The sequence below is a fragment of the Arvicola amphibius genome, chromosome 7 (assembly GCF_903992535.2).
Source record: "Arvicola amphibius chromosome 7, mArvAmp1.2, whole genome shotgun sequence".
NCBI classification, from domain to species: Eukaryota; Metazoa; Chordata; class Mammalia; order Rodentia; family Cricetidae; genus Arvicola; species Arvicola amphibius.
The window spans coordinates 107143092-107378091 of record NC_052053.1 but is presented as its reverse complement, the minus strand read 5'-3'; the positions used below and the strand labels follow the sequence as shown (position 1 = coordinate 107378091).

General features: G+C 41.3%; 6 protein-coding genes, 1 long non-coding RNA gene and 1 other non-coding gene across 15 annotated transcripts in view; 5 read left to right on the top strand and 3 right to left on the bottom strand.

Annotated features, from left to right (window-relative positions):
- The first annotated feature begins 9662 nt into the window (after window positions 1–9662).
- Window positions 9663–37390, top strand: Actr10 (actin related protein 10). The gene is made up of 13 exons (XM_038336314.1): window positions 9663–9887; window positions 11694–11766; window positions 12930–13012; window positions 13628–13736; window positions 18028–18135; window positions 19961–20028; window positions 22049–22128; window positions 26788–26823; window positions 28323–28402; window positions 28480–28553; window positions 32675–32756; window positions 34935–35136; window positions 36979–37390. Exons 1-13 carry the CDS (start codon window positions 9811–9813, stop codon window positions 37158–37160), a joined length of 1254 nt encoding a protein of 417 aa, XP_038192242.1. The 5' UTR covers window positions 9663–9810; the 3' UTR covers window positions 37161–37390.
- A 4720-nt stretch (window positions 37391–42110) lies between these two features.
- On the bottom strand, window positions 42111–42183 carry Trnak-cuu. The gene has a single exon. It is a non-coding gene; the product is annotated as a tRNA-Lys (tRNA).
- Window positions 42184–46077: 3894 nt separating this feature from the next.
- Window positions 46078–68662, top strand: Psma3 (proteasome 20S subunit alpha 3). 2 transcript variants are annotated; one of them, XM_038336449.2, is made up of 11 exons: window positions 46078–46230; window positions 49547–49629; window positions 54592–54710; window positions 57239–57340; window positions 57423–57496; window positions 59657–59729; window positions 60725–60790; window positions 63648–63694; window positions 67482–67549; window positions 67806–67870; window positions 68506–68662. In XM_038336449.2, exons 3-11 carry the CDS (start codon window positions 54708–54710, stop codon window positions 68548–68550), a joined length of 543 nt encoding a protein of 180 aa, XP_038192377.1. In that variant the 5' UTR covers window positions 46078–46230; window positions 49547–49629; window positions 54592–54707; the 3' UTR covers window positions 68551–68662. The 2 variants fall into 2 exon arrangements, with proteins under 2 accessions (XP_038192377.1, XP_038192376.1); XM_038336448.2 differs by having other exon boundaries at window positions 54587–54710.
- Window positions 68663–78669: 10007 nt separating this feature from the next.
- On the bottom strand, window positions 78670–84481 carry LOC121677261. Of its 2 annotated transcripts, XR_006020849.1 has the most exons (3): window positions 84303–84481; window positions 83355–83405; window positions 78670–80414 (listed from the first exon to the last, which is right to left on the bottom strand). It is a non-coding gene; the product is annotated as an uncharacterized LOC121677261 (long non-coding RNA). The 2 variants fall into 2 exon arrangements; XR_006020848.1 differs by having other exon boundaries at window positions 78670–83405.
- A 315-nt stretch (window positions 84482–84796) lies between these two features.
- On the top strand, window positions 84797–154093 carry Arid4a (AT-rich interaction domain 4A). Its single transcript, XM_038336063.1, has 24 exons — window positions 84797–85045; window positions 85990–86047; window positions 88002–88112; window positions 90706–90771; window positions 92033–92123; window positions 103364–103443; window positions 103527–103621; window positions 106768–106900; window positions 110501–110580; window positions 111561–111637; window positions 113088–113257; window positions 124312–124384; window positions 125241–125335; window positions 125434–125531; window positions 126372–126603; window positions 130288–130538; window positions 132645–132842; window positions 136549–136633; window positions 137288–137414; window positions 140862–141992; window positions 142173–142277; window positions 146881–147087; window positions 147908–148054; window positions 152389–154093. The coding sequence occupies exons 2-24, from the start codon at window positions 86042–86044 to the stop codon at window positions 152490–152492; spliced, it is 3762 nt and encodes a 1253-aa protein (XP_038191991.1). The 5' UTR covers window positions 84797–85045; window positions 85990–86041; the 3' UTR covers window positions 152493–154093.
- Window positions 154094–162051: 7958 nt separating this feature from the next.
- Window positions 162052–171144, top strand: Tomm20l (translocase of outer mitochondrial membrane 20 like). Its single transcript, XM_038337282.1, has 5 exons — window positions 162052–163034; window positions 163150–163193; window positions 168004–168085; window positions 169955–170097; window positions 170978–171144. The coding sequence occupies exons 1-5, from the start codon at window positions 162899–162901 to the stop codon at window positions 171029–171031; spliced, it is 459 nt and encodes a 152-aa protein (XP_038193210.1). The 5' UTR covers window positions 162052–162898; the 3' UTR covers window positions 171032–171144.
- Timm9 (translocase of inner mitochondrial membrane 9) lies at window positions 170492–184102 on the bottom strand. Of its 3 annotated transcripts, XR_005286242.1 has the most exons (6): window positions 183804–184102; window positions 180129–180218; window positions 174400–174464; window positions 173649–173744; window positions 171268–171613; window positions 170492–171071 (listed from the first exon to the last, which is right to left on the bottom strand). XR_005286242.1 is itself a non-coding variant. In XM_038337283.1 (5 exons), the coding sequence occupies exons 3-5, from the start codon at window positions 174436–174438 to the stop codon at window positions 171479–171481; spliced, it is 270 nt and encodes an 89-aa protein (XP_038193211.1). In that variant the 5' UTR covers window positions 174439–174464; window positions 180129–180218; window positions 183804–184102; the 3' UTR covers window positions 171100–171478. The 3 variants fall into 3 exon arrangements, 2 of the variants coding, with proteins under 2 accessions (XP_038193211.1, XP_038193212.1); XM_038337283.1 differs by lacking the exon at window positions 170492–171071 and having other exon boundaries at window positions 171100–171613; XM_038337284.1 differs by lacking the exons at window positions 170492–171071; window positions 180129–180218 and having other exon boundaries at window positions 171100–171613; window positions 183804–184100.
- Window positions 184103–184466: 364 nt separating this feature from the next.
- Window positions 184467–235000, top strand: part of Kiaa0586 (KIAA0586 ortholog) — a 93240-nt gene continuing 42706 nt past the window's right edge. The window contains exons 1-26 of one of the 4 annotated variants that reach the window (XM_038337702.1): window positions 184467–184817; window positions 184994–185278; window positions 186694–186767; window positions 188066–188135; window positions 190829–190898; window positions 196449–196623; window positions 197857–198078; window positions 200505–200652; window positions 202674–202841; window positions 204079–204202; window positions 206613–206745; window positions 207910–208127; window positions 208727–208799; window positions 211015–211242; window positions 212624–212798; window positions 215097–215291; window positions 217580–217767; window positions 220134–220244; window positions 221080–221160; window positions 223207–223400; window positions 224370–224488; window positions 227389–227588; window positions 231046–231202; window positions 232075–232294; window positions 232912–233165; window positions 234452–234528. In XM_038337702.1, the coding sequence (XP_038193630.1) occupies window positions 185080–185278; window positions 186694–186767; window positions 188066–188135; window positions 190829–190898; window positions 196449–196623; window positions 197857–198078; window positions 200505–200652; window positions 202674–202841; window positions 204079–204202; window positions 206613–206745; window positions 207910–208127; window positions 208727–208799; window positions 211015–211242; window positions 212624–212798; window positions 215097–215291; window positions 217580–217767; window positions 220134–220244; window positions 221080–221160; window positions 223207–223400; window positions 224370–224488; window positions 227389–227588; window positions 231046–231202; window positions 232075–232294; window positions 232912–233165; window positions 234452–234528 (3873 nt within the window). In that variant the 5' untranslated portion in view covers window positions 184467–184817; window positions 184994–185079. Of the gene's footprint in view, window positions 185279–186693; window positions 186768–188065; window positions 188136–190828; window positions 190899–196448; window positions 196624–197856; window positions 198079–200504; window positions 200653–202673; window positions 202842–204078; window positions 204203–206612; window positions 206746–207909; window positions 208128–208726; window positions 208800–211014; window positions 211243–212623; window positions 212799–215096; window positions 215292–217579; window positions 217768–220133; window positions 220245–221079; window positions 221161–223206; window positions 223401–224369; window positions 224489–227388; window positions 227589–231045; window positions 231203–232074; window positions 232295–232911; window positions 233166–234451; window positions 234529–235000 lie in introns of all 4 variants that reach the window. The other 3 variants (XM_038337703.1, XM_038337705.1, XM_038337704.1) reach the window with 3 other exon arrangements.

Sequence of the window (235000 nt, the reverse complement as noted above, 5' to 3'; positions counted from 1 at the left end):
CATCCACTTTCCTGGTTTGAACCCCATCTACCTGGTGCTGTTTCCCCAAACAAAATGGAACCTAGTCACCCTACCCCAGTCCCCAGCCTTGAGTACCCGCTAGTCCCCACCAGATCACTCAAGATCAACCTCACAACACTCGCCTCTAAGCCAACTCCTCCTGGGAGTTTCCCTATCCGCTGATGAGGCCATTGTTTCTTTTTTCCTTTAAGCCAGAAACTTGGAAATAACACTTTTTTTTTTCCTTTTCGTGTTGGGGACTGAAGACAGAGGCACACGCCCGCTGGGCCACCACTGCCTCCCTCTGAGCTTTGTCTCCTGTCAGAAGTCATAGTGGGCACTTGACAGTTACCATTTGTTGGACCCTCTTCTGGGAAGCTCCCAGATGTTCCCAGGTACTTATTTCACCAACTTCTGGAACACGAACCATTGTCTTGTTCCTAAATTACTGCAATGTCATTCTGAGTACGGAAACAGCCTTCTGAATCTGTCCTCCCATTCTAGAGGGATCTATGTACACTGTGAATGGCCTTCTCTGCCATCTCCAGCGGCTCCAGCCTTTTGGTGGGGTATAGGAGGTGCTCTGTGGTCTTGCAACTGTTTCTGGCATGAGCCTCTCCATCACTTTGTGGTCCTCTCTCCAAGAGCATGGATGCTGCTGTGGTCCCTGCAGGTGCCTGGATGTTCCTCATTCCAGTCAGTGTGTCTCTCTATGGACATTGTTTTTCTCTCACCCTAGCCCCACTCCTCCTCAACCCACTCATTTGTTAGGAATCATTTCTAACTACCCCATTTCGGGGCGCCTATCTCCAACCCTTTATGCCTGCATCTGTACCACATTTTGCAGTTTCTCAGGAAAGATGATGCCACCTAACTTAAGCACCAGGCTTCTGGCTACCTCATGCCATCCAAATCTTCTCTTGTTTGCAAAATGAGATTTATCAGGCACCCATGGCTGGTGCTCTGGGTTTCCTGATCCACCTTACGCAAATGAGGAGGACGGACTTGGAAAGAAAATGAACACCCCACCAGCAGAAGGCAGCAGGGAGCCTTGGCTCTGAGCACTGACAGAGTCACTTCTGCCTAGACCTGAGTGTGCCTGAGAAAGGAAGTAGATCCAAGCCCACTCCTGTCCCCCAGTACTGCACAGCTACAGGTGATAGGTGGTATGTGTGTACGGACACGCTAAAGCAAAGAACACGGAGAGAAATGTAAGCATATGCCTTTGGTGCAGGGCGAGGAAGAAGGAGTACATTCCAATCTTTATGATAGACAAGGAAGGGGTTTGTTTTGTTGTTGTTATTTTGTTTTGCTGAGACAGAGTCTTATTCTGTAGCCCACGGTGATCCTCCGTGTGCTGGGGTTACATTACATCTGACAAGGAATTGAGGAATTTCAAAGCCTCGGCTTTGACAGTCCCCGATCAAGGGAAGAGAGCCTCCCTAGGGCTCATGTTGGAGTTAGGAGATCTGACTGCGTGGGAACGAAGACCAAAAGGTAGCCACTAAGCAGGCAGGCTGTGCCTCTTCCAAGACACTCTGCAGGGCCTGCACACTCCGTCTTCCTCCACCCTTCAGGTTCATTCCAAGAAGAGTCTTTTTGGTGCTTTCTGGCATATCCTTAGTATTTTAGGAGTGACGGAGGCAAGTTTTGAAAAATTAGTACTTTGTCATCTAACGCGAAACACGCTGTTTTAACTTCCAGTTTGACCAACTTTGCACTTCTGAAAGAATAGGGTTGAGCGCCATCTTGTGGTTCATAGCCTCTATTTCAATAGCTCTTAACAACCCAGTCCAGCCCCAGGGTTACCCAGAAAGTGCAAAAAGTGGAGAGACCCGTGTCTCACTGAGGGCTAAGACGGTCATTAACAGCACTGAGGTGAACCCAAAATGGGTTTTTCTTGGTCTCTTAACTAGTATGGTTTCATTTGTAGGTATGAATTCTGATTTGAAGTAACCTAATAAAAATCACACCCTTGCCCAGTGGCAGGAACTCCAGACTGAAAGCCAGGATCCCTGGTGCCTAACTGCACCTCTGCTACAGCGTACACAGGTGGGCTAACATCGGAGGGCGACAGACAGGGGTCTCCATCTGAGTCCAGGGGCAAGCGCAAGCATGACCGCAGGCTGAGAAACCCTTTGCTCAGTGTTTCCCCTGCATCTTCCCTGTATATTATGTAACGTATATATTACAATGGGATTTACTAGCGTGGCTTACAGGATGTGGTCCAGGTAGTCCAGCAATGGCTGTCTTGAGTCAGAAAGGCTGAGAATCCAGCAGTTGTTCAGACCATGAGGCTGGATGTCTCAGCAGTCCTCATCTGGCGCTGGAGTCTGGAAGATTCCTGGAGAGCTGCCGCTCTTCAGTCTACATTGGAATCCGGGCAAAGCTGGGTTTAGTACCAGCCACAGCAGCACGACAGGCACTCGCCAGCAAGAAGGAAAGCAAGCAGGCCGAAAGCAAAACCTCCTTCTTCCACTCCTTTCTATCTAGGAAGCTGCCAGAAGGTGTGGCCAAGATTTGAGGTAGCTCTTTTTGTTTCAAACAATTTGATTAAGAGCATCCCTCACAGGAGTGCCTTGCTTCTTGGGTTTTAGTTGATCACAGATGTAGTCAAGTTGATGACCAAGATTAGCCATTGCACATGGCAAAATTAGAAAAAAAAAAAACTGCCCCAGGTAGCAAGTGATGAAGTAGGATCTGACCCTTGGCCTGACTCTAAGGTCAAGACTCTTAAGTCTTTATTTTTCAAAACTTGTTTTCTTTTTATAATTTTTATCATGGTGGATAGGGGGTGGGGAGCCACACGTAAGTCACATGGCTTAAGTGTTTGCATCCCTTGGTGGGTTTCAGTGGGTCCCATAGGTTCTGCCCAGGTCCCGGGAGTACTCAACAATGAACCGGCTCTCACTCACATGGCTGCCTGCTCATTCTGTGAGTTCTCCCTTGTTTCTGTATGAGTTTTTGACTTAAAAAAAATGTACCTTTTGATTTCTGAAGGTAGAGGTAGAACACACAGAAAGAGAGAACACAAGCATTTTGCTGAGGAAATAAGAGGAAAATTAAATCCAGCACAGGAGAGACAAGAGGCTGTGTTCACCAAGGATGTGGACAGCACTGTGCTCAGAGCTGCACCCCAAAATCTCAAAGGCCTTTGTAAGGTACATGTTTTCTTGCCCTCTTTTGACACCCCCCCCTCCCAAGGGAGCTCACATGTAGAGAACCCAAGAATTTTGCTTCTGGTCACACAGATGCACCTTTAACACAAGCCTTTCCCATAAGCAAAGCCGTGGAAGCATCTTTGACACACAGCAGACTGCACATACCTCAAGTATAAAACCAGATGAGTTTTGAATGTATAAACCCCCGAATCCATCACCACACTCAGGATGATGAATGCATCTATCATCCCGTCCATTTCCTATGCTCCCTTGAGATCTCCATACGGCTTTTCCCAGTTACCCATTGATCTGCTTTCAGTACCGTTTTCATTTTATACAGTTATGTGAATTAAAGCATACAGTGTAGCCTCAGTTCTGACTAGCTTGGTTCATTCTAATTTCTTTGATATTGAAATCGCAGTGTGTATGAGTAACCCATTCATCTTCAGCATCAAGGAGCATTTCTATCTAGGGATCCACCACCATTTCTTGATGATGGACATTTGCATTTTAGTGAGTGCCCACAGGTTCTGCGATCTCGAACTCTATAGCTAGGAAATGAAGTCACCCCTTTGGTGGCTGTGTATACATGGAATGTGTGCAGGTATTTTCCTTGCATTACTTCATTGGCAACACAGCCTAGCAACTATTTACCCAAAATCCCATTGTGTTAGGCTGAGTGGGTTATCTGGAGGTGTTTTAAATCACCACGCAGGATGCACAATGATTGTATGATTGTATGACAGTTCGGGGTTGCTTTGAATAGGGAGTTTGAGCATCCAAAGATTTTGGTATCTGTATGGGATCTTGGAGCCAATCCCATGAGGGCAGTTGAGCCAAAAGATAGTTGTATTTTCATTTGGGGGGGGGGGGGCTTCTGAGAACATTGATGTGAAAGTCTCTCGAATGGATCTAAGCCTTGTTTCTTTGTAGTAAAAGCTCACCCTCTCTCTCTTCTTTTGGTTTTGTGAGACAGGGTTTCGCTGTGCAGCCCTGGCTCTGACTGTCCTGGAACTCTGTAGACAAGGCTGGCTTTGAACTCAGAGATCTGCCTGATTCTCCCTCCCAAGTGCTGAAATTAAAGGTGTGTACCACCACTAACCGGTTACATTTTTTTTAATTATTTTGTGCTGATGGATGTTTTTCTGCATGTGTATCTGTGCGCCTTGTGTGCACAGTACCCCTGGAGGTCAGAGAGGCCATGTGTCCACAGTACCCCTGGAGGTCAGAGAGGCCATGTATGCACAGTACCCCTGGAGGTCAGAGAGGCCATGTGTGCACAGTACCCCTAAAGGCCAGAGAGGCCATGTGTCCATAGTACCCCTAAAGGTCAGAGAGGCCATGTGTGCACAATACTCCTGGAGGTCAGAAGAGGCCATGTGAGTATATTAACCCTGGAGGTTAGAAGAAGGTGTCAGGTCCCCTGGGACTTGAGTTACAGAGGCTGTGATCCACTGTGTTGGAGCTGAGGAAGAGCAGCCAGGACTCTTGACCACTGAGCCATCTCTCCAGCCCCAAGGCGGGAAATTTTAAATCTAGTTCCTGTTGCTCTGTCTTGACTAAATGACAGGCTAGCAAGTCTTCTGAGCCCCGACCTCAGCTTTTTTCCATTAGAAGACTGATGTGAGAGCAGCTTGACTCAAACTCACCTTTAAAACCATCACCATCCGGGGTCAAAGGGATGGCTCAGCAGTTAAAAACACTGACTGCTCTTCCAGAGGACCTAGGCTCAATTCCCAGTACCCACATGGCAGCTCACAGCTGTCTGTAGCTCCAGTTCCAGGGGACCCAACACCCTCAACAGACACACCAATGCAGACAAAACACTGATGTACATAAAAAAAAATAAATCATTAAAATTTTTTTAAAAATTATCATCACTATCATTGCCTTCAACAGAGGCAGAATTCCCATTCCCAAGCCTGATAAGATTGGGTTCTGCAGACCAAAAGGAAAATTCTCGACCTGATGCTCAGAGATCAAGAACCCTGTTCTTCCAGCAAATGTGTTCATCTGGGGAAGACGAATGGCATGCAATAACTCTGAGCTGAGTTGTTTTCTAGGAAAAGGTCATAACCTTTGGGGATCAAAAGAATGTCTGCTCCTGATAAATCCCAATAGAAACAGGAATCCAGATGGGGCTATAGAGACACCAGGAATTCTAAGTAACAATGCTTACGGCTACAGACGCTTAGCTGGACTTTATTGGTTTTGGGAGAAATAAGTCTGTTGGGGAAGTGAACTGAAGATAGAATGAGGTCACTCATGACAGAGTCCGCAGCTGGTGTGACAAGAACTTCCTGATCGCTCTCCTGTATTTCCATGCGCCCTGTAATTAAAATTCCTCTTGCCAGCAGAATTAACTTGGTAAGTTCCTATAAACCACAGATTCCAGTTTACACGCTCCAGAAAGTGGCACTTTGGTATCACAGAGAATCCGCATGCAAGGAAAGGAGGTCTGGTGGCAGAGAGACCCTCTCAAAGGGTTCTTCCTGACCAGTTCGGGCAGGTAGGGTGAACAGCCACATGTTCAGTGTTTGGGCTCAGCTTCATGGTGGGATGGCCCTCACTGAGGTGACTGTGAGGACCAGGCTGCCTCTGGCTCTGGCCCTCCTCCGCTTAATCGCTGAGTGTCTGGACTTCGAGTACCTTGTGGCCCCATTTGCTGGCTGCAGGGAAGATGGGCAGCCTCATGCTGGGAACCACTCCAAAAATTAATTTCCGTGTCATCCCGGTAGGCAGCGATCACTAGAACATGTAGTGCTGACCCAGCTGTCTCAGCTCTCTTAGAAATGACTCAATTACATAGTTGGAACGGTTGCTAGAGTCAGCCAGCGACGCGGGAGGAAAGAAGGCCGTAGCAGCCGAGGAGAAACCAGGAAAACTTACCGTGTGATCTGACTCATTAGCGCCTCCTGCTGTCATACTTCTGCCAGAACACTGAGTCTCCATAGTTAAGAAAATGATCACACAGTTCTAGGGACTCTTTTAGCAGTTCTCTCGATTTTGAAGAAATCATAACAAGCCCTGGGACATCGCTAAAAGCACCTAGAGCACGCAGTTTGCTTAAAGTAGGAAGAGGCTTCCCAAAGAAACAAGGGACCTGCGCCCCGGGCTTCTGCCTTCTCTCCTGCAAGCGTCTCCTAGCCCTTCCTTCCACCCCTTCCTCCTACGCTTTCATCTTGTTTCCTTAGCGTGGTTCCATCTTCCTTTCCTTATCACCTCCTGGCTGCCGAGAAACAAACACAGACATATAGGTCAAAGGCACAGGAAATATCTTCATATGACCATCTCATTAGATGCAGAAAAGGTCTTTGACAAAATCCCTTCATGATAAAAGTCCTGGAGTGACTAGGGATATGTGGGACATACCTCAACACAATAAAAGCAATATACAGTGAGCCCACGTAACATCAACCTAAATGGAGAGACACTCAAGGCATTTTTACTAAAATCAGGAACAAGACAAGGGAACACTCTTTAAATCTATCCAGTATAACATAACTGAAGGAGATTAAGTGGATACACTAGGGAAGAAAGAAGTCAAAGATATTTTATTGCAGATAATATGATTTTATACATAAAAGATTCTTTTAAAAAAAACTTTACCAGGAAACTTCTAAAGCCAATAAAGACTTTCAAGGAAGCAGCAGGATACAAAATTAGCACAGGAATATCAGTAGCCCTCCTATATGTGAGACAAACACTGAAAAAGAAACCAGGGAAACAATAATGTTTACAGTAGCCTCTAAAAAGTATCTTGGGCCAGACGGTGGTGGTGCACAGCATTAATCCCAGCACTTGAGAGGCAGACGTAGGTGGATCTCTGTGAGTTTGGGGCCAGTCTGGTCTACAGAGTGAGTTCCAGGACAACCAGGACTGTTTTACAGAGAAACCCTGTCTCGAACAAACAAAACAAAACAAAAGAAATCTTGGGATCTCTCTCTCTAACCAAGCAAGTGAAAGAGTTACATAATAAAAACTTTAGGAGACCGAGGGAAGAAATTGAAGAAGATAGAAGAAGATGGGAAGACCTCCCATGCTCATGGATCAGTAGGATTAATTTACTGAAAATGGCCATCCTACCAAAAGGAATCTATAGCTTCAATGCAATCTCTATTAAAATTCCAATACAGTTCCTCTCAGATGTTGAAAGAAAAATTATCAGCTTCACATTGAAACAAACACAAAAATCAGGCTATCTAAAATAATCCTGAATAATAATAAAAAAAAAACTGGCCAGAGCATCCCAGATTTCAAGCTCTACTACAGAGCTATAGCAATAAAAACACCCTTGTATTGGCATAAAAACAGACATGTTGATTGGTGGAACAGAATTGGACATAAGTCCACACACACTTGATGTAGGAGGCTTGGAGGTCTTTGTGCTCACAGATAAGCACCAGGAGGGAAGCTGGAATGTTAAACACACAAGGTTGTTTCTTCAAAGGAAGGGATGCCTATATTCACCCAGAAGGCTAGGAATAGACATGGACAATAGTCTGGTGACCTTTTGCGCTACCTGTGTGGCCAAGACCACACTGGATCCTCCCCAAGACTCTTATTGTGAGCTTGTTTTTCTTAGTCAATCTATAGAACCCATCTTTTTTGGAAGGAGTCACATGTACTTTACAAAGAATTTCAATATAGCTACATAAATAAATGTACCTTATTACTTTGTGCTTTATTGTGTACATGGGATTGAGTTAACTATCACCAGGAAAGTTTTTGCCAAATTGTACTGTTCTTAAAAGCACCTAAAATAAACTATTCCGGGTCAGACTCCCAAAGTTTGGACCAACATTGGCTACTCAGTCCTGTTGAACCTTCTTGCCACCTGTGGATCGTTACCTTGCTGGCTGTGGTAGTTGCATATGAACACAAAGAAGACAAAAACACACACTGACAAAAAAAAAAAAAAGACAGTATCTTTAACAAATGGTGCTGGTTAAATTATATGACTTCAGGCAGGAGAATAAAAACTGATTCATGTTTATTACCCTGAACAAAGCTCAATTCCAAATGGACCAAGGATCTCAACTTAAGGACAAACACCCTGAATCTTATAGAAGAGAATGCAGGACAATAGAACTCATTGGCATGGGAAAAGGCTTTCTGACAGGACACCAATAGCACAGGCACTGAGAAAAATAGCTAGTAAATGGGACTTTATAAAAATGTATAGCAAAGGACACCATCAATTCAAACTAAGTGGCAAGCTACAAAAGGGGGAAATAGCTTTAGAAATTATACATCTAGTAGAAGTTGAATATCTAATAAAGAACTACAGAAAACTGGACATCAAGAAAACAACGCAATTTTAAAACGCAGTTGTAGGCAGACTTTTCTTTCCCGCCTGTCAGTTCCCAAATAACTGACACGGAGATTCAATATTAATCATAAATGCTTGGCCAACAGCTCAGGTTTGTTACTATATATATAAGTTAAAACTCTTACATTTTAAATTAACCCATATTTTATCTATATTCTACCACATGGCTCAGTAGCTTATCTCAGCATGGCATATTCATTTACTGCTTTCTCTATGTCTCCTGACAACTCCAAGACTCTACCTTTCTTCCTCCCAGCATTCTCTCTGCCCCTAAAATCCTGCCAATCAGCTTTTTATTAACAATGAGAGCAACACATTTTCACAGTGTGCAGGATTATTCCACAGCATGCAGTACAGAACTTAACAGAGTTTTCAAGAAATGAAACACAAATGGCCGAGAAACAAAGAAATACTTACTATCCTTAATTATCAAGGGAACAGCAATCAAAATTACTTCTATATACTACTATATATCTTATACCAGTCAGAATAGCCACGAGCAACATAACAATTGATAACTCATGTTGACTGATGAGGATATGGGATAAGAGGATCATCCATTGCTGGTGGGAGAACAAAGAGGTTAGTATTGGGGTTGAGTTGGGGGTCAAGGTTGTTTTAGGATTGGGTTGAGGATCAGGTTATGGTTGGGTATGGGGTTGGGTTTAGGACTGTGGTTGGTGTTGGACTTGGGTTTAAGTTCTGGGTTGGAGTCAAGGTTATGGTTGGATCAGTGTTGGAGCTGGTATTGGGCCTGGGGATGGTGTTGGGGTTGTAGTGACAGGATCTGTCATTCAGTCTGGAGCTCCCCAAGCACCAAGGCTATCTAGCCAGTGAATTCTGGGGAGCCGATTGTCTCCATCTCCCAGCAGCAGGTTTTGAATTCGGATCTTATAATTCATATCTAGGACCGCTGAGGGGGCAGTGAAAGTCAATCTCTCCATCTCTCCTGAGCAGACTCTATCTTGTATGTTTCTTGTGGCGATTAAACGTCAGGATTTTATCCAACACAGAACTAAGAGGAATACGGCAGGATTCTGAGTTCCCGTCTCCAGTCCCAGGCTGGGAAATCGTCTAGCCGGCCGCGCAGGCGCTCCAGGAGGCTGGGCGGGAGGACCAGAGAGGCTCCGCCCCCTAAGGTCCCCGGCGCGCCTGACCGCCTCGGCGTCAGTGCCCTCCACGGACCTCCAATCGGAAGCGTCAGGCTTCTCCTTGGCCAGCTCGGGTCCTCAGCCGCGCGAGGACCCCGTCCCGCCCCCGCGCCGAGGCTACCCCTCGGCCAGCTGACTGCCTCTCGTCTCCTTCGGTGTCTCCGCGATGCCGCTCTACGAGGGCCTCGGGAGCGGCGGCGAGAAGACGGCGGTCGTCATCGACCTGGGAGAAGCCTTCACCAAGTGAGTGGCCGTGGGCGGCTGCGGGCCCCGGGAAGGGCGGTGGTCACGGCCTGGCAGCTGTCGCTAGGCCCGTGGGCCGCCGGGACCGTCCGCTCTCATTGCCCCGAGGCAAAGCCCAGTCCTCCGCGGGGAGTGTGTTGTCTAGGAGGGCTCATTCGGTGGATCCGGTGGGCTGAGTAGGGGCTCGACTACCTGAGAGGCCCAGGAAGCTTCGGGAACTGCCTTGTCCCCGCCTACGGTGGCCAGGGGCCAGCCCTGCAGGTTGGATAGCGGTGACCCAGAGGCTGCCCATCTTTGGCTGGGTCAGATAGGCAAGCAGCGATCGAATCCTAAGGCTTGCTGACCCTTTCCGTCATTAAACATTTAATGGAGACCTGTTGGTTCTGGAAATAGATTGTTCCCTTAGACCGTAGGAAACGCAGCTAGGAAGACGAGGCTAGGAAGAAGATGTGAAGCCGTGTAGATAAAACTGGAAGTTCCAAGTAGGTTACCCTGAACGCTTAGAACACATCTTGCACTTTAAAAAAAAAAAGCATTTTGTAAACACTAGAATAGTGGTCCTCAAAGATGCAGAAGTTTCTTTCAAAGGCAGAGATGAGAGGCACAAATACACAACCCTTAGAACGTTTGGACAGTGTCAGCGGGCTGATAGAAAGTTTGAGGTCTTTGGACTATCCGTCTAAGAGTCGTATTGGACTCAAGAGAAAATGCATATATCGCATATATGTATATATGAGGTGATGTTATATAAGAAATACATATTAGGCAGAAAACAAAACTTGACAGAATTACATCATATATACACACAAATATATATGAAGTGATTTATGAAAGAAATGTTTGAATTTTTTTACACATCTGTAAGCAGTAGATATTAAGTAACTATTAAGTAAATGGCCACAGGAACATACTTAAAAATTGGTCCTTAGGAGCTATAGAGTTGGATTAAACATAGTTGTTGATTTTTCTCTCATTCTCTGCAAGACCCTTTCATATTATTTTATTTTTTAAAAAACATTAATGTGTTAAATAATTAGAGATTACTACACAGAAATAATGATTTTGGCTATACATTGAAGAAATAAATTACTATATAGGACTATAATTGAAAACACATAACTTAAAAACAATATCAGGGAGAACTTAAGCTACCCCATTGCATGTGTCTGGAGGACTTTGAGGAGCACTGAATGTAAATAACATGGGGATGAGAATGGAGCGAGAAGCCAGGCGGTGCTTGCTCATGCCTTTAGAGGCAGGCAGATCTCTGAGTTCCAGGACAGCCAGGAGTAAAAAAAAAAAAAATGAAAAGAGATCTGGGCACGAGAGAACAGAATCAAAAAATACCCAGGAGAACAAAAGGTGTGACTTAAGGGTAAATTTGCATTATAATCATTTTTGCAATTTTTTAAACAAAATTTGTTTTACTAGTACAAGAGAAATCTGGCACTTACCAATGCGCTTCTCATATCCTCTCATCGAGTGATGCCTGACTGTTGAAGGAAGTCCCATACTGTGTATCCAGGGTCGTAAAAATAAATGTCTTGTCTAAAATTTAATAGAACTAAGAAGTGGGGAGAATGAAATGAGATACTGGCTTATTTCAGTATAACAAATTTGATATACTTTGTTTCTTCCTTTAACATGGTATAAAATTATCAATAGATGTTATTATCTTTTTAGATTTTTTTCTTTGACCCTTTAAGTGCAGCAGAGGTATTTCCAGATGTCTTGTGGCCATTGTTTCTCTGGCAGATTCTGAAAGAATGTAATAAGCTGAGCATTTAATTTTCCATTTCCTTGCAGGTGTGGGTTTGCGGGAGAAACTGGTCCACGATGTATAATTCCTAGTGTGATAAAAAGAGCTGGCATGTCTAAGGTATTTCTTTTTTAAACACATCAGAAAACTATGGGCTGGCAAGATGGTCCAGTGGATAAAAGTGATTGTAGAGTAAACCAGGCACTTGACGTCAACCCCAGAACCATGCAAAGATAGAAAGAGAGACCCAGTTCCATCTATTTGTCACCTGACCTCCATACAAGTTCTGTGACACCATGCATGCACACCCTGCACGTGTGTATTCACCCCCATGCACATATAAGTACTAATAATATGTGCAATTTAGAAAAATTAAGTAAGATAAAATAATTTTAAAAGAGTTTTTCTGTGTGTGTGTGTGTGTGTGTATTTTTTGGTTAATTGGTTTGTGGTTTTCGAGACAGGATTTCTCTTGTATAGCCCTGGCTGGCCTGGAACTCGCTCCGTAGCCCACGCTGGCCTCAGACTCACAGAGATTCACTTGCCTCTGCCTCCCGAGTGCTGGGATTAAAGGCGTGTACTACCACTGCTGGTTGAGTTGTTTTGTTTTAAATCAACCTTATTGGGATCTATCTAATTTTATATGGCATGAATTTAACCATGCTGTGTAGCAGTCAGATGATCCAGAGAATGAACCAGGTCTAGAATATTTAAAGAAGCCTTTGCTGCTTTTTGTTTTAAAGATATTTTTGTTTGTATTTAAGGTTTATTTCATTTATTTATTTTTGGTTTTTCGAGACAAGGTTTCTCTGTAGCTTTGGAGCGGAACTAGCTCTTGTAGACCAGAAATAAATTCTGATGACCTTAAATTCAGATCCTTCTGCCAGTTTATAGGCATGTGCCACCACATTGATTTTATGCATGGACACAATGTTTGAGCTCGTACATGCTGTACAGGTCCGCCATCTGAGCTACAGCCATAGCCCAAGGTTAACTGTTTTTGTTTTTTTGGTTTTTCGAGACAGGGTTTCCCTGTAGTTTCTAGAGCCTGTCCTGGAACTAGCTCTTGTAGACCAGGCTGGCCTCGAACTCAGAGATCCGCCTGCCTCTGCCTCCCAAGTGCTGGGATTAAAGGCGTGCGCCACCACCGCCCGGCTAGGTTAACTGTTCTTAATTTTTGTATTATTACTATAAATTCATTTATTATGAGGAAATATATTAGTTAAAAAAAAGCACAAAAAGACTGTTTTGTTAGTAAAAGAAATCATTTTAATTTTTTACAGCCAATCAAAGTTGTTCAGTATAATATCAATACAGAAGAATTATATTCCTACTTAAAGGAATTCATCCACATACTGTATTTCAGGTAAGTTGAAACTTTATTTTAGGGTTGATTTTTTTTTTTTCCTAACTTCAGCGCTTAGATAGATAGATTTTTCCCCCTAATAATGCAATCATTATTAGGGCTAAGGCTTTTTGCGCAGTGGTAGAGCGCTTGCTTGTTAGCATGCTCCAAGTTCTGCCTTCTGTCCTAAGCATCGGTGGGGGTGGTCTGTATCTGCCTACTGTGATTCAGAGAACTGAAAACAACACATCAAAGAATAGCCGTAGGTGTGTGTTTCTAGACAATAATACAAATCATTTCTAGTACTTCTGGAAAATAAATTTATTAGGCTTTTGTAGTTTTCAAGTTAATGTCTGTAGCAACTGGAGTTTTGTGAGCCCACTTTTGCAAATCTACAAAAGAAAATACCTGTTTAATGGCTAATGGTGGTGATGATAATGGCTGTAGTCCCTGTACAGTGCTTGATATACCCTAAGAACACAGAAACATCATCTTTCTGAAGTAATAAAATGAAGATGTCTTTTTGTCGTAAAACATCTTAAGATATGGTAGTACAGTTTATTCTTAAATTATGTTACTTACCAAAAAAGTACAGAACTTTATTTCCTTTTAAAAACAAAACTATCATTTTTTTAGGCATCTGTTGGTGAATCCCAGAGACCGCCGGGTTGTGGTTATTGAGTCGGTATTATGTCCTTCCCACTTCAGAGAGACACTTACTCGTGTTCTTTTCAAATATTTTGAGGTACCTACTTTTATTTTTAATGTGTATGTATGTGTACGTGTTTGTGTGCACATGTGTATGTGAGTATTCATAGAGGCCAAAGGTCCAGTGTTTTCCTTAATCATTTATCTGTCTTATTTTTTCATTTATTTTTGACATTTTTGAAGTCTTAGGAAGTCCAGGTTGACCTCAGACTTGCTGTATAGCTGAGGATGACCTTGAACTTCTGATCCTCCTGCCTTGACCATTGTCTACACTGCTTTCAACAGTCTTCTAAGAACCTATAGAACAATCCATTTGAGCTCTCAACACACAGTGGCTTTTCTAGCTCCAAGTTCCAATATCCTTCCAGTTCATCACAGCAATATGCCACAAACCTGCTACCAAGCAATAGGATTTCTATTGCTGTGATGAAACACCATAACCACGAGCAGCTTTGGGGAGGACAGGGTTTATTTCTCTTACACTTCTAGGTTACAGTCTCTCACTGAGGGAAGTCAGAGCAGGAACCTGGAGGAGGAGCTGATTCAGAAGCCGTGGAAGCACACTACTCAGTGGCTGCTCAGCCCACTTTCTTATAGAACCCAGGACCGCCAGTTCACAGTGGACTGAATCCGTGCCCCTGCATCTCCCCGTAACAATCATGAATTTAAAAAATTGCTCCACAGACTTGCCTACAGCCTGATCTTATAGAGGCATTTTCCCAATTGGGCTTCCCCTTTCCCAGATGACAATAGCCTGTGTCAGGTTGACATGAAATTAGCCAGCACATGCCTTTACCTTCAGGTGCTAGGATTACATATGGGTCTCATGTCTGTTTTTGTGCAGTGCTGGAGATTGAACTCATGACTTCATGTATGCAAAGTAGGTACTCCTACTGAGCCACATCTTAGCCTCTCTGCCTTATATTTCAAGACAGGATTTCTGATGGAGTCAGTTAGCCTGGCTGCCATGAAGTCCCTGCTCTGTCTCCTCAGCGCTGGCAACACAGGTTGTCCTACTGCACCGGGCTTAATTTGCATGGCTGCTGGGGTGATCTGAGCTCAAGTCCTCGTGCTTGCACAACAAGCACTTTCCTGAGGAGACACCTCCCCAAATCCTTGAGATACCTATTTTTAAATGAAATTAATAAATTGCTTTTAAGTAGAAAGAAGGCAGGAGAATAGCTCAGTGCTAGGGCATTTGTCTGGCATGTACACTGTAATATAATCCTAAATACTACATTTTAGCAAAAATGTTTAAACCAAGTCCACATTGTATCTCATGAAGTGGGAGGTCCCAGGAATGGGGGTTACCTCTTAATTTTAGTAACATTACTTGTAATCTTCATTTTATAAGAAAAGGAATATGCTGTAAGTTTATTACATTTCATAGTGAACCAGAATCTTCTTAAAAATTTTTAAAAATCTCTATCTTGAGGGCTGGAGAGATGGCTCGGTGGTTAAGAGCGTTGCCTGCTCTTCCAAAGGTCCTGAGTTCAATTCCCAGCAACCACATGGTGGCTCACAACCATCTGAAATGAGGTTTGGTGCCCTCTTCTGGTCTACAGACATACACACAGATAGAATACTGTATACATAATTAATAAATAAAATAAATATTTAAAAAAAAATCTCTATCTTGAAATTAAAGTTCTTTTTAAAGAGGGAATGGAAGATTATTTAAAATGAATAGAGTATGTTAGAATTAGATGTAAGCTGAGCAGTGATGCTTGCCTGAAACTCCAATATTTGGGAAGTAGAGGCAAAAGAGTAATGGTCACCTTCTGTACATAGTGAATTTGAGGCCCTGTCTCGGAGAAAAGTTAATTACATGTAAATATTTGTATATGTTTTCCCAAAGTCAAAATGTACTTAATACTTAAAAACACCTTGGCAAAGATGATTGATTGTTAGTCATTTTGGTAAGGTAAGTCTGAAGAAACAAGTCCTCTGCCACTGCCCTTCCTGAGCAAACTCAGGAGTTTGCTGCAGTGAGAACACAGCAGGATAGTATGGCAGATCAGCTCTAGCTGAGGGGAAAAGTCTGCATTTATACTGAAGAATTTTAGTTGGGTTTACATTGGTATCCTTATTTTGTATTTTATATAACAGAATACCTTCTCTATTTAAGTAAAAAGAAATTAAAAGTAGTAATCTGGGGAGCAGAGAGATGGGTCAGTGGTTAAAGGTATTGACTGTTCTTCCTAGGACCCGGGTTCAATTCCCAGCACCCACATGTGCTGGTTCAAACTCCAGTTCCGGGGGTTCTGGCATCCTCAGACATAACATGCAGGCAAAACACCAATGCATGTAAAATTGTTTTGAAAAACTGAAACAAGCCGGGCAGTGGTGGCGTACGCCTTTAATCCCAACACTAGGAGACAGAGACAGGCGGATCTCTGTGAGTTTGAGGTCAGACTGGTCTACAGAGCTAGTTCCAGGACAGGCTCCAAAACTACAGAGAAACCCTGTCTAGAAAAACCAATAGATATGGATGGATGGATGGATGGATGGATGGATGGATGGATGGATAATAAAATAAAGAGCCAGGCGATGGTAGCACATGCCTTTAATCCCATTAGAAGCAGGTGGATCTCTGTGAGTTTGAGACCAGCCTGGTCTACAAAGTGAGTTTCAGGACAGCTAGAACTGTTACACAGAAAAACCCTTTCTCAAAAAAAAAAAAAAAAAAAAAAAAAAAACTGGGGGCTGGAGAGATGGCTCAGAGGTTAAGAGCATTGCCTGAGTTCAATTCCCAGCAACCACATGGTGGCTCACAACCATCTGTAATGGGGTCTGGTGCCCTCTTCTGGTGTGCAGGCATACACACAGACAGAATACTGTATACATAATAAATAAATAAATATTTTAAAAAAAACTATTATTTTATCTGTCATTTGATTATAAAAGACTGTCATATTTTGATCAAGTATCTGTATCTGTGCTATCACCAAATCTAGCAAATTCTCACTGGGAAAAGAAATTACTAGTAGTTAAGTATTTTAGTTTATAGTTTTGCTTCTCAATTTATACTGCTAAGTTATGGTGAAATTTCAAATTTTTTAAAATTTATTTAGAGACAGGGTTTTTCTGTGTGGCCTTGGCTGTCCTGGAACTTGCTCTGTAGACCAGGCTGGCCTCGAACTCACAGAGATCTGCCTGCCTCTGCCTCCTGAGTGCTGGGATTAGAGGCGTGTGCCATCACCACTGGGCTGATTTTAAATTTTTAAAGAGTTATTACTACTGTGTATATGCACGTGATGACAGATGACTGTGCCGCAGTTTCAATGTGGAGTTCAGAGATCAATTTTGGAGTCAATTCTTCTTTTACATGGGTTCCAGGGATCAAACTCTAATTTCCAGGCGTGTGCCCCAAGTGATTATACCTGCTGAACCATCTTGCCAGCCCCGGGTGTTTTTAATAGTTCATAGTGCAAACTTTGCAAATAATGATAACATTATTTTCCTAGCAGGGTGTGGTAATACATTCCTATAATCTCAGCATTTGGGAGGTTGGTGTAGGAGGATCAGCAGTTAAGATTATCCTCAACTACATACCAAGCTCAAGACCCTGGGAGGGCTGTTGATGCATTAAGGGGTAAGATGCTTGCCAGTAAGCCTAACAACATGAGTTTATTCAATCCCCAGGACCTATATGGGAGGGAGAGAATTCCCACAAGTTACCCTCTGACTTCCACATGTGTGCTGTACACACGTGCACACGCACACATGCCCACACACTCACAGGGGGAGAAAAAGACAGCCCAAGCTACATGAGACTCTTGTCTTAAATAAGTAAGTGGAAAGAATTGTTTCCTAAAGCTGGACATAAGAGTGCACGCCTATGATCCCAACCCTTGAGTGAGCAGGAGGTCACTGGAGTTCATGGACAGCCTGGCTGTCTCATCCTGCTCCCCAAATGGAAGGTAGAAGGGAGGGAGGCAGGCAGAGAGGTGGGGAAACTCTTTCCAGTATTTTTATCTGGATGGCAAAGGCATCTATTCTTTAGTATCATCTTCCTCTGAATGTACATTTTCTGGGCTTTTATCTCTTTCAATATTTTACTTCAAAAAAAGCAGTGTTGATTAAAAATGCTTCAGAATTGTCATTCAGGAATGAAACAGCACAGTTAAATTCTTTTTACTTAACCTAGTTACTTCTGTTTATTGCAATATACTTTGATTATTGAGTAAATTCATCTGAATCAGAAAACTAGTTCTTCATTTAACATTGATAATTGCTTGAACAAGTGTAAGTCAATGGGGTGTGCCTGTGACATCTTTAAACACTGCTTACACCCCTGGTCTCACTGCTGTACTGCTGTTTTCCAGGTTCCCTCTGTTTTACTTGCTCCAAGTCATCTGATGGCTCTCCTGACACTTGGGATTAATTCTGCGATGGTCCTGGATTGTGGATACAGGGAAAGCCTGGTGTTGCCTGTATCCTTTTTATCAATTATCCCATGTTATGGGTTTTTATTTTTTTTTTTTACTAATTTTAACTAAAGTAATTGTGCTTATAAAAATAATTTTGTTATTAAACTAGTTTGGATTACTGTGTACAATATGAGTTATGTGGTAAAGTTTGTAGACTTATAAAAATTCGGCTTTATATAGAAGTTATCATTATAATTCAGTCCTACCTAGTTTATGCTTTAGAAGCAGGTCTGGTCAATATTATGTTCAATTTTCAAGATGAATTATCAGCTAATGAGAATAATTCTAAGAAAAGAAGTCATATAAAAAATAATGGGGGGCTGGAGAGATGGCTCAGCGGTTAAGAGCATTGCCTGCTCTTCTAAAGGTCCTGAGTTCAATTCCCAAAAACCACATGGTGGCTCACAACCATCTGTAATGAGGTCTGGTGCCCTCTTCTGGCCTTCAGGCATACACACAGACAGAATATTGTATACATAATAAAAAATAAATAAATGTTTAAAAAAAAATAATGGGACAAATTAAAATGAGAAAGTAAAACAAAGAAAAGAATTTTAAATGGTAGAATGCAATTGGCCTTCATTATAGAGAAAAAGATCATTTTTTCCTGTCTGTGGAAGCTGTCAGAATAGTATGCCATTGGGTTTATGAGCTGGACAGGTAAGGATAAATCTAGGCTGTGCTTCTTCCTTACAGGGTACCACTCAAGTAGTTTACACTCTTGGCCTCAGTTTCCTTATCTGTAAAATCCTGATGCTGTTTCATCTCATGGAAAGGTAGTCTTTTAATGTAGGACCTGACATGTAGTTTATCTCATCCCATAAGGGACAGCTAATAATTCAGGCAGAGTATTACTACTAGTTTATTCCTTTCTATAGAAACACTTAAAATATAGGTAGCGTTATGACTTGTCACAGTGAATGTTGCTGCGTTGAAAGTGTAGTTAAAGTACGTGAACATTAGTCTAGCAGTTTTAAGAGCTAGGTTTATCTGAGAAGAAATGTTTACAGGAGGGAAATAATTTATTCTTGAAGAACTAAGCTAGGCAGTAGCTTCTCAACTATGAAGTACTTTGTGTTTAATTCTCAATCCTGCCACACAAGTACTGTTCTTTTCATCTAAGTGAGAAAATGAAAAGTTAGGGCCAGTTTACGTAAGCATGTGACTAGGCTATAAACCTGTGTTTGTGTCCCAAACTGACATTCTCATCAATATTCTTTTTCCTTTTTATAAGTATTGCACTTATGGAATGTTAACTTAAACAGTATTATGAAGTAAGGTAATAATGCATAGTACAGTCCTGAGCACTGTTCTTTCAGCACAGCTAGTAGAAATATAGGTGGGCCACATGCAGAATTTAAATATGTCTAAGAAATTCATATAAATTAAAGCAGTAAGGTTCATAGCATACTTTATTAGCCCAGTATATAGAAAATATTATTTCTCTGTGTAATCATATAAAAATAATCCAAGTGTTTTTTTTCCTTTATTAAACTTTTGTAAGTTTGCCTTGTAACTTAGGCTCTTAAAGATGTAAAGTGCTGAACAGCTGAACAGCACTCAACAGGCCTATATTGCTGGTGGCTACCATGTTGGATGCCGCTGCCCTAATGAATGAGTTGTGATGTGTGTGTACATGTGCACATTTACGTCTGTTTTTCTGGTGGACACTGTGTAAAAGACTTGCTCTTAACTTTTCTGTAACCTTTTAAAACAAGAAGTAAGAATTTACCAGCAAGGTTGATTAGAGCAGTATGGTAGAGGGTGATGTATGTGTCAGGGAAGCGTTGTCTCCGCTCAGATGGTGACGGCCTTAACTCCACTCTAGATCTATGAAGGCATCCCAGTGCTGAACTGCTGGGGGGCACTCCCCTTAGGAGGAAAAGCCCTTCACAAGTAAGTTTCTTGGATGTTTTCTTACCAATGCCACAAAAGCCAGTGCTTGGAATCTGATTTGTTTGTTTGTTAGGTTTTTTGTTTTGTTTTGTTTTTTTTAAAGATTTCTTTATTATGTGTACAGCATTCCTTCCATGTGTGCCCAGATGCCAGAAGAGGGCACCAGATCTCATTACAGATGGTTGTGAGCCACCATGTGGTTTCTGGGAATTGAACTCAGGACCTCTGGAAGAGCAGTCAGTGCTCTTAACCACTGAGCCATCTCTCCAGCCCTGTTTGTTAGTTTTTTGCTTTTCGAGACAGGGTTTCTCTGTAGCTTTCTTTTTGGAGCCTGTCCTGGAACAAACTCTGTAGATCAGGCTAGACTGGATATAACTCACAGAGCTCCACCTGTCACTGCCTTCCGAGTGCTGGGATTAAAGGTGTGCACCACCATCACCCGGCTGGAATTTGATTTTTAATTTATTCTGTTCTCTTTTAGATTTGAATTCATTCATCAGATTTTTTTTGAGATTATTAATATAATTACAAATTTGCACCCTTCCCTCCAAGCCCTTCCATCTACTCTCCCCTACTTCAAAGTCATGGCCTCTTTTTTCACTAATTGTTATTACGTGTGTGTGTGTGTGTGTGTGTGTGTGTGTGTGTGTACACATTTATATATCCCTAAATACAACTTTTTGAGTCCATATATGTGTTTTCAGGGCTGACCACTTGGCATTAGACAACCAGTTTGTGTGCTCTTCCCTGGGGATGACCACCTCCCCCACTCCAGCTTTCCTCAGTTCCTATGGTTCTTTGTATAAGTTTGCGACCTTAAGGGCTTTTCCTGTCCACTTAGGCATGCCCAGCGATAGTGTCTTTATTCAGCTCAGACGTATGGATGTAGCTTATGATATTACTAGGAGATAGACTCTCCCAACAAACTCCCTGGTCCTCTGTCCCTTTTTAATCTCTCTACCCCTCTTCTGCAGTGTTCCCTAAGCCTAGAGTGCAGGACTGTCTTGTAGTTGTATCTGTTGGGTCTGGACTCCACAGCTCTACGTTTTGATCGGTTGTAGTTTTCTGTAGTGGTCTTCATCTCTTGCAAAGAGAAGTTTCCTTATGAGGGGTGAGGACAGCAAATATATCTAAAAGATTTAGTCAAGAGCCTCCGATGAGAGACAACATGTTACATTGTTTTTCCAGTTCTGGGTTATCTCACTCAATATGATCTTTTCTAGTTCCATCCATTTACCTGCAATGTTCATGATTGATTTCATTTTTCTTTAGAGCTGAATAGTACTCAGTATATTTTCTTTACATAAACACTTACATGCTATGTAAAGTGTGTAGGTACCACATTTTCATTATCCATTTGTTGGTTAAAGTTGTTTCCATCTCCCACCACCCCATCCCCCAAGACAGGGTTGCTCTGTGTGACAGTCCTGGCTGCCTGGAATTTGCTTTGTAGACCAGGCTGATCTTGAACTCACAAAGATCCACCTGCCTCTGCTACCCAAGTGCTGGGATTAAAGGCTCGCGCCTACACACCTGGTTTATTTCCATTTCCTGGCTTGTTGTGAATAGAGCTGCAGTGAACGTGGCTGAGCATGTGTCTGTGGAGTAGGATGTCAAGTCCTTTTGGTGTATGCCAAGAAGTGGTAGATTTACTTTTAGAGAACTCTCCACATTGGTTTCTAAGTAGCTGCACAATTTGCAATCCCAGCAGCAGTGAAAGAGGACTCCCTTTCCTCTGCACCCTCCCCATTTCATATCAGTTCTTTCATTGACCTTTGCCGTTGACTGCAGTAAGACAAAATCTCAAAATTGTTTTCCTTTTGCATTTTCTGATTGCTAGGGACGATGAACATTTTTTGAGATATTTCTCAGTCATTATTTCCCTTCTTTTGAGAACTCTGTTCATGTCCCAAGACCATTGTTTGAATGGGTCATTCAAATATCTATTAGGTGAAGTTATTAAATAAGAAAAGATTACTAGTTGCGGTATTTTAATTTCAATAACTTTTTCAAATTTCAGGGAGTTGGAAACTCAGCTGTTGGAACAATGTACTGTTGACACTGGTGCTGCTAAAGGACAGAGCCTCCCCTCAGTGATGGGTAATGCGCCGTTTAAGAGTGGACTACGCTCTTCATGCTTTTACCTTCTAGTTAGCCTTGTGTTCCCACACCTCTTGACCTTGCTCCAATGTCATTGTTGCTCTGAGTCAGTCGGTCCAGCGGTGTGCCAGTCATCTTTTCTAGATCTCACGGTGTCTCTCAAGCCATCTTTCCTCCTGAGCTCCCCCTCTTTGTTTCTGGTATTCTTCCTTCTGTATTCTGCATTTATTTTCTTTATTAGTGATTCTAAGGGGGGCTTGGGTTTTTTTGTTGTTTTGTTTTCTAATGACTTGAAAGTCTCTATCCTCTCTTCCTCTGACTAGTCACCTCAGCATTCTGTCTGTTCTCAGATGGAGCCTGGGTCTAATCTTTCTGAACTTGACACTCATATTTCCACAAGATTGTTAGATATAAACTATGCCCATCTTAAAACCTCAAAACTGGTACTTCCAGAAGTAAACACAGCATCTCTTCTTTTGTAATTTTTCAATTATTATTATTAGTAAAGGTGATATCTTAGTGAAGAGGGGAAATGATAAAATTATATTTTAATTTTTTAAAAAATATAATAACATCTTCCAGGACAGCCAGGGGTGCACAGAGAAACCACAAAACCACTCAAAAACCACAAGCACGAGTAGCAATAACATCACCATCTCTATTTCTCCTTGTAGAAAGCTGGGGTTAGCATTCCAGTTCTTCCTCAGAGAGTCTTCCTAATGTCACTGTTGTTCCCACCGGCACAGGTCTGCTCTGGTGCCGCAGAGCCACTGCGACTTGGCTTTCACTGTCTCTTGTTTGTTCGCCTGTGCGCCACAGGTTTGACTTATTTCATGCGCCGTCAGAGGTAACTTTCCCTAGACTGGTAAGGCGGTTTTTGGTGCCTGTGGATTAACCCACATTTCATATCTGCTACACATTTTCTGGTAACGTCACTCCATCCTCCCTGCTAGCCTTAACTCTAGCTCTTTCCCTCCTAGCCGTCCCGTCAACCAAGAGCAACCATGTCTTCATCTTAGTGTTACCTGAGAACTGCCGCGTGCGCGCAAAACTCTGAGGGTCCTGGGCTTACTTTTTAGATTGACGGCATCTAGTACAAAAGTATGCTGGAAAGAAAAATTGCAGTTTTAGGGATAGTTAGCTTTGCTTTTCATGTTTTCTTATGATTCTTTCTTGATAGTTAAAATAATAGCAATTTTCACTTGATTATAGAAACCTCATTAGTTTTTCTATAGCAAATAAGTTTTGTTACTATCTTAGTATATCACTGGTGACAGTTAAATTAGGAAAAGTCTCCAAAGATAGTAAGTTTAGCATTCTGGAATGTTTTTTAAGTCTTACTTTAAACTAAACATATGCTGTGTTTGGTAGCATCCACCTGTGGCCGAGGCAGGGACATTGCATTGAAGTAGCCCAGGCAGCATATGTAGGCCCTTACCCAGGGGTGGGGGGTTCTAACTAACTATAACGTTAGGAAGTCTACATTCTTAAGTTACTCTCCACAGTAAACATTCTTTGACTTATTCTGATCTTTCCTGACCATACCCCTCAGAATCCTGATCATTAGTACATTTCTGACCATGAGAAGTCAGAACTGCCATTGTTTCCTGAATGACTCACAGAGGACAACCAGAGATGTAAACCAATTGAAAGCGTTCTCCCTGAATTCCTTAGCAGAGCTTAGATGAAAATCTCTGGTATACTGGAGATCCTCAAATGAATTTTGGGTTATCCTCTTTCATTTAGTATTTAGAACCTACTTTTAAAAGAATGATAATTTCAGCACTCTGGAAATCAGGTAGATTGGGAGTTCAGGGCTAACCTGGGTCACATAGCAAGACCCTGTCCCCAGAAATGAGAATTTAAGTGCCCTGATTTGGAAAGTATGTAATATAAATTATATACCGAACATGTTGGCTTTTGTTCTACTAAAATGACTGAAATTAAGTGGAATTTTACAGAGCCAGTGAATGGCTGTCATTTCCATTCTTTACTTGGAAAGTGTAAACAGTTATTTGCCAAGATTATCTCCTCTTTTTAAAGTAGCATATAAATCTAATCAAATTAAACCCCTTTTCACTCCTTCTTTATGTTGACCAACAGAAAACTGCTTCTTCCGAGCCGTTGGCTGGAAGTTACTTGAATAGTCCTAGAAAGAGGGGGAGCTGTAAAATGCCGTGGCGCCAGCCCTTATTCTCAGGTTGTTGATTCTTACAATACAGTTCCTTCTCTCTTGTTTGTCTATAGCCAGCATTAAGTCTTGCAAAATCTCTTTACCATCTTGAGAAGTAAATTTTTAAATATTTATTTATTTATTATGTATACAATATTCTGTCTGTGTGTATGTCTGTAGTCCAGAAGAGGGCACCAGATCTCATTACAGATGGTTGTGAGCCACCATGTGGTTGCTGGGAATTGAACTCAGGACGTTTGGAAGAGCAGGCAATGCTCTTAACCGCTGAGCCATCTCTCCAGCCTTTGAGAAGTAAATTTTAACAGTGTTTTGGTTTGTCCTTTTCTTTGAGGGGAGGCCTCATGTAGTCTTAAGTTGTAAATTCACGATCGGGCTAAAGTTGTTCTTCACTCCCCTGCTCCAGCCACTGATGCCTGCGTGCTGGGGTACAGAGAGAGTATGGCACACCTGGATAAGTTTTAATGTCTAAGGGTAGGAATTGTCAACACTAAAAGCATTTTGAATACCTTAAATAGATAAACAAACAAACAAACAAATAAATAAGTAAATAAATAAATAAATATGTTTATAAACTATAATACCATGATGTGAAACACAAAAGTAAGAAATTGAAAAGAACAAGATAATTAGAAGTAAGATGGTGGTGGTGCACACCTTTAATCCCAGTACTCGGGAAGCAGAGGCAGGGGATCTCTGTGAGTTCAAGGCCAGCCTGGTCTATAGGAGCTATATTTCAGGACAGGCTTCATAGCTACAGAGTCTTCCTGTCTCAAAAAAAACAAACTAAAAAAGATAATGAGAAGAAATTCTAAATCTAAAGTTACACTTTGGTGGGTTGGTGTAGGATGCCGGGAGTTAAAGCCAATGCAGTGTCTCAGGGCTCTTATCACTGAGTTATATCCTGGCCTCTACAGCCATACTTGAAATTTTGATTGTGCAGCTGAGCTCTCTCTCACCAGCCCACTGAAGTCATACTTAATACATGTTGTACTCTTTTCCAAGCACACTGTGATTAAATAACCCACAAAGTATTATGGGTTAATACTTTGAGATTGTGAGTTTAGATTAATTATATTTTACCCAAGACAAGATGTAGGAATTAGTGTTATACTTGCTCATTTATCATGATTCATTTCTTTATCAAAAGCTCCTTTGTTTCTAGATACCAATCAAAGTATTTTTGAGAATTGGTTTAGAAAACATTTTTTTAATATATATTATTTTAAGATCTTACTATGTAGCCTTGACTAGCCTGGAGCTCAATATGTAGAGCAGGCTGCCCTCCTACTTAAAATCAATCTGACTACCTATGTCTCCTAAGTGCTAGGATTAAAGGTGTGAGACACTACATATGGCTGGGTTAGAAGATTTTAAATTTAGGTTAGAAAATGGTATTTCTGTTTTTACCTCAGAAATCCAGCGTGCTGACAAATAATCTGTAGCATATCCCAAAGGTTACTTTTGAACTCTTTGTGTATGTGTTTGACTTGCTTGTGTCTGAGACTAAGTCTTGTTATATAGTCTTAGTACGTAGCCCAGGCTGGCCTTGAACTTGGAACAGTCCTCCTGCCTTATCTTCCCAAGCCACCTTGACTAGCCTTTTCCTCTTCTTTTTAAATGTCCTCTTTAGAAGGGATTGGGAAAGAGCAGAGGGTGCTAGGGGAGTACTGTGATTCAACTGTTATATTCATGTGTGGAGATAGAGTTCTTTATGAATCCCATTGTTGTGTACAGTTAACGTATGCCAAGGAAAAAATTATCAAACGTACCGTTTACTTGGAAGTAAAGATTAAAAGATGGTATGTACGTCTTTTTAAAAATATGTGCTGGGGTCGGTTAACAGCAAGATAGCTCGGGATAGAAGCACTTGCTGACCTGAATTTACTTTTGGGAACCTTCATGGTAAAAGGGAAAAAATGACTCCTACAAGTTGTCTTCTCACTGCCACAGGTGTGCCATGGCCCATGCTTGTCTCCCCGCATGCGTGCTGGTTTGTGATGTTGCTGGCAGCTCTTGCCATCTGAAAGATGTAAACTCAGAACTTAACTTTTTTGTAAGATTGTAATAACTATTCATCTGTTAGCCCTATACTTTTCTGGGAGCCCTGTTAGAAAATAGACAGCAGACCTCCTTATGATGGGAAAGATTTCCTTAGTTTTTTCTGCTGTATTATTATATAGCCCCACAGTCTCCTGGATCTCGTGCGTGCCCTGTGCTGCTGAGCCCCGCTGGCCCTGTTGTGAGATGCACAAGCTCATGGCTCCATAGCCCTGTTACATTCATGGTCTGCCTCTCTGCTGTCTTTACGTGCAGCGATGAGACTTCCTCCTTGAGAGTCTTTTAAAATGATTATAGTGCTTATTTTTTCATTTTACTTAAATGAAAAATAGGGAAATGGATAGAATTTAATGCAGTTTTTTAAAAAAATATTTAAGTTCTTTAATTCTTAATAAAATTCTTTTCAGGTTCAGTTCCAGAAAGTGTCTTAGAGGATATTAAAGGTAAGCAGAGTTTTTCTATCAGTGAGTGGATCTTTCGCATGAGCTCAGGTTGTCAGGCTTGACAGGAAGTGCCCTAACTTGAGCCATCTATCTTTCTAACCCGAAGTTTCCATTTTTGACCTTTTCATTCTTTAGTGTTAGTTTGAAGGGCACAGGTTTCTAAAAATACAGATTAGAAAATATATTCAAAATGAAATAGATGTGGCCTAAAATCTCAGCACGTGGGACAAATACATACATACATAGCAAGTTCCACGCCAGCTAGGGCTATATCCAATGAGACCCTGTCTAGACAAACAAAACAAAACAAACAAAAAACAGCCATGAACATAATATGTTCAGCAATAGGAATTTATCTTTTTTTTTAAATACTTATTTATTTTAGTTATCTGAATGTTTTACCTGCATGTATGTATGTACCACGTGAGTACTTGTTGCCTGTGGGGGGTCAGAAGACATCAGATTCCCTGGAAGTGGAGCTAGGATAGTAATGAACCACCCTGCAAGTGCTGGGAACTGACCCTGGTCCTCTGGAAGAGCAAGTGTTGTTGACTGCTGAGTCATTGTCTCCAGCCCCTAGCAGAATTTATCTTCAAATGACTAGTAAACACATTACATAGTTGTGTGTTTGCAATGTTTTATAAATAATTTGGCTAAAGTCTTTAGATTTCTTGCATTCAGCCCCGCTTTTCCTCAGATTTTAAGTTTTACTCCAATGTCTAAGGGTCTCATTAAAGTTATTTGCAGAAAAAATTCTTTAGTGTTCAAAATGCAGGAATGAACAGAGTAGCGGGTGGGAAGTGCTGCTGGTGCCCTTGAAGGAAGCAGTCACTACAGAAACCAAGTGCAGTTTTGTGTCTTCACTAAGATTTTTTTTAAAGGAACAAAAGAGAAAACTGAAACTAGCAAACCTGAGCACAGCTGTTCAATTGTATTTGTATTGTTACCTTCTCCAAAGGTGGTCAAGTGGCAGGACAGGTTCTGCAAAGGTATTTTTAGAACGTCATTTTGTAGGCAACACTCTTAGAGTAAGAACCCTGTGCCCTGCTCTTGAGTGTGTCTGTCTTTCTTCCTGGGCTTCTCTAATTCTCTGCCTCCCGCATCCTCTCTATCTTTCTGACCCCTCTTGTTTTTCTCTTAAACTTCATGCTTAAGCCTGAATTGAAATATTTCTTGTAAAACCTCAGCTGTGGTTAAGAGCACTGGCTGCTCTTCCAGAGGTCCTGAGTTCAATTTCCAGCAACCACATGGTGGCTCACAACCATCTGTAATGAGATCTGGCGCCCTTCTTCTGGCGTGTGGCATACATGGAGGCAGAATGTTGTATACATAAGAAATAAATAAATCTTTAAAATAAATAAAGCAATGAAATAATATGTGATTTTACAGAAGACGAATACTTAATTGTATGTTCATGTGAATAGAATTGTTGTAAGGTGTAAGCCCCCCATTCGTTTAACAACAAGCGGTACAAAGGCTCCATTTCCTCCTTTCTTCAGTGCGTACGTGCTTTGTAAGTGATCTGAAGCGCGGACTACAAATCCAAGCAGCAAAGTTTAATATTGATGGGAACACTGAGGTAAGCTTAGAAATTACATCTTTTTGAAAGCTGCTTACGTGTTTGCTTATAATTACACTTTTTTTCTGACTTTTCAGCGTCCCTCTCCACCCCCAAATGTTGACTACCCATTGGATGGAGAGAAGATTCTACATGTGCTGGGATCAATCAGGTTAGACAGTGATTAGTGTGAACCAAGCAATGTGTTAAATTTTGACTCTGAACAGTATTTGTATAAGCCTTCAGGTGAGTGTTGCTAGGTTAGCAGTAAGATGTTCCTCATGATGCTTCATTTTTTTTTTTTTTTTGGCAACTATTTATAAAGCTTTTTAAGGTTTTAAAAATGATCTTTCCTGTTTCTCAGAATAATTCAGAATTATTTTAATGAAACTAACAGTGTTTTGAAAAGCAAAAGAAAATATGTTTTAAAAGGGTTGGAATCTTTTTTAAGAAGCAAGTAGTACCTGTCTTAGACTTTGATGTCCACATAGTCTTTTTACCTACTCAGCTCAGGCTGGAGAGATGGCTCAGAGGTTAAGAACATTGCCTGCTCTTCCAAAGATCCTGAGTTCAATTCCCAGCAACCACATAGTGGCTCACAACCATCTGTAATGGGATCTGATGCCCTCTTCTGGCCTGCAGGCATATACACAGACAGAATATTGTATACATGCATATATACATACATACATACATACATACATAAATTGTATACATAAGTAAATAAATAAGAATTTAAAAAAAAATTTACCTACTCAGCTCTACAGACGAAGTGGAAAACTGACCATATGATATTCCTGTCTTCCAAAACAACTTCATGTGGCTAGATTTTATTTGTAGTCAGTCTTTTGCTCATTTGTGATATAAACCTTTATTTTGGGACCTGGAGACATACATGAAACAGAAGTTAAGAACATCAGTAGTTATAAGCACTGACTGCTCTTCCAGAGGTCTGAGTTCAATTCCTAGCAACAACATGATGGCTTACAACCATCTATAGTGGGATCTGTTGCCCTCTTCTGGGATAAAGGTATACATGCAGATAGAACACTCATATACATTAAAAAAAAAAAAAAAAAAAAAAAAAAAACACAGAGGAGCCAGGTTCAGTTTCCAGGACCCACATGGCAACTCAGAACTATCTGTAACTAGTTCCAGGATGTGCAGTGCCCTCCTCTGGCCTTGGCGGGTACTACATGCACATGGTGCACAACCAGGCATGCAGGCAGAATACCCGTACACATAAAATAAGTAAAGTAAAAATATTAAAACTTTGTTTTGTTACAATGAACATATCATTCCAAATAAAGTCAATCTTTAGGATCCATTGGTAGTTCAGAATTTATTACTTGTTTCATTATTTTTCAGATACTGTAATAAAAATTACTGTTAAGGATTTACATAATTATATTGATAACAGCCTACTATATTGCTAGCAGTGTAATTTTATTTATATCCTAATTTTATAAAATTATATTATAAATTTCTTTTTTGTTTTTGCAGACAGGGTATCAAAGTATAGTCCAGGCAGACCTCAATGTTTATCTTCCTACCTTAGCCACTTGAGAGCTGCTGTTATGACTGGTTTAAACATTCCGTCTTTAAGACATAATATCAAAAGATGCACTGAAAACAGTTGCACACCATACTGGATATCCTTTTAAGTTTTAAGGTAACAGGGTGAGATGTCAAAAGCATGAACATAAATACATAGAAGTTAAAGATTATAAATTGAGGGGCCCATCGATGTGAAAATATACCTTTTGATAGTCGTATTTATTTATTTGTTTGTTTGTTTGCTTTCTTGCTTGTTGGTTTACTTATTTATTTTAGCTTTTAAAGACACAGTTTCTCTGTGTAGCCCTGACTGTCCTGGAACTTGCTCTGTAGATCAGGCTGCTTCTGCCTCTCGAATGCTGGGATTAAAGGCTTGTACCACCACCACCCAGTGGTAGACATTTTTAGACCATTATAATCTATTATAATCTATTTTTATTAAATCATTTTAAATTTTCTTTGGATTATTTAGTGGGACACATAATAAACGATTGCTACATAGTGAGACCCTATCTTAAAGAGAAATAGAGTTTAGATGTGTTGTGTATATTCTCTTAGGTTTGTGTCATACTGTCTACTGTTTTTCTTGGCCACATAGTTTATACAAACCTGAAGGTAGTGACTTAAGCAATGTGGGAGTGTCTCTCATGATATCCAAGTGTAGAAAATATGACAGCTCCCATTAGAAATCAGAACATCTTTCCTCTTGACCATTTCTTGGGGTTCTGTTTGGCTTCTGGACTCACAGCTTCCTTGTTCTTTTTTGTTTTTTCGAGACAGGGCTTCTCTGTGGGATGTTCCTGGCTTTCCTGGAGCTCACTCTTGTAGACCAGGCTGGCCTCGAACTCACAGGGATCCACCTGCCTCTACCTCCTCAGTGCAGGGATTAAAGACATGTGCCACCACTGCCCAGCAGCTTCCCTGTCTTAGGTAGCAAGCAGCAGTCCTAAGAAGGGAAGGGAAAGAAAGAGTGCGTCCTCTCCTCTCTAAGGAGCATTCTAGAGCTGCAGGTCACTGTCTCGTCCGCTGCTTACCTCTGTCAGCTGTCTGGGAGGCTGGTACATGTGTCATAGTTTAGCAGATGGCAGGAGGCACCCAGCTGACAGATGGATCTGTGCGCAATTCCAGCATTTGGGAGGCTGAAACAGATGGGTCATAGGTTCAAGGTCACCTTAGGCTATATACTGAGTCCCTGTCTTTAAAAAGTTTTAAAAGAGGTTCATTGTTTTTGGTTTCTTTCAAATTTCCACATAATCCCAAACTTAGAGATTGTTGGAAAGGAAATACAGAAACTGACTATGGTGATGCGCACCTTTAAGCACTTGGGCGGCAGAGGCAGTGGATCTCTGTGAGTTCTAGGCTCACCTGGTCCACATAGTGAATTCCAGGACCGCCAAGGCTATAGAGAGAGACCTTATCTCAAAATTTAAATAATAAAGTTTTAAACTGTTATGGCCATGAAACTGACTTGATAAAACTGGTTTCCACTCGATTATTATGTGTAATCCATGATTGTGTGTGATGTGGTCATTAGAGTTTGCATTACACATAAGGCAATATTTCCTATTGTTAACATCCTATTATTAATGTCGTATATTTTAAAAAATACAAATAAACAAATTTGATTTAAAAAGAACTATGCCAAATAGAAAAAGAAAAATACTGCTTAATCTTATATCTAGAAACAGATTATAACAGTAGCTACTAGGACTTAGAGGGGGTGAAGGAAAGTAGATCAAAGGGCATAAACTTGCACTGTACAAAATGATGACTATAACTGATAATATATGTTATATACTGAAAAGTTTCTGGAAGAATAAATTGTAGCTACTCTTACCACAAAAAAAGGTAACTATGGAAGATGATAGGTAATCATTTCATTATGTATGTCTATATTAAAACACTATGTTGTGTGTCTTAAATATGTACAGTGAGAAATACTTTTCACCCCAAAGACCTTTCTCATGGTGCCCCATATTTGTTGCTTTCCTGATTTTTACACAGGGTATTACTGTGTAGCCCAGGCTGCCCTCGGATCTGTAGCAGTCCCTCTGCTTTACCTTTCTTGTGTGCTGGGATCTCGGGGTGGAGGCACACCTGAATTCCAGCACAGGTTGTTAGAGACAAGAGGATAAGGAGTTTGAAGTCAGCTTCAGCTGCATGGAACCTTGTTTCAGAAAAACTTTTTTTTTTTTTTTTTTTTTTTTTTTTTGGTTTTTCGAGACAGGGTTTCTCTGCGGCTTTAGAGCCTGTCCTGGATCTAGCTAGCTCTTGTAGACCAGACTGGTCTCGAACTCACAGAGATCCGCCTGCCTCTGCCTCCCGAGTGCTGGGATTAAAGGCGTGCGCCACCACCGCCCGGCCAGAAAAACTTTTTAAAAAGCAAAGAATTTTGTTAACTTTTACAGAGTGCAACTTTTCTATTGTTGTTTGGGGAGGGGTAATGAAATCCAGAACATTTAAATCTTACTTCCCCAGTAGCTCACACTTGAGGAATGCTTCCTGTGTGTCAAACCTTGTTTTATAGTCACACTGCATCCTCCTCTCAACCCCTGCAGGTAGACACTATTTTCCCCATTTACAATGAGAAAAAGCTTTGTATTTTATTAAGTAATTCATGAAGGTGGTACTGCCACTTTTTAAAGTTTTAATGTTGTAAATCTAACCAATGCTTTATTCCATGTTATATTATATAATACTAATAAAGTGCTCTCTTTTCTTTTTTAATCTCACTAGAGATTCAGTTGTGGAAATTCTTTTTGAACAAGATAATGAGGAGAAATCAGTTGCCACCTTAATACTGGATTCCCTTTTGCAGGTATTTATAGTTTGTCTTTGTTGTCATGGTTCTTCAAAGAAAAAAATGTTAGGTATTATCATCTGCATTTTTCCTTCTTATTTATTATTTGTAAGAATAAGGTGGCCGGGCAGTGGTGACACAGCTTTAGTCCCAGCACTCAGGAGGCAGAGGCAGTGGATCTCTGAGGCCAGCCTGATCTACAGTGAGTTCCAAAAAAAATAAAGTACTTTTCTAGTCTCTTTATTGTAATTTTTATAGAAGATGGTTACCTTTTTTAAAAAATATTTTACTTTTTTTAATTTGCTTTTGTTTTGGCATGTCACTCAATATATAACGAATGACCAGGCTGTCCTTGACTTGTGGCAATTCCTCCTCTTCCTCTCGAGTGCTGGGGTCACAGGTGTACACCACCACACCTGGCTTACATTTTTTTTCTGTGTTTAAAAATTTATTTATTTATTATGTATACACTATTCTCAGTATTCTGTCTACATGTATGCCTGCAGGCCAGAAGAGGACACTAGATCTCATTATAGATGGTTGTGAGCCACCATGCGGTTGCTGGGAATTGAACTCAGGACCTTTGGAAGAGCAAGCAGTGCTCCTGACCACTGAGCCATCTCTCCAGCCCCTACATTTTCTTACTTTAACTTTTCTGTGGAATTTTATAGTTAATGCTGCTAAGAACAATGGCAGTTGAGTGGCCAGTGCAGGTGAATGAATAATTCCAGGCCAGCCTGGCTTATATCGAGAAGTCATGCTAGTGTCATGCTAGTGTGGCTCACATAGTAAGGCCCTGTCTCAAATAAACTTTTTTCTTAGTATTTTAAAAATATCCATAGGGCCACCACGATGAATCAGCAAGTAAGGATACTTGCAAGAAATCTGATGGCCTAGGACACACATGGTAGAATCCACTCCTGCAGGTTGTCCTCTAGTTTCCAAATATGTGCTGTGACATGCCCACACCAATACACGTAGACACATATAAAATACATGAATGTAAAAACCATGCAAAAAACCCATATTTCTAGTTTATGAGTTTGGCTTTGTCACTGAGTGAGATACGGTATCTCAACCCAGGTAATGAGTTTGAACAAAGCACCTTTTTTCAGAGCAGATACCAGACTTCTTTTGGACCTTGGGTAACTTTTAGTTCCCCAAAATTCAGTTCTGTATGGTATTGGGTTTTCAGGTGTTTGAGGCTTCTATATCTTTGTTTAGTGACTGTGCCACTGTAGAACTCCATCTGAAATACCATCACTGTGGAAGGCACTGTCCGCCTCACAGACAGCATTTCTTGAAGAACTAGATCATTCCCAAGTCTTAGGCCTGATGAGGAAGTGCATTTCTTAGAGGGTCTGAGTGAGGAGGGTCTGGCTGTGACATGGGGCACTCCATGGGTTGCCCGGCTGACCCGATTGGCTCGGCAGAGCTCACTTCTTTTCTCCTCTGGAAGCTTTGGTAAGAGTATGACTTTTCAGGAGAGGAGCATGTTCTCCAGTCAGGGTACATGAACAGCTGTGCTGTCCTGTGGGATCCTCCAGACAAGCCCTGAGAGTGCTGTCTAACTCAGCAGCTGGCCTTAGGTATAGAAGTATAAACAATAATACCCTGAAAATTAGGTTTTAAGCCAGCATGTGCCTATTATCCTGGCACTCTAAAGGTAGAGAAAGGAGAATTACAAGTTCAAAGCTAACTCCAGGTGTGTGGTGAGTTTGTGACTATATTTAGTTATCTGTCTCAAGTAAAAAAAGTTAACAGGATGGTGGTGATGGTTAATGTTACCTACTTTCTAAAACTGTGGGCCAGCTAGAAGGCTTAGTGGGTAAAGGCACTTGCCACCAAGCATGGTAACCTAAGTTCAATCTCTCGGACCTACATAGTAGAGCAGAGCCCACTCCTGCAAATTGTCCTCTAATCTCTGCACATGCACTGACTCGTGTATGCGTGTGTGCACATGTGCGTGCTTGAATGTGTGTGCACACACACACACGATCTTTAGATTGTTGTAGAGGTAATACCGAGGCTGAGTGTGGTAGGGCTTGAATTCTTGAATCCCAGCACTTGAATAAAGAAACAGCACAGTCCTTTGCAGTGCTGCTGCTGCTGTAGACAGTGTCCATTTCTGTGTAGGAAATCTAGCTAAACAGTGTTTATCGAACTAAAAATTATTCTTTTCTTCTTCAATAACAGTGCCCAATAGACACCAGGAAGCAACTGGCAGAGAATTTGGTAATCATAGGTGGCACATCTATGTTGCCAGGATTTCTCCACAGATTGCTTGCAGAAATACGATATTTGGTAGAAAGACCAAAATATAAAAAGACACTTGGCACCAAGACCTTCCGAATTCATACTCCACCTGCAAAGGCTAATTGTGTGGCCTGGCTGGGAGGTAAGAACTTAGTCCTGAGTGTATTTCTAATGAATGCATCAAAGTAAATGGTTCACTGTTCAAAACTAACCCACCTCCTAAGTAGAACCGGTAGCTGGGTCACATGACTGACTGTTATCCTCTCACAGTCCTCCACTGGAAATGGTCTTTGGTGTTGGAAAAACTTAGCCACAGATGATGATGAAAATATATTTTCCACTGAGAAATAAACCCCACAATCCAATTAGTTAGGAAGCTGAAACAGGAGGATCAAGAGTTTGAGGCAAGCCTGGGCTACATAGTGAATTCCAGGCTAGTTTAAGCTACAGAGACCTGCCTCAAATGAACAAGTCATTTTCATAAAGTGTGACTTCTCTTAAAGAATTATATGCCTATTTCTGCTGGCCTTTGTACTGTGATTTTTTTTTAAAGTAAACTTCATCCTTAGGAATGGATGTGGTGGCACATGCTTTTTTATCTCAATACTCTGGAGGCATAGGCAGGCAGATCTCGTGAGTTTGAAGACAACATGGTCTACATAGTGAGCTCCAGGCTGTAGACTCCAGAGTAAAACCCTGTCTCAAAAAATAAGTAACCTTCATGCATGTGAAGTCAAATAGCGAAAGCAGCGGCTTTGTTCCAGAGTAATGGCTGTTACTGGAAGCGTTGGTTCTCGTGTGGAATTGGTTCTTTGCTCTACCCTTGCTTTGTGGTGGAGCTCATTGAATGCTCTAAGGATGGAATCACCACTGGATAAGCATGTAGTCTAATAAGTAGCTACTTAGGGGAAACAGCCACAGATGTGTACATCAAAATGATAGAGCCAGTGTCAGGATCATGCATTTAGAAAAAATAAATGTTAGGATTTTTAAATGAATGCAGTACTACTTTTTTTTTTTTGTTTGTTTGTTTTTTCAAGACAGGTTTTCCCTGTAGTTTCTAGAGCCTGTCCTGGAACTAGCTCTTGTAGACCAGGCTGGCCTCGAACTCGGAGATCCGCCTGCCTCTGCCTCCCGAGTGCTGGGATTAAAGGCATGTGCCACCACTGCCCAGCAGTACTACTTCTTGTATGGTAGGATTTGGTTAATTTTGATTTTTACTCTAGGATTAGATTTAGAAGCTGAATTTTTTTTTTTTTTTATAAAAATTGCTTTGTGTATCTTTTTTAAGATTTTTCATGCCAGCTGGTGGTGGTGCGCGCCCATAATCCCAGCACTTGCGGGAGGTTGTGAGTTTAAGACCAGCCTGGTCTACAAAGAGTTCCAGGACAGCCAGGACTGTTATACATAAAAACCCTGTCTCGAAAAAAAAATTTTTTTTTTTTTCAATCTTAAGACTTTGGGGCTGGAGAAAGGACTCTGTCAGCAGTTGGGGGCACTGGTTGCTCTTCCAGAGGACCCGGGTTCAATTCCCAGCACCCACGTGGCAGCTCACAACTGTCTGTAACTCCAGTTCCAATGGGTCAGACACCTTCTCACCATTGCACATAAAATTAAAAGTTAAATAAATTATATTTTTAAAAGAATGAAAAACATCTTAAGGCTTAAATCATGCCTATTGAACTTTGCAGTTTTATTTAAAGACATGTAACAGTCGTGACCAAGAAAACTTGAGTCTTTCCTGAAGTTGACAGTCCTTCTACCTCATTGTTCCACTGTGTTGTAGATTTTGTAGTTTTATACTCACTGCGAGCTGCAGAGGGTCATTTAAGGGACTTCAGCATAGGGGTCCTGGCTGGTGCTGTTGTTGAGAACTCACTGACCAGAATGGAGAGTGGCGGCACTGCTGGATCAGAACATGCTGTGTGCAGCTTACAGTTCTCAGGGACATCATCTTAGCTGTAAAAGTATTCTCACTACACAGGGGCTGTTTTTGGAGCATTGCAAGATATTCTTGGGAGCCGATCCGTTTCAAAGGAATATTATAATCAGACGGGCCGCATCCCTGACTGGTGCTCTCTCAACAACCCACCTTTGGAAATGATGTTTGATGTTGGGAAGACGCAGCCACCGCTGATGAAGAGAGCATTTTCCACCGAGAAATAAAAGTCTGAATAAATTCAGCCTTGCTTTATTTCTAATAATTAGTAATAAACTGTACAAAGTATGTAGGATGCTTTAATATATATATATATATGTGACTTTTATGTAACAAAGCATTTCTGTGTTTTCTCTTTGCACTAATATTGATCTCATTTTGTCCCTTGTGTAATATGGTAAAATAGTGGATGCCTGTGGTATGTTGTATTTATATCAATAAACACAGTTAAGCTGTTTGATTTTGGAAGTTTATTATGTAGTTCAGTTTCCTCCACAGCTCACATAATCTGTCTTGCATTTGCAATTAATTCAGTCCGTGAATATTATTAGCCTTTCCCAGTTATTTCAGATTCTTTTTAACTGTTCATACTCACGTGGGTTCACTGTTTCACTGACAGCTCTTTCTGCAGGGAATTTTTTTTTTTTCTAAATCCTCAGTTGGACATGCTGGCACACACCTATTTGACCCTCCAGAGGCAGGATCACCTGAGCTCAGGAGTTCAAGACCAACTTGAGTTGTAGAGAGATTCTGACACACAAAAAAACCCTTCACTCTGCTTTCGTACTGTCTTTGACTTGTTGAGGTTGATTATTTTTAAAAAATCAAAAATTTCATCATTTTAGAAAACAAAATCTGATTGCTCTAAAGCTTTATATAACTAGTATAAAGTAACAAATCCCAAGTGACAGGTGAAGGACTGACTGGCTAATCTTAGGCCAAATTGTGCCCTCCGAAGAGAAAGCTGAAGTCTTAGCACTTAGTACCTCCTGCCTGCTGGGATTAAAGGTGTGTTCCGCCACCGCCTGCCAAACATCATGGCTTATTTGCTTGTGGTTCTGTGAGTTAGAAATTCAGACAAACTTAGAAGTTCTCTTTACTTGTATCCAGCTGAAAGTAGTCACTCGTGTTTGGTTGATGTTCCGAAGTGGAAGATACTGGGCTGCTCGGTGTGGAGGCCTAGTGACCTTCCATGCTTTCTTCCCGGCGTGCTCTGGCTCACATAGCTGCCCACAGGGTGTGTGGTGGTCTCAGGGAACTCAGACTACTTACTTATTTGGTGTCCTCCCGGGCTGCATGTGTAAGTACTCACTGATAACATTGTATCATGCTTTCCAGTGTCTTCTTAGCCAAGGTTAGTCACATGGCTGTGGTGTGTGCGCTCACACGTCAGTGGCAGAGACAGGGTCACTCTAGAATGCTTTTTAGTCTTTGCAGCCACAGGGGACTCAGCTTCTAGTGACTGACTGACTAGCTTTGTAAAGGCTTTTGTTGTTGTTATACAATTTATACCTTAGCCAGTGAGTTTCCACATACCAAAAGCTCTTATCTGAAGCTCCCCAAAAGAGACATGCCAAAGCAATTCCCAGTCACCGAACTCAGTTTCCTGAGTCCTTCCACAACCAAGTTTTGCATACGCTTTGAACATTTTAGGAGGCACTCAGATAAGATTTCTATGCTTCAAAGGGAAGGCAGCGGACAAACGGTAACACTTGACAATGGGCATCTCAAAGGTCCAGGTGCTAACACTGAGAACCAAGCCAGCGGCAATGCTCTGTAGGATCTCTCCTTACAAATGGCCATGGCCTAAATGAAGGCCGGGGTTGTGGGGAGGTAGTGTAGAATCATGGCCTGCCTGGTTCACTGAAGGGCACTTTCGTTATGGAGTTGGAGAGAATTATCACTGATGGTGCCAAGGTTGTGGCCCAGAGAACTAGAAAAACAGTATTACCACAAAGAACAGGAAAAGTGCCAGAGAAACAAGTTTTTAGGCATCACAAGTTTCAGCTGGGCAAAGTAGTACATGTCTAATTTCAGCAATAGGGAAGCTGAGGCAGGAGGATTTGAGTTTGAGGTCAGCCTGGGTTACATAGTGAGTCTGGGGCTAACTAGATAGCTGGCTGGTTTGACATTTAGAGTTGGGAGACAGGCATGAGGATTGGCACAAGTTAAGCCTGAGCTATACAGAGAAACCCTAACTCAAAAAGTAATTTCTTGCCAGCCACGGTGCAGTGCGTCTCATCCCAGCAGCTCAGGAGGCAGAGGCAAGAGGGTGGACATAGTGAATTCCAGGCCAGCCAGGGGGACAAAGAGACCTTGTCTCCGTTTTTTTTAAATCATCTTTAAGAAAGAGAACTGGACTATCATATAAAGTGAAGACTGCTGAGCAAAAAGCTATAAGCTTGAGCCCACCATGGGAGTGTGGGCAGGAGTCTCTGAGAAGGCCAATGGGCTGGGCTTATGCTGCTTCTTTTAAAACTGGTCAGAAATAGTGTCTAGTTTACATTGGGAATGAAAGACCCCCAGTGTGGGGAGACTCTCACTCTCAAGTCTCGGGATAACACGCCCCCCCCCCCCCCCCCAGTAACTCACGAGAGACCGTCCTTGCTGCAGTCACAGGATGATGAGAAGAGTCGGGAACCAGTGCACTGGGGCAGAGACTCATAACCCACGCAGGGGAAGAGTTCGACCTTGAGTGGCTGGGAGAAGGAGTTTTTTAAGGGAAGAAACCACAGCCCAGTGGTCCAAAAGGGGCAGGGAGAGTGTAGAAAATTCCAAAAATACCAGTGATGATCACAAGGGGGGCAACTCCCTGCCTCTCAAGATCACTCTCAGGGTCATAATCAGCTAGTTCCTGAAACACAGTATTCCAAAATATCAATGATAATCACAAGGGGGAAAGTCCCTGTTTCTCAAGATTATTCTCAAGATTACAATCTAACTTTATCTCCAGCTAGTTCCTGAAACACAGTCACTGAACTGGCTAATGCTAGATTTCTGATTCTTCTCTTCCTGCTTAGATTTTTGGCTATTTTCTTCCTGCTGGGGGGTGTTGGGGGGAAACCTGGATTTATCCAGGGCTTTTCAGGAACTGTACACAGCAACCCCAACAAGACAATCTAAGAAGAGTCGCTTCCACCGACCCTACCTGCAGGGCCTCATCCTGGGAAGTACTATTAGATGTTAGAGAGGTGGGGATGTGCACATTTAGCAAGGGGGAACATGAACTTATCCGTGGGGCACTCCCAAGTTTGGAGACAGGAGAGAAAAGGACCGAGAAGATGTCAGGAGAACATCAACGTGCTGGAAGTTGGGGTGGGGTGGGGGGCGAAAGGGGAGGAAGCCAGGCTGAAGTGATCAGGTTTATAATGTTTCTGATAGGCCAGTGGATTAGGCATGGCAATTAGCTAATAGGTTTGGTAACGTGGAGATGATAGCAGCTTAATGAGCAGTTTGACTGCCTGGTAGGGAGCATGAGAAAAATGTAAAAAGCGTGACTAGAATTGGCTGGGAAGGGCGGAAAGTAGACCCCGAACAGGGAAAGTGGTGAGAGATCCAAGCCCCAGAGCATTAGCCGACTGATGAGCACTCTCAGCTAAATTGTTTTCGCCCCTTTCTCACACAGCAGGCTGGTCTGTTTAACCGAAAGTACCAATCAATACCCTTTTCTTGCCAGCTGTCTGTTTATCAGTTGTAACTTTGTCCTTCCAGCTGTCCACCATAGAAATAAGAGCAACATCACAACTCCCCACCCACGTTTTTTTTCTTTCTTTCGATTCTAAGCCCAGTTTGACTTCCAATTTGCAGCCAGCGATCCTCCAGTCTCACTTGTGCTAAGATTACTACAGGGTGTGTCGCCACACCCGGCACCAAGGTGGACTGCTTAAAGGTGGGAGAGCCAGGCGTAGTGAGTGACACACGCATAGCCATTCGGGCGCATCTCTGTCTACACAGAGTTCCAGAGCTACAGAGCCCTTGTCTCAGAGAGGACGTTGGGAGGGGGATGAGATGTTTAAGATAAAGTGGCTATGCACAAAGCGAAGGCCCGTAAAGAAATCCATTGCTGGGTGGAGCTAGAAAACTTTTTTTTTTTTTTTTTTTTTTTTTGGTTTTTCGAGACAGGGTTTCTCTGCAGCTTTAGAGCCTGTCCTGGAACTAGAAAACATTTTGAGTGAGGTAACCCAGATACAGAAAGACAATTATCACATGTACTCACTCATACATAGGTGGTTTTTAAACATAAAGCAAAGAAAACCAGCCCACAAATCACAATCCTAGAGAACTTAGACAACAATGAGGACCCTAAGAGAGACATACATAGATCTAATCTACATGGGAAATAGAAAAAGACAAGATCTCCTGAGTAAATTGGGAGCATGGGGACCATGGGAGAGGGTTGAAGGGGGTAGGGACGAAGCAGGGAGGGGAGCAGAGAAAAAATGTAGAGCTCAATAAATATCAGTTTAAAAAAGAGGAAAGGAAATCCGTTGCTATGGGAGAGGGAGGCCGTTGGGCGGAGGCAGGAGTCTCTCCAGGGTCGGTGGCCCCTTTCCCGGGAGCCCACGCTGTCTGCTCCCCTCCCGCAGCGGGCTGCCGTGCTCACATCGGTTCCCTCGGGAGTCTGAGGCAGCGCTGAAGGCTCCACACAGCCCCGGAAAGGATGCGCGCGGCGGTGCACATCGGACAGCGGGGAAGACAGCGTTCGGGGCCTCTCTCTCCCGCACCCCCGAAGAAGCCCTGCACTGGCTGGAGGAAAGCGGGGGTGACTGCGAACGTCCGCAAACGGGGAAGTTAGTTCTTCCGCTGCCCTGCCGCACCCACGTCTGTTTTGACACCAGATCTCCTGTGTTATCAAAAACAGACAAAATTAGGGCTCACAGTTTTATTAGGAAAGAAGAAATTATCCGTTACTAGCAACTATGAAAGCTAACACAGGAAAAGCAGTCCTAAAATTATGTCCTAAGTTTCTGTTCCTGATTTAAACCCGAGCTATGGGCGTGGAGCTGGGATTTGGAGTGCGCAAGCGCAGTGTGAGAACGGTGTTGGAAGAGACGATTACTATTGAAAGCATTTTAATTACTCCAGTTTAGGAATCCTTCCTCGTAAAAAACGCTTTTTTAAACTCACAAATATTTGAGATTAAATTTGGTTGCTTGCTCAGACAAAACACTTGGCGCCGCCCAACGTGGGGCTCGAACCCACGACCCTGGGATTAAGAGTCCCATGCTCTACCGACTGAGCTAGCCGGGCAGGCGGAAGCTTGCCTTGTTTTTCTACCTTTTGAGTGTACAGCGACATTTGCTTTTGATTTTTTTTTTATTACTTTCTGTTTCTGAAAAGAAAATATAACCAAAAAATTGATAATAAACTAATAGAAAAGCACTATATTTTAGGTTCTCGAAACCTAAAAGTAAGAGTGCAAATTCTCGAAGAGGGAAAAAAATGGCAAAATAAAGGGGGTGAGGAAGTCCCAAACAACAACAAAAAAAGGAGGAATAGAGAAGGAAAGTTGTTAAATTCTAACAGTAAATGAGAACACTTTCCTAATCTCATATGACCATCCAAGAAAGATGGAATAGTCGCTTATGAACGCATACATATTCTGAGCTCCTGGTGAATTTCTCTAGGTAAGGGCTTTTACACTTTTCTGTAATGTGTGTTTGTGTTGGGGTGGTGGCTATTGCTCGGAATCGCAAATTAAAGCCTAATTGAAAAAAACAAAAACAAACGCGGGTAAACTTAAACTAAGGAGTGCCTAAATAATCTTTTTTTAAAAAGATATAATAAACCTGGGACTAATAAGGAATCCTATAAAAACACATAAGTAACATATCGAGACAAGTCTCTTAAAAGGTTTAGAGTCTTCCAAAAGATGTTATTTTACGTATATGGGTATTTTGTCTGCATTTACGGCTGCGCACCAGGAGAGGGCACCAGAACTCATGACTCTTCAGTTACTGATCGTTAAAAACCAGCCTGGTTTAAACGTAAATTTTAGGCCACTTAGGGTTACACACTGAGACCCTGTCTCAAAAGAAAAGCTATCACTTTTATGATAATTAAATTTATATGAAATACAACTATTTTTATAAATGTTAGTTATTATTATAAAAGCCATCATTATTGTGATTTGTTAAAATCATGTAAGTATCTTCTATTTGCAAAGTACTGTTAGGTACTCAGACTCGAAAGTTCATCACTTTATAACAAAAAAGTATAAAAGCTTAGCAATTCCATAGGTACTACTTGTTGAAGTAATTTGAAATAACTTTTAAAAACAAACACATTTACCAGGCAAGGGTGGTGTATGCTTTTAATACCAGCATTTGGGAGGCTGAGGCAGGGGGATTTCTGTGAGTTTGAGGCCAGCTTGGCCTACAAGAGCTATTCCAAAACTACTGAGAAACCCTGTCGGGGGGGGGGGGGGGGAAAACAAACATTTAAATCTTGTAAAGAATCACGCAAACACTCAAGGACCTAAAATTTCAGTTCATTGCCTTCCTCAAGATAGAAGTTAAATCAACAACCAGGCTTCTGAGCAGGCTAGCCAGAAGGAAGAGGCCCCCATTCTCAGTTACTGATGCAGCTAGTGCATTAAGCTCTCAAATACCACGAATTGCGCACAGGTAGTAAATGATGTGAACGTTTAAACGGATCCTTGAAATTTGTACTATTTACCAGCAGTTTATCTTCAAGGTGAATCCTCCTGTGAAAATAGCCTTTTCCAGACAGCCTGGCTGTCCTGGAACTTGCTCTGTAGACCAGGCTGGCCTCGAGTTCACAGAAATATGCCTGCCTCTGCCTCCCGAGTGCTAGGATTAAAGACATGTGTTAACATCACCTGGCTATTTTTTTACAAAATTTTGTTATATAGTCCAGGCTGACCTGAAACTGAAGAGATCTTCATGCCTCAGTCTCCCAAATTCTGAAATTACAAGCCCATGCCACCACACTAAACGACAATTCGAATGCTTTAATCAGAATTAGGTGAAGTGACTGTCTCCAAGTGAATCCAAATCTTTTATTTAACTGTTTGTTAAAGAATGAAGCCTAGCCATTATTCACAAAGTTTTATTAGTAGGAAGAACAACTGAATTTCCTCTGTCCCCTTATTTTCTGCATCCAGCTATCCAACAAAGCCTACATATCTGAAATCTTTTCACACATTTTATGGCCATTGCTACCACGATATTCAAATCACTCTTCATAACTGAGTGTCCACAAAGCTACGATAGCTTTCCCACCATGCTGCCTTCATCCTTCCGTGTATCCACTACACAGGCTATGATAGCTTTCCCATCGTGTTGCTGTTATCCTTCCATGTATCTATTACACAGAAATAAGATAATTTTAAAAATTGAACCAAAGAAACTGAGTTTTGTTCCCAGCACCCAAGTCAAGAGGCTCACAACCTCTTCTGGTCTCTGCAGGCATCTGCACTCCCCTACTCCCACCCCATGCATGTAATTTAAAATAATAAAAACAAATACCTTTTAAACAACAACAGCAAAAATAGGAAAAAAAAAAAAAGCAAACAAACAAAACAAAAAAAATGCCGAGCAGTGGTGGAGGCCTTTAATCCCAGCACTTCGGAGACAGAGAGAGGCACATCTTAGTGAGTTCGAGGCCCAGCTTGGTCTACAAAGCGAGTTCCAGGACAGTCAGCACAGTAAACAGAGAAATCCTGTCTTGAAAAACCAGAAACCACCACCACAACAAAAGACGTCAATGCCATGGAAAGGTAAAAGCTACACAACCTCTTCCCAGACTTCCCATAAGTCTGAAACACAACTTAAAGCAATGTGTACTGTTGGATTGTCTTTGCTTATGAAAAACATTACTGAGACTTGGTGTGATGGACCAGGGCTGTGATTCCAGCTTTTGTTAGGAGGTAGCAGAAAGCGTCAGGAATTCAAGGTCATCTTTGGCCAGTCTCAGTTACTTGAACTCTACTGTGCCAAAACAACAAACTAAAATAAAGCCGACTGATAGTGCATTCTCTCTCTCTCTCTCAATGTGTTTCTGTTGTTGATGATGATGGTTTTTCGTTTTTGTTTTGTTTTTAGACAGGGCCTCTTGTACTCCAAACTGGCTATGGATTCTCTTGTCGCACCCTTCTGAATATCGGGATTATAGACCTGCATCACCATGCTGGAAAATGTTTTCTGGCTACATAAAATAAGTCTCCAGGATTTTAAAACATGCTTCTGCCATTTTATTTACAAACGGATTAAAAAATCTAACCACTACAAGGTCAGGTCCCGTGCCCACTGCTCTGATTTATGTGTTGCCCCTCTGCCCCTTAGTTCTTAAGATAGGCTGTATTGAGCTGATAGTTCCTAGAAGGAGCCTGGCACGTGGACTTCCCAAGGCTCTTCAAGCCTTTCTTTCCTTTTTCCAGACAGGGTCTCTCTGTGTAACCCTGGCTTTCCTGGAACTCACTCTGGCCTTCATCTCACAGCTTCCTCTGCCTCCTGAGCGCTGGGTCTGAAGGCGAGCACTATCACCGCCCCGCTCTTTAGCCTGTTCTAATGTAGTTCTGTAATCTTCCTGGTAGGAATGAAGATCTTTTAAAGAAACACTTGTGCACCTCTCTCTAATAAGACTCCACGAAACTGGAACTTCTCCATGCTGGGGAAGGAAAAGGCTGTCGCATGGTTCCAGCCAGAGGGACAACTTTTCTCTCACAGATTTCACCGTTCATCCATCCTGGCAGACCACCACATCGCAGGAGAGGTTAAAGATGAAACCACGGTGACAAGCGATCTCATCTCGGCCAGGGCTACTTAGTTATGCATCCGTACCACTTGCTTCTATTTAAACCCAAATGTCATGTCAGGACTCTGAAGGTGAACTGGGGTGGGTCGCTGTGCCTTTTTATTCCTCTTTCTAAAGTGGCCACATTTGAATATATCTCCTACTCCGGCTTTGAAGTACTCTTGTCTGTGTAACTGGGCTCCTGAGGACAGGTGCGCAAGCCTTGGGGACTGTTAGGGACCAGGTTCTGACCTTTGCGCTTCCATTAACAATTACAGTTACACTATTACCAGCTTCTCCAAGGAACCACCTCTCTGGCTTCTGCGCACGCGCGTGCCCCTTGCTCGCCTCCTCCTTTACCTACAACCCTCTACACAGCTCGCGGAACTAGCCTCGAAGCGGAAGGCCATTGGTGGAGAGCGCAGCCAATGGGCGAGCCTGTTACTGGCCTGCGCAGGGAGCCGCGTCGGAGCCGCACTTCAGGCCTGGGATCGCTGCGCGGCCTCCGGGGTCGGCACCATGAGCTCCATTGGGACCGGGGTGAGTCTCTCGGCGCCGCCTTCCCGGGTCGGCGTTGAAGGGAGTGCGGGGCCGCAGCTCGCTGCACGCCGGGCGCCTCCCGAGACCTGGGGACCCGCGGCTTTGTCGTCTCGGTGACCCCGGCTCCTGCGCGGCGTTTCGGGCCCGGTGTGGCCGCCCCCGCGCAGCCACCACGGGGGTTGCTGAGTCACTTTCTTCCGCTGCTGGAGGAAACCGAAAGTGCACACTCGAGCGACCGGCTCTAGGGCCCTCGTGCGAGCGTTCGGGCCCGGGATCGACCCTCGAGAGCCCCCCCTGCGAGCCCGTGGTGCAGGCAGTGCCCCGGGTGGAGCCTCGAGCGCATCGTAGGGCTAGGCTAGTCCGTGCCGGTGCCGCGGTGCTGCTGACTCACGGGCCTCCGCTGGCTTCCCGTCCCTGCACAAACAGTCCCTGGAAACGTGTCGTGACAACCTCGAAGAAGGCTCGAGCTCATGAGTTCTTCGCCTTTCTCCTCTGTTCCGCTTTTCCCGAACAAAGTATTTTAGGCAGGGGTTATCTAGGGACATCAGTGCCTCAGATTTTTTGTAAAAGGCATTGAGGATTTACAGGTTGGGCTTCTTAATTTGTTGGGGCTATATATACCCCGTGTGCAAGATTTACGCCCATCTTAACTTTGTCTCCATGTATAAATTACTTAACGAATATCTACTGATTATATGTGTAGTAGAGGTCATGAATAATAGATTTCTTGGTTATCCTTGTTTCTTCCAAGATTTTGAAGCTTGCCTGATGTGGTGCACCGCTCTAATCCCAGCGCTTGGGAGGCAGAGTCAGGAGGATCTCTGAGTTTTAGGTCAACCTGGTCTACGTAATGAGTTCCCGGACAGCAGGACAATGTCAAGAGACCCAGTCTCAAAACAAACAAACAAAAACAAAGAAAAAAAAACCTCACAAATTTTGATGCTCAGAATTAAATCACTTACTGGTGTTTGGAATGATTTCATTGTTACGAGGTAACTAGTCATGTACTACTCTTTTTGGAATTAGTGCTCAGTAATATAATCCCACAGCAGATTCACTTTGCAGCCGTTATTTTCCATCAGCCGATATAACCATGGGAGTATTTTAGTATGAAACTTATAACCCTGAACCTTAGGAAGTTTCACCGGCTTGTTTCCTGGCATCACATCTTCCAAGGGTTGAAAATACCATATTTGTTGATCATTTCTGTCCCATCGAGTTTTTTTCAAACCCCTATTGCTGGAAGGCCAACCCAGGGCTTCAAGAAGCAAGCCACTAAGTTCCAAATCCTAACTATATTCGATTTTTAAAAAACTTATGGTGGGAGGTATTTGAGACAGAACCGCACTATGAAGCCTGGGCCAGCCTAGAGCTCTGCATCCTCCTGTGCCAGCTTCAAGTGCTGATTTTTATCCTCATTTAGACATGAAGCAGGAAGTGGTTATTAAGGTAGAATTGTGAATTCTCTAGTTGGACAGTCTCCTGTAGTCTTCAGCTCAGTGAGTGGTCCAATTCTCATGATCAAATGAAAAGCAAAATTTGGCATTTGTCTTTAATTGCTTTTTCATTTTACACTGAACGTATTGTTCCCCACCGGTGTGTGTGTGTTCCCTTGTGTGTACTTACATGCCTAGGGATTGAACCCAGACTTAGTGCGTGCTAGATGAGTTCCATCCCGAGCTCCACAAGTATTTTTGTTTTTATGATTGTGTCCTCAAAAGGTTTCCTCCTTTCTGGTGTAGTCAAAGCCACTATTTGGAATATCTGAGCTCCACACTACACTTTGTTGCCTTGCCTCTAAATTTGTTTCAACTCAAAACCAGAGTGATTTTTTTTAAATTTAATTTTATGTATATGTATGTTGCACCACATTTGTGCCTGTTGTCTGTCTGACACCAGAAGAGGGGTCAGGTCCTGTGGAACTGAAGCTACAGATGGTTGTGAGCCAGTGTGTGGGTGCTGAGAATTGAACCCAAGTCCTTTGGGAGAGCAGCAGGTGCTGAGTGTCTCTCCAGCCAGGGAGATAAATGCATAGAATTTGGGCCTGTGAAATGCCTCATTCATTGGGTAAAGGCATTTAACACCTGAGTTCAATCCCTAAAGTGCTGAGTTCGATTCTCAGGTTCCACATGGTAGGAAGAGAAAACTGACTCTGGGATGTTGTCCCCTGACTCTCGATGTGCACCATGGCACATGTACTATAGATGAATGTAAAACAAACAACATTTGTTATTGAATAGGTCATTCCACCTCCTCAGGTCAGCACCTCCCCTTGCATCAAGAGTAAAATGTACACTGCCTCGCCTAACTGGTTTGGCTCTTCAGGGTGTTTTGTATCTTTTCACCATTGCTTGTTCCTCCCCCACTTACAAGACACCTAGTCCTTGGCTTGGATTAGGCTCATCCCTCCCTTAAGGCTTGAAGTCCCAAGCCATTGTAGAGGTCTGACTCCTAGCGAGGCTTTCCTTGAAGAGGCAGTTTGTGGTAATTCCTAATGTCCCTTCCATTTTATTTTCATCTTTCTTTTTTCCGACTTTGATCAAACTTGTAATGCATTGATCCATCTAGGTTTGTGATTCCTCTGATTTGAATGTAGAAAGGACTTTGTGGGTGATGGTCTTATATTCCCATGTAGTGACTCAATGCAGTAGATGCTCATTAAATGTTGATGAATGGTAAATGATTTTTTTTTTTTTTTAACCAGGGTCTTTCCTTGGCTCCTGGCTCAAGTACAGTTCTAAATGATCTGACTTCAACGTTGTTTATACCATACAATACTGGTTTTTTTTTTTTTTTTTTTTTTTTGAGACAGGGTCTCTAACAGCCCTGACTGTATTACTTCTGTCTCCTGAGTGTTGTGATTAAAGGCATGAGCCACCACATCCAGCAGTAGTACTTAATAAAGAATCTTGTGTGAGAAAGTTCTGACCTTCTTAAAATTTGCATCCATTATTTAAACTTTTTTTTAAAGGATTTTATGTGTATGAGTGTTTTGTTTGCATGTATATATGTGTACATGCCCAATGGAAGTTAGAAGAGGGCTTTGGATCCCAACCCATGTCCTCTGCAACAGCAACAGGTGCACCTAATAGCTGAGCCATCTCTCTTGCTCCTTGGACCCATCACTTTTCAGTAGGAGAAATCTAAGGTGTGTAGTTTCCCTGAGCAACAGCTGAACATACTTCTTTCTTTTCAAAACAATTTCCATTAGGATACGACATAGTCCTGGTGTTTGAGCTATTTAGAAAGAAAAGTTGTATGACTTTGTTGGCAAGGATATGTCTTGTAAACTTACTGTTGCTCTCTTTGTTGTTAGTATGACCTGTCGGCTTCTACGTTCTCTCCCGATGGAAGAGTCTTTCAAGTTGAGTATGCTATGAAGGCCGTGGAAAACAGTAGGTAAGAAGCATGGCCTTACTGAAGTCAGTGTTTTAACCAGGAATTATTTTTTATCTTGTATGTTTTGGTAATTAGACTTTGTATATTGCTTTAGCATGGACAGATATCATACTCTGAAGTAATCTCTACTTTGTTTATTATATTTTAATTTATTTATTTTTGTTTTTAGGAACAGGGTTTCTCTGTGTAGCAGCCCTAGCTGTCCTGGAATTCACTTTGTAGACCAGGTTGGCCTCAAACTCGCAAGAGACCCAACTGCCTTTGCCTACCGAGTGCTAGAGATAAAAGGCGTGCGCCACCACGTCTGTCATAATCTCAGTCCTCTCCAGAGTTCTTTCTTGTAATAGATCTTCTATCTTTACTTGGGTTCAAGGGTTCAAACAGGTGGCTTATGTGGTACATTTTTATCCACTGAGCCATCTTGTTAGCTTTTTCATTTTAAACTTATTTTTATTCCATGTACATTGGTGTTTTGATTGCATGTATGTCTGTGTTGAGGGTCTTGGATCCCCTGGAACTGGAGTTATAGGCAGTTGTGAGCCGCCATGTGAGTACTGGGAATTGAAACTTGATTTTCTGGAAGAGAAGCCAATGTTCTTAACTGCAGAACCAGCTCTCCAGCCCTTATATTTTTAAAAAACAGTCTCACTGTGTAGTGCTGACTTGTCTGGAACTCTGTGTAGGTCAGGGTAACATAAGGAGTTTCATCTGCCTCTGCCTTCCAACTACTGGGTTTTAAGGTGTATGCCGTCATGCCTGGCAAGGTTTTTATTTTTTCCCCCCTGAGATAGGGTTTCTCTGTAGCTTTGGAGTCCTGGAACTAGCTCTTGTAGAACAGGCTGGCCTCAAACTCACAGAGATCCACCTGACTCTGCCTCCTGAGTGCTGGGGTTAAAGGCATCCACCACCAATGCCCAGCTGAGATCTTTTGTTTGTTTTGTTTTTTAGTGCACAAATACTAACAAATGTGCACATACATTATAAATGAAAATCTTTTAAAGAAATGTTTAGGAAAAGGAAAAAGAAGCTCGAGTGTGTAGTTCAGTTGGTAAGTGCTGTGTAGTACGCATGAAGCCCCAGATTTGACCTCCAGCACCCCATAAACGAGTGTGGTGTTTAAACAGGTAGGAAACCTTAAAGCTAATAATTTTAAGATTGTATTTTGTATAGAAGGATGATGTAGTTTTTCTTGTGTTGGAATGTATAATAGGAAAGTACTTTGCCTCTATGAGTACCTGTTAAGTTTAGGAAATACCAAAATAATTAGAAGCATACAAGTAGGCGCCTAAAACCACTACACTAGAAATACATATGCTGTGATTATAACTGGTTTATGAAGTATTGTTTTAGGGGGCTGGAGGAGATGGCTCAGCAGTTAAGACTGTACTGTTCTCGCAGAGGACCTGAGTTGATTCCCAGCACCTATAACTCCAGCTCATTGGGATCTGACACCTTTGGTCTGCACAGGCTTCTGCATGTGTGCACGCACATGTGTGTCTTTCTCCCCCCCCCCCAAGCATAAGCATAATTTAAAAAAAATAATAAAGATAGTATGCTCTTAGATGGTTATATGAAAAGACAAGATGATAATCTCTAGTCTTCTTAAAGAGCCTAGCTATGAAAGTCTTACAAAGACTAGATTGTTAGACCACAGACTTACAAAGAAAGATTCACTTGCCTCTCCCTCCCGAGTATTTGTAGAGAAGTGCATCCCCATACCCAACCGGAAATTGGTTTTTTTTTTTTTTTTTTTTTTTTTTTTTTTGAGAGAGAGAAGTTTTGAAGTTTTTTTTTTTTGACCGGCCTCAAACTCACAGAGATCTGCCTGTCTCTGCCTCCCGAGTGCTGGGATTAAAGGCGTGCGCCACCACTGCCTGACCCAAAAAGCTTTCCTTGGGTCATCATGTTTATCCACTCAGTCATCTTAACAGCCCCATGGATTTTTATACCTTTATTTTACTTTATATATGCAGTATATAGCCAAAACTCACATAGGATTTGCTATGTTGCCTAGGCCTTAAAATTGTCTTCTTACCAGCGATGGTGGGATCTGTAATCCCAGCACTTGGGAGGCAGAGTCAGGCGAATCTATGAGTTCGAGGCCAGCCTGGTCTACAGAGTGAGTTCCAGGACAGGCTCCAAGGCTACACAGAGAAACCCTGTCTCGACAAACCAAAAAAAATCCACTTTGAGTGAGTGTGTTCCTAACCAGACACTTAGGCAGACTGGAGCTGGCAGAAGCCCAAACAAGAGAAGTCTTAACACCTGAGTTTGACCATTGATACATTATTTGCTGATTATGGGTATATATATATATATTGCCTAAGCCTTTTCATTTGTAAAATAGGGCTAATAATACTGTTTTTCGAAGTTCTTGAATAAATTAGCCAGTATCTGGGGCCTGCTGGTTGATAATATAGACCATGTGTGGGTCTTAGGTTCCACCCTCAGCACCACACAAGGAAAAGAAGTACAAATTGACAGGAGAATTTATTGATTTTTAACAACAAATACCTAATGATAAACTACTGACCTTTTTCCTATTTAATATTGTTAAAATGGATTATAGTTGTAAATACAGTTAGCAAATTTTACACATGAGTTCCGCACATTCAGGTTCAACCAACTGAAGTTTAAAAATATTCAGGAGATCAGGGTGGTAGCGGCACACACCTTTAATCCAAGCACTCAGGAAGCAGAGGCAGGTGGGTCTTTGAGTTCCAGGCTAGTCTGTTCTACACAGGGAGTTCCAGGACAACCAGGGCTGTACATAGAGAAAACTTGAAAACAAAACACCCCCTCCCCCAAAACAAAACAAAACTTAGAAAGGGCCCAGAGTGTAGCTTGCTGTTAATGTGGTTGTCTAGCATGCAGAAGACCTTGGATTTGATCCTCAGCATCACACACAGAACAAAAGCAGGACAGATCCTCCAGGGCTGGATTAGCCTTAGTGGTACATGCTTAGTGTGTGTGAGGCAGAGTGTAGATCCTAGCACTCAAATACAAAATTGTAAGTTTGGAAAATTAATAATATGGTTACATATTTGAATTAATAACAGTGTGAATGAAGTGAAAAACTGGACCAGCGATGTAGCGGAGTGGTAAAGCGCCTGCCTAGCATATGAAAAGCCTGGTTGGATTTTCTTGTACTCTTCCCCACCAGTAAATAGAGGGAAATAAAATAGTAACAATTTAGTTTTTGAGATGGCACAAACTTTTAATCCCAGCACTTGTGAGGCAGGCGTTGCTGTAAATTCAAGGTCAGCCTGGTCTACACATAGAGTGCAAACACAAGAGCCGAGTATGGCGAGATTAGTAACGATTTTTATAAAAGATTTATTATGTATAGTGACCTGCCTGCAGGACAGAAGAGGACACCAAATCTCATTACAGATGGTTGTGAGCCACCATGTGGTTGCTGGGAATTGAACTCAGGAACTCTGGAAGAGCAGCCAGTGCTCTTAACCTCTGAGCCATCTCTTGGGCCCCAAGTAACATTTTAATCTTGAAATATCATACAGTTCATCCATATTTTACTTGAGATTACAATTTGAGTTTTGCCAGGCAGGGTTAGGATGCAGCGGCAGGTGAATCTCCATGAGTTCAAGGCCATCCTGATCTACGTGTAGTGACTTCCCGGACAGCCAGGACTACATAAACCTTTTCTCAAAATACCAAAACGAAGATTCAAGTTGTAACAGGACATACATTTCATTAATTTACATATTTACTAGAAGCAGTATATACTTACTGCAGAGAAATTGGAAAAAGCAGATGAAAAGAAAAACAGATTGTTTTTAGTTTCCATGTAGTGTATCTTTTCTGTGTATGTTATACATCTTTTTCTTTCTTTTTTTTCAAGACAGATCTCAGTGGGCCTTTAATCCCAGCAGTTGAGAGACAGAGGCAGGTTGTTGTGAGTTCTAGGCCAGCCAAAGGCTACATAGTAGGACTGTCTTTTTATTGTTGTTTGAGACAGGGTTCCACCATACCTGCTCTCTAATTTTTGATTGGTTTTGTTTTTTTCCCTTTTTCGAGATAAATTTCTCTGTGTCACAGTCAAGGTTGTCCTGGAACTCACTCTCTAGACCAGACTGGCCTCATAAAGATCCACCTGCCTTTGCCTCCTAAGTGCTGGGATTAAAGGTGAAGGCCACCACCGCCTGGTGCTAGTTATTAAATCTTTTAAAGTGGGCCAATGAGATGACTCCATCTGTGAATAAAGGCACCTGCCACCAGCCCTGAGTTTTATCCCTGAGATCCACATGGTGCAATGAAAGAAGTACTCCCTTGGTTGTCCTCTGACCTCCGTGCACATGAATGTGAGAGCACACACATGCACACACACACAGAAAATAAATGAATTTAATAAACTGTTGTTAAGGTAAACAAAAAATACGTTTAAAAGTATTTCTTGTGTTTTATACATTGCATTTTATTTGTGTATTGTTAGGATAGGGTCCCTTGCCTCTTAGGCTGTCCTTCAACTCACTGTTCAAGAGAATGACCTTGAACTTCTGACGCTCTGTCTACTGTGCTTGGGTGTGCAGGTGCAGGTGTGCACCATTGTGCTTGGCTGGGGATTGAACCAAGGTTTCATTCCTGCTAGGCAAACTCTACCAATTAAGGTGTCATCCCCAGCTTTGAGACAAAGTCTAGGTTGGCCTCTAACTCTCTAGGTACTCATATATGAACTTGCCATAAATAAAAACATTATAACCTTGATCTTTTGATCCTCTTGCCTCCACCTCACAAGTACTGGGATTACCAATATGCATACACCTTTTGTTTGTTTGAAATACGATGCTGGGGATTAAACCTAGGGCTTTCATAAGCTAGGCCATTGCTCTGTCATCTGAACTGTATCCAACCCTTTGATTTTCTTCTTCTTTATTTATTTTATATGTAAGCTCAGTTTCTTCTATTTCAGCTAAGAAAAAGTTTCTTGTTTTTTCAGTACAGCTATTGGGATCAGATGTAAAGATGGTGTTGTGTTTGGTGTAGAAAAATTAGTCCTTTCTAAACTTTATGAAGAAGGCTCCAATAAACGACTTTTTAATGTTGATCGACATGTTGGAATGGTAAGATCACACTTTAAAATGTTCATCCTGGTTTTCTGATTTCTTTTGATAGAACCGAAATACATTACAGTCTGTTTTTTTTTTAAAAAAGATTTATTTATTTATTATTTTTACAACATTCTGCCTCGATGTATGCCCACATGCCAGAGGAGGGCGCCAGATCTCAGTACAAATAGTTGTGAGCCACCATATGGTTGCTGGGAATTGAACTCAGGACCTCTGGAAGAGCAGCCAGTGCTCTTAACCTCTGAGCTATCTCTCCATCCCCTACAGTCTGTTTTTAAGAATTTATTCATTTCTTTAATATTAAGACAGTAACATATGATTGAGCAGCCACAACAGTGAATTTTATTATTGGGCTTTGATCATGCAATGTCTAAAAAAAACAAAAAATAATTTCATAACCTTACTGGTGATAAGAAAACTCAAGTTGCCTTAAGGATGAGCAAGTGATTTAGAGTATACAGAAATGAGATCACCATTTTATGTTAAGCATATATCACCAGATGTATAAATATTGGAGAATGTTAAACTTTTTGTATCCATCATGGGGATCATCACTAAATGTTATGAGAATACTTTATAGGAAGGTCTAGGAATAGGAAATGATGTAAAGTGAAAGGAGAAGTACACTAATAGCTCCTTGGGCATCTCCAACATCTCCAAGTTTATGCAGCTGATAGCTAAACTGTCTGAAAGTAAGCCACGCCATAAATACACTACAGGTATGTACTGAAGTCATATGTAGATAACTGACTTCATTCCATAAGAACTTTCATAAATATAATCATAAAGAGCTAGTCTTTTTTTTTTTTTTTTAAGACCGGGTTTTTCTATAGCTTTGGAGCCTTGAACTCACAGAGATCCACCTGTCTCTACCTCCTTAGTGCTGGGATTAAAGGCATGCGCCACTACTGTCCGGCTTAACGAGCTAGTCTTAATTTTGCTACCTGAAGGGGAAGAAACAACCTGTGCTAGGTGTTGCGATATGGGCTCATCACATAATTCATATTATTTCATCCTGACCATCCCACCCTTACAGATGAGCTAACAGATCCTCAGTTACTGAAGAAAGAATAGGATTCAAACTTGAGTTTTATTGTTATTTCAGAGCCTGTTACATAGTAACATTCAGTGGCAGCTTTGCTTCCAAAAGAGGTGATGCTACACCTGAAAAAGAATTGATAGTGGGGAGTAAGGCCTTTTCTTTACTTCTTAAGGAGTTTTCCAACCGTTTTTTCTCCTGAACAGATTCATTATTGCTAGTGTTTGTGATGTTCTGATGAAACCTGTCGATCAGAAGAAAGCTGGTAGAGGGTGGTTCTGCAGTCCTCCTCTGAATACTCTTTTACTGCTGGAAAACTGTATCCTATTTGTTATGTACAGACATCAAACTGATGACATTCTCCATCCTTAGAAATTTGATTTGGCCTGGTAGTCAGACCTGTAATTCCAGTTACTAAAGAGGTTGAGGCAGGAGGATCCTAAGTTCAAGGCCTGCTTAAGCTACCCAGAAATTAGTAAACTGCTAGGTACTGAAAGAGGTAGAGAAGGTTAAGGCTTAATTTCTTCTTTCTGAAATTGTCATCTCCAAAGTGGCACAACAATTCTTAGACCTCACAAAAAATTTTCACCAATGTAAAAAGAGGCTTTTGTTTTGTTTGAGCAAGCTTATTTGAATAAGATACTCTGGTGAGAAGCTTTTCTTCAAACTTTAAATTTTCCGCACTGATAGGTAGGTATTTACTTCAGTACCTTAGCATGTCTTATTGGATTGGCAGGAACTGTAGTGTGTTTCTTGTTTACTTGTTTGGTTTGGGGTATTTATTTCTTTATTTGGTTTTTAAATCAGAGTTTCTCTGTGTAGTCTTGGCCAACTTGGAACTTGATCTGTAGACTAGGCCGCCCTTGAATTTAGAGATTCATTTGTATCTAGTTTTAAGCAACTACCTTGTAAGATAATGGTGTGTTGTGTTTTAGTTTCTCCTTGCAGTTTGTTAGCCAGTTGGCTGCAAAAATTTGGTTATTAGCCCATGGGGCTTTTAGTAACTTTTTTGAATGTACAGCTTTAAGCTAAAAATCAACCTTGACCAAGATCAATGTGTTTTTCTTTTCTGTTTTTTTAAACATTATTTATTTTTAACTTATGTGCATTGGTGTGAAGGTATCAGATCCTTTGAACTGGAGTTGTAGACAGTTGTGTGCTGCCACATGGGTGCTAGAAATTAAGCATGGGTCCTAGAAGAGCAGCCAGTGAGTGCTCTTGACCACTGAGCCCTCACTCCAGCCCCGAAGTTTTGTTTTCACCCTTTACAGTAAGGTAGTGATTGGGAAGTGAACTCTGATAGAAATGTCACTTCTGAATAGTGGGCAGTTGAGCCGTGAATTAGCTATAGTCTTACACTAAAGCATCAGATGCCTTTTAAAGACCTTCAAGGAAAGGTAGTATCTAATTGGTATTTATAATAAGTGATTTGCCTTTTGGTTTGCTACTGAAATGTCTATTAAATTGGTACTTTATCCCCCAGGCAGTTGCAGGTCTGCTGGCAGATGCTCGTTCCTTAGCAGACATAGCAAGAGAAGAGGCGTCCAACTTTAGATCTAACTTTGGCTATAACATTCCTCTCAAAGTAAGTTGATAATATGTTGAGGAACCTTTTGAATAGTAATAAAAATATATTAATAAGGTCTTTTCCCCCCCCATAATTACAGCATCTTGCAGACAGAGTGGCCATGTACGTACACGCTTATACACTCTACAGTGCTGTTAGACCTTTTGGCTGCAGGTATGAAATTTTGTGAGACCTTTGAGTCGTATTTATACAGTAATTTTTTTTCACAAATTAGCCTTTTATTAATATCTGTTCCACCAGTGTACTTGGGTTACAGACATGCACCACCACATTCTTTTCTGTAGATGCTGGGGATCCAAACTTAGGGCATCATGCTTATGCAACGAAACCTGAGACGCCTCCCCAGTGCTCCAGGTTAGCCTCTTAGACACTCTGAACATAAATTCTCACCAGGAAGTTGTAGGCAACCATTAAAATTTATTTATAAGCTGGATGTGATTGTAGGCTTTAGGCTGAGGCAAGAGGATTGCCTTAAGGTCAGAATCAGCTAAGGTCACATAGTAGTTCAAAGCTTGCTATCTAGAGAACCTGTCTCCAAAAAAATCCTAAAAAGTGTTGGAATAGTGAAAGGAATCATAGTCCTGAAGTGATGAGAAAACTTGTAATTATGATTTTAATCTAATTATAATAAATTCTCTGCAGTTAAGTCCCTGATACTCAGTACATTCTATCTTGACATGTAGTACAACTGTTTAAACACTTAAATAAAATGGTTCTAAATGGAGGTGGTATGTTTTTTAAGCAGTCAGCAATGATTCTGTACAAAATTACATTTCGAAATTTAGGATAGCCATAGTTTTTGCTGTTAAGATGAAGTGTTTGCTATAGAAAAAGGGATTTCAGTTGTAGCAAGAAATAGAATAGGTATTAACATTGTATTAAGGATTCTAGGGAGAACTGTTATGCCTATATTTGAAGTGAAGACATTTAATTTATTGGTTTGACGTGTAACTCAAGAGTGCTTGTGTATCACAAGTAACGTCTTATGTCTATTTTCTAACAACTCCTAAGAAAGTCATGGTAGTAAAGTCTGTAATCTTGGTACAGACTGGAGGCAAGAGGGGAAGGTCAGATGTTATTGTTAGCTACATTGTAAAGACCAACCTGGGATATAAGTAAAGAAAACAAAACCTAGTTGGCTACGCTTTATCACAGTCGTGTGTGTGTGTGTGTGTGTGTGTGTGTGTGTTATATGTAATCCTGCCTTTAAGTTGCTTACCACCCATATTTCAGTGACACATCTATTGAAAACCTCAGTTTTATTCATTAGCAATGTTAGACCCAAGTATAGCATTTGTTATGGGTTTCATTTAAATTACTTATGAAACCTCTTTTGTCTTTATAGAATGCCTTTCACTATAACTAAGTTCCATGTTCATCAGCTCCTTTCTAGCAATAGTGGTTTCTTGAGCATATACCATGAACCAGTCATTAGTGTGGGGTACAGATGTCGCACTGATGAAACAGCCACTAGAGATGGAATGGCAGGATCTGGATATTGGTACTGAATATACTGGGGCAGCAGTTAAGGAGTGATCTGTTTCCAGAGAGCTGACGAGAATGTGTATGAAATATCGGGGGAATGGGTGAAGCCTATCTTACGTGCTGGTGGGAACCGTATTTAGGGAGTGCAGAGGTGGTAAAAGTTGTGCAGAAATAACACTACGGATGTGCAGAGTGTGCAGCAACTCCAAAATAAAAGAGATGACATGTCAAAGGGTTTTTAAATGATGATCAGATTTATATTCTGAAAGAGGAGTTGCATCGGTTTGGGTGAGGAAAAGCTGGGCACAGATTGGGATGGTTGGCTCTTAGGATGTTACATGTGATGTGATAGGCTAACTAACATGAGGCTGATTTCTCCAAAGGAAATACAGTTTCAGAAAATTGGTAATTCATGATCATTTACCAACCTAATTTTCATTTGTTGAACATATAAAACACTGAGCTATTTCTGACCATTGCAGAACAGTGACTAGAGGAACACTGGGGATGAATAACGGTGCCCGTAGCCCTGTAGTGTGCAGCGATTTTGCTCTTCGGGCCCTTTCGTTACTTTCTCATTTCCTGTCCTTACTCCTTTTGCTACATTTCTGACATTGCAGAATAAAAAACTACATAAGAAAGTCCATGGATGTTGAATACTGTACTTTAATACTTGTTTTTAATTAAAGCTGTCTTACCAAAGACAAACTATAAGTTATCTGTTTCTTAGCAGTTTATCAGAAAAATCAATAGTTTTTACAGTTTCATTATAGTGGCCTTGCATTCAGTGATTGAAAACCATGTTGTAAACTGTTTGTTTTTATGCAGTTTCATGTTAGGGTCTTACAGTGTGAATGATGGTCCACAACTCTATATGATTGATCCGTCGGGGGTTTCATATGTGAGTAAACTTTTAATTATTTAAAATTCTATTGCAGTTAACTGACATTTCATTATCATTTATCTCATTTGTGTTATATAAAATTTATTAAACTTAGTTAAAGCTGGACATAGTGATGGAAGCCAGTAGTCCCAGCTACTCGGGGAGGTGATGATTACAAGATGAAGGCCAGCCTGAGCCATCCAAAAAGATCTTGACAGCTTACTAAAGACAAAAGTAAAAGAAACACCTGTGTATAGCATAATGGTTGAATGCTTGCCTGTCATGTAAGATCTTGGCTTCAATTCACAGTATTTTTAGAATACTCAAAACTCATTTAAGGAAAGTAGTTTTTTTATATTAATGACCATATTGCTATGTAGTAGAGAAAACTTATTGCTGGTTTCCAGGCTGTTCTTTACAGAACTACTTAGTAAACAGTATTTTGAGTATGTATGTGATTGTCTCATCATTGTATTATGTCTTAACACAGAATATAGGGCCAGATGTACTTTTCAGTGGTAGAGTAGTTGCCTGGCGTTTGTAAGGCTTTGGATTGAAAATCTAGCACAGGGCGCAGGGGTGGGGACCAACCTAAATTTTTAAATTAGATTTACTCGTTTTGTTTTTGTGTATGTATATCTTGGTGCCTGCAAAGGTCAGAAGAGGGCATTGAATCCCGTGGAACTGGAGTTAAGGATGTTTGTAAACAGTCATGTGGGTGCTGGAAATTGAACTTGGGTCCTCTGCAAGAGCAGCAAGTGCTCTAAAACACCGAGTCACCTCTCCAGCCCCAATCTAGATCCTTCCAGAATTAGGTTTGATATTTCAAGTTCCTTGACATTCATGTAAATGTATTCAGCTATTTCTTTAACTTGTTCCTTTTTGAGACAAGGGCCTCTGTGACTCAAGTGCTGGAATTAAAGGTGTGCACCACCACAACCAGCAAATAAAAGGCAGATAGTAACTATTAATGATAAATGTATACTAACTGTTTTTTCCCTCCTTTTATATAGGGCTATTGGGGCTGTGCCATTGGCAAAGCGAGACAAGCTGCAAAGACAGAAATAGAGAAGCTTCAGGTAAAGTATACTGAACGCTAAGTTTCTCTATATGAGATTTACAAACCTTTTAGTCTAACAGTATCATGGGGTCTTATGTTTAGACATTGTGAAGTGAACAGGTTAAATAAGAAACCTGGCAATGTATTATCTATGACTTACATCATATATCCTTGCATGATTTTGACTGCTTTTGTTAAGACTCAGGGAGCAAAAAAGTTACAAAACTTTTTAAAGATTTACTTTTTGTGTAAGAAGGTTTTGCCTGTGCGCATGTCTGTACTGCGTGTGTCTAGTATCCAAGGAGACCTGAAGGAAGGCTTCAGGTTCCCTGGAACTGGAGTTAGTGGTGGTTGTAAGCCACCATGTAGATGTTTGGAATGAACCTGGGTTCCTCTTCAAGAGCATCAAGTGCTCTTAACCTTTGAACCATCTTTCCAGCTCCCTAAACAAAAATTCTTGAAGTCCATTCTTACATCAACTGCAATAAAAGATGTTTTGTTTTTCCTCTTACACCTTGTCTTTGGACACAGCTCTTAAAAATCTTAGTGTCAAGCCAGGCAGTGATGGTGCAGCACTCAGGAGGCAGAGGCAAGTGAATCTCTTGAGTTTGAGGAGGTCAGCCTGGTCTACAGACTGAGTTCCAGGACAGCCAGGGCAACACAGAGAAACCCTGTCTTGAAAAACAAAAACAAAACCAAAAAAAACCCCCCAAAATAAAAACAAAACATTGGGATTGGAGAGATGGCTCAGCGGTAAAAGCACTGGCTCCTTTCTCAGAGGTTCTGAATTCAATTCCAACACTCACAAGGTGGTTCACCACCATCCTTAACGAGAGCTGGCTTGCAGGCAAACATGCAGACAGAACATTGTATACACAATAAATCAATAAATCTTTAAAACAGATCTTGGTTCTGCTCAAGTGCTTTCCCTACTTTGCACCTAAAGAAAGATGAAAGTTGAAACTAGGCCTCTCCATGTGGCACAGCGCTGCAGCTGTCCCTGAGATCCGGGCTGCCAACGGGCCGGCCTGCGCCACCCTGAGATCTTACCTCAGAGCAAATCGACCTTCCTTTGTGAACCATGAACCAGATGTTATTAGTGTAGAGTATTTTCTTTAAAACTTGCTTTCCCAAAAATATTCTGACTATTGTCTGCTTTTGTTTTGTGAAGTTTCAAAAATTTGACTATATGCAGGGAATACTTGTGAATACAGTTGCTTCCAGGGGCTGGAAAGTCTAACCTCCCCGGAGCTGGAGTTAATACGCAGTGGTGCCAGCTGCCGACATGGATGCTGGTCCTAACCAGAAAACAAACAAAATATTAATGAATCTCTTTAAAAGATAACATAATTAAATCTCCTACATCTTCAACCATTATGAGTATTATAATTTTTCATTAGTATCTGAAAAATGAAAGCCGATTTACTTAAACACTTTTTAAAACCTGTAACTATATTTCAACTCTATACCCTTGCCCCTCAGCCTCCCCAGTGCTGCCATCACAGCTGTATGCTGTCACATTGACCGGTTCTTCTAATGTCTACAGTATTCAGACTCCTCAGCTGGATACCCAACCAGATTTTGAAGGAACAATGAATGATTTCTAATTAAACAACTTTTTTTGATTTTGGTTAACTGTCACTACGCAGCCCTGATTAGTACATTTTAAAGTTTTATTTATCTATTATGTGTGGAGTTCTCTATCTGCATGTACAACTTTATGCCAGCAGAGGGCATCAGATCCCACTATAGATGGCTGTGAGCCAGCCACCCTGTGGTGCTGGGAATGGAACTCAGGATCTCTGAAGAGCGGCCGGTGCTCTTAACTGCTGAGCCATCTCTCTGGCCCCCCTCTTTTAAATTACATTGTTTAACTTTGCGTGTTCGTGTGCATGAGATCATGTGCCATGGTGTGCTACTTGAAGTACCAGGGGTGGTGATATATGCCATTAATTTTGAATCATCACCTGAAATTAGCTTCTTATTTACCTTGTTTTCATTCTTCCTAATTTTGCTCTGTGCTTTTATTTTTTATGAAATCAAAGGAAATAAAATCATTTTAGTATTAATATCATATATAGAATATAATTTCTTTAATAACTTGCTTGATTAAATCTTTGTGTTTTGGTTTTTGGGACCGGGTCTTTGTGTAACAGCCCTGGCTGTCATGGAGTTCACTTTGTAGACCAGGTTGGCCTTAAACTCAGAGAGTTCTGCCTACATCTGCCTCTTGAGTGCTGGTATTAAAGGTGCCCTACCACCGCCTGGCTAATTCTTGGTATCTTTTGGTTTTTTCGAGACAGGGTTTCCCTGTAGTTTCTAGAGCCTGTCCTGGAACTAGCTCTTGTAGACCAGGCTGGCCTCGAACTCAGAGATCCGCCTGCCTCTGCCTCCCGAGTGCTGGGATTAAAGGCGTGCGCCACCACCGCCAGGCTAATTCTTGGTATCTTAGAAGTTGTCCCTGGAGCTGGAGAGAGGGCTCACTGGTCAAGGGCATTTACTGCTCTTGCAGAGGATCAGTTTTCAACACCTGTAGTTCATAACCACCTGTATATATGTTCAGTATGTAATTAATTGAGCTAAGCTATTGTTCAAGCCTAAAGAGTACTGGTAATTAATACCAGTTATGAACATAGTTAATCAAATAGCTTACATGTTTCTTCCTTTCCCTCCCTTTTTTTTTCTTTGTGTGTGTGTATTTTAGGCAGGGTCTATATGTACCCTGGTTGTTCCGGAGCTTGGTACGTTGACCAGGCTGGCCTCAGATTTTCAGAGACCTGTCTGTCTTTGCCTCCCAAGTGCTGCAATTAAAGGTGTGCATTACTATTTCCGGTCTTACATATAACACAAAATTAATTAGTATGCTTTTCTTTTAGATGAAAGAAATGACTTGCCGTGATGTAGTTAAAGAAGTTGCAAAAATGTAAGTTGTTTGAAACTTTTTATCTGCCACCCACAAAAAAAAACCTTACTTGACCTAATCTCTGTATACATTAATTCTTAAGAGGCTGTTATGTTTGAAAATGTTCTTTTTATACATAGTGTGTATACTGGGAATTGATCATGGAGCTTTATATATGTTAAGCATGTGCTATACCACTGAGATAAACCCCTATCCTGAGTACTTCCAAGTTACATCTTTATTTTATTTAGAAACAAGTTTCACAACATAACCATGAGTGCCCTAGAAATCAAGAGACTCCACCTGCTCTACCTTTGCTGGTATTAAAGGCACATGCCTTTGTGCCTGGATAGTTACATGTTTAAGGAGTGAATGGGGTAGAGAAATAAAGCTTGTAACAAGCCAGAGCCCCTGCTGTTCCATCTTGGAGGTACCTACCTGACCAAATGTGCACCCTTGTAATGCTCACCTCCAATCCTCTAGTCTCATGTTGTCTGTCCGGGCATCTCTGTGCACAGCAATGCAACAGCTGGGCCACTCCAAGCACACAGCTTAGGTGTGCCAGTGTCTCCCATGAGGGAACCACCCTGGAGACTTAACACCTCCCTGTCCTGCCCGAGCTATTCATTGTTTTATTTGTTTTGGTTGAGGTTGCATCTTCCAGCCAGCTCCCTCTGTGGGGCTCCTGGGGGATACAGGAGTGTTGAGTGGCTGCAGTCCACAGACCCCATTCTAATTCCCGTACTTTTAAGACCAGCCTATGTGTCTCCGGGAGGGAGAACCTGCCACCCTGGGCACTTTTTACAGATTGGGGGTGGGAGGCATTTAAATTGTTGGCCATGTGCTGTCTGCTTGCTGGCTCTGAAAGCTGTGGTAAGAACAGTCTCAAGGCCTTGATTTATTTTAGCAGGTGTGTTTCTGGAATCATGGTGTGAGTGGGCATCAGGGTGGGGCTTGTTTAAGTTCAAAGTTCAAAAAGTATGAAATGGTCCTCTGGAAGAGCAGCCAGTGCTCTTAACCACCTAACCATCTCTCCAGCCTCTGGAGTTCATATTTTTAATAAAGGTATTTTAATTAATTGTTTAATATATTTTTTAAAGTAATAAATTGGATGGAGAAAAACAGCTTGTGACAAATTAAACTTGTGTATATGTAGTAGGATTCAAAGATAGGAAGAGAGAAAAAAGAAAAAAAAAAAAGAAAAAAAAGAAGAGAAAAAAACAAAGATAGGAAGAGGACATAGACATTTAAAAATTTCTACTTTTGAATACTTAACAGGAACTAGAAAAATGGCTCAGCAGTTAAGAGCACTTGGTGACCATATATAACTCTAGTTAGGAAGGTCTAGGATTGGCCCTCTCTGAACTTCACGAATAACAAAGCACACACACACACACACACACAGGCAAAACATTCATACACATAAAGTAAATAAATCTACCAAATGTTTTTTATAAAACAGTGCTTAAACACTGTGTGGGTATATATGTTGCTGGACTTGAACATGGACCTCACACATACTGAATGTGTTCTGACATTGAGCCACACACTTAGCTTCACTAACTTTCTTTTGTAGATTTATAGTCATCTCTGCGTGTGATTTAAGAAGCTCTTTATTGGGGGTGGGGGTGGGGGTGGGTTTTTCGAGACAGGGTTGTTCTGTGGCTTTGGAGCCTGTCTTGGAACTAGCTCTTATAGACCAGGCTGATCTCAAACTCACAGAGATCCACCTGCCTCTGCCTCCCAAATGCTGGGATTAAAGGTGTGCGCCACCACTGCCTGGTGTTTATAAGTTGTTTTAACAGAACTTATAAACAATTGAAGGAAACAGGACTTCTATTACGGTATGGAGTGAGTCCAGTGTAACAAATTTTGAAATACTAAACAATAAAATCAGAACACTGGGCTGTGATAATTCAAAAAGATAATTAATTTGCAGGGTGTGGTGGTACACACCTACTCACTCAGGAGGCAGAGGCAGGGCCATCTCTTAGTTAGAGGCCAGCCTGGTCTATGGAGTGAGTTCCAGCATAGCCAGGGCTACACAGGGCTACATACCTTGTTTCAAAGACCTCTTCCCCAAAAAAATTAATTTTAGATCAAAGAATGCAGGCACTTCTATTATCTTGTAGATACCTTTTCAAGTTTACCTGAAAAGTTTACTGTGTTGGTTCTTAATGCAATAGTATTTTTTTAGGTTTTGTATTTTATAATAGAAAAAAGGAAAAATATGGGTTCTATGATAATAAAAAAAGATGGTGCTTATACTTTCACAAAGGGATTATGTTTCCTGCTATGTCTGTTCTTGCCAAGACTCATCTCTCTCCATTCACCTTTTATTGTGAAGCAAGTAGTCATTTTCTTTTAACTTTTTATTGATATTTTATTGGTTTTATATCATACAGCCTGATCCCACTCATCTCCCCATTCCTGTGTATCCGCCCTCTGCCCTTGTAACCTCCTCCCCAAAATAAAATTTAAAAGATTAAAAAAAAAAAAAAATCTTGCCAAGGAAGCTGTAGTGTCACAGTGAGTCACAAAATATATATACCCTTTAGTCTGTGCATCTTTCTTGCAAATGTTGATTGCAAGTCATTCTCTTTAAGAGCTAGATTACATTAGAAAGTGAAAGTCATTTCCTTGAAATATTGTGAATATGATAGAATCCAGTTTTTTTTTTTTTTTTTTCCACTGAAGCAGTCTCTGAGTTCCTATTGGAAGTCAGCCCTTCTGCGCCTTTCTTTCTTTTGTGTGGTTGGTAGGCATTCCTTCCCTCTCAGGAAGCCATCCTTTCATATGTAATGAAGGTACTTTCTTGTAGTATTATATAGTATAGAGCAAGGCTTTCCCAGAGCCTCCAAAAGTAAGTGTAAGGACAAGGAAAGCTTTGTTTTGGATACTTTTTGATTTTCTTTGTGTGGGTGGTGGGGAAGCAGCTTAATTCATGATCCTGTCGTAGCTTCCTGGGACTATAAGCATGAGATATTGCTGTCAGCTGATACTCAATTGATTATACTATTACTGTAACTAGTTATGTGCTTTATTTTTCGTGTTTCTATCATAAGAACTAGTTTTAGTTTAATTTAAGCCATTTAGACAGGGGGTTTAAATTATTGGTCAGATTTTGAGGTATGTGTTTAATAGAAAAAAATGGGTATCTCGAAAACGCACCTAGTTCATGATGGCCTTTCCAACTTGAGTCTTTTCTTTCTGAGATGACTTTTTAATTAATTAATTTATTTATTTATTTTGCTTTTTTTTGAGACAGGGTTTCTCTGTAGCTTTGGAGCCTGTCCTGGAACTAGCTCTTGTAGACCAGGCTGGCCTCGAACTCACCTGCCTCTGCCTCCCAAGTGCTGGGATTAAAGGCGTGCGCCACCACTGCCCGGCTGAGATGACTTTTTTAATTTGAAGCTTTAAAACACTATCAAAATAAACTGAACTTGATTAACAGAGGTATATAATTACTTCTAGGTTTTTTGCCATTTTAAGAAAAATCTTATTTTCTGTGTATAAGTATTTGCTTGTATGTACCATGTGTGTATGTGGTATCCAAGGAAGCTTGAGAGGGTGTTGAATACCATTAGGAGAGCTATAGATGGTTGTAAGCCAGCGTCACGAGGGTGCCGAGAACCAAACCCAAGTGCTCTTACCACCAAGCTGTCTTGCCAGCTCCTAATTTCTCTTTTCTAATGTTCAAACTAGACTGGAAAGTGATCATTTTATAAATAGCAGCAAGCATGAAATATCCTCCTAGTACTCACTGCTCATAGGACTCGTGTTGTTGATTTCTCCTTTTCTCTTGTAGAATTTATATAGTACATGATGAGGTGAAGGACAAAGCTTTTGAACTGGAGCTCAGCTGGGTTGGTGAATGTAAGTTACATTTGGACATTCATGCATTCTACAATTCATTTGCACTTTAAGACAAGTTAATGAAACAGTTCTCACTGAAACATCCGCTGTCGAGATTGTGGCGTTACTGTTATTTTCAAGTCAGCTCAACTTGGGAACGTTGAATATTGGGGGGAGGAAACAACAAAGCGTGAATCCTACCTACGTGTACATTAGGGGGAGTGAATGGCATTACAAATCACAGTCCTCATTTTTAATATATGGCTTGACTTTACAGTGACGAAAGGAAGACATGAAATTGTTCCAAAAGATATAAGGGAGGAAGCAGAGAAGTATGCCAAGGTAAGCAACAGCATAAGCTAACTTAGTTGATGTGTGAACAAAGTATAACAGGTGTTTAGGTTACCTCTAGAGGGGATAGAGTTGTCCTAGTTAAAAAAACAAAAACAATTCTCTACTTAAAAATTCCAATATTGCCAGTTATGGTGGTGTTCCTACCACTCAGAGGCAGAGGCGGGTGGATCTCTGATTTCAAGGTCAGCCTGGCCTGCAAATCTAGTTCCTAGTCAGCGCAGAGAAACAAAAAGAAAATTCTAAGTCCACCCCCGCCCCAGGACATTTAGTGCCTTTATAGTCAATCATTTAAGAACAATAGACTTTATTACTGGGTTATCTTTAGGGTAGTTTTATTTTGCTTTGTTTTGTTACTGTTTTTTGTTTTTCCAAGACAGGGCTTTCTGTATTACAGTCCTGATGTTCTAGAACTCATTTGTGGAGCAGGCTGGCTTCAAAATTACTAAGATCCACCTGCCTCTGCCTCTCAAATGCTGGGATTAAAGGTGTGTACCACCACCACCTGGCTAAGGTAGTATTTTTTGGGTATAAATAAGAGTTTGTAGTTACCTGCATTTAAAATGCAGGTTCCATAGGATGTAGCAAGATGAAAAACTTAAAACACACTTTTTTTCATTTAACAGGAGTCTTTGAAGGAAGAAGATGAATCAGATGATGACAATATGTAACATTTTCTTCACCATCTCTTCTCTTTTACATTTCTGTGGAGTTTGATATGACGAGCACCATAAACCGTATATACTCACTGACCAATTTTCATTAAATTTTGTCTTATAAACATTGTCGAGTAATTGAGGATATTTTGTTTAATATTAAAATGTGGATTCTTGTTTGATTAAAAATTCTTAATGGTGGGGCTGGACAGATCACTCAGAGGTTAAAAACACTCAATTCCCAGCACCCACATGACAGCTCACACTTGTCTCCAGGGCTTATAATAACCCTCACACAGACATACATGGGGGCACCACACCAATGAACATAAAAGTACATTTTTGTGTGTGTCCGTGTGCATGTGTGTATTAACTGTTACTGCTATCTGGGCATGCTGGTACAGTTTTAATCCCAGATTTGGGAGGCAGAAAGGCAGGTGGGTCTACAAAGCAAGTTACAGGATGGCTAAGGGAGAAATCCTGTCTTAAAGTTTCAGATTCATTTTGTGTTGTTTTTGCATATGTGTATGTATTGTACCATGTGTGTACCTGGTACCCCGTGAGGTCAGAAGGGCTTCAGATTTCCTGGCGCTGAAGTAATGGATGGCTGTCAACTGAATTAAGTCTTAGTCCTCTTAACCACTGAGCCATCTCATTAGCCCTCTTTAACTAGAATGATATATTTTACTGTCGTTTTTGCATTAAAAAAAAATCCAGTAGATGAAAAGTACGTTTATAAGTTTGTAATTAGGGTAAACATTTTTGCTTTTTCCTTTATGGTGATGAAGAGTGAACCTTTGGATTTGGATTAATACTTTTTTTTTTTTTCCTGTTCCTCGAGACAGGGTTTCTTTGTGTAGTTCTAGTTCTCCTGGAACTAGCTCTTATAGACCAGGCTGGACTCGAACTCACAGAGTGCTGAGATTAAAGGCACACACTACCACCGCTCGGCTTTACTTTACACTTTTGACATGAATTAAATGCATTTATGTGTTTGTAACTAGCCAGGTGGAGCACCTGTTCTTTTCCCATAGCATGAGTTGTTTGTTTAAATCGGGCAAGGGATGGTCCCACACACTTAATTCCAGCACTTTACAGTTTCTTGTTAAGGAACTCAGTTAATGTGATAACACTTATTTGAAAAGAAGTATTCTATACAACTGAGCATACCGAGGCATTGGCAATAACACAAGGTTAACAGGAATGTTAAAGGAATAATTTGGCAGTTTCTTACAGTGTAACACTGAGTGTATAACTCAGTGTTCCTACAAACTGAATGCAGGGAGGGCCAGCATGATAGTAAAAAGTTTGCCCTGCAAACCCGACAGTCCGGTTTTGATCCTGGCGCCCTTGGAAGAGAGCAGATTCCTGGCAGTTGTCCTCTGACCTGCACATGCATGCTGTGCAGACTCTCAAACCGCAAGATTCATACTGCATCATTCTAATGTGATTTCATAGAAAGCGAAACTAGAATCACAAATCAGTGATTCTTGAGTTGGAATGACAAAATTAAGCAAAGTCACCTTTACCTAGTGTTGGAAATATCCTATATCTTAATTACATTTAGGCAAAGGATGAATCTGGGAAGTTCATAAAGGTTTTGCTGTATTTTACCGTATCACAATAAGCTAGACTTGAAATCTTCATTATATGGGAACTAAGGAAATGAAAGCCGTTGTTCTTTCAAATCAACTAGGTAGCTGAGCATCGCTAGGCTGTGGTCCACCTGGGATCCATTTTTATTGGAGTCCTAGGTACAGTGGATAATTTGTTTTTTAAATTAGTAAACCTTGCTTTATATTTTATTCAAAGATACACTAGATATTGTATCTTTGGAGGGAGGTCTCACTGTGCTTCCTTGCTTACCTTTGCTTTGAGTGAAAAGTGTGTACTGCAGCTGGTTGGTGGTGGTGCATGCCTTTAATTCCAGTTCTCAGGAGGCAGAGTCAGGTGGCTCTCGAGTTTGAGGCCAGCCTAATCTACAGAGAGTTCCAGGGCAGGCACCAAAGCTACAGAGAAAACTTGTCTCCAAAAAACCAGAAACAAAAACAAAAAACAAAAACAAAAAAATTCAAGATCTTTTCTCAGTAAAAAACCCAGACAGCATTTTATGACCACTACCAAGGACTATCACAAAGATATGTATTATTGTGTATATATAAGTTGCATGTATATAATCAGCGACTCGTGCTTTGAGAACTGGAGGATATAAATTATAGCAAACATGAAAGGAATCTAGGAGTTTCTGGAACACTTGTTAGATGATCTTTCCAATGAGTGAAATTCAGAATAAGCACAAATTCCAATAATAAATGGTAAACACTTCTGAGATGATACTTAGTAGACTAAATTATCTTTTTTTTGGGGGGGGGGAGGGGGTAATCTTGACAGGATGGCCTCCTCTTCTGCTCCTACATGTTAGATACAGGTATGTGCCCTGCCTGTATGACTAATATATATATATATTTTTACAAGAACACAAAACCAAGACTGAGATGAGAGAAATGCATGCTTTCCAAACTGGTTCTGAGACCACCAACTTTAGAATTCTCTACAGACCTGAGTTCACCATCTATCTTCACCTTGGCAATCTTTATTTTGAATAAATACCTGATATAATTCTTTTTTGAACACACCGGTATTTGAGACTCACTGATACCTGTGTCTCTGAGTTTGAGTTTAACAGAAATTATTTTAGTATAGGCTTAAGGAAGTATTAGAATTGAGATTATTAGGATTTAGAGTCCTTATTAAGTCATTGTTATAGAATATTTGATTTGCCTTTTTATTGCTGCTGCTGTGTTCCAGGAACTAGCGGTACTCCTGCTTCATGCTCTCTAGGAGTAGGATGGCAGGTCTGCATTACAGGGAGCTCAGAATCAATCATGGTAGAAGAGGGTAACAGAAAATGTTAACAGATAATGCTTTTTATTATTAAGCGAAACACAGTAAAACTGTAGAGGATGGTGGATATTTGGGGAAACAACCTTCATGTAATTTTATGAGAAATATATTTCATACGTAAGAATACATAAACTAGAAAAAAGGCAGAAGTATCTAGAAGAAAAGAGTTCAAATATTTAGATTTGGGGGGAGGAGGAGGAAAATGGGAGGAGGTAAAAATTTGTAATAACTAATAAAGAAAAAAATAACTTAGATTCAACTTAGGCATCCAAAGTGGGTACCACAAGGGTGTTAAGGGAACATTTCAACATGAAGGTGGACAGGAGGCCAGGGAACAATAAGGAGGAAATTACATTATTCATTAATGGTTAGGGACTTAAAAAGTACTTTTTAAAATTGATAGGCCAAGGAGAAACATTCTGACTTAAAGCAGACCAGTTTAATTTGGTCTAAGAAAATTTTTTAAGGAGCTTGGGTCCACTACTGTAGAAGAACGTTGTTACAAGTTTCCGGAGAGCAAATTAGAGTTTGGTTTGCAGTAAAAGTTAGGCTCTGCTTGGTAGGCAACCTTAGCTTAAGGAGTGACAGATAACAGGTCTGCAACTCACTGTCAGTTGCAATTGAACTTCACAATGACTTGACAGTGACTCACATTCAAATGATAGCCCAGACTTAAAATGTAGCCATTTGCATTCTAACTAACCTATGAACTTTGACTTGTACCTGCTCTAAGTGGAGAAAATGTGACAGAATGCAGTTCTTACCAGTTTATGGACATTACTAAAATAACACAGATCCCAGGAAACCTAATTCATTCCCAAACTCAAACACCTTCTATAGGGAAGCCTAAAGGGCTGGCAAGTCATACACTGGAAACTGACAGCAAAAAGTTTCTATTCCTTCCTGGCAGTCTCATGACAAAGCCAAACGAAGCTTTCTGAATAAACTTTGTTGGAGAAATAAAGCGTCACCCCCCTTCCATCCCCCAGATATGTGGATGTCTTCCAAGAGAACTTCAGAAGTTTTAAATGTGAAGCTCAAACTAGCTTACCCTAAAATCCATTCTTTTCCCTAAATGGAAACTGACAAAACAGGAAGTACACAGTGGCAAAGGGAAGCAAAATTTGTGGCTGAGATATTTACTGCGAACAGCCTAGTTCTTTCTGACTGTGATAAAATGCAGAACTTCAAACTTGGGAGAAAACCAGCAAATTTGGTTTCAGTATCATGACACAGAAGTAAGAAACAGGAAGACAGCTTCATTACATAAAATCCCCTTCCCTGTACCCTGACCAAAACAATACCAGAGCCATCTGGTTGCAAAGACACTGGATGCACCTTATAATGTCACATAAAAAATAACATTTTTGAAAAAGTTAAAAGGTCAGGTGGTGGTGGCGTCTTTAATCCCAGCACTTGGGAGGCAGGGGCAGGCAAATAGATCTCTGTGAGTTCAAGGTTAGCTGGTCTACAGAGTGAGTTTCAGGACAGCCAGGGCTACACAGAGAAACCCTGTCTTGAAAAACTAAAAATAAATAAAATAGAACTACATTTGGTTTGAGGAAATTTTTTTCTTGGTGATTACTGAAGCATCAGATAACTAAATATAAATCTGTAAGTTGCCTCTTAGCATTGGTGATTCAGGAAAATATCAAACATACCAAAAACCAAGAGACTGACTCTATTACTTCCTACTGCTATATAAACAATTATAGGCCTTTCTAGGTGCAACTGATTTGTATCTCAATTTTTAAGCTATAACACTTGAAACTGGGTAGTGGTTGTGTAAACCTTTAATCCCAACACTTGGGAGGCAGAGGCTAGCCTGTTCTACAGAGGAAGTTCCAGGACAGCCAGAACTACACAGAGAAACCCTGTCTTGAAAAACCAAGGCAGAAAAAAAAAAAAAAAAACGAAAATAGTAACAAACAAAAACCTCAGGGCCTAGAAATACATCAAAATCCCTGGTAAGCATCAAACAAATAAGTAAATAAAAATAAAAAAGAAAGAAAAAAAGCTGATTGAAATGTATGTGATGTGGGAGTCCCCTCTATGTCGCTTGTGTTGGTCAATAAAGAAACTGCCTTGGCCTGACAGGGCAGAACTTAGGTAGGCGGAGAAGACAGAACTGAATTCTGGGAGGAAGAAAGCAGAGTCGGAGATATGCCATGGATCCACCAGAGACAGACACTGGGAATTTTACCCGGTAAGCCACTGCCACATGGTGACACACAGATTAATATAAATGGGTTAATTTAAGACGTAAGAATTAGCAAATAAGAAACTAGAGCTAATGGGTCAAGCAGTGATTTAATTACTACCGTTCCTGTGTGGTTATTTTGGGGCTAAGCTAGGACGAACAGCCTGCCCCTCCTTGCAACATGCATGAAGTAATTTTTTTGGGTTTCTTTTTTTTTCTTTTCTCTCTCTCTTTTTTTTTTTTTTTTTTTTTTTTTTTTTTTTTTTTTTTTTTTTTTTTTTTAGGCAGCATCTCTCCATAGAGCACTGGCCTGCATGAAACTCACTCTGTAGACCAGGCTAGCCTCAAACTCAGAGATCCACCTGCCTCTGCTTTCCAATGTAATCCTGTTTTACTCTCCGGACATCTCTTACACTAGCTAATAAGAACAACTAGAACCTCTGGATCAGAGACACACTTACCTATGCATAAGAGATCCAAGGCTGAGCCCCTAGCACTGCCAACCCCTCCCTCCCAAATTTGTTCCTAGGTAATACCAGCAATTTTTTCAGCGCTAAAGTTATTCTGTCAGAGTCTGATATTTCTGATTCTCAAGGGTTTTTATATTTTTTAGGGACAGATGAACATAAGTGTGCTTATAAATTCCTATCTGAAAAATATTAATAGTTGTAAACACCAAATCCATGAAATGATCTCTAAGTAAAATTTAATTTTGTGATGTATCTGAGGTCACAGGCAGTGAGTACAAGCTTATGATTAGAACATGTAACACGTTTCTCAAATCCAGGGTTTCTGTGTTAGGGTGCATATTCAATACATTGTCTTGTGGAATTGTTGTGAAAATTCCGGGAATTAAATTTCAATACATTTACTTTGTGTGTGTGTGTGCGTGCGCGCGCGCGAACGTATCAGGTGAGAGGACAACCAACAGAAATCTGTTCCCTTTGCACTATGTGGGCCAGACTAGGGATCAAATGCCTTAACCTGCTGAGCCATCTCACTGGTCCCAATTCTGGGCGTTTCTCAGGTAAGATTATAAATTTGCCTCTTTAGATCTGGACTATAAACCCGATATTTTAACTTACTGCTCCATTCCTGGCATTCTCAATTTTATAGCAACCAGGGAACAAGCAAATATCCTCATAAGATAAAATCCCATCCAGTTCCTATTACTAGGCCTAGTTTCATGCACAGAAGCATTATGGCATTGAGATTTTTTAAAAAAAGCACTTAGGTGGTGTCCTAGTGTGCCTTTTTTTTTTTTCTGTGATAAACATCAAACAAGGAACTTGGAAGGAAATGAAGGAGTTAATGCAGTTTCTACTTTCAAGACACAACACAGCCCATCACTAAAAGGCAGGCAGGAATTCAAACAGGAAACCAGGAGGAATGCTGGCTCACTCTGGGTTATACTTATCTACCTTTATAAAAAGCACTGCCCAAGGGATGGAAATGCCTACAGTGGACTGGGCCCATCTATAGAAATTAGCAATTAAGAAAATTCCCCACAGACATGCCCATAGGCCATCCTGATGGAGGTAATTCTTTTTGGTTTGGAGCTGAGGTTTTTCATTTCGAGGTGACTCTAGGTTTGTCAAGCTGACAAAAAAAAAAAAAAAAAAAAAAAAAAAAAAAAAAAAAAAAAAAAAAAAAAAAAAAAAAAAAAAAAAAAAAAAAAAAAAAAAAAAAAAAAAAGCTAACCAGCATAGATTCTCAGTTCAGTAATTTATCAACATACATGGCCTATACAATTACTGGCAAAAAAAACAACAACAAAAAAAAAACCCACAAAAAAAAAACCACCACCAACAAAAAAACCCTAAGTCTTCACTAAATTTTTCTCAGAATTTACTTCTAACAGTAACAAAGATCTGCAAAATATCAGCTACCATCAAAAACCCCTTTGATAGCTAATTAAACATAGTATAGCAACTTTTATTTTTATTTATTTTTTTGAGTCAGTGTATTTCTGTGTATCTATGGTTGTCCTGGAACTCATTCTGTAGACCAGGCTGGTATGGTAACTTTTTCCCCCCAAGACAGGGTTTCTCTAGCTTTGGAGCCTATCCTGGAACTCGCTCTGTAGACCAGGCTGACCTCGAACTTAGAACCAGGTTTGCTTCTGCCTTCTGAGTGCTGGGATTAAAGGTGTGCAGCCAGGCCAGTTAACTTTTAAAATACAAGAAAGTCTAATAAAAATTTCTAACACCCCTAAATGTTCTTGAATATGACATAATCCTTCAAGAGGTTTCATTTTCAAGTGATTTATTGGAGGTGTTTTCTTTTGTTGTTTTAAACGTATAGGTGGGGTGTGCACAGTCACGTGGGGTAAGTCAGAGGTTTGAAACTAAAGCATTGCCCTTAGGAACATCAGCCACTTCAACACAAGGTTTTCCATTGGCCTGGAGCTTACTATTTCAACTAGAATGACTGGCCAGCAAACCTCAGCACTGTTTCCTTTCCCAGTGCGGGATTTCAAACACATGCTCCCTCAAGCCCCTAACAGTGAAAGTGTGACACTTAGGGCCTTGGATCCCCCCAAGTTGAAGGCCACCCTTAAGCTATCTGGGCTCTAGTCGTCCTGGATTTGTGTGGGTATAAGCATCTTCCCTCATTCTATCAGTCATCTTTTCAATGACTTCCTTCATCACTAATTTTAAGCAATAGTAGCCTAGGTTGAATTTTCCATAAACTGCTCCTTCAGAGGCAATAGCCTAAAGCCAAGCAATTTTACTAAATGGCACTGCATTTTTGTTTGCTATCTGGCTAGAATATCAAGAAACTTTGCAGTTTCACTGGTTACAATCTCAAAAACGTCCTGTAACCTGATGTAATTTAACATGTAATGGGAGTACTGTAGTCCCAAGCCCTGTCCATCCATCTTTGTGGCTGGACCATAATACTGAATGATGTGTTCTGGGGCTCATGAATCAGCCTTCCAATTCCTGACCTGGGAAGCTTGTGATTCGTGTTTTCCAGTCCTCATATGCCTGTACTCCTTATTGTTCACCTCTATAGCAAAGGACAGAAGGATGACTAGGTGGACAGACACGAGGCCTCCACAGACGAGTGAAGCACTATATAACTCTTCTCCCACAGGAGCTTGCCATCCTACCGTCCCTCAACTGTTCCCAAGAGGAAACAACACAGGACTCTGAGCTATTGACTTTTATTCCTTGGGCAGCTCCCAGCTTTGCCTCTTGGACCACTTTATGATTTCCTGGGACACTGAAGTACCCTCTGGTATTCCTAATCATGCAGAATGGCTAATCTTTTCAGGGTTGGTATAGTCTCTGAAAGTTCCATGATTTCCCTGGCACACTGTCTCTTTCCTCCAGAACTACCAGGCCCCTTTCATTATATAAGGCCCTGTGTACAGAGCTAGAAGGTGAAGAGTCTGTACGTGGATGCTTATCCCAGCAGCCAGCTCTCTATGCTCAAGTCCCCTTGCACAGGTTTTGTGACAGTGGCAGAATTAAGTGTTACTATAGAATAACCAGCAAAGGGTTCACCTTCCTTGACAGAGTTACTGCCATTAATGAAAATAGTCTACAATGGTCTCTTTATGAGATCGATTGGGCTGGAGAGATGGCTCAGAGCCCTGTTCTTCCAGAGGTTCTGAGTTCAATTCTCAGCAACCACATGGTGGATCACAACCATCTCTAGTGGGTCTCATGCCCTCTTCTGACATAAAGTCATAGAGCACTCAAATACATAAAGCAAGTAAGTAAAACTTACCCCCCCCCCCAAAAAATGTGGTTGGTCTATTAAGACTGGCTAGTTGGAAAAACGTCTCATTCAAGTCGTGCTCTGGTTGATCTGGGCCAACAGCAGTGGACTTGAGGGGTTAAAGGTTTGTAACAAATGAAAACCTTCACTGGCGTCTGATGATCCTGTCAATACTGACCCTTAGATCCATCAAAGTCATTTCTTCCTGAGGCATCCAGATGTTTAAATCCTGGGACATGGGCAAGTTTATCAGTCTCTGCCACTAGCAAGCAGTATAACTGCTATGACTGCTTGAAGGGCCAGCCCTAAAAAACAGTCTAGTTGTTGGAACCCGAACATCTACGTCAAGAAGCCTACTGTGGCACGAGGTGTTCATGCACATACAAAATGAAAGGCTACACCGTGTCTACTCCAAGCCAGGCACTTTATTTAGTAAGGGTTTACTAGATCTCTTTAAAGGGTCCTGGTTGAGATTTTCCACACAGCAGTGGCTAAGAACCTTGAAGATCTTTGCAGAATAGTAGTATTGGTTGGACCCCTGTGCTTTTACACCCGAATGCATGAAGTTAAAGAGGCAGCTCTGGGATGGTTTCCAGTGAAAGACCCTAGTAGCCTCGGGAATATATGGCCTCTGACAACAAGGGACATAATTCTTCAGAACAGGCTTCTCAGGTTCTGGTCTACATTTTATCTTTGCTAGTATGCTTTTTATAATTTTCCTCTAATCAGGCCTGCAACCACTAAATAGTAAAGAATTGCATACATCTAGCCAACAGGGAATGGGTACCAAATCCCTATAACACCTCTGAACACATGAGGACAGAGAAGGAAAGAGGATGAACTTTTGCTCTATCCATTACTAGCCACACCCTCTTGGGGATGTTTTAAGTTCCTTAGTCTTAGAGGATCAGAGCTAGATATCTCAGCATCGGGACACCAGTATAAGGCCATCCTAGACCAGAGACCGCAGGGAACTGGAGCTACTGCTTTGGCCTCTGTGGCCAAGTTCCTTGTCCGACTCATCCAAACATACTCACACATTTCCAGCCCACCATGACACTGTAGAAGTCCAACCTGTATAAACTACTTGGGCAAGTCCTGGGGTTCTAGGAAGTGGTCAGGCCCCTCTTCTGGTTCCTGGGACTTACCAGGTTCTGATGTACATCAGGGGTCTCTGCCCTGGCACAACAGGATGGGCACCATGACTCACACCATCACCAAAAAATAACCATCACCAAATCCCAGGCAGAACCACCAAGAAATGTGGAATTCTGAACAAAGAGACGGGACACGAAGGCATCTTCAGTTAAACAGTTTTTATTTGTGGTTGCACAGATTAGACTGAACTGTTTACAGCCTTTTGCATGATATTTGTTTCTTTACCTCCTATATGTGGCAAAATATAATTTCATTGGCTATTTTAAAACCATAGGAAACTCTGAAAGAGCTACAATGTAGAGGAAGCAAGGGCTAACGTACAAGGTCACAAACAGGTATTTTGGCAGAGACCACATGGTGGTCTCCTTGTGCTTCCTCTAAGCTCTACAGGAAGGCTAGTTAGCATGTGCTGAGAATAAGTGACTGTCGAGTGCTCAGCTCTAACAGCACATCCACATAACCACTTCAAGGCTCAGGGCACATCACAGAAGAGGCAGAAAGAATGTAAGCCCCAGAGGAAGCCAAGAGATAATGGAACACTGACCTGGTGCTGTACCCTTAACTCATGAAAGCTAAGATTATCTGTACTCAATATCTGAACAGGATTGGGTCTGTCAACATCCTGTTAAGGGAGAGGGTCTCGTGGGGTCTAGTTCCTCCCTGAGTATTTATAAAGAGTTAACACCTAATAGAGGGAGAAACATTTTCTTCAGGAGTGTACAGTCACTGGTAGGGTGCCCATATACTTGTCAGCAAAGCCAAGGAAACTTACTGAATGGGAGAGGAAAAACCCTTGACCGTAGAGGGCAAATGCTCCATAGGATTGTGGTGTGCAGCTAAGTCTTGCAACGCTGACAACACAGGCCTCCTAACTTTCCTGACCTCGTCTTTTGCCAGGCATCCTTTCCCAACCGGTCTACCACCACCCGAAACAGCTTTTTTTCAATCACTCTTGCTCACAATCTTCCATTTAAGCCCTAGGTCCTGCTTACTTAAAGGAATGTTTCTTCAACGTCTCTAGAGCTGACTGTACACTGTATACTGAACATGCACTGATCTTTCTTTCACCAGGAGCCATTATTTAAATCCTTAAAAATAACCAGCTGGGCATGATGGTGCACGCCTTTCATCCCAGCACTCAGAAGGCTGCGGCAGTTCCAGGACATCCAGGGCTACACAGACAAATAATGTCTCGGAAAACAAAAAAAGAAAAAACTCTAATTGTTTAAATCTTTTGAAGTATTCAGATTAACTCTCCTTGTTTAATTATGTTATTTATTTTATTCACACTAAGCTTCCTAAGGAGAACTCTTTGGACAAATGTCATTAAGTAACCCAGATCTGCTTTAATCCCTACCCTGTAATATGCTGTTATTCTAGTTCGAATTACTTGTGAGTGAAAACTCTCATACATGTGGTCATAAAACCAACAGCAAAGTCCAACAGGGCAAAAGATCATCTGTGTAGATTCTAGAAAGAATGCTTTAAAATTACCAACATTAGCACCTGTTCTGGCTTTTGAGCCTAGAGCCTTGTGTATGCCAGGTAAAGCACTCTTACAATTAACACTGACATCCCTGGTGCCCAAAATAAAAGTCTGATTAAAATTATGTAATCCCCTACAAAACTCAATCTTTTGGGAAGCAGCTATATTCAACCCAGTTGAATCAAATCTACTTCTCAACATATACGATTTTCTACAAATAAACTGTCTTCCAAAAAGTTACACAAGTAAGCACACGCATACACATATAACATGGCCAACCTCACTCACTTAAGGATGAAGTAAAATTACAAACCAGAACCAGAGCTTTTCAGTACAGGTAACAAATCCTAGGTCTCCTGGAGCCGAAGCACCTGGGTTTTCCCCACAAAAGTCAGGGCAATTCTGAAAGACAAAGCGCATTTTGAGCATGTTTCACCTTCGACCCAGAACATACACTGTTACTTTAAAAATTATTTTGCCTATGAACTCTCTTCACCAATACAAACTTTCTACATCATGCTTTTTTAAATGAAGAGTAAAAAAATCAAGCAAAACACACAATGTTCAGTGTCCTGTGATAAAAATATTAATTGAAAGTGGAAGCAAGGAATCATGGGGTATGTACAGGAATAGCTCCCACTACTTTGGATGCCATGGCAGGAGGTCCTCTGAGCCCTAGAATTTTGAGACTGGCCTCAGGAAAAAGTGAAACCCTATCACAATTAACAAAACCAAAAACAAAACAAAAAAAACCAAAAAACCCCCCAGCAATTGTAACGACGTGAGTGGGCAAACAATAACTAAATATCCAGGGCCAAGGAGATGATTTTGCAGGAAGGGGCTGCTAAGCCTGATGACTGAGATTCAGCCTTGGTGCCTACAAGGATGGAGATGGAGAGAACCGACTCTCCCAAAGCTATCCTCTGACCACCCAAATATGATGGCACATGCACACCATTCCCTGAAATAAATTCTTAAAAAGCGTAAAAGCGTCCTAACCTATTATTTCAGTAAGAATACCACACAGGGCAGCTAATTACATTCTCACTGGAATCTCTAAACGTCTTTCAAATCAGTTTATCCAGAGTTATTTCTTTCATTTACACATGACACAATGATCCAGTAAGGTCTGGGGCAAGCATGTTGATACATTCTTTTTTTGTTTGTTTCTGAGACAAGATCTCATTAGGTAGCCTAGAATGGCCTCATGGCCCTAGTCTCCAAAGTGCTGGAACTAAAGGGTTTCATTACCAGGCCCAGCTGATATATTCTTAACTGGGTTTTCTCTATCTTCATACTGTGTGTGAAGTGTATGACTCCAAGAACACGAGGCACCGAGGTCCAAAGAATGATGTCAGGGGTCTTTTGTATCACTGTTTACTGTGTGTGAGACAGGCTTTCTGACTAGAACTTTAAGCACATTGACTGGCTACACTGGCAGGCCATCAAGGCCTCAGGGATCATCTTGCCTAGTCACTGAGCAATGGAGTTACAGGCATGCTCAACACACAGCTCTGTATATGCACACTGGGGATCTGAACCAAGGTTCTCATGCTTGTCCTGTATGACTCACCCACTAGGCCATCTTCCCAGCCCCCAATCCATATAGTATTAACAATCAAAAAAACAGTTAAATTGTAAGATTGAAAATTTGATGATCAAGAGAAGATGTGAAAACATTTTCAGAATTACTGTTAGATACAGTATCTTATTGTTCCATATATTTTTATACAAATATACATATAGTTCATGTTTATACACATGTACTAGGTGCAAAATAATCAAGAGTGATTAATACAGCTGTTACCCCTAGCAAACAGCTAACGAGTGTCAAGAAAGTGGGTGAGAAGTATGTTAATGGTCCTATAAGGCTACCAGAGCCCTGAGGGGAACCTACTCTTTGTGCGGAAACATTAAGGAAGCCTCTAAGGTAGTAACTAGTTTTTGTATACCCTGTCAGTTTCTGGGTAGCAAAATGTTTGAATGTAGTAACATCTCATGTACTCTAAAATGAAAAATTAGAAACTTTTAGAGATTATTCTTATGGTCCAAGAAATAATTTCCAGTTTACTGTTTGTACAGCATGAAGATTATGACATTTGTAGGGATAACAATTGCAGAGCTAGCTAGTAGGGAAGCTGAGGTGGGAAAGACTTCTGGGTTTAGGAGTACTGGGCCAGCTCAGGGAACAGAGGGAAACCTGGCCTAAGTAGGGAGGAATAAATAGAAGACTGAAGAGATTTTTTTGCATTCTCACTTCTGAAAATCTATTCCAAAGAAGAGCCAGGGTTGTCAAAGAAAACCAAGAAGCCTCAAAATTTTAGCCATTGATATTAGTTTTTAGGCATTAACATTATGTAAAACTCAAGGCTTGACACAGCTACTACAGAAAAAGAAACAGGGAAGCTCTCACAAATTAAGGTGCATCAGCTGACGACATCTCACTGGAAGTCACCTGCCTGTCATACTGCCTGTCCATGGGCCTGCATCCAGTCCCAGCACAACCAAAACTTTAAGGCATGATTCATCTATCCCAGATATCCATGGAATGTGCTTTATAGGCAAACTACTTCTGAGGTTCCTAATTTTTTTCTTAATAAAAAGTAAGTAACAATATGAACACAACTGTATATTTAAAAATAAAATCATTTTAAAAATCATTCCGAATCCTATGAATAGAGAATAAACTTTAATAATTTGGTGGAGAAACTACAAGAGATTTTTACTTTAGCATTAATTTTCAAATGTACAATAGAGTAAATCATGTATCTCTAAAACTGAATAGCGGAATTATCTGTGGGTGATTACCACCAGGGAGGATCAAAAGTACAAAACAGAATAACCACAACAGAAAACCAAAAACCTTCACTCCTAAACACTCACTAATAGGACCTTTCTCGAAAGACTTTTCAAGAGAATATTCAGATTCTGACTTAAAACCCTGAATGTTTATAATGAAGTCTGTTTATAACAGCTGGGCACAGTGACATGGTCAGGCTGAGGCAGGGAGATCAGGTCAAGGTCATTCTTGGCTACTTGGCTACTTCAAGGCCACAGCAAGATCCAGACCAGTTTGGACTACCAAAATCCTGTCTCAAAAAAACCAAAGTTCAGAAAGACACCAGGAAAAGATGAACCTAAATACCTAGGATGGCTTTATCTCTGGATTTCATTCTGGTCTAACATCAGGAAGCTATATTAAACCAACTCGTTTGAAAGCCTGAACTAACAAAACCTTCCGACAACCACTCTTATTCTAGATTTTTGTGGTAGTCTACAGAAAACCTTCTCAGCACACCCACTTTCCCAATTCACAAAAATTCAATATACATCAATACTCACTCCCCTGTGGTACTCTGGGTGTCACGGAGGTCTGTTGTCTTCAGCATAACTCTAGAAGAACAGAAATCCTCAGTGAATGGTTACTCGCTCTAGTTTTGAACATCACCAAAAACAAGCAGTAAGACTTAAAACAGTCACGACTAGAGCTCTTAGGAAAACGACCAAAATACACTTGACAGCCTTAATAAATTTGAGAAAAATGGGTCATCAATAAAAAGTTGGTCTGGCTTTACTTAAGATGTTCTTTATTGGTCAAACTTAGTGTGATTAACATTTTAGTGTACAAGCTATTACTAGTAATCCCAACAGTTAAATTTTTTTCTCATTTATCCAGACAAGGTGCTGACGAATAAGTCCACGTCTGTCGGGTCAGGAGAATCCTTTCATCTAAGAAAATTTCGGTCCTTCCAGAACCACTCTTACTCAAAAACAAACAAACAAACAAACAAAACCCCAAAACCCATAGCGTAGGGCTCATGTAGTGACAAGAGGCGCGTGTCACAGCAGCAGCGTCTGTCCTGGAAGGTACATTCCTCAGCATTCCGAAAGCCAGAACTTCCACGTTTCCTCATAGTTTCAGAGTTAGAGGAAATACCTTTACCCCCTACGCAGGACGTTTCTAGAAACCACACCTCCTCCGTCTCAAACAGGGAGGCTGCCCTTGGGTCCCTGGTGACTAAAGACCGCATGTCAGTTTCCAAACGCATTTCAAAGGGAGGAAAAGCTTGTTCCGGGGGACGATGTCGGTCAACTTCGCCACCCGGAGAAACGGGGCGCAAAGGATCGGCTCAGAAAGCCACACGTGTTCCCCCGGCCTCGCCCCCTTCCTCCACCCCCCCATCCCTGCTGCACCGCCGGACAGACTCTCCCAAGGCTGCCCTCATTTCCGGTGCTCCCGGAGCTGCGCCACCCCCGAGGCCACCGGACACCCTGGAACCTTCTACAGACCTTTCGGAGGGCTTCGCGGCTCCATTACCCTTCGCTAGGCGTTGTTCTGGAGAGAATGGTGAGCCGGTGCCGTAGAGACACAAACCTACCGGACAGAGTCCGCTTCCTCGCCTCCAGACACAGAAAATGGGATAGACCTGCGGCCGCTGCTGCCGGGACAAAATGGCGCCGGGAAACCGGCTAAGCGCAGGCGCCTAGGGAAGACCCGGCTCCGCCCCCGAGCAAAACCCTGGCTGCAGTTCTGGATTCCGTTTCCATGGGACACGCCACCGCCCAATCCTCGTGCGGAACTGCTCTTCCTGACCCCTCTGTTCTCCAATCAGTGCTCAGTCAAGCACATCCGGAGTCGGCTCTTCCAATCACTTTTCCGGGCTCTCTTACTCAATCCCCTCTCCTCCAATAACGTGAGCGTCCGGACCCAGCCAATCAGAAGTGGACGATGTCCTACCTGCTGTTTTCCGCACCAATCATGGAAGTTTCACAGCCATATCCAATGAGAAAGGCAGACAGCGAGCTCCAATCCGAAGCTCTTCGGCGTCATGAGCAGCCAATAGGAGTTCGTGTAGAAGCGAGTCTGCTCAACAGCTTGTTATTTGGTGGATTGTGGCAGTAAATCGGGGCGAGTGGGGAACCCGGCGCAGGAACTGCCGCTGCGGCCGGGAGCGGCGCTTCCCGGACGGGGGCCCACGGCGGTCGGTAGGGCGGCGGACTGGAGAGCTGACAGCGCGCTGCACTCGCAGTAGGTGTGTGGGCAACGGGGCAGCGGGGGCCGCTGAATGGGCGAAGCGGCGGGAGCAGCTGCTGCTGTGATGGGGTCCCGGTGCAGTTGGGAGCTCCGCAGGCGGGGAGGGGGATGCAGGGCGGGCCGTGCCCGGAGTACCGGGCAGCGATCGGGTTCGGGAGCCGAGGCAGCAACTGCGGACACCGCCGCCTCGCTCGCCTCCCCGGGAAAATGGCTGTGGGGCTGGCCGCGCCGCTAAGTTTGCTCCAGGAGGAGCGGGCTGCCGGGGGGAACCGGCTCCCCAACTCCGCTGCGTGTCCTCGGCGGGGAACCGCGGCAGGACCGCGGGGGCTCGGGGCCCGCGCTTCTCCCGGACTGTACAAAAAAGTTGAGGCGGGCGCGGGAGGAGGCGGCCGCTGCGGCGGTGCGGCTCGCTCCCCTCCCACACCCTGTCCGGCCACCTCCCCGCCCCGCGCCTCCCCCGCCGGGTCCCCCCGCGCCGGCTGCCGCACGCAGGCCGCCGCCTCTGCCCCCCGGGTGAAGGAGCGCTTCTCCTTCCTGACATGGTGCAGAGCGGAGGCTGGAGAGCAATGGCGCCGTGACACTCCGTTGCCGCCGCCGCGGGCCGGGCCGGGGCGGGCCAAGGGGGCCGAGCAGCGGAGGCGGGGCGCGCGCTAGAGTCGGGGCCCGGCGGGGCGCGGACTCGCGAGGCCGGGGAGCGGGGTTCCGAGTGGCCCGCGAGGCGGGGGTGCGGTGGGCTGTCCGGCGGCGCAGGGGCGGGACACGCTGCCCTTTGGCGCGCGTGGGGCTCTGCTCCCTGCCCGCTGCGCAGTGGCCGCCCGACGGGGGTCTGCCCCCGGGCAGCGGTGCTCAGCCCCTCCCCGCCGGCATTTGTTTACTTTCTTTCCCCGTCGCACCCCGCCTCGGACTTATCCTCTGCCTCTCTTTTGCCTGCCTGGGCTCTAGGGACTGGGAAGAGAACTCGTGGAAGCTGGAACCCCACAGGTCACCAGTCAAGATGAAGGTAAGTGGAGCCAACTCTTCGCAGCCGTGTGCCCTGGACGATGCCAGTCGCGAGGCGGCTGCTGTGGAATGGCAGCTTTTTGTGAACTCGAAATTGATTTCTCTACTAAGCAGCAGTTTCAGGAAAATGACGTGTGAATGGGTGGTGTGTGTGTATGCAGGCTGTTTAGCCCTCCCTTTAGCAGTTAGCACTTTGGAAAAGGTTGGTGCAGCCTTTTCGATTCTCAAACACTTCCTGTGTTGGCAGCACCTTTCTAGAAGTAAAGCTTTTGTCCTGCTCTGGTTTCTTGGAGTCTTTTTGTTTTGCTCTTGCTTTCTTTAAAAAAAAAAAAAAAAAAAACTTCCCCCTTTCCACAGCCAGTGCCATTTTCTAAAAGAAATGATGTGTATTTTGAGTAAGGGAGATAGTTCTGGATATCTCTTCTTCAGATGAAGTAAACTGAGGTGAAGGCAGTGTTGAACCTGATTAGTTCAGTCCTCATAGTATACATCGTAAAACATGCATTCCATGGATAATTTTTTGAAGCTTCCTAGTCTTACAAACGTCGCTGTCTGCTTGTTTGAAGGGAAAGGAAGCTTTCCTAACATTAGGATTCTGTGGCCCTTGGCTGTTTCTGGTCAGATACTTAACTTGCCAAAAAGTATTCCTCTTCAGCTTGTATTCTTTTTAAGTGGACTGATGTCTCAAAGTACTTGATCTATATTGTTCTTACTGTTCTGTGTGCATATGTATGTTACATATAGGAAATATGTAGTTGTTTTTGTTTCGGTTATTGGAGACTGTCCTGTAGCCCTGACTGGCATGGAACTCGGGAGCCTCCTTCCTCTCTTCAAGGGCTGGAATAATAGGCATACACAACATACCTGATTGTTAAAATATCTTACTTTGTGAAATTCTCAAACTTTCTCTCATGCTCTTGTTTTGGAGCGACAGAACTTCCTTTATTATTGCTTGAGAAAATGAAAAATTGTTTCCGACTTAAAAATATTTGGCTAAAGTCTACGTTAATTTTTTTGCACTTACAACTTGAATTGAATTGTATAAATACATACAGCTTTTGAAATCAGTAAAATGACAGCCCAAGACAGCAATCATCTGTTACTGTCAAGGAATTGTAAATAGAAGTTTCTCACATGTTTCAATGTATAATTCTGATCATGACCAGTTTTTTGTAAGTGGGCGTTTCTTACTAAAATCTCCTTTTTAAGTATATTGAGAAGATTAATATTGTAAACTGGGTATGGTTACGGTCTTTAGCTATCAGTTTATAAATTCATTCATTAGTTGAATTCAGACTTAAAGCCTTTCAGATTGACAACCTCCACCCAGTGCATTTTCTGGAAGAGTTTGCTTGCTCTCTTGTCTTTAGAGATACACTGTATCAAAAGATACTGCCTTAGCCAGGCTTGGTGGCCCTGGCTTGTCCCCAGATTTAGGAGTTAGAGACAGCCTGCACCTTGTCTCAAAAGCCCAAAGCAAGCAAGCAGAAGATGTCACCTTCATGAAGTTGTCTCAATGAATGTTTAATTATGTTTGTTAATATTAATTTTATAGCAATATTTCTTTTAAAACAGAATTACCTTGAGGCCCCAAATTAAAAAAAATGAGACTTTTAATATAAATACATTCCTTCTGTTTTCTTATCTTTCTGTTTCCTATATATGTATATATTAAATTGTAACATTTTGCAAAATATCTGAAAAAAAATCGTTTTTTTTCCTACCGGCAGTTTTCAAGTGCAACTTTAAACATTTTACAGCATGTGGAAATGAATATATAAAATGAAATAGTGTTAATAAGGTGTCTGCTTTCGGAATATTCCCTGAATTACCGCTGTTATTAATAAGCAAGTAATTTTAATGTTCCAGTGACTTTAAATGTAGACCCTTTGATGCTGTTGGCGGCTGGGATGGGGAGAACAGTAGTGACATCAGGATTTCCATTCTTTCCTCAGGCGGCAGATGAGCCTGCCTACCTGACAGTGGGAACTGATGTCAGTGCTAAGTACCGAGGAGCCTTCTGTGAGGCGAAGATCAAGACTGTGAAAAGGCTGGTGAAAGTCAAGGTAAAACCCTGCAGACTCTTGAGACAGCCAAGACTTTCATTGTTGTTGTCCCTAGAAAATAGACAGGTTTATTTGGTGTGCTGTGAGTGACAGAAGGCTGGACTCCTGTCGAGAGTCACTCCTGTCATGCAGGAGTTTCTTTAAGGACATTGAAGAGATTGCAGTTTATCAGTCTTTCTGTTGAATCAGTGCTGCGAGCAAGCGCCATTATATACTGAACTTACAAAGTGTATTAAGAATTGAAAACTGAATTGATTCCGAAATATCAAAACACAAGGTGGGATGCCTTTGTTGTCTGAATTGTTCCTGTTCGTGGTAATGCTCTTATGCATTGGTCTCTCCCTTTTCTTAAATCAGTGATTAGGAAGAACAGTATAGTAAAATTATGTTTTCAAGATAATGATCAAAATAATTCCAGGAGTTGAGGGTGTGTGTGTGTCTGTCTGTCAGTCTGTCTCTCCGTCACTCTGTCTGTGCCTTTTTTAGACAAATTCTGGTGATCATCTTGCCTTTGCATCCTGAATACTAATGAGCCATGATGAGCCACTATGCCTGACCAAAAGGTTGATTTTTAAGACCAGACCACAAAAGTTAATGTATTCCTGTATAGAATTTGGAAATATAGAAGGAAATATACAAAAGACAGGTGAATAAATACCTGCAATTTTTCAGAAATCTGCTAACATATTTTGTTTTTCTGTAGAAAATTTTCCAATCTATATTTTTTACTTTTTTGAGATGGGGTCTTAGGTAGCCCAGAATGACCTCAAACTCCCTAAGTACCTGGGAATGACTTTGAACTTGATCCTCTTGCTTCCACCCTCAAGAATTGGAGGCATAAGGCCCCACACCTGGTTTTTATGGTGCCGAGAATAGAACTCACAGCCTCACTCATGCCAGGCTCCTTTTACCACCTGAGCAATAGCCCCAGTCTGTTGTTCTCAATGCCCTTCTAATGGGAATCCAAGAATATCTGTGTGTAGAAATATTTTGAGCATTCTAGAGCCATAAAATATAGTTTAAGAAAGTCCTTGCTAGCACTCCAACTATTTTCTTTTATTTCTTAAAGATTTATTTATTTATTATGTATAAAGTGTTCTGCTTGCATGCCAGAGGAGGGCACCAAATCTCATTACATGGTTGTGAGCCACCATGTGGTTGCTAGGAATTGAACTCAGGACCTCTGGAAGAGCAGCTGGAGTTCTTAACCTCTGAGCCATCTCTCCAGCCCCCAGATATTTTCTGTAGGCTTCCATATTCTGTTGTAACTGTCATAACATTATTATTACTATTACTGTATCATGTATTACAGTTTGTTCTATGCCTTATTCAGTTACATCTCTGCTTTCTTATCAGAGTTAAATACCATAAGAAGCAGAAGACATCTTAAGAGTTTCTGCTCCTGATTCTTACAGTAGTACTTCGTATCTGTGATCACTTAGTTCGTTGAGTGTGTAAGTGAATGAATGGATGAACAAATGAACGAGCTAGAACATTGATTCTCCAATTGTGGCTCCTAGAGCAGGAGCATTAACCCTCCTAGGAACTCGTTCACGATGCAGGTTCTCAGGGCTGTATCTCAAAGCTTCTAAGTGGAACCATCTGCGGTAGTTTCTGCCCAGTCTTAGGGTTGGGAACGTGTCTGCCTCATGCAGGCAACAGACCCAGCTATAGATCCACTAGTGATACTTGATAGTTGGGTGCCAATTGATCTTTATTTCTTCTTCATTTCCTATAGCCTTTTAACTGTGTAAACCATAAAATTGGACACTGAATATTTGAGAATCTTTGACAGTTTTAACCTTTACAAAATCATTGTGACTCTCAGTTCATCTAAAATAATTCAGTGATTGTTTTAGGGAGGCTCATAGTACACTGCTACCTAGAATTTGAGTTACTTAGGGAATTGCTCTGCTGTGGCCTTTCCTTGTACGCTTGGGAGCTGTGAGGAGCAAGAGTGTTGGAAAGGAATGCTTATTAGTGACTGAATTGTTTCTGAGTATCATAAGAAGTTTGTTTGTTTTGTTTTGTTTGTTTTTTGAGACAGGGTTTTTCTGTGTGTAGTTCTCTGTGCTGTCCTAGAACTCACTCTGCAGACCAGGCTGGACTCAAACTCACAGAGATCTGCCTGCCTCTCTCCGCCTCCCATGTACTGTGATTAAAGGCATGCCACACCAGGCCTAACCTCATAAGGCTTAAGGACCATGAGAGCTGTTTTTAAGTAGGCAATTCAAAGTGAAGGGTTTTAAAAATATTTTGTGACAATCAGAACCTTTTATGACTTGATACAATACACTAGAAAAAGCTTTACATCTTTCTAGTGTCACTGGTTATAAATTTCTAGTTTGTTCATTTGGCAAGCAGTTATTCAATGGCCGTAATATGCACTGCCACTTGCTGACTACAGGGGTAGTAATGAAAGAGGGCTCCAGCCCTCAAGGAGCCCACAGTTAATGAGAAAGAAAACGAACACAAATACAAGACATTGTAATAACTGTTACACCAGAGGAAACCACAGGGTATTAAGGAGGCATCTGCAGTGTTACTACAGAGGCATTGTTCAAAAAGTAACTGATATTGTTTTGTTTTCCAGGTATTGTTGAAACAGGATAACACAACACAGTTGGTGCAAGATGACCAAGTAAAGGGTCCCTTAAGAGTACGTATGTCGAAATAGTTCAGAATTAGAAATAATGAAAAACAGACAAATGCCATAGTTTATTAAACTTTTCATTTGTACATATACTTATGTTTTTATATAAATGTTTAATCAGAAAGCGAAATACAAATGATACAATAGTGTAAATTATGATACTGCAATGATTGTATCTTTTAAGAGCATCAGACATAGCTGGATAACATATTTATTTAATTTGTTTTTGTTTTGTTTTTAATATGGTCTCATAGCCCAGGCTGTCCTAATACTCTGTAGCGCAGACTCTGCCTCCTGAGTGCTGGGATTGCAGGTGTATAACACTGTGCTTGGCTGACAGAGCAGTTTCATACATATGTTAGGATATGCTTTTGCTTACCTTTTGGTTTGAGATCATGGACTGATTATAAACATACATATGCATATATAGTTTGTTTGTTTTGAGACAGGGTCTCACTGTGTAGCCCTGGTTAGCCTGGTACTCAGTCTGTAGAACAGACTGGACTTGAACTCACAGAGAGATCTACCTGTAGGGGTGTGCATGCTCAGCTTGAATATATTCTTTGTGTGGTTTTTTTTTTTGTTTTGTTTTGTTTTTTACAACTGTTGCAATATTTAAGACGATGCCTGTGACATGCCATATATCATAAACTTTTCTTCTGGCTTACCAGATAAAATATGCTTGTTTTATTATTCAATTTAATGAATAACTATATTGTGTTTTCCATCCATTTCTGACTGTATGTAGTGAATCTTTGTTATGTCAAAGTACCACTTTGGTTAATAACCTGAAATACAGAGGTCTGGAAGCTGAAAGAAGTTTAACTGGTCCATTCCTCCCCCGCCCCCCTCTCTAACTTAACCCTTTATCTAAAAGGTTTCTAGATATAAGTGTTGAATTCCATACTCAATATTTTGGTGAAAGAAAATAAAGTATTTTTATCGTCTTATGGTTTGACCTTTGTTATAGTTAAGCTTATTGAAAATTATACAATATGGCAAACAAACTCTGAAGATTTTTAGTCAGGATTTGAATCCTAAGTTCTGCAAATTATCTTTTTAATTTGTAAAATACAAGCATCAAGTCTCTTACTTACGCCAAAGAACTTGGCTCGGATTGCATAATAAAGATATGAGTATTCTAGCTGTTAATTCTCCTTTATTCTAGCTTATGCGCTTATCAAAAGTTTCTTACTCATGTAGTTGGTGGGAATGGTTTGAACTGTGTGTTTACATCTTCTAAGAAAATTTGGGTTTCCTGTTTTAGGTCGGAGCTATTGTTGAAACAAGGACATCTGATGGATCCTTCCAGGAAGCTATTATCAGCAAGTTGACAGATGCTAGTTGGTATACCGTGGGTAAGTAGTGACTTTTCACATGGCATTCATTGGAGGCGTGCATACCTCTTCCTTATACATACACTGATGTGTGTGTTGACAGAGAGCATGCGTGCTTTCCCGTGAACTTACTGCATATAGCTAGCTAAAATTGTAGTGATGTTCAGCTGGGGACACTTAGCTTGGGCATTTATACTTTTTATCTAAGAGTACTTCTGTTGTGGCCTACTTGAACATTATGCCTTCCAGAAAGTCTGATAGTTTTCATTCCATGAGACAGTATTATAGTGTTATTTCTGTAATTGTGGTCAGGACTGAACAGGAGTCGCTGCCACTTGTGGCACTGAAGATGATGTAGGTGTTAGAGCAGAATGTGAAGGTGGAACGAGATCAGCTAGACAGTCATGCCTAGTGCTCGTAGCCTTGTGTTTGATCTGTACAGTGCATTCTCCTACTGTTAATGTGAGTTCACTTATCCGTCTGTGTCTAAACTTTTGCTGGCTTTGCAAAACGTTAGTGAGGGGATCAGGAGGTAACTGGATGGTTAAGAGCACAGGCTGCTCTTCCAGAGGTCCCAAGTTCAATTCCCAGCACCTGCATGGCAGCTCACAGTTGTCTTTGGGATCTGATGCTCTCTTCTGAGGTGCAGGTGTACATGCAAACAAAGCACAGATAAAATACATTAAAAAAAAAAAGTTAGTGAGCCGGGAGTGGTGGCTAATGGCTTTAGTCCCAGTGTTCAGAGGCTGGGCCAGATGGGTTTTTATGATTGGAAGGCCAGCCTGGTCTACATAGTGAGTTTCATTCCAGGCAAGGCTACATAGTGAGACCCTATGAGTATGATAGTCCATTCCTGTAATCCCAGCACTCAAGAGGCAAGAAGATCTGGAGTTGGAGGCAGTCCTTGGATACATACTGAGTTTGAAACCAGCCTGGGGTACATGAGACCCTGTCTCAAAGCAGAACTAAAATCTTTTAGCGAGAAGCAACAGGTGGCACAATACCATGTAAACTAAAACTTAGAAGTTGCCTTGAGGTACTGAGGTTATACTGAGTGGACTAGCTGTAGTGGTGTTTCTAGTCTCTTAGTATTCTGGGAGTAAGCACATAGGTGGACTGTACCCAAGATGTTCATAACCTTGCTGGTTCTTAAATATCTAGCTTGGTGTAGTATTATAGTGTTATAGTTTCCTTACTTAGTTAGATATATTTTTTTGGTTTAATTAATTTACTCTTTCCAAGTACTTTTTTCAAAGGTTTTAATTCTTTTTTGACTTCCTAAACATGGTGGTTCATGTGGTACTGTAATTCTCAAGATGTTTTTCATTGCACTGAGTTGTTAGTATTAATAGATTTTTGTTTTGTTTTGTTTTGGTTAGGTTTGGTTATTGGTTTTTCCAGAGAGGGTTTCTTTGTAGCTATGGAGCCTGTCCTGAAACTCACTCTGTAGCCGAGGCTGGCCTTGACCTCACAGAGATCCATCTGTCTCTGCCTCCTGAGTGGTAGGATTAAATGCATGCACCACCGCCTGGCATTATTGATAGTTTTTAAGGATTTAAGACTGTGAGAGATGGAGTTGGTAGATCTGTGCTATAATAAGCAAGGCACTAACGAAGGCTAAAGGGTTGGTAGATGCAGAGTTAGTGTGAGATTATATGATAAGTACTCAGATCCTGATCAGTCCTCCGTGGCACTCATTGCCAAAGCTGCAGTCATGATCTGTATTAAGCCTTACTTAAAGTCATGCACCACCACCACCTTGTTTTCTAATATTGAACTGTATGTAGTCTCAGCTCATCTGGTGTTTTGTTTTAAAACCAGAGTCTCAGACTGGAGAAATGGCTCAGAGTTTAAGAGCACTGCCTGCTCTTCCAGAGGACCCAAGTTCAAGTCCCAGCAACCACATGGTGGCTCACAATCATCTAGAATGAGATTTAATCCCTCTTGTAGCATGTAGGTAGAACACTGTATACTAAATAAATCTAAAATAAGACAAAACAAAACCAGAGTCTCATTGTGTAGTCCAGGCTGCCCTAAAACTCACAATCCTGACATTTTGTTTGTTTCTGGGGAACGTTAGAAATATTTCTCACCAGCTATGATGGCTCATGTGTAGTACTTGGGAAGCTGAAGCGTGATGCTCCCTCCCCTCAGATAGTTTCCTTCTGCTTTCTTGTTATCCACAGCCCACCACCTTCTCTTTCTGCCTTCCCTTAAGCTCCTCTCTTTTCCTCTCATCGATCTCTTTATAGTTTCATCACACATACACATGCACAGCACATTATATATATTTGGAGTCTAGGTTTCTTCCATATATAAGAGAAAAAAATACAGTATTTGTCTTTCTGAGTCTGGCATATTTCCCTTAACATAATGACTTCTAGTTCCATCCATTTAACCTATAGATGCCATTATTTTAATTTTCTTTCTGATTACGTGAAATCTTGTTGTCTGTGTACCACATTTTAGTACACCTAGGCTGTCTAATTTCCTAGCTTAAGTGACTGTTCTGCAGTGAGGATGGATGTGCCAAGTGTCTGTCTGGTATGTTGGCTTAAATCCCTCCAGGTCCAGGAGTGACACAGTTGGATCACTGGGTAGTTCCCTTTCAGTTTCTCTGACTTCCATAGTGGCTGAACAAGTTTGTTCTCTCCACCCTCATTCTCCTCCCAGTGTCTAAAGGTTCTTCTTTCCCTGTGTGCTTGCCAGAATTTGTTAGTTTGTTTAAGATGACAGCCATTCTGACTGGGCTGAGATAGAGTCTCAAAGCAGATTTAATCCACATTTCCCTGATGGCTGAGGGTACTGAATACTTTCCCAACTATTTCTTGGCTGTTTGTAGTTTTTTTTAATTTTTTTTTTTCAGAACATTCTTAGTTCAGTAGCTCATTTATTGAATGGATGATTTGGTTTTTGCTTTTGTTTAATTTTTGCAGTTTTTTTATATATTGTAGATATTAATCCCCTGCCTGGTATGTAGTTGGAAAGACATTCTTTTATTTCTAGGCTCTGTCTTCTCAGTATGATACTATTCTTGGCTGTGTAGAAGCTAATTTTATGTAAACCATCCTGATAGTTCTTGGGATTATTTCTCGTCTTGTACCTGTAAATTGAAGTGTTTGGTCTATATCTTCCTCTAGTACTTTCCAATTTTCCAGGCTTATATTGATTTATTTGTACAGTGAAAGATGAGCCAATTTTTATTCTTTGATGTAGGGATAGTTCTTTGAATATCATTTTTTGAAGCGGGTGTCTTTTTTCCAAGGTTTATTTTTGACACGCTTGTCAAAAATTCAGTGTCTGCTTGTGGCAATATTTTTGGGTCCTCTGTTCTCTTTCTTTCATTCATGTGTCTTTTTTTCTAATGTACTGTTTTTGTTATTGTGGCTCTGGAGTATTGTCTGGTGTCAGATACTGTGATACCTCCAGTATTGTTCTTTTCGTTTAAGATTGTTTTGGGTATTTGAGATCTTTTGTGCTTCAATATCAATTTTAGGATTCTTTTTATTGTTCTGTGATGAATGCTACAATAGTTTTTACAATTATTTTTATTTTATGTACATTGGTGTTTTGCCTACATAAGTGTGTGAGGGTGTCAGATCTTGAAGTTACAGTTGTGAGCTGCCCTGTGTGTGGGTGCTGAGAATTGAACCCAGGTCCTCTGGAAGAACAGTCAGTGCTCTTAACCACTTAGCCATCTCTCTGGCTCTGAATATTACTGTAATTTTCATGGTGATTGCATTGAGTCTAAAGTTACTTTGAACAATACAATGTTCACAACATGCTGCCAATCCATGAACATGAGAGGTATCCGTACCTTCTAGTTCCCTCCAGTGTCTTCTATCACTGTTCTGACACTTTCATTGTAGAGGTCCCTCACCTCTTTGTTTAGGTTTATTCTTTGTGTTACATGCTGTTTTTATCAGATTTTTTTCCAAATCTTTTTCTCAGTAAGTTCATTATTGATCTGTAGAAAAGCTAATGATTTCTGTGCTTGATTTCATATCTAGCTGCAATGCTGAAGGCATTCATCAGGTCTAAGAGTTCTTTTAAATAACAAGGCTTAAGCGATTTGGAGAACAAGCTTCAAGGCATTACTAACTTCAGTTTGTTTACTCATTTATTTATTTGGAATGTGTACCAGCCATGTGGGCACACATATGTCACAGTGGACATGTGGAAGTCAAAGGACTTCTTTTGGGACTTGGTTCTTTCTTACTGTGTAGATCCCACTCATGTCAGCTTGGTGACAGTTGCTTTAAATTTCTGAGTAGCCTTGCCTACCCTTCCTTTCATACCTGATCTACTAAATTACAGTAGTTGAGATAATCTGTCTGACGTGAACACAGACACGTAGAGCCAATAGAACAGAGCAGAGAGCTCAGAGATAAACCCAGGTATTTGTGGAATAGTCGTATTTGGAAAAAACTATGAACATAACAATGTCTTCAGTAAATGTTTTGAGAATATACCCATGAAGAGTTGAACTAGACCATCACATCATACCACATATGAAAAGGAACAGATTTAAACTTATGATCTGCCTGCTATTACAGCATCACTCCTTAAGTCCTTAGGGGAAGCTGAAGTGGCACTAGCTGAGCTCAGACTTGTTACTGTGATGGAAAGTTGATGAATCCAGAACCTCAGTAGACATTTTTCAAAGTAAAAATACAGCAAATGCAACTGTGCTCTAAACTAGCAGTTGTCATCCTGTGGGGCACAACTCCAGAAGACCATCAGAGGACACAGATATTTCCATTACGATTCATACAGTAGCACAGTTACAGTTATGAAGTAGCAAGGAAAGTAATTTTATGGTTGGGGCCATCACAACATGAGGAGCTGTATAAAGTGTCACATCATTAGGAAGGCTGAGAACCACTGCTCTAGATAATGACAGTTAATGATGGAATGCATTTTTAAAAGTTGTATTTTGATGTATGTGTGTATTTGGGAGTTTCTATGTATTTTGTGCGTGCAGGTGCCCGTAGAGGCAGGAAAGCGTATCAGACCCCGGAGTCTGAGTTACCCGATGGTGAGCTGCTGCGTGGACGTGGGGTGATGCTCTTCCCTGCGGAGCCGCCTCCAGCCTCTGCTGTGTGGGCTTGCTTATTATTTCTCCATGTCAGAGTTTAGCCTGAGACAAGCCTTTCCGAAACTCTTCTCAATTTTCCCCAGAGATGACCTCACTTTGTATGTTATTATCCCTGAACACCACCAGTGCAGCCAGGTACAGCGTTAGAAGACAGTGCTATTGGTGATCCTAGTTCTGTGGTAGCCTAGACTAATGCATGTTTGAATCTGAGCTTTCAGCAAAAAGTTTTAAGAGAAACATGAACTTATAGAATAGAATAAATACAGAAAGGAAGTAATTTTGTATAGTTGTACAAACAGGTTTGTGTTTTAAGCTGAATATTATTATATGACACAAATTAAAAGATGCCAGGCGTGGTGATACATGCCTTTAATCTCAACATTTGGAAGGCAGAGGCAGGCAGATCCCTTTAACTTTCAGGCCAGCCTGATCTGCATAATAATTGCTAGACCCCTCATCAAAACAAGTAAAAAGATAGCTTGATAAATAATCTAACGTTTATTATCGCAGAGCAAATTACCATAAATTGAGTATAGCCCAATTATGAATTATGTATTTATGAAGTCTGTGGTGTGCAGTGATATTCCCGCCCATCATACTCACTCAGCTAAAGTAACTTTCATTCTGTATGCTCATTTTGCAGTAGGTGGTCACCATTTAAAGCTTACGTATGTGGGTATTCTGCCTGTATGTCTGTGTACCACATGTGCCCGATGTCCAAGGAGGTCAGAAGAGGGTGTAAAATCCCCTGGGATTGGAGTTAAGGTTGTAAGCCCATGTGGGTACTGGAACTTAAACCCAAGTCCTTTGGAAAAGCAGCCAGTGCTCTTAGACACTAAGCCGTCTCTCCAATCTTCCATTTTATCTTTTGTACTGTGTGCTTGCTGTTCCTGTTGTGTGTTTAAATTTAAAGATACTTATGATTATGTTATGGAGGCCTGCAATTTTAGCATAGTAGTGTGCTTGGCGTGTAGCCTGAGGGCAGTGACACATACAGTAGCTCCTTGGTGTGGCAAGCGGCATCCTCTCGGACTGTGATGATCTCACAGCGCTGCAGCCATTCTGCCGTGTCTTTCTCAGGATACGCTCCCATGCCTAGTTGGTGTATGACTGCATATTGATCATTAAGGAAATTAGAGCCATCATGAGGTATCATCGCATACTTGTTAGAATAGCTGTTACCACAAAGACAAGACATGTGGGTAAGAATGTGGAGCAAAGGGAGCCTTTCCTCACTTGTGGGAAGAGTGTAGTCAGTAAAAGCACTGTGGAAAAGAGCATGGAGGCTCCTCAAAAAGCTGAAACTTGAACTCTTCTTTTTTAAGACAAGGTCTCTCGGTGTAACCCAGGCTGGCTCTAACTCACAGTTCTTCTGTCTCAGCCTTCTGAGTTCTTGGGACTATATGCATGTGCAAACGACAACACTTGACTACAAAATAACCTTCTATCCATCCAGAAATCCCATTTCTGTATTTGTATCTAAAGAAATATGAAGCCAATGTATCAAAGGCCTTTTGTATTCCTATGTTTACTGTGGCTCCCCACCCTCCCAGTGGAGGGATGGAATTAACCTAGATATCCATCAATGGGTGACTAGATAGAATGTGATCTGTTGCCATGGAATACTGCTCAGTCTTAATAAGATTGGAAAGTCTTCCACTTGGCAACTGTAGATGAATCTGGGAACACTGAGCTAACAGAAATAAACTCAACATAGAAAATCAAATACTACACCATCTCTTTTGTTTGTAGAATCTGGAAAGATCAAACTCAGAAAAAACAGAATGAAGGGACCAGGACAGGGAGGGTTGAGGTAGGTTGAGGGTTGGGGTATTAGTCAAACGATGCAGATTTCAGTTAAGCAGAATGGTGTGGTGTGACGTGTGATCCTGGCATTCAAGGCAAAGGTGAGGGTGGGATTTTTTTTTTTTAAGTCAGGCAAGTGTGGGCTACATGGCAAGAGGCAAGTAAAACAAAAGGCTGAGGAGGGGAATAAATCAAAGAGGTGTTGGCTAGTTAATAACAGTGTGCTGAGATGGATTTTAAATGTTCTCACTACAAAAAATGTGAGCTAATACATGTGCTAACATGTTAGCTTGTATACCTGTATTTCAAAACATGTTGTGTACTATGTTTATAGTTTGATTTGTCAGCTAAGCAAATAAAAGTAAGGATATTTAAAGTCAATTGGTTTCACCTAAAGTAGGTATATTTAAAGTTTTCATTTTGTAAAATACTTTGTTCTATCCTAACTACTTTATACATCTATACCAATAATTTTGCTTTTCTGAATTTTTTACTTCTTCCTTCCTTGTAACAAGTGTAGGAGGAATAGCTTCATGTGGAATGGGCCATCTAGGACTCTTCTTCCTCATGCCTACTGTATCTTTGGGCCTTTTAATTACATTGTAGCTCATTACTTAACCTTCTGATTCTAAATTTACCTATAAAGAAAAAATATTGATTCCTAGCACCCAGATGCTGTTTTGTGGATTAAGATGTGGTTGAAGTTTAGTAAATGATGGTCAATTATAATATCTTTGGGTAGATGACTGATTTTAGATATTTTTTAAAAGATCTATATCTATCTATCTATCTATCTATCTATCTATCTATCTATCTATCTATTTATTTACAGTGTTTTGTCTGCATGTGTACCTGCAGGCCAGAAGAGAGCACCAGATTTCATTACAAATGGTTGTGAGCCACCATGTGGTTGCTGGGAATTGAACTCAGGGCCTCTGGAAGAACAATCAGTGCTCTTAACCTCTGAGCCATCTCTCCAGTCCCCATTATTTTATTTTTTTTTACAATATCAATCACTTATGATAACAGGGAGATGGGTCTTCTATACTTAGTAGTATAATATATTATATTCCCATTGATTATCTATTTCCTTGAAGTACGTAGAAGATTGGTACTAGATCTTATATATTTGTTTGTGTTTGCATCATTTTGTCTACTTAGAATGATTAATACCGGGGCTGGAGAGATGGCTCAGTGGTTAAGAGCATTGCTTGCTCTTCCAAAGGTCCTGAGTTCAATTCCCGGCAACCACATGGTGGCTCACAACCATCTGTAATGAGGTCTGGTGCCCTCTTCTGGCCTGCAGATGTACACACAAAAAGAAGAATATTGTAAACATAATAAATAAATAAATATTAAAAAAAAAAGAATGATTAATACCGTCTTGAGTCTCAGTTTTGCCATTTTTCTGTAAATAAGCTTATGTATTTATTTTATATAATAATCAAATTTAATAATTTGGGGCTGTAAAAATGTTCAATGAATTATTTATACAAATGAAGTTTTAGCAGGTATCAACTGTTTCAAAACATGATTAAATCTTTGTAGTTTTCACTTGCTATGCTATCTTGTAAGTCTGAACTACAAAACAGTTACTTAGAGAGAACATCTTATTTAATTATTGTTGTTTGAGACATTGTTGCTGTTTAGCCCAGGCTGGCCTGGACGTCAGCTTCCCAAGTGCTGGGATTACTCACACATGGCTTTCCTGTGACTGTGGTAGCTGGAGTGTCTTTCATGGTTTTGATGAAGGAGATGCCAGGATTAGTAAATCCATTTTGTTGTTGTGCTCTCCATGGTTTTCAGAAAAAGTGCAAAATTCACTAACAAGTGTAAAAAGGACTTGAGTATAAAATACATTTGTATGGTTTGAATTAAGTCTGGGTCTCCCTATGTAGCCCTGACTGCTATGAAACTTACTGTATAGACTAGACTTACCTCATGTTCACCAAGCTCAGCCTGCTTTTACCTCCTGAGTGTTGAATTAGAATCTTAAACTGTTTCTCTTCGTTTACTAGAAGGTTCTTGTGTAAGATGACATAGTCCCCTTCCAAGAAATCCGTTTTAGGCCTGGAGAGATGCCTCTGTGGTTAAGAGCACTGGCTGTTCTTCCAGAGGACCAAGGTTTGAGTCCCAGCACTCATGGCCGCTCAGCTGTTTGTAAGCCCAGTCCGGTGGTTTCCATAGTTACCAGGCATAAATACAGTGCACAGACATATACATGCAGGCAAAACACCTATACACATAAACTACATAAAAGTTTTTAAAAATTTAAGTAATAAATCTCGCCCAGTGTGGTGTCTGGCAAACGCCTCTAATCCCAGCTCTAGGGAGGCAGAGACAGATGGATCTCTCTGAGTTCGAGGCCAGCCTCATCTATAGTGCTAATCCCAACACAAAGAAACCCAGTGTCAAAAAATCTAAAAGAAAAACAAAATATTAACAGAATTTTCTACCCATAATAATGGATATTTAAACAAAATGCATTTTCTCAAAAGTACAATTTTATTTCAAAGCAATTATTTATAAAACAAGAATTATGGAAAACATCATTGAAGTTTCTTCACTGGAACATTCTAGAATTTCCACTGATAAATGATAAAACACTGTGATGAATATTTTCAGATATAAATTTGATGCTACTTGGTCTTTAAATTTTTTTCTTAGATGAATTTAATATATACTAGTGCCTTGTTTACATGCATGTATGTGCACCATGCTTATGTCTGATGCCTGTGGTAAGCAGAGGGTGGATCTCCTGGACTTGGAGTTCTAGGTGCTTATGACCCACTATGTGGATACTGAGAACTGACTCTGGGTCCACCATAAGAGCAGCCAGTGATCTTAACCTCCATCTCCCATATTGGTACTGTAGCTTTACTGTTTCTCCTCATACTTCATTCAGATGTGTGTCCATTGTCATGAGAGGCGTAAAGGAAAACTGGAGTGTGTGTGTGTGTGTGTGTGTGTGTGTGTGTGTGTGTAGACCGGGTACCTCTAGTTGTCCCGAAACTTCCTAAGGAGATCAAGCTGACTTCAAATTCACAGAAATCAATCAGCCTACCTCTGCCTCCTGAGTGCTAGGATTAAAGGTGTGCGCCACCATCTGGCTTGACTTTATTTTTTAAAATATCTTGTATATTAACACAAATACATGCAGAATCATGTTGTTTAGCTTATGACACCAGGGATTGTGATTTTTTTCAAAGATTAGTGGTTCATTTGTTATACTTGATAATGATGCATGCATCACCCTCACCCATAGCCCCTTACACATTGGGGATCAGACTCAGAGTCTTGTACTACTGCATAAGCAGACTACCCTGAGCTGAGGGAAAGCCTGTATATTGTCATTTTGACGCACATATTTTAGACAATAATGCACAATGAATAAATAACAAAAGGTTTAAAATCTTTTTGATATTTCCTTTTTAATTACTTGTGTTCTTTTCTAGTAAAAGAAAAAAAAACATGTATTATGGAAAGGGCAGCCAGGGCTTCTAGCTTCTAGTATATGAAGTCATTGGGCAAATAAGTAGAAATAACACAATCTATCACCATTATCAGAAGTCAGACACAGAGGAAGAGCAAGGAGGATCTCTGAGAGTTCAAGGCCAGTCTGGTCTACATAATGAGTTTCAGTACAGCTGGGGCTATGTAGAAAGACCCTGTCTTAAGAAACCTGGCAAAGAAAAAAGAAAAAAAAAGAAGAAGAAATCAGACATTTAGGGACAGTAGAGGTATTCCATCAATAATAATAGTTACAGAAATATATTAGAGAGCTGGTTTCATTCAGCCTAGGGTTGAAGGCAATCTTATTTTTGTGCTTTGACTGGGTCGATGTTGAGTTAAGAGGGTGATTCTGCAGCGTAGACAGACTTAAGCAGTTGGCTTACAGGGGCACCTATTTAACCTGTGTTTGTTTGACACCTATAAAACGACATCTATAAGTATTCAACTCTGAAATAGCAGTAATGTCATTGTTTACATCTAATTTTTTATTCTCATTAAATTGATGTGTAGTGATATTTTATTTGTATTTTAATAAATAATGCTTACTTGAAGACCAGAATGCAAAACAGCCACACTACTCAGCCATACAGACCAGTGATACACTCTTTAATCCCAGCAGCCACACTGGTCAGCCAAGGCCTGTCGGTTGGTGGTGCATGCCTTCAGTCCCTGCACTAGAGAGGAATATAAGTGGGATGAGACTCTTTCAGTCTGAAGATTTCATAGAAGAACTCTCTTGTGGCTTGGCTGCTTTGCTTTTCTGATCTTCAGGTTGAACCCTAATTTTTGTTATTTGTGCTACATTGATGTCCACGAATTCTCAGACATCTTCTGCTTGTTGCAGTGTTTGACGACGGGGATGAGAGAACGCTGCGGCGCACCTCCCTTTGCCTGAAAGGGGAGAGACACTTTGCTGAGAGTGAGGTAGGTAGTAGGGGTTGGTGTGGGAACTGCAGTGACTGAGGGGGATGTGAGGTGTGAATTGAACTCCTTTGTCTCTTCTGCAGACGCTTGACCAGCTTCCTTTAACGAACCCAGAGCACTTTGGAACACCAGTCATTGCAAAGAAGGCGAACAGAGGGAGGAGGTCATCACTTCCTATGTGAGTTTTTTCATATTTGCTTAATAATTGATGGTGTTCACGCCTTCCCCAGCTGACTCTCCCAGAATGTCTGCCTTCTGCTGGGTATCATTTTCATAGAATGTTGTAAGGGGGACCTTTTGCCCTCAGCAGACGTTCTTTTATTACTCCCTTTACTTTGCTTAGACGTTATTAAAACTCCATTTCCAAAAGATGATTTCAGTTTGCTTTGATGTCATTATTAATTGGTATGATTTACCTTTACTGATTAATTATTTGTAGTTTATCTTTTTATTTAAAAACAATTTTGAACTTGAAAATAATAATACAAAGGATTTCCATGTGTCCTTTGTCTAGTTATGCAGTTTTTAATAATTCTGGCCTGTTGCCTTATCTTTCCATCTCTTTGTTATACATATTATAATTAGTTTTCAGTTTTATAATTTGTTTTCATGGCCCTGGCTGTCCTGGCACTTACTCTATAGACCAGGCTGGTCTTGAACTCACAAAGATCCTCCTGCCTCTGGCTCCCAAATGCTGGGTTAAGGGTATGTGCCACCACCACCCAGCCAGTCTTAGAATTTTATTTTCTTGAGCAATGTGAAAGGAAGCAGAGAACATGACAATCCTTTGCCTTTAAGTAAAATAGTAATATCATACTCAGAAAATTCAATTTCACGTATGTGAAATGTTTTAACTCACAGCCAAACTCAGTATTATCTTGCCTTTTGTTCTAAAGTACTGAGCCTACAGCCCGGCACTACTGGCTGACAAAGTTTACCTGATGGAAATTCTTACCTCCTGCTGTCAGCATTTCAGGGTCCAAACCAAGTCGTGTTCATGAGCTGCATTTCCTTGATTTGGTTTGTGAACTCCCTTTAATCTGGAAACATTCGTTACATTTTTTGTCTGTTTGGTTTTCATGGTGCTGCCATTTAAGAGCACAGGCAAGTTGTTTTGTAGACTGATCTTCAATGCAGATTTTTCAGGTACTTTTATTTATAGATTATTAAGATTATACATCTTTGACACTAAGTGATATGTGTCCTTCTGCATGTAAATACATCCTAGATACATACTATCAGTTTGTCCTGGTGTCATTACCTTTGATCACCTAGTTAATATGGTTCCTGCCTAATTTCTGACCTTAGAGTTCTTTAGTTACCTTTTCTCCCTGGATAATTAAATAATCTGCGTGGAGTTACTTTGCCAGTAGATATATGCTGTTCTTTCTCAAGATACCCTTCCATCAGTGGTTTTAGTACCCATTGGGCTCCTTTGGCATATCAGTACTGTTATAATAACAAAATGGTGATTTTGTAATTTTTCAATCCTGCTTCATTTTTTTAGTTAAATGTAGTTCTCATTTTCCTAGACCCAGCAGGGTGGCTCAGGGGTGATAGTCAGTTACCAGCCCTGGCTATCTGAGTTTGATCCCAGAATTTCATACGATGGAAGAAGAGAACCAACTCATGCACTGTGTCCTTTGACCTCCATGTAGATGCTATGGTGCACGTACGCGCATGCACACACCCACACACTGAATGATTAAATGTAAAAATAAAATTCTTTAAAGAAAATCTTCCTTATCATCAGTATATATTCATGCATTATAATTTTACTTAATGGGCTATAATTCATTGTTTAAAAATATTTATTTTGATGCGCAAGTTATTCCACATTCAGCCAGTGGGCCCCTCTCCAGGCTGGTGTCTGTGTGCTTTTGATACATTTCTCCATTTCTTGACTACATGGCCACTTCCTAATACTACACAGTGTCAAACGTTCATGATCTTTTTCCCAGCATTAAACCTTGATATTGGACATTTCTCTGGGGACCTTTGTTCCTTTTGATGGGATATAAATATTTAGAAACCATGATCCAGATAGTGATTGTATGCATATATAACAAAGATGGTAAAAAGGCAAAGTCAAACATACAAGTGGCAAACGAAGAAAAAGTAACAAAAGACCTTTGAGGCCCCTAAATGGAAATCTCAAGTTAGCCACTTAGTAACTATGTCTCTTTATTACAGTAACTTCGTTTACATTATTAGTTCTATTCCTCACACACACAAACAAATCCCACAGGATCCTATAGCTGAGGACAATGAGATTCATAATATCTTGTCAGTTTGGGAGATATGATATAGTGTTATGCATTTCTTTAGTTTGTAGCAAGTGCTCAGCACATGATATTGATTTGGCAAATCAGTAATGCTTTGTGGTATTTTTATTCCTCGGATAGTACTGTAGTCTTTAATAATTATAATTTTTAATCAGTTGAATAAGGTGATATTTTAGTGTAGGACACTCAAAAGCAAGTTGACCCTCATCAACTAAAGATGAGGAAAATTCATCACTACAGAAAGTAGAGAGAAGCATGTGGTGATTCCCAGACAACGGATCAGTGGGAGAAGAAATGAAAACACAAAAGATAACAGAGCAGGTGCCTCCAGGGCTTTAATAGTTAGCACTGTATAGCGTAGGGGATGACAAATGTCAGTGTATACTCATCAAGGTTTGAAATGAGAATGTGTACTCATTTTTCTTTAAAAAGTATAGACTTCTGATTGATGCATATTATGGACACTTAAGAGTAAACAGTTATCCCAGATAAATTATCTGACTAAATCACCACATTTGGTTTTTCTGGGCTATTTTCATAACCTACTAGAAAATTAAGCTTACACTATTTAGCCTCTGGCATTACAAAACAGGAAAAAAAAAACCCTGTTTTTACAAAGTACATTCGGTAATCAGGGAGTTGGTGGCTCATACCTTTAATCCCAGCACTTTGGAGGCAGAGGCAGGTGGATCTCTGAGTTCGAGGCCAGCCCATTCTACAGAGCAAGTTCTAGGACAGTCAGGGATGGATACACAGAGACACTCTGTTTTGAAAAAAAAAAAGTGCGTTGCTGCTATAATAGGCTTCTCTGTCCTGGATAGGATCCTGAGTCCAGGTATTCACTGGCCCAGTAAAGTGAACTCGGGAGTTACTGAGGTGGCTCCATGACTTGTGTGAGCCAGAGTGTCCTTCTTCTCAAGCCCGATGGGAACGGAGGGGCGGCCTTGGGAGCCAGGAGGGGCATGTAGCAGTCATAGCACTCTGACTGGACCAATCCCGGCTTACGCCGTCATAACAGTCAGGTTGTTCTGGCTCTTAGCACTGAAGACGAAAAGGAAGAAGAAAGCAGTGAAGAGGAGGATGAGGATGAGCGGCGTCTCAGCGATGGCTTACTGGGAAAGGTGGTGCGCGTGAGCACTGCAGCGGAGAGGCCGGAGTGGTACCCTGCTTTGGTGAGTGCAGTGTCACTGCAAAGTCAGTCAGCTGTATTTCTTGTTGAAAATGAATTTGTCAAGCTTTTTTGAAATATATTGGAAATATTACTAATTTAATGAAGATGTTATGTGTTTAAAAATTAAAAGTCAGGTTTACAGAAACTGGCCATTTAATTATCCATTCTCTGTTATCATTTATTGACATCTTTCAGGGTTTTTTTCCTCCGATGTCCCATTACTTTTTTACAACTTCAGTGCTTTTAGGTTGATCCCTTAATTCTTTTTGTTTTGTTTGTCTCACTCTGGTTTAAGCTGGCCAGGAGCTTACTGTGTAGCCCAGGCTGGCCTCAAATTCACAGCAGTCCTCCTGTTGCAGTCTCTTAAACTGTAGGATTATTGGGTGAGTCACCATGTCTAGCACCTTAATTCTTTACTGCATTCAAGCTAATTATCTAGATCTAAGTTTTGAGGAGAAATCATTGAAAAGTGACCACCTCACGATGGTTCCCTTCTCAGCCATCTTTGCTCAGACGTGGCACTGCCACAGCTGCAATCTCAGCGTCTCAGCAGTCAGAAGCAGGAGGTGGAGGCTAACTTGACATGTCATAGAGCTTGTCAGACTGGCGGCGGTGGCCCACACCTCTAATTCCAGCACTCGGGAGACAGAGGCAGGCGGACCTCTGTGAGTTCGAGGCTGATCTGGTCTACAGAGCTAGTTTTAGGTATGCCAGGGCTACACAAAGAAACTCTGTCTCAAAAAAAAAACAAAGAACAACAGGAGTTCTATAGTAATTTTTTTAGTACTGGCACATAAACTAGAATATGGACATAATAGACAGGAAAGATGCACTTAGATTTTTTAAGTTTTAGACATGCCAGTCCTTGCATACACAGGAAGAATGAGGACAGACGAGCAATCGAGGATATTTTGTGAGGGGGAGACTGCTTGGTGGTATGCCTCTCGCCGAGAGTCCTCTGTGACTGACTGTTCACGAGAGTAGGGGAGAATAGAATGCAAGGATGGTTGATCCTTGAGGCAGAAGGGTCTTTAAATGGTCATCTGAATATAGGAGATAATTCTGCAGATAGCTTTGGAAAGGGATGCCATTTGCACAGCACATTTGGGAATGTTCATAAGACAGTTTGTTTGCTCCATTATTAGAAAGACTGGAAGTGACAGGAATCAATATGGAGGCCATTAGTTCACAGGTGATGTAATGCACCAGATTTCCATTGCAGCTCCTGTATTCATGCCTGCCAGCTGCGCTGCTCACACCTGCAGTCTGTGCCCTGAGTGAAGATGGGGTGGCATAGGGATAGTCAGCCTGGCTAGGTGGTAAATCAGAGGCCAGCCTGCGCTACAGGAACCCTAGCTGAGAAAAATAAAGAAGAGTCCACATATCCATAAATGCTATTGTTTTGGATACAAAGTCAAGTCTTGGGCTGCGAGATCCTTCCACAGGTAAAAGTGCTGCTCATGCCAAGCATGGTCTTGATCTCAGGACCCACACGGGGAAGGGAAATAGGATGACGAGCACTGACCCTCATGAGTGCTGGGTATATGTGTGCCTTCCCACACAAATACCTAAGTGTAATCATTTTTATTTAGGTTAGAATTTTTTTTTTTTTTTTTTTTTTTTTTTTTGGTTTTTCGAGACAGGGTTTCTCTGTAGCTTTGGAGCCTGTCCTGGAACTAGCTCTTGTAGACCAGGCTGATCTCGAACTCACAGAGATCCGCCTGCCTCTGCCTCCCGAGTGCTGGGATTAAAGGCATGCACCACCACCGCCCGGCAAATATTTATTTATTTATTTATTTATTTATTATGTATTCAATATTCTGTCTGTGTGTATGTCTGCAGGCCAGAAGAGGGCACCAGACCTCATTACAGATGGTTGTGAGCCACCATGTGGTTGCCGGGAATTGAACTCAGGACCTTTGGAAGAGCAGGCAATGCTCTTAACCACTGAGCCATCTCTCCAGCCCCCCCCCCTTTTTTTTTTAGGTTAGAATTTTTAAAGCAATAGTTTTTTAATTTATATTTCATTATTTATTTTATATACTTAATGACTTTGTTAAGTTTCCAGGAAGCCAATATGTTAAAAATAAAATACTTTTGTAACTTATTAATAATGAGATCCATTAGCAATAAGCTATTCTTGTAAAATATAATTCACTTTAGACATTAGCAGATCCAGAAGTTTTTAACCTTTAATTTTAAAATTCTGTTTCTTTGTGTATGGGGTGTTTTGCCTCCATGTATGTCTGTGTACCACAGGGTGGTTGGCACCTGTGGAGGCCAGAAGAGGCTGTCAGAGTCCCTAGAATTCAAGTTACAGACAATTGAGAGCCATGTGTGGGCATTTGAAACAGAACCTGAGTCATCTGGGTCCTCTCAGCTGCTGAGCTGTCTCTCCAGTCCCCATGCCCCTTAGGTTATTTTTAAAATTACTTAAATTGTTTTAAAAATTCTTAAAATTCTTATACCTGGTGAGATTGGCTCAATAGGTAAAGATGCTTGGCGCTAACTCTGACAACCTGTGTTGAATCCCTTGAAGACCCACATGGTGAAACAGAGAACCATGTCTTTTTTTTTCATATATACTTTGTTTTTAATTGAGCTATATGTTTTTCCTCACTCTTCTTTCCTTCCCTCTCCCCTTCCACCCTCCTTTCTGCCCCCCACACCCCTGATTTACTAAGGAGATCTTGTCTTTTTCTCCTTCCTGGGAGGATCCATGTATGTCTCTCTTAGGGTCTTTGTTGTCTAGGTTCTCTGGGGTTGTGGACTGTAGGCTGGTTATTCTTTGCTTAATGTCTAAAAGCCACTTATGAGTGAGTACATGTGATATTTGCCTTTCTGGGTCTGGGTTATCTCACTCAGATTCTTTTTTCTAGTTCCGTTGATTTGCCTGCAAATTTCTTTCTTTTTTTTTTTTTTTTTTTTTTTTGGTTTTTTTTTTTGGTTTTTTTTCGAGACAGAGTTTCCCTGTAGTTTCTAGAGCCTGTCCTGGAACTAGCTCTTGTAGACCAGGCTGGCCTCGAACTCAGAGATCCGCCTGCCTCTGCCTCCCGAGTGCTGGGATTAAAGGCGTGCGCCACCACTGCCCGGCTGCCTGCAAATTTCAAGACGTCATTATTTTTTACTGCTGAGTAGTACTTTATTGTGCAAATGTACCATATTTTCCTTACCCATTCTTCAGTTAAGGGACATCTAGGTTGTCTCCAGGTTATGGCTATTGCAAATGTCATTGTGGTATGAGTGTGCATTTGGGTCTTGAGGTAGACTGATTCCTAATTTTCTGAGAAATCGCCATACTGATTTTCAAGAGAACCACGTCTTACGAGTTGTCCTTTAACCTATATGAGTGCATGGCACACCTGAACTCTCCCCACCCTGCACATAAACACATAGGCATAATAAAAAGCTTAAACAGATTCTTGGCTAGGGCTATAACTCAGTGGTTGAGTGCTTCCCCAGCATACAAAAGGCCTTGGGTTTAATTACTTAAAACTGTGAAAAATATTTTTTTAGTTAGCAAGCAAGCAAACAAACAAATGTATATTTTTTTTTCTTCTCTGAGCAAGAGGAGTCAGTAGATTCTGAATTTGTATTCCAGGTCATCTCTCCCAGCTGCAATGATGATGTCACAGTGAAAAAGGACCAGTGTTTAGTTCGATCATTTATTGATTCTAAATTGTGAGTAATGAAACACCTCGTAGTGATTCATCGGGATGGGACAGAGTTCATGGGCACCCACCATAACGGGGAGTCCCTCAAGATGGGGTTGAGAAGTTGTTACTGTGTTAAAAGTTAGGGTGCTTTTAGCTGATAAACATTATATAAAAATTCAATATGTGCGAACAGTATTAAAGATATTTATTTGTAAATAAAGTGTATATAATTTTTTAATTGAAAAATTCTGGATCTTTATCATGTGTTATTTCATATTATGAATTATGAAACTTAAGTCTTTATTAGTAGAATAATTAATACTTCCACTTTTTATTTAAAAAAACAGATTTTTAGGAACTTTCTACTAAAATCACTTTTTCTTCAAAGAGAACAGTAAAATTAAGTATATATATTTGTTATTCTCTTTGAAAAATATACCATAATATAAGAGTCATAAAATATTTTAACAACGCCGGGCGGTGGTGGTGCACGCCTTTAATCCCAGCACTCGGGAGGCAGAGGCAGGCGGATCTCTGTGAGTTCGAGGCCAGCCTGGTCTACAAGAGCTAGTTCCAGGACAGGCTCTAAAAAAGCTACAGAGAAACCCTGTCTCGAAAAACCAAAAAAAAAAAAAAATATTTTAACAAACTAACAAAAATTAAGAAATACTGAGCAAAATATGTGTTGTCTATAAGTATTGAAATGACTATGTTCGTAGAAACTCTTGTCTATAGGAAGGTTGTATATTTGGAAGCAATGAATTTGAGGCTCTCAAATAAGAGTACTTTAAGTACATAAAATTTAAAAATACTAGCTTTGTCTGTATTACCTCCAATACTTTCTTAAGGATCAGGTTATTCATGGCCTGCAACTTCTAAAACACTATAGGACAAAATAATTTTGATTTTTGAGGTCTAATGAATGTGTTAATGTGAACTGTTTAAATGATTTTTGTTTGTTTTTTATTTAATAAGCAGTTCTCCCCATTTTGTTCTTTTTCTTAGTTACTCCATAGCAAGAAAGGACATTAAGGAGCTAGACATCCTCAATCTGCCAGAATCTGAGCTCTGTGCTAAACCAGGTAAAAGAAAGCTGAGTCAGTATGTCAGCATATTATTTCATGGCGTGACTGTGTCCGGAAAATAACAAATGGAACAATACTGACCAGTCTCTATTATGATAGTAACTGTTTGGAATCCTGTATCCAGCCTGTAGTCTATAGGCTACGTGTGGCCGGTAAAACATAATGAATTGTTTTGCTTTTCCTTTCCCTTGTTGCTTGGTAGCATGGTTCCTGAGTATGAACCTTACAGATAATGTGTTGGACACACTCTTAAAGGCATTTTTATTATGTCTCCATAAAATACTTGGTTTGTAAATTTTACAAATTTAACTGTGCATGTTTGGTCATTTGTAGTGAGGAGCAGACGGGCTGCGTTCCTGCCGCCCTGCTCCTGGCCGCCTGGCTAGCTTATGCCCCGAAATAACAACACACAAATTGTATTCATTTAAATACTGCCTGGCCCATTAATTTCAGCCTCTTACTCACATCTTGACTAACCCATATCTAATAATCTGTCAATGAAGTGGTGTCTTATCGGAAAGATTCTAGCGTACGTCCATCTTGGGCTAGAGCTTCATCGCGTCTGTCTCCCTGAGGAGAGGCACGGAGGTCTGTCCCAGAGAGGAGAGGCGGGACAATTGTCTGATCCATCTACCTCACTTCCTTTTTCTTGTTCTGTCTATTCCACCTATCTAAATCTTGCCCTATCAGAAAGCCAAGGCAGTTTGTTTATTAGCCAATGGGAATCCTCCATCAGTCATTAATATTTCTTCTTCCTCCTCCTCCTCTTCCTCCTCCTCCTCCTTTTGTCTTTGAATCAGGATTCCTCTGTGTAGCCTTGGCTGTCCTAGAACTCACTCTGTAGACCAGGCTGGCCTTGAACTCACAGAAAGACACCTGCCTCTGCCTCCTGAGGGCTGAGATTAGAGTCATGCACTTCCACACCTGCTGACCATTAGTATCTAATAGTGGGGCTGGAGGGATGGCGCAGCGGTTAAGAGCACTTAGTGCTCTTGCAGAGGACCCAGGTTTGGTTCCCATCACCCACACAGCAGTTCACAACCATCTGTAAACAGTTCCAGGGGATTTAATGCCTCTGGTGGACTCAAGTGTGCACATAAATCTGGTAGATTGCTTGTGCACATAAAATAAATATAAATCTTTTTTTCTAAAAGGCTACTTCTAATCTGCCAGACGTGGTTTCACTTGGGAGGTGGAGGCCTGCAGATCACAGGTTCAAAGCTAGATTGGGCTACATGGTGACATAGTGAGACCCTGTCTCACAATAAACAAACTTTGTTGTAAAATCTACATGCTCTTCTACTCATGAAGTACTCAGATGTCCTCCGCCACTTTATGAATGATGACTGGATTGGGGATGAGCTCTCTGGCCCGGAAAGCCATGCATCTCTCTTAAGTTCATGCTCTTCGTTCAGTGGCAACAGCTGGAGTCCATGTTTCCTTTCAGGGCTGCAGAGAGCAAGTATCTTCTTAAAAGCTAGAATCGTTCCTGATAATTGGAAAATGGACATAAGTGAGATTCTTGAGTCATCCAGCAGTGATGATGAGGAAGACTGCCCAGCTGAGGAGAATGAAGAGGAGAAGGAAAAAGAAGCCAAGAAGGAGGAAGAAGAACCGGTAGGTCCAATTAGGCAACATGGAAACCTTTTTGTTGTTTGTTTTTGTTTTCTAGTGAAAATAATATCTCCATGTGTTTGTTTCTCTGTCTAGATTATATATATATATATATAGTCTGAAACGTTTCTTTCTTAATTTGATTGAGGAGGTGTGACTGTTTGGTTCATTGTATAGTGTAGTACCAGTTTTCATTGTGAAGTTATTGGAAAGTACTTTGCCAAGGTAATCAGCAAGGTTTTGTGGGGGAGGGGATTCGGTGTTTGTGTGTGTTCTCTTACTGTCAGTGTGTGAAGCAATTGTCATCCTGCTTTCAGGGTGCCATTAGAATCAGAAAGTTATTGTCCTCAGCTGGCACAGCTAAACTGTGGAGCTGAGGGATTTGAACCCAGGTCTTGCTTCTCCTAACTTGGAAACCTTCTAGGGGTAAATATCTTAATTCCTCCCAAAGAAAGATTCATCTGGCATCTTGACAAATCACAGAAAAGATTGAGATTGTATTTTTATTAGGAGTGGTTTTCTTTGTGATCTTGCAGTGTTCCCAGTGTGGTTACAGGAATCGTCTGTGGAGTTGCCATGGCTGCTCACGTGGTGTTTGTCTGTTTATTCATCAGTGTTTTGTTAAGTGGGGTAAATTTTCTAGTGTAATTTTGGTTGTTGAGAGGCAAAACAAAGAACATGAGTTTATTGAAAAAGAAGACCTATTTGAGCATGAAAATGTCAGCCCTGAAACTATGTACTGCTTTTGTGTTTAAATACACAAATGTGAGCTTCTGGAATGCCAGAACTAGATTCGTGTGTGAGGAAGAGTGCATGCTAGTTCTTTCCTTTGACCTCCCCTGCAGCATTTGGCTTTTTACACTCTGAAATCAGAATGGCGGTTCATACTTCCAGGCTGCCTACAGAGTTGCCATAGTAACATGCTGTTGGTTTTAAGTGAGCATGCTCAGAAAGACAGGAAGGTTTAGCAGAGGCTTGGCAGGTTGCCAATGGAGGTTTGCCAGCCGCTTTGAAATGGGCTGTCTTTCTTTTCCTTTCATGTAATGTCTGATTTCTATGTGGAAGAGAATGTAAGTAGTTGCTGTATAACCCGCGGATGCTGTGCCCTAAGAGGGACAGCAGGTATTTGCCAATCAGACTGGCATGTCCAGACCCTGCACTGACTAAGTAGAAGGGGAAGCTAACCATTTTGCATTTGAAAGGAAATGCAGCACATAGGTAAGATTTTTTTTTTAAAAAAAAATATTTAGTTATTCTTTTGATTGCCAAAAATGGAATTAAGTAAAATCTTTAGGTGTTGATTATATGACTGATATGTAGAGCTTATAGCCAAGCGTAATTGTTTCTTGTAAAAAAGACAGTAGGAATCTATTTTTAGAGGATTAAAGGGTAAAGGGTATTTTCCTCAAACACAAGACAGCGTTTTGAATGACAGTGATGAGAGGTGTGGTGAAATTCAGGAGTTAATAATTGAATATTAGATGTGATATCTGTATTTTATCTGTATTTAGTTTTAGGTTGTGTGTTTCAAGGTAAATGGGCCACAGTTTCAGGGTGTGAACTGTTAACAGTCTGTGATTTAGGTTCTGGATTTTTATTTAACATCAATTAGGATCTTATATTGCCAAATGCTGAAAAAGGGTTAGTCTCTTTATTTTTGCTAATACTTTTAATTGGTGTCCCTTCCAGAAGGCATTTTACCTACCCCTCAAAAAATACCCTGAAATTTTAAACAAAGAGGCTAAAAAGAGCTTTGAAAGAAGTTACAGAGGGCGCCTATAAAATAGTAAATAGTGCTCATGTTACAGTGATTAATTTCAGAATAATGTAATGTTTCATTCAAGCTGTGAGTGATAAATATTAGTAAAAAATGAGTAGAGCAGAAGCTATTGCAGGTAGTAGTAAAGAAAAATTAAAAGATAAGGACACTTAGAAAATGGTATCTTTTTACAATATGTTTCTTGTGAACTTGCAAAAATTTAGTGAGCATGGTTGCTTTATTCCTACTAAAAAAATAACAGCAAAAATCACAAAATGTAGGCTTGAGTTATAGTTTATTTTAAATTATTTTTCAGATGCTCATTTTTCATAGCATTTGCTTTATTGATACGTACTTGTTGTGAACTAGTTTTCTGGCTACCTTAGTGGGTTTTCTTGAGGAAGATTTAGGTTGTTTTAGGAAAAAATATCAGCTGCATTTTCCTTGCTCTTGGATTTGAGATTTAGTTGCTGAATCATTCTAACTTGTCTTGAAGAACAATTTTGAAACGTTTAATATGCTGATGAACCAAGAAATGCTTTAAACTGTACATAGCAAAGGGAGAAACATGAGCCATGGTACATGGTGACTAGTCCGGGAGTCCGGTAAGCCAGGGCCTACCTGGCTTAGTCATCATGGGCCTTTCCCACACCAGTGAGGCTAAGTTCTTGTCTTACATTACAGATCATAATTCCTCCTAAGATGTATTGATAGTGTACTTCTTAGGATGACTGAATGCTGCTTTACAAGAGTCTTAAAGATCCCTTGTACCATTCTGTGAGCCGTTAAACAGCACTGTATATTGTCATCAGTGCAGGCTAGCAGGCAGGCGTATGCAGCAGATCACACAAGTGTTAGCTGTATCTGCAGTGGGAATGAGCAGTAGCCTCTGTTTAGCCATCGTGCTCCGGGTATTTCAACACAGTGGGAGCAGGAAGATTTGAGATTCTACAGCTTTATCATGGAGCAATAGCTTTTTTATTTAATATTTGATTTCCTACTCATATGCTACTTCAGGACTGAAGTGTAAGCAATATGTCTCATACCGTGCTTGGGGAGAGGATCTGACGGAGGGTAGTTCTTATCTGTATTCTTAACTGCAACATATAAATAATTATTTTGGGAAAAGCCTAGAGGTTATTTTTGTGGGTGTTATTTAAATATCTTTGTTAAGAAAACTTTTTCAAGAAAATTATATTAGAAAAGACATTACTAAATTTTTTTGAACTAGGAAATTTATTTGGAAGTCCATATGAATATAATAATGATAGCAGTTATTCATTTCTCTTGACTTGGAATTATATTGGATAAATGTAGGGGAGTTTTCTAAGGGTGAAAAGTTAAAAGATTAATTATCAAGAGGAATTTAACTCGTTTTAGCTTAAATCATTATGGCTTTATAAGTCAGCTTTGTGTACCAGATTTCATGTTTAGCAAGAAAAATTAAAATTAGTGAAGTTTTTATAGGAACTGCTCCTTTTTTCAGTCTAATGATTGATACACTCATTTCTCCGATCTTGAATTTCCTAGGTATTGCCGTCACATTTGCTACCCAAGATAATCTTCCACTATGGTAAAAGTCATAAGTGTTTGAGTTTTTTAATTCTGGGAAATATGAATATTACTTTTTTAGTATTTAAATGTCACCTGTGTCAATCTATAACCATGTAGATTAAAGGCATTTGTTGATGATTATTCAAAATCACTTTGTATATAGACCCACAGGAAATACCTGAAAACTCAGGAAAACTGTCAGTAAAAGCTAAAGGTTTTTAAATGTAGTATAAATAATTATAACTATATCAAATAACTCCAATAAACTAAACATTAAGTGTATCTGAAACAATAGCCTTCAATGGATAACTTAGATACTTACAGTCAAACATAACAACTTGCTTAAATTTAGACTACTAAACAAGGAAATAAAAATGTCCCAACTGGACTGGAGATGGCTCAGGGGTCAAGAGCACAGCTGGGCCTGCGAAAGACCTCAGTCTGGTGCTCAGCACCTTCATGGCAGTAATCCAGCTACAGGGGATCCAGTGCCATCTGCTGGCCTTCTCAGGTACTTCCTGAATGTGGTTCACTGGTATACATGCAGGCAAAACGCTCAGACACATAAAAAGAAAAATCTTAAAAGTCCTAACGAATTTTAAAAAAAATCTTCACTGTTTTAGCTTAAATTGTGAACCACACTAAATTCACCCAATAAGACTAATGAGACTTTTGTTCACACAAAAACAGCTACATTTGGGGCTAGAGAGATGGCTCAGCGGTTAAGGACATTGCCTGCTTTCCCAAAGGTCCTGAGTTCAATTCCCAGCAACCACATGGTGACTCACAACCATCTGTAATGAGGTCTGGTGCCCTCTTCTGGCCTTCAGGCATACACACGGACAGAATATTGTATACATAATAAAAATAAACAAATATTTAAAAAAACAGCTACATTTTCAAAATAATTTCTGTGTATGGTGTTCTATCTGCATGTCTGGTCTCTCCACTTTCATGCCTGGAGACCAGAAGAGGGTGTCAGATCCTTTGGAACTGGCGTTCCAGATGGCCGTGAACCACTAGAGGTGCTGAGAATCAGGATCCTGGAAGAGCAGCCAGTGCTCTTAACAGGGGAGCCAGCTCTGCAGCACTCTAATACAGCTATATTTTCTGTGTTTTAAAAACACTTTCTATGTAATTTAATCTGTGATCATATAACAGGTTTGAATGATATAGAAAAACTTGATAATAGCACCTATATTATATCTTGATGGTGACAATGTTTGTACCATTTCAAATGGAAAATAAGTTACTCCGTTTAGTTCACTGTGGTAATTTAAGAGTTACATGATTATTTTAAGGAGGTTGTTGTTAGGTTGTAAAACAGTGTCTTACTGGAAATATATCACATCCTTTGGGCTCCTGGAGGTGCTCTATGTGTGTAACAGTACGCCTGTAAATTTTAGGTTCAGGCGTTCTTGGGTCCCCAGCTGCTATTGGTCAGTTCAGTGTTTATAGTCAGGTCATCTTTGAATGTCACCTTGTCTTCACTCTGGCTTTGGAAAGAAACCCCCAAGTTTCAAATGGGAGCAGACTTTGAGCCCTATAAACTTCACGAGAGTGGTTTTAGACCCTCCAGCATACCTGCTCAGAAACAGTCGGCAGTGTGCGTCCTCTGAGAGCCAAATCCTTGAGGTTCTGCTCTGGATCAGGAAGTCTTGCCCTAGCAGCCCCAGCTTTTCCTCCCTGAGCCCAGTCCGCTCTGTTTGCACACCCTGGTCCTGGCGTTCCCTCCACTGCTGGCTGTGCTTGCCTCTGACCAGGCTGCTCAGTTACATGCACTGTCCCTGACTTCTCATTCTCTCTCTGTAGTATGTCTTGTCTTGTAATCACGACCAGAACAACTTCGCTGACAGTCAAGCAAAAGTGTGTCTTATCTTACTTCTTAGTAGCATTCAGATCTCAGGATGTGATGTTTGTTTTCTGGTTTACTTCCCAACCAAACGATAGAGTATCTTTGAATCTATGTATACTTCTCAGTTGTCTCTTAGCTACACACATTTATACTAAACTGTGCATGGAAATTTTATTTATCAGTATTCAAACTCAGTATGCTCACGGCCTCACTTACCTTCCCTTGTCCTCCCCAGGCCATTCCTAATTTATTTTAGTAGACGCACCATACCCACTTGTCTAAACTGAACACACGGAATACACGAAAGGCATCTTGATTCTTTCCTTGGTCCTCCCCACCAACTCCATTCAGATACACAAACCCTTTGTCTTGTACCAACCTGAATAGCTCCTTAATTTGCCCACTTCTTTCAGTAACTACGCTTGCCTATCAAAGTCCAGGCAGTCACTGCAGTGGCACCTGAGTGTACTGGCACGTCCACACGTACCGTCCTCCATTCCGTTCTCTGCACTAGATCTGATGCCAGTTTTTTAAACTACTTGTGATCCCTTTGGGAATAAAATAATTTTAGGGCACAAAAGAGGCTGTGGTTTGTACCTTTTTGAATTGAAATGTTTCTGAAACATGTTATGTAATACCATCTCTTTCTCAAAGCAGTGTGCTGAATATTATTCCAGGTTTATTTATTCAGGTAATTTACTGCTGTCCGGGCTCTTGGACCTTACACAAGTATTGCCAACTTAATTTTTTAAACTTATTTTTCTCTTGTTTTGTATTTACTTATGTATGCATTTATTTGGGTGGAGGAGGCAGGTATGTGCTATGTAGTGTGTCTCAAGGCAGGACAGCTTGCAGAAGCTGGTTCTCTCCTGTGGCTTGTACTCAACTTGGTAGCAACCATTCTTCCCTGCTGAGCCTTCTCACCAGCTCCAGTGTATTTAAGACTAGAGCTCTGGAAGCCAAGGCCTTCCTGACGATGACCTTGAACTTGCCTTCCTTTACCCCCGCCCCCCAAGTGCTGGGATCACGGCTATCTCCTACCACTCCCTGCTCAAACTGTCAGCTTTTATGCTTGAAACTTCGTAGATAGTTCTTTGCTGTTCATTAGAGATCAAGATTTTAATTTCTCTTTCCCTCCCTTTTCTTCTCCCTCCCTCTCTCCTTTTATGAGATGGGGTGTCGCAGTGCTGCCCAGGCTGACCTTGAATTCCTGTGCTCCCGCAGTTCTGGTTCTGCCTCCTGAGTAGCTGAGACTACAGTGCATATCACTGTACCAAGGTTTATTTATTTTATGTGTGTGAGTGTTTTGCTTGGATGTATGTTTGTGCACTATGTACATAACTTGGTGTCCACAGAAGTCAGAATAAGGTATCAGGTCCCCTGGAATGGGAGTTACAGATGCTTGTGAGACACTGGGTACTGGGAACCAACCCTTTTCCTGCAAAAGCAACAAGTGCTCTTAATGACTGAACTATCTTTCTAATCATTTTTTAAAAATTTAAAAGATTTTCCTTTTAAATTGAAGTCTTTATTAACTAGTTCACTGAGGTGTTGTGATATATCTGTTGTATTATAACATTTGCCACCACTAAGATAAACCTTTTATTATCACTGTTAAGATACGTAGCTCTGTAGTTGAACAAGATGACTGACCCAATATTTTCTGCTTATTTTTACAGACTTGTTGGTTTTCAAATGAAAACTGCATAACTCTCTTACCAATATATTTGTGTGTGTGTGTGTGTGTGTGTGTGAGAGAGAGAGAGAGAGAGAGAGAGAGAGAGAGAGAGAGAGAGAGAGAGAGATTGATTATGGAGGGAGGTTAGACACATTTCTCTATGGTTCCTTTAAAACAGACTCGTACACTCAACAGTACCTTCTCAATTTTTTAGATTTTTCTTGTGAGAATACTTAGGCTGGAGTTTCACAAGCCCTTCAGTTTTTTTCTTCTTTCTTGTGCTGTAAAAGAACCCAAGGTATACCAGGGACGTTGTGTCTCATCTTTTCTCCCCAGGGTACCCAGGCGGCTAGCACTAAGAGCCTGACCCATATTAAACCCTCATCACCTAGTTTCTGAATAAATGAATAGATGTGGATTATGTAAAATCTTGGGAAATTCCTGTTTGAGACAAGGTGTTGGACTGTTGTTTGAAGGTTAAGTAGAACAGTCTTTAACACAACTTTTCTTCAGAATACCTATTCTTAGACAGTGTACTCCAAGTAATAGTGTTCTCTCTCTCTCTCTCTCTCTCTCTCTCTCTCTCTCTCTCTCTTTCTCTCTCATACTTCTGTGGTTTTTTTAAATAATTTCTTTCTTCGACCAGTTTGAGATAGCTTTCTGGACCTTACAAAGAGGTCTTTAGCAATGCTTGTTTGTGATTGGCCCACTGGAAACCCTTTAATAGCTTCCAGCCCGTATCAGATGAACACAAGATTTTGGCATCGGTTTTTGTTGTTTTGTATCTTTTCATTCTTGGCCTTTGAACGTCTGGCTGTCATGAATTAACTCCTGTTCACATTTCTATTCTCACTCTCCCAGCCACCGCTCAGATAGCGCTCGGAGGCTCCTGCATCGTTGGGCATATGAGTCAAATGCTGGCCTTGTCTTCTCGTTTCTCTTCTCACTGTTAACTGTCACAGGCTGAACACAATGAAAGTCGAATTGGTGATGGTGCTCACCTGTAATTGCAGCACTCTAGTCAGAGGCAGGAGGATAGCTACGAGTTCCAGGCCAGCCTCCTGGCCTGTCTATACAGTTTGGATACCTTCCTGACTTGCACCCTGTGGTACTTCATTTGTGGCTCATGCTTGTAATCTCAGCACTTGGGCAAAAGGATTGCCACTAATTCCAGGCTAGCCTAGATTGCAGAAGAGATACTGTCTCCAAAGTTAGGAAGGAAGGACGGACAGACGGACAGACAGACAGAAAGACAGACAGGCAGAAAGAAAAGCAAAAGGTAACAAATGATGTTTGTCTCCCCACTAAAGTGGTATGAAGTCCATTTGTCATTGGAGTCTGTGCCTTTTCTGAAAAAGCATTCATTTCCAGGGCCATGTGAGGAAGGCGCAGGTGAGCAGAGGCGCGTCTCCCGCGTGGTGACCATCCCGAACCACTCTTATTCCTTCCCGTTTTCAAGACTTGATGCGGAGCATTAGTTGTTAGCCAGTGTGAAACACGGAAGAAAATCTTGTCAACGCAGCTGCCAAAATGTCCTTTCATTACACAGTGGTTGTCTAACTATGTGCCGGTCTTCACAGATTAAAGCCATTAATAAAATAACCATGACCCAACGCCAATAGTCCCCCTAAGCACTGCCAGCCTGGAGAAGAATGAAAGAAAACACCTACTGCTGGGCAGTGGTGGCTCCGGTCTTTAATCCCAGCACTCTTGAGTCAAGAGGCGGGTGGAGCTCTGTGAGTTCAAGGCCAGCCAGAACTACACAGAGAAACCCTGTCTCGAAAAAACAAACAAAAAAACAAAACACAAATTTATACTGTTCCTAGGCACCACTGTTTCCTAACTTAGTATTTCAGGTGGTTGTTCATCTGTCTGCTCTGCCTCACAAGTGCTGGGATTCAAGGCTTGTGCCTCCCGGCTTATAAATTTCCTAACATCATAATCATGTACATGTGTCGTTTGTGTTCTTAGAGTCCCCTCCTTGTGTGGCCATTTTGACTGATGCTTGACTACATGGCCAGAAGAAGTCTTGACAATTCAGAGAGTCCTCTACCTTTCCTCTTCTTGCCCTTTCCCACACTTAGGGCCTGAACAGTGCGGCAGCCCCTAGCTTCCCATCCAGAAAGAGGTGCTAGAGGGGTGAGAAGCATGGAGGTGACAGCAAACCACAGTAGCAGATCTGAATCCCAGACAAAAGGCTCACAGGGAGGCATTTCCTAGTCTGTGTAACACAGCTACTTAAAGTTATGGTCAAGAATTCCTTATGAGATTAAAGAACTTCATTTTTTGCAAAAACTTTCAGGTAAATTTAAAATGCTGTTTTTGGTATATTTATTTTTTGGTGGAAATCTCCTTTCAAGAAAATCAACATATATATAAATTGCATTTCTTACTGATTTTATTTTTGTATCTTAGAACTGCACCTAAACTTACAATTTCATGGCATGTTTCCTCACAGAGCCTAAAATACTCTTTATTTATCCACTAAATGCCTTTAAGCTATCAATTTTTAATCTGTAAAAATTATCCTCAATCGTGAAAAATTTAACATAGTTTGACATAACCTTATTTGTTCCCCATTTATAATTAGTGGATTTATTTTTGTTTCCTGTGCTGGGGAACAAGTTTTATTATATTTTATTTATTTATATTTTTTTAAGACAGGGTCTTACGTAGATCTGGCTGTTGTAACACTTACTGTGTAGACCAGGTTGGCCTTGGAATCACAGCAATCTGCCTGCCTCCTAGATTTTATTATATATTTTAATCAACTATATGTTCATTGATCCTGGCAATAGTATTAGCTATTAAGATTCTTAAAGGATAACATGATTTTTAAAGTGCCTGTTGCCTTCTAGATACTGAATAATTGATATTCATTGCCTGAACATCGCTTATCATCTAAACATGGTTTGTAAAAGGCAAAAATCTGAATTATTCTCATAGAACACAGTAATCTTCTAATGTCATGATCCTTTATATGGAAGAAACATAAGCGTTTTATTAATTTCTCCACAGTACTGCTGAATTTTCAATGATTTCTGTAAGTCAGGTGTGGTGTATGCCTACAGTCTCAGCGTGTGGGAGGGGACAGCAAGAGGGTCAGACAGGTCAGCCTGTCCTGCCTGTGACAATGTCAAAACAACCAGAAAAGCTGTGCATATGTGTTGATAGGCAGTCTGTCATTCTGTGTGTGTGTGCATTCGTGCCATATCACATGTGTGAGCAAGAGGACAGCTTGTGCCGTCAGTTCTCTTTTTCTAACGTGGGGTACGAGGGTTGAGCTCAGGTTGTCAGGCATGGTGGTAGTGCCTCTGTCTCGTGAGCCATCTTGACACCCCAAGGATATTTTATTTTAATCTATAATAGTGTTATAGGAAATAGTATTAGATTTACATAATTAATAACTAGGAACACATAAATAGGTTGTTTTTTGAAATTTATTTTTATAGAAGCACACATGATTAAGTAATTATGTGTTAACTTTCTTTGCTAACAATTCTTTTATTTACTTTGAAGCAGAGGTAAGGAGTATCCAGCCTTTTGGCATTGTGACATGATGCTGTCTATAAATGTCTTAAAGGGTTACAGTGGCAAATACAGACACCATCCAAGAAAAGCACTGGAGAAAAAGCAGGCTAGGGGGAGATTAAGGAGGTGATGAGGTCTGCTCCAAAATACAATTTATATGCTTTTCTTCGATGAATTCAGATTAATAATAAGATTCTCATCTAAACAGAAAACCTTTACCACTGACTTTACAGTCTTTGTTTATATTCATTCAGTTATATTGTTTTCTATAAAAACATTTTTTTGTCATGAGTGTGCTTATCTCCCAGTATAGTTCTGTGGGCCATATAACATTTTTTTCCTCCCCAAATAAAGTCAAATGAGGTAAAACCAGTCCTCTTGCTGCATTCTGGAATATTTTCCTTTTGATTCTTATTAGTCTTTCGACGATGCTCAAGGCAGGGTCAGAGTAGAAACTGGAGAGAAGGGGGTAGCCTGGCTTACCGTTGCCACAGATCTTTGTTATCAGAATGTGAGTTAAGAGCGGGGCATGGATGCAGTGGTGGAGCACGTTCCTGGCATTGGGGGGCCTAGAGTTTGAACAGCAAAAAACCTGAAAGCAGTAAAATGTGACTACTAGGGGTTCCTGGATTCTCAAATAACATCGTGTCTTTTTCTCTCCACTGTGCTTGTATTTGCAGCCTGAGGAAGAACTTGATCCTGAAGAGAGGGACAACTTCCTGCAGCAGCTTTATAAGTTTATGGAAGACAGAGGTATGTCATTTTTGTGGCTTTCCGTTTGAGGTATGTATATCGTTTCTGCTGTATTGGGAGTGCCGTGTGGTCCAGTGAAAGCCTGCGGATCAGTAAGACCTGATGGTAGTTAGATGTTTGGAATAAAGGCAAACTATTTTAAGTAGAGTAATAGGAAATCAGTACTTACATAGTTAAAGCTGGTCTCCCTGATATTTATTGGAAGATTAAATTAGTCAGAAGTAAAAAGTGACCAATCATAATATTTCTCTGTGTAGTTATTAACTACGATGGTAATGCTGGACTCAGACAAGTAAGCCCACGTGATCCTTGGTCTCTACAAGCTAAGGATAATGAACATCGGTTTCTTTCTGAGTGGGACAGGATTTCCACAGAGGTAGAAGAAATAGAACTTTTGGAAATCGTCACACTGACATTTTTTTAGTCCTAGAAAATCCTCAGGTAATTTGGCCTAGTCATTCCCGGGTTTTGAGAAGTAATCCCACAGAGAACTGCATGCAGCTTTCCTTGCGGCTAAGCAGCAAGGATGGAGCTGTAGCCTTCCTGCCTCATTTGCTCATGCTATAGTGAGCCAGCAATGCCAGCCGCACACAGCAGTCTCAGTTTTTCACTTAGTTCTAGCCATGTCACGGAATAGAGGCACCTTGATAGAAGGGCGCAACTTCTGAAATCCAGAGAGCCCGCACAACAGTACAAGGAGCATAGAGAAGACTTTGTGTCTTATGTAATTGAAGGACCTTTAAATACACACCTCTGATTAGTGGATTTTGCTGAATTAGAGGTCAGTAGCTTTACTTTCAGATGAGTAGTTTTCGTGTGACTGAACTCTTCATTTTTTCCCTCTGCCATTAAAAAGGCACTCCAATCAACAAGCCTCCTGTTCTGGGCTACAAAGACCTCAATCTCTTCAAGCTCTTTAGACTGGTCTACCATCAGGGGGGATGTGACAATGTAAGTAACCAACTGGTGCTCTGCAAGCACTGTTTGTGCAAAAAACACGGAATGCTAGTGTCCTTTGATAATTATTAACAAAAATCTCAATTTTCCAGATTGATAGTGGTGCTGTATGGAAGCAAATTTATATGGACCTTGGCATTCCAATATTGAACTCAGCTGCTTCCTACAATGTAAAAACTGCTTATAGAAAGTAAGTGGTCAACGTCATTAACGAATAAATGTCAGCCGGGCATGGTGGTGGCTCACACCTTTAATTTTAGCACTCAAGGTAGAAGCAGGTGGATCTCTTGAGTTCAAGGCCCACCTGTTCTGCAGAGGCTTCCAAGACAACCAGGGCTACACAGAGAAACCCTGTCTTGCAAAACCAAAAACATAAACATTTTCAGGGAGCGGGTTTCTTTTAATGCATTAGCACTTCAAGCAAGGAACATAAGTGTTCATGTTTAGGCTGGGAGATTGAGAGTTTAGAGCCCACTCTCTCCACTTCCCATGTGATGCTGATTTCCTCTTTCAAGTCAGGGGTCAGGGGTGCTTATTAGCTGCATTTCCAGCGTATAGGCTGTAGCTCTGGTTACATACGTGTTCTAGATCAGCGGCTCTCAGCCTTCTTAGTGCTGCGACTCTTCAATACCGTTCCTTATGGCGAGGTAACTCCAACCATAAAATTATTTTTGTTGCTACTTTATATCTAATTTTGCTACCGTTCTGAGTTGTAATGTAAATATCTGTGTTTTCCAATGGTCTTAGGTGACCCCTGTGAAAGGGTCATTCAGCCTCCAAAGGGGTTGCGAACCACGGGTTGAGAACCTCTGTTCTAGAACAGTGTTCTGAGATGGCTCTGTTAAATTGTAACAGTCTCAGGTTCTCTGGACAATATTTTAGTTTTTGGTACCTCTGTTTAATTGTATCAAAGACATTCAAAGAGTACTTACATAAAACGGATGCTTTTTAATTTTTACCATTTATTTACCTTTGATTCACAATAAATGCAAAGACTAGGAGTTCTTAAGATGAAACATTGTGTGTTTAGATATCTCTATGGTTTTGAGGAGTACTGCCGTTCTGCAAATATTCAGTTCAGAACTGTTCACCACCATGAACCCAAAGTAAAAGTGGAGAAAAAAGACTTTGAAGAATCCATGGAAGAGCCTCTAAACGCGAACCAGGAAATGCCTTTAATGGAGGTGAAGAGCGAGCCTGAGGAGAACACCGAATCCAGCAGTGAGAGCGACAGAGAAGACACAGAGCAGAAGTCTCCAAGAGTGAGTTCTTAGTGATTTTATCTGCTGCAAGTATTCTTTTAAAAGTTTTATTGTGGACGCTTAACGTATATATTCAAAACTTTGTGACATAGTCCTAGTTTGTGTTACGGTATTTAGTAATGTTGCAACAAGGTTATCATAGCAACCTTTTCCTGGGTACTGTTAACCCGTATACTTTCTCTACTCAAAAAAGCTCCTCCTCCCCAGGCATGGAGGCTCATGCCTATAGTTGCAGCGCTCAGGATCCTGAGGCAAGAGACTTGTCCTGCGTTCAGCCTGGACTGCACAGCGTGGTACAGGCCAGTTTAAACCAAAGCATGAAACCCTGTCCTCAGCAACCAAACCAAGTGGGAAAAACACACACATGTAAAAAATGCACTGCCTGCTTCTGTGACAGTCTGCTCAAGTCTCTGTCATCTGACTCAGTCCTATGTACTCTTTCTTCTTGCTACAATGTTACCCAGTGAATCCTGCACTGGTCGCACTCTTTACAATCGCTACTTCCTCCTTTCTCACTACTCTTAGCTGGAATGTCTGAATTGATTTTTTTTTCTCTTTCTCTCCCTCTGTACCAAGGTTGCATTGCTTGAAGGCTAGGATGAGTGTTGAATTTGCTTATTGATGAGATCCCATACTTCTAGAATAAAGAAACACAGCACATAGGAAGTGTTTATTAAATATTTGAGTGAATTGCCTCTTGACAGTTCCTATGCCCCAACTGCAAATCTATATGCATACTATGCAACTTTATTTGTTTGTACATTGATTTTATCTTCATATTCTCTCTCTCTCTCTCTCTCTCTCTCTCTCTCTCTCTCTCTCTCTCACGCACTCACACCACATGTGTACATGTACACATACATGCTCACACACACTGCCCCCTGTATTTCTCTTCACTGACTAAACATACATGAAGGATTACCATTCAGTATTCTGATCCATGCCCAATAATAGCTACATAGCATGATTTGTCATTTTATGGATTGCCATATGGTAAAAAAAAAAAAAAATTGGAATTGATTTTTTTGTTGTTGTTGTTTGTTTTTTGAGATAGGGTTTCTCTATTATGTATCTCTGGTTGTCCTGGACCATGCTGGCCTCAGACTCACAGAGATTTACTTACTTCTGCCTCCCTAGAGCTGGGTGGGATTCAAGGCGTGCACCATTATGCCTGACTTTCTTTTTTTTTTTTTGGTTTTTCGAGACAGGGTTTCTGTGGCTTTGGAGCCTGTCCTGGAACTCACTCTTGTAGACCAGGCTGGTCTCGAACTCAAAGAGATCCGTCTGCCTCTGCCTCCCGAGTGCTGGGATTAAAGGCGTGCGCCACCACCGCCTGGCTTATGCCTGACTTTCAGTTCTTAATGTATCCTATTTGTTGGTGAAGCCATATTTAATGGAAAGGGACAGTGAAGTTTTTCAGAAGTTGTGCTTCTGTGGAGGGGTTGCTTTTTTCTCTTTTAAAAAGGGTTTGTTTATTTTTATGTGTATTGGTGTTTGCCTGCATGTATGTCTGTGTGTCACCTGCATATCTGGAGCTTATAGAGGCCAGGAAAGAGCACCAGATCCCCTGGAACTGCAGTTACAGATGGTTGTGAGCCACCATGTGAGTGCTGAGAATTGAACCTAGGTTCTTTACAAGAACATCAAGTGCTCTTAACCACGGAGCAGTCTCTCCAGCATCTAGAATTAGAATCCCTGTTTTTAAACTGACCATTCTGTCATCTAATAAGGGAAATACTTTCATGGATTTCATAAAATGTGTAAGTTTTTTATTTTTATTTAAAAGTTTTGTTTATTTATTTTAGTTTTAAAGAGACTCATAGCTCAAGTTAGACTCAACTCACTATATAGCTGTGGATAACTTTTAACTTCTGACCCTCCAGCATCCATTTTTCAAATGTTAGGATTACAGGGGTGAACTATGCCATGCTTTAATCAACTGTTAGGTTTTTGTTTGGGGGGCTGTGAGTGAGTGTGTGTGTGTGTGTGTGCGCGCGCGCGCGCGCGCGCGGGGGGGGGGGGGGCATGTGCACACGTCTGCAAATGCAAGGCCATAGGAGGATGTTAGATGTCTTGCTCTGTTTCTCTCTGCCTTAGTCCCTTGAAACTTGTTCTCTCACTACCTGTAAGTCGGCTATAGCCAGCAATTCCTAGTGACCCTGCTGTCTTCCCCGACCCTTCCTCCAATTCCCAGCACTGTGGCTTTTTTTTTTTTTTTTTTTTTTTTTTTTTGAGGTGGGTGCAAGGGATTTGAAAGGGATTTGAACGCAGGTCCTCATGCTTGCATAGCAAGCCCTCTGAAATGCTGAGCCACCTCCCCACCTCCTTACTTACTTTTTTCCTTTTTCTTTTAAATCCCCCCAATTCTAAGTAGAGGAGGGAAGTGTTCTGCCATCATGTTAGGTAGATCTGCAGAATTGAGGTCTTGAAGAGGCTCACCCGTGTCACAGCCAGTTGGCCTGCCGGCGGTTTAGTAGAGACCTACTGGAGACTGTAGTGCCTGTTCCTGCCCTGTGCATGCTCCCGATACTTACCCAGAGAAATCTCACTTTTTAATTAGTTTGTTTGTTTGCTTGCTTGTTTTGTGTGTGTGTGTGTGTGTGTGTGTGTGTGTGTGTGTATGTTTGACTTGTGTGTGGAGACCCTCAAAGTCCAGAAGAAGATGTTGGATCTTTTGGAGCTGGAGTTAAAAATGGTTGTGAGCCGCTTGGTAAGAGTGCTGGGAACCAAACTTGGGCCCTGTGGAAGAGCAGCCTGTGCTCTTGAAGCCCAAAAATCTCACTTTTTAAACATTGATGCCTTTGGGTCCTTAATGTATAATCACACATAAATATACTGATATTTGATTTTTATTGTAAGAAAACATTGAAATTTGATTTCTATTTTAATAAACAATAAGATTGGAGATCACAGACCTTTCAAAGAGGTCATAATTTAGGGAGTATATTTATGAAGATTATTATTAGTAACAAACATTTTATTTAAAAAACATTTACTCTGTGTGTGTGTGAAGGTCAGAGGATAATTTGTGAGGGTCACTTTTCCTTCCACCATGAGTCCAAATAAGTCATGAACCCATGTCATCAGGCTTTGTGGCAAGTGTGTACCTTTACTCCTTGGTCCATCTGGCCAGCCCAACATAATTCGTAGGAAATTCTATCATTAGCATATAGATAGTTTAATTTTTTTAAACCCTAGTTAGCAGGTATTTTAGAACGGGATAAGGTTGGGGATGATGCCCTTGGGAAGAGCACTTGCTAAGCCTGTGCAAAGCCCCGACATTGCCAAACAAAGTAATGTTGTGAGCAAAGACATGCTAGGATACTAGGTGCTGAAACCATCTCTTTGCACTTGGAAAAAGGTTCCATTCACACTGAGCTGCACTCCCAGCCCTAGGAGATGAGTTTCCTTATGAATACACATAATAACTTGTCCAGGGATCATGTTAGACATAATTAAAATTTACACAGAGAAACCCTGTCTCAGAAAAAAATAAAAAAAGGAGAGCGAGATTTATATTGATGAGTCATTTACTTCCAAAAGAAATAGTTTAAATGAGTTAATTGTTCTTATTCTAATCTCAAGCCAGGAAGCAGCTTGCTCACTACTGTAGAGGCTTCAGAGAAAGATACCTTTCTCCATTTGTAGTGTTAGCTCTCTAAAAGCTTTTATCCCCTCTACTAGGGGCGAAAGAAAATTGTTCGAGATGCAAATTCTATTAAAAAAGAAATAGAAGAAGAGAAAATAGAAGATAAATTCATCAAAGATGATACTGAAAATAAGGATGTCGATGAAGACTATGAAACAGCAGAGAAAAAAGAAAATGAGCTGCTACTCGGGAGAAAAAGTACACCAAAGCACAAAGAGAAGAAACTTAAAAGGCCAGAAGGTTCTGAGAAAGACTCAGATGAAGAGGAAGAGCCAAGCCAAGAGAGGTACATTGTCTTATGTCTTCTCCAGAGGCCCTGTCAGGGGCCCAGCATCACTCTACTCCTGCTTAGAGGTTCAGGTGTGAGGGAATGTCTTCTTATTGGGACTTCCGTTCCTCTTGTCTAATGAAGGTGAGACACATTGTGAAGATGATGTGTATCGCCTTTCGGAATTGGAGAATATACTGGTCGCACCATTTTAATAGCACTTGTGCCCTAAACAGTGGCCTCAAAGAAGGCTGCGCCACCCAGTCAAAAGAAAGGTCCTGCAGTTGACAGCAGGGAAGGGAGCTGGAGAAAAATGGAGGAAGTGGACAAGAGGAAACAGCGACAGCAAAAATTCCATTTTAAAAAAGGTACAATGTGGGAAGCTAACAAACACATGGGTGCAAGTACTAGCAGATGTTTCTGTGTGTTAGCTTGATTTAAGACAGTTTTCTTTTTCAAGTTACTGTATTAGAGTAAGTGGCATGCACCCCTGATTCTAGTTTGGAAAATACATTCTTACCCCACATCTCATCAATAAATTTTAGCTTTTTAATGTTCATTCTATTTGCTGTTGAGTGAAAACTGCATATTTTTCCATGTATTAGACTTGCATGGATCAAAGTAACCTAAAAATATCCAAAAATAAGGCAGTTCAGCTAGATAAAGTATTGTCTCACCATTTTGTATAGTGGGCCATTTTGTACATGTGATCAAATGGATTTACTAATTTTTAGATAGTAATTAAAAGGAAGTTTTAGAACAACACCATAACACACTTGATTGAAAACAGGAACTTTTCTCCAGTTGTTTTTTAGTCATTTTATTACATAATGCTAAGTTTTCTAGAAGTTTGAGATCTTCAGCCAAATTTGGGGACAGTGGGCTGCTGTGCCCGAATGGTAGCTGTCACCATCTACAAATAAACCATCGGGAGCATCAGTGTTTAGGGAAGTAATAACTGGCGAGTAGGAAAGCTGCTTGATGTTCTGTGGGTAGGCATGTGAACCAGTGCAGTTATCTTTGACATAGTTTAGTTTTAAAAAGTTCTGAATGAAGTATAATTAGAATTTAAAAAGTAGCAGGAAATCATTGGGAGCTGAGAATAAGAAGTACAATATTTAAATATTTAAAACACTATCAAGGCGAGCTACTTAAAAGTAGGGTCTGATTTTAATATTGAGTCTATATGAATAACTGTGGCTAAAATACTTGATGCACAAATGGAGCAACTATTTTAGAACAAATAGTTCCATCTTCAATGTGAAGGATAATTTTCTATTTTATTAAATAAAATTTGAGTAAATAAACAATTAACAGTGCATATTATCTGTATCAGGAATCATGGAGATTTTTGTGTTTTGGAATGATTTCTTCAGGATATTTATGAGACGTGTCCCTGGAGAACAGATATTCCTGATGCAGATGAGCTGTCAAGGCTTCAGTCGTGTGCCTACTGTGCTTGAGATTTTCAGATGGCTCCTGAAGCTCTTGAAATCCTTAGAACACCTCCTTCACCCTTGAGGCAGTTGTCTTCTGAGTCCCTGCGAGGTTAATAGGCAGTACACTTTATGGTGACAGTTTCAAAATCCTGCCGGACTTGTCATCTGCATTCCCTTTATGTTTAACAATGGAAGTAAGGAAAAGCTGCTCGGGGAGGAGTTAGAATGGAAGTCAACAAAACCCTAAAGCTTTGTTCTACTGTCACTTTCTTATAATTTCAGCGAGTGCTGAAGTAGATTGAGGACAAGTAGTTGCAAGAAGTTACAAGATAGCTTTAGAAAATTCTCACAAGTAAGGTGGCACTTGATTATGAATCCAGAAGGCCAGCCCTGGGCATATGGTTTGATTTTATTTTGGTCTAAAGTGACTTGTTGACTGCTGTGACTTATTAGCTGTGGTTATTGATTGGCCTTTAGGAAGTATGGCTTTACCTTTGTACAGTGCACCTTAGTAAGGAGTCCTTAAAATCTTCTCCCTCTCCTCCTTCTTCTCCTCCTCCTCCACTGACATGTTACTAAGGTAATTTAGGCTGTAAGGACTCTACATGCTGGACTCTCTTATCACTGATGATGTTGTTCTCCATTAAGCGATTAGTAGCATTATCAATGTTGTAATTCACTGCAGGGAAGACACTGAGAGCAAATGCGACTCGGAAGGGGAGGACGATGGCGATGACACAGAGCCCTGCCTGACAGGAACCAAAGTGAAAGTGAAGTATGGGCGAGGAAAAACGCAGAAAATTTATGAAGCCAGCATTAAGAGCACTGAGACCGATGACGGGGAGGTTTTATACTTGGTGCATTATTATGGATGGAATGTCAGGTAAGCAATAAAGCGTGTTCTTTTAGGTGGTTAAAAAGAGCAGTGTCGCAGGAAGCTCTTGCGTGTGTTTACAAGGCACACCTTGGTTCTAAACTTTTGAAGACTTTGATTTTTGCAGTTATATAAACCGTCACTGCCTCCCAGAGACCAGCAGGGGCTGCCATTGGAACAGCTGAGTTCATGACTTTTTTTATAGGGAGACAGAACATGAGGGGAAGCCGTGGAGCATCAGTGTCCCAGGGCGATGGCTAAGTCACCATGATGTGAAAACTCAGGGCCCCGCCTCAGGAATCAGGAAGAGTGCAACACTCTGGAAAGCTGTGGAGCAGTCTGGGAGTGAGGCCACAGCTCTTGACTGTGAGCTTCTTTGTTTCCTTTATCAAAAGTCAAACCGGTGACAAGCAATGTAATAATTTTGAGTTGTCTAAGTAATTAAAATCTGTACAGGGTAGGACTTAGATTTGAGCATTTGTTACGTTAGGTTTAAGAGAGTCTTTGTTCTGGATGCACTCAGGCAGGAAGCTGATGTAATTCTGTCATTGGTTCTCTTAGTAAATCTTACCTAGAAAGAGAGAAGGCCAGATCAAAGTTAATCCTATAATTAGTAAAGAAGCAGAGTGACTCATTAGTCATGGAGAAGATACTTGGACAACGTTCCCTGTTTTTTCTGTGTTCAGACATGAGGAGGGAGTTGTATTTTTGTTTTGATCCTCTGCTGGCATGGAGGAGCAGTCTTGTCTGGTAATGATGTTCTGTGAAACTGGTCACGTTCAAGGGAAGACAGCTCAGTCTGGCCATGTGAGCTGGACCAGCTAAAGCAACACTGGGGCCCAGCTGTCCTAAGTCCCGCTTTTCTCTTAAGCCTTTTGAAAGTGTGTGTGTGTGTGTGTGTGTGTGTGTGTGTGTGTAGGTGCAGGATGCTCTGGGTTCCCGTGCAGCCACATTGCTACATGCCTTTCTACATACGAGGCATGTACGCTTTTCTGACTTTGTCCCCTCATCTCCAGATTGGAGAATCCAGGGTTTTTACTTTTAAGTAAATTGTCAAATTATAATCCCATTGTTAAGTAGCACGTGAAGTGCATAGAGCGATGCCTAGGACATAGGCCGTGCTCAGTGTCAGCTGTTAGTGTGACTCTGCAGGGTCTGTGCTCGGTGTCAGCTGTTAGTGTGACTCTGCAGGGTCTGTGCTTGGTGTCAGCTGTTAGTGTGACTCTGCAGGGTCTGTGCTCGGTGTCAGCTGTTAGTGTGACTCTGTAGGGTCTGTGCTTGGTGTCAGCTGTTAGTGTGACTCTGCAGGGTCTGTGCTCGGTGTCAGCTGTTAGTGTGACTCTGTAGGGTCTGTGCTTGGTGTCAGCTGTTAGTGTGACTCTGCAGGGTCTGTGCTCGGTGTCAGCTGTTAGTGTGACTCTGTAGGGTCTGTGCTTGGTGTCAGCTGTTAGTGTGACTCTGCAGGGTCTGTGCTCGGTGTCAGCTGTTAGTGTGACTCTGTAGGGTCTGTGCTTGGTGTCAGCTGTTAGTGTGACTCTGCAGGGTCTGTGCTTGGTGTCAGCTGTTAGTGTGACTCTGCAGGGTCTGTGCTCAGTGTCAGCTGTTAGTGTGACTCTGCAGGGTCTGTGCTCAGTGTCAGCTGTTAGTGTGACTCTGCAGGGTCTTTAGAACTAAGCAGAGTCCTTGTATCCTGATAAATTCGGAAGAGACACGATTCCCAACTCTGGCAGCTGCAGCACGTTTTATCCACGTTTCCCTCAGAGTCAAGCTTGTTCACAGCCATCTATTCTGTGTGCAGCCTGTTGTGCTAGAATCTTTCTTTCTTGTCACCCTTCTTATCTTCTTAGGGTTTCCCTTTATGACTCTACCCAGTAGTTCTGTCATTGTCTTAGTCACCCACTGATGGCTCTTTTGACTTAGTTGTCCATAGATCTTCCTAAAAGCTGGTCAGGTCTGACTATCAGAGAATCCTTACGGTTTCTAGATGGTGTAGTCATGTTTCTAAAATGGGAGCATCTGCAAGCGTGAGAGAAGCCCTAACATGGCTGCTAGAAGTACCTGCCTGGCCTACCACTCAGACCAGACTTGGGTGGGCCACACGACTTCCTTCCAGATAGGAACAACACCCATGCTTTGGGCAACGTTATGATGTGTTCTGGGGGGGTTATGGGCAAGGTATTTTCTTCTTTACAACCCTAGATTAGGTATATATCTTTGTTACTGCATTTACTAGACAGTACTCAGTTATACAGTGTATATATTTTTTATATCAGACATGAAAGCAAGAGCTTGTTCTATCTCTACATATTTTATAATGCCTATTACTTTAGTGGGCCCTCTGTAAATGTCTAAATTAGGAAATATTTATAGGCTGGGCAGTGGTGGCACACACCTTTAATCCCAGCAATAGGAAGGTAGAATCAGGAGGGTCTTTGTGAATTCAAGGCCAGCCTGGTCTACAGAGTGCATTCCAGAATAGCCAGGGCTACACAGAGAAACCCTCTCTTGAAAACCCAATTTAAGAGGGGGGGGGGGGGAATATTTATAAATAAGGTTTTAATAGCCATCTCTGTTCCATAAGTTTTAGATATTGGATGAACTGCCAGGAAATGGGTTTTTATCTATAGTGTAGGCATCATGGTATCAGGGCAGCTAAAACCTGTACATACTTGAGCCATGTGCTTTGCATGTTTCCATGGCAACTAGTTTACAGTATTACTAGATACTGTAAATTACCGTGCATTTGTGTAATGCAAGAAGTGTTATTTAGTTCTGGATAGTTTAATGTATTTGTCTCTTTCTAGGAATGGGAAAGATTATGCTGAAATTTAAGTGTTTAGAAGGAGCAAGGGAAATGAGTCTCCAGCTTAGGCTAAAGAAAACAAGTCTAAATAAAGGAAATTAAATTGAATACAAATATCTCTAAATATCTTCAGTCTTGATAGTGACACATTTCATAATAAAGTTTTACTAGGAAGAATAGATGCTTGAGTGCTGGGGAGGACACGAAAGGGGATTTGATATGATTAAGAGCTGATTAATTGCAAATTGACATCTTTATGTTATCCACAGGAAGGATTCTAGTACAAAATCTGCTTATGAGTTCAGATTGTGAGAGTTCTGGAAACAAAGAATTTCAAATAGTATAGTATAGTATAGAATAGTGTAGTGTAGTATAGTATAAATAGATTCAGACCTCTGAATCTCTTAGCCCTGAGAAACCCTTCTTTAGTCATTCTCCCTCCCTCCCTCCTTCCCTTTCTCCCTCCCTCCCTCCCTCCCTTTCTCCCTCCCTCCCTCCTTTCCTCCCTCGCTCAGACATCCCTCCCTTTCTTTCTTTGGTTTTTGTGTTTTGGAGACAGGATTTCTCTGTGTAGCCCTGGCTGTCCTGGAACTCACTTTGTAGGCCAGGCTAGTCTTAACTTGCAGAGATCTGCCTGCCTCTGCCTCCCTGAGTGCTGGGATTACAGATGTGTACGCCACCAAGGCTTTGTTTTTATCTTCTCTTCTACCATTACTGGCTCTATCACTAGGGGCTGTACTGAGTACATAGGACAGCTGCTAGCATCCTTACCAATAAGTAGTTCCTTTGCTCTTTACACTTCTGCCAACACTAGGAACAGGCTTTTTATCTGACTGCTGGAGCATGTGGGGCGTGTGTGTGACTATATTTCAAATAGGATATCATTGTGAAAGCTGAACTTTTTTTTTTAAGGTATGATGAATGGGTCAAGGCCGACAGGATAATCTGGCCCGTGGACAAAGGTGGACCAAAGAAAAAACAAAAGAAGAAAGTTAAGGTATGTTCATACATTTGTGTCACTTATGATAGGTACAGGAATTATTCAAGTTGTGTCTTTTCTGGTTTTGAGTAGTTTTAGATTCATAGCAAAAATGAAAAGGTCCAGGATTTCTTATGTGTTCTTTGCCCTGCGTGGGTATGGTCTTCTGTACTGTCAGCCCCCACCCTCACCAGAGGGGTCCATTTGTATTGCATCAGGGTGGTGTGTGCATCTGAGGTGTGACACAGCTCTGGGTCTTTGCGCCTGCAGTAGGTTTAGACAGATGTGAGATGCTGTTACCATCATTAGAACTCCACACAGGCCCCAGTCACACTGGAGATGCACTGTTCTCCTCTTACCTCCACCTCCACCACATCAAAGCTATCTGCCCGCCCACAGTATCCTTGCACACCCCTTCCGTCCATAGTTCCTGCTTTGGAGATCTGCCTAGTGCCTTTCATTTCCTCAGCAGGAAATGTAGAACCAGGGGGAGTGGTTATTGTCATATGAATGGGTTAGAAAACTGTTCTGGATTTCTCTAGATAAGCACATTAGGACTTGACATTTAAATTAACTGATCTTTTATTTTGGTGTTAATTGTTTTTCTTGGAGAAATAGAACGTTCACTTTTAAAAGGCTTTGGCTCTTCTCATGCATTTTGTTGTTACCCAGAATAAAGAGGATGGTGAAAAGGACGAAAAGAGGGATGAAGAGAGGCAGAAGTCAAAACGGGGGAGACCTCCTTTAAAATCCACGCCCTACAGTTTATCTAAGGCGGCCAACAGCGAAGGGAAATCAGGTACCATAACGCCCATGGCAGATGACAGGCAGCTCATCTCACCCAGTGAAATGAGGGACTTGATTTGAGGATTGTTGACTTTTTTTTTTTCAGTCACCTTCCTTCCTTCTTTCCTTCCTTCCTTCCTTCCTTCCTTTTATGGATTGTTGACTTTTAAGACATTATATGTACATATTCATCACTTATCAGTGGGGATCTCATCATTGTATGAATGTCACAGAGGGTGCTTACCAACCTAAGGGCTGAAGTGCTCCTAGATGACAGAGCTTGTAATAGAACCACAAATATATGCAGCCATCATTGACCAAAATGTAGCTGTGTTGCCCATGACTAATAAAATGGTCATAGCAGGTTATCTCGATTTTTAACCTAACGTGATTAAACTACAGGATTTAATTGGCAGCTAATACTTATTTTGGTGTATATTTTGATTTAAACTCTAGTGATATTAATCAAGATACCCATCTGTCATAAGGATTTTAGAGAAAACTAGTTTAGTCGTGGGGAAGTTAACCCATGAATCTCAGTGCCTGATATGCTCTGCGTCAAACCTGTCTACGTGCACCAGTGTCTGCTGTCAGTGCGGCACCTGGTCGTGTTCACAGAGCTTGTTGAGAGCAGAAACTAGTGGCTGTAAGAGTCCCTTGTGGAAAGCAGAGATGACCCTAACCTTAACCCTAGTAACCGTGCCTTTTATTTCCCCCCACTTTTCTGGCCTTATTTTTTCTACGCAATCTAAGAGATTTTAAATGGCGATATTATAAAATTACCCTCATTAGAGCTCTGTAAAGGTCAGGTTTACCATTAGCTGCAGTGTGCCACCTGCTGGCTGTTAGCATTATATGCAAACACAAGGTTTCTGGGAGGCGTGAGCTTCCATTTCTCAGTAGGTGTTCCCTTAGGGCCTACATAACCAATGTCAGCATCACTGAACTGCAGAACTGAAGAATGTTTGGACATGAGAAAGTGAAATTCTACATCCTACTTTTATTTAAACCCCAAAAGATTTATATACTTTTTTTTTTCATAATCATTCACGGGTGTGGAAGATGGCTCTGTAATTAAGATTACTTGCTGCTCTTGCAGAAAACTGGGGTTCAGTTCTCAGCACCCAAGTGGCATTCATAAAGTCTAAAGCTCCAGCTCCCGGGTATCTGACACCCTCTTTTGGCCTCCACAGGCACCAGGCATGAACATACTACATACATGCAAACACTCTTATTCATAAAATAAAAATAAATCCTAAGACAAGAAAAAACAACAAGCAGAAAAATATAAAACTTTGTCAAGTATAGTGGTGCACACTTTTAATCCTGGTACTCGGGAGGCAGAGGCAGGTGGATCTCTGTGAGTTCGAGGCCAGCCTGGTCTCTTCTGCCAAGGCAGGCCAGGGCTACACTCTGAGAACTTTGTCTTTACAAAAATAAACACATTCAGTGTTTATCTTTTAAAAATTATTTAGGGAAGGTATAAGTGTTGTAAGTGAAAAAATTTTTACATTATATAGTCATATAATCTTAGAATGCTACCTTATCATTTGAAAAATTCTCTGACATGAAGTAAATAATCTGTCTTGCAAGCTGGTGACTTGCTTGTGCTTTCTCTTGTGTTAATAAGAACATCTGAAGGCTGGAGAGTTCACATTGCCCATTGTAAACATCCCTTCTTTGCAGAACAGTTTTAGGTGGAATGTTGTGCTCCCTTCCTAGAGTACAGAGTGGTAAACCTTTGTAGTAATTCAGGTCAAGTCACTTGACATATTAACCTGAATCTTTTTGTTGTTGTTGCTGTGGTTTTTTGTGGTTGGTTGGTTGGTTTTTGAGACAGGATTTCTCTGTGTAGCCCTGGCTGTCCTGGAAGTCATTCTGCATACCAGGCTGACCTCAAACTCACAGAGATCCACCTGCCTCTGCCTCCTGAGTGCTGGGATTAAAGGTGTGCATCACCACTGTCCAGCCTAACATTGCATCTTAATAAAGTTCATGCTTTTTCTTGTTTTTTCTTTCTTCTTCTTCTTCCTCCCTCCCTCCCTCCCTCCCTCCCTCTCCCTCTCTCCCTCCCTCCCTCCCTTCCTCCCTCCCTCCCTCCCTCCCTCCCTCCCCCCCCCTCTCGTTCTTTTTGTTGCTGTTGTTTTGAGACGGGGATTTCTCTGTGTAGCTCTGGCTCTCCTGGAACTCATGCTTTAGATCAGGTTGGCCTCAGGGATCTGTGTATCTTTGCCTCCAGAGTGGGGATTAAAGGCATGTGCCACCACACCTAGCTCTTTGCATTTTCTAGGTGGTACGGTAGCCTAAGTGTGATGCTACTGAAGACAGCTCTTCATCAGAACTGACATGGTAACATGCTATGCATTATGTTTTTACAAATTTTGTTCTTAATTGTTTGTATGTATACACATGCATACGTGTTTCTGGAGGAAGGAGTACACACACACACACACACACATATTCAGAGCCCAGTGTGGACAATCTGGAGCAGTGTTCCTTAGGAACTGTTAACTTCTATTTCTGTTTCATCGTATTTGTGTGTTTATTTTGGGGAGACGAGTATATGCCACTGTGCACATTTGGAGGTCAGAATTGGTTCTCTTCTGCCACCATGTAGTCCTCAGGATTGAACTCAGATCATCAGTCTTGGTGACAATCATTTTTACCCTCAGAGCCATCTTTCTAGCCCTGGCGTTGTTTTGAGACATGGTCTTTCATTGCCCTGGTGCTCATTGAGCTGTGTTCTCAGACCAGCAAGAGATTCCTAATCATCTTCCTGTCTCTGCCACCCAAACCTGGAATTACAAATGAGAGCCATGTTCAGCTTTTTTTCATGGATTTGGGGTTTGAACTTAGGTATTTATGCTCAAACAGTACATTTTATCATCTGAGCTGGCTTCCCAGAGAGAGAGGGAGGGAGGAAGGAAGGAAAGAAGAAGAAGAAGAAAGAAAAAACAAGAAAAAGCATGAACTTTATTAAGATGCAATGTTAGGCTGGACAGTGGTGATGCACACCTTTAATCCCAGCACTCAGGAGGCAGAGGCAGGTGGATCTCTGTGAGTTTGAGGTCAGCCTGGTATAAATAAACTTTTTTGTTTATTTGCTTGTTTTTTACTTTTTCATTCATTCGTTTATTTATTTATTTATTTATTTATTTGGAGGCAGGGTTTTCCCCTTTATCTCTGGCTGTCCAGGAACTTGCTCTGTAGACCATGCTGGCCCAGAAATCTGCCTACCTCTGTCTCCTGAGCACTGGGATTAATGCATGCACCATCATGCCCTCTGTCGTCCCATTTTAAGTTTTGTCATTCCCCTTATATTTTAACACAAATGCTCTTATTTTATAGAAGACATTTCTATGGAGATTCAGAAGTATATAAAGGATCCTGTTTAGTAGGATTTTAGTTATTACATTGGTATTTAATTTAACCATCTGTGTAATGTACTGTCTCCTTACAGACTCTTGTTCATCTGATAGTGAAACAGAAGACCCTTTGGAGAAGAGCTTGATAAGTGAAGAACTTTCTCCTGATATTAAAGATGAATTAGAAAAAAGTGAAAATTTGAATGATGATAAACTAGATGAAGAGAACCCAAAGATTATACATCTATTAAAAGAAAATGACAGGACTCAGATGCAGCCCTCAGAGACCCTGAAGGTGGAAGTCGAAGACAATGATCAAATAGTTCATATTTTTGGAAACAAAGTGGAACAAGTAGAAGAAGCTAAGAAACAGGTGGAAAAGTCCCCTAAAGGAAAGGGAAGGCGGAGTAAGACGAAAGACCTTTCTTTAGACATTGGAAAGCTCTCCTCGTTCAGCCAGGAAGAAGCAGGCCCCGAAGCTCGTGCAGACACTCCTGGCCTGGAGTTTTCTTCACTAGAATGTAAAAACTTCTCTTCTCCAGAAGATGAGGTTGACCAATATGAAAAAGAGAAAAAGTTGAAACGGAAAATACTGGGACAACCCTCGCCAGAGAAAAAAGTAAGGCTTGAGAACGGAATGGAAGCCGCAGCCAGCCTATCCCAAGACAGAGCCAGTGATGGCGCTGGAACTGAGGGCCGGAGAGGCTTGCATTTCGAGCAGCACTTTGAAACAGGAAGTGAAGGAATGCCATCACTGATAGCAGAGCCGGACCAGGGCACTCAGGAGCTGACCAGTGAGAAATCAGACAGCCCAGCTGAAGAACCTGTGCATGTGGCACTCAAGGAGGAGGAGGACGTGATGCCTCTGATTGGGCCCGAAACCCTGGTTTGCCATGAGGTGGACTTGGACGACTTGGATGAGAAGGAGAAGAGCAGCACTGAGGACGTGGTAGTGGAAAGCTCCGAGTCTCACGCTCTGGCGTCCGTCCCGCCTGCCCTGCCTCCTGTAGCACAGCATAACTTTTCAGTGGCTTCCCCTCTCGCTCTCAGTCAGGACGAGTCCCGGAGCGTGAAGAGCGAGAGCGACGGAACCGTTGAGGTTGATAGTGTTGCCGGAGAGTCACAGGAAGGCCCCTGTGAGAGGGGGTCAGCAAACGGGTTTGAAGCCAGCGGTGCCCCTGGGACCTGTAGTTTAATTGTCCAAGAGAGAGAGAGCAGAGAGAAGGGTAAGGCTTTCGAGAGGGAAATTGCTTCTGTGTTAAAGCCAACAATTCAGGCTTTAGATGTGACAGTGGTTACTGTTGTCTTTTTAGAAATGGAGAACTGACGTGGACAAGTATGTAAAGGACCTGTCTGTCTCAACCTTCTGCTTTGGTTTTCAAGGTTTTTCTTTTCCTTTATTTCAGGTCAGAAGAGGCCAAGCGATGGAAATAGTGGGTTGATGGCAAAAAAGCAGAAGCGAACCCCAAAGCGAACAAGTGCTGCAGCCAAAAGCGAGAAGAACGGAGCAGGTTGGTGTTTGTCCAGCCGCAGAGGTGTGGCGTGACCATTCAAGGCAGTGCAGAAATTGAGCAGTGTGTTTATTATGTTCTGAAGATAACTTTTCCATTTTTATATGGGGTGTGTCTGTCTGTGTGCACACGTGTACATGCATACAAGCACATAGACGTGCCACCAAGTACATGTGGAGGCCAGAGGACAGCTTTGTGCGGCCAGTTCTCTCCTTCCATCTTTGGGGGTTTGGAGATCAAACTTAGATATTCAGGCTTGTATGACAGATTCTTCCCCACTTTGCCGTCTTACCAGCCATCCAATTTAATCAGAAAATATCTATTAGTTTTACTAATAGAACTGGGATAACTAAAATTATTATTTCATGGAAAGCAATTGAATATTAGAACAGCATTTCAGGATCTTGAAGAAAAGAAAAATAGCATCTGTTGTGGTATTAAAAATGTGCAAAATTTTATTTCTACTGATAATGTTTTCCTTTAGTCAAAAAAGCTTATTTATAAATAGTATAGAAATATTTATTTTATTTTATATATTATGAATGTTTTGACTACATGTATGTTAATGCACCATGCACCTGCCTAGTGCCTACAGAGTTCAGAAGAGGCACCAAATCCCCAGGAACTGAAGTAACAGATGGTTGTGAGTCACCATGTGGGTGTTGGAAATTGAGCCTGGGTCCTCTGCAAGAGCAGTAAGAGCTCTTAACCACCGAGCCATCGCCTCATCCTGAAAAGTTAATTCTTATCAAAAGATATAAAATAGTAAATCAGTATGAATGGATTAGATTATACGAAAAACAAACAGTGTATGAATAATGTTAAATAGTCAAAATAAGTATGGTTGATTTTTGACAAGTTCGTTGCTAGGCCATGCCTTAGGTAAAACAGCTTATATCCTAATCGAAGGACAGAGTTCATATAGGAACAGACAGACACCTCAAAGGACTTGAATCTGTCTTTCAGGTTTCTAGTAGTCAGGAGTGTCTTGCAGCTGCATGGTTCAGGACTAAGGAAAAGAGAATGATGGGAGAGAAGACTGGATTAGAAATTATAAAACGGGGCTACAGAGATGGCTCAGAGGTTAAGAGCACTGGCTGCTCTTCCAGAGGTCCTGAGTTCAGTGCCCAGCAACCACATGGTGGCTCACAACCATCTGTAATGAGATCTGGTGCTCTCTTCTGGCCCACAGGGATACATGCAGTCAGGATATTGTACATATAATAAATAAATAAATCTTTTAAAAATTATAAAGGGAATATGCATAATTTTATAGCTTATAAAGCTGTAAGATACCACCTTAGTGTAATCGAAGTGAATACTCTCTCAGCTGGGCACAGTAGCATGTGATTTAATGTCATATTGGCATTTGGAAGGCTAAAGCAGGAAAATTGCAAGCTTAAGGCCAGCGTTGGCTACATAGCAATGGGATGGACCGCGCCCTTGAACTGTCCCGCTGCCTGTATCAGGGTGCCAGTCTTCTACCACAGCCACAGGGGTAGTAACTGAGACGATGGCTTTGGAGAATGGATCATAAAAGGCCCCACAGAGCCCTCTAACCCTGATAGGAAGGCACTGCCATAGTGTAAGGACATCAGCGTCTCAAGTCTGTGCAGTGAGGGGCTGTCGGCTTCTGCAGGTGGCCAGGAAAAAACCAACACTGTGCCAGTAGCCATGCCAGTGAGCCAGTCAAGATCTCAGAGACCAAAGCCCTGGCTAAAGTGCACCCTCCCAGGATTCCTGAGGTGGGCCAGCTAGTCAAGATGCTTCAAGATTTTGTTTCTCAGAAACCATGTGTGATACCAGATGTTTGTTGTTTCAAAGCAGTTGAGTTAGGTCTAGATAACTAATATGAAAAATCATTCTGATTGTAAGAAGTGTTTCATGCTAAAATATTTGGATGTGAAGAGGCAATTGGCCTCAAGTGGATTGAAAAAAATTCTGGTATTGTTTAATTTTTATAAATTTATAATTATTTCAGGTAAAATTTTAAAGATTTAAAAAAGGAAGTGGCTAACCAGGTTTCTCGGAAGGTAAATGTGCCAGCTGTACCACCAGCCTGGCACCCCAAGTTCAATCCGTAGAACCCATGGGAAAGCTAACAATGCTGGCTGCACATGTATGATCCCAGTTCTCCTGCTGTGAGCGGGAGGTGGAGACAGGACGGCTCTTGGGTGCAGAGACAAATGACACCTGAACATTGTCTTGTAACCTGGACAGCTATGCCATGGCACGTGCATGCCCACACTTAACACCTAAGTAAAGGGCATGATTGGCTTTTACTTTTGGAAGGAATCTTTGGATGGATCAAGGGATGGAATGAAAGATGAAGTCAGTAAAACTAATAGGATTCAGTGTGGTTAGTGTCTTCGAAGGACTTAGTTAACTTAGATATGGAACATAGACCTAGCAGCAGAGTGTTGGAAAGGTTTGGGGGCTGAGTTGTTGCTACCCAGGATTAGGAAGATAGACAGCATGTAGTGTCAGAAGAAAGTCTGTGTTCAGAAGTCTGTTTTCACAGGATGCTGTGGGAAAGTCATGAAAATGAGAAAGCACTGGAGAAAGCTGTCAGTCAAGTGCTTGCAGTGCAAGCAGAGATCTCACACTGATCCACAAGCTCCTGTAAAAGGCCAGGTGTGCTTCTGCACACTTTGATCCCAAGGCTGGGGAAAGTAGACAGGCGTTCACTTGCTAGTCAGCCTCGCCAAATCTGTGAGCCCCGGTTCCCAGTGGGAGATTGTTTCAGAAGACAAGGTGGACAGCTCCTGAGGAATAGTGCCCTATGTGCACATGCACACATCTCTCCACACATGTGAACACACACATATACAGAAAAGAAAAAGAAAACAAGAAAAAAACCCAAAAGTAGAATTACGAGGTGAAATCAACAGTATTGGGGTTGTATGGATTAGCTTACGGTGTTTTATTTGGTCCATATTGAGTTCCAGGCACAGTTAGAAGGAAAGGAAGTCAGAATGACAAGACATTTCTTTCTTTTGATTTTCGAGACAGGGTTTTTCTGTATGATTCAGGATGTCCTAGAACTCACTCTGTAGTCCAGGCTGGCCTCAAACTCAGAGATCTGCCTTCCTCTGCTACCCAAGTGCTGGGATTAAAGGTGTATTGTCCCTCCCACAGCTGACAAGACATTTCTTTTTCAAGAAATTTTATGGGAAAAGGTTCTCACCAAAGGGAGCTTACTCTCCTCCCCCTCCACTCCCCACCCCGACACGTAAGGGTGAGGCAGATCTAGACTTTAGAAACAGAATTCTCGCACAGTTACAGAACACGGGCATTTTACATAAGGGTCTTTATTTCAAGAGACCTGGTAGTTGAGCATTATAAAGCAAACTCTTCTTTTGAGGACGAGTAATAATCATATTGTAACCATTATAATTAAGACCCAATAAGGGGCCAGTGATGTGGCTCATTGGGTAAAGCATTTGCCATGCAATCCTGACATTGTGAGTCCTGTCCCAGGATGCAGAAGGGTGGGACTTCCGTATGTCCTCCACAACGCGTAGCCTGTCCTCCACATCCTCCACACAGCAATCAAACTCTTCCTTAAGGGTAGTAAGGACATACAGATAGGGCAGATGCAGGAGAGGAGACAGACTGGGAAACTGAGTGTGCAATCTTTAGCTTTTGAGAGTAAAGATAGGGTAGGGATAAAAGGTATATACCTTGAAAAAAACAGTAAAATAAAATTCCAGTTTGTTTTCATGGGAAAGTCAGTACAGTTCTTAGGATGAATTGGTGAGGAAGGACGCAGAGTTTTAAATTAATTCTCTCTTGTTAACACATGTATCAGAAATTGAGCATAGACCAGCATGCCTGTAATCATAGCACACAGGCAGATGAGGCAGGAGGATCTTGAGTTCCAAGATAGTCTGGACTAGATACTAATTTTTAGGCCAATCTGGGCTATCAAGACTATTTTTCAAAAATAAATGTTTTTATTTATGAGGTAATATTTAATAACATTTCTTATTTATTTTATATTTATTAATGATAAATAAATGTTACATATTTATGATTAAAGGCAGTAAGTGATAGCGCACACCTTTAATCCTTGCACTTGGGAGCAGAGGCAAGCAGAAATCTCTTTGAGGCCAGCCTGGTCTACAGAGTGAGTTCCAGGATAGCTAGGGCTACACAAAGAAACCCTGTCTTGAAAAACCAAAAAAAAGTTAAAGAAAAGAAAAATAAACATTGAACATGTTTATAAGATCTGTGTGTGTTCTTCATACACGGTTGGGTTGGTTCTCCTTTAGAGTATTTTTATGTTTTGTTTCCACACTCATGGAATTGCAGGATACTGTGTTGTAACTCTGTGCCGCAGGCCGACTTCTGAAGGTGATAGACCTTAGAGCCATAGCAGCGCCACACAGTGTGCATCTTACTGTGGCGCTTTCCAAAGGCTGACAGGCCTTTCGTCATCTTGCTTCTGTCGCTGAGGCCAAAGAGTATATTTTCCCCTTTCTCTGTTGTGATCCTTGATATATGTGCTCACCTGTGTGATACCCAGAAGTGTCACTGCTTCTTCCGCTGCATCTCTGTTTGGGGCTGTCCATCATGTGTAATTGGAGTGAACTTATTACAGGACAAAGCAGTGACAGCGAAGACCTCCCCACCATAGACAGTTCCAGCAAACGCACACCAGTCAAGCATCTCAACCTGTCTAAGCCGCAGAAGCTGGCCCGCTCCCCTGCAAGGATCTCGCCTCACATCAAAGATGGAGAGAAAGAGAAGCACAGAGAAAAGCACCCAAATTCATCCCCCCGGACATATAAGTGGAGCTTCCAACTCAGTAAGAACCTTCAGATAGCCTGAGTATACTGTGAAGTGTGACATTTCTTGACTGATGGAATGATGCTAGTAATCATTAACAAATTATGTAGCCATTGCAGATCAGTAATCATCACTTGTATGTAAATCTGCTTTTCTTCTCTTTAATTTGGATAATGCGAATTCAGTAAGTATGACAAAATCTTTAGTTAAGAAACAAAACACGTGCTGAGTGTGTGGTTCACCCCTGTAACCCAGCATTCATGAGATTGAAGCCGGAGGGGCATAAATTTGAGGGCAACTTGGGCTACACAGACTTTGTCCGAGGTCTCAGTTATGTAAGTCAGTGAGGTGGAAGTGTTGCCCGCCGAAGATGCTAATTACACTATAGGTCTACTGCCTTATTTTCATGTCTCCTAATGTTTTGTGATCATTGGAATGATAAATGTTTTTTTCCCTTAGATTTATTTATTTAATGTGCACTGGTGTTTTCCCTTTATGTATGTCTGTGTGAGGGTGTCATATCCCCTGGAACTGAAGTTACAGACAATTGTGAGCTGTCATGTGGGTGCTGGGAATTGAACCCAGCCAGGTCCTCTAGAAGAGCAGCCAGAGTTCTTAACCACTGAGCACTCTCTCTAGCTCCAAGAGTAATGCATGCTTAATATAGAATATAATGCTAAAGAACTCTTAGTCATAGATTTAATTTATTCGTATCTTCTGTAAAGAACTTATGATAGGTCATAGTACTAAAGCTTACTGATTTACAAGTCCAACTTTTTATAGAATTGCCTTTTTTTATAGAATTGCCATTTTAAAATTTAGATTATCTTTCCTTTTAGATGAATTGGATAATATGAACAGTACAGAGAGAATCTCTTTTCTCCAAGAAAAACTACAGGAAATCAGAAAATACTACATGTCTTTGAAGTCTGAAGTTGCAACCATAGACAGGAGGAGGAAAAGATTGAAAAAGAAAGACAGAGAAGGTAATGTTCTTTCTTTCTCCCCTCATTTCTGGAAGTACTCAGGTCATTTTGTAAGTTTATCTCTCAGTTCGTGTGCAGTACTTTTAGGGATAGCATTGTCTCCTGATGCGGGAAGCGGGTGTATCTGCAGCCGAGTTAACCAGAACGACACTCTTGAAAGACCTATGAACTATTTTAAACAATCTGTGATTTACTAACCATGTTGGGTTTTCCCGGAGGGCATACTCTGCTCAACAAATACTAACTTTTGTTATTAGGCCTTAGGTATTGTTGGCATTACCTGTTTGAAGCTGTAACTCATTCATAAACAGCTACATGGCAGTTGAATGGTGCTCAGCAGTGCTACTGAGCATGGGCTGCTCTGCAGGGGATGCAGAGGCAAGACGAAGTAGACACAGACTTTGATCTCTAGTGTCTTGACATCGCTGGACCGTGTGTGCCCTGAGGAACATTGGCAGTCTGGCAGTTAGGTTACTTTAAATAATCTTAAGGAGTGTGATATCTGTGCCAGACCTTAAGAATGCCAGCTAGTCAAACATTGGACATGGTGTGGAGCCAAACTCTGCCAAGATATCAGTAAAGGAAATTAAGGTTGTGCCCTAACTTATTAGTATTCAGATCAGAACAAGGGGAAGTGATCACTCATTATTACGATTCTAGGGAGAAATAGCATCCAAGATGATAATGCCAACTGCTAGAGAAAATAGGAAGGGGGATTTATGTGTTGTTTGTGGCAGAACAAAATAGTGATAGCTCTTGTATTAATTACTTTCACATTGCTGTCACCAAAAGAATATAAGAAGGAGTCAGGATTTACCCACAGTGATCTTTTTTCTCCAATGGTTCTGCCTCCAACTTTTCACCTAAGAAACCTATTGATGAGGTCAGAGTGGTCCTAATAGGATTGTTTCTGAAAACCCTTCATGCACACGTACCCATAAGAGTTCTTTACTAATAATCACCCTGGCATTTCTTGATGTAATCAAGTTGACCATTGAGACTAATGGTCAAAAGTCTCCGTGTCAGCTTATACGCAACCACATCCCTTTAAGCACAACACTCCACCTGTTTCTCAAGAGGCTCATCTTCTTTTCTAGTTCAAGGTGTACTCGGTCCCTTTCCATTAAGTTCCATAGACCCAGCCACTTCAGTATTCAGAAGTCTAAGACCATAGAACCTACCAAGACTCAAAAACATCTCTGCGCCCTTGCAAAAATTTAAAAAAAAAAAGAGGAACACAGTGTCCATACTTCCAACATATATGGCATAAATATTCCTATTCCAGAAGGGAGGAGTGGGGACAGAGAGACTAATGATGGAGCCAAGCAAGAGCCACACTGGATCCTGTGGTCCCATGTCTAGCATCGGGGCACATGGTATCCTGTTTGATCTCCAAAGGGCTTGGGCAGCTCCACTTCTGTGAACTTTGGCTTCTCTCTTGGGCTGGAGGGTGATACCTGCAGAAACTCAAGTAACACAGTACACTGTGGTATTTCTGGGCATAGACATCAGATCCTTAAGCCTGTTGCCAAGGAGAGCAGTATGGAGCTGTTCTTTAGTGTTTCGGACATGGAAAATAACTTGTGTTCATAAATAAAGGATGCATGAAAAATAGTTTCATATTGCTTAAAAAAAGCCCCATATCCAGAAGAAAAAGAAAAAGGAACAGTTACCACAGCAGACAAGAAATAGCAGCAGCTCGGTGTATACCTATGATCCTAGCAGTCTGGATGGAGGCAGGAGAATGGTGAGTTTGAGGCCAGTCTGAGCTGCAGAGTAAGAAAAGCAAACAAAACCCTCAAACCACAAAAACAAATGCCAACATTTTATCTTTAGAAGCTAGGTGTGTTTGTGTGTTTGTGCTTGTGGGTGTGTGTGTACCCGAAATCTCAGCCTTCAGAAGACAGAGTCAGGATTTCAACCAAGTTCAAGGTCAGCTTGGACTACATAGCAAGATCCTGTCTTAAAAAAAACTAAGACACAAACAAACCCGTATCTGTAGGACACCAAGCGGCTGCTGGACCACTGTACCAGTGATAAAACGGCGCCAAAGAGCACACTCACTTGCTCTTGCAATTAAAGAAACAAGCAAGCAAGTCCGCTGACATTTTTTAACTGCAGAAAAGCTCTCAAGTTAAGGTCGGGGGTGAGGCTGAACTGCCAGACTGTTTGGAAATGAAGTAAGAAATTAGATCATTATATCTACCCTTTAAAGACAGGTTTACCTTTCCCCATCTCTGACTGAAAGAGGAACTGAATGGAATTGTTTTGAAGACTCAGGGGCACCAGCTACAACTAATGGTGATAGATAGAGAAGGGTTAGATCAGAGTTGAATACCAGATGGGGAATCTCCCTGTCTTCTTCCACCCTCCCACTTCTTGAGAAACTTAACCTGCTCCTTCCTGGGAGGAGATGGGGGTTCTTCTGAAGAGTCTGACTATGCCTAGACAAGTGGTCTGCCCTAGAAACCAGCATTTGGATGCTTCCGATCCTAAAAGCAAGACCCTTGCAAGTCACATGTGTTTTGTCCACATTGAAAAATGCAAAGCTCAGACATGGCTTCTAGCTAACTTATTTTAGCTTTTCCTACATCTGGAATCCACATGACCAGATATTTGAAGAAAATGTTTGTGTAAAGATAGGCCGAAATAGGAGGGGGAATAACCCACAAAACTGTTCATTTCTAAAAAGTACAAATATACTAAGAATGTAAAGCTGATCAAACCTGTGGTTGTAATCCTAGCACTTGGGAGGTGGAAGCAGGAGGATCAAAAGTTCAAGGCCAACCTGGGCTAGGTAGCTAGTTCAAGACTAGCTTGGGTTAAGTAAGACCCTATGTCCAAGAAAAGGAAAAATTTTTAGAGATAAAGAAGGATTTATGAAAGTATGACGGGGATTTAAAAAATAGTAAAAAAAGGACATGTGTTGTGCTGGCGGAAAAAATCCCATCAGAAAGCAAGAAAGATATGGTGGACACCTGCAATGTCAGCACTTGGGGTGGGAAGGCAGGGAGCTCCACTAGGCAAGCCTGAGCTGCAAGAGGCGCCCTTCCTCAAAGAGGTGGAAGGGGACAGCCTGAGCTACGTTGTCTCAAAGAAATGGGTTGGTGGGCAGAAAGGAAGGTCAGTGGAGTAATGAGGGGAGAGAAGAATAAATAACAGAACAGAACTGGTGAGGAGCCCTGATAGGATTTCTAGAAGGAACACTGAAGAATATGGGGGAAACTCCTCAGAGAATGCTGGGAATACTCCCAGAGGTGATGGGAGGCTAATGGTGTTAGCAGACCATTAACACGCCTTTAAGTCAGACCATGAACGTAGCACTCCATAGGCTAGAAGTGGGTTCTTAGAGACTTTGGTTCTCACTAGGAGATGAGGTTGGCTTGCTGAGGCAGGGTCTCTCTCTGGCCCAGGCCAGCCACTATGCATGGTGATTTTCTCTCTCATCCTACCCAAGTGCTGGGATTTCAGGTCCAATTTCAGTTGCTAAAAGCTTACCATGTAAGAGATACACACAAAAGAGGTGGTGGACAGCATCCTGTCTCTCAGGCCAGAAACCAGACAGAGAGAACATGGGCTCCTACAGACAAAGGGTCCTCGCATGGCCCTAGGGATGCTGTAGAGTAAGAACAGAAAAGTCATTGCATACAGCCGAACAAGGATGTGGTTATTACAGATGATGGGGGATGCAGGGCTTATGCATGTATTCAGCTGGATCAAAGAGATCATAGCTCATCGCAGAGGGAGCAGTCTGTAGGGAAGCAGTGGAAAGGCCGTAAGCATCCAGTGGGCAAAGGCTGTGGGGACACTTTCTTCACTGTCAGCCCCTGAGGAAGGCTATGCCATTTCTTTGAGCATCACCCTGTCGGGGAACCTTGGCTATTTTCCCATGGATTTGAGACCATGGTCCTTGTCGTGGCTGTCCCCAACAACACAGACACTCAGGACTTCGCATTCTCAGGTCCTCCTCCATTCCCCACAGGGAAATAGAGCAAGGCCGTGGGGTGCCCAGTACAGAGTGTGTTTGATCAGGCTAGAACAGGGATAAGTAGAACAGCTGGCTCCAGGGGGTGTCTAAATAAACCACCCATGCTCACACACCTGATGAGGTCCAGCCGGGTGTAGTAGGGCACGTCTGGAATCCCAGCTCTTGGGAGGTAGAAGTGAGAGAACCAGAATGTTCTCCTTGGCTACATATCGACTTTGAACCAGGCTGGTCTGTGTGAGATAGTCTCAAACAAACCAAACAACAGAATTTTATTTCTAATTTAGTTTCTATCTTAGGAATCTTTACATGATCATTCCTTGATCTAACCGGTGTGTTGACCCCACAGTGTCCCATGCAGGAGCGTCCATGTCATCTGCTTCGTCAGACACGGGAATGAGTCCCTCTTCATCATCTCCCCCGCAGAACGTCCTTGCTGTCGAGTGCAGGTGATGAAAGCCCCACCTTCCAGCAGTTTGCTGCCATGGACTTAGTTACAAACTCTGAACTACAGCCACAGAAAGCACTCAGCTGGCGAAGGATCTCCTGTATATTTTTCCAGGATTGTCTATATCCTCCTCTCTTCTTTTTTATTGTTGCAAAAAATAAGCTTATTAATAATTGAAGGTTAGGTGACCTGCCATATTGGTCATAATTTTTCCTCTGTATTTTCTTTTTCTTTCTTTTTTTTTTTTTTGTGATAGAGAAAAAAGGGCACTTAGCAAATTTGAATTTGTATAATAAAGCTTTCAGGTGTTCTAGAAATCCTAGACAAGTGAGTGCACGTGATAACATCAGACCACTACCTGGCTGGACAGTGCCTGCTGCACTTTCAGTGTGTGAACATGAACACTTGGTGAGTAGGGGGGTGTTTTGTGTTTTTTATTATTATTGTTGATTTTTTTTAATTTCATTTTTTTTTTTTTGTGGAAGCACTTGCTATGTAGAACTGCCAAAGCATATGTTCAGCAGTGTGCCCCAGTTTAAAGTGTATATGGGACAAAATAAGTTGTGAAAGGAAGTATAGTTGACTGAAAACTGCAGTTGTAATAAGTCTTCCACTCTTTATAGGACTTTTGAGCACACAATTATGCAAATATTTTAATGTTTATTAATGTTTACAGTGGAATTGTGAATAAGTTTTCAGTGGACTATCTTATCCCTTGACAAAAATATTTTGTCTTTTTTCTATGTAATTTCAGAGTTTTTATTTTGTTACAAAAATACAAAAATGAAATATATAACAACAATGAAGTTATTTAACAAGATTTCTAAAGCTGAAAATTTTGTGTAAAATAAGGTATTATCTTGCAACTTGTTAAATATATTTATTCAGACATTGGATGGTTGTATTTTTATGTATTTTTTAAAATATTAATAAAATTGAAAAAAAGGAAATTCTAGGTTAATTCACTCTTTGAATGGCAATAGTTGTCAGCTGTCCCTTTTGCAGGAGGTCGTATCTGCAGCCACGTGCGCTGCAGGGAGTCCGTGTCAGCCCTTCCAGCAGACAGCTGTCCGCGGGCACCTGGACCGTCAGCGTGTCCTGTGCGGAGACTGGGCAGTCGCAGTGTCCGCGCTGTCTGGAGGCCCAGGGTCTCGGTGCCCTCAAGATGCTTTGTCACAGCGTTTTGTTTGCTAAGCTGCCGAATAAGCTGACGCCTCCCACAGGCGAGCCACTGTGTGCGCCCTGTCTGCGGCGTATTCCACAGGCCGGCGCATGCATAAATAATTCTTCCAGAATCATGTATTTAAAGCAGTTTTGCATATACATTATGTAAAAGAGGTGATTTTTTTAAAAACAATTTTTAAACTCATGTTTGTACATTAAAAGGGGTTGTTTTGGGAGCCGCCTTTTCTGTGGTTCGTGTGCTGTAGCGTGTGGCCCGGGTGCTCCAGACCGTGGCAGACGGGGACAACACACTTGCGTCGGCAGAGCACAGCCTCACTGAAATCATTGTTTGTCTGCTCATCTGCCACATTGTGAACTTGTTATTCAGATTTCTTCCACTTTCTCAGAGAATTAAAACACAAAAGCACTCTTGTAATGTGAACTTTCCTGTCTTTTCTTTGCAAAGCAGAAGTATTTCAATGTAAAATAAAAACGGAGCCCAGTGGGCGTTTCTTAAACATAGGCTTTACAGTTTTAGTTTTCTGTTAACTGATTTTTTGCTAAATGCCAGTAACTTATAGTTGGAAAGTTAGTCTATGCACCTAAACATTTCAGTACATTCTTCAATGTTTTGTTTTGGTTTTTGGTTTTTCAAGACAGAGTTTCCCTGGAGCTTTGGAGCCTGTCCTGGAATTAGCTCTTTTAGACCCAGCTGGTCTCACACTCACAGAGATCCGCCTGCCTCTGCCTCGCCTCCAAGTGCTGGGATTAAAGGCGTGCGCCACCACCCAGCACAGTCTTCAATTTTTAAAATGCTTCTTGTACTTATAAAAATGAAAGCCGGGAGGTGGTGACACACGCCTTTAATCCCAGCACTCGGGAGTCAGCGGCAGGTGAATCCCTGTGAGTTCGAGGCCAGCCTGGTCTACAAAAGCTAGTTCCAGGACAGCTAGGACTGTTACACAGGAAAACCCTGTCTCCAAAAAAAAAAAGGAAAAAAAGAAAAAAAAGAGAAAGTGGCCAGGCAGTGGTGGTGCACACCTTTAATCCCAGCACTCAGCAAGCAGAGGCAGGCGGATCTCTGTGAGTTTGAGGCCAGCCTGGTCTACAGAGTGAGTACCAGGACAGGCTCCAAAGCTACAGAGAAACCCTGTCTCGGAAAAAAAAAAAAAGAAAAGTGTCACTCAAAACTAATTGGACCTAGGAAGCAACTTTAGATATGTGAGTGATTTCCTTCAGTAGCAATTTGATGAATCTGAGATAACTGACTATTTTGACTAGTGTCCCCCTTAGCTGATAGAAATGTGGTACCAAAGTATTGGGATGTAGCTACAGAAGGCAAAATTACACATTCACATATATTCGTATGTAGATAATATATAAATCATCTTCTTAGGGAGCTAGGCGATGGAAGACTTTATTGATTCAGCATTACTGTTCACATGCTGGGCTTATTTTGAGTTTTCCTAAACTTTGAGTAGATTATTGCATGTGACTGAGGAAGTAAAAGTATAAAGATATATAAAAAGGAATGTACCATCTATAAATCAAGGAATTTAAAATACAGCTTTCTGTATTCGTATTCTTTTGTGTGCTATTACTGTTTTATTATTAAATTTCTAGTCTTTTACTAAGAAAGAACATTTTAAAAGAATTATGACATCTATAAAATTGGCTTAGATCATAGAAATCCATATGAATTAATTTGCTTATGTATTTTCCTTATGGGCCCTATAATTTAACATACCTATCAAGCCTTCAGTGCTATATTTAACATCATGCAAAAACGATTAGCAGAATTGATTCAATTTGTGGAGTATCTTCTGTGTGTCAGACAGTATTTCATGATGCTAAGACTCAGCCACATGAGTAAGAGATACATAGGTTCCTGTCGTCCTGGAGATCACATTACCTTTTTAATTAAAATACATTTTTTTCTTCGGCTTTTTCAGGTAGGGTTGCATGCAGGCCAGTGCAATTTTAAACTGGCTATAACTGAGGCTGGCTTTGAATTTCTGATCCTCCTGCTTTTACCTACCAAATGCCAGGATGACAGGCGTGCACTATTATACCCAGCTAAATTCATATAATTTCACAAATGCAACACATCTTTACATAATTAAACAAACACAGCATAAACACCTTTACACATAGTTAAAGTGATATTCCACAGCACAAACAAATGCCACCTCTTTGCCCAGTTAAGATAATATTTCACAACGAGACTCTGCCTTCCAAGTGCTAGGACTGCTAGGTAGGCATAATGAAGTTGCTGTTGTCAAGACATCCTAATGTGAACACTGACTAGTTTTAAGGCTGGAATGGTCTGGGAAGGCTTTGAAGAGAAAACTTCAGTTAAACTGAGTCCCAGGGAGGAAGGGGAGAATGGGTCAGGGAGATGGGAAAAGCCGTGTGGATAGGATGGTGTTCTGAGTGGGCCAGGGAGGAGATGTCAGGAGAGCCAGGCCACAGTGAGAGCAGGCCTGAGACAGGAATTTGGTTGGCGCTCCGGCCTTGCTCCAGCCTTGCCCTTCTTTCCCTCTCCAGTGTCAGCCCTGGACAGGCAGGGCTGCCTCAGCCACTTTGCCAGGAAGCATTTTGCTGACTTTTGAACGCAGAGTCCATTGCCCCCTTTTCTGTCTGAACTCTTTCCAGTCTGTTTGACTGCACATCTCACCTCGTGCATGCATGTGAGTTTCCCTCCTGGACAGTCGCTTCCTTCAGTGTTCCTTGGTCACAGGTGTACCTCGTAGTTCTAGCATAGGGTTGCCAAAGTTACGAGTTAAAGGGAAAAAATGACTCAGTTGCTTTTAGTCAGTTGTTGATCTTCTATACAGAAAACCAGACATTTAAGAACTTTTTATATAGCATAATAGTACTGAAATATCAACTCCATGGAACAAATTAAAGTAGATTTGATTGATGACCTACGGTTTTACTCCATTACAGGGAGACAGCGTGTGACAGCAACTGGTCATCGTGCCGAACAGCTTGGGAAGGAGTTTCGAGCTGATAAAAAAATTTCCGACAAATACATGCTCAGTGCTTTAGTAGAGTAGTTTGTTCTAGTATTAAACACTCCTGAGACAGGGCCTCAAATTCAAAATAATCTTCTGAGCTTGGGAACTCCCCGGTATGTACCCTGTACTCAGTTACTCTGCTTGCTTTCCCCCCCCCCGCAAATTCTAATGATACTTTCCATGTTGACAAGCACAAGATAGTCTTCATTCACAGAGACCTGTTATACATCTTGTAAAACAAGGACAGGATTTATAATTTTAATATTTGTAATTAACATAATTATGAAGCTATAAACAGTCTATCATGTAAAATTCATTTTAAAAAGCTCTGCTGTGAAGCTTAAGGAAACTTTATGTGTATAATAAATGAATGTATGTATAAGTAATTGGCTTCTTAAATTACATCCAACAAGATAATTTGACTTAAGAGTTTTGTCAGCTACGAGTTGCCAGAGGAGAGGCTGTTGAGTTGGCTCTCCTGGTACAGGTGTTTGCCACCAAGCCTGATTCCCTGAGTTCAATGCCTGGAGCCCACATGGTGGAAAGAGAGTAGCTACTCTCTGACTTCTGACCTCAGTACATAATAAGTAAATTAATAAATGTATTTTTTAAGTTGCCAGGGTAAACATAAAAATAGGAGCTATCCATTAAAATTGAATTTCACACAGATAATTACGTAAATAGACTCCTGCAAAAACTATGCTACTTATTTAGGTGCCTGTGTCTTATCTGTACACTGTCTTGTTTCATTCTCTATGTTGCTGTTCTCCAAGAGACCTTTTTTGGTCTCTCTTGGTTTCCAAGGATGAATCCGTATGTAAGCCATGCCTGATTATTTAGAAGATGGGCCCTGTCTTGTTACAGTGTGAGAGAAGGCTGTGGGTGTCCTCAGGTTCTTCTGGGTGTTACCTGCCCTCCAAAGTTGTCCCTTCGTCCCTGGCCAGAGTTGCTCTGCCATAAAACTTACTTCTCAAAGGCACGTCTTTGTAAATGAGTCAGGCCACTCTTCTTATGTGCACATCTTTGGGTAGACACAGTTGCAGTTCTGGGGGTAAATATCTAGAGGTACATTCTCAGGTCATCCATCATTCGTGATTCCCACCAGCCAGTATGCAGGGACCTGTGCACGGCACCCTCATCTCACTGAATTGTCAGAGTGAGGGGGTCTTTTGTTGTTGTTATTTTGGAAGAGTAGTTGCTGTTTTTGCTGTTCTAATGCTGGTGGGTTACTGTGCTTCTAATGTGTATTTCCTTAATGCAATGATGTCATATGTGAGATGTTAGTGATGAGTACCTTCACATGGAAGCTTTTTTTTTTTTTTTGGTTTTTCAAGACAGGGTTTCTCTGGAGCTTTGGAACCTGTCCTGGAACTTACTCTGTAGACCAGGCTGGCCTTGTACTCACAGAGATCAGCCTGCCTCTGCCTCTGATTGCTGGGATTAAAGGCATGCCCGGCCCTGTTGGAAATTCTTTATACTGCTTATGCAAATATAAATTAACCCATTGGTTTTGACTTGAAAGTAGTAAAGAGAAGAAAACCCCATGTGTACCCTAAGGAAAACTAACTGTGTGCTCAGGATCCACAGACTTTGCAAATACTAAGGGTCTTGTACTGATGGGAGCCCCCCTCTTTTTTTCTGGTGCTAGGGATTGGACCCGAGGGCTTGTGCATGCTGGACATACCAAGCTACACTCTATCACCAAGGGAACTCTCAGATACCCATTAGTAAAGAGAGCAGATCAATAAGACATGGCATTAGTTAAAGGCAATACTACAGAACAATTAAAATAAATGAACAAGCTTAATATGACAACATGGATTTTAAACCTCATAGGCAAGTCAGGAAAAGCAAGTTGTCAAACTATATCTAAAATACATAATTTTAATGAAATTTAAATATTCAAAATACATTGATTTTGTGTGTATAATCGTAGAACAGGAGTGGGAGAATAACCACGTGATACACGCTTGTCATCTCTGCACTTGGATGTGGGCAGGAGAATCAGAAGCTCAAGTTCATCCTTGGCCACATAATCTGAGGTCAGCCTGGTCGACTCGAAACCTGTCTCCAAATATAATATCTATGTCTATGTATAGATTGTAATGTATCTGTATATATCAATGTGCATATATAATACATATCATAACATGCATATTATAATGTGTATGTGTATGATACATATTATAACGTAGATATATAATGTTTGGAGAAAGTATATGTAATATTTTATTGAATATATATAATATATACTTACATGCATGTGTGTATATATAAATATGAGAAAAAATGAATAGCAAGTGGTGGAGCAAAGGAAAGGCATGGAGGAGCAGATACAGGGCATTTGCCTGCAGCTCAGCACACTCCCCCAACGCAGACTAAAGCCAGGTGACGGTAAAATTTGATAAGCTGAATGCTGACACTGTTCTTCTCTGGGCTTTATTATTGCCCCAGTTTGAATGTCCACAGTCAATCAAATGATGAAATCAATTCGCCGAGAAGTATTAACACATGGCACCAAAGCTGCCTGTGTAGGGATGAACCTGAAATCCCAGTGCTCAGGACACTGATGAAATGGGATCTTTTCCAGGTGACTGACTCTGCAATCGACAAGTCTAACCATTCATGGACTAAGGTGTTATCCTTAAAGTGAGTCTTATAAGAGTTGGTTTAAAGCATGCATCCATGAGTGTGCACACCCCCACCCCTGCTCCCTTACCTACTCTCCCATTCCTCTCCATCCCTCTGTGCCCCACCTCCACCGCTACCCTGGCCTGGCTTTTTCTTGTGCCTTCTATCACCTGGGTATCACCAGTTCCCTTCTAACACATGATGCTCATTAGATATGAACTTAATCAATGAGCCTCCTGTGCTGTAGCTCTTCGGTTGAATAAACCTTTTAAAATGACCCGGTTGGTCACATTCAGTCATAACACCAGGGAGTGAACTCAAGGCAGCCATTCACACGGATTTAACAGTTTAAAGACCCAGTGAAATGGTTGACGGGAAGATGAAAGTAACTGGGAGGAGTGAGTACAGCCGGCAAAGTCCACACGCATGCGCTCAGAGGTAGCGTGCTTGCCTAGTGCGCAATTTCCAGTGGAAAGACACTCCGTACTATCTCAGTTCTATGAGAGCATTGCTGTTTTGTTTTGAAATATGAGCAAACAGGTTCCAAGTTGTCCAGACAGTAATAAATAACAGAACTGAGCTAAGCCATTTCTCCTGACTGACAGATCCATTATTTGTTCCCAATGGCTAGCGTTACTTTTTAGTTTTTTGAGGCAGGATCTCTCTACATAGCCCTACTATCCTGGAACTCACTGTGGAGGCCAGGGCTGGTCTTGAACTGGCAGACATCCTCCTGCCTCTGCCTTCTGACTGCTGGGATTAAATGCATTCATTCCTCCCCCCTCCTCTTTGGCTTTCTTTCTTAGGAAAGACAGCGTGCTAGGCCAGGACCCTCTTTGCATCAGAACGAGAACGTCGGCAGCCTAAGCTCTTGAGAAGCAGGAAGAATTGCCGTGCTATCTTTAGGTGCTAGTTAGGTTCGTTGTTTGGGGCTCGTTGGCTTTGTTTTCTTCTGTGTGTATGTGTAGTGTATGCATATGTATGTCCATGTGTACATATGTGTAGAGGCCAGAGAAGATCCTGCTGGGTCCTGCTCTGTCTGCCTTATTCCTTTGACACCAGCCTGAACCTAGGTTGGTTGCCAGCAAGCCCTAGCAATCATTCCTGCCTTCTGTCCCCACATGGTGCTACAGATGCACACACTATCCTGTCCAGCTCTCTATGTGGGTACTACGATCCCAACTCAGGTCTTCCCACTTCCACAGCAAGGATTCTTACCCTTTGAGCCATCTTTCTTTCTTAAGACAGGTCTTCACGGTCTTCGCAAACGCTGGGATTACAAGCATGAATCACTAAGCACAGCCAATTTTTATCTTTTAACTTCTTGTTACTTCCTATTAGTTATTTTTTCCTTTTAAACTGTCAAATGCTAAACTATGATGACATCAAAACTTGGTTGATGGGGAGGGTAAACTTTAGACCATCTGTTAACGTTTCATGGTGTTGTGAACTGCGCACCGGCTCACTGCGCTGGCGTGTTGTGAACGGCGCACAGGCTCACTGCGCTGGCTGCCTCACCGGCCCCAAAATCACCGCTCTTCACATCTTGATGGATTTACTTTCGTGTCTTTTGCATTGTGAATAAAAATATGCCAAAGTTGAAATAAAAAAACACAATAACTTTTGAAAAACACCAGTAAGGTCCACGGAAATGGCTCAGTAGGTAAACATGCTTGCCGCCAAGGCTGACAACCTGAGTTGGATCCTGGGATTCACATGGTGAAGGGGAGACCCAACAGCTCTGACCTTCACACCAACACCTTGGCACAGTCATGTGCACACACACACATAAGTAAGTAAATATAAAAATTGTTTTAAACATCAATAGATAGTGTTTTTACATTGTTTTTGTCTCATTAGTGAAAATGACAGAAGGTCTGACTTGTTCTACTATATTCGCATCCAACTTTCCAGTCACAGCCTGGCGGGTCTGGCTGCGGAGGAACTGCTCTCGTCACGATGCACGGCACACTCCGCTACTGCTTCCATAGTTGCTTCCAGTCCATTTCTTCCACCGTGCTGTACAACATCATTGTGTTGTTTGATGGAATGGGACCGACCACAGGAAGATGGAGACAGCGGTGCCCATGAGTAGACCAACATCCAGCCAGTCATAGAACTTTGAAGGTGCTGAAGGATGAAGAGACACACCTGCCAACTGCTCAGGAGCCAGCAGCCACCAGAAGGGGCCCAGATGTGTGGACAGTGCCACCCTGCTGGGGGATGTCACTGGTCCTAAAGCTAGCTGTTTTCACTGGATCGTCTGCTGTGGACAAACAGCATTTCGTGTTGATTGGTAGTTACTTCACAATTTTGAGAGTCTTGTTTCCAACCTCATCAATTACATAAAATCTGGTAGCATAAATTTATGAAACTGGAACGTATAGGTCCAAGGGTATGCAGAATTCTAATTGGCATTTCCTGAAATCTTTTCAGTGATGATGGGAGCATGAATGTAAGTATTTGGGAGGGATTTTGGTAATTGTCTTGCTGATACTTCAAGTGCACATAGACTTTTATCAAAGTAGCCCACTTTTAGGATAATTAGTAATTATCATTGTATCTATCCAAAAGGACATGGACAAGTTGTAGCACTGTTTGTAACGAATGAATGCTGTAGCTTATCAGAATGGCCACCACTGCGGAGTATTATTTGGTTGATACCAAATAATCAATATATAGTTAATCTTACTCAAGCGTTGGTAAAAAAAAGACCAACCGTAATTTATTTTGTGGCTGCTTCATAACTATTGTTTTGCCGCTGTTATGAATCGTAATGTAAATATCTGTGCTTTCTGATGGTCTTAAGCGACCCCTGTGAAAGGGTTGCTCAACTCCCAAAGGGTTCACGACCCACAGGTTGAGAACCACTGAAGGAGAGGCTGACACAAATTATGAGTATCAGCACTGAAGGAGGTGGCACCGTGCAAACAGTGGATGTGACCGTTGGTTTTAATGATAGTTTCAGGCTGTAGATGTAGTTATATACTTTAAATATGTGTAGTTCATTGGGTATCAGCCGTTTCTTTAGAGCTGTTGAACAGGACAGCTTTGGGATCTACTATTTATACAATCTTAGTTTGAAGATGACCAGACCATTATCGGGATCATGACACACATATATTCAGGCAAAACACCCATTCATATATGTAAAAAGAAGAAAACAAAATTTGTTTTTTGTCTTTATCTGGGTTATGATATTTGGGGCAAAATGACTATTTTGTTGTGCTTGCTAAATAAAACAAACATAAAAAAGCACCAACAGAATAACAATTTTGTTTGCTTGTCTCCTAGACTATTGCTTCCGAATCCTTTCCCTTTCCTGACTTACAGTGGATGGAGAACTTTGATTGCCAGTGCTCCAGGCACCCAGGAGAGAGCAGACTGGCTAGCACTGACTAGGGCTGGCCTGAGATAACCTGGCTGTCCTGGGACCAACTGAAGCACAAAGGAAACCCAAACAGCCAAAGTACGGGGGTATGTCCCGGCCGCAGAAATGGGTCTTGTCTGAAGAAGCCTCGGAATTCCGAGTCCTGTGGCCCTGAGTTCGGGACCCCAGGTTTGCTCACGCGTGGCCGGCCCGCGCCCAACGCTCAATGCCCAGCGTCCGCCTCGGCTTCGGCCTCCTGGCGGCCCTGGCGGCGGGTGGTGCTGTCGTCCTGCTCGGCTACTGCGTCTACCTGGACCGAAGGCGGCGCAGAGACCTGGCGATCCGGCGCTGCCTGGGGGACCGTGAGTGACAGCAGGGCCGCGGGAGGGCGGGGCCGAGCCGGGGCGGCCCCCAAGCCGGCGCCCTGGGCACTCCGACTCGACTCGACTCCCAGCCAGCTCGTGCCTGTGTTTGCAGAGAGAAGAGCAGAACAGTCCAAGGCCCAGGCGCAGGCCAGGCAGGTGAAGTACAACAGACCCGCCAAAGAGCCTTCTAGAAGCCCAAGGGGAGTCCTGCCAGTGCCGGACACCTGCTTTCCAAAGTTTTAATCGTTTTATTCTAATTTATTTGTTTGTTTACAAAGGGGAAGCAAAGAAGGGCAAAGTGGGTCTGATAAGGACACAGTGTGAGGGACTAGAGAGGTGGCTCAGTGGTTGAGAGCGCTGGCTGCCTTTGCAGAGGGTCCAAATTTGATTCCTACCGCCTACATGATGGCTCACAAACGCCATCTGTAACCCAGTCCAGGGGATCCAACACCCTCTTCTGACCCCCAAGAGACACCAGGAATGCGCATGATCAATGATATACATGCTGGCGAAATACCCATACACAAACAACAAAACAACGTAGTTTTTTTGTACATTTGTTTTGTTTTTTAAAGTACGAACAGGGCCTGATGCACACGTGTGCTTGGGAGGCTGAGACTGGAAAAAGGAGTTCGAGGTTAGCCTGGGCCAAACGAAACACCACCCAAACAGAAGGCGTCTGTAAAGTAAATGTAGGAACAGGCACTTTTTTTTGGAAGAAAGAAGAGAGACTTGGACCTTCCCATATCCTCACAGCCAGTCAACAAGGAATCTGACTGACTAGTTTGTTTTTTGTGACAGAGGGAGAGGGTGAGCCACATATGAAAGTCAGAACACAGCTTGAGGGGTCCATTCTCTCCTACCATTGGGTCCCAGGTGTCTACTCAGGGGGCCAGGTTTGGCTGAAAGTGCTTTTACTGCTGAGCCGGTTCACTACCCTGGATTGGTCATTTTATTTATATTTCACTTTTTAACTTTCATGTGTATGGATGTTTTTCCTGTCACGTATGTCTATACATTACATACATACCTGGTGCCTGGATCTGATCCCCTGGGACTGAAGTCACAGAAGGTTGTGAGCTGCCATGTCGATGCCAGGAATTGAACTTTGGTCCTAAGAGGAGCAGCAGGTGCTCTTAACCACGGAGCCATCTCTTCAGCCCCACCCCCACTGATAATTTTAAAAAAGAATTTGGTCATGTTGGTTATTGACTCAGCTTTAGTTAACTCCCATGAACCCAAAATTGCAAGAATACCTAACCATCTTTCAGGTGATCAGCCTGGGCCTATTTAAGGTCCAATTACGAGACACTAAGGTAGGACAGGCAGAGATAATAATAACAGTGCTGTAAGAATAACCCCAAAGCAAGGCAGTGGACAAAGCCACCACATGCAACAGGATCCTAGCGAAAGACAGCATTTTCAGTGTGGAATCAGTACAGCGGCTATTCAGTTTGGTTAAGCTTAGTGTCTGTAAAATGATCCTTGGCTTCTGGATCTGCAGTTTGAGCAGGATTAGTGGGGGAATGCCACCTTTGCTCTACTCAGCTGCAGCGAGGTGGGCTCCAGGGCGATATGGTGAGCCAGTCATCCTTGTTTGTCAGTTGATGCTGGGTGTTTACTTAGGGGAAGTGGTTTGGGTTTTCAGGGGTAAGCAGGCAGGTACAGATACTCTACATGCATTGAACACAGAACAGCGGTGTGCTGGAGAACATGCAGATAGGAGAACATGCCATGTAATACCTCTTCTCACAGCCCCGAGGACGGCTCCGTTTCAAGCAGAGAGGAAATAGCCTCCAGCACATGACAGAGAGACAGCGTTCTAAAAAGAGATGCTAAGATGGGGAATATTGTTGTGACTGGCTTTTCGGGAAAATGCAGCTTCTCTGCATAAAGCTTTGGGATTGTTGCCAAGTCTGGAATGATACTGAATCTGGAGCATGGTATTAGGGATGCCTTTGGGACTGACACGTGTAACAATGCAGAACAGGGAGTATGCCAGGCCTGATCACTAAGTCAGTTTGGCAAAGGAATCACCGTGCAGAACTGTCTGGTAAAGCGGAGCCAAGTAGGATGGAACATGAGAGGACTTGCTCGGAAGCCCGGGCTATGGATCCAGATTTAGTAGGAAGCCAGTGCTGATTTCTGGGCATTTTTAAAGAATAAAAGGAATAAAAACCCAGAGAAACAAAACCCTTAGATCGATCAGGCATGGGTCTGTTAGAAGGATTAGAAAAGAGAATAAGGCCGGGCAGTGGTGCACACCTTTAATCCCAGCACTTGGGAGGCAGAGGCAGGCGGATCTGTGTGAGTTTGAAGCCAGCCTGGTCTACAAAGTGAGTTCCAGAAGAGCCAGGGCTGTTACAGAGGAACCCTGTCTTGAAAAACAAAAATAAAATAAAAGAGAGAGAGAGAATAAGTTATTTTGGCAGCATAGGGAGTAGCAATAGAAACCACAGTCTCTGGTGATGTCAGCAGCGGCTGGCTAGAGCAGAGGGAGCCTTCCTGGGAAGGATAGGCAGTTCATGCTATCTAGATAGAAGACCGAGACAAGAACTAAAAGAACAGAAAAGGAAAAAGTCAGAGTATTTGTTGATTTTTAAGGAAGCAGGGAGTGTTGGAGGAATAGGGCATGTATGTGGAGGTGTCATTCCCTGAGCAGGTTCACTTGGGCAGGGTCTGATACAGCCCATGTATCCATGACTGTTGCCCTTGCACTTTGTGTGTGTGTGTGTTTGCACTGCTTGACTTTTCCTTATTTATTAGACTAGGCTTCTCACAGCCTTGTCTGTTTTACCCTTCACTGACTTGTATCCAGAACAGCATCTGGCACATTGTATTGTCCATTTGTACAAGTATAGGGAGACAAACGGGAAGCGGCAGTACCCAAGGCATGTTGTGGAGAGAGATAGCTGAGTAGAATTCTGGTGTCATCTTGGAAGGCTTTGAATGACTGAGAAGTCCATACATTTTTCTCTTTTGGGAAACAGTTGTGGTGGTAACTTATTTCAGAGAATTATTGTGATTCCCTTTTTATTTTACTTTTTTTTTTTTTTTTTTTTTTTTTCTTGAGACAGGGTTCCTTGTAGCTTTGGAGCCTGTCCTGGAACTAGCTCTTATAGACTAAGCTGGCCTCGAACTCAGAGATCCGCCTGCCTCTTGTCTCCCGAGTGTTGGGATTAAAGGCATGCGCCACCACCACCTGGCATGATTACATTTTAGAAAAACACTTACTTTTATTTTGTGTGCATTGACATTTTACCTGCTTGCATGTCTGTGTGAGGGTGTTGGATTCTGGAGTTACAGACAGTTGTAAGCTGCCATTTGGGTGCTGGGAATTGAACCCGAGTCCTCTGGAAGAGCAGTCAGTATTCTTAACTGTTGAGCCATCTCTGCAGCCCCATAATTACTTTTTTGTTTTGTTTTTCGGGACAGGGTTTCTCTGTGCAACAGCCCTAGTGGTCCTGGAACTAGCTCCGTAGACCAGGCTGGCCTCAAACTCACTGAGATCCACCTGCCTCTGCCTCCTAAGTGCTAGGATTAAAGGCGAACACCACCATTGTTTGGCTGATTTCTGTGGAGCTGGAGAGATGGCTCAGAGGTTAAGAGCACTGACTGCTCTTCCGGAGGTCCTGAGTTCAATTCCCAGCAAACACGTGGTGGCTCACAACCATCTGTAATGAGATCTGGTGTCCTCTTCTGGCCTGCAGGCATACATGGAGGCTGAATTCTGTGTACATAATAAATAGATCTTTAAAAGAAGAAAATACATTAAAGAAAAGATAACTGTGGTGTCAATATGGGAGATGAGATGGGTAGGTGGAGGGTTAGAGACAGAAAAGCAAGTCTGCATTAGAAATAATGAAAACCCAAGTGACTTGAAGTATGATAGATGAAGAAGCGGGACTTTCAGATTTTTTTTCACATAATTGTTAAAGTAACTTTTTCATTGTGTAGATGCATAAACCAAAAGAAATTCTCTTCGCAACTCTTTGCTGGAGCTTCCTTTCCCCTCACACCAGGCACTTGCTTTCCCGCCCATGCTCCACTGGCCCAGCGGGTTAGATTTACCTATGGCCAGGAGAAAGGAAAGTGCAGACAGAAGTCAGCTGTATGTGGTGGCCATGTCTGCAATCCTATTGCACTTAGGGATCTTAAGCAGGAAGATTGTGAGTTCAAGGTCAGCTGGGGTTGCATAGCACAACTCTGCCTGAAAAGGGCAAGGAGAACACTCAGTAGTGTTCACCGAGCAAGTGTGGGGGACCCAAGTTTGAGCCCCAGAACCTACACTGACAAACAAAAAAAATCAAGAATAGAACTGGTTGTGGTGGCATGTACCTAAAATGCCAATGCTTGGGGAAGTAGAGATAGGCGAATCCCTGTCTCAAAAAGCAAGGTGGAGTTCAGCAGTGGTGGTGCATGCCTTTATCCCAGCACTCAGTTTGAGGCCAGCCTGGTCTATAGGTTTAGGACAGCCAGAGCTAAACAGAGAAACTCTGTCTCAAAAAACAAATACCCCCCCCAAAACAAAAAGAAACCCCTACATTGTGTCAATACCAAGGTCTGCTATTAAAGGCGGGGCTACTAAAATGGAGACGGGGTGGCTGTGGGCATCTCAACCTAACTGATATTGTGCTTTTCTCTTGCTGCCTGAAGTTGTGCAACTCCATTTTAGAAATTGATTAGAGAAACATTTGTCACCCACAGGATTTAAGAGATCAGAGGTGTCTTTTATGTTCTTTATCTTTGAGATAGAACCCCATCTTGTACTGTTGGCTGGTCTGAAACACAAAGTTCTATCACCTGCCTCAGCCTCCCAAGTGCTATGTCCACCAGCCTGGCCTAAGAGGCACTTCTTGTTTAAATGTGTGTTTTACTTGTTAAGAGATACTTTAAAGATTAATTTTGCAGTAACTATGTACCTTGCATTCATTACTCATCGTTACATATTTTATAAATCCTTTAGTTATGGGATCCAGCAAAGAAAGAGAAACTACAAGAATTTTTTTTGCAAGAGGTGCAAATGGGAAAATTTTGTTTAGCTAGAGGTAAGAATAAAATCATTCTAAGTTTTTTGTTCGTTTGTTTTGACTTTTTGTTGTTGTTTTTCCACCAGGGTCTCGCTATGTAGCCCTGTCTATTCTGGAACTCATTGTGTAGACCAGGCTAGCCCCAAACTCAGAGATCCGCCTGCCTCCCAAGAGCTGGGATTAAAGACATGTGCCACCACATCCAGGTACTTTATAAATTTTAGTCATTTTTCATCAGAAAACTATTTAATTAGCTAGGCATGGTGGCATATGCTTATAAACCCAGTACTTGAGAGGCAGAGGCGCTATCACAAAACTACATATTTTTATCACATTTTATTCCCAAAGAGCTATCACGTATTAATTTAAGCTTCTAGGTGGGTAAGGTACAATTTTGGGAATGATTGAAACAAAAATACAAACTCATTATTTTTTTTCCTTCCCAAAAGTGGCTTAGAGCCAGGCGGTGGTGGAGCACACCTTTAATCCCAGCACTTGGGAAGCAGAGGCAGACAGATCTCCATGAGTATGAGGCTAGCCTAGTCTACAAGAGCAAGTTCCAGGACAGCTAGGACTATTACACAGAGAAACCCTGCCTTGAAAAACAAAAAACAAAAATTGGTTTGTAAATCTTTTTTTCATCAGAATGTATAATTGATGTTAATATATATAATATATGTCTTGTTTGGTGCTTTGATAATACAGTTATGTTTTAAAAGTCTCACTACAGAGGCAAGAGTTTGCAGGAGTTTCAGGTCAGCCAAGGCTGGCTACATGGTGAGAACTTTCCTCAAAAACCAAAATGGGGCTGGAGAGACGGCTCAGTGGGTTAGGAGCACCAGCTGCTCTTCCAGAGGACTTGGGTTCCATCCCCAGCACCCACATGGTGGCTCACAACCATCTAACTCCATCCAATCCCAGGGGAACGCAATGTCCTCTTTTGGCTTCTTTTGACACCATGTTTATACTGCAAAGACACACATGCAGACAACACCTATACACATCAAATACATTTAAAAAATAGAACACACCAGATGTTCCATCTTTCATACTTTACCAAACATGGATGGTCTACCTCATACTAATGAAGACTACAAGATTAAAAAAACCTGCATGACCACGCTCCATGCCCCAGACAGAGCATTCCCAATGCAAATGTGCACATCTAAAGTGAGTAAACTTGTATAATCCAATACATTATTCAGATGCCTAGTGTCCCCATACTGGTGCTCATTACTCATCATAGACATTAGGTTTTTTTTCTTTTTTAAGCTTTGGAGCCTGTCCTTGAACTAGCTCTTGTAGACCAGGCTGGCCTCGAACTCAGAGATCTGCCTGCCTCTGCCTCCCGAGTGCTGGGAATAAAGAAGTGTGCCACCACTTGGCTGATATGTATTTACGTTTTAATGCTTGCTGCTTTCTTTGTAATTTGTAGAATATACATTTTAAAGAGTATTAAAATTTTGCCTAAAGTCTGGAGAGATGATCAGCAGCTGGAGCGCCTATTGTTCTGTTACAGACTGAACACTAGTTAGCCCCTAAGAGTTCTAGTCCCAACCAACATTTACATCAGCTGCATCACAACCATCTGTAACTCCAGTTCCAGAAGGTTGGGTGTGGTGGTGCACATCTTTAATCCCAACACTCAGGAGGCAGAGGCAGGAGGATCTCCGCGAGTTTGAGGCCAGCCTGGTCTATATAGCAAGCCAGGACTACATAAAGACCCTACTACTAAACAAACAAAACCAGTTCCAGGGAATTGGGCTTCTTTTCTGGCCACTACTGGCTTTGTACTCGTGTACATACACACTCATAGACCACTCCCCGCAATTATTAAAACAACCCTTTCAATTTCTTTCTTGATTAACATGTACCGATCTGTTTCAGGAGAGCACGGAATGGGGGTTGAACATCTCACCAATGCCCTTTTAGTGTGTGGGCAACCCAAGGAACTTCTGACATTTTACAAACACACACTCCCTCCTGAGGTATTTCAGATGCTACTGTACAAAATTCCCCTTATCTGCCAGGTGAGCACGTACTTAATTATCCTTGTGAAACATTATATAACCAAGTGAACTTGATTACAGAGAAATAATGACTATGGTTGCGGACTCCCCAAGGTTCTCAAGTAATATCTATTTCTGGTTCTACTTTTTCACTAAGGTAAGACTAGCTAATCTTCTGTGTGCTATTATAGCGAATTATGTACTTTGTGTTGCATCATTTCAATTTTAAAACAGAATGGGACTTGTCACTAATGACAAAGCAGAGAAATAGCTTTGTAAACCTAACATACAAGGCTAACAGTGCTCTGCAATGTGACTTTAGATTGGTAGCAGATAAAGTCCATTTAGAAGCTCTTCCTATTTGGGTAAAACAAAAACAAAAACAAAGTACTTACACTTACTTGTTAGAATTTTCTGCAAATGTTGAATCTGCTTCAGAATTTATTAGCCATAAGATACAAATTCAACTCTGGTTCATTTTACTCAATTTGTCACATTAGCTGCATGTTATTATTTACACTCAAACCATTCATGTTGGTGTGTGTATGTGCACGCACACAGGCACCATGGCATATGGGTGAGGGCAGGAGCTAACTGGGTAGTCAGTTCTTTTTGCACCACATGGTTGCTCCTGATGGGACTCAGGCTGTCAGGCTTGGTACCAATTCCTTTAGCTGCTAAGCCCTCACTAGCCTGGACTCTGTTTTTAAACAAACTGTAAGGCTGTATTAGAGCATAACAGTCATAACCATTTCTGAGCTAGCCTCAAAAGGGATGTTGCCTAAGGGTCTTTAAAGTGCAGCCAGGATAAAACAGGCACTACCGAATGTGACAAAAGCAGCAAGGAAGAGTGCCCACGCCTTGGAATGACTGACACGTAACTGTTTTGTGTATTTACCAGCAACTTGAGGCAGACATGTATGAACAGAAGTACTTGAAGGATGATCCTTACTGAAGCATCTCAACGCATCACAGCCCAGACAGAATAGTGTGTTCTGTGCAGTAAAAACAACCGCTCAGTGATACTTTCATTAATTTTACTTCTGGTAATAAACTTTTTCTATCTCATACATGATTGGACACATTTTGCTTTTAAAATTAACAGTCACAAAGAAAGAAACAGTGGTTTATTTTGTATCAGGGTGACCACGCAGCTGAGTCTTAAGGCTCAACAACACTGCATCTTCTTACCATTTCACTCAACAGGAAGGCCTTCTGTTTTGGTTTTTTCTGGTAAACAGTGATTTTGGTTTCTTCGGTGGTTTCCCTTGGTCAGGCAGTCACGACAGATGGCTGACCACTACTCCTGCTGTGCTTCAGGGGATTCTCCCAGACGAATCCTCATTTCCAGTGCAGCAGCTGCTGGCAATCTTTCAGTGCACATCTGTGCCTTGGCACTTTTCTACCGGGGCTGGCCCAGGAGTCCTGCTTTGGCTGCCAGGGCTTCATTCTGCTGAATATGATATTCCTGAAATCTCATGGATATCCTCTGTGTCATTTTTAAATATTTCTGTAAGCAATGTTCTGAACAGGTAACCTAGAAATACAAGGGAAGGTACAAAAGGCAACACAAAAATAAACATTCTTGCCGGGCGGTGGTGGCGCACGCCTTTAATCCCAGCACTCGGGAGGCAGAGGCAGGCGGATCTCTGTGAGTTCGAGGCCAGCCTGGTCTACAAGAGCTAGGTCCAGGACAGGCTCTAAAAAAGCTGCAGAGAAACCCTGTCTTGAAAAACCAAAAAAAAAAAAAAAAAAAAAAAAAAAAAAAAAAAAAAAAAAAAAAAAAAAAAATTCTTGTATTCTGAAGGAGCCACCATTGGGAACTTTGCTTTTCTTTAGGTAATTCTGCAAATTAAATGCTATCCTTGGCTTGCAATAATCATAGCTTTAAACTGTTTATGCTTTCATCCACTGGCTAGAATTAAAGTTTATGAATTCCCTATTAGTCTGCAGGCACAGAAGCAATGTTGTGCCCTGACTTCATGAAAGGTCTGGCCAGATTTTCTACAAACTCAAGGTCCAAATGTATACCCAGCAGGTTTCTTCCTTTGTTAATGAGAAACTTGTTTCTGCATATTCTTAATTTACAACCTTTACTTTTCTCTTGAGCAAGGTCTTGTTATGCAGACAGGACTGGTCTGGAATACCAGAATCTTCTGCCTCAGCCTCCCAAATGCTAGGGTTCCACGCATGCTTAACCTTACCCACCATCAACCCTTTTCTTTTTACTATCTCTGAAGTGACCCAGACTCAGAAAGAATGAGTCTTCCAGGCTCTCCCTCACATGCAGACCCTAGAGTATAACCTATATGGTATATATATGTAAATGGGTATAAATGCAGGTAATACAAAGTTTTACAAGAGAAGGTAACGTTAGGTGGTAAGAATGGATGGATAATCCATTTAGTGTTGCTTGTGAAAAAAAAGAAAAAGAAAAAAAAAGAATGGATGGATTGTGGGCAAAAGGACACATCTCAGTCATGAATGAGGGTAATAAAGCTATTTTTCCCCCAATTTTAACCTGTTAAAATTTTTATTTTTTTCATGGTGGATCTGAGTTCAAGTTTCTGGATATCCAGATAGCAAGAATCACTTTTGCCTGAGAAAGAATCTGGCATGTGCTGTTCCTCTGAGGTAGGGACTGAAAGTTGGGTTTGTTTTTCAGTCCCATTGACCATCTGTGCAGTGGGAACTTGACATGACAGGCCACTAAATGTATCTATCCCCTTTTGAAAAAGGGACCTTAAAAATATTTGTTATGGAGAGGGGCTTTACAATTAATTTTCACCTTAAGCCGGGCAGTGGTGGCGCACGCCTTTAATCCCAGCACTCGGGAGGCAGAGGCAGGCGGATCTCTGTGAGTTCGAGGCCAGCCTGGTCTACAAGAGCTAGTTCCAGGACAGGCTCTAGAAACTACAGGGAAACCCTGTCTCGAAAAAAACAAACAAACAAACAAACAAAAAAAAAAACCACAATTAATTTTCACCCTTTTCTCCTGCTTAAAATTATATCAAAACATTCTACTTAGTGTTACTTAATATGTAAATTTTATTGCTATAGATAAAGTATGGTTTTTAAAAACAAAAGTATCACATGATCAACTCCATTGTCTACAAGTATAAAACTGGCAAGGAATAACTAAAACATATTCCTTTAAAAAATGAATATCATTACTTGGTATCTCTTAAACTTTGTAAGTTAAATTATCTAACAAATTAGATTTTGGCACGAATGTTTCCTGACTTCTCTACTGGAAGAAGTTTGTCACTCTCAGCAGATACACAAACATCTTTTAAGGACACCCAAAGTTGAGATTCCGATTAGCCTGGGCTTCGGTGGTCCACACGTGAGCTACATGCCACCACATTCACACTCCCCCTTTTCTAAAGCCAATCTAGATTCTCAGGGCAGATAGATGATCTTGCATCACTAATCTTGTTGTGGGTCACGACTGACTGTTCCTCTAGGCAATGGCATGTAAATGGCAGCCTCGTCAGTAGGAACAAAGGAAATGCTTAGACGGAGCCTGGTTTCTGACTCCTGGGAAGTTTCAGTGAGCAACCTTTGCATACCTCCTCAGGTTTCACCTCTCTCGTGGTGAAGTCTTTGACACAGTCCAGAAAGCAGCTTTCCGTGAGTCTGTTGTAGGTTCCCAGGAACTCCTTAAACTGGAAACAAGAAGTGTTTTAAGACCCAGCTTTCCAGCCAAAATGGCTGGAGACTTCGGATACTCAGACAACTAGCCTGGCACACTGGCACACCGTTTCTACCACCCCTCCCTCATCTGGAGTCTTCTGCTGACTTAAGTAGCTTTAATGCACAACACAAGGTCTTACTTTCCAGTTGTACTTTTCTCCTCACCTGTTGTTGTCCAACTCAGTTTCCACAGCCAGCTACCGAGTGATGTCTGATGTCCTGGCTACTTCAGGGGCTGAGGATAAGGATCACCTAAGACTAAAGGCCTAGAAGCCCAAAGACAACATAAGATGCTTTTGTGGCCTCAAAAACAAAGCAGAAAATGCTTTGCCACCTAACATACTTTTTAATGTTTTAAAATATGGTTTGAGGGCATGTATTCTTTGTTTTGAGTAAAAATTTAACTCATGATAATTCCGCCCACAAGCATGTAGCTCAGAATGGCCCATCTCACTGCCCTTGGAGATAGTATCTCAACATAGCCCTGCTGTCCTAGAAGTCACCATGTGGACCAGGCTGTCCTTGAACTCTGAGAGATGAGCTTGCTCTGCCTCCTGAGAGCTGGGATTAAAGGTAGGTAACACCACATCTAGCCAAGATCCTTTCCCCTTAATTATAGTACCTTACCTGTTTTATCTGGTCAGATTCTGGTATCTGTGCAGCCATATTCTTCCAGTATGTTTATCAATCACCTGATTTCAAAGTCAAAAAAATACTTGTCAATTTAGAAATGTATTTTTAAGATACCCAAAGAGATAGCTGTTTATATTTTATAAATTTCTAATTGTATATAATCATAAACCATCCATAATCTCACAGATTTTAATGACAGGTTATTTTTTAATGCCAGCTGTGGAATTCACAGGCCCTGGGTTAGTCAAATCTCCAACGGTTAAGACAGTATCCTACTGTCTAGCAAAGCTACTTACTAAAGCCCCTTTCATAGCAGGGATTTAAGGAAATTCTTAAATTCTTCCTAAATTTTCATAACTATCCTATTGGTTATCCATTCTGGTCACTAATCTATGTAATCTACCAATTGTTGACAAACACCATTTATTTTTAACAAATTTTATTTATAATTAAATCAACACTGGCTCATGAGAGATACTCAGAGTTCTCAAACCAAGTTACTGGAGTTTTACATTCTTTTTTTTTTTTTTTTTTTGAGACAGGGCTTTTCTGTGTAGCTCTGGCTGTCCTGGAACTCACTCCATAGACCAGATTTACCTTGAAGTGATAGAGATATGCCTGCCTCTACCTCCCGAGAGCTAGGATGGTGTAGGAGTTCTCTTGTGTGTTGCTTTCATTGGTTAATGAGTAAAGAAACTGCTTTGGCCTACTTGATAGGGCAGAACTTAGGTGTGTGGGGGGGAATAAAACGGAATGCCGGGAGGAAGAAGGCAGAGTCGGGGAGACACCATGAATCATCTGCTTGAGACAGATGCCTGCCAGTAAGCCACAGTCACGTAGCAATACACAGATTAATAGAAATGGGTTAAATTAAGATGTAAGATTTAGCCAGTAAGAAACTAGAGCTAATGGGCCAAGCAGTATTTTAATGAATACAGTTTCTGTGTGGTTATTTCGGGCTAAGCTAGCTGGGCAGCCAGGATGAACAAGCAGCCTCTCCCTACAACACTGGCATTAAAGACTGAGCTACCACTGCCTGGCCTAAGACTTATATATTCTTATATGGAATTGTGAGTTGCCATATGGGTGCTGGGAATAGAACTTGGGTCTCCCTACGAGCAGCAAGTGCTCTTAGCCCCTGAACCGTCTCTTTAGCCCCAGAAGGCTCATTTTGATTAAGTCATGTAACACATAATTCCATAATTCCACTCATGACCATGAGTGCACTACCCCACCCCCACTGAGTTTTTGATCTTTTTTTTTTTCCCTTCCTAAGATGTTAGTGATGACTACTGACATTTTTTACAAAGCCATACATAAGGGAAAGCTTTAGATCTCCTGCCCTTGCTAATCTGGTCTCATTCTACACGTTACAGCCCAGTTTTCTCTGAAGTAATGATTAATGAAACACATAACTGTGTTTACTTAAGAGGATGCTTTAATAGTAATGGGAAATACATTATTCATTTTATGTGTCCCAGGAACAACAGTACTCCAATTTCATGGGTGTTAAGTGCCACTGACCAGTCAAAGAAGCGGCCTCTACAAACACCATGCACTGTCCTCGGGACGGTGCAGATGTGCATTTTCTCTATTCACTCTCTACACACAGCTGGGAAGCTGGGCATCATATACAAAGGAAATCTAAGAAAAGAAGAGGCAGCGAGCAAGTAGCAGGTCAGCTAGGGGCCTTGGGATCTAAGAAACACAGGATGAATCCTTTGTGTGCTTTCTGTTTTATAGATTTCAAACTGGAGAAGCTGGCAACCTCCAAATGTGACCAATAAACAAGATGCCCTCAAAACCTAGTCTAATCAAAACATCAACAACAAAATCAGCCAAAGAAATGTATATATCCGTATATATGTGTGTATGTATGTATACACACACACACATAATATCTATCTAAACTACTGTTAAAAATGAAATGAGAAAACAACAAAAACTCCAATGGTCCATATCCCTGCCATCATATCATTAGCTTAAGCCAGACGGGAGGCCTAGACTTTACCCTGCAGAGGCTTCAATGAGCTATTCTTATACTTGTACTAGGGTGGTGTCAAGAGAAGGTAATAAAAGAACAGGATTTTATTCCCAACAGCAGGACAAGACAACAACACATCAGTGGAAACCTTATAAGAGACTGGCAGGACTAAAGCACCCGTCTTCTCTGCAGCACCATCACAAGGCCTGGCTGAGGTTCAGGGTTGCATTCCTACCCTTCTCTCTGTGGTGAATAGGAGAGGCCATATAGGGAGTGGTAATGAGGCATGTTAGCTCCTCTCAGCCAGGGAGATACATAATGACTGATAGGTCTCCTAATTTGGCCAAAGGCATAAATTTACAAATTCAAGCAGGTGAGTGAACCTTAAACAGCACAGACTCAATGAACTCCACATTAATATAAAATTATAGTCCTCCATCCCCGGAAAAGGGTTTTTTGCTTTTGTTTTTGTTTTTCCTTGTTGAAATATTTGTTTCCCCTTGAGACAAGGTTTCACTGTGTACCTTGTTCTCAAACCCATGTTCCTCCTGCCTTGGCTTCCTGAGTGCTAGGGATTATGGGATTCAACCCACATTCCCATTGTTAGACAAAACTTGTTAGTAAGACTGTAAGCAAGCAGCTGAGTGTCATGCATGAGTAATCCCAGTATTTGGGAGGTGGAGTGGAGGCAGGAGGATCAGCTTTGTAAAATGTAAGATCAGGCCAGCCTGGACTACTTCTGTTTTTTAAATATTTATTTAACTTTATTTTTTATTTTATGTGCATTTTGTATCACAAATGTGTCAGACTCCCTGGATCTGGAGTTGCAGACAGGTGTGAGATACCATGTGGGCGCCAGGAACTGAACCTGGGTCCTCTGGGAGAGCTCTTAACAAGTGCTCTTAACTGCTGAGGCATCTCTCTAGCCCCTAACCTAAGCTTCTTGAGACTATTTCAAAAGGCTGTAGACAAAGACATCTGCTAGGAGGTACAAGGAGAACATCACTAAGTGCAGTGAAGCAGGAAGGGGAAATACAACACATAAAGGCTGGAAGGGGGCACAGCTCTAGCCCGGTCTGGATGACACAAACTCCCAAACAACCAATATGGGAGCCCAGCAAAAGCCAAACTGCACTTCTACACCTAGGAACAAGCACATGCACAATGCAATACTAATCACCACGATTCCCTTCCAGACACACTCAGAGGTCACCCTCTCAAAACATGTACAACATTCAGATCTTGAAAACTATAGACAAACATCAGAACCCAAAAATAGAGAGGCAGTGACTGGACAACAATAAGATGAATTCAGTACCATTTCTGTGGGGTTTTTGTTTCTTTCTGCTTAGTTTTGGAATAGTTTTTATTCATTTTTTGCCTCTTCATTTTGATTTTCGTTTCTCTAGGGGCTTTTTTGTTTCTCTCTTTCTCTTAGTTTGTTTTGTTTTTTCAAGTTTGTAAGAGCTCTGGCTGTCCTGGAACTCACGGAGATCCTCCTGACCCTGCCTCCTGAGTGCTGGTATTAAAGGCGTGAGACACCACAGCCCAGCTTGTTTCTCTCTCTCTTTTTTTTTTTTTTTTTTTTTTTTTTGGTTTTTCGAGACAGGGTTTCTCTGTGGCTTTGGAGCCTGTCCTGGAACTAGCTCTTGTAGACCAGGCTGGTCTCGAACTCACAGAGATCCGCCTGCCTCTGCCTCCCAAGTGCTGGGATTAAAGGCCTTCTCATTTTTTGAAAGAGAAGAAGTTGGATAGGTTAAGGAGGTAAAGAAGATTTGGGAGTAGTTGGGGGAAAGAAAATGGTCAAACTATATTATATGAAAACAATTTTTTTTTTTTAGACAGATTTTCTGTATAGTTTTGCAGCCTGTCCTGGAACTCACTCAGTATACCAGATTGGCCTTGAACTCACAGAGATTTGCCTGCTTCTGCCTCCTGAGTGCTGGGATTAAAGACGTGCCACCACCACCTAGCCAAAAATTTTTAATTAATAAAAAAAAGGAGAGGCATTTTATGTTCATAGACTAAAAGACTCAATATAATAAGAATGTCAATTTTCCCAAAACTAATATTCACAATGCAAGTTTTACTAAGATCTCAGCAAGATTTCTTATATAGGTAAGATGTTAATTAAAAGGACTAGACTAGTTAAATAAAGACTAAACTGGGAGGAATCAATTTACTTGATTTAAAAATAATCAATGGAAAGAAAAAAGTCAATTCTAAAAAGATTAGATAAGGATGATTTTATGAAATACTCTCTTTTTTTTTGGTTTGGAGACAGAGTCTCATATGCAGTGCTGACTGAATTGGAACTCATTATCTAGAGCAGGCTGGCCTCAAGCTCAGAGATTCTCCTATTTCTGACTCTGAGTTCTGGGATTAAAGGTGTGCACCACCATGCCTGGCTGAAATAGTCTTGGAATGAGAGAATTACATGAATGTAGAGCATAGTAGTAGTTGCAGTTGGCTATAGAAGGAAGAGAGAACAGAAAAGGAGTGGGTGTTGCTACACGAGACCTATGAAATAGAAATGTTCTGTATCTTTACTATCCTAGGCGAGACCCTACACTCTAGCTTTGCAGGATGTTACTCTTGTGCAAAGCTGGATAAAGGGCATACGTGACTTCTAATGTCACAACTCTATGTGAGGCAGTAATACCCTCCGAATAAAGAGGCCAGAGAAATGCTCATAAGTCAAGAGTGCAGAGCTCAGTTCCCAACACTCACGCCATCAGGCGGCTCACTGGGACCTGTAACTGCAGCCCCAGAGGATCTGGCACCCTCCTGCTGCCAAGAGCACTTGCATACATGAAGCAGACACACACACTTTTTTAAGCTACATAAAGAAAGGAAAGTATCCTGAAGAGGCTTAAGATTTGGTAATATAATTTGCATACAATTAAGCAGTAAACAAAGTGATTGTTTGATGAGAACTTTAAAATTTGAGAATAAAACATGCTTGCTTTATCAAGAACACTGCCAACTGTGAGGCTCATTATAAACCAGACTCGGCAGTTGAAGCTGAAAATGACACATCTGATTTCCTTAGAAACTTATATGATAACTAATAACCAAAATTTGGTTCTTTTCCCTATGTCTAACCTTGTGCTTCCTCAGGTTAAAATTCTTGACTTTTTCAGCCACAGGTGAGTAGCATGATACAGTACATCTTTAAATGTTGTGTCAGGGACTGGTATCTGGGAGGTCTCAATCCTCTCATGCTCCTCTGTCACTACTGGTGACAATAGGTCTCATGTCGCCCAGGCTGTTTTGTAGTCAAGGATGATTTTGCTATGTGCCCAGCTAAGTGATTTTGTTAATGTCTCTTAGTATGTCTTTAGCAATCTCCTCTTTGTGTGTGCCTGTGCGGACATGTGCATATGAGTGCAGGAGCCTTCAGAGCCAGAAGAGGACGTGAGACCCTGGGAGCTGAAGTTACAGACACGTCTGGAAGTGCAGCAAAGTGCGCTTAACTGTTGAGCCATCTCTCCAGTTCTGGTTATCCTTTTATATTCGATCCTCATGTCCAGAGATCACTTCTATTGGTTTGTTATTACAGAGGCAAATATTAAGACAGGGTGACTTTCTGGCTACCCCGTCATTTGGAGACAGTGGACAGCTTTCACTTAGGTCTGAGAATGACGATAGCAACAGCGTTAGTTTTGCGGTTAATCAACATTTCAGAAGTAGAGAACTTCAGAGTAAAGGTAGACTTTATCAGCCGACAAGCGCAAACCTTTTCTGATGCATGAGTTTCTTTTCTGTTCTGGAAAAGGAAGTGCCCCGCCTTTTGCTTGAATATCTTCAGTGAGGCTGGATTTCTTACCTGAAAATTGAATGCAGTATTATATGACTGCGAAGGCTCTTCTTTTTAATGAAATCTGAATTTTGGCTGGCTAGCTAACTTTGTTTGGTGTTGTTTACTGAGACAAAGTCTATCAATGTAGACCAGGCTAGCCTTGTACTCAGAGACCTGCTTGTCTCTGCCTCCCTAGTGCAGAAAGCACTTTTAACTGCTAAATGGCTTAAAAATATTTTTAAGCTTGCCTTCATTTCTCTTAGTATACAAGCAGGAGGACAACTCTTGGAGCTGAGCTGGTTCTCTCCTTCCACTGTGTGAATGCTGAAATCAAAAGTGTGCACTGCACACCCTACAGTGAATTTATTTTAAAGCCTTTCTATTTTTATCACTAAACTGAATGAAAGGATACATCAGGTTTTCCCTTGTGAGCATAGGAGTCAAACCAGAGCAGCGTGCATGCTAGACAAGAGTTCCATTACCAGGTTATATCTGCAGGCCACTATCTTTTTACTAAGTGAAACTGGTTTATATAGTCTGAAGTTTATAGATCATTAGCTATTTAAAAAAACCCAACATTGTCATGCTAACCTTAAACTTTTCTTTTGATTCCTCTGAAAACTCTAAGAAAGATAACAGTTCAAACAGTATATTTACAGGGGGTCACTTTGAGATTGACAACGCAGGACCACTTGAGTCACTCAGACTGTAAAATCCAGGACAACCCCCATTACATTTGCACACCTGTATGAAATGGCAAATAAACTACAATATTCTGCAAATAGCCCCGTGTTATAAATTCTTTTGACTTTGGCTACATCGTCACATTTATTAAGTATATCTATAATTAATATAATTAATTATAACTATAATTAATAATAACTACAACATCATAATTGCATTATCTTGAGACATGGTCTCATGAGACCTAAAATTTTCTATATAGCTCAAGCTGGACTTGAACTTGGGACGGTCACAAATGCTGAGAGCACAGGTATGGACCACTATGCCCAGCTTGTTATTTATTTCTTCCCTAATACACCTTATTTTTCCTAAATTAATTTTCTTCTCAGAGGCAGGTGGATCTCTGAGTTCAAGGCCAGCCTGGTTTACAGAGTGAGTACTAGGACAGCCAGGGCTATCCAGAGAAATCATCCTGAAAAATCAAAACAAACAAAAAAGAAAAATAACAAGGGCCCAATAGGGATATTATTACTCTACTTCTTATAGGCACTGATGTACAAACTGAAACTAAATCTTAATAATGCTTAAATTTAATTCACGGCAAGTGATTCTTCTGCTGTCCTGGGCTGCTATAATTGCTCCTAGTCCCTGACCAACAGGGACTGTGATGCACATCTTTGGGGTTCAGTCGAAGCTCATAAATGGACAAAACCAAGGAATATGCTAGGGAACAAGATATACCTCCATAATTATTTAAGAAAAAACTGTCTCTTTTTCATTGTTAAGACAGACAGTCATCATCATAATTAAATGGGTCAACCTAGCATCACACAAAATAGGCAACATTTCCTGAGGTGATGCCCTAAGGCACCCAGCATCGCTCTAGTGGCATTCTGGCCTAAAAATACAGGCTCTTCCTCTGATCACAGGGGAATAATCAGGAGAATCCATACTGCAGAATAACTGAAGACAACTGGACTAGCCTTCAAAAATGCTAGGAGGGGCTAGAGAGATGCTCAGTGGTTAAGAGTACTTGTTGCTCTTGCAACAAGGTTGGTTCCAGTACCCACAGAGCTCACAACAACTGGCAGTACCATTTCCAAGGGATTCTACACTCTGCTCTGGCCTCCTCAGGCACCAGGCAAGCACCTGGAGCACATAGACACATACATACAAACACTCACACACATAAAAAGAAGCATTATTTTTAAAATGCCTTAAAGAGTGGATAGCTGATATAGACCGAGATGTAAGAGCCGCTACAATTAAGCATGTGTGGACCTTAGCTGTGTCCTGAATCGGAAAATGAGATTTTCTTTACGGGGAAGTAATCAGTCCCTGAAAAGAAAGCTGTATAAAGCTGTGTAATGTCCTTAAAGAGGCACAGAATAAAACAATTAGGGCTAAAATTCATGATGTCCAAGTTATTTGCAAAACATAGCTATAGATGTACTGGAGGGGAGAGCAAGGCAGGGAGAGGGTGGGGGATTTAGTTTATAAAAAAAAGTACACAAGCCGGGTGGTGGTGGTGCACACCTTTAATCCCAGCACTCGGGAGGCAGAGGCAGGCAGATCTCTGTGAGTTGGAGACTAGCCTGGTCTACAAGAGCTAGCTCCAGGACAGGCTCTAAAGCTGCAGAGAAACCCTGTCTCGAAAACAAACAAACAAAAAAGTACACAAAAAACCATACCTCCCCCACAGCTACTTTTTGTCCAAAGGCTATCAGTGTCTACTTGGTAGTTCAAGTATCTAAATTATTTTATTATCTTCCACGTGACCCTTTAGATTATTCACAGGAGGTTTAGTTAGATAAATTGTGGGATTAACTGGCAACTTTTTTGTTTGTTTACATTGGCTTTTATCTTTGGAGAAAGATTTTCTCTGTGTAGCCCTGGCTGTCCTGGAACTCTCTGTATTTCAGGCTGGTCTGGAACTCAGAGATCAGCCTGCCTCTGCCTTCAGAGTGCTGGGATCAAAGGTTGCCACTACACCCAGTGTTAATAGTAGGTAACTTTTAACTCAGTATTAATCAAAGCTAGAAGCACTTGAGAAAGAATTCATATTGCTTTCCTGATCCAAAGTCTGGCCTCATGATAAGAACCCTGAAATACTGGAGGATGAGAACAAGTCTTCCTGGGGTTAGCCCAGGTTTGACATTCAATTTCAAATCAAGTCAGTTTACTGATTGCTTTTGCTCAGCGTTTTGAAATTAGAGGGGAAAGGTCATTTTTTTCCATATCTAAGGTTTACATAGAAATTATGGAAGTTAATTCATCTCTAAGGTCTCTTGTAGATCTGACACTGTCATTCTGCCTTTTAACACACTTATACAATCGTAAACCAACACATTAAACCTAAGGGCCAAAAGAAAATGTAACAGACAAAAATGATTAATCACAAAACTCATTAAGTTGCAACAACCAAGAACAAAATAACAGGTTCTTCAAAGGTGAGACTAGAAGGCGGCTTTTTACTCTAGCCTTGTAGGAACGTACACAGCCGAAATACAAGAGATAAAATTTGTTTCTTACGATGACATCTTAACACTGTTTTGACTTTGCTTCATCTATTTTAAAAGCCTCTAGCAAGGCGCAATGGCTCTAACCTGAGCGTCCTCCAAAATGAGATCAGGAAAGGGTGCGAGCCCCTGTATTCCAGACACGGTCAGAACCGAGGGAGTCTGGGATTCTGGGGACAGGGAGCCCTGTCTGACAGCTCAAGGTCACCGAGGCGAGCCCCGAGCCCTCCAGTCCCGGGACCTCGGGTGACAAGGCCCCCCGGAGAGGTCCGGCCTCCCGCCGTGCCGCGCTGCCGGTTGCGCAGCCCCACGCCCCGCGTGCACGCGGCGGCCCCCTTTCCCGAACGAAGCCCGCCGCCCCGCCGCCCCGCCGCCCGCCAGCGCGGAGGGCACGGGCAAGCGACCGTACTTAGCCACAGGCTCTCGCATCCGACACCGGTACCGGGCTGAGGAGCTGCGGTGCGCTCGAGTCTGAGATCCGAGGGTCTGCGTGAGGAGGGCGCCGCGCCGCTGGGCAGCAGAGAACACGTGGGAGCAGTGATGTCAAGGAGCGCTTAGATCCGCTGACGCAGATTCGCAGATTCGTTACAACTGGGAAGGTGTAGGAGGAAAAGCCGGTACCCCAAGTGAATTCTAAAATCTCCTGAGAATTAACTGGTGTAACGATGTGTTAGACGGTGCTCCGTATTGCTTATTTTCTTTTCCAGGGCAACCGAATCTGTCGAGTTTCCTGAGAAGCCCAATATACTTAAACCTAGGTTTCTAACGGTTTACAGTTACTACAGTGTAAATAACCCTAGATAAACGAAACTGGTGTTTATGGCTGCTCGAGATTTCTTCAGTCCTCGGGGAAGACCTGATATCGTACCCCCAAATAAACGCGATATGCTGTCTTTAAAATAAAAATAAAATCATATCTATTTGAAGTCTTTTACGTTTGGGGAATTTGTTTCCACCCGGGCATCTACGGAAGAGCACCAGACTGCGCCAGAGCGCTCACTTCCGGTGGGAGGGCGGGATCTCTGCGCGCAGGCGTGCTGAGTCTCAAGGGCGGGTTTCGGGGGGCCGAGGGTGTTGACGCGCGGGCAACCGAATTTGTTGTCACCCGAAAAGACGGGGCGGCGTGTTTGCGTGCTGCGGTGGGCTAAATCGAGCTGTCCGAAATCGCGTCCGGACTTGTAGGAATAAAGCTACTCAGCTCGCACGAGGGTGCTATTTCAGAGTCAGGGTTTTAACGTCCCCAGCGCGCTGTCTTGGCGCTCATCTCAAGCCCGCCTCCGCGTCTGTTTGGGTTTTCTGCCTCAGCCCAGGGTGTCAGGGAGGGCTCAGCTAGTACGGCTCCCATACCGTCTTCTTGTCTCTTGGCACAGTTCCTTTCAGATTTATTGCCTTGGTGCATTAACAGACTCGGCGAGACTAATAGGTAAATAAGACATTCCTGTCGTGTTTAGACCTGGGTTGCACGTCAAAATTGAAATTTACAGCTTTGTGGATACGTTGTCTAGATTTTTTTTTTAAGTTAAGGACTTCTTCACAATCATTTTTGGAATTCCAATATTCCTCATCAAATCCACTTCCACCCTTCCTTTTTCTTTAAAGAGGCGAAACTGTATCTTCAAATCTGTGAACCCAGAAGAAAATCCCTCTGTTACGAGATCCACGGGACTTGTTTTGTGACTAGCCATATGAAAAACTTTGACTTTAGCCAGGAAAGGGGAAGAATGGTTAAAATGCCAGCGAGGAGACTTCGAGAGGTGGTTTCCCCAAAGCAAGGGGCTAACTTGGCTGTCCTGGAAAATGAGCTTCCCCGTGTTCCTCCAGCATTGTCTGCAAATAAACGTCTTGCTCTTGGAATGAGGACTAGCTCAAATGGAACGTTAAATGGTATGTGATTCCAAGCGTTGCAGTTTTCCAACCAGTTTATGTTTCTGTAAACTGTTAGGCTTTATTTTCATCTCCAGCTGGTGTGTGAGCCGCCAAATTTAAAGGAGTGAGTGTTTACCTTCTCGGGTGTAAGATACAAATTTGGTTTGTATGTTTGAAAAGTAGCTTGGTTACTGGGGGAATAGCCAGACAGCCTACAAAATGTATGTAGAATGAATGAAACTTGAATATTTCCTGTTGTGCTTCTTTGTGGTGTGGACTCTGCATCCCGTTCTTGTTCACACCCATGATAGATACAGTGAGAGTGGATGACCTGCTTAACATTTACGGAATGTTCTAGCTTTTTTCCGGGCCGCGCTATGCGATCTGGCATAGGAGAAATGCATAACTCAGTCTTTGGTGACTTCTGTATTTACAGTTCAGCTGTTCAGACCTGTGAGTTTAAGGATCATATTAATGAATGTGTGTGCAAGAACAGCAATATGCTCCATGTTTTTTGGAGAGCCGATATAGCTGGCCTTCTGGTAGGCCAGGCTTTTGTATGGTGTTTTCTTGCTTGTTTTGGAGACAGGGTTTCCCTGTAGAGGCATGATTGGCTTCGAACTCACTGTGTAGACCAAGCTGGTCTGGAACTCACAGAAATTTGCCTCCCAAATGCTGGGATTAAAGGCATGAACTACCGTGCCTGGCTATATAGGGTTTGTTCTGGTGAATCACATATTTTTTCCACGTTGAATAAATACTCTTTAGATTTTTAAGAAAAATATATTTTCAAGTGTGTGTGTGTGTGTGTGTGTGTGTGTGTGTGTGTATGCACTGGAGTTCAGGTGCCCATGGAGGCCAGAGTAGTTGGATCTCCCTTGAGCTGGAGTTATAGGTGACAGTGGGCTGTTGGAGCTATGAAACTTCAGTTCTCTCCTGCTTTGCCACCTCTCCAGCCCCGGAACAAATTGTCGACAGAGGGTCTCATTGTGTAACTCTGGTTCGACTGAAACTCACTCTGTAACTAGGCTAGCCTCAAACAGAAATTCACCTTTAAGTATTGCAATAAAAGGTGTTCGACCCCGTTGTCTGCTCCTACATTTTAGATCTCACTCACTCCATTGCTTTGACTGATCCTTAGTTTCTTAAATACCAGCCATAAAGTCTTTCATTGGATTATATTTAATTGTATTTTCTCAGTTTCTTTTACAGGGACGCATCTTCACATTTGGTTTTTAAATTACTACAGAGCTTTCTTTCAGTTCTTGTATCATGCCTGTCTGTACAGGTGCTGCAGGTCAGGTTGTGATTTAAAAGTCACTCAGATTGGACCTGTTGCTCCCTGCTAGAGCTCACGTGAGAGATGGAGGCCTCGGTCTCAGTGCCTGATAAGAACAACAAAGCAACACTCACTGCTGTCTTTGTCTTCTTAGGCTCATTGGATTTAACTTCTTCCAGAAAACATTCCCAGCTTCTGTCAGGAAATCCCACTTTATCCAGTAAAAGTGTAAGTAAAGGGACGGGATGCTAAGTCATATGAAAACTTCAGCACTATCAGATTCTTAAATTATGTTTTATTAACAACATATTTTATTTAGGTACTTCATATGAAGAGATGTTTTGTTTTTCATTTGTTCGTTTTATTTTTATCACATTTTACCTGATTATTTCGTGTACATGTAGGTATGTGGGCATGCATAGGTCATTTTTGTGTGTGGAGGTCAGAGAACAAAAGAGTTTCTTCTCTCTTATCATGTGAGTCCCAGGAATCAAATTTAAGTCTTTAGGCATGGCAGCAAGCGCCTTCCTCTGTTGAGCCAGCTTTCCAGCTCAAAAAATTGTTTTGGTTTTATTTATTTATTTTGAGACAGGATTTCACTCTACCTTTGGAGCCTGTCCTGGAGCTAGCTCTTGTAGACCAGGCTGGCCTTGAACTCAGAGATCCGCCTGCCTCTGCCTCCTGAATGCTGGGATTAAAGGCGTGCGCCACCACCGCCCGGCTGTTTTTTTCCATTTTCATGTGTGTGTTCATATGTATGCGCAGGGGTCAAGGGTGTGTGTACATGTTATGGCTCGAGGTTGCTATCAGGACGCATCCTCCATTGTCCTCCCACCTTAGTTCATGGAGTCAGAGTCTCTCAGTCCCAGAGCTCGCTGACCACCTGCTCCTGGGGATCCCCGCCTCAGCCTTTGGTACTGGGGATCCAAGCTCTGGTCTTCCTGCTCGTGTTAGTAGTGCGCTAACTGCTGCGCCACGTCCTAGCCCTGTTTGTGTCCTTCCCATTTATGCCCTGGCAGAGGAAAGGAAGGTGAAGAGCAGCATGGAATCGACCCAGTGCCTTAAGAGTTCGTGTCTCACTTGGCACCGACCAATCTTAGAGATGTGTTCTAGGATTGCACCCATGAGCAGAGAGCTGTTGGACAGTAGATTGGACCTACTTAGCGGAGCTTCCTAAGACAGATGAGCTCAGTGCTGAAAGCTGGGTTAGTCTGCAGTGTTGTCCTGTTAAACAACCATGCTGTCTCACTCCCTTTGACTGGTCCTTGCGTCAGGTTATCACATTGAGCCGAAGCAACTGAGATGTCCAGATGTGGATTTGAATTCGAATCCTGTGCCATTTCTGTTTGCTCGTCTTTTCATTCACTATTCTGATATCTCATTGCTTGGTCATTGAGAAATCTCTGAGTGGCATCCTGTAGTGTTGGGAGTGGGGTAAACAACGTGCAGACCCACCTTGCTAGATGGCGGTAGTCAGAGGGCTGTAAAGCTCATTTAGTCTTCTCCTTTTTTTTTTTTGCCCAAAGGACTTTCTTAAAGACGCTGTAGTTCCAAGGCTGCCTTTGAATAAAACAGAAGCAAACAGCACAGGAAAAGGTAAATTAATATAGTTGACTTTTACAACTGAATTAAAATATATTGAAAAACTTTTGTTGATTTTGAATGCATAGTTCTGTGACATTAAGCACGTCCATGTTGTTCGACTGTCACCATCTCTCACCTCTGGAACTTTCTCATCTCCCCAGCTGAGCTCTGTGTCCCTGAACTCCTCACACTTTACTCTGAATTTGACCCTTCACGGGCCTCATAGAGGTGGCATCATATAGTCTTTAACCTTTGTGCCTGGCTTACTTGAGTTTGCACGTGTGTTTACGCTTGTCCATATTGTAGTTCGTGTCAGCATTTTCTTTATAAGGATAGAATTGGGTTTATTTTTTAAGTTTAATGTATTTATTTTGTGTATTTGGGTCTTTTGCCTGCCTGTTTGTTTGTCTGTATACAATACTTATGCAGTGCCCAAAAGACCAAAAAGGTCAGAGTACCTGGGACTGAAGTTATAGAGGGTTGTGAGTCACCGTATAGGTGCTGGGAATTGAACCCAGGTTCTCTGTAAGAGCAGCCAGTGCTCATAATTGCTGAATCATCTTTCCAGCCCAGAATTGTCTTATTTCTTTATTTTGTGTGAGGCATCAAATCCAGTGCCTCATGTACACTGGGAATATCGACTATCTCCTGAGCTCCTGCTATTTTAATTTTAATTTTTCTTTTCAAATTAGCTTACTAATAGAATCTAAAAATCCTTTAAAGGATTTGCACAGAAGAAGTCTATTTTGCTATTTTGAACTCATTGCAAAGGTTTGGTATGGGATATTTATTTTTTTGTTCCGTTTTTGAGACTGTGTCTTATTCTGTAGCCCTGGCTAGCTTTGAACTCCCTATTTAGATTAGGCTGGCTTTGAATTTATAGATTCTGTTGAAGAAAACTAATTTTTTATTTGCAAGTGGTTATTAATCAAAGATAGCTTCTGAATTAGGGACAGGAGGAACTTGTGTCCACTCTTCCTCTCAGTACTGGGGGATATGGCTGCTTCTCTGTCTTCTGAGTGCTGGAATTAAGGGAGGACGCCAGGTAGAACTGTATATAGGATATTTACTTATGCATTCTGAATTCAAACTTCGAGTCATCTGTGATATGACAGTATATAAAAATGTGCTTTGAAAAGTTTGTTGTTTAGTTTTTTATTTGTGCTATTATCTCTCTGAGGGTGAGTCAGACGCTCTCGTGCTCACAGGGGACAACCTGTGTCTTAGACATACGTTATCTTCCTTATTTTCTCCTTACTTTTGAGGTTATATCTCTATTTTTGAGATTATAATATATCTTTATCTTTTCCTCTGTCCTCCCTGCAACTCTCTCAGCTATCCTCCTTGCTCTCTTACAGACAGAGGACAGCCTTAAGAGTCAGTTCTTGTGCTGTGGGTGGTCCCATATATAGAGGTCGGGTCATGAGGTTTGTGCAGCAAGCGTTTTACCCACTGAGCAATCCTGCTAGTCTTGAAAATTTTTACTTACTGACAAATTTTAAAGCAATTTGTTTTATTCTAAGTGGTTTTTCCTTTAGAGTTAGAACAAATTCTGATTTTGTCTCTGCTCATTTTTATTTTTATATAATTTTCTAGTATTTAGGATCATGATTGTTACATTATTGCTTAGTTATTTAATCTGTTCCTTACCTTTCTTGATAAATCCAGGACTGGAGAGATGACTCAGTGGTTGTGAGCATTGGCTGTTCTTCCAGAGGCCCACATGGCAGCTCACAACTATCTATAATTCCAGTTCAGTAGATCCAACACTCTCACACAGATATACATGCAGTCAAAACACCAATATACATACAATAAAATAAATCATTAAAATTGATAAATTCTATTACTAAATCCCTAAACATTTCTTTTACTTGGAAATGTTTTTTCTTTTTGTATATATGTTTGCATGCATACATGTTTGTGTGTACTTGTGTAGGGTCTTGTGTGTGTGTTTGCATGAATAGAGGCCAGAGTTGATATCAAGTGTCTGGCTCACTCTCTCCCTGTAATCTGTTAAGACGTGGTCTCTTATGAGCCTGGAATTCACTAGTTCAGCTCATCTGGCATTCTTTCTCTGTGCACGGGGATTAAAACACTGCAGTGTTTTTTATGTTGGTACTAGAGTTGAGATTCAGGTCCTCATGCTTGTGTAACGAGCAGGTTACCAATAGAGCTATCTCATCAGACTTTTAATTTTTGTTTTGGAGACAGGTTTTGCTGCATAGCCCTGGCTGGCCTAGAACTTGCTATGGTAGATAGGCTAGCCTCAGACTTGCAGGGAACTTTATGCCTCTGCATTCTGACATGAGCAGCAAATTGCATTCCTTCCTTCCTTCCTTCCTTCCTTCCTTCCTTCCTTCCTTCTTTCCTTCCTTCCTTTCTTTTGTTGTTGTTTTGTTTTTTGTTTTTTTGAGACAGGGTTTCTCTTTGTAATAGCCCTGGCTGTCCTGGAACTAGCTCTTGTAGACCAGGCTGGCACCAAACTCACAGAGATCTTCCTGCCTCTGTTTCCCAAGTAGTGGTATTAAAGGTGTGAGCCACCACTGCCCGGCTCTTTCTTTTTTTAAAAGAGTACCAGGGAATCGAACCTATGACCTCATACATACTAAGCAAGTGTTTTGCCACTGAACTTATATCCTTAACCCTCAATCTTGGCTTTTTTTTCAGAATCTGAAATATATCTTTGTGTCTTGATTTTTCAGCCAATGACATCTTTATTTCGCAGTACGCCATGGGACAGAAAGATGCTTTGAGAACTGTTCTAAAGCAAAAGTAAGTTTTGTTTACCAACACACTCGTAAGTCTGAAAGAAACTGCTTTAGCTTATGTTAAAAGATGAGAACACAGCAGTGTTTTAAGATGCACCGTAATGACGTCCAGGGCTAGGGATGTAGCTCACTTAGCGGTGCAGCCCTTGCCAACATGCGTGGGCTAGGAATGCGAATGTAGCTTGATAACAGCAAATACTAATGCAGCTCCCACTTTGCCTTCTGCCATGCTGCTCACTCTGATAATTTCAAAGCTCAGTGTATGTAGTGATGGACGCAGACGCAGGCATGAGTGGCTAGCGCTGGGATAGGAAAGACTGGTGCATTCAGTGGATTTCTGCACCGTGCGGCTATGTAAACCATACCTAGTTACCATGCAGCAACTCAGAGGGAAAGGAGAGATCAACAGGTGTACAAAGACAGGTGTGTTGGAAAGGCAGCAACCGTGTTGCATCCGAAGAAAAAAGTAGTGAATGGGTAGAAGGCTGAGAGTACAGAGCGGAAAGCTTGCAATTAGTTGGGCCTCGTGGTTTTGTGTCTTCAAGAAGAGCCTTGTGAGCCCACGTAGACATTGTCACGATATATTGTAAAGTAGGGCAGCTAGAAGAATGGGGTTTATGAAGTGCGGAGAGACAGGCTAATCTGAGGAAACTGAAGTACCGTGAGAAAAGCTGTAGAAGTTGAACCCTTAATTAGCTCTGTTTCACCTTCATCAAACCTTTGGCTTTGGTCATGTAATCCCATTACCTTGGACTTCAGTTTTGTTACGTGAAATTCAGAAATAAGGATAGATGATCTTAAATGAATCCCCCATCTCCTCATTCTATCTGTGGCAGCTGTCATGTAATTATGATGAAATAACTGAGAGAACTTGGTGACTCGGTAGGGTCTGATGGGTCAGCAGATGGAGGACCTGGAGGAATTCACACATTTGAGGTGCTCAGGGAACAACTACTGTCTTAGTTGTGAAGCAGCATCAAAGAGCAGTAAGTACAAGAACACTGTGCTGTGCTCAGAAGGAAGCCGAGGGGCCCAGTGCTGTTCGTGGCCATATTCCTGCTGACACCACGTAGACTCACTTGGGATTCTAGGTTCTGTCGGTGTCCTTTAACCAGTTGCTGAGTCTAAATAGAGAGTGCAATGGACCAACTTTAAAAGAAGAAAATGAATCAGATGTATTTCTGGGATTATGTATCTATTTGACTGCTGTGTTCTTTTTTCTGTGGTAAGGGGGATTGAATTCAAGGTGTCGCACATGCTAGGATCAGCTACTGAGACATGCCCCATCCTGCTGTACTCTTTTTGTGATGCATACCACCTACTGGTATGTTTGGTGGCCATTAAATAAGCTAGGTGACATTTATTGAAGAAGCTAGAATTTAGAAAACTTTTATGACAACTACAGCAAATGTTAATTACTGAGAAAGTAGATCTAAAGTGTTCACACCATAGAATAGATAGTTATGTAAGGTAATGGATATATTGATTAGCTTGATAGTGCTATTTTAACACTATATATGTATCAAAAATCACATTATATACTGCACATACATAATTTAAATTTGTTGATCGTACTTCAGTCAGTCTGTGAAAAATAGTAGTATGTATCATTAATGTTATAATTTTTTGCTTTTATGGCCTTCTATTTTTTGTTTTTGAGGTTGTATTTTAATTTAAACATTGCTTTCTTCCCTTCAAATCTCCCACATAACCCTCCTCATGCTTCTCCAAATTCATGGTCTCTTTTCTCATCAGTTGTTATTGCATGCAAAATTGTATTTGCATATACATATAACTTCCCAGATAAAACCTGATGAGTCCATATGTTACTTGTAGTCTCTTTTCAGGGCTGACCATTTGGCACTAGAGGGCCCGTTGGTGTGATCTTCCCAGGAAGAGCCACCTCTTCCCACTTTACTTAGTTGACTGTGGTTCTTTGTGTAGGGCTGAGGCCCCTTGGGCTTTTCTGGATGCAGTTTGGCATGTTCATTGTCTCCTCCTTGTTCAGCTCATGTTTGTGTGGTCATGTTGGTGAGACTTTATGGGTGTAGCTTGTGTTATTTCTAGGAGACAGAATGTCACAGCAAAGTCTCCTACCCTCTGGCTCTTACAGTCTGTCTGCTCCCTCTTGCACAGTGTTCCCTGAGCTTTAGAAAAGAGGGTATTTTGTAGTTGTATCCATTAGGACTGACTCCACAACTCTGTATATTTATTGGTTGTGGTTTTCTCTAGTAGTCTCCATCCATTGCAAAGGAAAGTTTCCTTGATGAAGGCGAAGACTACACTTCTTTGTGGGTATAAGGACAAATGTTTGTTTATTCTTAGGGATCATGCTGGTTTAGTAAATTATTGGTTGTAAATTCTCCTCCAGTAACCATGATCTTACTAGTACTGATTAGTTAGATTGATTTCTTGTACCAGACAGGATTCCCTTTTGTTGAGCAAGTCCTAAGTCCTCTGAGAGAGCTAGGTTACCAGCAAGATATATCTGCCACTTGTGCACCTGTAAGGTGTCTTGCCATGCTGGTTGTTGATATGGTTATGGGTGTCACAACTGGGTGGGAATGTTGGTTGCCTCCCTCCTTTGGAAGCTACTATGGCACCTCCTGGTACCATGAAAGTTAGACCTCAGGGAAGAGACATTAAGGTCAGCTTCATCTCAGGGCTTCTGAGCCCTGTTTCTGATAAACATAGTGTCTTTAACAGTAGCAATTCACCTTGCACCGCTCGGGGCTAACCAAGGGTAAAAGCAATAGGCTGTGAGTTATGGAAATTTCTTAGATAGCACTGGTAACACTGGTCAACAACGGAAAAGATGGCTTCTCAGGTCTGATATTGTGTTTTTTTTTTTTTTTTGTTTTTTTTTTTCGTGTTCTTTGGTTTTTAGATGGAGTGTTGTTAGCCCAAATAAAGTTCATTAAAGCTATATATTTATACACTGAATTATCTGCATTACAGTTTTTTTAAGGCAGATAGTTAAAAGTATAATCCCTTGTGCCTTTTCAGCCATCCATATTGTTATTTCCCTCTCCCTCCTCCTCCTGTATTTACCTCCCTCCCCTTCCCTGGGGAGCTCCACCTTTTTGTTTCCCCATCCTTTACTCTCTCCTCCACCTGCTTCTGTGCTTCCCTTCCTCCCACTCTCTAGGAGCCCCTCAACCCCCCCATTCCTCATACCAGATTATTTGTATTCTGCTTCCCTCTTACTCCATCCCTGCCTCTTCTGTAACCAACTTCCTTCTCTTCCCTAAGGAGTGGGCGCGGTCTCCCTTTCCCTGATCAGATTACTCTTCCCTGCTACTCCCTTCTCCTTTGCTCCCCAAACCACCTGTTGTAGCAGTGGTCCTATTTTACTTTCCTGGTTTTTGTAGTTACTACTGGCTATGTATTCACAACTGAAGATTTAGGGCTTGGGGCCTCCAATTGGAGAGAACGTATGACTTTTGTCTTCTTTTGGGCCTAAGTTGCCTCACTCAGTATGATCTTTTCTAGTTCTTTCCATTTACCTGCAAAGTTTATGATTTCATTTTTTTTAACCACTGAATAATATTCTGTAATGTATATTCACACTATCCACTCATCAGCTATGGGACATTTAGATTGCTTCCATATTGTGACTAGAACAGGATGAACATGGCTGACCCACTGTCTGGAGTAGAATATTGAGGCCTTTGGACATATACCAAGTGTCGGGGTCTGATGCTAGCCCAGACCCTCAATTATTTCTCTCGACCAGACCCCAACATAAACTATCTCTCTGGACTGGCATGGAGGAGACAGGAATAAAGACACGACTCACATGGTTTCATCGGGAGGAAGATTCTTTCTCAGTGGTCCCTCATGTAGTCCTGAGTTCACATCCTGAAGAATTCCTCCGTTTATTCTCCAAACAGCCTTTATACCAAAACTTAACATTAGCATTCTGTCTCCTAGGTAACCAGGAGACATGGCTTTTCGTCATGCCCACAGCTGTCTGTCTGCTCTGTATGCTAGCTGGCACGTAGGCTTGAATCAGCATCCTCCAAATTACAAAGAAAGGAGCAAAACATCCTGACTTTACAATATTCTGGATTTTTTCTGTCTGTTGTACTGTTTCCCTGTTCATTTTTGATTCTGTTAATTAGGACCGCTCTTTTTTTTGGTTAGTTGGTCTATTGGTCTTTCAGTTTGTTTATCTCTCAAAGAACCAGCTCTTGAATTTGTTTCCATTTCTGCTCTGGTTTTTATTATTTCTTTCTGTTGGATTTGGATTTGGTTTGTTCTTGTTTTGCCATGTTTTTGAGTTGCTTTATTAAGGCATTTATTTGTGCTCTTTTTGATTTTTTAATATAGGTACTTAGAGCTAAAATTAACCCCATAAGACTGCTTTCAATATGTCCCAGAGGGTTTATTGTATTGTATTTTAATTTTTATTTAGTTCCAAGAAGCTTTTCATTCTTTGACCCATTCAGTGCTTTGTTGTTTAATTTCTATGAGTTTTTACTTGAGGTTTTTCTTTGTTCTCAGTTTTAATTTTTTTTATTGATATTTTTGTGACAGTTTCTCTGAGAGGTCTGGCTGCTCTGTGATTCACTCTGTAGACCTCACTGGCTTTGAACTCACAGAGATCTGCCTGTCTTTGTCTCCCAAGAAACACCTGGCTACAGACTTCATGTCATCTCCAACCTTTCCACTCAGACCTCCACACTCCCATCTTAGAACAGGTCCCCTCTGCCCACTGTACTGTATTCCACCCAAGTCACTTCCAACCCGTTCCCACATTCTCTCTTCTCTCTCACCCTGATCCACCCATAGCAAACTTAAAACGAACTTAAAGAAAGCCCACATGCCCAGATCTCATTGAAAGAATACCAACAATATGAAATACCAAGTCAGTTCTCTCCAAAACATACCAGTCCTATAAAAAGGCTTGCCAATCAATGCGAATGACCTAGACAACAGCAGGACACTGAATTTACAAGAGCCATCATAAACTGCATCAAGACATTCAAGGAGTTTAGCCAGGCAGTGATGGCGCACACCTTTAACCCCAGCACTCGGGAGGCAGGGACAGGTGGAGCTCTGTGAGTTCAAGGCCATTCTGGTCTACAAAACGAGTTCCAGGACAGTCAGAGCTATGTCCGGCGCAGATGGTTGTGAGCCCCCTTGTGGTGGTGCTAGGAATTGAAACTGGGTCTTCCGAAGAACTGTGGAGACTACTCACTAGTCTTTGATTTAAAAAAAAAAAAAAAAAGTCAAAAAAACGGAGCTGGAGAGATGGCTCAGTGGCTAAGAATGCTTGCTGCACTTGCAGAAGACTGAGTTTGGTTCATAGTACCCACATCAGGCAACTCAATCTTCCACAGTGCAAGTTCCAGGGGTGTCAACGGCCCTTGACTCACATGTACATACGCATCTTCTCCAACAGACACTGCACATGACTGCAAGTAAAATAAACATTTAAAAAAAAAATCACGAACCTACTTTTGGGAGATTACCAGGCTTGACAAGTCAGCGTTTCTTCAAATGACTCAATGTAGATTCCTGAAAAACTTTTGCTTCTTTGTATTTCAAGAGCTCAGAGCATGGCTGTTTTTAAAGAGGTGAAAGTGCATCTTTTAGAAGACTTGAATACAGGAAAGAATACTGTTGCTCAGGAGACTGAAGTTTCGCCCAGTAGGATTGATTCTGCTACAACTGTGGCTGCCGCAACAGCTGCTGCCATTGCCACAGCAGCTCCTTTGATAAAGGTACTTCCCCCATCCCTGGACACCGAGATACACAGTGGTATGTTCGGAACTGATTCAGATGCTTGTGTCTGATGGTAGACTTAGGGACATTCTAGTTGGTCCCACTTTGAAAGACTGTTGTATTTGTGGTTATGAATTATTTCTCAGGCTGTGAAAATCACCTCCTTGTGAATGTGTTGGTTTCAGAAACCAAGCCTTTTTTGTTGTAGCACTGAAAGTCCACTTTGTGGATGCTCATTCTCTGAGAATCAAGCCCAGGGCCCTTATGCAGTGCTAGGCAGTTGTTGTTCACTGAGCTGCACTGACAGACCTGTTGTCCTGAACGAACCGTAGGGTTCTACATGATCTTACCATGTCATATATGACAAGCCTGTCAGTTTGTAATGGGGAAATGAAATAGGTCAGGATAGGCATAATATGTTAGAGCTAATGGACAACAGAGTCAAGACTCGGGTTCGAAGCTGTTGGCCTACTCCAGCCTTATATTAGAGAACTATCGAAAGTTGTTCTGGTGTTAGTTTTAGACAGTTTCATGTATCCCAGGCTGATCTTTGCTTTGCCATATCTGATCTCCTCTACCCTTCAAGTTCTGGCATTACAGATGTGCACCATCACATCTGGTGTATGCAGTGCTAGTGATTGAACCAAAGCTTCATGCATATTAGGCAAGCACACTCGCTGAGTTGCATCCCTACGTTGTTTTTTGAGACAGGATCTTCCTATCTGGACTTGAACTTGAGATCCTTCTGTGATCATAGGACATGCTTGCACAACTTGGGTCTAGAACCCTGATTTAAGGACAGGAACATAGACAGACAGAAAAGCTGGGGGTCAGGTCCTGGGGTGTGTGCATTCTGGAACCTCAGCATGTCAACTCTCACAGCACAGGAGGAGGGGTTAGCTCGTCTCAGTAGCGGGTATTTGTAGGACCGCAGTCTCAGACTGTGAACACCAGGAGGAGGAAACCGCAGTTGCTAGTCTTTGGTTTTTGTTTTTCAAGATAGGGTTTCTCTACAAAGCTCTGGTTGTTTTATAACTTACTCTGTAGACCAGGCTGCTCCATTTTTGCCTTTTAATTTTGTGACTCTAAAAACAAAGATCACGAGAAATTCTGAGTTAAGGCTCAGGTTTAACATCGTCTCAGTACAATTGCTGTAGATAACCTTTTTAGGACTTGAACACATCTCTTATGTCTTTCTATAATAAGACATTCTATTGATATTTTTGTTTTAGGTACAGAGTGATTTGGAAGCAAAGGTTAATTCTGTTGCAGAATTACTTAATAAGTTACAGGAGACTGATAAACAGTTACAGCGTGTGGCAGAGCACCAAACAAGCATTCAGAATAAGCAAGAGAAATTACATTGTCATGATCATGAGAAGCAACTGAATGTGTTTATGGAGCAGCACATCAGACACCTTGAAAAATTACAGCAACAACAAATAGATATTCAGGTATCTATGATAAAGCCAGTGCACGTTCCACAATCCTTTTGTTCTTACATCTCTAAGTTAACATTAACTGACAGTTGTAATAGGTTGTGACAATTGCGTAGGTCGTGACAGTCTGATTTCTTAAATCAGGGTTTGCATGCTCATCAGTCTTTACTGCATGTGGATGCTTCGCATGTTCTAGGTTGTCTGTCACTGGTGCTGTGAGACTTCTCCTTATAGTTGGCTTTTCTTCCTTTTGCAGCATCGGATGTATTGTATGTGTTCATGTGGAGGCCAGAGGTCAACACTGATGTCTTCCTTAGTCACCCTCTGCCTTCTTTTTTGAGACAGTCTCAAATCCCGAGCTCATCCATTTGGTTGGAGTGGATGATCAGCAAGCTCCCGGGATGCACCTGTCTGCTCCCTTCCCTCCCAGTACTGAGTCTGCAACTCTGACCACTATGCCCCGCTTTTCACATGGGGCTAGGACCCTGAACTCAGGTCCTCATGCTTGCAAGGCAAGCCCTTTGCCCACTGAGCCATCTCCCCAGCCCAGTAATCTTATTTTCAAGGCAGTGATTGTTTACATCAGCGGTTCCTAGCTTGCATTGGAGTCACTTTTTTTTTTTTTTTTTTTTGCATTGGAGTATGCATTGGAGTCACTTGGAGAGCTTGATAAAATCACAGCTATTTGGACATCTGGGGGTTCTGGAAGAGCAGCTCTGTGGTGCTGCTTGGGGCTTGTTGAAAGCTTTCTCGTGTGCTGATGCTCCCGACGACGGAACTAACTACTCTGTGTGTTTGTTTCTGAATTTAATTTATTAAAAGAATAACTATCTCAGGGACTGGAGAGATGGCTCAGAGGTTAAGAGCACTGCCTGCTCTTCCAAAGGTCCTGAGTTCAATTCCCAGCAACCACATGGTGGCTCACAACCATCTGTAATGAGGTCTGGTGTCCTCCTCTGGCCTGCAGACAGACATACAGACAGAATATTGTATACATAATAAATAAATATTTTTTAAAAAAGAATAAATATCTCAATGCCTTTTGAGTATGTAAAAAAGGTATTGTAAAAAGAACTATCTTTATAAATAGCTATTATTTATTTTGGTTCCAAGTTTTAGAACAAAATACTTTTAAAACAGGAATTTATAACCATTGTACATTTACATTTCCTTTTATATGTTCATTTATGTGTTGCATGTGTGTATGCATGTTTGTATGTGTGAGGGCACATGTGTGGGTTTATGTGCATGTGGGTATGTGTGCATGTGGGTGTGTGAGTGTGTGTGCATGTGTGTGTGTGTTCATGTGGGTATACTTGTGTGTGGGTGTATGTGCATGTGAGTATGTGGGTGTGCGTGCCTGTGTACATGTGCAGGTGTGTGTGCATGCGCAGAGGTTGATACTGGAAATAATCCTCAATCTTCCTCCTGATCCTTTAAGATGTAGTCTCACAAATGAAACTCAGAGCTCATTGATACAACTGGTCTTTTTAGCCACCCTATTCTGGGACCTCTTATTTCCACCTTTTAGGTGGAAATCCAAACATTTGTCCTCATGCTTGTAGGGAAGCGCTAACCACTGAACCATCTTCCCCAGCCCTACATTTCTTTTTAATTGCACAATTTTGAAGTTTTAATAATTATATTAAAATGTAACACTCGGAAGAATGTACAAAAGTAAGTTTATTCTATTAATATATTGTCACAAAGTACACACTTAAGTGCTTTTGTTTTGAAGATTTTTATTTGTTTCTATATTTCCATTATTCAAGACAGCCTGCTCCCCTGTGTGTGGACTGAGTGTGTAGTACATTAGCTGCTGGGATGCCGGGTGACTCAGCCTGCTGGTCCTTCTGTGAGCAGCTTTACCTCTCTGCACCTTGACCTCTTTGCTTAAAAACAATTTCTCCCTCTCATCAAAAAAGAAAAAAGCATTCATTTTTTGTTGTTGTTTTTTTCTGATTTTTTAAGACAATCTCAACTATATAGTACTGTCTGGCCTTGAACTTCCTATGTCTGTCTACGTAGCTTGCAATTCTAGATAAAGTTGAAGTCTTGATGGCCCATGAGGTACATAAAGCCTAATGAAGCTAAGTAATTGAGGATATCTCTATCTGCTTTATTTAGAAGGATCTCAGTACACTTTTATGAGTTCTGTAAAACTGAATAATTTAGTATTTTTTAACATGCCATAAAACTTTCTTCTGAAATCAGCTTTATTTGTTAAAATATACATTTCACATATATCTTAAAGTTTATTTTTATTTTTAATGTATATGAATGTTATACCTGCACATGTGTAAGTGTACCACATTTTCATTGTATATTAAATATAATCAATTTTCAACTCTGCTAATAAATTTCAATCTATCTTGTCACTTGATATCATCAATTATATGTGACGTAATTTGAGATCAATAAAATAATTGTCTTTCTTCTAGACCCAGTTTATTGGAGCCGCACTCAAGGCTAACAGCCAGCTTGTCGGCACGCCCCCTCCCAAAGCAGTGGAAAAGCACTCTGGGAAACCAGGCCAGCCTCAGCCTGGGAGCAGTGCATCTTCACAGAACACATTTGTCTCCAAACAAGGTGAAATACCTGTTTCTTGTGACTAAAATGTGCCAGCTGTGAATGTTTGTCATTTGTACTAATAAAGTGGTAGGACACTTTTCTTTGGTAAAATTTATTTTTGAAAGTCTTGGTTTTATATCTTTTTTTTTGACTCAAATAAATGAACTTATTTCAAAGGTTGTTTAAATTATGAATCATAATACTTCCTTATTTATAGTTTTAATTGATCACTGGAAAAATCATCAGATTTTTAGAAATTTAGAAAAAAATATCTACTTATTTCTGGGTGGTGGCGATGTATATCTTTAATCCCAGCACCCGGGAGGCAGAGGCAGGTGGATCTCTGTAAGTTCGAGGCCAGCCTGATCTACAGAGTGAGCTCCAGGAGAGCCAGAGCTGTTACACAGAGAAGCCCTGTCAAAAAAACAAACAAATAAACAAAAAACCCAAAAAACAGATAAATAATAGAAAAAACCCCACTTATTTAGAATCTGGAATGCTTGTAATAATTCTCTCATCCTCTGAGAGGCTGTGTATTTACTGATTTTCTTGATTTTGTTAGATGAGTACAGTTAAATACTGTGGACCTTTACCCACTGTGGTGGTGGGCAGTTAGGTAGTTCTCTAAGTGATCTTGTTCTTGAAGCAGGGTTTTATATTGTAGCGCGGACTGGCTTGAGCTGGTGGTGCTCCTCCTGCCTGAGCCTCACAAGTGCTGGGACCACTGGAGTGGGTAGCATTTTCTTTCTTAATCTTACTTCTTTAGGGTAAATTTCTAAAAGTGAGATTATTAGGTCAAAAGATATTGCCAGATACTTTTTTAGTTTTTATTGCCATTGAAAGTGTCTAGTGGGGCCAGAGCTATGGCTAAGTGATTAAGAGCACTGGCTGCTTTTAGAAGACCCAGGTTCATTTCAGAGCAATGATGTGGGTGCTTATAACTGCCCCAGTTCCAGGGGATCCAATGCCCTCTTCTGGTCTCCACAGGCATTGCAAGCTTGTGATGCACAGCCGTACGTCAACCAAAACATCAATACACATTAAGAAAAAAATTATACACACACACACACACACACAGAGCACCTCCTGCTCTTGCAGAGGACCAAGTTCAACTCCCAGCACCTCCTACATGGTGGCTCACATCTATTCCTAGCTTCAGTCCTAGGAGACCCAGTGCTCTTTCCTGGCCCTCACAGGTGCCAGGCCACACACACAGTGTACTTACAGACTAAACTCTCCTACACAAATAAGTATTTTTTTGAAAAATGTCCAGCGATGCCATTTTCACCACAGCTTTGACAATACTCATGTATATTATTACACCAATTCTTAATTTACTAGCTTTATCTATAAAACATTTATAGTTTTCATTTACTTGATTTCTAGTGAGGATGAAGTTTTTCTTTCTTTCATTGAGACAGGGTCTCTCAATGCAGTCTTCCTGACTGTCCTGGAGTTTGCTGTGTAAACAAGGCTGACCTTGAGTTTCGAGAGGTCCACTGCTTCACAGTGCTGGCAGTGAAGGCATGCACCACCGTGCCCAGCTCCACCTTTCTTGAAACGGGCTTTCTCATGACCTGCCGCTTGAAAAGAAGGGTAGCATGGCTGTTTTGAGGCTCCAGGGATCCCATCATTTCTGCCTCCCGAGCACATACCACCACAACCACACCTTTTTTTTTTTTTTTTTTTTTTTTTTTAATGTGGGTTCTGGAGATTGAATTCAGGTCACCATGCTTGTAAGGCCAGTACCGTATCAGTTGTGTTCAAAAAGTTATTTTTTTAATTAATTGAAATTTCTGGAATAGTGTCTTACTGTTTATCCCTGGCTATCCAGAACTCTTTACATAGAACAGGCTGGTCTCAAACTCTGCAATCAGATAAAAATAGTTTTTGAAGCTAATTTACCTTTATTATTGTTATCATTACTTTTGTATATAAGTATAAGGTGTTGAACCCAGGGTCTCATGGATGGTAGGAAGCACTCTATCACTAGAGACACCACAATCCTTTGTTCATTATTTCCTCCCTTTCTGTTAAAGTGCCTTTAAAAGAAGTCGAAGATACAGATTTTGATGGACAGAAGTCTCCTTTAGAGACACCAGCACCTCGTAGGTTTGCTCCTGTGCCTGTTTCAAGAGATGGAAAAATATCAAAGAGGGAAAACCCTGTAGAAGAAAAAGAAAATATGGAAATGTCAAGTCCTAAAGGTAGGACCCCCATTAGGATGCGTGTTCGCCTTGATGTTAGTCATTTTTCTTAATGCTGTGACCAAATCCCTGACACGGAGCCACTTAAAGAAGGCAGTGTTTACTTTAGCTCATGGTTGAGAAGGGGTACATTTCATCATGGAAAAGCATGGTAGGAGGAGGGCGATGTGGTTGCTTAGATGGTGGTCATGTTGACTCTACAATCAGAGAGCTGACAGTGCTGACCATAGCCAGAAATGAGTCCAAGCTGTGCCACCTCAGCCTGTCCCCAGTGCCGTACTCCTTCCAGCGAGGCTTTGTCTTTTAAAGTTTCCGTAACCTAGCCAGGCAGGGGTGGTGCACACCTGTAATCCTTGCACTCAGGAGGCAGAGACAGGGGATCTCTGAGTTTGGGGCCAGCCTCGTCTGTGGAGCGAGTTCCAGGACAGTCAGGGCTACACAGAGAAGGCTTGTCTTGAAAAACAAAACAAAACAAAACAAAACAAAAATCTTACTCTCTGATAGAGGTAAGTTTTGTCTTTTTACTTATATTAATCCAATTTTTCTTTTCTTTTTTTTTTTTTTTTTTTTTGGTTTTTCAAGACAGGGTTTCTCTGCAGCTTTTTTAGAGCCTGTCCTGGAACTAGCTCTTGTAGACCAGGCTGGCCTCGAACTCACAGAGATCCGCCTGCCTCTGCCTCCCGAGTGCTGGGAATTTTTAAAACTCTAGCTTTTAATAAGATGAAAATATTTTGTCTCACTTGATGAATGTACGTATGTCTATATTGTCTTGGTTTTATTTTCAGGTGCAATAACTGAGTCCTACAGGTTAGGTAATTTATAAAGGAAAGAGGTTTATTTAGCCACTATTCCAGAACTTTAAAAGTATGACAGTGAGCCTCTTAGGGGTCATGCTGTGGTGGGGGCAAGAGCACAAGCTAGCCAGAGAAAGCTTTGTCTCATAACAGATTTCCTCCTTTGATGACCACTACTCCACCCATGAGCACAGAACCCGCATGACCTCGTCACATCAGGAAGACTCCACGTTTCAAATTCCATTACCATGTAACCCAGAGAACTGAGTTTCCAATGCATAGAATTTAGGGGATGCGTGCAGAAGAACCGCAGTGGGTACAGAGTGAGCTGAGCGGATAACCCTGGTAAGGTCTTAGTTTAGGCTGGAGTGCAGGTACACACGAGGTGAAGTACAAGGACAAATGAACTAATTTGGAAAATGACTTTTTTTTTTCTGTTTTAGGAAATGTAAGATTGTTGGAACAAATATTGAATAGTAATGATTCTTTGACAAGAAAAAGTGAATCATCAGACATAACCTCACTAACTAGGTCAAAAATGGGATGGAATTCTGAGAAAGGAGACAGGTAAAAACAAGAGATTGGAACTAGTTGGACTAGAAAAAGCTTTATTCAGAATTCTGCATTTTCTTTAGTAATGTGTTTACATAAATGGTTTTTCAAGTACTTGATTTAGAAATATAGGTTATTAATTTCTAACAAAGGCAGATTCGGGTGGCGTGATATGTGTGTAGCCTTATTGTGATGGTCGAGAGGAGAAAGTGGGTTGGGGGTGTAGATGAAATGAAGGTAACTTTGAGAATAATGGCTCATAAAGAGTTCATTGTATTCTTTTCTCTGCTTGGGTATATTTGAAATTGTGCATGCAGCTTGCTTTGAGGCTTGAGGTCCAACTTAGTGGCAGTAGAGGACTTGTTCAGTATGCATGAGTTCCTGGGGTTCATTTCCTGCCCTGCAAAAGAGTTTAAAAAGGTTAAGATCAGGTAAATCTAAACCGTAATCATTATATTAACTTTAACGTGATAAAAACTGTAAGGAAAAACCTTGAAAATCTGCAATCTGAATGGTTTTATTTGGAAATATTGCATAGTTTTATCTTGTTGAATGTCTTTTATGTGTGCCACATTGCTGTGCACCTGTCGTGTGTCTCAGTCCTGCTGCACTGCTCCTCCGTGGCCGCCTTCTTTTTTGTGGGTACCTTAGTGCACCGTTTTCATTTGTTCCTTTGCTACTTTTGTTGTTACTGTCTTAGTGATTACCCTAGAGACTGTAATTGACACACTAATTTAAAATTACCTCATTCATCTTCATACCAATTTAATTTCTGCATAGTGAAAATTTTTTCTACTTCTACTGTGTGATCAGAAACATTTATTTTTATGAAACCTGGTAACTGTACTTGGTTCAGCTTTTTTTTTTTTTTTCCAGAAGAGGGCAGCAGATTCATTGGAGCTTAAGTTAAAGGCAGGCTTGGGCCACCTGATGTGGGTTCTTGGGATCCTCTGCAAAAGCAGCAAGTACTCTTAACTGCTGAGGTAGTTCTCTCGTCCCTATTCACCTGACTTTTAATACAGAAGAAAAGTTACAGAAATACAGATTTGTTTGTTTGTTTTTTGAGACAGTGTCTCACTATGTAACCCTGGCTGACCTAGAACTCTATGTAGACCAGGCTGACCTCAAACTCCTCAAACCAGGAGCACTCTTGGTGAGGACCCAGGAGCACTCTTGGTGAGGATCTAGGAGCACTCTTGGTGAGGACTCCCTGCATACTTCCAACCACTCTTCTTTTGCAACTGTGAAGATTCTCTCTTTGCTGTGGATTTTTGACAATTTGACTATAATGTGTTTTTTATGATTTCTTTTTAAGTTAGCTTATAGAGCAATGGGTGTCATTATGGCATTTTCATACATTTATGAAAATATCAGTATAGTTTGTTCTTAGCTGTTCCCTTCCTTGAGGCTTTTCTTTCCCTAATTCTTTTTTTTAAAAATATTTATTTATTTATTATGTATACAATATTCTGTCTGTATGTATGCCTGCAGAGGGCAGAAGAGGGCACCAGACCCCATTACAGATGGTTGTGAGAGGTTGCTGGGAGTTGAACTCAGGACCTTTGGAAGAGCAGGCAGTGCTCTTAACCTCTGAGCCATCTCTGCAGCCCTCTTTCCCTAATTCTTACCCCATGCCCCTGTTTCCTTTAACTGGCTGCCTGTCATCCTCTGTGTTTTATTATTCTATTACTGTCTCTTCCTTTGCCTGCACTTACGGTGTGGGAGGTCCTTCTGTATATGTGTTGCTTTTATTGGTTAATGAATAAAAAAACTGCTTTGGCCTGTGATAGGGCAGAGTAGAGGTAGGCAGAGAAGACTGGGAGAAAGGAGGTGGAGTCAGTGAGGTGCCATGGAGCTGCCAGAGGGGAAAGATGTGAGCTGCCAGCTGGAACCTTACCGGTAGTCCACAAGCCTCGCAGTAAAATGTAAAATAATAGAAATGGGTTAACCAAAGATATAAGAGCTAGCTAGCAATACGCTTAAGTGATTAGCCAAGCAGTGATCTAAGTTATATAGTTTCGGAGTGATGATTTCTAGTCTGGGTAGCCAGGAACGAACAAGTGGCCTCCTAGGCCTCCTACTACACACTTAAGTTCTTCTCCTTCCTCTAATGTTTCCCCTTCTATTTAAACACACACACACACACACACACACACAGAGAGAGAGAGAGAGAGAGAGAGAGAGAGAGAGAGAGACTCACTCTGCATTAGAGAGTTACGTTAGTGGTTAAGAGCACTGGCTGGTCTCACAGAGGACCTGAGTTCAGTTCCAAGAACCCACATGGTAGCTCATAGCTGCCTGTATGTAGCTCCTCCTGAGGCATCAGACACACCATGGTGCACAGGTATGCATGCAGGCAGAAAGCCCGTATGTATAAAATGCCTACTGAGTTTATGACAGCTTAGGAATTTCTTATCTTTTGTAGCATTGAAACTCTACATTCACAGAGATGTCCTTCCCTGGAAGAGCTAGGAACAGCTAAAGTAACTATGAGAAAGGATGATGATGATGTTCATGATCTTGGCCAGAGGAAGAAACAAACAAATGATATGCTCCAGGTAAAGTGGGAATAGTGTTAAAATCCATGGTTATAAGGTAAGAATTAGGAAGAGCCTGGGATGTAGCTTAGTTAGACAGAGTGGTTGCCTGGCATGCGTGTATGACATCGGGCATGTTGGCACACACTTGCAATCCCAGCACTATGGAGGTGGATGCAGGAGAATCAGAAGTTCAAGGTCACCCTTTTGTTTGAGGGCAGCTTGTGCTACATTAGACTTTGCCTCAAAAACAAACAGATGTGTACTGTAGTGTGTATGATATATACCTAGTAAAACATAATAATAATGCAAACAAACGGAATAAAAAAGCCAGTAAACCAGAAATCAGAAGGAAGGGTGAAAATAAAGTACTAGAAACATGACAGTCAGATCTGTTCCCTTTACAAAAAAAAATTTCAGCAGTCCCTACTAAATGATTTCTTCCTTGCACTCTGGCCAGACCTGGGCCACTGACATTTCCCACTTTCTGACATCTTTTTTTTTTTCTTTTTAGTATAGCCCTTGATGACCTAGGAGTGTCCCTTAAACCAAATTGGCTTCAGTCTTAGTGATCCTCCTCTCTTTGCCTGAGTGCAGGCAAAGATCACAGCAGTGTGCCACCTCAGCTAATGGAGGAGTGTGAGGAAGAGTGAAAGGGGTGGGACAGCCTTGGTCTCCAGTCCACAGTGTCTGGAGCAACTTGCTTCACCAGTGGAGCTTTCATTGATGATCAGATGACCTAGCACTGCTCTGGATGTCCTGTCTCTATTGCAGATAATATTTGTAATAATTTCTTTAAGTGGAAAACAAACCAAAGAATGCCAGGTATTCAGTAACTTTTCATTTGGACAAACTGAACCCTAGTTAGACTATATTGATTCTAGTGTATGGTTGCAACAGTGTACTAGCTGGCTCTTCTTTGCATTACATACTTACTTTTTTTGTGTACTTGTATGTATGTGTGTGGCGGGGGCACATATGCTAAATGTATGTGAGTGCCAAGGAAGCCAAAAGAGTGTGTCCTCCTGGAACCGAGCCACCCGATGTGAGTGCTGGGAAATGCACTCCAGTCCTCTGGAAGAGCGCTGTGCACGCATAACTGCTGACATATTTTAACCTTTCTTATTTAGAGTAAATTAATGTAAGTTTAATGTACTAAATTTTCTGCCTATTTTTTTTTTTAAGGTAAAACAGTCTCCACTTATCTTGAGGTTTTCAGATCTTCCACAGAATTCTGCTAAGCTTCAGACAACCGGTACCAGATCTGTCTTGAAAGATGCTGAGAAGATTTTGAAAGGAGTACAGAACAATAAGAAAGTGCTAGAAGAAAACCTGGAAGCTATTATCCGCGCAAAGGATGGAGCTGCTGTGTATTCCTTTATCAATGCTTTCTCTTCCAATAGGTGAGACGGGATATGTGGGCATCACAGTGCTATTTACAAAACTGCCAGATCTGCTTACTAACCTTCCTTTTTAAATATTCATTTATGTGTAGGAGTATTTCACCTGCATGTATGTGCATGCACCATGTGTGTGCCCAGTGCCCATAGAGTGCAGAAGAGGGGTCCACTGGAGCTGGACTTAGGGATGGTTGTGAGTGCTGAGAACTGAACCCGAGTGCTCTCCCCTGCTGAGCTGTCTCTCCAGCCCCACAGCCCACAGCCCCACAGCCTCACTTTCTGAATTTCTTTCCCAAGCACTCACTGCACTACTGTGTTTTCATGTCTGGGAAAGGCCCCTAACGCCTCTGCAGATCTGTGTCCTGCTGTGGATAGACATGGAGGTGCCGTGTTTTCCTGGCTGTGGTTTTCCATGTCCGCTTTCGCTCTGCCTGATACTGCTGTCCTTGAGTTCTTCACAAACATTTCCCTCTAACATTTAGCCAAGGCTAATACCATCACTGACTGTTTTCTCAGGACCTGACTCATCCGACCCTGGTCATCAGTATATTAATATCAGTATATTAAGACTGATTTAAGAACACTTCTTTTTTCTTTTGTAGAGAGATGTCAGAGAAAATTAGGATCAGAAAGAAAGTAGATGACTGGATTAAAATCATTTCAGCAGAAATCCAGGTATGTCATGGAAAAAAAAATGAAAATCAAGTCAGTTTTCTGAATATAGCATAAATTCCAGATTATTGATGTACGTCCACTTCTTTTGTTCTTTTTGCAATACTGAGACCTGAACCTAGATCCTGTCTCATGTTAGGCATGCGCTGTACCATTGAGCTATGTCCTTCACTCATTTTTTAAAGAAAAGATTTATTTTCATTCATGTGTGTATGTGTTTGTGTCCATGTGGTTATATGACAAATGTGTGCAGGGCCCAGAGAGGCCAGAAGAAAGCATTGGGTGGGTGCCTTGGGGCTGGAGTAACAGGTGATCATGAGCTGCCCAGTTTGGGTGCTAGGAACTGAACTCAGGTCCTTTAGAAGCCTATCATCAGCTCTTAGCCACTGAACCATCTCTCTAGTCTCCACTTGGGACTTTCTGAGATGGTGACTAAGTTTCCCAGGCTTGAACTCACAGGAGCCTGGGAAGGCCTTTAGCTTGAGATCCTTTAGCTTCTTCCATGAAGATAAGTCATGTACCACCAGGTCTGGCTTATGATTCTTTGTTTTGTTCATGGTGTTTTGGTTTGTTGTTATCTGTTTTTTTCAGAATTGATCTCACTATATAGCTCTGGCTGTCCTCGTGCTCACTGGGTAGACTAAGTCAGTCTCATGCTCATAAAACCCACCACTCCTGACTCCTGAGGGCTGGGTTAAAGGTGTTGTTACCACCCCTGACCTGGTTTATACTTCAGTTCACCAACATTCTTTACATTTGCTTATCAGTAAGTATAGAAGTAGAATTTATTTAGGAAACTTTTTTTTTCCTTTGGTTTTTCGAGACAGGGTTTCTCTGTGGCTTTGGAGCCTGTCCTGGAACTAGCTCTTGTAGACCAGGCTGGCCTTGAACTCCCAAGTGCTGGGATTAAAGGCGTGCGCCACCACCACCCGTCTAGGAAACTCTTTATTTTTATAAATTTTATTTGGCTCCTCTATGCCAAAATATTAGACAATAAATGAAATATGAGAAATTCAAAAGAAAAATTGACAAAAACAGAAAATGAAATTCTACTTGCAAAAGATGTTTCAAGACAGCAGATTGACTAGCATTGATGCACTAAGGTAAACATACCAAAGTTACTAAAGCAAAGAAAAGTCAGTTCTAAGGGGAATCTTTCTCACACCAATGAAGGACACATCATGTCTTCAGATATAAAAAGTCTCTAAGTTTTGTGTATTTGAAGTGTAGAACTAGACAAGGTAACCATTACTTTTATTTTGGAATGCAAGGCAATTGATTGTTTTCATCCAGTGTGCATGCGTGTTTACTCTCGGTGGTAACAGGACAGTAAAACCTTTGTTACTTGTAAACTAATATATATGCATACATACATACATGCATACATACAAATAAATATGTAAACACACATACATATGTGTATATACAAATATATGTATGTTTATTTAATTGTATAAACTCACCAAATAAAAAGATGAAGTGACCTCTGGCTGTATTCCAATGAGCAGAATATGTTGCCATTACTGTTAATCCTATGTAAATGTTTATTTAAATCTTCAAATAATTTAACTTTATATATAGTCATCTTAGTTATATTATAAATCATGTGCCAAAGTTTATTCTTCTAAAGTATTAATGTCATGTGATCCAAGCATCTGAAGGGTAAAAACTTTGTAATACTCTTTTCCTGTGCTGCTGCCTCCTCCCCATGTCTCATAACTTGACAGCCTTTTAGTTTTAGGATTGTTTTGTTTACTTTCGTTTTATGAGACAGATCTCTCTGTGTAGCCAGGCTGGCCTCCAGCTGGGTCTCTCCTGTCTTCTGGTGCAGGAGTTGCCGGCATGTACCTCTGTGCTTAGTTCTTCTTAGGTTTTGTTCATTCTTCCAGAAAGTTACTTTTTTTTTCTTTTTTTTGGTTTTTCGAGACAGAGTTTCCCTGTAGTTTCTAGAGCCTGTCCTGGAGCTAGCTCTTGTAGACCAGGCTGGCCTCGAACTCAGAGATCCGCCTGCCTCTGCCTCCCGAGTGCTGGGATTAAAGGCGTGCGCCACCACCGCCCGGCCAGAAAGTTACTTTTTATGTGTAAGTTATTATTCTTTATTTTTAAAGCATTTAGAATTTCTAAACAATGTTTGTACAACAAATAAGTTCCAGTAATTTTAGTGTGAGAGCCTTACTATTTGCTTTGGCTTAAGTAATTTTAATTTTCTTTGCCGTAGGATGAACTTACGAGAAAAGATTATGAGCAAAAGAGATTTGATCCAAAGAATCAACGGAACAAGCAAGCTCTGAATATGAGTAGAGACATTAAAGCCAACACCCGAGACAAACCAGTGAGCAAATCTGCAATTCCAAGAAGACACTGTGAAAAACAAATACAAGAGCAGTGTAGGGACGCACCCGGGAGGAGCCGGCCCCCCTCAGGGTCACAGAGAGAGAGGAAAGAAGTGAGCTCCCGATCTGAGTTTGTGTTTAGATGCCACATTGTTCCTGGTCATTTCCGTAGAGATAGAAGTAATGGCATGGATATGAAAAATTGTAAACTCTGAAGAGCTGTACAAACCTAGAGCAGATTTGTACCATTGCCTACATAAGACTTTGACCTGTAATATGGAAGACCACATAAAATCTGTCCTTTCTTCTATTTGTTTGTTTTTAAAAATAATTTATTTTTATTTTATGAGCATTCATTAATGTTTTGCCTGCATGTATGTCTGTGTGAGGGTGTCAGATCTTCTGGAATTGAAGTTACAGACAGCTGAGAATTCCTGTGTGGGTGCTTGGAATTGAACTGGGGCCTCTGGAAGAGCTTCCGATGTTCTTAACTACGGAGCCATCTCTCTAGCCCCATTGTTTTTTGCTTTTTTGCTTTTTGTTTCTTAAGAGACAGGATCTTCTATGTTGCCCAGGCTGGGAAGACAGGCACACAGTGCCATGCCCAGCTGTGGAGCTCATACCTAGAATCACAGTACACAACAGGTATTCTAGAGATTATTCCGCTGCCTGATACTAGTCAGATCCATGTCACGGAAAGGCATGCTCCATCTTCGTGTGTGCTCTATTTTAAACTTAAAAAGTTCCTTGTAATGTAAGACATGGAGCTAGTTGCTTGGAAAGATTTTCTTTTTTTTTCTTTTTTAAAATATTTATTTATTTATTATGTATACACTATTCTGTCTGTGTGTATGCCTGCAGGCCAGAAGAGGGCCTCATTACAGATAGTTGTGAGCCACCATATGGTTGCTGGGAGTTGAACTCAGGACCTTTGGAAGAGCAGGCAGTGCTCTTTAACATCAGCCACCTCTCCAGCCCTGGAGAGGTTTTCTTTACTGCTCTAGCTGGCCATTAATGTTTTTGTGCTAAGCATGGATTATTGAACAGAGAAATGCAATTAAATGCTTGGCTGTAATGCTTAATAAATGCTGCGTTTCTGTGGCATTTTGAGATTTCTTTATGTATTTTATGTTATGTGGGTGTTTTGCCTGCATGTATGTCTATATACCAGAAGAGGACTTCAGATCCCGTAGGACTACAGTCATAGATGGTTGTAAGTTACCGGGAGTTGAACCTGGGTCCTCTGGAAGAGCAGCCTGTGCTCTCTATCTCTCCAGTCCATTTCTGCGGCATTTTGATTATGGTTGAAAGTGGAGCTGGGAGTGTATAAAGTCATTTAAAGGCGGTTTAGTTTATTTAAACATAATAGCTATGTAAAATGTGTTTAACCATTAGGACCTGAAAGTATACGCAGTAATGTAAAACCTTTTATGTTTGCTAGGTGGAAGACGCTGCTATTTTTATAGTAATGCTAACTTTTTTTTGCATTCGTAGGGACTCGTGAAGTCAGCCACGGTTTTACAAGATGAGGATTATATGTTACAAATATATGGAAAGCCGGTTTATCAGGGCCATCGCAGCACGCTTAAAAAGGGACCATATCTCAGATTCAGTTCTCCATCTCCTAAGGCCAAACCCCAGAGACCAAGAGTAATAGAGCTAGTAAAAGGTGAGGACGCTCATCTGTTGTGTTTTCCTGCATTGTTTACAGAATAATACGTAACAGTGTTCTTTATTTGTTCGCTACACACACAGCTCAAGGTCCATGGTCCCGGAAGAGGGGAGGGAGAAACAGCAGAGCTCCAATGTGCTGCAGCACCTGCTGCTTCCTAGTGAGGCATGTGTGTGGGCACTTTGGTGGTTGTGTCACCAAAAGCCTTAGCCAACAAAGATGATTGATTTCTTACTGACTTTTAATTAAATAAGAACATTTTCATTTATTAATGTGTTTTGACTCATGTCAGCCATTTCATTTGCCTATTTGAATGTGACTTAGTTAAATATTGACTGTTAATTTTGATTACATTTTGAAGTGTCTCTTCTTACGTCTTAGACATTAGTAAGCTTTACCAACAGTGTAGTTAGTGGAGGTTAGCCCACTTCTAGAGTTGGCTCTGTGGCAGTTGCTCAGCTCTCTTCCCTTGTAAATGCTGGTTATCTATGAATCCTATAGATACGATTCTTAAAGGCATGCAACTTATTATATTTACCCTAATATTTCTCTTAAATATTGGAAATTTATTGTTAAAATTATATTTGGAGTTTTGAAAGCATTTCTAAAACAATAGCTTAAGGTTTTAAAACACTTCAGATCCTTAGATAGCTTTTTTTAAAAAGAGGAAATAGGTGGAAATCTTTATTTTTATTTTATGTGAATTGGTATTTTGCCTGCATATATGTCTGTGTCAGTCCTCTGGAACTGAGATTACAGACAGTTGTAAGCTGCCATGTGGGTTCTGGGAATTGAACTAAGATCCTCTAGAAGAGCAGCTAGTGCTCTTAACCACTGAGCCATCTCTCCAGCCCCTCAAATAGCTTTTTTCACTAAGCTATCTAAGGTAAAAGTGAGTGACAGCCTGTGGACATAGTGTATATCCTTGGCCTTGTTACTTGCTGTTTTCCTCTTTGACAGGGAAAAAGAAATTCAAATTCTCTAAAGAGACAGATAATAAAAACTTTAAGTTTTATTCTGTTTATGTTTATGTGATTTTGTTGTTGTTTGTTGAGACTGAGTCCCTGTGCAGCCCTGGCTGTCCTAAAACACACTATGTAGACTACTTGACTTGTAACTCACAGAGATCCGCCTGCTCCTGATGCCCAAGTGCTGGGGTTAAAGGTGTGTTCACCCAGATCTGACTTTTTTTTAAAGAATTTTTATTTATGTTTGTGTTTGGAGTGCCCAGAAGCCCAAGAGGACACCAGATCCCCTGGAACTGGAACTACAGGTGGTTGGGTAGCGAGCCACCCAATGTGTATGCTGGGAACTGAACTCGGGTCCTCTGAAAGAGCAGCAATTACTCAGCCACTGAACTCTCTCTCCAACCCTCATTTGTTTGTTTATTTATTTTCTTTCAAGAGACAGGGTTTCTTGGTGTAGCACTGGCTGCCCTGGAACTCACTCTGTAGACCAGGTTGGCATCGAATCTTAGAGATCCACCTGCCTCTGCTTCCTATGTGTTGGGAGTAAAGATGTGCACCACCACTGGATCAATTTTTTTTTTTAAGATAGGGATCTTGATATTATAGCCCTGGCTCTCCTCAAACTTCTGGCAGGCTTCCTGCCTCATCCTCCTGGTGCTGTGCCACCATTTCTGACAAACTTACAAGATCTTGATAATTTAGAATATGATACTATATAAATCTACATAAAAGAATTAGAAAAATATACAATAGCATTAACTTCAATAAGCTTTAAATAAGTATAGACTTAGATTAACTATACATAATCTCAAAGGATAGAAGCTGGTTATTCGGAATTGTATAATGAGTGAAGGTGTAATAAAGGAATGGGGGACAGTCCTAACAAATGGTCATTAGTTTCTTACATTGCAGAGGAAAATTAGTGAGTTTGAAGATAAGTTCTTCAGACTCTTTATTCAACTTTTTAAAAATTATTGTATTACAGTAGCTCTATTCAAATGTATCATGGACAGACAAACTGGTCTGCAGGTGAGCTGCCTGGTTTTTGTTTGAAGTAAATTTTTATTTGAATATAACCATGGTCATTTATAATTCATGGCTGCTTGTTATATCACCAAAGATGATTGTTTGCAATTGAGATAAGTCATTCTTGTCTGGCCATTTAATAAGTTTGCTAGCCTCTGGTCTATGTATTATTTCTACTGGAGACCCTATAAACTTATTAAATTTAATGAAATCTGGCTGAAAAAAAGAGTTGTATTTCTCGGTGGCTAGTTAGTAGATACTTGTCATATTTTTAAATGTCTGCTACTGGTGGTCGTTGTAGGCACTAAAGTCAAGTCGGCAAGAACACAGACTGACTTTTATGCAACAAAACCTATGAAAATGGATTCTAAACTGCAACATCCCATCACCGCACTACCTCATGGTAACCAGCAATATCTGTTCAGCCCCAGCAGAGAAATGCCTACTGTTTCAGGGACCCTGGAAGGTCATCTAATCCCAATGGCGATTCTTTTAGGTAAGCAGTGACAAATATGTGGCAGCAGAGAATGGGAAGGGACTCGTTCCTTAGGGTCGGTTGCAGGGCCACCTCTTTTTTTATGTCTGGGGAGAGCCTCAGAATGTAGCTTATGCAGCAATACACACACACACACACACACACACACACACACCTCTTCAGCAATGAGTTCTCGCCAGAATCTCTCTCCCAGGAACTATTCTCTTGGTGTGTTGCTGGTGTAGATAACACGACTAACATGTCATTGGCCTTCATAATAATTCAAGAAGTCCAGTTTGTTTTAATATTGTGTTAGGAGAGATACTTTAAAGCATTTTTATATACTTTTGAACCAGGTTATGATAAGTAAAAGCTAGGTGGTCATATATTCTAGGTGAATAGTTGGTTATTCCCTTATATGAGGTCTTTATGAGTCATCCTGTTAAAAACTGGGCAGATCTGCTGGTGTGACATCACATAACTTTACTCAGGAACAATAGGCATGGAAACTGCACATTTGTGGGTACTGGGAACAGAACCTCCAGGTACTCTGTAAGATGCAAGTGCTCTCAACCACTGAGCCATCTCTTCAACCCTAAATACATTTTTAAAAAAGAGATTTATATTTTTATTTGTGTGTTTTTGTGTGTGCCTGTATGAGTTTGTGTGCACCCTGTGTGTGCAGATACCAGTGAAGGCCTGAGGGCACTCAGTCACCTGGAACTAGAAGTTGTAGTGTTTCAGGTTTTAAGTGAAGTCTTTGATCCATTTTGAAATTTATTTTAGTATAAGGTGAAAAATATGAATTTGATTTCATCTTCTGCAGATAGAAGCCCTTCTCTGCTAGCACCTTCATTGAACTGGATTTTTTCCAGTGTACAGTTTTGCCTCCTTTGTTAAAAATTAAGTGAGCATAGTGATTTTATTTCTGGTTGCTCTCTGTTCCATTGGTCTGACTGTCAATTTTTATGCCAGGACCAGGCTGTCTGTTTCACTTTGGCTCTGTAGTATAATTTAAGATTGGGTATTGTAATACTACACAGTGTTCTTACTTTATAGGATTGCTTTGTTGATTCTTGGTCTTTTGTAGTTACAAATAAGTTCTTGTATTGTCTTTTCTAAACTTGTGAAATATGGCGTTAGAATTTGGTTAGATACTGCATTAAATTTGAAAATGAATTTTGGTAGTATAGCCATTTTCACAATATTAATTCTGCCAATCCTGGAGCATGGAATGTCTTTCTGTCATCTGTATCTTCTGTAATTTCCTTCTAATATCTGAAAGAGTTTGTTGTAGAGGTCTTTTACTTCTTTGGTTAGATACATTCCTGAACGCATAAAGTTTTGGAGTTATTTTGAGTGAAATATTTTTCCTGATTTCTTCTCTGAGAGTACACTGTAATTATAAATGAAGGCTACATTTTATTTTTTGAGACAGGGTCTCACACTAGCCTATGCTGACTTTGAATTCATTATGTAGTCTAGGCTGGCCTCAAACTTATAGCAATCCTCCTGCCTTAGACATCTAGGTGCTGGGATTGTGGGCATGTGCTGTGCACAGTCTTGGGGTCTTGGACCTGACTGGGTCAGCAAGAGAATGAAGGCAAGATAAACACACAGATGGCCTACAGGAAGCCTGGGGTCCAGAGCTGGGCTCTCTGTGAAGAAACCTTTACATCTGGGAAGCTCACTGTTCATTTCATAGAGTTGAACTGAGAGCCTGGGATTATTGAATACAGCTGAACAAGATGCCTACAGATAGACAAGGAGACAGGGTTAGTTAATCTTGATTGATTGGTTCAGTCTCCAGGGGAGGAAATAACCAGGGGTCATGAGAGGAGAGGGTTATGGTGGACATTTTCTCCACACAATGTCTATATTTGCTTAGATGAGGAGGGCAGTCTTGCCACACCCTGAGCCTAGCCAGGGCAAAGGGTTGCCATTTTCCCACGGTGCTGAGGCTTTGAGGTCTTGAAATGCCTGTGCCCATGTCAGTAGCACATTCACTCGGGCTGCTATGCCTGGCTCCTTCAGCTTACAGTGGAGCGTCTTCTAATAGTAGATGCTAACCTTTGTTTTAAGAATTAAGATAGCGTATGGAGTGGCAACTACGTACAGTAGCTAGTAGTTCAGCATTGCTGGCAACTGCTCACAGGCTGGCGTGGGGAGCATGTGTGGACCGTGGTGATGGAGAGGTGCTTAGTAGACGGCTTTTCCTTTTGTGTGCAAGAGCAGTCATGAAGATCCAGGCATTTTGATTTTTTCTTTTGTCTAGAAATAGTCCTCATTCTCTACCCTAAATTTCACAGGACAAACCCAAAGTAATAGTGATTCCGCACCACCTGCTGGAGTAATGGTAAACAAGCCACATCCTGTAACTGTGACTACTTCCATTCCTCCCTCATCTCGAAAACTAGAAGCCGGAGTCAAGAAACCTAACATAGCTGTTGTAGAAATGAAATCAGAGAAGAAGGATCCCCCTCAGCTCTCTGTACAGGTATGCCAGGGTGCGCGAGCAGACCCTGTCACGGCCACAGTAACCCACGTCAGCCATTAGTACCTAAAACTGATTACCTAATTTCCTGAAGACTTTGCTTTCATTAAGGTTCCTTTATTACTGTCAGGCTGTGATGCCCCTGTCCTTTTTCTGCTGCTTCTCTTCTCAATCAGGGATCCACAGCAAAGCGACAGGACAATATTCTAAAGGAATGGCCTATAGTATACTGTAATTAACTTTTAAGAAGAATTACCGTGCTGGGCATGGTGGTACATTCCTGTTGTCCAAGCCAAGGGGGCAACCATAGGAGCACTGCTGCAGGTTCAAGGCCAGCCTCATCTACTTAGCAAGTTTCTAGCTAGCTATTCAGCTAGGTCTGTGCAGAGAGTCCATAAACAAGTAAATAAATAACTAAATAAACCAAAACATATGATAAAAGAAACAATTGAGTTCATGAATGGTATGATTAGTATAATCAATACTTCAAATTTTATCCAATCATAAGACATGAATGAAAGTACAAAGAACTCATTTTATACACTAAAAACATTCAGGTTAACTCTTCTTCCCAATTTAATGTGAAATTTTAGTGAAATGCTAATTTTTAAAAAATATCATGAGATTTTGTTTTCTTTTTTTTTTTTTTTTTTTTTTTTTTTTTTTTTGGTTTTTCAAGACAGGGTTTCTCTGCAGCTTTTAGAGCCTGTCCTGGAGCTAGCTCTTGTAGACCAGGCTGGTCTCGAACTCACAGAGATCCGCCTGCCTCTGCCTCCCGAGTGCTGGGATTAAAGGCGTGCGCCACCGCCGCCCGGCTGAGATTTTGTTTTCTTGAACTTTTGGTATCTGAAAGAATAAAGGGTTTAGAAAAATAAAAAGTTTGTTGGTTTATTTGGGGCAACATTTGAAAGGTAGAGGTTCAAGGTTATCCTCAGCTACTGAGCAAGTTCAAAGCCAAGCAGCAGGGTTACTAGACCAGTGTAGTAGGATTTCAGAATTAACTTTATTATTTAAAAAGAATATAGAACATAATAGAGACTTGTTATGTTAAAGAGAGTAGATTTTATATAAGTGAAAAATATATATTATATTCAGCTTAATTACATAAGAAAAAAGTAGTTTTAAACTCCAATTCTTTTGTTTTTTGTTTTTGTTTTTCAAGACAAGGTTTCTTTGTATAACTTCCCTAATAGTCTTTGAACTCATTTTGTAGACCAGGCTGGCCTTGAACTCACAGAGATCCTCCTGCCTCTGCCTCCCAAGTGCTGGGATTAAGGGCATGTACCACCACCATCCAACGTAGACTCCAAATCCTTTCTGTATACCAAGTGACCTCCAATTTGGCACTCTAAATTATAAAATACAAAGTCACAAAAATTTGAAGACAATTTCATTGGACTTTAAAACTGAAACAAATTCTGGGTATTGGATTTGGATAAAGCAAATACTTTAGATATCATAGGGAAGAGAGATTTGAATTTAAAGTCTAAAAGTTACATATGTCAAAGAAATTTAACTGACTAAGAAAGCAGTGTGTAGTGACAGCATATGAAAGGAAGGTTCTGATGAAGACATTGTTTTTAAATACAAAGACTTTTGTAAGTTATAAGAAAACATAGACCTAAATCCATTTGGAGTCCAGTCCATAAATGAGAGTCTACAAGAGGGTCAAGTATGGTTTAATAACAAGGAAATTAGATGTAAGTCTTGCTTGTAGCTAAGATAATGAGAATTAAAATAATGATAATATACTCCCATTTATTTATTGCTATTGAAAAACTGCTCATTTTAGTTGAGTGTTGGATAAAACTTAAAGAGGTCTGTCTTCAGTGGTGTGAACAAGGATTGGATAGGGCTCTGCCGATACTTACAAAGCATATTGAGTATCCTTGCTCGGTGGCCAAAGTTCATCAAAATCTATCTCACTTGAAGCAGTAATTTGACGTTTGGGAAGAAAGCACTGCATGTATGAAGATACTGAGGTTTATTTTGTTGTTGTGACCTATGTGTAACAATGGGAAAAACTGGCAGTAAGGATGTATGATCCTTAAAATATTATGCAGTTATTTAAAATATGAACTCTACAGAGAAGCAGGATAAGGTATTTATGACCTAATAACAATGAAAACAATCAGGACCGAGAACACTTAATCTTGCTTAAATGGGTAATAAACAGAAAGGGTGTAGGTCGTCAAAGTGAAATTATCTTGAGAGAATTTTGTGTTTTTCCCTTTGTTTTGTATAATATGCTTTCATAATTCAAAGTAACAGCCACAATAGCAATTTAGAGGGCGTGTTTTGCTGTCCTTTTTTGACAGTCACTTAAGTCCCAGAGGTAAACAGAAAACTGATGTTCTGTCCTATTGTAGATACTGCCTAGTGTGGACATTGATAGCATTTCATACAGCAGCGATGACAGGCTTTCCCCTCCGCCAAGTCCCAAAGAAGCCTCTCTTCCGCCATTGCACACCTGGATCCAGGTGGGTGTCAGGGTTCTTTCTATTGTAACTGTTACTCCATCAGGAGTTGTTTCTCTCCTTCCGGTATGTAGGTCCCAGAAATCAAGTACTGGTTGTCCAGTTTGGTGACAAGCACAGGTAAAGACCTGCTGAGCCATCTTGCTAGTCCCGTTTTCTTTCCTTTAACACCAGTGTAATCTGTTTCTGTCGTTTCTGGGTCTGCGAATGTGGACACTTGCACAGCTGCACTTTAAGTATTTCCTCAGCCTGTTGATAGGTGCTTTAATGTTTCCATGGAGTGCAGGGGGCTCAGTGGGTAACAGTGCTTGTGGCTAAGCTTGAGGACCAGAGTTTGATCCCCAAGACCCACATGATAGAAGGAGAAAACTGATTCTTGTATTTTTCCTTTGACCCTCTACACAACGGCTTTGGTGTCATCATGGGTACACACAAAATAAAAAAAATATAAATTTTTAAAATTTGTATTTATTGATGCAGCTTAAATGTCAAGCTGGCATCTTTGTTTATTTGTCTTTTGAGACAGCGTCTGCACTGTAGCCAGACTATCTTAGAACTCATCAGCCAGCCCAGCTGGACCTCACAGTGACCCTTTTCCCATGGCCTCCTCATAAGTTTTTTAAAAAATATTTTTATTGAAAATAATTTTCTATAGTTCTTGAAATGATGAGATAATGGGTTGAGGACTAACCTGGGTTTTATTTACTAATTAAATCAGTTCTGAATAGAATATTAAAATAATAAGGCTATATGAGGTTATAGTATAAGTGAAAATCTGATAAATTATATGGACGTATTTTAAGATTGAAAGCAATAAAAGTTTCTAATATTTCCTTAGACTCCAGAATTTATGAAGGTGGATGAAGAAGAAGCAAAGCTTCCAGGAACTAACTTTGATGAAGTAATTGATGTTATTCAGGTAAACAAAGCTTAGAGACACAGAAGTCCTTTTTCCTGCAAATACTTTTCCAGGTAGTTGGATGCCTTCTGGCTGTCATAACTATGTTGCATGGCTTTAAGAAACGTGTTTTTACTTTCATTTAAATAGACTTTAACTTTTAAATATGATTATTTAAATTTCTTTTAAAATTATGAGGTGTTTTTCTGTAGTATAATTTTGTCTTCATAAACTTAATGACAGCCCACCATTTCCCACCTGGAACATTACCGGCTGCCTTCATTTCTCTGACTTTCTCCATTTTATTACATTTAAACTCTTTATTTCTGGAGGCAACGCTAGGTTTATTTTGAGAAAAAAACTTATAGTCTAAAACCCAAGGATGGATGTCAAAGTTAAGAAATTGATAGCAATAGTAAAATAGGAGAGAAAGATAGGAAAAAGTAAAATAGGTGAAAAAGGAGACATAAGATTAAGATTATTTTAATATTATTAATAAGCCATTTACTATTATATTAAGTCATCTAGCATTAGTAATAAGTCATTCACATTTCCTTGACTTTGAAACTGAGGGCTGGAGAAATGGCTCCAGGGTGAGCATTTGTTGCCCTTGCAGAGCCCCTGCGTTCAGTTCTCAGTGCCCAGCATGGTGACTCACAGCTCAAATAACTTCAGCTGCAGAGGATCCGGCTCCTGACCTCTGCTGCCTCCTGCACACGCGTGCTTCATATGCTTAGACTCAGGCACATACACACAAAATAAATACATAGTTCAAAATGAAATCTTATTTTAGATTAAGCATGGGTATGCATTGTATTTTTGTACCCAAGGTATTTTCCCATGTGAATGCTACACAAGGGTTGAAGCTAGGAGCCTTATTTTATTTGTCTTTATATTCCTAACGTCTATCATGCTGTTGTCTGCCTGACTTGTTTGTCAATGTGCAAGTGGAAGAAGCAGTTGTAGACTAACAGTAAATTTGGGTTAAGTGACGAGAGTCTCTTACTCTAGCTCTTTCTCTCACTACCTGAGGGCTTTATTCCTCAGTAGAATATTGATGAACTGTGATATATAAAGAGAACGGGCATTTTTGAGATGCTTATTTAATTATAGAGAAAATTATATGTGTGATTTGGGTCAGAATTGTATGTGAAAGAGAAAGTGGATGGGGTAGACAGTTTAGGTGGCAAGGTTGACCAGGAGTTGGTAGTTGTTGAAGCTGGTGATCAGATACATATAATTCATATCATCTACATATAATATATAATAACTAGGCATTATTTTATAAATTTTTAAAGATATGGCATTTTTCATAAGGAAAAGTTAAAAAATTCACAGAGATGACTTTGAGATGTGATATGGTAATGAAAGTAATGTATAAGATTAACTGTATATTTAAAGGTAAATTTCAGGTTCTGATAGAATGAAGAAATATTTGGGATTATCAGGTGTTTTGTGATAAATTTCTGGATATTCCATAATGTTTAATGCTAGAACCCCAAGTTTTCTAACTATTGAGTATATATAGAATGAATATTGAATTTATTTTATTCTATTTATTTATTTATTTATTTATTTATTTATTTTTGAGACAGGGTTTCATTGTGGCTTTGGAACCTGTCCTGGAACTAGTTCTTGTAGACCAGGTTGGCCTCAAACTCACAGAGATCCTCCTGCCTCTGCCTCCCAAATGCTGAGATTAAAGGCGTGCGCCACCACCGCCCGGCCTTAATTTTATTTTTTATGTTGTGTGTATGGTGATGTGGAATCAAACCCAGGGCTTTATACATGGTAGGCAGCTGTTGCACCCCTGAACTATACCCAGAGCCTGAGCACAGTTTAAAAAAGACAAACCATGTAAATGCATTTTCTCCAGTGTCATGTAGGATTGATGTCTGTGCTGTGTAGTGTGTATGCTATATTTAACGTCTTATCACTTAAGTGGAAAGGTCATTGGCTGGTTTGTGAGTGCTGGTTAATTCATATAGCTGAGTTCTTTGCCTATGCTTGGCACTCATGTTGAGCAGATGTATGAATATAATACTTGGGTTTTTATGATGTTACCAGGAAGAGGAGCAGCGTGATGAAGTTCCCGATTGCTCTGCCCCGGTGCTGGAGTTTAACAGAAGCGTTAAGGTCGTTCCTACAGAATACAGCGGTCCTTCATTTCCTCCGGTGGTCTCTACTTTTCATCCCACTACTGATATTTTGGATAAAGTAATTGAGAGGAAAGAAACATTGGAAAATAATTTAATTCAGTGGTAAGTTTCTAATCCTGTTGGCATTTATAGCATCAGAACAGCAGATATAAATGGACGTGGCTTAGAGGAGCACTCAGTAAGAATGAAAGATAGGGCACTGGTGTGTAAATAAAGCAAGAGACACAGTGTAAACCAGCGTATGACACCTTAACATAAGTTTGCACCAAACAAGTGTTTGAAATATATATCAGGTTATTAAGTGTACTTATCTCTGAATCTAGTATTATGAGTGAACCTTACCAATTTTTAAAAACAATTCATTTTCTGAATTTTCCACAATGAAATCAGTTATTTCTATAACAGTAATTTTTACTGCCTGTTAACTGCCCTAAGCATTGAATTGGAAGGGATCTCCTAGTTTTCACTTTTCCTTCCTTCTTCCTACCAGTGACTTTGGAAATAGCATTTTTCTTTCTTTTTTAAGGAAAAGAACCCTCCTGGGAAAGGTTCTACCCTGCCTTGCGATCTGTTTGTGTTTCATTGAGCATTGAGTTTCTAGCATTTTTAAAATAAAATCACTTCATTCTAATTAACTCACAAATAGAAACATTCCATGGCTGGTTTAAGGATGCTGTTTAAGCGCTTGCCCGGTCCCAAACTCTGCTCAGTGAACCTCATGGAGCTTTGATCTGGTGTGACTGTATGTGTGTTCTCTGGGTGAGATGCACATTTTCAAGTGCACAGTACACTGGATGATCACCGACCCAAATCTTAGAGTTAACTTGGAGGTTGCAGGCAGCTTTCTGTGAGGCTAGTATGAAAAGCTCTGAGTCTGTTTCATAGTCTGCCCCCCAGGAGGGCTTCCCACGCTTGTCTTACCGGAAGAGACCAGTCCTTTTCCTTCTAGGGAACTGTCGGACGGCTGCTTTCCCATGGCCATGCTGTGAGCACAGCTTATTCTTAAGGGGGACAATAGCTAACATTTTATACTTTATACCAATTTAGGTATATTTAACTTTATACTTCTAGGGTAGAACAAGAAATAATGTCAAGAATTATCTCCGGGCTCTTTCCGCTGCAGCAGCAAGCCAGACTCGATGCCAGTGTTTCAGTTAGTGAGGCAAGCGAGCCATCAGCTTCTGACATTGGTACGTGAAATGGACTTGTTGTCATTGTGGTATTAAAAGATAAAGTCTTTATTTATTGTTTTGTAAATTTCTGTATCCTGGTGGTCACCTGGATCCCTGCTTTCTTCCTTTCTGCTTCTCTGTGGATGACATTAGTATGTCTTTCCCCTCTTACTACATATTGCAGCTTTCGGGTTGCTAAACCATTCTCCAGATATAACTATATATAAGTTATATAAATATATTGTGGAAATATATTCATTATATATTTTTGCGGAGAAACAATAAAACACTGTGTGACTGCATGCATGCATGCCCAGGCCAGAGATAGCTTTTGGAATTTAATTCTCTCTTGCACAGTGAGTTCTAGGAGTAACTCAGGTCATCAGCTTTGGGGGCAGTTCCTTTCTTTCAGGCCCCGACTTTATTTTTCTCATTGGTGCAGTCAAGTACCTAACAGAGAGAAACTTATAGAGGCAGGATTTGTTTTGGCTGGTGGTTTGAGAGGGTAGAAGTTTCTTGTGGTGGCAAAGACATGCAATGGGAGCATGAAGTGACCGGTCACGTCACATCCTCAGGAAGCATAGGAGACATAAATGTGTCATACTCAGTTCCTTCCTCTTTTGAATGCAGTCCAGAGCCCTAGTCCATGGGATGGTGCTGTCCTTGAGTGAATGTTTTTCTCCTACTCAAGCCTCTCTGGAAATGTCCTCACAGACATGTCTAGAGATGTGTCCCTTAGGTGATTCCAAAATCCACCAAGTTTACAAGATTAATCATCGAAATCCATTTATAATAGGTATCAGAGTTTATTATGGCCTTACATACCATCCTTACTCACTAGACTATACACCATTCAGTATTAAAGGCGCTGCTTCTTCAGTGCCTCGTCCTTTACTGGTAACCCCATGAAGGCTTAAGCATTCACTGAATGGCTCAGCAAGCCTTTCTTTAAGCTCATGCCATTCCTCTGTCTCTCCCTCTTGCATCTCTTTGACTCTGATTTTTCTTTTCCACTTTACTTTCTACCCCACAATTTGTCTTTTTTTTCCTCGCTACCCCCACCCACCCACCCACCCAACTCTCTGTCCTTTCTTTCTCTCTTTAGAACACAGACAGGCAAACAAACAAACAGAATTGGGGGGGGGGGAATAAAAAGAAAAGAAAGAAAAAGCACAAGAAACACACACACCAAAACAAAATCCATAAAAACACAAAGTTAGAAACCATGATATACAAAGAAAAGATCAATAAGACCAAAAAAGCTCAAACCAAGCAGTCTAACACAGAAGGCCTGTAGAAAGACCATGGGGTTCTGTTTGTATTAGTCCTCTACTGCGGGGGTTGGAGCCTCCCCTGGAGTATGGTTTATATACCCAGCAAGACTCCACTAGAGGAAACTAATTTTTCTTTTGCACACTTGTAGATGGCTTCTTGGTTAGAGCTGAGAGTTCTCATTCGGGATCTGGTCTGACTTGAATCTGTGCAGGCCCTATGCATGCTATCATGGTTTTTGTGAGTTTAAATGTTCCCTGAGCCCTGAGAGTTTGATGAATGTGTCCCACTTAGGACTGAGTATTCCAGTCTCACTCTCTGCACACTGTCCAGTATGGGTCTCTGTGTTAGCAGGCTCAGCTTTAAAGCCTTTAGTAGGCATGCTATAATCCATGTCATCGCAGAGGTTAGTGTAGTAAAAGGTTAGGGAGGAGAGGAGGGTCTCCTGAGGAAGGGGAAATAGAATATACAGTGTGGAGAGGCAGCAGGAGGATTAAACAGGAACGGGGAGGGAAGGGGGTAATAGGAGAGGAAATATGGGGAGGGACAACTAACACTGAGTACATTTGAGGGGTCAAATGGAAATATACCACTTTAGAAACCTCTTAAATATACACACACACACACACACACAAAATGAAGACATCAGTCTTTTGTAAATTATAATTTAGTTGCCTTAGAGTCACCAGTTCTCCATATGCAGTTTGATGAGTTTTAAAGTAGCTATGTGTTTCTGTTGATACCAGAGTATCCTTGAGCTGCTCTGCAGTTCCCAGGCTCTACCCATGCGCAGTGGCCCCAGCAACTGTGATCTGCCTTTCTGTCACTGGATTTTAATCTCTTGAAGACTTTCATACATGAATATTTCATAACGTATTTTTGTTGTTGTTGGCTGACTTTTATTTAGCATGGCATTTTTTATGTTAACTTTTAAAATGTGTAGTGTGTTTGTCTTCCTTAATTTGTGTGCACCAGGTGTTCTTTTTAAAAACATTTTTTATTCCTGTTTTTCCAATCTTAGATTAGCCTGTTCTCCCTTTACAGCCTGCCCTTTAACTCCCAGACCCTGTTAGAAAAGCTTGAGGAACAGCATGCAGTGTTGTGATCACGCACCTGAACTAGAGGGAGGGGCGTGGCTCCTGCTTACTGCATCCAGTGTTTGCTGAGGAGTGGATGTGGCATTGTTTCCAGCTGAGGACATTAGCACAGATGTGACATTTATTAATTTCTGCAGTGGTGGGGAAGAAGTCATATGAAATAAACTTACTTGTTTATGCCAGGCAGTGGTGGCGCATGCCTTTAATCCCAGCATTCGGGAGGCAGAGGCAGGTGGATCTCTGTGAGTTCGAGACCAGCCTGGTCTACAAGAGCTAGCTCCAGGACAGGCTCTAAAGCTGCAGAGAAACCCTGTCTCGGGAAAAAAAAAAAAAAAAACTTACTGTTTATTAAACCAAGTTTGTTGCTCTGTTGAAAGAGGATGCTTAATTACGCTGTTATCTGTCCTTCTGAGGCAATTAGACTTGCTTCTCTTCTTATCTTTGCCCTTTTTCCATCCTCATACACCCATAGATCAGCGTCTCTAAACTGTAAAAATGAAGGTTTGCAAGCCATGTTTCTTGGCATTATTTGAAGTTCTTGTTTCTCAGTTGTAGGAACAAACAGTGGAGCACTCCAGCTTTTCGTTGATGCTGGGGTTCCTGTGAATTCAGACGTAATCAGCCATTTTGTGAATGAAGCACTTGCTGAGACCATTGCTGTCGTGTTAGGTGACAGAGAGGCAAAGAAGCAAAGGCCTGTTGCCGCAAGTGTTTCTGGTGATCGTTCAACAGATGAAACTAACCTGCCGGTAGGAACGACTTTACCTCCTTTTGTGACTTAAGAATTGTGGGGAAATTTTTTAAACATTATTTAAGAGCAAGTGTGTATGTGTGTATCTGCTGGAGATAGGGTCTTACCCTATAGTCCAAGCTGGCTTGGAGCTCTCTGTATTCCAGGGTTACCAGAAGCTCATGATAATTCTCCTACTTCAGCCTTCTAAATGCTATTATTATACATGGGAGCCATTTCAACTGCATAAAAAAGTACTTTTAAACTTCTGTAAATTGTAGCTGGGCAGTTGTTCTTTTAATCCCAGCACTCAGCAGAAGCAGGCGGATCCCTGAGTTCGAGGCCAGCCTGGTCTACAGAGTGAATTATAGTACAGCTAAGGCTACACAAAGAAACCCTGTCTCAGAAAACAAAACAAAAACAAAAACAGATCATAGAATGCAATAGAATCTTATTCCTTGTTTCTGTAATTAACATTTCCCCTAGCATATAATTATTTTATTTTTGAGATTGGGTTTCTTTTAGCCCAAGCTGCCCTTAAAGTCTCTATGCGGCTGAAGCTGACCTTGAACTGGGTTCAGGTATGAGCACACTCAATTTTTTTTTTTTTTTTAGAAATTTTAAAATCTGCAGAAAAGTTACATGTGTGATACAGTAACCATTTTTTCCCTGTATTTACTTACATTTCACAGTTAATGGCAGTTGAACATATTTCTAAATCTGCTTCTATATCTGCCATATATTAAAAAATTATTTTATTGTTTTAAATGTATGAGTGTTTTTTTCTGCATGGATGTCTGCCACTTATGTGAAGTTCCCATAGAAGCCAGGTGGCATCAGATCTCCTGGAACAGACAGTTTTGAGTTTCCATGTGGGTGCTGGGCACTGAATCCAGGTACTCCGATGGACTGCTAAGCCATCTCTCCAGCCCCCTATTATATTTAAAAGCATTCAGAAATTGAGGATATATGACTCTACCTTAAAACCACTGGCAGTATTCCCTAAGAAAGCTTCTTTTTTTATTAATTATTTCAGTAAACATACAAAAATAATGGGTTATAACATTTCACACATATGCTATTTGCTTCTCTCATGTCCTCCACCTCCCTTCCTTACAGAGCGCGGGTAGGTGATAGATGTATGCGCTTTAGTAACTCCATGCCTGCGGTGTGGATGCTCAGAGTGAGACTTTCTAACCCGGTCTCCGTGCTCCTCCCTTCTTCACTGCGCTGCATGTGTTTTCATGGCCATGATTAAGACAGTTTGGAAAAACAAGTATAAAAAGGGAGTGTATAATTGTTGAGAACAAAGGTTTTTGGAAAACTTGAACTGATACCTCAACTCTATATTTTATTTAGCCTTTCCTATACAATAGAGATACTTTTAGAGTTTAAAAATCTCCTAAATTTTTAAGTTTAGTTTTGGGAGGTTTTTTTTTTTTTTTTTGGTTTTTCAAGACAGGGTTTCTCTGCAGCTTTTTTAGAGCCTGTCCTGGAACTAGCTCTTGTAGACCAGGCTAGCCTCGAACTCACAGAGATCCGCCTGCCTCTGCCTCCCGAGTGCTGGGATTAAAGGCGTGCGCCACCACCGCCCGGCTAGTTTTGGGAGTTTTTTAATTTTTTTATTTTTTAGGAGATGAGATTTTATTATATTGTCCAGGCTGGCCTCTGACTCTTGAATCCATCTCTTGCCTCAGCTTCCCAATGAACTGGGACTACAGGTTCATGCCATCACATCCTGATTTTTAAAATTTGTTTTTAAGTTCTATTAAAAATCCCATTGCTTACTAGGTTTCAGTATAAACATTTTTTTTTTTCACTTTTTCCCCCCAAAGAAATGAAGACTTGGTTCTTAGATTGCTTATACAACAGCATAAAACACTACAAGAGCCTTGGCTGTAATGTAAATCTTGGAAGGAAGTCTAGGATTATGTAGAAATAAGTCTAATTTTGATTTGTGTATGTGGGAAGGATAGACACTTCATGATACTATGTCTTCCTCATCATGTAAAGTTTCATGGAAAACAAATAACTGATAAATAGTCTATGCCTAGGACTTTGTGATACTCAGTTCCTAGTGCTTTATCGTTGTCCTTATCCATTCCCAGTGCTAGAAGAATCCCTCCAAATTCCTCCCATGAGGAATGGGTGGGTATTTTATTATTACTTATTTAGTTTTATTCTTTTTGTTTGTTTGTTTGTTTTGCTTTTTGAGACAGGGTTTCTCTGTAGTCCCGGCTGTCATGGAACTCACTCTGTAGACCAGGCTGGTCTCAAACTCAAAGATCCACCTGCCTCTGCCTCCCAAGTGCTGGAATTAAAGGAGTGCGCCACCACTGCCCAGCAAGGCGCATTTTATTTGTAAAAAAAATATGTAAAATTTTTATGATGTTGGTATATGTAGTCTAGAAGTAGAAAAGATATAGTAATTATTTCTTTCTCAAATGAAAGAATTTGTTAACTGTTGAGCAGTGTTATAGACTTTCTAATTTCTAATTTCCATCATTTTGGATGATATTGGACATGTTCAGGGTAGTATGGCTGTAGGCACCTCTGTCAGTTTAAGTTAGGTAGTAGTTTGTAACATGGAATGGAATATGTAAAGGCTTTTTAGAGTGGAGATAAAAGGATAAATAAGCTTTGAAAGTGAACAAAGGGAAGAAATACAAATTGCCCACAAACCTCTAAAAGATGGTCAGTTCTCTGGAACGCTCCATGTTTGATAATTTATTTGACAAACCCTGAAACAATAATTGTCCTCATACCCTCTGCTGATGGTGTAAAATAATACAGTCGTAAAGGGGAAAATTCCCAATATCTGCTCCGAATTAAAGCACAGTTCTTTCAGTAGTTAGGATTGGGAACTTATTCCATATAAATCTTTCTGCGTGTAATTGACTTGGGTCAGGATTAGTTGGTAACTCTGAGGGAAGGAACCAGATAGAAAGGGAACAGGGTATTATCCTTTTATTATCTCTGAATTTTGGAACCTTACGAATATTAACCTACTTGACAAATTAATGTTAAAATGTTTCCTTTTCCCTTCTTTGCATCTGGCTCTTAGGATCATCTCTCCCACCCTCTCTCCTTTCTTACCTTCCCATTACTTTTTACGTGCTGCTCCTTCATTCTTAGAGCTAACGTTTCAATGTCTTGTCAGTCAGAGTGCTTCTTTTTGCTGTGTGCATCAAGTTTGTGGTTGGATTTAATCTTTATTTTTATCTGGTTAATCCTCCTTGTATGAGAAGAGGTTAGCAAAGGTTTCTTTCAGAGGCAGAGTTACTTCAATTGCCCAAGAGTATTACACTGGCAACTAAATACTTAAGAACCAGAGAACTTAAGCTCCTATGTTATTGTTACTTTGCCCATCGCTTAAATTCTGTATAGTCTATGGTTGAGTTCATGTTACTGTTTCATATCGATTTTGTTTGGGTGATTATAAACACAGTGTGTCTTGTCTCACTAAATTATCTTAGGTAAGAGTTTGTGCTCCAGTAGCTACACCGCAGCCTACTCCTCCCTGCTCACCACCGCCTCCTCAGGAGCCCGTGTCAGTAAAAACTCCAGATTCTTCTCCCTGTGACTCAGATCAGGATGTGGCTTCCCCTCTTAAAGAGATAGGTGCTGAAAAAGGTAGAAACCTTGTTTCCTTAAAAACATTGGTTTGTGTGTGTGTGTGTGTGTGTGTGTGCACACACCATGGTATGTGTGTGGAGGTCAGGGGAGAACTTTGGGAAGCTGGTTTTCTCGTTCACCCTTATGTGGGACCATGACTGAAGAACTCAGGGTGTCAGCCAGGTGCTTTACTTGCTGAAGCATCTTGCCTGCACCTAAAAATTCTGTAATTCAGTTTTACTTTTGGCAATTATAGTTTTTGATTAGGAAATACCATTTCTTGCAAGGAAACTAAGGAATTGGTTGTCACTTGACTGTTTATGTAGCTGTCACAGAATACCACACACTAGGTAATTTATACGTTAAAGAGGTTTTTTGTTTGTTTGTTTTCTTAAAATTTAGGAGTCTGTGAAGTCAGACCCTGGGCCGCCTCTGGTGAGAGCCCCCTTGCTATATCATGAATGACAAAAAGCATTCTATAGCAGCCAGAGAGCCTGCAAGCTGAGGTCTTATTTCTCATGGAACTGTTAATCCCATGTTGGGCTCATCTACCCCTGGGTAGCTCACAAGGGGCCTTGCTGCACACTGCAACGTGTGGATTGAGGATTAAGTTTCTAACATGAACTTGCAGGGGAGGTATTCATGCCTCACTATTGTTTCTGAAAATATGTAATCTAATAACTGCTTAGACTGCTTTCAAGGTATGGCAGTTCTAAAAATGCCATCCTTTCAAGGTTTTACTTTTTATACCTTAACAATTTTAGAAATTTTATTAGAAGCCATTGTTGTCTTTGTTACGATTGCCATTATTTCAATGTCAGAGCTTATCTGGAACAGTAAGTCATCTTACTAGAAAGCTGCTTACTGAGTTGTTTCCTTTTTATCTTCAGGAAGTGATGTACCTGCCATCACACTTGTTAGTACCCCAGTGGTTACCCCGGTTACCACACCTCCCCCAGCAGCAGCGCTTACCCCAACTTTGTCTGAAATTTCCATTGACAAGTTGAAGTTATCAAGCCCTGAACTTCCCAAGCCATGGGGCAGTGGAGACCTGCCGCTGGACGAAGAGAATCCCAACTCTGCTGAGGAACTTGTGCACCCGAGAGCTATGTGAGCGCGAGCACCCCTGTTCTGCAGCCTTGCAGTCCTCTCTTCTCTCTACTCCTGCATGGAGAGTGGATGAGACGGCCTGGGGATGGCTGGTTGGGAAACCCGGGCTGGTCTGGAATTTTCTGCAGCAGCTGAGGTTGTTACTAAATTGCTAATCCTCCTGCCTTGGCCTTAGTGCTGGGAAGACAGGCATGTTGCCACCATTCATGGTTTTCATCTACTCTTTAGGAAAAAAACCAAATTGTATACAATATAAATATTTTTAAATTAAATTTATTCATACTGTCTTATCTTTGCAAAAGGCTTAGGTAAGTAAGAGTAAACTGTCAGATTATTAATGAAATATAAAATAATTTCTCTAGTGTAGATAATCATTTACTGTAATCAATTTTTAAATTACTAAATATCACATATAAATTTCCTTTGTGGCTAGAGCAGCTTTCAAGGTGGCCCCTGATTAAAGCACAACTAACTTCAGAAAACTAACTTGTTGATTATTTATAATAGTGTAGATCATATACTTTGCTAAAAGAGACAGTTAAGCCTGTTTTTGTATGTATGAATGAATGTAGACTTTCAGTGAACTTGTAATTGAAAATGTGCCTTTATCTTGTCAGTGTAATGTCTGTGGCCAAAGATGAAGAACCTGGGAGCGTCGACTTCCCTGCTCAGCCTGCACCACTAGAGCCGGCTCCCTTAACCCCACTTCCTGAGGGCACCAAGGCCCCTTCTCCTCGGCAGATACCGAGTTCTGGCTCATCAACACTGGAGAACTCTTTGAGCATTACTGCCACTGAAACAGAAACTCTGGACAGGCATATCTCTGAAGGGGAGATCTTACTTAGCTGTGGACAGAACTTGGCTAACAAGAGTAAGTTAACATACAGTAATTGATTTTGTTGGTTACATTATAGTAATTTCCCTAGTGATAACTTCTGTTAAAAATGTTTTTGCTTAACTTTCAAGTTTTAGCATGGCATAGTAGAAAGAAGAGCTGCTCTGTGCAGGGTGGTTAGCTTTTCTGGGCTCTGACTTTGAAGAATAAAATCTCCCTCAGAATTCTTTCCTTTTAGAATTAATTTGAAAATAGCTTGAGATATATTCTATCAACCTATCTTTTTCTCTGCATACATACACACACAAATACATACTTATGTGTGTATATGTACCTTTATATAGGATCATGCTGTGTATATTATTATAAAACCTGAGCTTTTTACCAAGTAATGTATAGTAAGCATATCTCAACATCAGCACACATGCATGGGTCATGTCTTTTTCCAGTAGTGTATGATCTATCCAAGTAATGCTTGAGTGAAGGGGTTTGTATAGATAGTTTCCATGTTGTAGACTACATACCAGGCTGTGATGGTCATTGTTGCACATAGCTTCCATAACCCATGTCTACAAGTGGAATTGCTGAGGCAAGATTGCCTCCCTTAAGTTAGCAATGCGCTGTCAGTGTGCTTCCTGGAAACATTAACCACTTTTAGTGTTATTCACTATTCAATGCGTTTAACAGCCTGTCGGGGTGCCCAATTCTCAGTGTCATAGCTGCTGTGCTGCTTGTAGTCACTTTAAAATTCTGGCGTGGGGCTCAGTGCCTGAGAGCACTTGCTGCCCTGCTGGAGGATCTCTGTTCAATTCCCAGCACCCATATGCTGGCTCACACCTGTTTGTAACTCTGGTTCCAGGAGCTCAGATGCTGTCTTCTGGCCTTCGTGGTACCAACCATGTTCACGATGCACAGGCATACATGCAGGGAGAACACTCATATACATAAAATGATAGTTAAAAATTAAATTAAAAAACAATTCTGAGCCAGGCATGGTGGCGCATGCCTTTAATTCCAGCACTTGGGAGGCTGAGTTCAAGGCCAACCTGGCCCACAGAGTGAGTTCCAGGACAGCTAGAGAAGCCCTGTCTTGAAAACAGACAAACAAACAAACAAACAAAACCCCCAACAACAACAAAAACAACTTTGACAGAGCAGTGAAATAAAAAGATGTGTAGGTGAGTAATTTACCTAATAATGACCTAAATAGGAACTTTACCGTTTTTCTACTGAACTGTAAGTTTAAATATAACATGTGCTTTCTGGCCAGATTACTTCGTAAATGTCTTCTGTTTTTCTAAATCACTCTGCTTTGCTTCTAGCCCTAGGAAATGGGGACTTGTACCTGATGAACGTGAACGACAGCCTATCCAGCACTCTGCACGATGCCCTTGACATGGTAAGGAAGAGCTGACTGCAGTGTGCTCTCGGTGGAAGGCCATCTTGATGGCTTGTCGCCATTGAGCAGGTCTTCCCTGGTTTTTGAGGGATAGACACAAAGCTTAGTGAAATGTCACTCATGAGTCCAGACACAGTAGCTAGTTCCTGCCTGTGGTCAGGGACGCTCCCGGCTTAGTTGGGAGGCTGAGAGGGGGAAGTAGAGATGCTGGAAGTGAAGAGATTTATTGTGGTTGCTCACACATTCCATTCTTTGGTCCTATATAATGGGTGAAGGAGAAGAAGGCTGTTTTTCAACTCTAAGGTTCTGATGGTCCAAAGATACGTGTTAATGCAGTTAGTAATAAAGCCTAGGACTGCTCAGTGGTGCTCTGAGCAGGATCCTCCTACAATGCGCTTGCTGTTGTCCTTTAGTCATAGTCACGTGACCGAGAGATGGCTCAGCTGCGCTGCAGAGCACCCGCCGCGGGTGG

What these genes read in the sequence shown, in the direction of transcription:
- Timm9 (XM_038337283.1), bottom strand. Translation starts at nt 174,438, where the DNA reads ATGGCTGCACAGATACCAGAATCTGACCAGATAAAACAG. An exon ending in AATCTGACCAGATAAAACAG is followed by an intron (nt 173,745 to 174,399) that starts GTAAGGTACTAT and finishes TCTTGTTTCCAG; the next exon opens with TTTAAGGAGTTCCTGGGAAC. An exon ending in GAGAGGTGAAACCTGAGGAG is followed by an intron (nt 171,614 to 173,648) that starts GTATGCAAAGGT and finishes TTGTATTTCTAG; the next exon opens with GTTACCTGTTCAGAACATTG.
- Actr10 (XM_038336314.1), top strand. Translation starts at nt 9,811, where the DNA reads ATGCCGCTCTACGAGGGCCTCGGGAGCGGCGGCGAGAAGACGGCGGTC. An exon ending in CTGGGAGAAGCCTTCACCAA is followed by an intron (nt 9,888 to 11,693) that starts GTGAGTGGCCGT and finishes ATTTCCTTGCAG; the next exon opens with GTGTGGGTTTGCGGGAGAAA. An exon ending in TACTGGATTCCCTTTTGCAG is followed by an intron (nt 32,757 to 34,934) that starts GTATTTATAGTT and finishes CTTCAATAACAG; the next exon opens with TGCCCAATAGACACCAGGAA.
- Psma3 (XM_038336448.2), top strand. Translation starts at nt 46,210, where the DNA reads ATGAGCTCCATTGGGACCGGG. An exon ending in AAGGCCGTGGAAAACAGTAG is followed by an intron (nt 49,630 to 54,586) that starts GTAAGAAGCATG and finishes TTGTTTTTTCAG; the next exon opens with TACAGCTATTGGGATCAGAT. An exon ending in GTTAAAGAAGTTGCAAAAAT is followed by an intron (nt 63,695 to 67,481) that starts GTAAGTTGTTTG and finishes TTTCTCTTGTAG; the next exon opens with AATTTATATAGTACATGATG.
- Arid4a (XM_038336063.1), top strand. An exon ending in AAGTAAAGGGTCCCTTAAGA is followed by an intron (nt 90,772 to 92,032) that starts GTACGTATGTCG and finishes TTCCTGTTTTAG; the next exon opens with GTCGGAGCTATTGTTGAAAC. An exon ending in GACACTTTGCTGAGAGTGAG is followed by an intron (nt 103,444 to 103,526) that starts GTAGGTAGTAGG and finishes TCTCTTCTGCAG; the next exon opens with ACGCTTGACCAGCTTCCTTT.
- Tomm20l (XM_038337282.1), top strand. Translation starts at nt 162,899, where the DNA reads ATGCCCAGCGTCCGCCTCGGCTTCGGCCTCCTGGCGGCCCTGGCGGCG. An exon ending in CCGGCGCTGCCTGGGGGACC is followed by an intron (nt 163,035 to 163,149) that starts GTGAGTGACAGC and finishes CTGTGTTTGCAG; the next exon opens with AGAGAAGAGCAGAACAGTCC. An exon ending in AAAATTTTGTTTAGCTAGAG is followed by an intron (nt 168,086 to 169,954) that starts GTAAGAATAAAA and finishes GATCTGTTTCAG; the next exon opens with GAGAGCACGGAATGGGGGTT.